The sequence below is a fragment of the Zosterops lateralis genome (genome assembly GCF_965231275.1).
Source record: "Zosterops lateralis genome assembly, chromosome: 1".
NCBI lineage: Eukaryota > Metazoa > Chordata > Aves > Passeriformes > Zosteropidae > Zosterops > Zosterops lateralis.
The window spans coordinates 76,646,668-76,935,025 of record NC_139762.1 but is presented as its reverse complement, the minus strand read 5'-3'; the positions used below and the strand labels follow the sequence as shown (position 1 = coordinate 76,935,025).

The 288,358-nt window shown below is 35.4% G+C and overlaps 1 protein-coding gene across 1 annotated transcript; it reads right to left on the bottom strand.

Annotated features, from left to right (window-relative positions):
- Positions 1-93,761: 93,761 nt before the first annotated feature.
- CDH18 (cadherin 18) lies at positions 93,762-257,152 on the bottom strand (the record flags this gene model as incomplete). Its single annotated transcript, XM_083874826.1, has 11 exons — positions 93,762-94,252; positions 95,782-96,033; positions 106,478-106,595; positions 112,980-113,101; positions 125,949-126,085; positions 139,047-139,300; positions 141,917-142,104; positions 154,083-154,250; positions 217,555-217,674; positions 224,112-224,406; positions 256,925-257,152. 11 exons carry the CDS (start codon positions 257,150-257,152, stop codon positions 93,762-93,764), a joined length of 2,373 nt encoding a protein of 790 aa, XP_083730952.1.
- Positions 257,153-288,358: the final 31,206 nt, after the last annotated feature.

Below are 288,358 nucleotides of genomic sequence, written 5' to 3'. Positions count from 1 at the left end.
ATAACCAAAATGTGGCTGAAGGGCAGCTCTGAAGTTGTTCTAAGATGATGCCAGGACAAGGGACCATCCCTGGGCAGCACTTGGGAGCTCTCTCAGGGGAAACAATTACATTTTCAGCTGCCTGACCCACCTTTCCTCTACTGCTTGTGAAATATGTCATCATTTATGTTTGAGTATGATCATTAACAAAAGACTTCTTTCTGGAGTCTTGAGTTTCTTCTCAGCACCTTTTTCACTGCTTTGCCAGCACAGCTTCTTTCCACTCTTGCACGCTTTTCCCTTTCCTCTTTGAGATGTGCAATCAAAGCAGCGACTCTGTATTTTCTTCTGCAGGCAGCTGTAGGGATAAAGAGAGCCCCAGTCTCCAACTGTGAGCCTTCCCTTAAGATTTGTGACCCAGAGGTTCACGGTAGGGATGTAAATCTTCATCTTCCTATAACCCTGAAAATAAGACAGACAATTCTATAGCTATGTTGGCTTTTTTTTTGTTTATTTGTACTTTTCTTCTTGTGGTTCTTCTCAATGTCAAGAGAAATTGACTGCTTACAGATCATAGTCTCTTAGGTTTATGAACTCGCACCGTGTTGTGCCAAGATAAATTTATTTGATTTAACTACAGTTTTTCTTCTCTTTTTCTAAGAGTATTCCTGTCAGACATAGATCTGGATGCTGCATTTGAAGGCCACTGAGGAGCATAATTTATCTTTATTTTTTTGAAAGCATATACATACTGAATAAATAATACAGAACTGCTTAAAGTTGAATTAATACAGTCATATGCAGAAATCCAACACATATGCAAAATGAGATTTAGAGGTTTATTCCAAATATAGTTGATAAAATTTCATTATCATTGCTTGAGAAAGAAAAGAGAACACTGTCACATATAAAATGTATGCCAGAAAGCATGCGTTTTATTTTTAAATATAAATCACCTAGTAAGAATTTTAGTAGGTGTAGTTCAGCTAATAATTTATCAGATTTTTTTTGGATTTTTTTTCCTGAAGGAACTAGAAATATATTCCTTATAAATTATTTTCTGTGCTACTCAAATAATAAATTTAAGATATCCTGACAACATCTCAAACCTACGAATATTGCAAACACTCTGATATCTGATAAAAATACATTTTTAAGGATAAAGCAAAACTTTCTCTACAGTTTATCTAATTGTTTCTTCAATCTTTATCTACTCCATGAGAAAGCTGAGAATATTCAGAAGAGCTAAGGTTTACTTAAAAAAAAACACATTAAAAATCAGGCATATGATTTCTCCTCTCTTTCATTCCTAAGCTTCAATGTAAAGAGATTATGTACATAAATTAGCCTTCCCCACATATCTGTAAGAGTCAAACGCTTGAAAGTCTTGCAGTATTTGTTTTTGGAGATATTCTCCTGTGAACTAAAGCTTAAAAAAAAGGTGTGTTACCATTTTCTTTCTATCCTTACTTCTTTCTGAAGGTGACAACATTTCAGTCTCATGATAAAGTATTGCCATAGCAATTCACCACATTTTATATCCTTTTTGATCAGCAAGAGAGGATGCAGAGGGCAGTATTGTCTGGTTCCTTCTGGATCATGTCAGCAGAGTCAAGAGTTCACAAAGAGCACCTAGCAACCTTCACAAAATCAAGCATCTTATCAACAAGTAATAACATATATAGGTACACATGCATATTTTTGGTAATGAAAAGCAGAATATTTACCTTGAAGACTACTGGATGAATATACCAGACTTTGGGTAAGAACAAAAAGGTCTTTATATATATATACATTTGTATGAAATACATACATTTGAATGTAAACATATATTATTGTCTCTTTTTGGACTTGTACTAACACCTGGATTAAAATCAAAAAACCTTCAATTATTGCAGTCTTGTATTCATATATAAACTTTCTGTGGCATTTTCTTGAACTGCATATGCAGGATTTTATTTTTGCAAAAAAAGCGTCTGTGAAATTGCACTTGCCCTTGCTACTAATGTATCAAGTATCTTCAAATGTTTCTCACTGGTACTACTGATCTTGAATAAAATAAGCATTAAAAACCAACAATGTTGCCTTGTTTCAGTTCTGCCTTGAAACTCATCACGTCACACCTGCGAAATATGGTAGTAACTGCTCCACTGATTTAAAAAGAATTTTTCTAACAACACACCCACTCATCTGATGTATTTACTGCGTTAAGCTCTCTATGTTATTCTGTGGTATTCATTTAACAATGAGTATTGCTCTAAAGTAATTTATTGTCCATCTCAGAATTTTTTTAATGCACATTTCCTGTAAGATTATTTTTGAAGATGTCATTGTAAATCCATCCTCCAGCTATATTATAAATGTTCCCTTCCAATAGTTTAGATTAAGCATATAATATCTGCCTACAAAAATTACGGACTACCAGTAAGAAACCCCCCGCTGTTCACTTCATATGCATATATATAGATATACATATATATATAAGTATGTATATATATGTATGTGTTTGTGCATGCAGGCCCACCCCCAAAACAACCCAATAGTATAATAAATACAAAAACGTAATTCAAATAACTGGGATATTATTTTCTTCAGTTAGGTCATGATATTTCTGAGCATTCAAACACCTGATAGAATTATGCACTCTTACTGGAAATAAAGATACCACCATGCTACACAAGGAATTGGTATATTATGCTTTGCTCTTTTCTTTAACAGTAGCTGTTATTTGGATTTTGAGATCAAAATTGACTATAAAATAAATGTTGCCTGTGGCAGTGGGAGACAAGGATAGCTTCTACAACCTCACTGATAATCACTGGTGATCTATTGCACAAGGAAAGAGAAAAAGAAAGGAGATGTTAGAACTCCTCCTATTATAAATTCCAACACAGCATCAATACCTCCATATATGACAGTCCAGATGATCTGTTTTAAACAGATGCTGAATTCAGTTTGGCCTTAGATAGAGACAATAACTTGTATTTCCCTGGGTCAAACTTGGACTGTTCAGAACAGTGAACCAGGACTTTTACAAAAGAAACCTAGAATATGATAATAATGCCATAAGCCCCCTAGAAGTAAAAGATGAAAGAACAAAAAAAAGCACCACTTTTCATAAGTCTTTTCAATGTTGGAGATCTGACAAGTAACATGTCCAGAATTCTCAATGCTCTGTTACTTCAATTCCATTTTTTTAAAGACACTTTTCATTACACAGAAATCATGACACATTTTTGTCTTTTATCTCTTTAGCAGAAGAAAAAATATCAGGTCTAACTGCTGTGAAGAAATAGATAGAAGCTCCTTTACTGGAGGCCAAGACACTCAGATCAAGATCTATTTCTAAAACCTGAGTCACTTGTTTGTCAGATCAGTAATAGAATTCTTTGAGACTTTTTTTTTCCTTTCTTTTTCTCATATAATTTTCACAGTATGAGTTAAAAGAGTTTAATAAATCTAAGGTACAAAAAGGCTTATAATGAACCTGTCAAGGGGCTTGCTTGTAATTTGCCTGAAAGTATATTATTTCCTGAGAATGTAATTCTGTCTTCATATAATTCTTCCTGAAATGCCCAATGCAAAACCCTGAAAATGGATGTTGACAATTTTGAATACTATCCACCAGTAGTTGTTATCAGAATATGCTGCCTGAAATGCCTTAGAGTAAAGATCAAGTGTAAATCAACTTTATCTTTCAAAGAAAAGTAATTTGATTATTTTTTCTAAAAAAAGTTCCTTACTTCTAAAATGATTGAACTTAGCAATGTCTAAATGTATCTTTCTAATTGTTAGCAAGCTTTTAACACCATTTAAGTACTACTGTTTAAGTTAATGCCATCAGTGTTAATTTTTTGTTGTTGTTGTTGGAATATTCCTCATGATAGTAGCAGTGGTATAAGAGTGGAATTGAACAAAACCTGTATTCTACAATTCATTTTACATAGACAATATCCAGCTGGTGTATGGATCTGTGATTATTCTTCACTATCTCTTTCAGTGCAGCACTTTGTTCAGCACACTTTGTTCTGAGAGTTTCTGGGGCAGAGTAAAGCTGGTGCTTCTCTCCCTAATATACTCTGTAGGGAGTAGAATAATGGGGAGATGATCTGGTTTAGTGCAGTAGTCCTTACATTTTCTAAATCCTAAATTATACTCAGCAAGGAAGGGAGCATGGATGTTTGCCCTTGAAAGCAGTAGAAGAGTGATCAGTCTGGTTTCCTCTTGTTTCAAAAAGAGTAAAATAAGACAATGCTTATTGTGTAGAAGTTCCCTCTTTGCAGGATGCAGTGGAGTTTAAGTTATATTTAACCCAAATGATAGAGTCACCAGATCTAGTCCACACTTAAATGTCTTCAATTTAACATGGTTTCAAATATGTTCTCAGCAATATGAATATATTTTGTTCCTGTAATATGTTGCCTTCTATTCCAAGTTTTTCTTGATTTCATGAAGGGACAACTTTTTGAAATATTTTTGATGGCTAAATACATTTTTTGAAATCACTACTTTAGAAAAAATATTGCCTCATTTTCTGTAAGGAGTTCAACACAATCCAGTGACTACAGTGTAGCTATCTCCTTTTATTACTAACACAACTGAGATTTCCATATGAGATTTAGTATCTCATATGGAATAGCAGAATTTAGGATTATGACTAATAATTCACTAATAAAAAAAAGCTTACACTACAAATCAAAATTAGATGGTTTATCTGAACTGATCTGATCTAGAGCAAGATATTTCAATATTTGAGGAACATTTTTAGCTCCTGTCCTTATTCCTAAACATGTACGAAGAATCATAGAAACACAAAATGCATTGATTTTTGCAATTACATTTACTCTGGTATTCATATCCTAGTATATTAATTTTCCATGTTGCTTGCTGGGCTCCTGGAAAGTGACCCAGCATTAATTATAAACTATCTGTACTGACAGATGAAATATTTCGAAAGGATATACTTTCTGCCTACTTTTTTAACTGTAATATCAAAAGTTTGCCAACCGGTAATACAAACTACCCAAAATCTGTCTGGACATTAATGACTGAGCCACTGGTAAGGTTATATTCTTTCATTATAAGAGGCTGGCTGGATCTCTCAATTCAGACAAAATATCAAACACTATTCCTGAATGTTGAACCAACTCTGCTGGGGTCAGAACATGCCTGAGAATATTTGGAAAAAAAGATTTTGAATTCTTACTATTTTAAGAAAAGAAATTATTGTAAGGGACCCCAATAGGTCTTTTAAAAAATAGTTTAGAATTTTTTTTAATTTATTTACTAGAAGATAAGTAATCATGAAAGTTTATTTCTCAGGCATCTTCTTGCAAATTAAAAAAAGTCACATGACTACAAATATGACAGCTCTAAAGGACACTTGTGAGGACCCAATTCAGTTTTGTTGTGCCTCAACCATGGTTGTCAGAGGCACCTGGGGGAGGGGTTGCACATGTGCCACGTCCAGGAGGCAGCCAGGAGATGGAGGAAAGCCTTGTCCCTGGGGAGACTTTGCCTGGCCACCAGTCTGTGTCTGACATGGGGCAGGCAGGCAACAGGGAAACACTGAAGTACCCCAGAGACACTCTCCAGTCAGATGCCAAAAGGTTTCCAGCAATGGACTGCAGTGGGACACTGGACTGGGGCAAAGGTCTCCTGTCAGCAGGCAGACTTGGGGAGGAGCTGGGGGCATAAAAAGTAACTGCACCCCAAGCTCCAGGGACTGTTCTGTCCCTTGCCTTTTGACTCTTTGGGGGCTTTTTGAACTTGCTGTTGGAGTCCTGCCTTTTGGCTCTCCTGCCCTCGCTGGCTCTTGCTCGCCATCATGTCTGTGCTGCCTCCCTGTGTCCCTGACCAATGTCCTGCCTGCTTCATCTCTCTGACCCTGCCTGAGGCACCTGCATCCAACCCAGCCTGCCTCCAAGCCTGCCCACCACTAACGCAACCCTGTCCAGGCTTCTGGACCTCCTACCCGAGCACCTCTCACCTCATGTCACTTTGTGTCCAGCCACCTGCCACCGCAGATGCTGTCCCCAGGCAGGCAGCATGCACAGCTCCCACCTTGAGGACATCAATGGCACTCTCTTACCTCCGCTAGTAATGCTCTTTTTTCCCTCTGTCTCCTCTCTCCCACTATTTTTTTTCCTCTTGATCTGTCTTCTCTAGCCTTCGTTAGGAGAGTCACTCCTTTTGTTTTGTCTTTTCATTACCAATAAATGGTTCTCAGATACGTTTGCCTCATTTGGCTCAATTTCATTCCCAACCATCCATTATTAAAAGTACTTCTCGCATTCCCAACACTGGAACGTGACAACATACTGTGCATTTATGCAATTTTTGACCTGGAATTTTTGTCGCTTGCATTGAAGGATGTTTTAAAAAAATGCAATGAAACAACAGGGAAAAAAAGGCCTTAAACCTTCTTATTCAGCCAACGGAAGGCAGCCATACTTGTTTTCTCAGCTATCCCTCTGCTAATCACAAGAAGGGCCTGTCAGCCACTTCTGCACACAGATCTTTTTGTTAGTTATGGTCTCTGCTGAGATAATATCAGTTTCCTTTTCTTGATCCAAATAAAAATGACTGGCAAGTCTTTCTCACCTATAATTTCGACTTTAAAAGGACAGTTAGACAACTACTGGCCTGTGTACTTCCTTCCACCAATTGAGCTAAAGATTTAGATCCATTTCTAGAAAGTGGTAGTACCCTAGCTGTTTGACTGTTTTTTTTTTCTTTTTTATTTTTTTTTTTAGTGAGCCTCACTAAAAGCTACTATCACCATCTCTTCAATGTTTTATAAAGTATACTTTAATAATTTGTAGCTAAGCAGTTTACCAAACTACTAATTATAGGAGATCGAAATGATAACACAAAAAAGCTTATAGTTGTGGAGTATTTTAAGACAGTTGTACCAAGATAATTTGTTTCCTGTTTTCTGACATCGTACTGGAAATAACAAACTGCATTATTTACAAGTGTTTCCAGTTATCAAAGGCAAGGAAATTTTTTTTAGAATCCAACATGTAGCTTAATTTGAGAGATCAATGAACTCTCCTGTATCCCATCCATCTGCAGAACATTAAAATTTTCTGAAAGTCCATAGTTCTTTTTAACCATTCAGAATAGACATAATCATCTTCTAGTTTATTTTGTTAGTCTTTTCAGTATATTTCCCTCTTTCCATGACAGCTGTTTCAAATTTTTTATTGTCCCAAAAGAAACAAAATTGCCTGGATTTTCAGTCCTAAACATTTCGCTTTGGGGCATCTGTTTCTTATTTTTCAGCACTAGCTAGTGTGATTTAGAAAGGATTGGAAAGATTGTAAAGATGTTCACACAACCAAACTGATGGATTACTTATGAAAATATTGCAATACTACAGTTCTTTATTCACGGGCAGATTAAACAAACACCAAGTAGATCAATATCACTTGGTGTCCAGCTCTGGGCTTCACAGTTGGGAAAGATATTGAAATGCTCAAACACATCCAGAGAAGGACAACAAGGGTGATGAAGGGCCTAGAACACAGGCCCTGTGAAAAACAGCTGAGGGAGCTGGGGTTGTTTAGCCTGGAGAAGAAGAGGCTCAGGGGATGCCTTATCACTCTCTAAAACTACCTGAAAGGAGGTTGTAGCCTGGATGGTGATTGATCTCTTCCCCCAGTGTAGTAGCATCCGTGGATGGCAGGGACAAGGAACTCTGCAGACCTGAGATGTTCTAGAAACACGTGGCTTTATTACAAAGGTCATGGGTAAAGAGGGCTTTGCCTTCAGCCACCAGCCTGGCTGAAGCAAAGCCCCAAAAGAGAAAAGGAGGGAGAGAGATAGGGTAGATCTAAGGGGTAAGAGTAGGGGGAAGAGAGCAAGCAAGGGAGTAGGGGAAAAAGAGCAAGAGAGCAAAGGTAAGAGGGCGAGGACCTTGTTACAATACATTATATCTCTTTTTGTGTTGAATATTCTAATTTACAGTGACCAACTGGTGCAAGATACAAAACCTACAAACTTTGCATGCAGCCTATAAGAACTACTATATTACCATGTCATTCTATATTCTAAACTCTAAAGATTACTTTCTTATGCACTTGTTCCCTGATGCCTTGGAAGAGTGGAAAGACTACATTCCCGAGTCCTTTTGTTCTCCTGTCCTTCAATCCATCTTCAACTAATCACCATTTTCCTGCCTCCCATGCCTACATCTCAAACCTGGCTTTCATTTCTATTTCACTCACAGGTTTTACATATGCAGTATTTCTTACTAGACAATCATATCCATAAGTCCTTCCTGTCCCATCTTTCCAACACCCCAGGTAACCAGTGACAGAACAAGAGATCACACACTTAAGCTGCACCAGGAGATGTTTAGGCTGGAGATTAGGAAAAAAATTCTTCACAGTAAGAGTGATTGGACCCTGGAATGGGCTGCCCAGGGAGGTGGTGGATTCTTCACCCAAGGAGGTGGTTAAAAAGGCTGGATGTGGAACTCAGTGCCATGGTTTAGTTGATAAGGTGGTGTTAGGTTATAGGTTGGACTTGATGATCTCAAAGGTCTTTTCCAACCTAGAAAATTCTGTGATTCTGCGATCACAACTTAGCCCAATCAAAAATATGGACTTTACCTCACTGAATGTTGCATTTCAATTAATACTTATTCTCCATTTCTCTTCTTTCTCTTTGTAATGTGAGAAGCATCAACAACAGTAGCAGCAGAACCCTACTGACAAGGGCCACTGCACAAGTCACATCCTCAGGTGTGTCAATATGAGAACTAAAATTCTCACAGAGGCTTCTTACCTTTTAACGCACGCATTATTTGAAAACCTGAATACAGAAGTGTGTCATCATCATATGGAAGCCGTGGATAGTGAAGTGATTAATGACAGCATTGGTTCTGAAGCAATGGTTACTTTTCAAATTGAACTTTTTATGAACAGAATTGTTTCACTCAAAAGGAGGAGTGGTGGCAATATTGTTACTGATCAGGCATTCTGCAAGCTGTAGAAGAGTAGAGAAGAAGTCTCTAGCTAGAACTCCTGTAAAAAGGTCACCACTTTCTGTGAAGAACACTGTACCAGAGAAGAGTCACAATTTAATTTGAGACAAAGAGCTAACTGTACCTTGGGCAGATAAGATAACAAACACTTTCATCACTTTTTCTGTGGGGAGCCCACAGGATCAAAAAATGTAAGTTAAGACACAGCTAAGCACTTTATTTAAACAAACACAGATGAGACCACTGCCTCAACCAGGAATCTAGAAAAAAATGCATTCGCACAGAAGAGAATTATGTAAATAAAGACAAAACTGCTATGCATTTTTAACATCTAGTTTCTATATTTTCTTTGTATTTTTGAAACAATATGACTGTGGGTAGAGAATGAAAAATGGGAGACATCCGATAATGTAAATATCACACATCATCACAAGTGGTTTGCTTTTAAACTGTATTTCACCAAAGAGAGAGAGAGAGAAGAAGAATCATCATCTTCAAGGAAGATAGATCATGTGTCAGTCCAAGGCATGAGAGAAGTGAGGCTGCTGCCACTCCTTGCCCTCAGGTTCAACTAGTAGCAAGGCTTGCATGAATACCATAAACAATCATTTCACTCTTCTCTCCTCTGTGTCTAAATATAAAAAAATATATTTTTCACTGGTGAAAATGTATTTATATGCATATGTTCAACGAGTATCTCTCCAGCAGCTGGGGTTTCTGAGTCTGTCCATGTCCTGGGTCCTGAACCCACTCTGCTTGCTGGTATGGATTCTTGTACACACCCAAGCACACATTAACCCTCACCTTGACCTGCCAGGGACTCCCCTGGTACCACACCTGAGCCTTTCTGCTCTCAGCCTTAGAGACACACAGGTGCTCTTACACACACACACACACACACACAGACACACACAGATGAGCTCTTATGTAACCTAAACCATTGTATCATGCCAATATTTTTTTAAGCAGCCAGGAATATGAAAATAAAACTTTTGGTTGGTTGGCTTGTAGGTTTTCTTTTAATTTGGAGTAAAGCACCAAAGAAGAATCCTGGGAAATCAGATAAAGCATAACATTAAAAAGTGGGAGACAGAAGTAAAGTGCTTTCGGTAAAAATAAAGAAATTTTCAGAACCAGAAAAGTGTTGAGACTTCCATTTAAAATAATATATGCACAATATATTTGCATATTAAAATAGTTTATGCAAATCTGTGCTAGCTATCATGTTCCTGACAGGTTTTTAATGTGAGATTAGCTCAACAGCAATTCTTTGTACTGTTACATTATTTTTGCTATTTTTTCAGTTCTTTTATAAAAACTTGTCAGTTCCATTTCTTTAATATTTATGATTTTTAATTAGGTCATAGAAATCATTGGTTCCTTTCAATAATGCATTTTCCCTAGAGTTTTTAATAAGAAGATAAAAACTTTACTTTCAAGGTTCCAACAATACCCAATTATACAATTCAAACTCTAAACTATAAATTCTTTTCAAAGTCAGGACAACTTTGATTTAGTCATTTCTACTCTATATCACTCTTGATTGTTTAGGCTACTAAATAGCTACAGTCTCCAGAGAAGACATTATGCAAGTCATATCTTTTTCTTTCACTTTTGTAGGATGGCCTTTCACTGATCATACATCTGCTAATTGTGGCATTCCTAAAAGGCAAAAGAGTGACATCTGATCTGTGTTGGGTAGTTAACAGAAGTAAATCTTGCATGAACACTATCTTCTTGTTGCTTTTTTAGCAATTCAAGTATCTTCCACAGAAAAATATGTATTCACTATAATACAGGGTAAATTCTCATCAGTTGTCTATCATTAATTAAAGGTTTATTACACCTCACTTTTTTTTTTTTTTTTTTTGGTTTGAGTGATCATCCCAGAATACCCTATCTTACACTTAATTTACCTTGCTTTGTAAATAGACTTGGAAATTTAGAAAAACATCATGCATTTGACTCACACTTTAGGCCATTTAGTCTGGATTTGCCATACAAAAGACATGCATAAACACTAGGGTTCGTGTGATGAAAATGTCCAAAGCACGCTGCAACCTTCATAAGGGACTTCTCCCAGGGACTCTTCTTCCTTGGAGTGCATCTTTGACCATTGGGCTTGCGTTAGGGTTTTCAAAGAAAACTAGAGCAGCTGGGTTGTTGTAAAAGTTATTTATTGCACAGCTAGAAAATTAGCCTCAAAGGCAAAGAGTTCAAAGGATAACAGTCCATGCTATTGTGCAAAGCTGTTTGGCATAAATTTCCCATGTCCCAAGCTCTAACAGCTGCCCCATCCGCTGCAGCCTCGATGCAGTGCATTTTATTCATAAATCATCCAATCAGCTACAAACACGATGCTATTACTGTCTATCCTGGTCTAACACAGCTGTGTTACAATGGTCGCCATTTCCTACACAAGGCCTACGCAAACAGCCCATCTATTCTATCTAGCAATCTTAGCAATGCTATGTTATGTCTATGTGATGTTGTGGAGGCCTGTGGGCCTGCTAGGGGACTACCTGGGGCTATGCCTGGGAAGAATGTCCCTTAGACCGCAACCTCTCCTAGGAACCCGCCGTTTAACTGACTGTCCAAGTCAACCCCAGTGCCACACCCCTCTGCCAGCCTGCTGGCTGTTACTCCCCCAGCTGACCTAATACGGTCAGGTGTCTGGCAGTTTGTGTATTTTGTAGCCCCATTGGTTTGCACTCCTGTCCATTTACCCTTGTGTTTTTCTATTGGTCACTGTACTTCCTTCTCCCACCCACACCTCTCGGTGACTGGTTGTTACCATTGGCTCCACCCCCTTCTAGCCATATATAAGCATGGGCCCTCCAACTGTTGGGGGTCTTTCTCCCTCTGCTCTTTGTAGGGGTTTTTCTCCGTGGATGGCAGGGACAAGGAACTCTGCACACCTGAGATGTTTTAGAAACACGTGGCTTTATTATTACAAGGGTCGTGGGTAAAGCGGGCTCTGCTTCCAGCCACCAGCCTTGGCTGGAGCAAGCCCTAAAGAGAGAATGAGGGAGAGAGAGAGATACAAGAGAGCTAAGGGGTAAAAACGGGGCAGGAGCAGGGGAAAAACGTGGGGACAAAGCAGGAGCAAGGGAGGTGAGAGAGAGGAGAGGAGATGAGTGGACAAGAGCGGTGAGGAGAGGACAAGGCAAGAGAGCGATCCTCTTGTGACAATACAATATATCCTTTTTTCTGTTGAATATTCTAATTCACATTGACCAACCGGCGTGAGATACAAAACCTACAAACTTTGCATGCAGCCTATAAGAACGACTGCATTACCATGTCATTTTACTCTCTATAGACTTCTTTCCTATGCATTTGTTCCAGGATGTCTTTTGCCAAAGTGGAAAGGCAACATTCTTGTCCTTTTGTCAGCTTAATCACCGTCTTCCTGCCTGCCATGCTCACATCTCGAAACTGGCTTTCATTCCTATTTCACTTACAGGTTTTGTATCTGCAGTATTTTTTATCATGCAGTCATATTCATAAGTCCTTCCTGTCCAGTCTTTCCCAACAGCTCTTCTTGTGTGTAGGTGAAATAAACTATCACTGGGAATCCACACAAAGACCCTTCTTGCCTCTGCTGTTATAGTTCATCAGCTGCTGCCTGTGAGGGTAGTGTTTGTTGTGTGCCTGGTGGAGCACTCTCATCGTGGGTACTCTTCAGGAAGGTTGCAGCAATCCACCAACCATCCATGCTGCAACATCATATCTAGGATTTGGTTAAGTTTGTAAAAGGTAATGCTACTGAACTTTAAACTGGACTTTCCTGTTAACTAATGCAGTATCTTATTTGCTTAAGGCATATTTTTATTTACTAACAACTAAAACTTACATTCCCACTTCATGTCTGTGTGACTTTATGTACTCAGTTTCTCTGAGGGTTTCAAACCAACCCCTACATTCCTTTATGCCTTAAGCTTGTGTATGGGGTCCTTGGAGACTTCTACCTGGTGTTCAACATTTCCCCCTCCTCTTTGAACGGAGTAGATTCTCTTGATAGCTTTATTAATCATCTGTTGTATGCATTGGAGCAAACAAGGAACTGTTATTAACACAACTACTATGATGACCAATATGCGTAGACCCATTTTTAAAAGCTTTTTCACCCAGGATGTTAAATTCCATCTATCAAACAGGCTATTGAACCAAATTCCAACATCAATCCTAATTTCTGACACACCTTCCTTAAGCTGTATGCTCTTTTGGGTGGATTCTCAAGATTTGTTGCGCCTCATCACCATGTCACAAAGGCTGAAATACATTTTGTAAAAAGTCTAGCAAATCTTGATTGGGAGTACATCTGATGAAGCTGATTTTTTTTTTTTTTTCTTAGTGTTAGTTGTTATATTATTTCAGAGAACAACACTAAAGGAAATCAGAATTTTTATTTTTTTTCCTAAGTAAGTTTTTTGAATTTTTTGACAGGGAAAACTTGACATACGTTTGCATAAAAAAATCATAACCTCAGTAAACATAAAAAAGGATTTTTGAAATTATGAACCTAAATTTTCTTCTCAGTCTTGGACCTCCTTAAACTCAGAGACTTGGCTTATTTATTTTTAATGTCATTTTGAGCTGGTGCTATAGTTTATGATGCTTCCAGGATGCTTATCTGAGGGCAGGCATCCATCTCTCCTGTGTTGCTGAGGATAACTTTGGAGTCTAAAGCAGAACAAATGCAGTATTAGAGAGGAGAGAAGCAGAGAAATACGAATTAGGCTTAGATATGGGTATGGGTTTGAAGGGCAAGGAAGGACAGGAGTGTTTCATGGGGGTGTTATCTCTCTGTAAAACATGCTTTCTCTAACTCAGGGAATTCCAGAGGAGATGACTGACAGAAACAGAGAAAATAAGAAGGATGACCTTAATAAGCTCATTTGCTGTACTCTTTCTAAATATCGAGCACTGGCTGTTCTTCAGCAACTACAGGAGTGAGTTAAGGATTTGTTGGTAGGGCTTTATTAAGGTCTTACTGATCTGGCCTGTGGTCATCCGTGTGGCTCATACTGGGCCCTGGGTTTAGCCTCAGCCCTGCTTGGTTGGTTGGAGAAGCCAAGGAAAGGACATGTACCTCTAACATATGGGTTTCTAGCAGCCTTTCCCAGCCCTCAGGACAATATGGGATCATACTTGAAGAGATAGGGAAGAAGCATTTGTGTCTAGCAGAGTATGATTCTGTCCAGAAAGCGCCCTACTCCAAACCCTGCTCTTCTCTGATCAAATTCTATGAAACCTTCCAGCAAAGTGTTGCTTTTCATACTGCTCTTGTTCTGGTCTCCATAAAAGCTAAGCACTTGTTATCATGTTCCTTATTAGGCCAAGTAGTAACATTCTGCATGGAGACAAAGACTATAGCATTGCTGTTATCCTGTTAAGTATCAATCTAGTGTTATGAAAAGAAAACTAAGAAAACTGTTTTCTCAGTGAGGTTTTTAGAAAAAAGGTTAGGAAGTGGCACACAAATTCTTTTTGCTGGAGCATTCACCACCCAGGGGGAAAGAAATGCAAGTTTTAAGCTCCTATATATTCTTAAGTCAGAGGCTTATTAGATTTGCATCTTGATTCAGTCTTAATTATATGATTGCAATGGTCTTTTCCCCTGTGTTTAGTTCTGTGCACTGGCAGGATAATCGTTAGTTAGCAAACAGCTGTTCAATATTTTGTTTTGGTCTTGTGCATTTTGTTGATCTATACTGTATTTATTGCACAGTTTTCAACCTCTTTATAAACTCAGAAATATTTATTTACCTCTGGGGTTTTGTATAAAACTAATCATTGCACTATATTTAAGTATTTCACAGGTATGAAACATTTTCACAATACCCCTGTGAGATGAAGGGCTGGTATTTATTCTGCCATTGTTACTGTTGGAGACAATTTAAAATAAAAATCTCTGCTTGTTCCTGGAGATCTGTCTGAGACACTTTGCATGGTCTTCCAAAGTACACTTCCTTTTAACTGCACTTTACACATCCAAAGCATAATCCTATTGACCTGTCCATATGTCAAGCAGCCTGCTGATCCCTTCAGTGAATGACTTCTGCAGGAGCTATACCCCTAGCTGCTTGCCATCTCTAGCTCTCAGGCTTTTGTTTGTTGTAGTTTTTTTTTATATATTTTATTAATATATGCAAATCTCATGTAGTCATATATTATTCCCTCCCACCTTTGTGTCATTTTTGTTGCTCTTTTCCTTAATTTCTGTATTACTTGTCTTGAGTTAGGGAACTCTAAAATCATCTCGTATTTCTCATGTTTACATCTGTGAGGAAGTGCAATTGATTTCATCCATTAAAACCTCTCATTATGTATATTAGATGATTTTGTTTCTCTAGCCAATGTATCAACAGAATAAATGTATATCAACTCTGCTGTCTTTTGCTAAATTGTTTTTTCTAGATCAACCTTTCTAGATCACTTCCTTCTCAATTTCTACTTATGCCATATATTTCCATACCCACCAAAATACAGTGTAAATTGAATGATGTCTGTTGCACTGTGCTGCATACTCATTGCCTTTTTCATCTTACTGTAAAAATACCTAATTGATTGATTAGGCAAACAGCCCTAAACAATTCACAAATTTGCATATACATTTGTCATTTGTGTGCAAAAAAACCAATAGCAACAAGGTTTTGAGGTTATGCAAACTATTTAAAAATATGTATTTTACTTTGTTACACAAGATTTGCCAAACTTCAGATGGATAAACATCTATAGCTAGATATTTACTGGTTTTAAATGCCGACAATATGGCCAGCACCTGAGTTAAACCCTTGAAGTCACTAAATGTTAGACTAACATTCTAATTGTAATAATGACATTAGTAGAATATTACTGGTAATTCAAGTTGAACACGTGAAAAAGTGTGTTTAGATCTGGTCTGTTTCTTGAAGAATCATTGTCATAAATAAGCCTGCTGTCTCAAGTCAAAATCTAAACAACTCTTCCTGTCTTAAATATTGTGCAAGATGAATTTTTAAGTATAGTGTAAGATGCCAGAGCGTTTCATGAGGCTTATGGGATTTATAAAACTGGTTCTGTCGCATTCCAGGCAGGGATTTTTTTTCTAGTAGTTCTTTACAGACCAGAAAAGGTTTTAAATTTTGATGTTCTCCATAGGTTTACAACTGTGTGTGACACTTATTCGTGTGCTCACTGTCAAAAGACAATGATGGAGTTCTATTCACCCTTTTCACAAGTGTATATGACTACAGAATGTTATCCCATGATGAAACAGTCCCAGTGTGTTTGATGTGACAGAGTGATCCCATATGCTTTCTCTCAGTATGCCCTGTAGTCATACAGCTCTGTGTTTTCCACATATCAACAGCAGACACTTCAGTGGAACTGTGTGCATACCAAATACACTTGGCAATAAAGGAGTCTCAGCACAATCCTGCACTGGCAAATGAAAGAAGAGTAACATTTGATTCATGGCAGGCACTGATTTTTAGACAATATTCATCATCAAATTTTGGAAAATACATTAACTTTCAAAATTTTCGTAACATTTTCTGAATATTTTATTAGCCCAAGTTAACATAAAGATAATTGCTTTGAACCCAGTCGCCTTAAAGATGTTAAAAATTTCAGAGAAGACAATAATGCTTGCAACTAGGAGAACATAAAACACCTCCATCATATAGAAATAGACTGGTTTAAAAAGAAAATAAAAATAATAAAATCATAAAAAAAATCATTTTATTCAACATTCTTGAAATATTTTTCCTTGTGAGAACAGAATTTTTTGATAAAAAATAACTGTCTTGCATCCCTTTATGAGAATTACTTGTACTCAAATGCTTAGTGATCTTCTTTTTAGTAGGTCTGTACACATATTACTAAAGAGTTGAACATATTTTTCCACAGATTACAGATGAATAGTGAGACAGAAAAACTTCCCTTCTTTAAGAACCATATCCCAGCCTTTAAATATACTTGCGAAAGAAATTGTTTAACTAGTAATATTTGTATAAGACATATTCCCCTTGCAAATTACCTCAAAAGCAGATTTATGGCTTCCAGTGTATTTTATTGTAAGAGCACCTATATTCACGGCAGCATCAAATAATCATTATTGTAAGTACTAAAGGCAAATATATACTTCTAACCTTTAAAAAATACTTTGGATTTCACATCACAAATACTGTAGCTGGCATGTTAATTACCTATTTCTATGAAAACTGGATTATCTTTCAGTTTCTGGCATATGTCAAGTTCTTTAATTTTTCTTACTTCATCTTCTTCTTATGTCTTCTTCTTATTGAAAAACTAAATAAAGTGGGATCAAAAAAAATCAGCCCAACAAAGAGGGAAAGAGTAACATTTCCTGAAATGGGATGGAATATTTTATATTGCACACATATATTCATTGTTCAGCTATTCAATTATTTTCTTTTTTGCAGCCACCTGTAGCCTGTTTGGGAATGGCAGACACTACTGTGATTTGATACTTCTCAACTGACAAAAGGTAGAGATTATACCAATAAAATATTAAATATACATGTAATATTCATGAAAGAAAAATAAAAATACTTTGAAATATAAAGGTATCTTATTTAAATAATCTAACATCCAAAAACTCAGTCAGCCAACAAAGTTATACAACAAAAGCCTCATTCATGCCCTTTTTCATAGCCTTTGCTGGTGGTCAAGTTTAAAGTGAATCAGAATTAGTCAATTTTAATGAATACCTTAGAAGCATTCCATATTGATATTAATTATTGCATCCATTTTTAAACATTTTCATTCCCTGAAAATTTCTGAATTGGAGAGGTTTGTAATCCCCTTTTACATTCTTCAACTGCAATTCCCTTTTACCAGTAGTAAGAAAGTTGTACTATGACTTGCTGAGAAGCCGGGATGACTCCAGTGGTGAGGAGTTTATACACATTGATAGAACGGGTTCTGGAGTCTCCTGCCTGATAACTGTGATCCACCTGCAGAGCTACACCTGAACAGTAGTGTACTGGTGGTCACGGTACAGGAGGGCACTTTCTTTGAGTTAGCAAACCCATTGGATGTGTTTCTGCACACAGTGCCCTGCATGACCTGGGAGGTATTTACAGGCTCTACCTGGAGCTGTGCTCAGTCTCTAGGCTTAGAGAGATGATCAACTGCACAGTCTCAGAATATAAACATCCTAGCAGAGTAGGCAAGGGTATGCTTTTGGACAGAGGCATAACTTGCTCCTTGCCTCTGGAGACTAAAGAAGGCAGCTGTAAAATAAAAGCATGATGAAATATGTTCAGCAGCTGGCACGGACTAAAGCCTGATCAGTGCCAAGAATATTTCTGTTATTCATAGTGCATGTCAATGATGTGTGCATTTACTAATGCCCTGACAAATTCTACTACCAGTGTTGAAAAATGGAAAGCATACTTAATATTTTCAGGGGAAAAAAAAAAAGATATTTTAAAGTTTGGAAATGTGTAGGAAATACCAAATAAGTGTTGCTCTTACATATTGTTTGATTTGTCTTTTTTAACACTTTTATACAACTGACTTTGGCCTGACTACATATGCTGAAAGCAGCTGGTTTTCTGGTTGCAAGCTCAGCAGCTGGAATATAAACCCTACCCATAGTTTGTGCTTTCATAGGAAGGCTTCAGAGCTAATAAATTGGCAGGAAGGTGAGAACAAACATGAGACTGCCAAAAGGTGTAATGTTCACTATCATACCTTTAGACTATCTATCAAGCAGTAACATGTCTGACATTAAATCACCATTAATGTCAGTATTACTAGGTTTAAAGCTGTTCCTCTGAAAGATCTCTCAGTTAAATGGCTTTCATACTAATATGCATCCTGATTAAGTGGAGTCTCTCCCTCCAGAGACTGGATTTCTGTCTTTTTGATGATAGGATCTGATGATCCTATCCTTGTAACAGTTTAGCTGCATCTCAGTATTAAGGTAGGACAGCACATCTTACACTTATTTCTCTCTCTGTTGGGAATAAAACTGACTTGTTTCACCCAAAGGTTTAACTACTTTTGTACATTTGTTTGTATGCATAATTTGGTGCTTCACAGACAACTTAAAATTTAAATCAATAGTAGATAGATCCCAAGAAAACACTTCCCACTGTCCAATATATATTGTTCATATGTTCTATATATTATACACAAATATTTGCAATAAAATACTTGATATTTACCCATTAAAAAAAAATAAAAAATGGTAAGTGTACCTACCAGAGAGACAGAAAGGATAAAAGAACCTGTCATAATGTTCCATAATGTTTCCATGTATTTTCTTGCTACCATGACATTTAAGAGAAATGGTATCAAATAATATTTGCAGTGGAGCACATGCAGCAGAAGGAAGAATCCTTAAAAAATTTAATTCTACATTACTTGGAAGAACTATTACCAGTTAGACTTCACAATTGCTAGAGAGATTAGGAACCTCTAATGCAGATGCAAAACACAATCTTACTGACTTAAGTGGGTCTGCATCAATATATTAAATAAAATAATTTAACACCATTAAAAAGAAATTATGTAGTGATTAAAACATGACAGGTTGCAAGACTTTTCTGCCCGCTTCCTGGATTGCATTGAGCAAGTCATCTGGCCTACCTTTGAAAAGAAAAGTGCTGCAAACTTTTAGAAGTTATAACATCTCCAAAAGTTAGGAAGATTTGTATATAGACAATTGTTTACTTAAAAAAAAAATCCTACTGCTGAATCAATGAGCCATTAGGATGTGCCATTTTAGTCCAGAAAAATATTCCTTCTCAATCTATTTGCCCAATAAACTTACAAATTAAAGAAAATGAAAAATGCTAAACCTTCGACAAGACATAAAATTTAGTTTCTCTTTATTTCCTAGTGTTATAGTCAGTCACATTACTGGTGAAGAAGTTAAGTTAGTGTTCTGTTTAAGTGGACTCTGAGTGCTTAATTTCTTAGTAAATGTACTTTTTAATTAATTACTAATTTACACAGATGCTTTGGATTTGGTTAATTACAATAATAATATTAATGATTATTATTCACATGAAAGTGATGTGATTTTGATGTTACTTGAAGTTCTCTTTTGTTTTTGTTAAAATTAATTGATTTTGGAGAGAACCTGACATAGTTTCTATGATTTCCCCATTTTTAGCATTCAAAGGATGATGATTCGTTCACACTTCTTAGAGATACATGGCATAGTTTAATAGTATCAGCATTCATGATGTTTTCAGTGTGTGAATGCTACACTGATGTTTATGAAAAAACCTACATGATATTTGCTTGACAGCATGGGTCTACCTTCTGTGACACTTTTGACAAAATAGCCTTTCTAAGGCTTTTATTTTGGAAATACCACCAGAATGTATCCAATGTAATTCAATATAACTGAAATAGCACACACATTGCTCCATGCATTCTCTAAGCCAATGAGAAATCTGCTGACAAAGTAAGATTGGCATTAACAAAGTTAGTCAATTCACTACATTGTCCTCAGGGAGTAGTATTGATCCAAGCATAGGCAAGTGGATTGAGAGAGAAAGTATTTACAGCAGTAGGCAGAGACTTCCTGAGGTCTCAAGACAATGAATATTCTTGCAGTAATGTTTGCCTGACATAAAGATCTTCACTTCTGCTCACATTTCAATCATTATTCTTCTGACTGTTTTTTTGTTTGTTTGTTTGGTTTTTTTTTTTTTGTTTTTTTTTTTTCTTTTTCTATGTATTCTACTGGCACAAATATTGTGTAGATATTACATTAGTGCGAATCTGAGCAAATGTCACACTTCACACAGGACTGTCCTTCTAGACCCATTACAGTGAGGAACAGAAGCACAATTTGTATAGGAATAGAGTTGGTATAGGACCAATTCCTCACTGAGTGATCTGCAGCAGTCCCACAGTACATGAGCAGAGTGGGCAGAACCAGTCTGCTCATAGTAGTCAGGTTTATCCAACAGTCTATGTCACCAGGCATGTCCATCCCAATGGGGCAGCTTTGAGGTCAAGCCAGGAACCTGAGTCAGCAAGTCAGGGTCAGGATGTGCAGATCTAGAGAAAGAAAACTTATTTTGTGGGTAGTGGTGAAGCATTACTCTGCAACTTTGTTTTTCTTTGCCTCTTTTGAACCTCAAGACCATAACTCTGGACTGAAAGTAGAAGGAAGAGCCATGGGAAATAAAATTGAATAATCTTGCATCTATATTACCTTTTGACAGCCTTCTCTAAGGGTGCACTTGCACTGTCTTCTGCCCAGGTACAAACCCTATTTTCAAGACCCCAAGCAGCAATCCAAAAACCCTGCCGCTGAAAAGTAGAAAAAAAACTTTTGGATACTCATCTGGTAAGAGAGTCTCTAGTCTGACATCTTCACAGGACCTGTTTATGCTACAGTCTTGTATTATCCTGCTCTTAAGCCCACAGGGTGTCAGAAACACATTTTGGCCATGCAGTGACTGCATAAAAAAACCACTGCATCTCCTGTTGTCAGCTTACACTTGACAGAACTGAGGTCTTTCCTTGTTAGTGGGAAACCTGTCTTCAGCTTCTATTATTAGGGAAACCTGAAACCTGAGCAACCTGAACCATTACTTCCTTGCCACCATGAACACATGAATGAGCAGCATACATGACATCTAGATGGCCAGTTTGTACACATGCATATGCCTGACGTAATTTTATGCTTCAGCACTCACTGTTCACAGTTGTTGGCTCTGCATGAATTCCTCCTCCGTGCCTTCATGATCCCCATGACCCCTTCAATCAGAGAGACCGTCTCAACTGGCTGTGCTGGTTTTGGACAGGAAAATGTACAACTAACATATATACAGACAAGCAGAAAACACAGGCAGAACTTGTATTCTCTGCTTAAAAAGCATTTCCCAGACTGTATGAGCTTATTTTTGTTACCAGTATCCAAACAAACTCCATCAAATTCCAAAGAGACAATGGATGGAGCCTATGACGTGTATGTACTTGAACTTTCACAGTGTAAGGGAGAAGTAGCTTGTTCTGCTTTCCATTTACTTGGGTCAAGTCTTTGTATCCCAGTGAAACCAGCGCCAACATATGGGGACTGATAATCCCTCCAGCAAAGAGGTCTCACAGCTCAGTATTGAGACTTTTTTTAAAGTTACTTCCCTGTCAAAATTGCCACTTTTTGCCTGCCTTTTGCTGCAGCATTCTGGGAGATAACAGTATGAATCACACAGTGTCCTGTGTGTTTTACCGAGTGTGGCATCAACAGGGTTGAGCTCAGTGATGGGCAGGTGTTACTGCAAGCAGGAAAATATAGTAAAGGGCTATTTTGGAAAAGGTGTCATGATCTTCCAGGGCACCTCAACCTGAAAGACTCTGGAGAATACCAAAGACTCAAAAGCATTCAGTGGGAAGGTCAAGTTCAGACTTGACTTTTAAAGCACTTTTCTCGGGCCAGAACCACTTCATTACATGCAGATTCTGTTACCAGATACACAAATTTGCAATCTGAAAGAAATATATTCTAAGAGTGATTAGATAAAACATGCACTGCTCTTGGATGTTGCACCTTTAGCAACTCATTGTGAACTGCTCAGTCTAGTTTTCAGACCTGTGAGATTGGAATAGTGGAATAATGCAATAGCTGTTTATATGTGGAATACAAAATACTTAAAATTCACCAACGTCTGATGTGTGATTTTAGCCCTGATTGCAAATACATTCTAGTCTCAAAAATAGAAGACTGAGAGAGGCTTTTAACAACATTTAGATGTATCTTAAGGCAGGTAAGAGGATGGGTTGAAACTCATTTTTGGGGTGCCCAGTGATAGGACAAAGGGCAATGGGCACAAAGTGAAACACAGGAAGTTCCATCTGAATGTGATGAAAAACTTCTTTACTGTGAGGTGACAGAGCATTGGAACAAGCTTCTCAAAAAGTTGTGTATTCTGGTGTTCGGTGCAGTTTTACTGGCTAGCTCTCTCACCAGTCACAATATGAAGGGTACAGCCTTGTACCTTTGATGTTGGTGGGTCTGAACCTCAGGCTGAAACATGGTTACAGCATGGAAGAAGGAGTGTCAAAATTTTTCTGTGGATGGCAGGGACAAGGAACTTTGCAGACCTGAGATGTTCTAGAAACACGTGGCTTTATTATTACAAGGGTCGTGGGTAAAGCGGGCCTGCTTCCAGCCACCAGCCTTGGCTGAAGCAAAGCCCTAAAGAGAGAATGGGGAGAGAGTGATAGAAGAGAGCTAAGGGGTAAAAATGGGGTAGGAGCAGGAAAAACATGGGGAGAAAACAGGAGCAAGTGCGGTGAGAGAGGAGAAGAGATGGGCCAAGAGAGGTAAGGGAAGAAGGGTGAGAGGGCCAGAGAAGAGGGTAGGAGACCCAGGAGAAGAGAGAGGTAAGGGAAAAAGGTAGGGGAGCCAGGAGAAGAGAGGAGAAGAGAGCGATCCTCTTGTTACAATACATTACGTCTCTTTTGTGTTGAATATTCTAATCTACAGTGACCAACCGGCGTGTGATACAAAACCTACGAACTTTGCATGCAGCCTATAAGAACTACTACATTACCATGTCATTTTATATTCTAAACTCTATAGACTTTTTTCTTATGCACTTGTTCCCTGATGCCTCTGCCAAGGTGGAAAGGCAACATTCTTGTCTTTTGTTTTCCTGTCTTCAGCTAATCACTGTCTTCCTGCCTGCCATGCACACATCTCGAAACTGGCTTTCATTCCTATTTCACTCAGGTTTTACATCTACAGTATTTCTTACCATGCAGTCATATTCATAAGTCTTTCCTGTCCCATCTTTCCTAACAAAGGAGGACTCTGGCGTGGGAAGCAGATTGGTTTATTCAACCTAGCAGCCCATGTGAAGAGTGAGCTCATGGGCTCAGGTTGCCCATTAAGTACCAGGGGCTCTCCTGGGCAAAGAGATACCCAGAACCAATCCCAGGGAAGGGGGGAGTGACCAAGAACAGGGGACAATTGGCAGGGCCATCTGTGGACAGAAAGGGGAATGGGGAACTTGATAGTTGGCTGAGTCACCCTGAAGCTCCACCAGAACTCTCAGGCTTTGGGGCGTGGTGGCAGTGATTGACAAGATCCATCACCAGAGAAAGACCACAGGGAATTGGAGATGGGGGATGTAGGGATAAACCATTACAAAACTAATAACAAAACATACAGAATTTTAGAAAACCCCAAAATGCACACCACAACAGTTGTGGAGACTTCTCTGGAGATACTCAAAACCTGTCAGGATGTGATCCTGTGCAACCTGTTCTGAGTGAACCTCCTTTAGCAGGGACTTTACACTAGATGATGTCCAGACATCCTTTTCAATCCCAACCATTCTATCATTATGTGGAATCAGAGGATATTATTGCAATCTATTTTAGAGGAACTAGGACCCAGTAATTTATAGGCTGTGATTAGTATACAAGATTCATTACTGCTGCTGAGAAGGAAAAACTGGTTTAAAATCCAACAGTTAAAAAAACAGAGCAAATAAAAGCTTTTTCTTGAAGGTATATGATTACAAGATAAATGTACCTTGAGATTGAAATCATGCAGAGTTTTCTAAAACTTAATTAAGTGAAAGTCCAAGTGGTAGAAGAAAACCCGAGTGAATAAATGATCTTTATTTTGGACCCTGCAGTGTTAGCATACAGTTTCTTAAATATTAGCATTCAGTGTGGTTTGTGTGCTGAAGAGGTGAAAGTAGAGACAAACTTCAACAAATCTGCCTTCACTTCTGCAAGTTAACTATATAAAACTTCAATAAAATCTGCTGATTTTTCTGTGTGACCAGTACTTTTCTGTCATGATTTATTTCTTTAATAAAACATAGGTACTATTCTATCTTCCCTATATGGTTTATTTAAATAATGAGAACTGTACAAAAGAGGTGGGGAAAAAATAAAAAGAAGGAAATTGCTATTGCCTTTAAGTTCTAGGAGTGCCTAGGGTTTGCATTTCAATCTCCAACAGGAAGAATTGACTTCCTATTCCTAAGGGAAACAAGAAAATCCATTATCTTTGCTAGGAAAATGGAATAGTTTAATCTTTTTCAATTTTAGCCAAGTGGTTCATTCTGGTTGTTAACCAGGACATTGTATAGCCCATTATTCTTCCTTAAAACTTTCTATTGAGCCTCCAGTTTGATATTTTATATTCTGTCAGATTATTACTAGTGACAGACTGTGTATTTTCTCATTTTCATCTCAAAATGTGCAAATAATAGATTACAGAGTAGTAGTCACAACTCTGATGGTGTGTCTGGCTGACTATTGGTTTGGACACTGCCAATTTTGAAATCCTTGCAATTATGGAGGCATCTCCATGTACATTATGGTGCTATGACTGTTTCTCTCTGTAGCTTTTTCTTCTGTTCCCCTTTTTCATTTATTATCAGCCACTATATAATCCTGTGTTTTTATTACGCATTGAATAAAATCTAATTTTAAAAGCCTTTTAAAAATACATACACCTGTAAGTAACCTGTGGTTGCCTTTATTCCTTCTGTACAAATTGTGGCATTGAATGAATCATCCATGAGGCTCCTTCTAAGAAGCAGATGTTCTCTTCCATGCACATACCTACAGTACCCATACAGATATCTTTCAGATCTGCTAGCTTCAAAATGAAAGAAATTGAAGAAATTATTGAGGTGAAGAAAGAACTCCAAGAAAGTCCTGGTCAGCTACAACAGGTCAGGAACAACAATAGCAGTAACAGGCCCCATTATAAAAGGTTTCTATCCAGTGAAATTAGAAATATAGAAGAACACAAAATATAGGATTCTCATATTCTTATTTCTGATAATTCTTTTATATTGATTTTAGGCATAAGAGGTAAATAATTCGCTGTATCCCTAGTATGTCCCTGACGTGGGCGTGAAAATCCACACTGCTTTTCTAATTTTGTCCAGTACTTTCCTTATATCATATTAGCTAGATTCATGAGGACTAGAGGAAGAGCATATAATTATTTATGCAGCACAGATGAAATAAACATTTGCCTTAGAACTCGCTGAGAACATTCTTAATTTTCTTTTCTTAAAAGTTAAAAAACCTGCTTATTTTTTCCTTCCCTTCAGTGGCCTAACTTCCTAACAAATCTTGCCCTTTTGTATAGTTTATCTTTTCTTCTTCATCTTTTTGTTCTCTGTTTTATATCTAACATCTAATGCTGACCTTCATTTGAAGTCTGTACTGTGTTCAGTCTTGCCCTCACAAAAAGTGCTGAGAAGTGGATTTTAACAAGGTAAAGGATTTCTTTTTCAGTAATCCATTAACTTTACAAAGGACACAAAAAGCTGCTTACGCTAATGAATGTCGCTAAAGAGATAAAAGAAAAAGCACTTTTTTCTTCCAATTGAGAACATATGTGTAGCTTTGTCATCTTCAGGCCACTAATCAAGTTTCTGCCTGAGATACAAAAAAAAGGAAATTGTTTCAAAATGAAAGTTGACAGGAAAAACAGTCTTTTTAGAAAGGTAATCTCTCTAAAGATTGGTATAAGAATTACCTGCATGACAATTATTTTGCTAATGAGTTGGTATCTTTTAGTATCAAAATAATCTTTCACGTGTTAAACCTCTCAGTTACAGACTCATAGAATCATTTAGGTTGGTAAAAACTTCTACAAGCACCAAGTCCAACGTTAATTCAGCACTGCCAAGTCCACCACTAAGCCATATCCCTAACCTACAGTCTTGTCTTTTAAATGCTTTCACTGTTGGTGACTCAACCACTTCCCTGGACTGTCCATTCTGAAGATTAACATTTTTGTTTAATTTTTTCCTAGAATCAAACCTAAACTTCCACTGGCACAATTAACGTCTCTTTCCTCTTGTCCTATTGCTTGTTTTTTTGGTAGAAACTGGCACTCATCTCACTGCAATCTCGTTTCAGGTAGTTATAGAGAGTGATAAGATCTCTTCCAAATATGAAAAATATATATTAAATTGTGCTCTTTTTTCTGTCCAACTTGATCTGAGGAAGATTACTAGAAGTTGCACAGTCAAAATATATATAGTTTTGATTCATAGTTTCAATTCACTACAAATAATAGACAGCTTACAATATAAACATTAATACAGTAAATTGTATGTGGTATATATTACCAAAAGTACTACAGAGAATATTTATTATTTTATTTCTACAAATGCAAGCAAAAAATATTTTTGAGGGAAAAAATAACAAAATTACAAATGTAGTTACTTTGAAAAACAAACCCTTATTCCTACTAGAGCTGAAATTTAGTCCTTAAAAAAATATTAAGACAGAAATAAAAAACTCATTAAAGCACTTAAAGCAAACTTTTCAAGTAAATCTTTTGTCCTCAGTCACTGAGAGCATTTTGTTTTAAGGTCTACATCTGTACCAGGCAGTTCCTAAATTTCTTACCATCATGTAAAAATTGAGTAGATTATACTGTGTGCTGGAATTCTTTTTGATGCACTGAACTCCTAAAACCGCCTTAGAAAAGCCAGTGTTGAGTCAAACTCCAGAATTCTGAGCTTAATATAAGTGTTTAAATGTTCAAAACTACTGTCAGAATGAGGACTCCATACAGATAATGTAATGCTTTGTAGAGGGGAACAGGCTCACCAGAGAAGTGGCCAAAGCAGTAAGGAAGTGTTTGGACAATTCTTTCAGGCTCATGGTGTGATTTTTGGGGTATCCTGGACAAGGTCAGGAGCTGGACTCAGTGATCTTGATGTGTCTCTTCCATCTCAGCATATTTTATGATTCTGTGATTCCTTGAAATATTTTTCCAATGTTGACTGGTTAAAGAAAATGAGAAATTATTTGTGCTTAAAATATCCACTCAATAGATAAATTAGCCTATAGTTTTTGATTAGTGTTTAGCACAGAAAGGAGGATGGAAGCTGAATCTACAATTTAAATCCTTGCTGGCAGAAGCATAGGACAGTGCTTCCTGACACTCAGCTTTACAAGAAAACCACATCCAACACTTTTCAGACATGCTTTTGTTCTGACTTTTTTTCTGGTATCTTTTTGAATAGTGAACCAGACAGTGAGATGTAACTTGATCCTCATGGAAGAGAAGCATCAGAGTGAATAGTAAAAACTGTGAATCTAGATAAAGCACCTCATTATCTGAGGATATAATTTTAACATGGTTTGGAAAAGCAGCAAGATCTTTTCGTTGGCAGGAAGGGAGACTTTGGTTCATGCTGATGTTGGACTGGATTGGTTGTATGGCAGTTTCATCTCCTCTTCTACACGCTTTGTTCTGTCAGGCTGTGTCTCAGTCTTTCAGTGTCCAAAACTGTCAGAAGAAGAAGAAGAAGAAGCAGATGTTCTTTCAACTTTGACTGTTACTCAAGTGGTCCCCAGTGATCATCTTAACTGGATGTGAGATGAAGATTTCGAAACCTGATGGACATTCCCTTCCTTCTCTACAAAATCCTTAATTTGGTTGGTAAGTACCCATAATAAACTGTGTGATGCCATAAACCAGGGGTCCTTCATTCGAGTACTGAGCGACTAATCAAGTTACTTTTCTGAAGGTGGTCAGAAAGAAGTGGAAAACATTTCCTAATAATTTCCTAAATACAGGCAAAATTGCCTCTGTTTCCCTAGGACATTAAAAATGCTCCAGTACGTAATTTAGGTCATCCAGAAAAGGTTGTATTTTGGTTAGGATTGAAACAAAATGTATTTGATCTCTTGAAGCTATAAATAGACCTGAAATGTGGAATTCAGATGTAGTTCAGATGGAATAGCTGGAACTGACAGTAGGGACGGTATTTCCCTACTCTTCTCCTCTATCCCTTTGTCTTAAAGCTCATAGCAGGTTTCCATAAGTCTCTACAATCTATAAACTATTTGCAGTCAGTGTCTGAAAAGAATGAATAGCACCTGGAAATAGAGTGAGAGAGAATAAGCAACATCTTTGTACTCCTCCTTTACAGAGAAGTAAGACTGAAGTTGTTCCTGAGGTCCTGACTTCAAGAATTAACAATAAAATATTACACTCTAAAGGTCCAGGTACTTATCTGGAAAGATTGAAAAAAAGAGTGTTTCATCCAGAGAGCCTTAACTGAGTGGTAAAGAGAGAATGGCTTTTCACCTTCTCTTGAAGTATCAAATGGAAGTCTAGAGGTAAAGGCAGGACACTGAGAAGGACAGAACCACTGTTCTGGTGAAGTTCATTAAGTGCCGTTTCTTCATGACCCAAAATTTTGGAAAATGGATACAAAGAATACTAAAGAATTGAGAACAAAACATACGTTGTTTTCTCTTGGAAATTGATTTTTTTTTTTTTTGAAGGTACAAATAAAGAAAGCAATTTGCTGAAAAGCAGCTTTATATGGGGTCATGCTGTCAGAATCCCTATACAGTAAATGCCATTTTCAAAGAAGCATGAAGAAAGGTGTCAAAGACACCGGGTACATGTCCCTATTCTGAAACCTCCTTAGGGATGTGGATAAATGAGAGGGTTTGTGTGTGGAAACCAGCTGATCTGTCCCGAAAACTGAGCCATAGTCCTGACTAAATTTTTGTGATCAGGCATGATGTATTCAAGATTGTAAGAAGCAATTCTATCACCAGATGTTTGCTGAGTTCCAATAAAACCTTAAATGTCAACAGATTCTGAAAGATTATAAAGAAGTAATTTGCATCATGCTAGGCATCTCAGTCAAAATACTGAATAAGCCATCATCTGACATCAGAGACATCAGTGTTCATGTTCATATATGTCATCTGCAAATGCAGTTCTTACACAGGGCTTCTGTATTTCAAAATCCTGGGCAGTCCAACAGAAACTATTTTTTTTTTCTGATATTTTTTGTTCCTCCTGTGGTAAGAAATTTTGCAACATACTCAAACAGGCATCTATACAGATTACTTATTTTCATGGAGAAAGAAAGAGAAAACCTTATATTATATTATTATATATAATATAAACCTTATATTATATTATATTATATAAAACCTTATATTATAACCTTATATTTTGAGAAAACCTCAAAATATTTTTATTCAATTGGTTTTTTGGCTTGCTGTCTGTTTTGCTTGTTTACACAACAAAAGAGCATGACTGCTTCTCTTAGCTACTGGTAACTTCATTCTTTGATTAAAATATGGATTTTTTTCAAAAAATATTCATTAGAATTTATTTTTTCAAAGACAGAATATGAGTCTGTTTTATTTGTCTCATAATCACCTCTAGAGCTAATAAGCTAAATTTGTAAGAGGAGCCCAAACTATTTGCACATAAAGGAAATTGAATTTCATGCCCATTTACAAAAAATATATTTTTGTACACACTGTACACACTTCTGGCATTTATTGAAGGTATAAACTGAGTTTCCCTTGCTGAATGTCCACTTGTCTCCTACATTTTCTTCACATTTTCCTTTCTAAATTATTATGTACTGTCTCAACTAAGAATACCAGAAAAATATAATAATTATCCTATTTTTATTAAATGACAGATGTTCCAAATGCTCAGTCCTCTCCTGCAGGGGTTGGATCCAGGAAAATGCATCAGTTGCAATGCAACTGCAGTTAGGCAGAAAAGATGTTGTATAGAAAAAAAATAGAAAGCAGAAATCTTGCTTCAATTTTTATATTTTCATTTTAATACAACTGGCTTTTGCAGGACATTTTTATCACCATAAACAGGTATTTCAGTTGGAACTGTTAGGTGTTACTTATACTTGTTCTAAGATAGGATACTAAAAAAATAGTTTTGTCCATCTTTCCAGGAAAATATTTTGGCATTGTTAAAAGTAAACAGTAGTTCCCATAATTCATGAGAGATGAGGTATTTGCTTATATTCTGTGGCTCCCCACTAGCAGTGTCATGTCATTATTCCAACTCTAGTCACAAAAAGCACAGAGGAAATCATTCTACTTCAAAAAAAGATTCTGCCAGCTTTGTCACAGAGAATTTTGCTTACTGCTTCATACCCTCAGGGAGAGACAGATTCCTTTAAAGGTCTGATGAATCCCACGTGGTCTTTCCCAGCAGGACAAAACTCATTTATGCTTATTGCCTGCTAATTTTGTAAAGCACAGGCCAATCACCATGGGTCTCATAGACCTGAAACAATTCATCACCATGATCCATGAGCCTAAAAGAAAATTCCCACACTTGGGTTGGAAAAGATACCATATAAAGTGGCTCAGCTCACTGCAGGGAAAAGTACTCAGATATAGCCACACAGTTGCAGCTACAGCTTTGTCTCACAGCTCAACATAACCATAGATTTCAGTGTCATTACTTGTATCCAGGCTAAATAAACTTAGTTACCAGAACTGTACATCAATCACCGCGTCTAGATTTGTAAAATATTAAGTGGATACTGGAGGTGTGAGGAAAATTGTCTCAACTAGCTCAACTAGTACTGGCTCAAAATGTTTTAAGATCATTATGGCTGGTATTCATCAGGTGTTGATACTGGGACTGTTACTGTTTACCATCTGTATTAATGGTCTGATGGAAAAGAAAGCAACCTCAGGAAATACAAAGGTAAAACAAAATTGAGGATAGTGAATGATATGCTAAAAAATAGGGCTGTTGTATTGTACTGAATGCCCTTAGAAGCTGAGGGTTGAATGTACATCACACAAACAAACAAACCTTCCAGAGCACAAGAAAATATGTCACTCACAAAGATATTTTTAGTTCCATTAATTATCAATTTGATTTTTCTCAGTAAAATAAAATTCTTAAAACTATTGGTTTTTTGTGTCCTAATCAAAATTATCCTCATAAAGAACCCATTTTACTTGTGGGATATAGATTGTGTGATCTGCCAATACATTCCCTAATAATTTTGAAGCATTTGTCCAATTTCTACCACATTTAGCACAGAAGTAGAGAGTTCACAGCTATTAAGTTCCAACAAGTCTCATGAAAACAGGCACAGGATTATAAAGATAAAGTTCAGTTTCAGCTCAGCAGTGTTGCCAGGAACAAAGAACATAAAAGCTTTCATGGAGGAGAAAAAGAGGGAAGGACAAAAGTTAAGGTGCCAGAAGGCAAGACTGGAGACAAAGTAGTAACAATTTAAGAAACAGCTAAAAAGCCTGTGGAATACATTCAGATGAAATTGGACTTAATCAGTTCTGATCCTCATGAAATATCTTGGAGTTGGAAGTTTAAAAACTTGTAGCACATCAGGAGGATCAGAACAGACACAGACTAAGCTTACGGAAAATATAAGTAATTGACAAAGCAGAAACAAAGCATTCTCACCCGTCCACAAAGAGAAAAGTACAAAGCCGTTGTCATAAATTGGGGTATGCATCCTGATATTTCACTGGATCACACAATATGATGAGTTGGAAGGGACTCTCAAGGATCATCAATCCAGCTCTTGGCTCTGCAGAGAACCCCCCAAGAGTCACACCGTGTGCCTGAGAGAGCTGTCCAAACACCACTTGAACTCTGTCAAGCTTGATGCTGCGACCACTTCCCTGGGGATCCTCTTCTAGTGCCCAACCACCCTCTGGGCAAACTTGCAATGTATGATGACTGAAGAATCCCAACACTGGGAAGCTTATTGGAAGAAGAAATAATTGATGGTACTATAGGGGCTCAGTATGATAAAATTGTGTGAAATGAAAGTGGCAACACTTACACAGTTAAAATGTCAGTAGCTTTGAGAAGTTATTACTGACCTTTGAATCAGCCAATATCACCTCTGCCAACCCCTTATAATGGAAATCTTCAGAACTGAAGAGCTTTTGATTTAAATATAGTATTTTCCTCTTAAAAGAGTGAAATGATAATCTGTGAAAGGCGTAGAATGCATAACTGATGCTTGGGATTCTACCTTTTATGAGACACTACCCTCAAAAAAAAAAAAAAAAAAAAAAAAAAAAAAAAAAAAAAAATCAAACATACCAAAGAAAAACAAAATGGTGTTCAGAAATCTGAAATCCCTTGTTATTTTTCCAGCACACAGCAGGATAGACTTTTAGCCCTTTACACGCATTGTTTTCCCTTACATGTTTCAGTTCTTTACTTTAATATGAGCAAATTTTCCTCTTTGTGGTCTACTGGATATGACAGAGCAGCTATGAAAATGTACTGCATGTATCAGACACCTTTTCTGATTAAATTAAAGTACAGCTTGATTCAAGAAAATCACTGAAGTTTTTTAGCTCTGCCAATCCTTGTCCTTAGTCCCTGGTAATTTAATTATTTTTCATGAGAAGGTTCATCTATTTTTTTTTTTTTTTTTAAATGGCATTCCTGGTTCAGTGGGCAATTGGAGGGTTAAAGCTGCATCTGCATCTTCATTCTGGCAAATGCCTATCCTTTTTGTGTACCCGTAGTGAAGCATGCTTATTATTCCATGTTAGAAACACTGCAGCTATCAAGATGGGAGAAGCAGATGTTTTCAGAAAGGCCTGGGGACCAGTAAAATGAGCAAGATGGAATTAGAGACTTTGAAGGAGGAACCCTGAATGAAGATTCTCAATTCCTTAAGGCTTTGTTTCAAAAAAAAAAAAAAAAAAATCAAGGCTGCTTCTTAATTTAATACTACAGGTTTTGAGCTGCTACCCTTCTCCCAAGATATTTAGTACCATCTTAGCTAATGAGGTCACCACAGCCTGTGATAAAAAAATGTTTACAATGAAGTAACAGATGAGTATATGATCGGACATAACAGGATGCTTGATTGCCTCTCATTAAAACATTTTCAACTTTCTCCAGTCTCAAAATTTAACTTTTACTGCTTTGAATTAGTTCTCAAAACTAATGTTTGAGGCAGTCTATATGAAAAGGCAGGAGATGTATTCAGATGACATAATGGACCACAAGGTTTAATTTTAAGCTCCTCTTCACTGGACTGGTTTGGATTATAAATGTGTAAAATTTCAGGGGAGGTTCCCTAGTAGGAGTCAACCTTAGACACATACTTTTCACATTCTCAAGCATTCCTTAGCAAGCCTATCAGGAATGTTCCTGTGCTGAATTCAAACATCATCTGCATTTGTAAGTTCATGCTGGTGCAATTTACTTGTTGTTGTTCCCCAGTGAACCTACACTGATTCATTTTAAGCATGCTTACCTAAGGCTTTCAGTATTGTTTAACTATTTCAGAAAAATATCAAAGCAGGTTTCTTTAAAGATAGTAAAAAATAAATACTCTGCCAGCCTAAGCAGAATAAAATAACAGCTAGGAAAAAAATCCTTGACAAAACCACAAACTAAAATAGATGTTCACTGACTGAGATAGTAAAGCATGTTCATAATTCTGTCTTTGTTTCCAACACACTATGGCAATCCCAGTATCCTTTAGAGGAATGTGTTTCCATTGCTCAGCAAATGCTCTAATTTTGGATGTCCTCAGGGCTCTCTTTGCAGAACGCATATAGTCATGTGGCATAGAAGAGTCAAGGATGAACGTGGACAGCTCCCATGGTCTGTTCTGTAGGCATTCTAGTCATTAACATGCAACAGGTACTATATGAGGTACAACTCTAGAAGAGGGAGAAGAATGAACTGCCTGGACATAAACTTCTACAAATCATTCAGTGTGTAGACTACTCATGGACTCAGATGAGTGTCTTTCGTAATACACACAAAATGTATTCTTTCATGTATTTGTGGATTTCTTTGGGGGATGACATAGCTAACTCAATATTGTTTTTCATGAAATATTCTTGAAGACGCAGAAAAGGGATTTTTTTTCCCAGATTTGTCTAGATGAAGAAAATATCAGATGACATGAAAACATTGAAGAAGACACTGACTCTAGGGAGATAAAGTCAAATATGTTTCTAATAGTGTTGCACATCAAAGTAATTATTGCAACATAAATAAATCAATCATTTTTCCAATTGATATCACATACTGGGGGTTTTTATTAAAGTTGTGATTCTGAAGGACAAAATAATAGAACAGAAACTCCCAAAAAGGAATCTGAAAGGGAAGCTGTGGTGAGGAAGTACAATCCAATACTTGTTTGAAATCTTATGGATGAGGCCCATAAGGGCGTCTCAGGCAAGTAAGCTCTCACCTAGGCATATATGACCTCTGAGCAATTTTAGTATCAATCTTAAGTTCTAAATAGTAACTTCCAAGTTTGTTGTAAAGACAACTGAATTAGTAGAACAAAACTGTAATATTTTCACCATGTATGCCAATAGGGAATGACAAAAAGGTTAATTAGTATTCACATCAATACTGAAAAATGAGAAATAAGTGTTTCTAAATTATGTGCCTGACTTTCTGCCCTTCCATTAAGTGGCAAATTATAATTTTGTTAAAATATGTTATGATGCATTAACATCATATGTTTGTATGATTTTTCAAGGTTTCTAAGTAGAATATGAGAGACTGGGTCCCAAGTAACAGTATTTTTTCTGTTCAGTCTTGCAGTGACAGAAATAGAAGGGAAGTGCAGTCAGCACTGAAGGCATCATAGGGCTTTCAAAGACCTAGAGCAAACAGATTAAGGAAACAATCCTCTACCTGTTAATAGGAGTTTTTTTTTTTTTTTTTTTTTTTTTTTGTTTTTGTTTTTGTTTTTGTTTTTTTTGTTTTTTGTTTTTTGTTTTTTAATTTAGTAATAAGCAATTATTTACTAGGAAATCCCCTGCAGGCTGAAAATTTGGAAGCAGAGTTGCTGCTGTGAGGTTGACTTTTCCTACTCAAGAAAGAGTAGCGTTTCCTAGGCCATTAAAAACATTAAAAAAAAAAAAAAAAAAAAAAAAAAAAACAAACAAAAAAAAAACAACAAACCAAACACCTTTTAATTTTCACATGATTCTTTCCTTTGCTCTGGATGGTCTTGTGCTTGACTTGCAGGAGCCAGTTTTCCCAAAGCCTAGTTTCTACACATAGGAATGACTTGCACCAATAGTCCCTGACAAGACAGTGCAGATTCTGCTCTGCAGATTCTGCAGATTCCCTCTTCAGTGAGTGGTAACCTAGTGTAGCTTTGGCAACAGATGGAAGAATGTTTCTTGGATGGCTGCCCTACCTGCCATCTCATGCTTCTTTGCACATTTGACAGATGTAGAGAATCATTTTATCAGGACTTTTGTTTAAGTCCTCTTTCATGGTGTGAAATCGCATTCACTTGATCTGGTCTCACTCAGATTTGCTTGGCTGATTGTTGTACTCATCCAAAGTCCATACCTGTGTGACACTGTGATGCAATTCCAGACCAGATACATTCTGTTGAAGGCATTGAAGGATTGTGAGTGTCCTTGTCAAGTCTAGGAGATCACTATGAGAAAAGAAAAAAATTAAAAACAAACAAACCAAAAAGTACCATTTTTTTACAACACAGATGTTTGAAGCACTTGCTAAGCAGAGCAAAATATTAAAAAATGAGACAGTAAAACTCACTGATACAAACTATAATGAGGACTCAATTAAGGCTCAGTAGTTGTGAATAAATGAAAACATCTAGGAGTTTAATTTTGGCAGGTATATTAAAGCAAATATAAATGGATTTTAAGGTACTTAATGTGATCATCCTTTTTCTGAAATTACAGGCGGAAGATTGTCTTACATGTCATTCCATATCAGGTAGTTTTGCTTTTTTTTTCTAAGAAAATATGTCATCCCTCCTAAAAAGTGTAGTTTGGGTCTATTTTTGCTTTCTGCTATGTGGGTGGTACTAACCACCAGAATATGATCTGAAATTGTATGTTTCAGTTGTTTCATATTTGTTTGCTCTAGGTTTGAATTTTAGTTAAATATTTGAGGGAAATATAAAAAGCAGAAAGTTTTCATAGCAGTGCAGATCTAGGCCTAAAGTTAAAAGGATACAAGAATGAGGACACAGATCAATAAGACTGTGTTTTTGTACTGTATAGAGTTAGGCCTTAGTAAGTAAAAATATATGTTAAGAAAGATAATAGAAAAGTTTAATAATGAGTCTCCGTGTTTTGTTTATAGAAGAGTACAAAAAGTTCCTGAATAGCAAAAAAATTAAAACAAGCATCTATTGTTGGATATAAGGTATAGGTGTGGTTTCAATGATTGGTTTCTGCAGATGTCTGTAAGCTCTTAACAATTTGCTATTGGTTAGAAAACTTTTAAAAGGCCTTGTAACACAGAGAATCCTGGCTGTTGGCAACACATGAGTTGTTACCATCTTTCAATTGTCTCACCCTGTACTGAGGCTGATGTCATAATACAGCTTGAGGAAAGTCTCCCGGCAGTCCCATCCTGTTATTTAGAAATAAAATTCCAACAAATATTTGTATATTTTCCATTAAAAATATTTATATCCACTTGCACTTGGATTTGGGGGGGAAGTTAATAAATAGGCTTTTTCAGCTATAGCAAAGACTGTATAAAATATAAAATCAAATATATAAAAAAAATCCAAAAAAGTACAAGCAAAGCGAATTGTAGACTTTTAAAGTGGGTAAGCTTGGAATTAAATTGTATATATTTAAACATACCAACAGAAGGAATCTAGGACATACTTACCTATTTTTAAATTGTACATAAATAGTCCTGATGTACTCCTTGAAGTTCTGACAAAATGACATGAAATATGACTATATATATTCTATATTGCGTGAATTAAGAAAAGTTGCAAGGGCTGTTATTTTTGCTGCAGAAGGACATGGCATTCAACGTTCATCACTATGGGTATTGTAATTTTAAGGAGAATGTCTTTGTCCTGCACATAAAATTCTGAAAACATCTGAAAGATTGTCCCATAAGCACTGATTAGTTACTTCCCTTGTCAGCAGTTACTGTAAAAAAAACACCTCCAAACAAACAAACAAAAACAAACTAACAGAGAAAACAGAAGAAAAGTAAAAAATACCCTCAGATATTAGTGTATAGATATCACATTTTAGGTACCAGCGCATGTAGACATGTTGCTCCATATCAGAGGAATTCTTTCCAAAGCAGCTGATATGTATTATCTTGTCATGAGAGCTATTGGCAACTATTGGCATCTGCCAATATGGATAAAAAAAGCTGCTGCAAATGACGCTTAGGAGTGTGGAGATCCAGCAGGCAAAGGACAGCAAACCTGGCACTGAGTTGGTTTGTCTCATGTCCCTTTGCAAAGCACTGCATGTATGAAGTTACCTACTCCACAGCAAAGAACAATGTTTTCTCCATTCTGGCTGGTAATAGTTATAAATGGAGTCTCTTGACCAAAACAAGAGAAACAATGGGATATTTGGAAAAGAGAACCTTGGTGTTTGACCCTTGGTGCCAGAATTGCTCTTGCTTCCAGCTGGCTCTCATTTTTATCACAAAATGTGCGGCAAAAAAAATCCCACAGTGAATAGAACTGGAGTTAGGGCAAGGAAGATAACTGCCCATGAGGCTCATCAAGAGAAAATCTTGCTGTGATTTTGAGAGCAGTGTGAGCTGGATGTACGAGTGAGTACATTTATGGCTCATTTATCAAGTAATGAACCATCATACAATGTGATGAAGCTCCTTCTTCCCATCAACTCTACACAAATTGAAGAAGCTCTATAACAGGTCTTGTTTTCTGATGCTTTTTCTTCTTGTCTAAACTTTCTTTACTTTGAAACATTGCCTACTAAGCAGCACAAGCATCTCCAATGTTAAACATGATTACACTATTCATAAAATGAACCTTTCACAGACGCTGCCATAGAAATCATATATTTAGATTTGAAATTGCTGCAATCAGACTGTACTGCAGTTTTAAATCCAACGTAAGATAGATGCATTTTCCTCCTACTCCTGAATAACAGAATTCAGCACAGAAAGAGCTATCTCAGTGAATGGCCACAATTCTAAGCTCACAGAACAAGTAAGGTTTTGTATATAACACACCTAATTTCCCTTCAAAAAACAATTGCTAATGTTGCTCTCTGTGATGAGTGGTATCTGATCTGTTCACAGTTAATCTTTTCTATTAAAGAGCATGGCTGAGCCGAAGAACTTTTGTTTTCCATGTTCTGCCTGCTAACCTCTGCATCCAGCAAAACCCTCTAGAGAGAAAGGGTAATATCTCTGCAGAGGATGTCCTACACTGCTCAAGTAGGTGACTTTCCTATACATACAGGGCACAAGCAGCAATAGAAAATGAGCAGAAGAAACTGTAAGACCAAAAGAAAGACTTTGGAGAACAATTGGAACAAATAAATAGGCAAATGTCAGAAGTGACAGGATAAAAAAAATGTTAGAGACCTAAACAAAGGGTATGATTTTTGTTGAAACTCAGAAAAAATGATTAACTGAATTTAGGACTAGTTAAAAGACCTTCCTATAAAGAATGCAGTAAGGAGATTGAATAGCTATTCTCAACTCATTTTACTGTTTCCCCACTAATTAGACTTGGTCTAAGGCTCTGTGTTTAGAAAAGTGAAACCCTTTGTTGCAATAAATTTTTATCTCTGGTGATGCAGAGCTGCAGTACATTCAATTTCTGGAAATGTGTATGAAAATTTTCTTCAGAATTCTGACATAGTTCTAAAGCCACGAACTTCAAAAGGGACCTATCCCTGATATGTTTAGAAGATTAAATGACAAGACTATAAAAATCACTCTTCAAAGAACAGAGTTAGTTAAATGCTAATCTTCTTTCTCTCTCATAAATGCATAGGAATAATTAATTATGTCATGCTGCAGCAGTCTCCCTCTCTGTCAGAGAAAACAAATATCCAAGTCATTGCTCAAAATTCATTATAAAAACAAACAAGGTGTCTGACAGAAATTTATAACATGTGACTCTATTTCTGTAGTGGTGTAGTGGTTTGGCAGCACATTCACCTTAAGTTTCCCTTGCTTTCTCAGCTTGCATGTGCTTACCTTTAAAGTGCCCCTCATTTTGTTAAAATAACTGCAATCCAGATACTTTGATTGATCTTGGTTAAAAAAACATACTCTGAAGAACCAAGGATTGAAGAGGGTTAGTGTTCCTGTGGTATTCTCTAAAATATTAACATTCCCTAGGTATCCATTTGGCTTCTGCCAAGCAAGAGTAAAGGGATGGAAACTACAGGGCAGAGTCAGCACTGAGAAGTGGTAAGAATTTCTTTATTTGGTGCTACTGTTGAGTTCCTTGGCTCATGGAACTGCACATTGAGGTGAGAGTCATGAGATACTCATTTTGCACTTTGTGAAGTCTTGATCCAGGGCAACAAGCTGGAATTCAGTTCACAGTATGGTTGTGTAGCACACCTGTTCATCCCCATTCTGCAGTGACTGATGGCACAAACTGGAGATGGAGGGGGGATTATACACCAAAACATTTTGACAAATTTGAATTTTATGAGAAAAAAGAATGCTTCATTTCCTTCATTCCGTCTTAAACAACCCTCAGCTAAATAGCTTAATAGTTTTAAGAAGAGCTACTTCAATCTGATCCGTGATTTCTTTTCAGACAAACATCTGCACTAATAAACCCCCATATGTATTCAGTAAGGCTGTGCAATCATAATGAACAGTGATTTTTTTTTTTTTTTTTTTTTTTTTTTTTTTTTTTTTTTGTGCAGAATAAAAATACCAGTACAAAGGAGTTTTTTTTATATCACCATATTCCTTCAGGGAAAGGAAGACTATATCACTTGTAACACAATTCTGTTCAGCTTTCCAACAACAAATCCAACAGTCCTTTCATCTTCCTCTCAGCTAATTTTTATACCCTCATGGTTAGCAAAGATGTGCTTCAGAGTGGCTTTTTTTGACCCTCTGTTCTTTTCAATTTAAAACAAGGTTTGGTGCAACTGGTCTTGGCTATTTGCCTTCTGTCCTTTGTCCTTTTACAGGCAAATCAGTCTCCAAGTGCTCTGCCAGCTGTTCCACAAGGGAAGGTGAAAATACTGGCATTTTACCTGCCTTGGAAGAGGTTATGAGCAGTTAATTGTTCAAGATCCCATGCACGAAAGGCACAGTACAGATATAAATTATTAGTCTAGTTGCAGCAACAGAATGATAAAAGGCAATGGCAGGGAGGGAGCTGCTGCACAGATGTCTAATTGCTTGTATGCAACAGCTGTTGTAATTGAATTTGTGACAAGACCCTGGCATTAATGCAATGATTCTAATAACTGGACACAGCAATGAAACATAAATGAGGAGTTCCCTTTGGCAGGACAAACTGAAACAAAAACTGCAATTAAATAACACACCAAACAAAAGAAAAATACCACATGCACAGCACTAAAAAAAACCAAGTTTGTGCTAGCGGCATCAAAAAATATTTGAATTTTCCTCAGTTTCTTGAGATTTAGAGCACCTCCCCATCTTTTTGAATGTGTTATATTACTTTCAAGATCTGAAAATCGTAAGTAGAATTCTTGCATGTTCTGGAACTGGTTTCAGAAGAAGACAAGTCAAGTGCTAGTTATGTGAGTTCACCTAATCTCACCTATCTTAATGGAGAAGTAATCAATAGCTCCTTGCTAAAAATGTACTTTGTAGATAACTCAGAACATTCTTCATTATTGATTTTCTTGACAGCTTTGTTCTAATGATGATGCCTTGGAAGGCTGACCTGAAACAGACACTGGACAAAGCTAGAGAATAAAGTAGGTAGGACAAGAGCCTTGCCAGGGCTCCACCCAGGGTGGACCAAAAATGGTCACAAAATGGCTGACTGGTTACAAGATTTTACATTTTTATAAGTTTTGGTCCATTTGCATATTGGAGTTTAACTGTCCAACTACAGCTTCAGGCTGTGAGGTCCCATCCTTCTTGTTTTCTCTCTTCAGTCCACCATTGCTTTTGGGCCTGAAAGTTGTCCTTGGTCCTCAGCAAGAAAAGAATTTGTTTTGTCTACCTACTCTGTGAAGAGAGCTTACTGGCACTTAATATGAGACTCAGAACTACATCCTTAGGCAGCAAATAATGTGCAAATATGAAAGCTAAAGCTTAAGGCATCAATGAGAGTTTAGGTTTATTTCGAATAAAGATTCTGGAAGTAGTAACTGAAATATAAGAAAAATTAGCTAAACATACTGTTTATAAAGATATATTGTCTGATTTTCAGATTGTGTTTCTAAATGAACACTCTTTTTGACTTGATCATAATTGGAAATGTATTTTTTTTAATATAAAAGAGGTATTCAATAAAATGTAAATAAAGAGGGATTCAATGAAATGCCAACAAAATGTATCAGTGAAAATGAATGATGATGATGTGCTGCAATCAGTCTACCAGCTGACAGTACTGCTACTGCACCTAGAGAGAGAGGAGCCAGTTGGCCCAGATTCCTTCTCCAAAATGCTGTGTCTGGCACCTATTTCCTCATGACAATACAAATCTCACTGCAGAAAATACATTTTTGATTACCTAGGCTGTTTGCCTGCCAATGAGTAATTAATGCTGTTATCACCTAATCAGCTGTTGTTTAAATGCAGAATGCAAACTATGCCCTTGGCTTTGTTCTTTTCACTCTGAACACTGGTAAAAACAATAGGGTTTTCCATAAAATTTCCCATGGCTCAGACTCTTGAAGAGTCAGTACACAGAGATTAGAAAGAAGGTGTATTGTGAGAATTTACTTACTGTACCTAAAGAATTAAACATTTAAGTATTTTGGTATACGAATTTACAAGGCTGTGTTTTCAAGAACATTTTTATTTGCAAGAATATTTTACTTACTGGTAAAGACTCCTTATAAAACAAAATTATTTCAGTAGACAATTCAAGGAACATTCAGCTCATGCCAGGAGACTGAATTTCTTCTGACATCACACAGTTAAATTTTAGTTTATGTTGCAGTCTTCTCACTTATTTCACAGCACTTCAAAGAGGTGCTGATGGATTAGCCATTCCTGTGCCTTTTCTAAAGTAAAACCCAGTGCTAACAAAGCTGCAGTCATGAGGTCAGTGTTAACTGACAGCAGAAGCAGCACTGGGGCAGCACATCCCAGGCTGGGCTCTCACAACATCCTCAAAGTATCTCCTTTGCAGCCTAAAACACAACCTATTAGCTGTCTGCTCAGTTTGTGGCAACACTGGCCTGTTTTTTCACTGTGGATCATCCTCTTGTGCTCTAAGAAGCTTTTTCCACAGATCTGATGAAATAATTGATAGACAACACTAAGCCGTTCTTTTTCCTTTTATTTTTTTTTTTCTCTTAGCAGTAGAAAGACAATATCTATACAACAAGGAATCCTAGTTGGCGATGTGGAAGACCCTGAGGGAAGATCATATTTTGAAGTTGTCTCACATTTTGTCTTTTATCTATTGATCAGTCAGAATTAGGTCATTCTGAATCTCTCATGATAGAAAAAAAAAAGCAAAAAAACCTCACCAAAATAATGAAAGTAACCTCTGCCATCTGAGAAGATCTGAGGCATAACTTAGGTCTTCAATAACCACTATTACTAACAAATCTATATGCCCTAATGATAGTCTGTGCCTCTCATCAATTCATTCGGCACATTTGAATAAATATATTCTTACATAGTTTGGATTATTTATTTATTTATTTATTTATTTATTTATTTATTTGGGTTTTGCTGTAGGTTGGTGGCTGTTTGTTTGTTTGTTTGTTTGTTTGTTATTTTTTGGGGTTCTGGTTTGGTTTGGTTTGGGTTTTTTTACAGAATTCTTGATTATTTCCATCCAAGTCGTTTCCAGAGGGATACAAGCCAGGAGCCTCTTCATCATCAAGCATACAGACAGTTACTGCTGAGAGCCTCAGATCAGATCTGTCTGGATTCCTGTGCTACAGAAGTCTTTGACAGCTCTTCACAGTAAGATGCACTTCACCTCCTGTTCAAAACTCTACTATGTGCTTCAGTGCAGGTGACTCAGAAGGTCAGCCACCAGCAACAGGGTGAATTTTCATTATGCCTGGCCATAGGAGGTGAGAGGACAGTGAGAGCTGGAAGATAACAGTACCAAAGTTGAGATTTAACTGCTTAATTTTATGAAAATCAGATACTTAAACTAGATTTTTAAACACTGCAGACTTCCTCAGAAAAGAGACAGGAGTACATTTCTGTTTAAATGCATTATTTATATTAAGAGTTTACAACAAAAAAAGAGTTTTAATTTAGATATACATGTTAAATACCTAAAATCAGAAATATAATCCCCATATCTCATTGCTCTTCTGCACAATGCTTTTACTTTACCCTCTTTATTTAAGTAATGAGCAGATTTCAAAATATCAGTAAAACCAGAACAATTCAACCACCGCAGACTCCCAGAGCTTAAACAAAGCTCTTAGAATGGCATTGACCAAAAGGCCAGCCTGTGAATCCTTTTGGGACCCAAGCTGATATAATTTTCATTTTTATCATCATATTCACAATTAGAGGAGCTCTTGGTGGTTTATTATTTTGGGTTACAAAAGAAACCAAAATTAAAAAAATACTAATATCCCTATGCATGTAAAAATGTATCAAGTTTCAGTTAAAACAGTGGTGATGTTTCTGACATTTTGCTTTTCTTGAAGGTTTGGCAAATGTTTAGACTTATGTTTCGACCTCTACAGTATTGGAAATTGAAAGTAATGCTTGATAGTTTGAGTTATATTTGGAGGATTTTATAAGAACCATAAGTTTTTCAGTCTTGAAACTAGTGAATCTAAATTCTCACTGATTGTGGTTGTTTCACATCAGATCTAGTTTTACATAATTTACATTCTTTCTATATACATGTTTGAAGCCAGGTATGTAACACTGGGAGTTCCTGATTTCCAAAACTGGCAAAAAAATGAAAGCATAAAGATAGGAGTGTAAAAGCAAGATCCCGCTTGTCTACACACACAAGATCAGCTGTAAGAAGAGCTTCCCTTCTTCTTTCAAAACTCTTCAGGAAATTCCAGCAGTGCTATGCAGAACTAGAACTGTTTGCAGCATGAAACTACCTTTTTTTTCAGTCAAAAGACCAAGAGAAACAGAATTGTTTCAACAGTTCAAGACACAATCATTTAAAATAATATGTGCGGCAAAAGACATCACACATTGTAATGTGGAGGCCAGACTAGGCACTACTGCCTTTTCTTTCATTGTGTATTTCCTCAGTGTAAATCAGGAAATTTGCTTTTATTACCATAAGATGGGTGCAAGAAATACAGATACGATGTTTTTAGCAGGAAGGGTTACATTTTTATTTGGGGTTTGGATTCTATTCTGCAAGCATACATAACTAGTGGTTTGGTAATGATAATATTTGTACAAATTACTCTTAAATAGGATCTGGCCTAATGTATATGGGTAGTTACTGGAAGAGAAAATGTTAAGGAGCTTTATAAACCACAAATGTGTGGACAAAGAAATAACCTCATAGCACCTCTGTCCTTTTATTTTTTTTAATTAGGCTTAGGAATTCATTCAGAGTTCAGTGCCTGATGTCCATTAATGAGATAGACTCTATTAACCTTCTCCTCATCATTAATACATTTGTTTCAGACAGAGTTGCATAATTTGAAGAAAGTGTCATGTCAAAGTTCAACTTCCTGACTTTTTAATTTTTCTCCAGGGAAGAAATGATATGTGCCAGACTCTTATCAGGCTTGATAAGAATCCCTTGGTCAGTGTGCTGGGATATTTTTGCTGGCACATTTGCCAGTGGTTATAGAAACATGCATTTCTATGAAAAGCAGGACAAAGGGACAAATGAAGTCTGACTCGATTTACATATATGGTCCACAGGATTTTGTTACACTTGCAACAACTCTCTTCTATAAAATCTCTGCTGTGTGTCACAAAATGTCCTTATACACCAGCATTACTCCTTGGTGAGTTGGGATGGATTATTTCCAGGATAGGGAGAGCTTAGCTCTATTTAGGGTAACGTCTTGTATCCAAGCATACAGTTTGATAAAGGAATTTCTAACTCCACTTGTTCATTTGTCAAATTTGGGTAAAAATCATCATCTCAGATCTCTGATACCTGGCGTGAAAGTTGTTGTGAGACAGAAATATGCACAAACATATATTTCAGCAAGGGATACAACCTTGCTAGACTTGCTTTCTTAGACCACCTAGCAGTGACAAAGCACCTAATGGGATGCAGAAAAATTAACATCCTGGAATAGCCTTCAAACATTTCCCTACCATTAAATTATTTTTTTTTTATATATATAATGCTTTATTTTAAAAAATTCTTTTTGGGGTCTTATTCAAAGCTTTCCTGAAGCTGAACAAAGGAATAATAAATCCTCCAAATCCTGGAGTCAAAGTTTTTTTCAATGTTAAATGGATCAAGCGAGTAACTCATTAAGCTAAAATTAATACTAAACCTCATATCTAACAATCTAAGATCTAATTTCCTTATTGTAACACTCAGAGAAAAAAGCAAACATATTGAGTCTCCTGTGCCTCATTTCTATTATGCTGCAAAATACTGATTTTCAGTTCAATAAAAATATAGAACACATAGACACTGTTGTCAGGTTTCTCTAACTAAATAACAAATTTTACAGTGTATATACCCTCAGTGACAAGAAAATTGAGGAAATTGAGGAAATTAAAGAAATGCCAATTTTTAAACCAAATGTTCAGAGCTAGCTGTTGTTAGGTGTTGAGGCTGTTCTTCATTGTCAGTGTGTCAGATCTCAGCTGTCAGTTTTTGTCCAAACCATCCAGATATCTTACTATGCAAAACACAGGATCTGGTACCTTTATGGAGAATATTGCTTTAAGCCATAATTTCCATTCATTTCACCATAAATCTTTATAATCCAGCTACTGTTTGATGTAAATGATTCCACTCCAATCCTTTATCCCCAGCTTCTCATCTTGTCTAAGAAATAAAAGTTGCAAGTAAAAAAAGTTGTATCAACCATTTTAAGAAACATGTCTAACTAGACAGTATTAATTGCTCTGACAGTTTCTGTCCCTAAATTACAAGCAGACAAAACCAAAAGAAACAAAAATATCCCACAATCCCAATGGATTTTGAAACAAAAGATAAAAACTTAGAACTAGAAATTCTCATTCCAGTACATGAGTGTTCCAATATATTCCAATATTTCCAACATTCCTTTAACTAACTTGCTTGGAATGTTGTTATTATTCAAGAGTTCTCTGCAGAAGAAGCAATCCATTTAAACCTCATTTCTTTACTTTTTTTCCTTATGTTATGTTCTTGGGTTCTGCATTTTTTTTTCCTTAAAAGCAGTTGTCTGCATGAATGTCAGAAATTATCCTTATTTGTTTAAATAATACATTTTATAACAGTAGACACAATTTCACATTCTCAGCTTACATTTTTTTCAAAATCTTCTCAGGCTTTCATTAGAGGGGAGTGTGCAGACAGATTTTTTGAAGTAATTGAATTTAGCATGTTATAAAAAATACTACATCCCAAAAGAAATGTTGCAAAACACAGTCTTAAGTTTTATTGTGACAAATCATAATAAAACCATTAGGTTGGGGAATAAGAGGTTCACACCACCATATCTGGTCTACAGACACAGTATAAGAAAACTGATTTTTGAAATGCTAAGCTATTTGGCCAACTAATATTTTTGGCAATACTCTTTTGCATGTTCATAAAAGCTCTGCTTCTCATTTCATCCAATAAGTAGTCAAGAGCAGGAATATATGGCTCATTTAAATTTAAAATGCAGTCACTATATCTCCATGTCCCTTAACCACTTTTGCCTCATAACAAAGGCTGTAAGTTCAGGAATATAAATGCATCCTGAAACGGATTAACCACACTCATGAGGAAAAACCAGTAAATTACCATGCCTTTAAGATGGAGGGTGTAGATTTTTTATGTGGGAAGAAGGTTATACAGGAAAAACGAGTGAGAGGAAAAACAAAAGTTGGGTGGATTTTCCTACAACTTTTATTTCCTTTTCCACATGATGTCCTAATAAAGTGGGTTAAGTGCATCAGACTTATTTGTCTAATTGGAAATATTATTACTACAAGTACAAATGCAGAATTTTTAGAATTTGTTTTAAGCATTTTTTAAGCATTTGGTTATAATGTATTATGAAAATTGCACTTCATTTCCCAAAAACATCTGATATAAAGCTTAAGAATTATTTCATTTTTAATGTATTTTGTCTGTTCTAATCTGTATTTCCTCAAGAGAGCTTAGAAAGACAAATTCAACAAGACTTTGTTATTTTATTTCAAATAATAATTGTAAACTGTTGAGTAAATATTACTCTTTGCTATCCAGTAACTCAACTAAGTAAGTAACTAAGGATGTACTCTTACAAAAACTCCAGTTTATTTTCAACATAAAATTTTGGATTATTTTAGTAAAAATTTCTGATTAGTGGAAATAGTTTGTTAGCTGTACCTGAAATAACTTCTCTGCTTGTTTAACTGCAATCTTTTCTGTCAGTGACACTGTAAATATAGAATGGAAGTGCTAAAATATAAAAGAAGAAAACAAGTATGTTTTCCCAATTTTTTTTTACCTTTATGCTTTCTGAGTATGTTTTATGTAAGTTATTTGGTCTCGCTTTAGTAAACAGTATGTGACAGATGAAAAGTCCGCATGATCAGACTAAATGTTGCATCTTACCCAATTTTATACATATGAGAGTGGAAAACTACAGATAGTTAAGGAAAGACCCTTCTCCTGCTTTATCTTTCTAACTTTTAGTTTGGGATCTCCTAAAGCTTTGAATTTCAGAATTTCACCTACAGTTTTATTTGCAAAAGTCCTTGTTTGGGCTGTCTTCCATGTATGTGTTTAGTACTCTTTCAAATAAGTTTAGACTAAGCTGCTTAGTGTGGAAACAAACCTTACAGTTTTTCAGGGTTTTTTTTTTTGTGGTTTTTTTTTTTTTTTTTTTTTTAATATGCTCATAAAGTATTCTTTACTGATCTTTTCTATAATGTTGCCTTTTTTAAAATTTAACCAATACTCCGCATCTACCTTTCATGCTGAAGACACTTAGCCATTGCCAGCTTTCCTCGAGGAAATGTTCATAAAAAATTTATAAGTTTTGTTGCTGCTTCCTTTTTTCATGCAGAACTGCAATGAATACATATGAGCAGGGATTTGACATGCACATCATCAGTAAGATAGAATCACAGAATCATTAGGGTTGGAAGGAACCTCTGCAGATCATCTGATCCAATTCCCCTGCCAAGGTAAAATCATTTAGGGCAGGTTACAGCAGAATGCTGTTCAGGCTGGTTTTGCATGTCTGTAGAGAGGGAGACTCCACAATCTCCCTGGGCAGCCTGTTCCAGTGCTCCACCATCCTCAAAGTAAAGAAGTTCTTCCTCATGCTGAGGTGAAACTTGTGTTTTAGTTTATGGCCATCACCTCTTTTTTTGTTACTGGGCATCACAGAAAAGGATCTGGCACCATTCTCTTGGCACGTGCCTTTGACAATATTTACATGCTCTCAGTCTCTCCAGACTAACAGTCCCAGCTCCCTCAGTCTCTCCTTGTCAGAGAAAGTTTCAGATCCCTCATCATCTTTGTGGCCCTTCACCTTCTCCAGCAGCTCCTTGTCTTTCTAATATTGATGAGCCCAGAACTGCACACAGCGCTCCAGATGTGGCCTCAACAAGGCTGAGAGGGTCAGGATCACCCCCCTGGTCACGCTCTTCCCAATGCACCCCAGAATGTCATTGGTTCTCCTGGCCACAAGGACCTCTAACTGGATTTTACTCTGCTGATCATGACCTTTTGAGCTCTGTATTCTATTAGTTCTTGATCCACCTCACTGTTCATTCTTGCAACTCACATTTCCTGGCCTTACCTATGAGGATGTTATGGGAGACAGTGCCAAAAGCCTTGCTGAGGTCAAGGCAGACAACATCCACTGCTCTCCTCTCATGGACCCACCTCGCCATGACAGCCAGTCCAGCAGGCTGGACCTGGTTCCCATGGCAGGGCTCAGTGATTTAAAACCTTGTCAAAACCCACAGTTGTTTGAACAAAGAGAAATTAAATGAATTACTGGCACCACGTAGGTGCTGGACCTGAAACAAATCAGAGTAGAAACATGGGAGCTGTGAATGAACCGGAGGCAAAATCAAACTGAAGCTGAAATGAATTGGAGCCATCTACAAACAGGAGCTGTCCGTGACCTGGACACAAAACAAACAGAGGCTGAAAAAACTGACCTAAAGTTACCACCCTGATGCTCTAGTTGAATCCACTCTGAAGTCAGTTGTGATCAGCATAAAGGAATGCTAGAAGTCAATTGCTCGTTAAATGCTTTTTTCTGTTCAGTGAACATCATGTCAATAGGAAGGTATACTAGTGGGCAAATGGGTGAAGACAAGAAACACAGACACTTGTATCTCACAGTCTGGGTTTCTTCTTGTGTAGTGGATGATGTGAAGGCAAGTTCAATAGTGCTTATAGAAATAAATATTAAAACATATAATGAATTGTCTTAAAGAGGCTGTTAAGCCAGTGTAGCTGATGATTCTTGTGTTTGTTCTTTAGGGTCAGAATAAGCCACAGTCTTATACCGTTTAGCCCTTTGTATAACATCTATTTGTGACCTTATTGATATTGATTCAATAAATAGAAATACTTCATGGGACCATGCATTAGGGATGTCTCATTTTCTCACTAGGAAGTTTCTAAGTGGCTGTTAAATGGTTGCTCAGCTTTAAAGCTGACCTTGCTTTGAATGAGATTTGGAACACAGATCAAGGTAAATTGTTTTGCAACACCACGGGAGAAAATAACTGTTCTGCCAAATCTCCATTTACAAAATTGGTATTCTAGCAATTCCCAAATAAGACAGGAAGCTGTTAGTTTAGTTAAATGTTTCCCACAGCTCATCATCTGAATTAGAGTGCATACATATAGGAAACTCCATCTGCATAGCTGTATGTGAGATAGAGAGGACTATCATATGTTCTCTGTCCACTAAAAGTTTTTTCTTGAAACTAGGTTGTTTTCATGGAGAAATAACCCAGAAGATATAGGGTACAGAGTCCCTGCACCAGTGGATTGGGACAAATATCAATCTACACAAATCAAATAAATTTGGGAAAGATCTTTTGGATCGTCTTGGTATAAAGAGTTCAAAGCGTGATTTTCTTTCATTTCAGTTTGCAACTGTGTTTTTGGAGTAAAACATTTATACTCAGCTGTCAAATAAAGGCTAAAATGCCAGACACTTGAAGTTGTTCAGCACATTCTAGATGCTGCTTCAGCCTGTGACAAAACCTTTAAGGGGCATACAGGGTATCATCAGACCAACATTATGTGTAAAAAACAGAAAAAAACTGAGACTGTCAAATACTGTATACAGACAGATAATATGACATAGTGAGAATAGCAACTATCTCAGGACAAAAGCTGCTAGAGGCTTTTTATTAGACAAAAATAATAAGAAAAAAAGTTTTAAAAGTCAAGAAAAACTGCCAGTGCAGATTGAGAATGGAATTGTTGATAAATGTAATGTTATCAACAATGACTACATCTTTCAGGGGCTACAGTAAAAATATATCAGTTCAATATACTGCAGGCAACTTGAACTCTTTTTGCTCACATTGAAAATGATGGGACACAAAACATTCAGTGTTTGAATACGATAGGACAGTCATGCTAACATACCTTGCCTCTCAGAGAGATTGCCTTAGATTTAATGTCACTCTATATGGCTTTTGTAACTCATACAAAATTTGTTCAGGCATTTTTGTAATACAACATTTGGACATGTCCTTAATGGTTTTCTCGTGAATAGTCTTCAAAGCAAAAAGACCAGTCCAAGCAAGGAGATGGCTATGGTAAAACAATCAAAGGGAAGAAATGAGTAAGGAAGGTAACAGTCTTGGTAAGTGGCAACAAAATATTAGACATAACACAAAATGACTCTATTACTGAGATTCAGTTTCCAGCAGGGGAGAGAAACAATGGCACAGAAGAAAGTAGACACTATAGGTAGCAAGAGGAGGAATACTTGCCCATTTGCTGATGGTAAAGCGTCAGTTTACAAGGTCCGTGTGAATATTTTCTGTAACATTTGGAAATTTCTTAAAAATATATATATTTCTTAAAATATATATATGGTGAAATCATACATTCCTGAAAGCAATTTCTGGAATTGGGAGAGCAGGCTGGGAGAAACAGAGAGGATCTTCCCTTGGGATGTAAAACCTTGCTCTTATCCCTGGGTCCTGGCACAGTTCTGTATCAAGAGATGAACAGTGCACATCTTGTGTGTGTTCTTGCTCCTGCATAAGCCTTTTCCACTTCCCCTCAATGTGCCAGTTGTTCAGTGTTTCTGCTGTGCACACAGTAGGCCAGACATGATGTGGGAACAAGCCTGCTAGTGGTACTTTGGGACACCGTATTTCTTGAAGTGAAGGAATGAGTGCTGCAGCCAGATGAAAAAACCAAACCCAAAAAGATTGGCAAAAAAAAAAAAAAATTAGGGAATGTGATATAACTGGAATTATAGTATTAGTAGGAAAAGCCATTAAAGTCTGCTTGTCCTGATGGAGATTAATGGGTACCAAAAGCACGTCAGAACATAGCAGTTTGCTTGCTTTAGGAAATCTGTAGAAGATCCTATCTGCCAGAGAACACCAAAACAGAGATTTTTAGAAGTTTCCAGTAAAACAACTCAACTAGTCATTCAGGATGCAATGTGATGAGTGGAACTTGATCTGAATTTGGTGCTTTGCTACTATGCTGCAATATAAAGTGTCTAAGATTTAAAAGAGCTTATCTCTTTTTTTGTAGGTTATTCTTTCCAAAGGATACAAAATAGTTTAGTAAATATGAAACTTTTGAATTTTCCCTGCTTTTCTCAGTTTAATAAATTTGAGAGTGTTCTCTTACTCTTGTCTTCTTACTTATTCTATGCTGTACAATATATAACATGAAGTCCTATTCCATTGTATTATTTTTATATCACTGCACCTAAATCCCTTCTAAAAATTCAGATTATAAGATTTATAGATTATTTATATATTTTTGTAGGAAAATAACAGAAGGAGCCTAATTGCATCTTAACTCTTTCTACAAAGTTAGAAATTGTCGCCGACCGCTCAGGTCCCTCATGGGGGTCTTCTGGGTGCCGCAACCTTCCCGAGTGAGTCGCCCTGTGGGGGGATGGCCTCAATATCGGTGGCACAGGTACTCTGGCCAGTGATCAGCTCAGTTGTGAATGGTTGCTAAGCAACCAAGCCTCTCAGCTCTTTCAGGCTCAGCTCTTTCAGGCTATAGCTGCCCCAGCAGTTTCTCCAAAGCAGGGCTCTTCCCAGGCGGCGCGGGAGAAACTACAGGAGTTGGGGATCATCTTCAGGAGCCTTCTTTACTATCCAGAACCACCAACTCTCCGACGACAACCTTGAAGGTTCCAGGAGCTGGATTTTTATGCTCACCTCAGGGGGTGGGGTTTAGTAAAACAACCAATGGGAAAGCGGCTTGAAAACTTAACCAATCAGGGAAAGGATCCAAAAAGAACCAATCAGAGTAGAGAATTGAGGGAGAACATGACAACCAATCAGGGGTAGGATCATTAACATATTGGAAGTAACTTTAACTGCTAACATTGAACACTGGGGGATTGGCTAACTGTGTTAAGGAAATTCAAGGGCTGGACGCTCTCCACGGAAGTGCTGGGAGCGCCGATCTTCCTTCATCGCCCTCAGGGGCCTCCACAAGAAATAGCTTCATTACACCAGCCAAAATATAATATCATACTGTTGGAAATTGAACTTTGTGGAGTTTTATAAAATTTATGAGGAAAAATATTGATAAAACAGGAGAGAAAGAAGATCATTCAGAACATCTCTGAACTCTTGGTTCCCCAGATGGAGTGAGGAAAATCAGTTTAAATTTGCAACTTATTAGGGAACACAGGGGTAATTGGAGCTTGCATTTGTAGTGCCAATACTGTGTTGCCTACCACACGTTGATTTAAGAATCTATGATTTAAGAATAGCTAATCCATGCTTTAGAGATTTTACTCTGTACCCAATAAATAGAAAGGATCAATGAAGCCATATTTACTCTGTTGTTGCCAAATCTTTTGAACAAAACTAGGTTTTAAATGAGACTTCCTTTTTTCTTTTTCAGTTTAAATTGCATCACAACAATAAGCCTCCATCTACTGGTTCATCTATTATATAGATGTAAGTGTACCATAAAAATTTAGCAAAGCCTTTAAAAAATGGTGCTTCAACAGGACATAACTACTTAGTTTGAACTGCTTGATGTAAAATTTTTCATTCTTTCATGTATCTATCTTTTCTGCATCTAGTAGTGTTATCCCTCTGCCTCTAAGTACTGCAAGATGAGAAAATTAATGATATTAATTAATTAATGATAGTAATGATAACAACCTTTTTTCTTATTTTTCCCCAATCTTAACATTATACATCAAATGCAATCAAATTATGCCAAATATTCCAATTTTGTCTGTTTCTAGCTGATTTTTCCTCACTTATATTCACCTTTAAAAAGCATAGTCATCAAAGGAGAGAAACATCCTTTCTGCTTTCATTAAGTACATCTGAGAGCACCTCTCTTTGAAATCCTAGGAGGAAAATCATCAGTGTTGCAAGGCAAAAAAAGCTTCCTACCTTCCAGAGAAGGCTTTCTTTCACCAGCTGTTCTTGTTCCAGAACAAGATGAAGAGTAAATGAATGAGCATGCAATTTTTAAATTCTGTAAAACATAGGCTTGCATATACTTATATATATAATGAAACCCTACATATTTTTGTTGATACATTTCATATACTGCTTAATATTTTCCCAATAAAAATTACCCAAAGCCACATTTTTTCTATGAACCAAAATATTTTTCATTCTTAAGATCCAATATTAAGATTTTCTGTCGGTTTTGAGGATTTAATTGAGTGATGCACAACAGTATTTTGGTATTATGTGCTAACATCATTGTACATTAAAATAACCATTAGCTTTTCTAGTAAATTAACTGAGAAGTATGATTATATACCTGTGTTATCTCTTTCATTTAAAAATTCTCAGTCTTCCTACTTTCCCCTGCAATTTCTTTCTCATGATATCCTCAGATTTCCAGCCTTAGCAGTGGAAGTATACAAATAATCTTTTTTGACAAAAATTCATCCTCTTTTGATCTTGCAATGATCACATGATTTACAAGGTTAAAAAAAGAGAACAACCAAAACCAAAAAGGCAAACCCAAGACAATAGCACCACTTTTTATGTACAGTACTATTAGTATAAGCATATTCATTAATAAAGGGTTCCTTTTTTACTAATATAACAATATCAAAGAACAACCAGAAATTCTGCATAGTTGGTTTAAAAAACCAGAAGCACAGAATTTCTGCGTGTAATTTCAGATTACATTTTAAAACAGCAACAGGTTTTACATAGATACATTATTTCTTTCAGCTCCAGACATGTCATCCTCAGCTATTGAGTTCACTTTTGAAGACGATAAATAGAAGAGGAAAATTATTATTTTCGGTGGTTGTTTTGTCACTGATTTCAGGTCTCGACAATTATCTCTTAAGCAATGACTAGTTGAGACAGAAGGCAGCTTTAATGTGTTCCCACTAGAGCATCAAGTTCTGACTACTCTGTGATCCACCTCAGTTAAAGCAGACATCCTTACTCTCTTTTTTCTCACTCACAAATCAGCAGCCAAGACTTCATGACACGTGTATGTGAAGACATCTCTTTGCAGAACTTATATAAGTATTACAAATGGATTGTTTGCCTTCTTGTATCTCATTTTAAAAAATTGCCTTTAGTCTATCTCTCTTGAACTCAGAAGACTAATGATGAGATAAAAGCACAAAATTGGGAGTTCTGACTAATTGTTTGTCAGAATTATTTGTAGCAGAAGGACAGCTCTTGATTGTATAGTTTCATTTTAAAAGACGAATTATCTGACATTTCCCATAGTGGTTTTTTGGAGGAAATGTTTTACAAGCAAGATCATGTAGCACAACAAAGTTAAAACAGGAATTGCAGATGAAGAATAGATTTGTCATGGTCCCAGGAGGCTAATTTAGTTCTGTATTAGAACAAGAAACTAGCGTAAGAAAGTACTTTCATTTTATGAAGCCTTTTTTTTAATATAATTTTAGTTTCCCGAACTATGCCCTTATTTATCCAATGAGATATGGCAGATTCAAATTGCATCACCTACTCATATCTGCTTTTTTGCAGTAGAGCCATTGGCTTCCAAATTCCAATGGGAATTGCAAAATAGTAAGCTGTCTTTTCTAGACAAGTTGGAAAATTAAGATTTAGACTCATCAGAGAAATCTCAGTGACTGATGTATATAGTCATTGACTGCCAAACAAATTCCATTTTCTCTCCTGGTTGACAGTATTTGCTGCAGCTGACAAGAATGAGATGCAATCACCCATGAAAACATGCTGTATATTTTATCAGTTAGAAAAATAATATTAAAAACAATGTAAAAAAAATATAAATATATATATTAAAAATAGCTTCTTAATATTTTTACTTTCTATTAACTAACTCAGTCATGGTCGCTGTTTTCTATTCCACACTCCCAGGTAGTAGACCCCTAATCACGTTAGAGACTTCAATTTGGAGTCTGTGTTACCAAACAGAATCAGGGAGCCACTCAGGAAGGACCTGCTATACATCTACTGATAGGCTACCTCTGCTCCTTACAGACTGTGCAAAATGCCATTTGACAGGAACATCCTAAAAGATCAATAAAGTGAAATCCAAGCAGAGCAAAGAGCTACATTTGCATTAAACTGAAAATTTTTCTTTGCAGCCTTTAAATATCTTTGCCATCTTTAAATATCTTCTGAATATATAATAATTCAACTTTCTTAGAAACAGGAAGCTCCTTTTGCAACAGGACTATATAACATTTTTAAGCAGACTAAGAAATTTGCTGCATGAAGGGTAGAATTTCAGGATCTAGGGGCTGAACAAAACAATGTACCATGATGAAAAAAAAAGTAAAGAATAATATTTCCCCCACACAAAAAAGATAAAATTTCACCAAGCTGATTTTTTTGTTTGATTACTTTTAAAATACTTTTTTCTCCCTTATGCCCTTGCCAGACATTCCTTCTGGCTATATAAGTCAGCATAGAATGATTGAGAAAAAGAGAACAAATGTTAATTGTAAGAAAAGGTAAAATGGTAGTAATCAAGTTTCTTAAATTAATTTAATTTGCTTTAACCTATCATCCCAACCACAATGCAGGTGCATCTGGAGGTTTCACATTGAGCAAACTATACCACATAAAATAATTCTAAATCTTTTTAGATCAAAGAGGAAAGATTTCTTCATTTATGTGACTCCAAGCGGTGTGGCAGGGCCCTGAATCTTCCTCTCCAGCCAGTTGTATTAAAAAGTAAATTTTTGCTGCTTTATTGTTTGAGATATTGTATATCCCAAGGCAGTCATATACATAGTCCTAAAAATCTAGAGTCCTCAGTTCTATTTGCCTTGTTCTGTATGCCTGATTATGATTCCTGCATAGTGGCAAGTGGAACCTGAACTGCAATTACTCAGCCACCTGTAGGTGTGTAGGTGGAAACAAAAAAAAACGTGCACTACTATCCAGCACAGAGAACAGTTGTCTTTGAGTAAAGAAGAACTCAATATGTGGAACTGAATTATAAAATGGTCAGGTTCTTGAATCAAAAATTATTTTAAAAACCCCAAAAACTCCACCATGAAAATCCATTTATTTCAATTAAAAATACTAGCAATATTAAGAATATCTGCTGAGGTTTGGTTAGAGTTTTTTCTCTGTTTTTTCACTGGTGCACTGAACCTGCTCCCTTTATCTCTGTATTCATGTATTTTCTGCTTTCTTTGTAACAGTAGCTCATCCTACCTCATAAATAAAGGCATCAGGGAAGCATAACAACCCAACCAATTAATATGCCTAGTGGCTAGTCTGTCTAGGACCTATGTATAAATAAGAGAAAGAGCATCATCTAGTGAATGATTTGGGACACATAACTTCATCTCCTATCTAAAATTACTCCATAGGGGAGTCTCTCTGCCTTTCAGCAGTGTCTGTGCACATCAGGCTCCAATCTCACAATGATTAAAGCAAGCTGGTACAAAACTCCCCCATGTTTTAAAGCAATACATGAAGCAAAAATCTTCTGCATTCTTAACTCTGCATTTCATTTTCAAAATTGTGTTTTCTGATTTTTGATTAGTGGCTTCCTAGGTTTTAATATGAGACAGGGGAGTTATTTTTGGGGAATTTTGTCCAACAGCTGCTGAAATATGACATGGTGGTTGCCTAATACTGCTAGGCCAAGAGCAACCAAATGGTATCAGTATATTACCTCCACATGTTGTGTTGCAAAAACCCTCTAGAAGCATACCCTGCATTTCTGCTGTCAATATCTAAATAACCAATTTTGAAGGAGAATTGTACTTTGACCTGTTTTTGTGAAGTCCTCGCTCATGCGAGGACTAACCTATGATCTAACCTATCACACTCTTGTAGTTACTTCTAAGACTCCAAATGCCTGATGAGCTTCAGATCATGGATATTTAATTATTGAAGAAATGTTTTGTTCATTGGCAGAGAAATGCTGCCGTTTTCCTTGATGTACTAGAGTCATACCGTGGCCTCATACAGAAAATGTGAAGGTGCATAGAATTTTTTATATAAGCCATGAAAAAATCGCTATGCAGACACAGTACTGATCTTTTATTCCTTTACCCATCTCCTTTTCTTGCTGTTGCTGTCACTGTTTTCTATCTCTGCTTTTGGCTCAACTTCTTGTTTCTTCTGAATAATTGATTTTGTGGTATCAAATAATTCCAACATATCCTCATTTCCTGCTTTTCAGTTTAGATGCTCTTATTTTTATTGTTTTCTTTCAAAATACTAAAAAGTCTTTTGCTCTTTTTTTTTTTCTTTTCCCTACTGCCTTTCCTACTGTTAGTACTAACCAAATAGTGCCAACAAGTACTGCTCAGAGATGTTGGGAAGAACAGGAAGAACAGGAAAAGAAAGCTGGGAAGAAAGGAGATAAATGTATTTTAATTTCCTGTGTCCTGTAAAGTTTCACTTCTGCTCACATTTAATGTCCCACAGGCAATTGTGTTTTATTCCCAGAATCTCTACAGGCCCTTCCACACACAGTGAAGCTTCTGTCGAACATTCTCTAATGTCTGGCCTTCCAAACCAGCATGTAAATAACACTTTTAAAAATTAAGGTCCTTGTCAGCCTAGTTGTTTCTTAAGCATATTTTGTTTGACTGCAAGAAAGTATTATTCCATCTCTGCCACTGATTGTGGATATGGTTTATTTTAGATGCAAGTGTTTTGCTATTATCATGACTAGGTAAAGAAAACCAAGACAATGCAGTGTATTTGTGGGTCAGATAAATTGTTTTTACATGTAGTCTTATAACATGAGATCATTTTCATGCCTGAGTGCCGCCAGTAGTGCATCAGCAATACATAAATGTTTGTCATGTTCACCCTTTCAGCTTCAACAGTCTGTACACAGAAACGTTGCATAATGGGGAAAAGAATAAGTTTGATTTTTTTAATGTGAGTGATAGATATTGGGGATTTCTTTGTTTTCTAATTTGCATTTTTAAGAAAAATTAAAGGACCTTAACATTTAAGACTTAAAATCTTTTAGACTGAATGGATCTGTCAGCCTAAATTTTTTTTGCTATATGTTGTCTTTCTCCTTGCAAAAGTCCACATTTAGTCAAGCAAAACTGTTGGGCATATGTGTCATCTAGTTTTTCTAGATAATATCAGGTCAGGCTAAAAACAATATAGGTATAACTTGCATATAAAAGAAGTTTTCAAGAAATACACTCTGAGATTTTTAATATTGTATGGCTAATCTTTAAAGAAAGGGAATGGAACTTTTTGTGTCTTTTCACTGCTCTAAAGAAGAAAGTTCATAGAAAATGTATGATATATTTACTTCTCCTGTTTTTAGAGTGGGATGATATCTCTCCAGGAACATGACATGCAGCTCAAATGAATACCTTATGCTCTGCGTATCTAATAATGAATAGTCCAAGAGATTAATTAGTAAACATGTCACAGGCCAATATTTGCAGTTCCAGATAGGCTAAATCTGAATATTTAGGTGCTCTCAGCTACTTAGGAATTTAAAAAAGAGACTCAGACTCCTGTGTCAATTACATGTTGCTGTTTAATATGCCCTAAATATTTTTAAATCCTTTGCCTAGAAATAGTGAGCAGCTCTTAAAAAGTATATATATTTTTTACCTTCTTCATTAGTATTTCAATATATTTACAAAGACATGCTGAAAGAATACTGAATTTCTTTAAAATATAAATAGTTTATTAGAATTCTATGTATTCATGACTTTACATAGAATATGTGGTTTAATCAATAATTGCTGATATTTTCCATATTTCATATCTGTCACTGTGCTAACATAATTTCTTATATCATTACTTTTTGTTTTGTCTGCTGGCTATATGCTGACAAGCATGAATGTTATTTACTCATTGACATTAAAGAAAAAGCAATATAGTAATGTGTTGTCCCCTATCATTATTTTAATCTTCACACTGAGTTTTTAGGGACTCTCCTAAATGGAAGAGTTTTTATGGTGTTATAAAAGGCACACAGTTGTTTTGTTGTTTGTTTTTTTTTTTTTTTTTTCTGTTCAAAATACCAAATTTTCCTTCTTTGGGAAATGCAATGGGATACACAGATATGACACATGTAGTCTTTTATATTTAATGCAGGATCCCACAATGTTACTATGAAACATGTAGACAAAAATCAGATGAAAACAACAAATGGAACTACCAGAAAGTAAAGAAGTAAACTGTAGTAGAGTTTTTTTCTATTTGGAAACATTTTCAAAAAGTCTATATAATGCATCAAAATTCTGAGATGGAACTGAGTTGCATAATAAAAATACAATTGAATTCTGGGACACAGAAATGCAAATGTTTTTAGCTACAGCTCTAGAGAGATTTTTTTTGAAGGTTTATGTAGTAGTTGATCTTTCAGAAACTTCTTACCATATCATAGTATTGGAACACTCTGTATGAATTTAGATATAGTATGACACCTTAAAAATTTAGTTTCCCAAATCTAGTACTTTCATAAGAAGCTATATGTCTTTAAAAAGAAATGTTCGATTTCTGGACTTGGTAATCATGACAAAATTGAAACATGGAAGTATTTTAGGGTCAGAATATCTCATAAGCGTATCTTTTTCTTTTATCCTGTTTGATCTACTCCTATTAGTGCATTAATTTGCAGGTGGTTATATGATGCAGATGTAGCAGTTAAGAATTTTGTGTTAGTTTCTATCTTTGAAACAGTGAACCTATGACTGAAATCAAGGGAAGGAGTTTTCTTTGATCCTTCTATCTTATAACTTAGGGTTTTTGAGTTTATTAGAAGTACACAGTAGGTGCACATGGATAGTGATGGGAATTTCGCTGCTTTCACTTCCAATATGCCCACAAACCAAAGGCTGTGGTCTGGTGGAAAGTCAGTAGAGAAGAAAAGCAATATAAAACCCCTACTGCCAGCCAGCAAAAAGGTGAGTCAAACCTATTAAATTATAGTGCAGAAACATTAGGCTAGAACAATATTACTTATCTTAGATGATGCAGTCACCTCTGAAGTTCCTCTGTTCAAATAACAGCTCAAGTGACAACTGAGTGAAACTAAATTCTGAGCTGCATTGGTGTTCATCATTAGCAAACCTGCCCATTCATTTTTCAATTGCCAGACACAGCTTAAGACTACGTATCATTTTGGGTGGGCTTTGTTTAGAAACATTTGTGATTTTCTGCATATATATATATATATGTATGTGTGTGTGTGTATGCATGTATAATATATATCTTGTGTGTATGCAAGTGTGTAGTAGAATAATCTAAAAAAGAGAAAGTCTGTAAAAGCTGGGAAGAATTATGTAAGAAGCAACACATGGAAGGATTTTTAATAATTAGCGAAAGCAAAGGAGACTAGGGCCTGTTCAGATGAGTCCTACTACAGAATTGATAAAAGAGAATAAAAAATAAAACAGAGAAAGGAGAAAGAAGTGAATGAGCAATCATCCTCCAGCTCTCTTTACACAGACTTAGAACCAGTGCATAAACCTTGGATGAAATGATTTTTAGGACAAAAGCTAAACAGTGAAACCTCGGCCTCAAGGAAGGTATAATCCTAATAACATTTTTGTATTTAAAAATCTTGAAGAGAACCTTCCCAGATGTTGTATGTATCTTTATGTGGCAAAGAATCACTTTTGCGAATATATTGGGTTGTGGGGAGTGTCGAACTTTGGATCTTTCCCTCAGCAAGATAAGAACAATAAGATCAGAATGAGATTGTTGCACATTAGGATGCATAGGTAAAATTATGTAATGACATATTCATGTCTGACTTCTGAAAGTTCAGACAGTTAAGGGAGTTAAGGTCAATTCTGCCAAGTAGCTTAGAGAAAACATCTCAACTCCTCTTCCTCATCCTAGTCCTCTGAGGTGTTCCAGACCTTCCAAACACTAAGCGCTTCCTCCAAGCTCCCTGGATTTATGCTCAAAAGTGTGTTATGAGCAGAAACAAAGCATATCTTCTATACAGAAATAAGGATTCACCGGTGATACTGGTGGTGTTATTATGGCTCATATTGACATATGCCAGAAGTCATTACTCTCCTAGGCAAAGTTATGTCCGCACAGCACAGCAGTAAGCAAAAGTGCTCAACCAAAATAAGAGGGGAAATTAATCACACAGTTAAATTATTGTGAGTGTACTTTACAGATGTCACTATTACCTGAACTTCTTTCTCACTGTTTGTTTGCAAATGGCTTCATGATCCCTTAGGCAAGTGCAGGTGAATGGAATCCATAATGGTCTGTTAACTCAATGTTTATGGCGGAAACTTCTTCAGGTCATCTTCAAAATTTTTGATTTTTTTCTTCTTTTTTTATGTTGGCTTTTGTCAATATGAGTCTTTTCCATTAAGTCTGCAATTCTATACTGTAAAAATACTTTTCTTATCATTGCTTGCTGGGCCTTTGATCAAAATGGTACAGGAAAGTACTGTAATATATACTATTGGTAAGCATTAGCTCAAACAACTAAGCATTAGATAAAGCCATTTAATTAAACAAGCTTGAATAAGGGCAGAAATTAATATTGGTGAGCAAGGTCTGCAGTTTAACAACAACCACCATTTTATTTTCCTAGTTGACTTTAGCCAACCAATGTTTCATAGTTAGTGCAATAAATTATTAAAACAAATCAAGACAATTCCAGACTTCAATTTTACTTGAATATGTTTGGCGCCTTCCCATGAGAGTACGGAGTTTCAGGGAACAGATTTCATTTAAATTCACTCAGACTTGTGTTCTGCTAGTAATACATGATATTCTGTCCTAAAAATTTTAAAAAAGTGGATGAAACTGTCTAAAGAAATCAAGATCTACCCATAGTCTTTATGGTAGGAATTACCATAATGAGGGAAGCATTAATGTTCTGGAAAGTTTCTGCAAATATTTAATTTGAGTGTGATGTATTGTATCATAATCTTGACTTTAGTAATAATATAATCAAATAAACATTTTTTTTTCTAAAAGGCCACTGCCATCTGGTGATTAATGCCTGTTAAAAGCACAGTGATATTTCTTGTCAAGTGAGCCTTTTCTAAATCAATATCACTTAAGAAAGCCCATCTATTATAAATAACAACCTTTTACTTATTCAGTGTTTTCATTCCATTGAGTTTGTTGCAACTTTACTTACCATTTTAGCAAAGCTGGTCTGACATTCCTAACATCCTTACTAGTGCATGCATAATTAATAGTAAGCAAACAAGTTCAGGAAAATTAATAGTGACAACCAAAGTGCCAAGACCATTTGTTCATCTCTTTTGCCTGTATACATCCAGAAATCTTTCTTGGAGACTAATATAGACATGGTATCTGAGAATCTCATAAAAAACAGATCTCTCTCCAAGAGAAGAGAAGTTTGGAAGGACTAAATGGAAGGTTTGCCTATACATTGGGTTTATCTATGCATATTGCAGCTCTGGAATAATTTAAGTACAAACTCTCTAAATGTTCTTTCTTTGTCTTTCTGGCTCCTAGAAAGCATCCACTGTTGAGACAAACATTACTATACATTTCTTAATTTGTTAAATTTCTTAAATTTGAAAAAATATGGAATTTTCACAGGTTTGTTTTGTTTTGTTTGTCTGTTTCTGATTTGTTTGTTTATATGTTTTATTTTGGTTTTTTGTTTGTTTGTTTGTTTTGAAATATTGACAGTTGTATCTTTGATTCAAAAAGCGGTGAACAGATGGAAGATAAAATAAGAACATGAAACATTTCAAAAAATCTTAAGATATTGCTTAACTGCTTTGTGGTTTTAATAGAGGTCTCAACCCAAACAAGTTTGGTAAAAACAGTTAATGTGACAAAATCTACCTGGTTTTTTTGAGAAACAGTTTTGTGAAATTCAAGACAACAGACAACTAATAAGACATGAAGCATCAGGCATCCAAGACAGATCAGTGAGCAAGTACACTGGAGGCAGAGAATTTGTAAAGGTGTGAGTAATGAAGAATCAGTAGAGTGAGAACTACAGAAGGGTAAAGTCCCTTTTCTGTGACCAGACCCTTCTCATATATTTTTACATTGAAATGAGTTATTAAGGAAGGAATTGTGCCAGCAATGTCTGAAGTTCTGTATGTAGATTCTCTTTGCCCACAGGTTCAGGTCATTACTCCAGTTAATAAAACCAACACTTGCATGGTCTCATAGATTAGAACACTAATCTCTAGTGAATATGTGTGAATTGGTGGATTTATTTGTATTTTATTATGATTTCTGGGCTATGGCAAAGTATTTAAGCTAATATATTTCACCCAGAAGTATATTCCTAGAAAAGAACAGATGACTGGCAAATTAAGAACTTTAATCCTTCAGAAGTGTGCTTCTGTGTATAAAATTACAAGTGTGTAAAGTTGCGTTTTTATTCACTTTCAGTTCTTTAAATGAAAAGAATGACATGCCAGTATAGCCTGTATGAATATATATATATATATATATGTGTATGTGTGCACATATTTCACACATGATATTTGTAGCTTTAGATAACAGTATGAAAAGCACTTCACTATCATGAAGAAGAACAAACAGCAAAACATTCACAAATACCAACTTTGAAGAGACTTTCTTGGCTTACATATTTACATTGAAATATCTATTCAGCTGGCTTGTTTGTTCCTCACTTATAAAAAAAGCAACCAATTTCAGACTTGATTTGGATAGCCAAGTGAACATTTTATGAATTTCCAGGAAAACACTGCTTTCTATAGGGCTTCACACACTTTTAAAAGTACCATGCATTTATTTTCTGATAATCCTTTACATAATTTATAGCATAGATGCAATGACTACATCATTTGTAAACCAACCTTATGAGGCATTTTTTACACTTCCATCATTAATTTGACCTTATTCCAGGGAAGTATCTCTGATCAATGCAGTATATCCATCACACATATAGTTTCACTTGAGCTGATGATAGTTAAATAAATTCTCTTAGCATAATATAGAAAACATGACATAGTGTTCATGTTGCAGAATAGCATTCATCAGAAATCAGTGCAAACTTCTAGAGATTAGAAAAAAGGCAAGTGTAATAATAAATTTTATCTGAGTAAAACTGCTCAGCTCTCATCCCTGACACAGACGCTAGGTTTAATCAGATGCATGTCCTGCAGAGGTAAGTCAATGCTCCTATGTGGCTCCTTAGGAAAAGATTCAGTTTGCTATGTTAAATAAGAAACAGAAAATATGACAGCTCTGGCAGGTACAGTTGGTCTTACTATTTAACATTAATTTTGAGGTAATAGACAACAGCAGACCAATCCATGGCCAGCGACAACTGAAGCAACAGATATGTCCAGAAGACATGTCAAATTGCTTGTGGTAGTCCAAAAAATAAAAAAGGGAAACCAGATGGTTTCAATGTAGGGTGAGAAGCAAGAGGGGTGAATGCTTTGTCTAAGGGAGAAGAGATTTTCTTTATCTTTCCTGTTCAGCTCATCAGCTCCCCTTTCTTCCTACTAAAAGAAGTCTTCAACATCTTTGGGTGACAGAGGTACTGTTGCAGATTTTATATCTTCATGTTGTTTTATCCTCTCCATTACTATCACATACTTTCCCTTTAAATTAATTTAAATTAATGTTTCCATTGAATGTGTTGGAGATTTAATAACTGTTCACATTACAAAAGATGCTTATAAAATTTATTTTTACTCCTTTTTCTTTACCTAGCTGTGCTGGAAGCTGAACAAAAGCATGGTTCAATTGATCAATTTTTAAAAATTATCTTGTCATCTGGTTTTGAATTGCAAATCACTGCAGCAGAAATAGCACATATAGTAATGGTAGACAGTGCTAAAGCAAGTATTTTAGATAACCCAGGCAAAAGTTAATCAGTGACAGTTTAGAAGCTGAAGTTTACCAAAATGTGGGCATGTCAGAAGGACAAGAGTACATAAATCTTATTTATCCATATAATATATTGAGCTCTTTATGATTTGATTAGGTATAAGATATGGCAAGCTTCTTTAAAGGAATATGCTACTGATTTCATTGTACTATCTAATAAGTTAAAGCCTAATGATCATCATCGGCTGACTCTCTGTACCACTTTGTTTAAGGTAATCTCTGAACCCAAGCAAAAAATTCCATATATATTTGTTCCTGAGGGGACAGAAAAGTGAAATGTAGGAGAGTTAGATGGGGTGTTTTGGTTTTGTATTGTCTTTCCAACTGGTTCAGTCATAATTATGGATAAAATTTTATTCAATGCTTTATTAATTCCTTTACAGATAAGGCCAAAGGCATAATTAATGTGCTACTTAATGTCTCTGTCTCTTTTTTCTAATCCTACTCTTTTAAACATAAATATAAATTAAATACAGAAACAGTGATTTGCATCTTATATATTTAGTTATGGGATCACAGATTTTGACTTGATGTTTATCTGCAAAATATGGGGGTTTTTATGAATTAGTTACAGTGATCTTCTGAAAAGAGATTATTGTCATCAATATTTCTACAGACTTTTAACATAACCCAATGCCAAACTTATATCCTTTCTATTCAACTTGTTTTACAGAAAACATTTCTGCTTCATTTGGCTTTATCTTCTCTTGGAGTAAGGGTCCAGAGATTCGGCAGAAACTATACCTACTTGCCTTACAGAAGGGTTGGGTGTGGCTGGGCTTAATTTCTGATTAAAGCCAATTCAGCACTACCAGCCTGGTTGAGTTTAATAAAACTTGTACAATCACTGATTTATGAATCATGCAGTTTACCAATCCAATGCATAAGGTCTGGCCAAGTTCCATGAAAGCTTACACAATCCAGATATATGAATAGTGCAGTTTATTGAAGCAACTGAGCAGCAAATGTTTCTAATTATTATGCAACAGTGAAATTGATTGCTATAGAAAATTCTATATATTAGGTGTTATCCTTCCTTTTGTTGAAATGGTATTTCCCACCAAGTTTCTAAACAATTATTTTGTACCTCCATGCTCAAGGCTATTTAGTGTTCTTTAAATGTCACTGTATTATCCCAGCTCTCACCACTGAAGAAGAATTTGCATCAGGTAGATATCAAATACTTCAACCAATCTTATAAATTTAATAAAATTATTAAAACCTCATTTTTAATAACATTCTTAAATTACTCTAGAAGGATTTTCCCCACAATGTAGGCAGTTTCTTTCTTGTGACCTGGAGCTCCAATTTCTCATCACAAATCTAGGGGCTGTGGTGGAGGAATACCAAAGCTGCAAGCTGTTGATGGAAAATACATAAAGGATGAGAGTTGTTTTCTACGAATCAACTAATTTTTTTTATTCAACAAACTTTTCAAGATCAGCTGGCCACTCAGGAGGTTAAGTGAATTAATTGTCTAGCTGTGAGGGAAATGAGAGTTATCTATGTCTTTCCCCCACAACCTCCCACTCCACTGAAGGGTCTGCTTTAAAGAACAGCAAGCAGGGGTTTGGTTTGGTGTTTGCTTATCCACTGAGGCTTCTGTCTGATTTGTTTATGACTGTTTTGCATAATATTGTGCACAACATCACTTGCACATCTCTTTTTTTTCTGCTTAGTTGATAGTTAAAAACGAAATTAATATGATAAATAGGATTTATAAAGCACTGATATAGACTCCTGCTGTTTTAGCTGGGTTTGGTTTAATGTGAATTCCAAATATAAAGAGACATGAAACCACAGAAGTTGAAGAGAAGAACTCCATGAGTTCTGATTTTTCTTTTGTTTTTGTTTTTTGCTTTTTTTTTTTTTTTTTTTTTTTTTTTTTGTTTTGTTTTGTTTTGTTTTGTTTTGTTTTGTTTTTTTGGTTACACAAAATGAACAGATGACTATCATTACCAGCAGGAAAAAAAGAGAAAAAGAAAAAAAAAGACTTTTGCAATTAATTTCATAAAACCAAACAAAAAAAATTATAAGAATAAGGAGTTATTTTAATACTGTCAATCACAAGCATTTTTGGTTGCACTACCTTAATGTAAGTTTCAAATTATTCAGCCTGTGCAACATAAACTATTTCAAGAAGTACACTCAAAACATGTTAGTCCAGTCCTATAAATAGTTTGGTTAGCCATGCATTATAGCTTATTAAATGTAAGACTTAAGTTTCTGTAAAACATATAAATCACTTAAATATATATATATATTATTTATTCATCCATGCTTGACTGGAAAAGACCACTGTTTTTGCATTTATCAAAAACGTGGCCTATTAGTTTTTCAGCATTAAAGGTGAAATGAGAATTCTCTGCCTGAAAAGTTCTGCATGAAAAGTTCTGTCTTCAGATAAAAATCTACTCTGCAGAAGTCTGACTGCTTTTATGGAAGAGATCTGTTAGACACAGTTTGGTACTGTGATGCTACACAGTTTGTTCTTTTGGATGCAAACAAAAGTGCCAACTCTGCAGTGGTGGTGAGACTGGATCAATCAGAAATTTGCCTGTGTTCAATGAAGTCCATATTTTTCTGAAGCTACACGACTTTCCTCATCCTGAGAAATAAAGAAGCACTAATATTTTTGGTGGATATATGACTGCATAATGCTTTTACACAGATGGTTAATCTGATATGAGAAGGCACCCTTTAATAGAATAGACACATTAATGTTTTTTTTAAACAGCAAATTATAGAAATAGCTAAAAAAAACCAGTCATGTATCAGAGATATACCTGGCAATCAGCAAGGGCTTTGAATATTATTCTTGACTTTATAACTCAGAGAGTTACAGAATTAATAATTCAGGATTTAAACATTTGATTTACAATATGAAAACTAATTTGTTAACTGCCTTGAGTTTATCAAGTGAATATCAGCTTTTAATTTTAATCAATTCTTGAATTCTAAAGAAGCTTTATAATTTGTCTTGAAATCAACCACGGTTAAGGTTTTCAGTACTGATACTTTTTTAGATTTTGTGTCTCATATTAAGTCTCTGAGGAAGCATGGACTTTTACATCATTCTGAATGTCCTCTCTATGGAATAATATTACAGTCTTGGCAATCCCCCCTCCTGCTGATCTGAGCCAAAACCAGGACAGGATACAAGTTTTATGTTCTGAAAGCAAGGTTGGAAGCAGGCTATGAGCTTCGAAAAATGCAGGGGAAAAAAAGACACCATTTAAATTATAAAAAGAGTGAGCAATGCTGGAACTGATCTCTCATCCCCTTCCAATCGTGTTTCTTTCCAAGATACCTTATATTTTAATCTGAATCCTAATCAATTTAAAGAATATATCCCCATTTCACTAAGTTAATGACAAAAGTTCATCTTTTTTGTAGTGAAATTAGTGATCATAATCTGTTGTTAGTGTGATCTAAGTGAATTATCATATTGTATTTTGAATTCAGGGGTAATAAAAATAATAAATTACCTAGTAATTTAATTGGTGTTTTCTTTAAAAAGTATGCCAAATTTAACAAAAAAAATAATTAAAAGTAATACTCTGACTTTCTTTTCAATGGTTTATAACAATAAAGCGTAGGTCTTCAGCTGCAGAATGGGATCCAATGCCATGCCCAAGATACTAGCATACAACAAGTATAACATAACAGAAAATGATACATCACAGGTCATTGCTGGCTTGCTGACTCAAAAAAAGAAAGAAAGAAAGAAAGAGGGGATATTAATTAAAACCAGTGATGGTTTAGACAGGAGAGCTGCAGGGGAGGGGTAAAGTATACAGATAGATAATGTCCAGATCAGATCTAACGCTGAAATGATTCCCTTCTGCCCCTAACAAGAAAATTTGGTCTGTGACAAGAACAGTCCATTAACTGATGTGACCTGACTGGACTTCTTAAAGCTTCTAGCTGTATTACTGAGACAAATGAGAGGCAGAGAAGGTATGACAGCATAGGCAATCAGACCACACCTGTGTGCATGTGCCAGATTAATATTTTTCACACTGCATGACTAAAACAAAGGTCAAAGTTCAAGAAAGTCTGTCAAGCAAATGATGGGATTATAGCTCAGGATGAAAAGATGAGGGAGAACAGGGAGGTATGATAAATGCTCTTTTAGCAGAGGAATTATTAACAAATGTAGTATTTTTTGATAAAGTACTTAATTTTCCTTCTTGTCTCAGGTCATTTAACAAATGGGAAAAAAAAGAAGCATGTTTCAAAATTACACTTCTTACCTAATAATTTAAGGTATGTGTCAAAATGTTTTCCCTCAATAGATGAAAAAGAATTTATGTTTTGAAATGAGTTAGAGAAATGAGTGGAGGAAGATAAAATCTATATTTCTCTATGATAGGAAAGAAAAACAGAATTACAATATAGAAAAACTGTAACTGTGAAAACTTTCATTATTGATTCCAAATTAAAGTCACATTCATAACATAATGCAAATATTACTTGAATTCTTGTAAAAATCAAATGAGATGATTGCTTTCTCCCATTTAGAGATGGAAACTTTAAACCAGAAAAACAAAACCACAGAAAACATTGTTGTCACCTTATTCATCAAAAGCAACAGACAGGAATCAGTATTTATCTTGTGTTACAGGATTTTTGTAGCTGAAGATAGGCTGCAGGGGTGGTAGTTAGAGCTGCTCAGGAATACACCCTTTTGCGTGAAAGTCCAAAATAAAAAAAGAGATTTTTGAAAGTTTCCTCAGAATAAATAAAACTACTCTAGAGGGGAAAATTATCAGAAACAACCAATAATTTCCTAAAGAAACTATATTAAAAGCACAGCTTCAAAGTGCCCCCTTTGAAAGAAGTGTGAGTCCTAATGAGAGATGTTTTTTTCATGAACTTCAGAGGACTATAGACAACATACAAAGTGGATAATCACACCTACTAGGAAAAAAATTCTGCAGGATAGTATGCATATTAGGACCAAAAATCAAAGTAACCTTGTTGTCTTCATTTGCCAGAAAATTCACTAGGAAATTCACTGACTACTTTTATGAGACAAAGCTCCTTCACAACTAATGGTTCTAAACATTATTTTCTATTTTGAAGTGAATGGAAGATAAGTAATATCCCACTAAACTAGAAACAGTTCAGCTGGAGAATGAATAAATTCACAGCAGTCCTGTTGAGAGGGACTTGGGGATGCTGGTGGATGAAAAGATGAACATGAATCAATAATTTCTTTTTGCAACTGTCTTGGGTTTTGTCACAAAAAAACAAAAAAAAAAAACAAAAACAAAAACAAAAACAAAAACAAAAACAAAAACAACAACAAAAAAAAAGGTTTATTCTATTCCATCTGTTGAAACCCAGCTGGGGAGGTGTTTTTTCTTTATCTTTTGTAACTCCAAGAGGGAGGGAATGACTGCCTTTCTGATAACAAGCCAGTTGTTAAAACCAGGTGGGGCATTGTTTCTTATCTCTTTCCACCCTCCCGGGTGTAATATCTTCTGTAATGGGCTATTAAAGCTTATCACCCTAGTGCCTCCCATTCCCTCCATGGGGATATCTTCTGTTAATGGGCCATTAAAGCTCACCAATGACATGACACCACATCATCTCATTGTGAGATGCTCTACGCAGGGAGGAGGAGCCAAACTATTTCCACCTAGATAAAAAGGAGCCACAACTGTTAACAGATATTCAGTGTTCCCATGGAACTCCTGAAAGAAAACTGGACCCATCTCGGGACCCTTTTCTCTACAGGACCATTCTCTACAGGACCACATCTGCCACTCCAGGAGGGCTTGCTTTTGGACTGTTTCCAACACCCTGACACTGTTTCCAACAGGGTGTCAGGTTGTATTCTGACTCTGTCGGTGGTCTTTTGTATTATTGCATTTATTTTATTTTACTTCTTTTTCCCTTCCTATTAAATTGTATTTCTGACTTGGAGTGTCTCACTGGTTTTGCTTTCAAACCACTACAGCAGCCCAGAAAGCCATTGGTGTCCTGGGCTGCACCAAAGCAACATGGCCAGCACAGCAAGGGAGGGAATTCTGCCCCTCTGCTCCTTTCTTGTATGACCTCACCTGGAGCACTGCATCCAGCTCTGGGGTCCTCAGCACAAGGGAAGATGAGGACTTGTTGAGGCAGATCTAGAGGAAAGTGACAAAAATGTTCAAGGGAACGGAAAACTTTTTCTATGAGGACATGCTGGGATGGTTGGGATTTCTCATCCTGGAGAAGGGAAGGCACCTAGGAGAGCTTATTGTGCCCTTTCAGATATGAGAGTGGGCTTTTAAAAAGCACAGAAACAGAATTTCAGCAGGGCTTGTTGTGATAGCATAAGAGGTAGTGGTTTTAAACTGAAATATGATCAATTTAAGTTAGATATGGAGGGTGGTGATACACTAGTATATGTTGTCCATAAATGTGGTACGTGCTCTATCCCTGGAAATGTTCTTGGGCAGGCTAGACAGGGCTTTGAGCAACCTCATCTAGTGGAAGGTGTCTCTGCCCACTGGAAGAATACTGGAACTAGATAACTTCTAAAGGTCCCTCCAAACCCAAAGCATTCTATGATTCTATGATTTTGCCTGTCTTAAACAATCAAAGAAAAATACTGTGTATCAATCAGGTGAGTTCCAATTCACAGCAGAACTTTGTAGAAAATAGTCCTACTATAAGTCCTAACTTATTTATATTAGCCAAAACTCAGTGAAGATATTTCTTTGTCTATCCAATATTACACCTTCTACAATGCATTGACTCTTATGAATAAAGAAAATGTACCACATAGTAGACACAAGTAAAGACTGGGATGCTTTTTCATGTGATATTCATAGGCAGATTAGGGGAGCATAACCTGATTGCAGCCTCAATCAAATGCATGCAGAACCTGTCAGGAAACTGTTCAGAGTATAGCCAGATGAACATCATAGTCAAAAGTACAAATAATGGGTTGAGTGCTTTTATATGGAAATTAGACCATAATCCTTTACTATCCACTGTTTTCAAGATCCATAATGATGGATTAGCAGGTGCACTTACCAAGTATGCAAACTGCACCAAATCAGGAGGTATTGAAAGCTGTGCTGGACAGTATCCATTTTATTCTGTCATCTACACTGTTAAATGCTCTGCTCTCAATGCCTTCAATCAATGCTTTATGCACAGCCATGCTACAGCCGCCAACTTGCAGACTGTAACTCTTCTTTTTCCTCTGCACTTTATTTACTGAATGTTCTTTCCATAGAAGTACTGTACAGAATATCTATCATTCTGCTTCTGTTTTCAGAAGGGAGTGATATCACATGCTGCAAATCATTTTTATGAGCTTTTACTTTAGTAATATCTTGTTTGGCTTTTTCCATCTGGTTTGTAATTAGTTTGTTTTGAGTTTTTGTTTGTTTGTTTTGTTTTTTCATTAAAAGCCTCTAATATGGATTAACCTTTAACTGAAATCCATACTGACTCACCATTTATTTTTCACTTGCATTCCTATATTTAAAAAGTCAATAAAAATTCTAGAATTACCACATAATCATATAAAATATATTAAAGTACTAATATATATGTGAAAATTCTGAGACTATACAAAGGAAAAAGAAACACTGAAACCTTTTAAAAGAGAAGGACTTTGGTTCTGATTAGGTTTTGTATTTAAGTGATCAAATTGGGTAATGGGCAATGATACAGAGGGAAAAAAAGTACCCTGGTGACCTGCTAATAAACTCTAGATCCTGAAATCAATGACCAGCAAAGGGTCACTGTCTAATCAAGCCAACTAAAGGATTTTAAAGCTTTCACCTACTTTACATGAGAGGCCACCAACTGCACAGAAACAGAGTTCCAACTCTATTGACATAATGAGCAAAACCACTGTGTCTCTCTTTGGTAAACACATTAGTAAAATAGCAAGGAAATCAACTGTTGTTTCACCACAGAAAAATACTTAAGGACCTGTAACTTTTCATGAGTGTTCTGTATGTCTACCTGAAAGGTCATCAGTTCACAGTACCAAAGATGGCTACAGCAGGAAAGAGCGTTTTTTTCAATTTGATCCGTGCAAATCCGTACAATTAATTATTTCAAAAGCTACATTTGACATATTTGTAGACTTTAAATCAGTTAACTTCTGAAAGTGTCTATATTTTCCAGAATATGAAGTATGACTTTTCTTATTGTCTAAGAAATATAAAGCAAGTTTTGAACTTTTAGAGTGTTGTGGTTTTGAAAGCACAATGAATGAGAGGCTCCAAGTCAGAGATATAATTTAATAAGAAGAAAGGTAAAAAGGTAAAAGTAAAATAAAATAAATACAATAACACAAAGGATCACTGACAGAGTCAGAATACAACCTGAGCAGGATGGTGGAAGCAGTCCAGGTGAGGTGCTCTTCCTGAAGCAGTGATCCTGTAGAGAGGTCTGGGAGCTCTGGTCCTCTGGGAATCCAGTGGATAAATGCCCACTGCACTGTCCCAGCTTATATCCAGGTGAGAATGATTGGCTCCTCCCCCTGGGCAGAGCATCTCACAATAGCATGAGATGTGTGAAATGTGTCCTTGATGGCCCATTAACAGAGATGACCCCTGGAGGGAGTTACCTGTGACTCATGGGCCATTAGCAGGAGACACCCCAGAAGTCATTAGCAGAAAACACCCCAAAGGCGTTAATGGGCCATTAGCAGAAAAGGCAGGGGGCTTGGGAAAACACTAGCCCACCTGGTTTCAACAGTTCATGAAGATGGTGATAGAATAAATACTTTGTGTACATCCTACACTGTAACCCAGGACATAGAGCAAGTTATATTATTTTTTTTAACAAGCCTATAAGTATAACCAAGACAATTCTTTCTAATCTACTTTTGCCTTCAAGTCTACTTTTGTATTCAGGTTTAATTTTATTATAGTAGCCTTTCAACAATCATGGACAAAGTAGAAAAAAACCCAGCTTAATTAACACAAAACTAATTACACTGTAAAAGCACCACTTAAAAGTAAAATTGCTCTCATTCAAATCATAGGTGCATATTTAACACATATAAATACTGAGTATTACATCAGTATGGCACTTGAACACTTGACCAGTAAAGAATTTCAGTTGTCCCAGCTGGATACACATAGTCATCCTAAAAATGCCCATGAACAGCCTTAGATACCTATTACCCAGAGACACTGTTCATGCACCAAGAATGAGCACTGAGTATGGATGCCTTCCTTAAAATGCCTAACTGATGAGAACTGAATATGAACAATAGTCAGTGTTTTTTTACAAGAGAACTAACAGAACTACAAGTTCTTGGAAAGATCATAATCTGAACAACTGCATTCCTTTGACAGCTGCAGGAATAAATGTGATTTGACAGCATTCAACTGATCATTTTAATAAGAGCCCAAAGATTGGCAACAGTCTTCACTTCTTTATCGCTGACAGTCAGCTAAATGCACGGGATGAAGTAGGATGCAACCTGCTGAATGAACTTTAGAGTTAGGGGAGGAAAAGTGTGTGAGTGATAAACGGATACATCTAGATGTCACCTAACACTTTCTCAGATAAAATGTTCGGAAAGTTATTTCCTCTGGGGCAGTGGGTCAACCCTATGAATGATGATTTAAGGTACAAAAAGACAGCGTATCGATCTGAGGCTTTTTATTTAGCATATGTGCATATTAAAATTGAACTGATCCTGACAGAAATCCTAAAAAATTGAGTGAACAGGAATGGTTTTTTAAATGAAAGTTAGAGAATTTAGCTTGAAATCTGAATTTCATCACTGGTGGAGCCATTTTACTATGCATCGTTGGCTCTTGACAGTGTTAACATATAAAGCCTTTTCCCTTCAGTGCAATACCTGAATTTTATTCAGAGAAGATATTTTTTATTTATGAATCTTGTTCAGGGGGAAAAAATGGACTTTTAATTCAAGCTTCAAATGCATTGCATGACTACTTTGCTAACACAACACATGGGAATAGTAATCTCCATCAAGTGAAGCAAAAATGACTGAAACTATTTGAAAAGTGTTGCAAGAGCTTCTTTGAGCCTCGATCACTGCTGTGGAAAATAAGAGGTAAAGGAAACAATGTTTAAAATAGACCAAAGAAAGAATTCTTTGTTTTCTTGTTCTCTGCACAAAACTACATGGAATTTTATACAATATTCTAAGCAATTAGATTTAAAGGCACAAGCAATTAGTACCTCTTTCTATGCCTGAAGTAAAATTTATATTTTCTTATGGCAAACATCATTACAAATGGTGATGTACAGTAACAACTTACTCAGGAATTACACCATGTATTATGTTCCAAATACATATTATGCAATAGTAATGATTTTTTTCCTGCACATACTGTGGCAGTACTATGCAAAGGTTGGGGAGAATTTTTTCAATATGGAGAAGTTTTTCTTGTGGGTCATAGTTTTTATCATGTTAAGTTATGTTTTAGAGGCTCCTCTATCTTCATTCACACCAAGAAATTGATCACACTTCTGTTTGTGCTACTTCAAATTCAGTTTGAAGTTTATAGGACTGGCAAAATCTAATGGCAAGAAGAGAATGACTTTTCTTCTCTGCAGTTCTTTTTGGTAACTAGGCTTTGCTGCCAAGCAGAAAACCATCAAATATATTCTCTGAGCTAGATGTATTAAATCACATCAGCTGCCCTCAAGCTATGAAAAGGAACAAAATAAGACTAGCTAGGTGCTGGCTTCCAGACACCCACCAAAGCATCTCCATCACTCCCCTCTGCATCAGGACAGGGGAGAGAAAAAATAATGAATGATTCATAAGTTGAAATAAAGACAGAGAAAGATCACTCATCATACTCTCTTGGAGAAAAAAAAAAACCAGACTTGAATTAGAGATATTAATTGAATTTATTGCTAACAATAATCAGGATAATTAGAAGCAAAATAAGACCTTAAAACACTTCCCCCCCCCGCCCCCAATCCCTTTCTCAGTGACACAGGGAGACATGGAATAGGGATTACAGTAGTTCATTGCATGTTGTTTCTTTCTCCTGCTGATGGAAAGGGACCCTGCCCTGGAAGTTCTCCACAAATTTTCCAATTAAACCATACCATGGGCAACAGCTCTCCAAAAACTGCTGCAGCACGGTTGGCACTTCCATGGGATGCAGTCCTTAAGGCACAGTCCTTCAGGTCCACCAGGGCATATGTTCTATCTGCAAATCTGCTCCAGCATGGGCTCCACTCTCCACAAGTCAGCAAGTCCCTGCCAGGAGTCTGCTCCAGCACGGGTCTCACACACGTTCATAGACTCCCCTCAGGCCTTCCCCTGCTCTGGCCTGGGTTTCCTGTATGGACTGCAGGTGGATCTCTGCATCCACAAGCTCCTCCATGGGCTGCAGAGTGACAGTGTCTTTATCATAGTCTGCACCACAGACTGTACAGGGGAATCTCAGCCCTGGCACCTGCAGCACCTCCTCTCTCTCCTTCTCCATTGGTTTTGGTGGCTGCAGAGTTGTTCATCTTACATGTTTTCATCCTGCTCTGCTCCTCCTGCAATTAAACTGCACAATAATTATTTTTCTTTGTCTTTAGAAGACCACAGAGAGTTTACCACCATTTCTAATTAGCCCAGCCTTGGTTGGAAGTGAGTCTGTCCTGGAGCCATCTGGCATTGGCTCTGTTGGACATGGGGGAAGCTTCTAGAAGCTTCTCACTGAAGCCACCACTGTTGCCCCCCTGCTACCAAAACCTGCCCATGCAAACCCAGTATACTGGGCAAAGGTTGCATCATCTGAGGCTATTTCTTGTCTGACCAGTAAACAGGAGGGGGTACTCTTAAACTTATGGAATGCAGGTTGTAGGCACAGTTAATTCAAAGGGCAGTCAAAAGGGCAGCCCAAAGGGCAGAAACATTCTTATTGGCTTTTATAGGAGTTAGTCTGGACAACTTAGGGATGATATGAGACAGTCTTTTGGAAATCATTTAAGAGTCTCTGAAAAAGGAATGCTAGGGTATTAAAATCATGGATAAATCATGGCTATGTTCTGTCCAGATGTCCAGACTTTGACAGTAAGGATGCAGGGGGGTCCCCTGGGTGGAGTGGCCAGGATTTGGGCCTGAGAGTGGGTGCTTAGTGGTGCCTATGGCCAGGAAGTGCAGGGCTCTGGGGAGAGGGAAACCAGCCTTGCTGCAACATCACTGGGACAGGGTGACCCCAGCTTATGGTTGTCAAGTTAAATGCACAAGAACACATTAACATAAATCATTATAGAATTGTCTGCCCAAACTTGATAGCAAAAATTAATCATTAAATTTTTGAAAGCTTTTGAGTTGCTAATGATTTATTTTCCATTAATTGAAGAATGTAAGAAAAACAGAGAAGTTTAACAAGAGTTTTTCTGCTTTATATTTCCTATTTGCTTGTATTTCTGCCATGCCTGAGAGTCAAATCATACAATAAGTTAAAATCAAATTTACTCACAAATAAAAAGAAAAACTAGCCAGTGGAATTGTATTAGGGGAGTCTGGACCTTGTCCACCCAGTCTTGAGGCTAAAAAGTGAAATCAAGACTTCTATTAGACAGAGGTCTAAGTGCCAAGCAACATAAACAAATACTTCAGCCCCCAGGAGCATAGGAAAGCAGAGCTTCTTATTCCCTCATGCTTATATTCCATGATAAGACATCAACAGCTATGACTCCCAAACCCTGAACTGTGTGACTTCCTCATACAGAAATCTCTTTCTCAGTGTTGTGTCTCTGACAACAGTGTGGATATAGTGCAGCTGGTGTGACTTACAGCAAAAAATCATTCAGAAAGTCTGCCCTGATGGGAAGCAGTTTCACTCCATCTAACAATATACAAAAGATAACACATCTGCCCAGCTGCACAAAATTTAGACTTCAGGAGAACTATTCTGACGTCAGTCAGCCTACCACTGTGCTTCTGCAGGACAGAAGGACAAAACCCATCATTATCTCTTTTAACACAAAAGCCTAGATGTTATCTACATTTTGTCTTATATAGAGTGATTAAAATAGAAAAAATTTGAATGAAAAATGTTTGAATCTCGCACATCAGTCATATTTTCCCCATACATAATATTTTGTATGTTTTATAAGGCTCTTAGGTAATATAGAGGCATTGGTCATGACTAGAATATAGATCAGAACTGTGGCCACCTCAGTTACTTTGAAACAGAACAATAAATGCCTCTAAGCACACACCACCTACTGCCATTTCTACCCTAATATGACCCCAACATCTTGTAATGCGAAACCATTTTCCTCCAGGAAGGCTATCAAGACAGCATCTTTGAACAACAAAAAAAATTGAGTCCATATCAAATGGGAGCAGAAGAGCAAGAGAGCCATCCCAGAACTAAGTGGTCCCTTCAGTCATGAGTTTCATCCTAAAAAACAGACACATAAATACATCATACAGAAATACTTTAGCTCCAATGTTATCTCAAATGGATAAGAAAGAATATCTTGGTCAGTTAGTATATATTATCAATCAGAAGACTTTTTTTCCAGAAAAAAAATCTTGCTTCTATGAAATAAACACAAAAGATGATGTATTGAAACTTTTAGTACAATAATAAAATCTGTCTAGTTTGACACGAATGCACAAAATTTGTTGCTCTACTGACTCTGCTTCTCTCTTTAGGCCACTGTTTCTTTATTCAAATCAAGATTGTAATTTTACCATACATTTAACATGTTTAAAATGAAATAGTATATCAGGGAAATGTGTGTGTGGTGTGACTCTGTGGAAGGGGGTATCTGATTTACTGAGTAAAACTGGATCTGTAAGCAGAACTTTGTAATATAAGGCTGCTACCTTAGAATAGTCAAACTATTCTAAATTAAATAGGCAGAGTTATTTATTTATATTTTCAATATAAATATTTTCTCTTGCATTTTGTGCAAAGCACATAAAATGCATTATGCCTAACTGAGTTTTATGGCTATTTTGGCCATATATTGGTGTGATTTTTGTATAAATAAATAATCTATTAACCATGGGTGATAGCTGTCACATTTGCAAATGACATTGACAGGGCTAATAAAATGCTGTAAACTGGATACAAGCCTGGGTAGAATAATGAACTTTAGAGACAAGGAACAAATAAATGTTCAACTAATCAAGAAGGAAGGAAGGAAGAGCTGGCTGCAAAACCATTTTGTGCAACCTCACAGAATTTTTGTGTATTAGCAGTAAACTCTTAGTAAGCAAAAAATTTGCTCTTCATTCTGCAAGAGGAAGTCAGAATTATAAATTTTAATGTATTTACTTGATGTGTTTACACACAGAAAGGCCTCCATGGACCCATTTATTGTCCCAGTCCCATACATCTATTTTACCGTAATCAATATGATTATGCTGCATTTTGTTAAATTAAATGCATTTTTTTTCTCAGTAAGTAACTGATTTTTTTTTTCTGCAAAAGAGTCTATTTTTACATAGAAAATATAAAATTTTATGAGTGAATATAACTAGGAGTGATTTCTTTTAAAAGTTTAGGCACTGGAAAGAAGACAAGTAACTGTAATAAATTCACTCACTAATTTGCAGGTAAGAAGTAAATGTGTTTTGGCCACACGTTTCTTTTCCTTCTGCATAATATGAATAATTTATTTGCTCATTACATGGACAATGTAAAATTTATAACTTTGTATGCTTCAAATATTAATTTCCTTTCTTTCAATTTGTCATATTTGAAGCAAAAAATGTGATAGTTCAAAGTGTTCTTCTAAATTACCACTTTCAGCAATGGATGAATTTAGACAGTGAGTTGGGTTTACACTGAATTTCCCAAGTTTTAACATATATAATTGAAATCATTAATTTCAAAGTTGGCATTGAGGTGTCCTAATACTGAATAAAACACATAGCTGAGTTATTTTCTCAACAGATAATTTTGTCAGCTACAGTGTCATGCATAAAAAAAAAAGCATCCCACGTGTCACAGGTGATGTGATTAATAGTTGAGAAACATAGTGGTTCATATTTCTATTTCTCTTTAAACCTGATTCTCTGAATATTTCATGTGGTTTCTCTGTAATCTCAGTGCTCAGTAATTTAATTAAGTAATGATTCACTCCAGAGCATTTTGAATGGTCTAATAGAAGCCTGTGGACAGTACAGGATGAGTAGACACGAGCAGTTCATTGGCTTCATTTCATAATTCATTGGACTTTAAATGAACTTGTGGGTTAATTTTCCTGACTGGTATTATCTCTGGATGAGCCAAGTCAGCTGAAGAAGGTTCATGAACTACTTCTGTAAGTGGGTGACTGGCAGGTTTAAAAGATGCAGAAGAGCATGGAAGTATTACAGGGCTGGAAATTAGTTGATGGCTTCTTTGTGTTCCAAACTGCTAGGCATGAAACACTGGAACCAGTTTTAATAATGCTGTTGATATTTGGTTTCATTTTCAGTAGCTCTTCTCTTTGGCAGAAGCCAGAACTTTTTTTTTCATTGTCACCAGGTAAAAAACCAGGACAATAGTGCAGGTCAACAACACCACAGCTAAAGAAAAAATTACAGCTGTGTGACTTTCAAAGCCACATTTGTCATAGAAAAAAGACTATATCATCTCTTGACTTTTGCCACTTAGTAGCATGTCATGTGAAAAACTATCTCATTTTGTTTATTTCAAATCTGTTAACTAAAAGCTTGTAGTTCCTAGTTTTTTCTTTTAACTTTTCTCTTATGAAAAATAATAATGGTAGTTTTCTATTTATTTCCCACGTCAATTGTAATTCTGAAATTTTTGACTTATTAGATATTCTTCTCATCACTCATTTCTTTTCCATATTGAAAAGTCCTAACTTTTTAAGACTCCTGATATGCATACTGTTTCACAACTATTGACCATTTTCTTGATTTCTGTGTGCTTTCTCTCATTTTTTGAATGGGACCTGACTGTTTTACTGAGGAGCTGAAATGTGGAATCACTCTGAGGCATAATGACACTTTAAATTGTTTTTTCTCTTGTGGCTTAATACATTTTAAATACTAGATTTGTTTGTGTTGTTTTTGGCCACTACCTAGCAGATATTTAGTTAGAAAGTAACAATTTATTTAGCAACTCACAATCTTTTCCCTGAGTAATAAATTTATTCTGAGTTCATGGAGCAGGTGTCTTTGGTTAGATTTTGCTTTTGCACATTTCCTTTTAGTTTTTTCAGTTTCAACTGCAGCTTCAGTTCATACAGTAATGATCCATCAATCGCTTTGCAAGTAGTCACAGTTTGATTTTCTACATTATCTTTGGCTGTATCAAGCAATTCCAAACCTGAAAAAATGCCTTACTGTACTCTTTACTCTGAGAAGCCTTACAAAGTAGCCCTATACTTTTTTTTCCTGTTCTTACATCTGTCTTTAAGATCATGTGATTCCATTATAAGTTCGATGAAAGACTTTATCAAAATCTGATTGGAAATCCAAGTGACTAAATCACATTACTTTTATTCAAAGGCATATTGAGTACTTCAAGAAAACCTAGAAGATTAGGTTTCCTATATAAACTAGGTTTACTCTTAACTTATATATCCTAGGAATTGCTGTGTCCACTTGATTTTGCTGTTTGTGGCTGTTTCTAGATAATTTCTAAGAATAGTTTCAGAATAGAATGGGTAGGTTTTGGACTTTTCCAACACTTTCATCCCAGGGTCTTAAAGTACCTAACAAAAAGAGATTTTTCAAAGCTGAACATCAAAGTTGAGATTCTGAATCACTTAGATTTAAGGTTCCAGGTTATTAGTAGAAATTACGACTTGGAAACTTCTGCACGTTTTATTTTCGCATCTTCTGTTCAGAGTAGATTTATTCATGGAGAGGATTGATTTCAAGAAAGCATATATGAACTGTGAGGTCTAATTCATTCCAGACTGGAAAAAACATCAGTGCCTTGTTAATAGGCATATATTAAGGTATTTTCTTAAGGACAGATAGAGAATCAATGACAGAGATAGGAAAAGTATATTTGTTTATGGATGCAACATAATTTCTTTTTCATGGAACAGAATTTTGCTTTTAGTTATACTAAACTCAGGAAACAAGTTTTCTTCTACTGTACTGGTTTTTATACAAAATATTTGGCCTTGATTCTATATCATTGCATATAGAAAGAGCTTTCTTATCACTAAATGAACTGCAGTTTCATATCCATTATTACTGGATCCCAAATGGCTATTAATCTTTCCTGTGTGCATTCTGTAGTTATCCTTTATCAATTTCAAAAAGGTGGAAGAAGGACTTTTGTTCATCCATAAATTTTCCATTGTAAATAACCAGATATATCAAGTCATCCAGAAGCATCAAGTTATTCATTCCACTTCACTCAGAAATGTTTCAGTCTTGTCCTTTCCTTAGTTAATCTTTCTCTTGGACTTCAATTATAAAACATCATCTATTTTATTGTTATTTATGTTGTTTCTGTTGAACATTTTGATGAGAACGTTTATCAGCCTCTTGTACATGTTAAGGTTCCTGAGGTAGCAAATCTCAGCTGGTGTTTATTCAGCAGCAAGAAGTTCAGATCCTTATCATCCATAAATTCTTTAGTTCCACTGCAATCTGGGAGCAACAGCAGTGATGTAACAAGGGTGGAAGCTGCAGATGAAATGTTGAGCTGAATACTGATGTAATACTTTTACCTAAAATTTGGATATGTCTGTTACAGGATTATTTGTCAAATCCCCATAGTCAAACAAGAGATTAAGAATACAATTAGGAGCAGATGGGCATATGGTGATCGTACTGAGTTACTATTTCTTTGGCACTGCCATCATGGGGGTTTTCTGTACCAGCACTGAAGTGAGTTTAGAAACAAATTTCCTGTAAAGAAGTAGTCATTTACTGCTATTCGTGTTTGCATTTCACATTTCCACATCAAACTTGTGACCTTAAACTGAAATGTTCAGAGTTTCATGTTAATTTTTTGAACCAAGTACATTTACCACCATACACTTATTAAAAATTCTGTCAAGAATGAGATGCTCCTGAGCAGTAGCAGGGACCATGCAGACTGCACTGTCAATGGGAACTGCCCAAGGTGCAAAAAGACAGATTGACCATTACAACCTCTCACATTCAGGATAAATCCTTTCAAGCTGTGATATTGTCTGTCATAAAATGCCTTGAAAACAAGGAGAGTCTTTTCACTTTCAGAGGCCAAAAGTTTTCTTTTGCACAGTAACACATCATAGCAGCATCTTCCTGGCTGTCAGAATTAGGTGGAACTCTACCAGACACCAAGTACTCTTTCCACTCACTTGAATTACGATGTTTCTATCATCTGACCCATTTTATCAAAAGATGTTCTTCCTTTCTAAAATATAACTTGGGAAGAGACAGTCTGAATTCATGTGTAAACTGCTGTCCAAAGTCACTTACTTTTCAATTGACACACTGCATCTTTGCATGCACACATTGAAACTATTATTTCATTGACCTGACAGGTGAGATTCCAGTGTGGATGTTGAATGTCCAAGATAGCCTAAGATTTTGCCCCTTTTCACTTTGTCCTTTTAGGGATAAAGCTTGGCTAGTAAGCTAAATATAACATAAGGTCATGTATGGTGCTTTTATGCTCTGTGTTTCATGTAATGTCTATATATATATATATATATATATATATATATATATATATATATTTTTTTTTTTTTTTTTCACATGAGCTAAACAAAGTGTGAGCAATGAAGTAATTTTAGACTCACCTAACCTGGTTAGATGTGAAAGAAATAGAATAGAGTCAGCAAAGGTTTTCTTATGCGGTACATCATGACTGCAGCTTTCTCCAGTGCCTTCTGAGCTCTGACAATATTTTTTCTAGATACAAATCTTTTGCAAAAAGTAATAGATTCCTGTAAGTAAGTACATAACTATTTTCATGTGCAGCAATTTAGATAGCTTTTGTCACTGTTCCTGCAATCTATAATTTGAAAAAAAAAATCTTAATTCTGCTCCACAAGTGAGGAAGTCGTAGCAGTTTTTCATTAGAAAAGTACAGTCCAAAACTTCCCGCAAAACAAACAAAATACTTTCAAAATCTATGTCAAATTAGCATGACAAAAACCTAGGCATACTGGTGGGAATCTGTGTGTATGACTGATCCAGAAGGGCTATTCACAACATCAGCAAAAGAAATTAGCATAACTTAAATAACATAAAGAAACACAATAAGAAACAGATAAATATGTCCATTTTCCACTGGATTTTTTTCTGCGTTTCATAACTTATCCCCATTATATATCACATATAACTTATGTTTTATTAACTTGAAGGAGACTAGTCATAAAATTATGCAATTTTATTTCATAAAATTTAGAATAACTAATGTAATGCCTCACTGAAAAATCTGTACTTTATTACTATTTACTTTGTGATGCATTTCTGATGATTTCTGTGTAATCACATCTGTCCTGTGATGTTTGTTGTCTACTCTACTACCTTTCCATTGCTCTTCATGTTTCTTATAATTCTCTTTCCTCCCTTAAAAGTCTTTACTTTGTAGTACTGAAATCAGAAATCTTGCTTTTAAAGTAAACAATTACTTAGGCAAATAATATAATTTTCTCTGTGTCCTCAGACACTACGGTCTTGGACAATATAGATGCTAAAAACCAGAAAGATTTTAAGTTATATTAAAAAATGATTTGAATTTTGGAACATCATGCAGGAAAAAAAAGGAAGGACTTCAGCTGTGATAAAGTCCAATTTAAATATTTGCCCCAAGGTACAAAAATAAATGAAGATTAGTACATGTGGCATCAGATACCACTGAAAAGTATTTCCATTTTTTCAGAGAGATGCAGCTGTATTCCTAGATTCCCCTGCTATTCTTAACCTGAGTTATTATACTGCAGTGCTTCAAGCACCCAGTGCAAAAAAACGGCCTGTGAGGGTATAGGAAAAAAAAAAAAAAGCAGGATAAAAAGTAAAAAAATGTAAAAGTCATGTTTTCAGGATCACTCATCCTCACAGATCTTGACATAAAACAAGAATGTTGTTTTACTCAAAAATAATCACTAAACAATCAGTAAAAAAAATCACTTAAACTTCTAATGCGGGATTATGATAAAGGAATAGTTGAAGAGGGAGATCCCCATGTAGCATCCTGCTCTGAGGTCTATCTTTCACATATATGACAAAGTGCTTTGACCACTTAGTTATCGATTAATCCTTGCAGATTTTGGTGAGAAGTTCTATCCTGGACTTGTCAAATAACTGTCCTTCTGATAATGTTTACATCAAATTCCACAGAAATGATTTTATAATGTTCTGAGGAAATCAAAAGAAGAAATTTTGTCCAAAAAATGCAGTGAGACTTACCAAAAAAGTAGAAAAAACCCAACAACCTATTGATAAATATGCATTAAAAGGTTATTTGGACAGGACATAACATCAAGTGAGCACTGGAGGACTTTTTTTTAATAGCACTACATGGGTTAGAATATGTTTATGAGGTGGTGGTTTCTGATACACTTAAAGAGTCTCAACTTCTGTTTCACTTACAAGGTTTGAGAGCTTTAATTTGCATTTAATTTCCTTCTCTCAGAAAATCGCATGCCATACTCTCAGTTATATAACTCATTTAGTCAACACTAAAGGCATACTTTGGCATCCTACATTAAAAAAAGATGCTTAAAACAATTAAGAAAGAACAGTAACATAATTATTTTTATTGCTACCAACATCATATGCAAGAGACTTGTTTTTCAGAGCTGATGATTCAATTTTTATCATAAAGAAACATATTTTCAAGTTTTCTCTTTTTTAATAGTTGGATCAGCTAGAGATTAAAAAGATGTTGATCTCTCAATTACTCTTTTCCATGTTACCATTTCTCAGATGAAAATTTCTGCAGCACAAAGCATTGAAATTATATGGAAAATGCAAGTTTGATTTTAAAAAAGTTAACACAGTTTGTAAATAGTACAGATTATGAGTCATGTTTATGTCTGAGAAATCCAAATGTGGTTTATATGACATAATCAGGATGTGTGTACTTTCATACACTTCTTCCCTTCAAGCATAGTTTTTAATCAATAGACCTACACTAGCAGAGAAAAAATAGTTTTCTTAGTAAGAATGAGCTTTAGTTTTCATACACAAGCAGTGTTTGATTTTTGCCCTGCCCAAATCCAATAATGAAACTGACTTGTTAGATGTGTGTGCTCAAGGCTTTGAAACAGGGCTGAATTTTAATTGTAGGTGCTTTGTACCTAGATCAGTCCTAGAAGATAAAGAGAAGAGTTACTCTTAAACCTAGAATTTTAATTCAGATTTAAAGAAACAATGCATAATCTTAAGAATAAGGTTGAGAGCAATCCAGTTTGTTTCAAAACAGTTAATGTGGCAGGTAATTTTTTGTGTAACCATTGCAGAATGTCTCAGAATTGTGTTGACACTGTTAGCCTGACAAAGGTATTAAGACAAACCCATTCCTGCCTAGAACTCTAGCGGAAGATTTGGCAGTTCTGAAATTTGAGCAGTTCACTTATTTACATGCACCTTTCCATTGAGCTCACCAGGTTTGGGCATTAAACGTGCATGATGACAGCATCCACTATGGTGGAAGTTCCTGTGGACCTTGATTTTATTCAGCTTTGGCTAGGAATCTATCATCTTCCAAGGTTTTTGTCTTCTATGATCCTCTAGAGTGCTAATCCCAATGTCCACTTTTTGCTTTGAAGGTATCTCTGCTGGATGAGAATGTTTCTGCAGATACTGACTTCCCTATCAGCTCTGTTGCATGTACTTCCAGAACAAACCAGATAAGGAGACACCTAGTGTGGAAATTCTGTTGGATCTATGGGACTTCCTTGATGAACTTGTGAGGAGTTGCAAAAACACAAAAATGCTACGTGGAATCATAAAGCCCACAGAGAAAGTCTGCTAAACTCACAAGAAAAACGTTCCACCTTTTGAAGACTCTGTACCTAAGTATAAATAATATAAGATAATGGTACATTTTGCTAACAGAGAAAAAAAAAAAAAAAAAAAAAAAAAAAAAAAAAAAGAGAGACGCAATCTTAAATATAAAAGATTATTTAAAATATTTCTAAAAATTCTTCTGAAAGTTTTAACACTTCAGCTGAGGACTAAAACAAATACCAGAAAACCTCCCTGAACTTGTATTCAGACTCAGGCTGACAATATTTATTTTGCAAATATTATCTTACCTTTTTTTGTTTTGTTTTGTTTTGTTTTGTTTTGTTTTTTGGGTCTGTGGTGAGGCACATGTGAAAATTGCATAGCACAGTGGTACACAATCTAAACTGGCCCATGGACAATAGAGTAGAGTAAGTAGGGTTCAGCAAAAAATTTCCACTTTTGTTTCCTGTCCACCCTAGCTTTATGTTTGAATTTTATGGCAGTCTGGGAAAGACATCCTTGCATGCAACAAGTTTGTTGTGAGCTATGGTATCATTATTTACTAAGATGTCGCTCGTTGAGAAAGCCTGTTAATTCCTTTGAGTAAGAATGAATAATTCCTGTGCACTTTCACTACAGGTACCTGAGCTTGATCATTGTAAACATCCTTGTCTGCTTTTGTCTTCTGCGTCAACTTAGGATAATAACCATGGCTTTTACCACCAATCTGGATTCATGGATGTGCAATTCCCCAATTCACTCATCTGGATAATGTATTCATCCTATAACACTGTATATCAGTTTCAGGACAGTGATGGTTGGAGAGGAACAGTTGCCCCAAGTAAAAGTAATGAACCATTTAGCAGCTATACTGCAGTCTGTTGTAAAGTATTTAATGGTGTCTCTCACTCCAACCTTATCCATCTGTAGCAGTAATCATGTGAGACAGTCTTTGAAATCGTTGCACAACCCAGGGATTATAGCAGGCTTTCTGAGAAATCCAAATTTACAGATTTGGATTACAGATCCAGTTCAAGTTTCCATGCTGTTTCTAACACTGGCCTCATTAATACAACTGCGTCACACCTGAGTCATAAAGACGCAGAGCACCTTTAGATGTTCTGGTTCTTTGGTGAGTGTAGAATATGAGAGTGAAGACAAACTAACATGTTTTGGTTGTGGTGAGGAATACAATAACCCATCACCATAGCAAAGAGCACATTTTATTTGAAAAATACGAATAAAAGATTTTGTCCCTTTTGTTTATTAAAAGAAAATGTAACAATTTCTATCAGTAACACTTGCATAAGGAGGTATACTTTACATTACTCTTTTGTTAAAAAAAATATATATATTTTTGGAGACTTTGGAAAAATAAGAATGGCCCAAAACTTGCAACACACTTCTAATGTTCCTTAGAATGCACTGTGCCATTTATATGTACTGCAAGTACAAGGTCTAAGCACTTTATAATCCACAAAGTAATGCTAGGCAGCATAATTTCATATCCTTCTTTGCATTCAGAGTATTCCCTTTGTTACTCTTGTGTGAGCTTATGAGTTTGGTTAATTCCAGACTGGTCCAATACTTATATTTTCTAAAGGATGATTTAAAAAAATCTTAGACCACAAAAATTTTGTAATTCCTTTTAAATACCAGAAATAATACTTTCCCATAGACATTTTCTTTCAGTATTCACAATTTAAGCAACTGCATAAATCAGAATTAAAACTCAAAAATGTTTGCAGTTATTTTAGTTTTCTATGAAGAATGCAGAAAAATAAAGTGCATAACAGAGTGAAGTTACTTTCAACTTTTACAGTATTCTATGTGCATGTAATGAAAGGTAACACTGATAAACAAATTAATTTGTTTTCAATGTATGAATCTTAAACTAATACCAGCTGAATTGAAGCTCTTCCTTGTCTTTAAAGTGCATTAAACTACATTTTTGACAGATTTTAGTTTGACAATATAGTTTCATATTTTTCAATTCTTATACTAACCATTTTTTCAGATTGTTTTCACTTGTGAAGATTACAGCATACTGAGTGCCCTCACCATTACAAGAAAGAGGGTTTATTTGAAGGAATGCAACTAATTATTTTGGTGGAAATGTACTATTAGTTGAATGGTTGTTGTAGAAATCAAACTGTAAATAGAAAAGCCCTTAAGTATCACTTTGCATGTGCCATTTAACTCAGAATTTCCAGTTTAAGTCAAATTGGCAGTTTTCAGCATTTAGTTGTTAAGCAGCAACAGGATTACTATTTAGGCTAATAGGAAAATATTTGAGAATATGAGTACACAAAAGATCCATGAAAGCTTTACGCATAGTCTATATAATCAGACTTAACCATAAACTGAGAAGTTTCCCACAATAATTTCACTGAATATATACTTTGTTTAAATCAGCAATGCTACAAAATGATTGTGCCATCCAGTGTTAATTTTCTTTCATTTCAATCTATTTTAACATAGAATTTCTCAAATATAGTTTGAATTTGTTTTTAGGACACAAAGGACCAAAGGGAAAAAAAAGTGAGATTGGGATAATAAAACTGTAAACCTGTTATTTCTGCACTGTGAGGCCTTCTTCTGTGGCCCTGAAGATTTAATATTCTGTTATTTGTCATGCAAACAACACGACACTGTGATGTGTATTTGAATAAAACACAGTAAGCATAGCAAGCATGCAGACATATCATGGTAGAAAAGCACATTTGGCGATCACTGTGGGAAGGACATACCAAACAGGACACACTGCAGCATCACAGAAGCAGCATCTCAGTAACCCTGCAGAGTTTTAAGGGATTCAGGTTTCCTGGGGTACATGTGTTTCCTGGGATGCATGTGCTGTATAGCAGTGAAGAGAGCACCAGGAATGGTGAAAAGGGGATTATTATTTCTCTGAGATATTGTTAACTTAAAATGACTATTAGCATAAGGAGTGACTAGTTGCTTGTGTCACTGCACTTCTGTTGCCTTTAAGCCTGAACGTTCTGTGATGTAAAAAAAAAAAAAAAACAACAAACAAAAAACAAAAAACAAAAACAAAAAAACCCCAATGGCACGAACACTGCTTAAAACACAAAATACAATTGATTTTCCCTGGTGTTGGGCCAGAGGGAACAGACATAAAGATAACTAATACCTAGTTCTCAAAACTATAATACAACAATGAATGCAATTTTCATGCAGCTGTGATACAAAGTATTATGGTAGTAGTAACGCTGAAACATTTTGTTTTTAACACCCTACTCATACAGTATAAAAATTTAGATGTTGGCATAAAGCAAGTGTGACATAAATAAAAGAAAATTTCTCCTAATAAAATCGCACACTACCATTTGCTTTATTTGGGACAAAACTGAAACATATCCTTGTTCTACCCCCCAAAAAGACAATAAAAAGACAACCATTCTCAGCTTGTGTGTAACTCTTACTGCATCTAACTTTGCACTACAGTAAGAATGCCTTCTTAAATGCTTTTCTAAAAGACTCTGTATTTCATAAAAAGTATTAAAAAAATTAACACAAATTATTAAACTACTTTCAAGTCATCAGCAGAGTATCTTAGTGTTCAGGTGTTTTTCCCTATTAAATTTTCCTGTGGGTTCAGATTCTGAAAGACAGAAGAAGCATTACAAATTTTAAACAAAATAGCGTACTAAACACAATTCTGGAACTACAGTGCAACTAATACATTTTAGAGTGTAAAAGTTGCTTACAAAACTACTTGCTATTTTTTTCCAGAAGGCTGTTTAAATCAAAAGCAGTCAACTACATCTCAGGAAAAAAAAAAATCTCCTCAAACTAAACTGATCAGAAATTTCAGTCATGTCTAGGACCTATCCAACCATAGAGTAAAGAAAAGAAGGCTTAATGATCTAGTTCACCTATGTGGCTCACATAGGTGAGCAATAAATATAGACCCTTCTTTACTAAGCTGAATGTAAGTGGCACCTAAAACGCAGAGGGAGGAAGCTAGTGCATCATACGAATCTTTATCACTCTGCACACCAGACTGGAGAGTAAGAAAAAGTACACAGCTTCCACTCTGGACAGTTTTCCAATCAAATGTGTACTGGAGGAAGTCCATTTCCCTAAAGTGGAGCTACAATTAGAAGCAGAGGACTGTTAACAGTGATTGTGAGTATTATAGGTCATAATCTCTCATGGGATATTATGAGTTTCTGGTCCTCTCACAGTATTATTACCAGAAAGACAAAGAAGAGGTTAAAATTTCAAACAAAGGAAAGGAAAAATCAGAATCTGCTAGATGAGGTGCTAAGTAGGCTGCTATGTTAAGCAGAACTGTTTAGCAATTCTGCTGCAAAGTTAAAAGAAGAAAAAAAAAAATGCTGGATTAGGTGTTAAGCAGCCTGCTATGTTAAGGAGAACTATAATTTCTGCAATGCTACAAAGTTACCAATGTAAGAAATCAATTTACTTAATCCATAGGAACCACAGTAATGGTATATTTCCTTCACTGGCTTAAAATGCTCCTATTTCCATGATGCTTGAAATAGGGAAAGGGAAAAAACCATCTTGTTCTGCTGAGGTGATAATTATTCTAAGAGAAATAAATATCAGTAGATTGAATTTAAAAGAAAAAACATCATCATCTTATTCTCCTTGGTTGAATTTTCGCTATCCCAGTGTCTTAACAGCAGCTCTATTTTGCCTTTAGTCACACACAGAAATAGAAAAACATTATGAACTCTGTTTTAAACAGATTGTTGTAGCTTCTGGATTCAGACTAGCAAAAGACTTAAAAAGCTTCAGCTCTTGACATAAGTGAAGCACAGTGAGCCAAACAACTGCAATAGTTTACTGGTGCTGCCGTTGTTTTTTATTGAAAAAGCCTATGCTTCTTCTGCTTCTCTGCATAAAGAGTACTTTGGGCCTATTCCATTTAGATGAATGATGTTCCCATGAAAAGACAAAAAGAAAAAGCACAACACTGGAAACAACAGTTCCTCTGGCACACAGTAACAGAGCAGGTCTGGGGTTGTGGGCTAGAACTGTGTTTGAGCTACAGATAATGATGCCCTCCATCTGTTAGCTGGATATGGATGACAAGATTATGAAGGACATAATGACGTGACAGCTTCTCAATGCAACCTGCTAAGTCAATAAGATTAAATCATCAAAGGACTATTTATTTTAGAGGACAGGTGTGGCTTATCACCTCTGTAAAGGAAACAGACTGGTAGCACTTCTCACACTGATAGTAAACCTCATTGTCTGCCTCACATTGGGATCACAAGGCCTAGAGCACAGCTAGAAATGCAACATCACAACCACCTGCAAGAGATTTGATCCTCTGTTAGCTCTCTTCTTAAACAGACATGAACATAAACTTACTGCAGCTTGCAGCTGTTACAAATATTGCAATAAAAATGTCATTTCTTGGCTTTATTTTAGGTATTGTTGCAGATAAGGTACCAGAAACTTTAATGAGCAATTAAAAAAAATACACAAGGGACAATAGATTCTTTTTTCTGTATTTTCCAAAATTTGACTTTCTTCCAATTGGAGAACCCAGTTTCAAATATGAAAAGGGCACTTGTTCTACAGTAACTGCATACAACTTACTCAGTTCCAAGTACTGTATTCACTTTTTTTGTTACCACTGTTGTCATTATCTGTCCAGTCGTTAAGGAATTTCTCTGTTCTGGGAATTACAACTAAGTTGTTCTTTCTGGTTCTATTTCCCCATAGAGTTCAGCTAGCTTCTTGAACTCAGGTCCCCAGTCTCCAAGGTAATTATAATCCTGGTCAGAGTGTGTCGTTGCTGAATCCAGGGAGCTGATAGACCCGGCCTCTGATCTATGACCCTCATAGGCATATGTCTGCAGGGAGTCATACGGGGGCACGCTGGGGTCCAGATCAGCCTCTGCCAGTCTCTGTTTAATGAACTCCTGAACATCTATACTGTCAAGGCTTGAGGAGGGATGATGCCTGGACAGGGGCTTCACTTCAGGACGAACATCCCTCCTGTATTTCAGCTCTTCAGCAGCAGATGGATTCCGCAGTGCTGTGATGTCAAACGCTTCTGTATCTTCCTCTCCTCCGCCCTCATCATCGTATGTCACAACATTTTCCCGGACATCTTCTTCTGAAATGATCAAAGGCTCCTTCTTGCTACGTCTTAGGGTGATGAAAAGGACCACAATTGCTAAAGAGAAAACTGCAGATATTAGAGTAGGTTTAAAGTTGACATCTGAATATGTTACAGAAATAGCAGACATTAAGTCAAAAATACAGAGGTGTAATATTTTTCAGGCTGGTATTTTCAGTACTGGTATTTGGGATCATCTGCTACTTAGTTTTTTAGGGATCTCATAAAGGAGATAAATTGAGATAACATTCTTTCAGGTAAATGAAAAACAAGTAACTAAAGTTGGCATTTTTCAGAAGCTCAATCCGGGGCTTTCAGTGCTCCATTAAAACCAATGTTTAGCATATAAATTGAATTACTATGTAAAAGGTTTATATTTTTTCCTTATGAATATTCAATTTTGTGTAATCAAATACAAAATTACAAGATTAATCTATAACTACATATTTTAAAGCAGCCTTATGACATGAAAATACTGAAGTAAGCTCTAAGGAAAGTAGGTCTTAGAAAATGTAGTCTTTGGGAAAAAAATCCTCAAAATATCCTCTCGATTACACTGCAATTAATATTTATTTCTTGCCGTCTCTATAAGAATGCAGAAAATCACATGAGTAGCACAGAGTCATGCATGCAGCAAGTTGTGTCTTTGACAGGAAATAAACCCAAACCAAAACCAACCACAATATTAACTAATGCATAACATTGGAATTGGCCTGGGAAAATAAAGAAACCTAAAAAGAGTCAAGAGGAAATGCACTTGCAATAACATTAATCTTATGAGTCTGCTTATAATCTTCTATGTCCCTTCGTCCCTGTGGATTATGTTGTCTATTGCTATCAGTTTATTACACAAAGGTAATTAAGAAATGGCTTTTGTAGAGTGCTAACGATGGTTCTTACAGCATAATGCATTTCAAAAGCATTGCCCATTTATTTTCTATAGTTTTTCACACTGTTCAAGACATGGAATTAGAGTCAGTCTCTTTTTGAAATATTTCCAAATTACAGAAATAAAGATCTGCAGTGCTAATTACTTGATAAACTCTGGAAAAAAAAATCTACTGGATTCCAGATATCCACAAATGTACTTTTAAAAGCATTTTTTCCTATTAACTTTAGCTAAACCTTTCCCCTCTAATCACAGCTCTGTGTTTCTAATTGCCTCCTAGTAGCAGGCAACCAGTGGTTCAAAAGCATACGATATTAAAACATAGTGCCCTGCCAGATTCCAAGAGGCATTGGAATGATAGCACTACTCAGTGTGGACCTGGTATTTTCCGAGCCTGAGAACTGCTGGCTCTTCCTAAGGGAAACTTTTCAACAGTTTTTTTTTTTTTTTTCCCAAAACAACCTTGTGTAAACAATATTCCTTTCCCATAACAACAGATGTTTGCTATTTCTGTTACTTAGCCAATGGGAGAGGTGTCAGTCCTATGGATCAATAACGTGCCTTCTTACTGGAGCATGTTATAAAAGGGCTGAACAAATTGTAAACAAAGCCTTCTGATTTCTACTGCCCTCTGACTGGAGTCAAGCATCTTCATTTCGTGTCCTATTGCTATAACTCAGTATTGCAAGTGGCTTACCAAGGAGAATGACAATGCAGAGCAGGATGGCGATTAAAGCTCCTGTGCTCAAGCCAGCCGAGGAGAGGAAAGCCTCAGCGTGGCAGGTTCGCACCCGCCCGTCCCTCTCACAGGCGCAGACGCGGATGGTGAGGGTGCTGCTGCTGCTGAGAGGGGGCACACCACCGTCAGAAATCAGGACTGGGAGGTAATAGATATCTTGGGTGGTTCGGCTGTATCTCCTGCGTCTTGTCAGGATGCTGGCTGTATTATCTACAACATCAAAACCAGAGTAACATTTCAGTGAATTAAAAAATTAAAGGAAAAGAAAATATTTATGGCTTGTTTCCCATCAAATGCAGGCATCAGGCATCTCAAAACTAGCCAGGCCTAATCTGTGAAAATGAACAATCTAGAATTAAAATTTGTCAGGAAGACTTTCCGGTCAATAGAGGAAAAAGGAGAGGAGGTGGAAAGTAACTAAAATTACATAAATAAGAGTATTTCAAACTCTTGTATTTTTTTTGGAATGTGAACTCTGAGAAACATTTTGGGCTCAATTTGCAAGTGTTTTCATCCCATGTGATATAGTTGGTAGCATATGGACCCTTGTTTTGAATTTGAATACCTGGAATACTGGATACTGGATATTTGAATACCTGGAATTATGAGGATACCTATTGTGCAATTTTTGCACAACACAAAATCCTCTTAATTCTCAAAAGAATATTAAAATTTCTTTAGTAAAAGCTAAAATAAGACTTTTGTGTTTTAGTGTTTGCAAAAAGTTTTAAAGTTTAAGTGAGATTTCAGAAAAGATCTGAGAGGACAGTGACCAAAGACATGCTTTGGGGAGCTCTGGAGAAAGAGGGAAGGCAAGGGAAGGCAAAGGAAGGAAAAAAGAGTGGATATTGCATGTTCTAAGCTATTAGAGCTCAAAGATAAATAAGAAAGGGGGAGATAGTGACATAAGATTTTGTCACCCTTCCGTTACCTACGGGTCCATCTGGCATAGACAGACAAGGAAAATCTACTGCATATTACACATGCATTGCAAGGGCCTTTGTAGGAAGTTGCCACACATATCCCTTTAAGTCCAAGAAATTAACAGGCTTACACAGAATGCAGGGGAAGAAATGCTACAACATTATATAGATATAGCTAATATTCGTATGTTTAAAATTTATTTTCATTTTGCCACCACTATGAAATTACTAGCCTCTGAATAAAGTCCATGATAAATAAAAAAAAAAAAAATGGAGACAGAATTTGCAGTTATGGAAAAAGAGATGGGGATTGATAAATGGAAAGAGACATTAAAAGAAAAGAGCTTTCTTCTTGTATTGCTTGTCACATGGTTTCCAAATTGTGGGGTTATGAGATTGGAATTTTTTTAGCAAACAGAAGGGTGATAAACACTAAATACATCTGCCAGGTTTGCCTTCCTATTACAAACAAACAAACAAGAAATGTTCTTATTTTTCCTTACCACTGTAGCTGCAGTATTAAATGGCTTTCTCAATCTAAGTAAAAATGAAATCCATATCACTCTGAAAATCTAGTGCAACAATATAGCCAGTGTGGCATATATATATTTGTCCATTGAAGAGATGCACACACATTTGAATGAAAGAGTTAAGTTTTTGTTTAAACTGGATAGAAGGTCTGTTTCGGGTGACTGCTCTTCATGCTACACTTTCTATCAAACTCTGTGCAAAATTTTAAAACATTCATTTTAACCCACTTTTGTCAACATTTTAGTCTCTGCATACCATCTGAGAGTGATATTTAGAAAAAACTGATAATATCATCCCACATCAGCATAATATCACAAGATAATATATTTGGTAACAGGTTTCACAGCAGAAATACATATATGAGCTGGGAAGTGATGCTGTTGCTGCTAAGCCAAGAACTAAGCACTGAGGTCCTTTAGCTTTACTTCCTCACATAAGTGACACCCCCAACACCCCTCTGCAGCCCTCCACACTCCTCCCATTTTGGAAATATCAAATACCCAGCCTGGTGAGTTTGCTATAAATCCAGGAAGTGCTGTTCTTTTCACTTGGAGTGGGTACAATATAAGGTATTTATTTTTTTGTTTGTTTGTTTGCTATAGGCCTTGGAGTCCTGCTTCTACTTGTTGACATCAAGTTTACTTCTACAAGGTTATGTTTTGATGACTGATGACACAAGTCACGTAATGACACCAGTCAGCATAATGTTGTTTATAGTCATTCAAGTTACAGAACTTTAATGAAACCAGAATGAGGTGAACAGATAAATCTTTAATCTCAAAAATTGTGACAGAACATAAGAACATCACATTGTGGAAATTATATTTCCATAAAGATTATAAAATGCCCATGATATAACATACTTTGCAATGTTATTTGTTACACATACATCCTGCCCCCAAAATATTTTGTATTTCGTTGTTCTGGGCCAACTAGGACTCTCACATAACACCCAAGCACGGTCACTGTTATTAACATACACTGGAGACCCTTCTCATGCAGTATGGACAAGAGTGAGGTTTGTTTCCAGGTTTGTTTCCTGCCTCAGTATTATTCCAACAGTCTGCAGATCCTTAGGCATCCCTAAATAGCCTCATGGGTGCACCATGACACACTATGGCATGTAAATTCCTTTTGCAATACGGTAACAGGATGCTGTTGAGCTGCAATACAGCTTTCACATTATTTTGTAAGTTCAAAAGAGAAAAACCCCTTGATTATGGGTTTTAATCTGGGTTCCATTGGGTTGTACACAGAGTCAAGAGGAAGTACAAGGCCGAGGGCAGTGCTTGTTGCCTGTAACATAGATTTTAAAAAGAGTGGATGATCCAGATCACAGCTCCAGTAGCAGTAATGAAAATGCTGGCTGACAACAAAAGCATCAGAACCTTAATATAATTAAGAAAAACTGAGGACTCCTGATCAGGGGTCTTGCAGTAATGATAGAATTTTAGCACAGAGACTATTGGCAAAGATGTAAAGGAAAGAACATTGAGATGTGAGAATGTATGCTTTGAGGGTAAATGTGGACAGATGGGAAGAAAATTGTGAGGAAAAAATATTAAAGCTAAGAGAAAAAAGAAAAGAAAAATGGAAAAAATTATACAATTCAATGTTGAAGTAAAAAAAAATGTGGAAAAGCTATAAATAAACCATGCTTCTCTGGGAGGAAGGCCTTGCCAATCAAAGAACTGATATTTTTATACTGTACAGAATAAATACAGATTTTAAAAATAGGCATTTTTTTCTTTCAATGTTGTATTTGCTCATTCAATATTTAATTGTTTTTCTTGTACGGTTAACATTATACAACTAAATATAAGATACAATGAAATATTGGTATAAAACACAAAGGAAAAAAGGGAACCAGTACAACATTTTTAATTTCAAAGAATTACCATAGTAATTTTTTTTGTTATTTGTATTCTTTTGAGTAGTAAGTAGATTTCTGTTGAAATGGATGTTACATTACATACCCAGAAGTTTCTGTAATAACATACCCAGTGACAAGAATTCTCGAAGAAACAGTGTAAAGCTTTTCCTCCAATGAAATTTCACAAATTTTAACACAAATTAAAAGTATGATTTTTCAGGCACTGGCTTGGAAATTTTCCGTTCTCAATATCATCAGAGGTGTTTATTCTCATTATAACTCTATAACAGATTTAGATATGATAGATTAATGTATTGTGTTTACATATAAGTAAAATACTGTAAAGTATTTGAACTTTCACATACTATTTTTTTTCGTTAAATTTTTAAAAACATTTACAAATAAGATATCTGACATTTTTTCAGAAAAGGAAACTGCATCTGCTTTTCCAAAGGTTACTGAGAACCAAGCATAGCAGAAAATTATCAAAGCCAATCTTATTGCCACAACAGAGAAATTACGTCTCTGATGCTCTAGTCAGATCTCTGTTCCTGAGGACAATTATATCCAAAGGTATGCCAACAAAATTAATGGATAGAAAAAAGTTTAGTCAAACTGCAATATTGAATGCATCCTGACAACTATTCTGTGTTGTCTGAGCTTTCAAGCTTTAATTGCTTTTGTTCCTTATCAAAAACCATTATAGGAACATGTTGAGAGAAGAGCTTGAAAGACAAAAACTTTTTAGAGCTTTGCACAGAACAAAAAAAAATCTCACAATCTGTAAAAGCTATAGGAAGCCAAGTCTGAGACTGATGATCTAGAAAAGAGTTTATTGAAAAGGGGAAAAAAGTTATATCAACAGCAGTAGTTTGAAAGGGAGCCAGGGGTTTATGTACTGAGAAATTTCTTTGGTATCTGAAAAAAAAAGATACAGCAAATAGTCAGGGAAGGCAAGCATATAGGATAGCAGCAATAGCAATAGGATGATGAGAACTACAGATCTCATTTTTCTAGGTCTGGAAGGAAAGACTTTTTATCTCAATAGATTTAAATGGTGAAATTCACCCCTGAGGAGTAGGAAAAAATCCAGGACTCACTGGAGATTACAGGACTGACTGCTAAGGAAAATTAACAACTCCCACATAGGGAAAGAATGATACCTTGTGTTGTACATTGCTCCATTTAATGATCTAAACTTTCTAATGATCTAAACTCACTCCTGCTTGGGCTGTTCTCTGCAAATATGTCAGCTAGAAGTTAAGATTCATCTTAAGTGGGTTTGAGGTTACCCATGGGAAATGCTGCATGGCTGTAACACAGCGACTCTTCACACTCTGAAGATGTCGTAGTTTACTACGTCAGGCTGTACACTGTATACAAGGCCATTATCACAGTAATTTTTCCATCATCTCTGTCTTTTTACATTGAGCTTCTGAGCTAAATAAAGAAAGGAGGGCATAAGAAAATCAAGGAAGCAGAGATACAATGATAACACCATGGAAGGTGACTGCAGGAGCACATTGGAGGATGCTCATTTATTATTCACAATTTGAGAATTCCTTTGACACATTATGCATTGAAAGCAGAGACAAGAGAAATGGAAGTTAAAAAGAAAAGTAAAATCCTGTTTATATCTTCAGGCATGTTTCAATTTTCAGTTCTGCTTGTATCAGCAGTTCAAGTACTATAAATTTTCTGAGAAGTTATAAACTAATTAAAACCAAAGAAGATATATTGGAATGATTTGCATTTCTTACATTTCTAAAGTTGGAGCTGTTAATTTGTTTATGTGGACTACATGATAGGCATTTCTGTTTAATTTCTTTATTGATAATTCTTGTAAATATTTTTCCTTTTTTGCTGGCTTCAAAGTTATTGCCAATGGGCAAAAAGCTATTATAAGTTTTTAGTTCAGTGGGTAGCAAAAACTAAAAGTAACATAGAACACATTTTTGGCCTGAAATATAGTTATTTGCTTATGGCTGGTTTGTGTATCATCAACACATTGCAGTCCAGAAAAGAAATGAAAGAACGTCTTCTACACCATGCACTAAACTAACTTTACAATCAATCTTAGAGCCAACTTTTCTAAATCAAAAAATTTTCAAAGGCGTTCAGAGGCGTTCAGAAGGCTGAAGAGGGAAAATGTCTTCCCTCTAGGGTAGCTGGTCCTGGTTTTCTGTTTTACTCATGGTAGAATTCCTTTTGAACTTCCATATGTTGATTCTGTGATAATACCTACTCAGACATTCAACCCATTTACAGTAACAGTACTTCTGTGGACTGTACTTAAAGTCATCATGGGTGATGTTAACTTTGCACTTTCTCAGATATCACTTCTCTCCAGTTTTAACTTGTCTTGTTTGCAGGATGATATTTTACAGAAGGTCAGCGGTAACTCAGAGTAGCACATAACCAGAACAGCACGACTCTGTGATGTAAATGAAAGTGGGAGCTATGTGGGTGTTTTCCCCTTGTGATGGGTTGCAAAGTGGGGGCTTCAATTCAACCATTTTAAATGCCACTTTAGATGTTCTAGAACAACTGAGACATGGTCTTTTACCTGGCATACTCATTTTCAGTATGAAAGCTCTGAAGGTAATTCATAGACACATTGTCCAATATGGTTGGAAATAAGAAGGGCAGAGTGATTAACAGAAGGTTCCGTAAGAAATTCACACTGGGATGGGATCAATTACTCTCTGGAGGCTGCTCTCTTTCTAAATAACAGCAACGATGAGTAAAATTGGTCTTTTTTACTATTTTTTGATCTGTGACACAGGGAAAAAGGTTAATATATATCACAGGCATGGGTGGATGAATACATTTAAAATTTTATGCAGATGCCATTGAACTCATTGTGCTCTAGATTTTACAGAAAAACACGTCTCCACTTCTGTGGGTGTTAATAGATCTTCTGACACAAAATTAAGAAAAAAGAACCTCCAGAATTATAGTATCAGAAAAATGGCATACCTTTATTCCAATTCCAGAATATTCTCCATCACTGGGCAATAATCAAAGGGCCAGATCTTTGAGATAAGTGGGTAGAGGGGAAAAATAAATTGCAAATTTTTTTTGATATGAAACCTTTGTCCTGAAGAAATAAAAGAAGAGGAGAACAAATGCTAAGCATTCTCCAGGGAGTTGTTCTTCATTGAAAGTAAGCTAAACTTAGTCTGCTATCAGAAGTAATCTCAGTTCATTGAAATAAGAGAATGCACAGATCTTACTGGCAGTGTTGGGTAAATGTGTCCATTATCTTCATAAACCCTTCTTGTCCAGGAAATTTACAATACCGCTAAGCATCTATGGTAAACTGTATATCTTGTGATAAAAAATAGCACCAGCAAAACAGTGCTTTACAGTGCAGAAATTTCTTAAATGTTCTAAGTAAACAGTTTTCTGAGGGTTCAATTTTTTTTCATCACTTGAAAAGTATTATGTAAGTTCTGAACGAGAAGTGTGTCTATATATTAAGGCTTGGAAATATGATAACAATGACATGTTCAGATGCATTTTCCATCAAAGTAAAACATTTTGACAAATATATCCACAATTCTTTAAGCATTTGGAAAAATATTATTATTTTTAGGGTAAGAATAAAAAAGTACAAGTCTAGAATTCAATACATAGAAACAGATCTTTTGGGAAGAACTTCTGTCGTCTTTATTCTGATTTCCAAACAGAAGATGGTTTTAACCCCATCTTGTTCTGGGAAGTTTTTAATGGGATATGCAAAAGTAGATATTTCTGATTAGGCAAAAAGTTGAAGTTTATGATAGTAGAAAAAAGATTACAAAATTATCTATGAAAATATCCTAAAAAAGAAAGCGAGGAGAACACAGAATAGAAAAAAGAAAGTGAAGAGAACACAGACTAGAATGAAATGAGTTATGTAGAATCTGATCTATACAAAAGCACAGCAGAAAAAATACTTGGCTTCTCAGGTTTTAATAGAAATTTTAACAATTTCCTAGGCAGAATAAATTGTAAACAACCCTGTTTTCATTGAAAGACCTTCACAAGTACAATTCTCAAGCAAAAAAGAAATGTTTCTTCACTGGGTTTGCTCTCTAAAGCTGCAGAAAATTATTACAACCTAATGCATTTTCTTTGTATAACAAAGAAATTATTTTCCAGCTCTTGTTCTGCCTAGCTCACATGAGCACAGATGCTGCATCATTTTGTTGTCTGTCCTCTTGTTCATATTTATAAGCCTTTACTTTCCCTGAACAATACTTTTAAAATATGTAATAAAACTTAAATAGCAACAAAGAATCTCTTGTACCTTAAGAATACAGTAGAGAAAAACTATCGTATTCTGTATTTTCCTTTTTTTTTCCTTTCAAATGAAAATTGTAGCACAAACAGACTACAGAGGGGGATACAAGGAACTCATAATTTTGCTGGATGTTATATTTGTGACAGCTCTGTGACTCTATCCTGACCTACATTTCCCTGAGAGTTTTAAGCTCTGCATTATGAGGGTGAATATTCCACAAATAGAGATTTAATATTGTATTTTAGAAAATACACAAGTTCAGCCCCAAGAGATAAAAGTTTAACTGGCTAAATAATCAATTATATGGAATGAGGCTTTAATACCTATTTAGTATTAAACAGGTATTAAAGTATATCTATTTGCTGAAGCCATAGAATATTATTGAGCTGAATCATACACATACTGGGTTGTATATTGCTGCAGTCTATACAGGTAGATAGGAATAAACTACAGAATCTTATGCTTGTACAAGACTTAGATTTCAGTGCGCAGATACAAAAATAAATATTTTAAGATCCAGTGCACTGCTGTGAGTATACTGATAATAAAGGAATAGGGGTACATTCATGCAAAAGTATATTTGGGGTCCAAGAACAAAACTCAGTTGTTTTGGGTTATGAAAACAAGGGGGAAAAATGTCTACTGATATTTTAATGAAATGGAACATTTCTCCTGAAGAAATAAAAAGGAGAGGATGACTGAATTAGAAGGTGACTGCAAGAGAAATACCGTTTTGTAGAGACAGATAATGCTACTACTAACTACCATTTTCTATGTGAAATCAAGAATCTGGGTTTTATATCATTCTACAAAACATTATAAAAAATTCTCTTAAGGCAATTTTTATAGGTTTTTACTTCAAAAACATAACAAACAAACAAATAAAACCCTCCCAGAATGCCAGCCTTTACAGAAATTGGAAATCCAGAGTTAAAAATAGCATCTGTCTTCTGTTCAGAGCATTCTGATTGTTTTTAATGCTTGATGCTCAAAAACACGGCTTTTCAGAAATAAAAACTTGTCACAGACAAAAGAAAAACCTTTTCTTCCCACCTTCTTTCTGCAATTTCCTAGAATAGAAAGCAACAAAAAATCTGTTTCTGAATAAAAACAGATGAGAAATATGAAAGTTGTAAATGCTTGATAGCTGCATATTGTGCATGTACTTCATAAGTGTTTCACTAATATTTTATGTATAGACTGTGTCACAAAGAAAAGGTCCCAATAAAAGACAATGTTTAAACAACAGATTCAAAGTGTCTTGTACCAAGTAAAATCATAATGTTGCATTTTATTCTAAGATAAATTTCTTGTTATGATTTGAGTTAAGCAGTCATTTTTTAGTTATATGGCCAGTTTGGAACTTGCGTTTTTGGAGCCTCTTAAAATCCAATCTAGGGTAGTCCAAACATTGCTTTCAGCTGTTGATTGCTAAGTCATTTCTCTCTGATCTTGGGAAAGTGAAAAAAAAGAGCAGCAAATGCTTTCATCCAAAGTTGAATACTTCTATCCAAAACATGATATTGCTGCATCAAATGTTTGTTACAAGTTCATGCCCTCTTATATATCTATGTAGTTAAATAACTTATGTAGCAATGAACACAGCTTTAAATACGTTCAAAACCATAAAAAACTTTATCACAAACCAGAATTTTAGTAGAACTATTCAAAAAAACTTCTTGATATAAACATCTTGTATTGAAATGAACATGCACATGGTCTTTTGCATGAGATCACAGTCAATGAGTTTATTGGAAAGATAGACTAAAATACAGAAATATGTAACAGTACCCCTCCTTCATTTCAGGAACAACAGTCTGGCTTTTTCTATAATATTCCATCACAATCTGAGTGGGATTGATACATTAATCTTGTAAAATACTGGAGTTTCACTTAGGGAATATTTTTAATATATGAATTAGCTCTTCAATATTTATGATTATTTATTAATATTGGTATATATATATATATATATATTGACATCTTCTGGAAACTGAATGTGAAATGCAAAATCCATTTATGTATTCTAAATAAATAGCATGATTTTTTTTTTTTCCTACTGTAAGTATAGCTAAGCACTGGAACAGACTCTTTAGGAAAATTATACAATCTCCTTCCCAGTTTGATTTTACAAATAGATAAAAAAAGTCTGTAAAGAATAGTTCAATATCACTGTATTTACCAAATATACCAATGATCGAGTTATGGCATTGCACAGGACTAGTGATCTGTAAGATCTCAAAATGCATTCCACAACAGAACTACAAATATATAACTGTAAAATAAAACAAACCCCACACACTTCCACATGGACAGACGAAGAAAGCCCCACAATATACACATACACAAAATCTCAAGAGGAAAATTTAGACAAACATTTAAAGTTTACTCTTATTTTCATCAGGTTGCAAGGTAATAATTGATCTAGAGCAAGGCTGATTTAAGTTTGGGTTTTAGAAAGGTTAGACCGTTTTTTTCATTCAAGAAATGTTCAGAAACACTTATTTGAGGGACTCTGAAGGCTGTTTTCCTTCTGGGCCTATCTGTTATAAATTTCTGATTGTAATGTTTAGGCACACTTTCTTAGGATTGTCAGAAAGTAATAGACTATCATCTAGGAACCAGAGAAGTACCTGCTCCTGATGTCTTATGTAAAAGTAAGCATGAATTACAATTTTTATGCCCCTTAGTTTTTTTTTTTTTTCTTCTTTAAGCAATAATTGGCAATAACTTTGATAGTACCCAATCAGTGCTATTCACCTAAAAATAGGCCAAATTTACATATTTTTCATTAATCCACTTTTAAAAACTATTCCTGAAAGTATGATGTATAAATGCTAAAATAAAGTGGAATATAAATCCAAAATGGAATATAGTTTGCAATATATTGTGTACCCATGTCCTTGATATCCAACAGCTCAGTGATGGTATATTACTTTTCCATTTCTGTCTGGAAATGCATGGAAATTGTTCTGTTCAATTGAGACATCCCAGGCAAAACAGAAACACATTTCTTTGAGATTTAGGTATTTGATTTACCTTCATTGTTCCTTAGAGTAAAGTTGGGATTCAAAGAAAGCCCTTCATCAAGAGAAAAATGGAATCTTGCACCATTTGCAGAGTTATCTTTGTCAGTAGCAGTGATAGTCTGAATTACCTGAAATAAAAATTAACAGTGAATGTGTTGAAATTTGAACTTGACCCATATAGTCCCTGACCTCAGCAGGATGCTCAAGTTTACCTTATTTTAATTTTCTACTTGACTGCTGCTGAATTCAACAGATAAAATGACTTGGTCATTAACTCTATGTCTCTAGCAGGAAATATTTTAGGAACCAGACTTCAGAGCCAGGTAAAAGCATCTAAAGGATCTATATTTTCTGATGTTTTGCATGGTCAAGACCTGGTGTAGAGATTGTCACCATCTGCATTGTACCCTGCTGAAATCCTGAATTACAGTTTTAGCTAAATATCTGTTTTTATGGAGCAAAAAGACAGGCTGAACCAGGATGGTCTATGTGAAGAGTCATCTGCCTGCTGTCCTAATAATTAAATGTATTTCAATATTGGAAATGTACTTCAATAAGGAAAAACAATTAACTAAAATATTTCTGTTAACCATATTTCTGCTAAAAAATTCCTGTTAAGAATCAGCTTTAAATTGCCAGAGAACAGAACAGGAAGAACAGCAGCCACTCCTGGCTTCAGTTTAGTTTGCCCAAAAAGCAACAGAACTGGATGTAGCCAGAACCATGTCTGAGAGAGGTATTTTTGAAAGGTAGGACCTTTGCCTTCTAAAACCCTGGTGGTTTTTAAATTTACTTTCAACTAAAATTGATCTAAGCTCTTGGAATGTGGAACCAAACAGTATTTCTACCTCTGCTTTCATTTTCGTGCTGGGTCTTGAAACTCAAGTGCTAAAGTGGAATCCAATAAAAGTTGTTCCTGTGATATAGGCAGCGAAGCCCACACAGACTGCTGCAAAGAGCTGATAGATATCCTGAGGGAAACATAAAAGGGGGAGGGAAAGTGCTCTTTTCATAAGAATTTTTCTGTTCAGCGTTCAGCTATAGTCTGTCTGGACTGAATCTGAAACATAACTGTACAGACTCCAGTGACTTGGTCTGTTTTAAAACTGGAAGACACCACAGAGTTCTCTACCGCCATTATATAAGAGAAGCAAAACAAATACATTTTTTGAACAGGTTCTGGTTTGGGCTGGGGTAGAGCCAATTTTCTTCGCAGTAGCTGGTATGAGGCTGTGATTTTGATTTGTGATGGAAAAAATTGTTGGTAACACAGAGATGTTCCTGACATTGCTGAGCAGGGCTTACACAGTGTCAAGGTCTTTTCTGTGTCTTGTACTGCCCCATCTGCCAGGGGCTAGGGGTGTAGGAAAAGTTGTGAGGGGACACAACCAGGGCAGTTGACCCCAAGTGACCAAAAGAGTTTTCCATACCATATGATGTCATGCTTCCCTTAGAAAGCTGGGGGAAGAAGAAGGAAGGAAGGGATGTTTGGAATGATGGTGTTTGTCTTCCAAAGTCAGCGTTGCTACATGTGATGTTGCTCTGCTCTCCTAGAGATGGCTGAACACCAGCTTAGCTGTGGGAAGTGGTGATTTCCTTGCTTTTCTTTGCTTGCATGTGCAGCTTTGGCCATACCTATTACACTGTCTTTATCTCAACCCACAAGCTCTCTCACTTTTACTTTCCTGATTCTCTTCCCCATCCCACTGGTGGGGGAGTGAGCAAGTGGCTGTGTGGGGATGAGTTTCCAGCTGGGGTTAAACCATGACAACTGAATAGGGTATAATGCTTATTCCATTTACTATATACAGTAAGGGACATTGCATGGACTATATACATCTGAGAAAACTATCTGCTTATCATGATTGCCAATAATATTTTACTAGTTTGCCATAACACTTTTTGCTGAAGTGAAGCAGAGTAAGATCAGTCTGAAATATCTGTATTTCAGATTGCAGAGTCATGGCAATACTGGTTGAAAATTTTGGCAAAAAAGCTAATTTTTCACTACTGAATTTTGCAAGATGGCACAACTGTTAGTGAAACTACCATGTCAAACCAGAAATACAGGATTTTCTTAACTATATATATTTAGTTCATAATTTTGGAATGGTATTTGGCACAGCAGGACAAAAAAAAAGGGTGATAGAAGAATATGTTCAAAAGAATACATTTCTGTTATTGTTCAAATACTAAAAATGCCATTAAGTACCATACCCATCTGTAAAAACTTCAGCTAAGACCATGACAAAAAAAGATATTATTTTATGAAATATTTTTTGTAAATTCTCAGTGTTGTTTTTCAGTGAGATATAAGTCGATTTGCCATGCAGCTTCAGCTTTTATTTGACAGCATGGTGGATAAATTTTCATCCTGTTGCCCTGTGTTACATAAAACATTCAGTGACATTTTACAGAATGCTGCTTTAAGAGCATGCCATTCTGTAACAAAAATACCTTTGATCAAGGCCTCAGTGACACATGACTAGTGTAAAAAAGTATTTGGTTTTTAAGACTAAATTTTAACTCAAAATATACTGTCTATATTCCCTGATTTCACACATGTAAATTCAAGTATTCCCTGAATTCATGAATGTATGTAAAAAGTATAGCACCACATAGTATAAAAGTTATGCTTTTTCAGGTAGAAAATAAATGTTGTATGCTTACTAGGATAGGTCAAAACATTAGAGACCTGATTTTAAACAGAAAGTTTACACATTTTCGGAAAAGATTGTTAAGGCATTGATTCAGCAGTGAGAAACAAAATTATGTGTCATCTTGACACCCAAATGTACTATTAACTCTTTTCTAATTAATTGGCCAAGTACTTAATAGCCTATTAGCAGACATTAACATGTACCTTGCCAAGCATGATTAAAATAAAAATGTAGCCACATAATCTCAGCTTCAGTAAAGCCCAGCTGACAACACTGGTAGGAGGAAACTGAAGAGTCATATTTTTTTTAAAGGCAAGACATGATGAGAAGAGAGAATTTCAAGAGCTGAGGAAAACTAATTGAAGAGGACAGAGAGCAGGTGCTAAATTCTACTCAGAATCATTTTAGAATTGAATCAATAAACAAGCAAATATACACATGAAAAACACATAACAGAGGCATTCCTTGCCAGCTAACATTGATTTCCTTTTTGGAAGATGGCAAAATGTCATTTTCCTACATTGGCTAAATTTCACAGTCATTCACAAAATCAGTGTATGTCGAGAAGTCAGTATTCTCCAAGTCTGAATGCCATCTAAGATCAAATCATGGCTACTTCATCTACTTTAATGTATAATATCAGTCAGGCTTTACTTGGAATCTATTGCAGATACCTAGTCTATATACTTAGTCTATCTTCTCAACCTCATAAGCATTTTCTTTTTGACATGCCTTAGGTTTGGTCATTTAAACTTAAGGTTTAAGTATTAAACACCTGAAGTTTTTTTGTTTGTTTGTTGGGCTTTTTTTTTTTTTTTTCCCCCAAAAAATAGAGCAGTGGAGGAAAAAAAGCAGGCGACAGGTTCTGCAATTAAATGATTTCACTCCATAGAAGGGTCTCCTGACAATTAACAAGCAGACACAAAACGTCTTTCAATTACTATCTACTAGTTAGTTTATCTCACACATAAAAATTTCAAAATAGATGTGCTGAAGAAAGAAATAATCTTACAGGACAGTGCAACATGGAAATCCAAGTCAGGAAGATGTCCCCAGCAGTACAGAATTTGTAATTTAGGTGTAATCTTATGAAACATTCTCACAGGATGTTGGATAACTCAAGGTTATACTGTCTTTTCAATGAACCATTCAGCTGGGAACCCTTTTTATCACACAGAACACTTGTCTTTTTCTGCAATCAGTTTATTTGCTCCTCCCTAATATTTGTTGAACACCACTAACTTCTTTCTTTCCTTAAACTAGACAGTAATATATGAGCAAAAGACATGTACTTTTGTATTTTGTTTTGGCTTTTGCTTAAAATTGTATTACAATTTTTCTGAAATCTTGTTGTGAAATGCAAGTAAAAAATGGTTCATAGCACATATGTAAAGGAGCCCTGTTAGTTGAAAAATAAAACATCAAGCTGGTCCAGCCTTTGCTATTAAACTACAGCTTGTAGAGTCCCTCATGATAGCACTAATCTGGGGTGTTAAACTGCAGTGTTGCTGAGGTCAGGAGTCATTCACACGTGCAACAGCAGCTCAGGGAAAAGTACAAGGCTGATCCAAGCAGTGAGCAAATGGTATCCCTTAAAGATCTTGCCCATAAATTATAATTTGTAAAACTACTATTAGAGAATTAAAAATTTGCTGCAAAAATATTAGCTACTTACCAGCAACAATAGCCCCAGCAAAGTACATTTCCAAGAAAGCTTCACTGTGTACTTTACCTTATTATTGGTTATAAGAATTTAACATTTATTGTTAAATTATATAATTTTAAAAATATCAGAAGTTGAAATCAGTTGCAACTAATGCTTAAAAGAGGGGTATTTTCCTCACATTAGTTTTTTACAAGTTCTAATTCTTCTATATTTGCCTTTATTTGAGGTTTTCAGAGCATTATTTTTACTTTAATAAGAATTTAATAAGAGATATTCAGCTCACAGAGAGACGTACTTGGAGTTTCTAGTGTCTCAATAAGAGCACTGAAGAACACTATACAGTCATTAGATAAGAGGAGACATCCTTGCACACTGCTCTAAAGACAGGAAATAGGATCTCTTCTGTAAATTGTATATTACACAAGGAGAGAAAGCCACAGTGATTTCCTGATTATGCTGGACCACTTGTTGATCAGTGTAATAATAAATGGCTTATAAAGAGTATGATTATCAGCTCACCAAATATATTTATGATATTGAATTGTTCAAAGAAGAAAAGAGGAACAGCTGATGTTAAAGACCTTTCAATATTCAGTAGCCAGGCAATATAAAGATAAATGAAATTAATTATACATAGACATAAAGTCTTAACTTCACACACCTGATGATGATCTCTGATCTGGCTATTACCTTTAATGATATTGGTGTTATGGCAGGCATAGTTTTTGGCATTCTGTGCTTACTAGTAGTTAAAAAGCAAAGTCATTCCTAGAAATTGCTAAGAAAGTACTAAAGATCAAAGCAGAGATTATCATATACTATGAAGTATGAACTATTTTAAGAATTATAAACCACTGCATACCTGCACCTTGAATCTTAATTCTATCTCAAGGTGAGTAGAGAGGAATTGGAGAAAGTTTAAAGGAAGAAAAGATGAATGATCAAAAGTCTGGAAGGGCTTTATCATCGATTGCTCCCGTTAAATAGGACTGACTCAATCTGGACAAAAGACAGCTAAGGGACAATGTGCTACCGATTTATGCATGTCACAGTGATAGTAAATAGAGATCAACTGCACTCCCTCTTTCTCTCCCAAAAGAACTGGTAAATATTGATTGAAGACAGTATGGAAAGATTAAAAAAAAATTAGATCTTATTGAAGCATGCAACTAAACTACAAAATTTCTTGGTGCATGAGGTAGCAGATACAAAAAATGTATGTTTTTTGTAGGAAAATTTAGGTTCATATGAGATGTTTGAGCAAATTATCTGATACCAGGGAAGTTTTTGTGGTAAGTATCATACACACTTGCCATGTTCTTATACTGTGCTTTAGGTGCCAGTTTTTGGCTACTGGGGAAGATAACTTTGATCAGGCTACAGTCAGATGACATATGGCATTTTTATAGTCTCAGGTTTGAAAACAAAAATATGTTACTGTGCATTTGTGTACACTCTTTTTAAGGATTTGATGAAAATAATGTTATTGCTAGTAATGTTTTCCTCAGGAAAGATATGAGCTCATAATTGAACATACAACCTGCAAAATAATGTAAAACAAAAACAGTGTTGTGGGTAAAACTCAACTTATGCAGAAAAGCAAAAGAACTTGGCAAAATTGTCAAACCCTGGGCTGCAATGACATGCATTATTCAGAGGAGCAGTGGCTGGAATATGATTCAGCTATTCAATCACAGTTCTGGCCCTCCCCATGCTCATTGTTGTGAAAAACCCATTCAAGATCTTTTGTGTAATGACACTTTATAGACAAGGGCAACCAACAAGCAAAGAGTGAGGATGCGAGCCACGCTCACCAGCCATTTCAGTGAGCAGCATTTGAAACATTGCTACTATGTGGAACTCGGATGAGAGATGTTAAATCTGCTTCATTCACTTTGTTCAGGATTGTGGCTTGTCAAATTCTTTCCCTTATCTGACAGGATTAAACTTTTACCTGTCTTTACAGAAGATAGCTTGAGTATATTTTTGCAGCAACAAGAAAGAGATATTAAAAAAAAAGCCAAAATTTTCTCCCTTTTGCCTAATACAATTAAAATTTCAATCAAATGCAAAATGCTAAAATGAAATCAGAAAGAGTTATGATATTTTCAAAACTTCTGATTTATGTGACATTAAGAAAGTAATTGTTATGTATCCCTGGAAAAAAATATAGCTACCAGAGTTACCTGACCAGGCTTTGTATTTTCACAGACGACTACATCATAATCTCTGGCAAGCTCAGGAGGATTGTCATTGACATCAAGGATTCTAACACCAACAGGAACGTGGCTCACTAGGCCAGGATTGTCTGAAAAACACATAGGATGGTATTAAGCCTTTTGAAATACTCAATATTGCATGTCAACCTCAATTTAAAAGTGGTTTATTAACACAATAACTAGATGAAAACTGGATGCAGCTGCAGAAATTTAGGTAACAACATACTAAAAGAGGTTTGTTGTGCTTCATAAACTGTTTTGAAGAAAATAGCAATTAACAAGAGTGAGAAGTATGGGATGAGTCTTAAATACAAGCTACTCTGGAAATGAAGTGGGAGGAAGCTGCTGGACTTATATTGTCACACTGTATGATAAGAAATGATCAATTTATTGGTAATGAATGTTAAACTGTCATCACAGTATTGAATTAAATCTAATTAAAAAATATTAAAGCATTTTTCTTTTTCACAGTTCCTTAAGGAGTTTAGAAAATAAAATGCAAATATAATAATAAAATGCATAGGTTTATATAAACTTTTCCCAAGCTTGAGTTCTGGTTTCTCACAAGTTACTACAGCATTTCACACAATAGTTACTGAGTGTGGCTTTAGCAGAAGAAAAGAATGTTTAGCAGAAATGAGTCTGTTTTTTGCACAAAGAAAACAATGTTTAAGTACCAATGTCTTAAGCTGTGATCTGTACTTTCATGAGAGCTCACCCTCAGAAAGATTACATCCTCAAAATGAACAATAAATAAAATCTTTTCAATAAGAATACAGTTTCCATGACAAAATAGAAAAACAGAAAAAAACTCAACACAGTTCCTTTCAGTCTTTAACACCCTTGTTCTTACTTCTAAGTACTAATTTCATTTCTCGAAAATGAAATTACTCATTCTAAGTAATTTCATTTTCTCGAAAGAATTATGTATTTAAACTTTTTATAATTATCTGATACATTCTTGCTGGAGTCTGTACAAGTATCAATCAGTTAGACGAAACTTCATTTTACATTCATCAACAAAATGAGATTATCAGTAGAAGACAGTAAAGACAATCTTTCAAATGGAATAAAATGGAAGAATGGGATATTATAGATTGACATTTCAAAAGGTCATGTCTCTGTGTGTGTTTATGAGGAAAAAAAAAAAAAGAAAAAAAAGAGATAAACAGATAAACATTAGTAGTCCATGCTTCATTCATGGTGAAACTTCATTTACCATGGTTATTTTGATAATAATTAATCCCTACCATGTTTCTGCTAAAAAGTGTAATTTGTAAAATGCCTTATATTTGTCCCACCTTTAGTGATCTCTGTTCAGAATTCTGGGAAGCACTGACTAGGCACATGCTTAGCTTTAAAACCACCACTGATGTAGGCTCACAACGAAAGAATATTCGAGAATGTTGAAGTTTATTTGACAAATGGAAAGATCTCTCCTTTTCTGTTTTCATGTGGGATACTAGCAAAAGCATCTAGGTCTTAGAAGTTCCTTCAGATTTTTCACATTCTAACTAACATATGTATGTTCACATGATGATTTTAATTCACTTTTGAAACTTAGTCAAGCATCCCCATAAAATGTAACAGAAGACTTAAGTAACAGAGAAATGCTATTCCCAATTACTATTAGAGGCTAGAAGAACATGCTCAGAAGACATTTATAGTCTTGAAAATTCCATTATCTTGCCAAAAACTTTCCTTGACTGTTTTTTTCATCTTTATCCTGAATCTATGAATATCTTTGTAAGAGGTGAATTAAGAGATTAAACTGGAATATCTCAACTGTGTTTATGCAAGAATGAGGCTTTCTATTGCCATCTAAAAACACCTTTAGTACAAAACTTTGAGGAAAGTTAAAATGCTAGGGATATATAAGTGAGGGAAAAATAACACTTCGTTGTCCAGTAAGTATTTGGGAGAAGGGAGCCATTTATTTATCTTTGCTGGTTTTTTTTCTGAAGGAAGCAATCTTCTCTCCAGGAGAACATTTGCAGTATGAGTATTAGTAGAAAAAGATGTTTGTTCCTTTCCTGGAAGTAGATCAAAAGATTGTGCAGAACAGCACCACCAGTATAGATTTAACTTTTCTTACTGCTCACTTAATTGTAACTTACAACTCATTTAGGTAACATCCTCTCTCAGTGTAATGAGACAATGAAATTTTTTTAAAAAACCTTGTAATTATAATTACAGAATATGATATCCATGGCTCAAAGAAACTTTGGTTTTGAGGCTTTGTTGGGGAGGTTCTTGAACATAGCTTGTGAGGTATGTGAACCAGAAAGTGGTATAAATGAAAGGAAGGACAATGCACATAAAGAGGGAGTACATAAGGCATAATAAGGAGTTAGAAAGCAGGGATTACTGTAAGGGGTTAGAGATTAATAAATTAGTTTTTGAGGAGATTCATAAACTATAAGAAAGAATTTGAACATCTTAATACCACAGAAAATGTGGAAGAGTTTTAGCAAGAAGGCAACAGAAGTTGTGATTATCAGATAATCATAGGATCACTGAAAAATCTTATTTGAAAGGGACTTCTGGAGGTCACTGGTGCAGTTTCCAGTTCAAAGCAGGGCCATCTTCAAAAGTATAAGGGGTCATTATGCATCTAATAGGAAGGGAGCAAAAAACCAGAGAAAGCACAGAGCAGTGGGTACCACAGATAAAGTACTGCTCTGTAGGCGTAGCATGACCAAATGAGTTAAATACTTTTGTTTCAGTACAGTGCTGCAGACCTCTTTGCCCCACCTTGAATGTGTCCTCTTGTATGCCTGTCACGACTGCCCGGAGTAATCTCACCCAGTCTGTTAGATTTGCAGTAGTTTTACAGAGAAATTTTATGGAGATTCAGAAAGTTTACTTTTATTTCTTTTGCAGGTGTTGTGCAGTACAAAGAATGCATAAATACCTCATCAGTTTGGAAGAGCTCTTTATGCACGAGGTAATATTAGTAATTCTCTGGAAGCCGGTACCTCATGGGATCACTGACATTTGCAGGAAAATTTCCATACTGGCAGGCACTCACTACAAAATGCTAATGGTACAGTATTAACACCGCTTACCAAAACAGTCTTGAGCAGTGTGCATACAACATAAATTTGCATGCAAGGCAACAGAACAGTTTATAATGGGGGAAGAGAATGAGAAGGAATTGAAGGAAATACAAATTTTTTTTCTTTTTTTTCAGTTTTGATTTTGATAATCAACATACACTCCAATCTTTTTCAAGAATAAAATTCACCTGCAATCTCTAAACCAATCTAATAACTGGCACATTTGATAGCACATTTTTCTTAATTAGACAAATTTCTTGCAGCAGTTTGGCAGATTTCCAGTTTTAAGATAATTGATGCTGACATACATTTCAGGCCTGTGCATTACAGAATATTCTGTGTCCTATTAGCATTATGCCTCAAGAATGTATTTTTCGAAGTGAATGCTCCCTGTTTTAAGAGGTAACTGAAGCAGAAATATTGCTCTGATTCACCTATGCTAGGGACTTACTTTCTTATGCTTCAGACTTTTCTCAGAATAAATAGCTTTTCTTCCAGATTATTGCACATCTATAAAGTAAATCAATTTCATTATCAGATCTTCCATTGGCAAGTCCACTCTGAATATACAGAAGTCCCAATTTACAGCCAATGTGAAGCCTTGAATCTTCTGTTACTTTCTGTGGGCAAAATTTAAAACTTCTATTTAAGACGAAAGAATTTTAATACTGTTATTGCTGCCTGAATGTCTGAGACTTTCTTTTCACACTAACAAAATTGCCATAGAGTTAATGAAAAAAATCTACCTGAATGACTTTCAGAATAGAAGTGCTGACATCAACAATCTTTTGTGGGTTTGTTTATTTCCTTTTTCCTTGGTGGTGTAGTGTTTTTTTTTTTTTTTTTTTTTTTTTTTTTTTTTTTAAGTTAGCTAACTTAACTTTACTATATAAGCCCATTTTGGCATCTTTGCAAGACCTTACAATGCAAACCAATACTTAGGAAATTCAGCTAGCTCTCTATACCATTACTTTTTAAAGAAAAGTAAAAAGGACTCATCACGTTTCTCAAATAAAGATTTGTTTTAACACATTAGAAGAATAAACATAGATCCAGGAAGGATAAAATACACTACCAAAACAAAGCTAAAGTGATGAAAGAATGTCCAACATGCAACTGAGTGACACTATTAATAAAATACTGGGTTTAATTCAGGGTGGTAAAAACGTGATAAACTATATTTTCTGGCAAGGAGAAGATTATGCAGACTCTACGAATAAGTGTAATGTTCCAGTCTTCTTTTATTAAGGAAGTGAGTACTTCTAAATAATTTTACCTGAAGATGGACAGCAAATGTTTTTATTTTTTTCTTGTAGCAAAATTTAACTTTTTACTGATGAACACAAAGCTGAAGGCATTGCTCGCTTTTTTTGTATCACAGTAATAGTGATAGCAGCAACAACTACAGAAGCAATAGTTATAACCATAGCACTGCAGCAGACTGAAAACATTTAGGGATTTCAAGCTGGAAACCCTCTCTTGCCTTAAAGCAAACCAAATTCCCACAGATGATGTTGGTGTTGACTGCATAATCAGAACAGGGCACCACAAAACATACTAGTTTCTGTGTCTGGAAATGCCCATTTTGAGATTTCTGTCACAAAGCTTCAAATGAGGAAATAAATGCCATATGATTCCAAATTTTATCCCTTCTCTGGGGCCCCACCTTGATAGCTAAGAAGAGCTATATCCTACCCCATTTTCAGATGATAATGTAGGAATATCTTCATCATAGCTTTTCCCAAAGAAACAAGAGAAGAAAATCCAGCATGCCTAGAAGCCAATGACTAAACCAGTATAAAGAGAGATAAGCATTGAAATTGGAATTAGAAGCATCATTTCTTGAACAGGGTGGAAAGCTAACTGCCTCTCAACAACTGCTGGATTTTTAAAATAGTTTTTTTGTAGGTTTTCTGTATTACATTGATAAGCACATTTAAAATAACAGCAGATGCTACTACATCCATGTGAATTTTGAACACTCCCAGGAATTGTTATTCCACCACTTCTCTGGGCAGCTTGTTCCAATGCCTGACCACTCTGCCAATAAAGAAATTTTTCCTAATATCAACTTGAAATCTCCCCTGGTACAACTTTAAACCATTTCCTCTCGTCCTTTCACTTATTACTTGGTAGAAGAGGCCAACCCCCACCTTGCTGCAACCTCCTCTCAGGCGGTGGTAGAGAGCAATAACATCTTCCCTGAGCCTCCTTTTCTCCTGGCTAAATGGTTGGATTCAATGATCCTAAAAGTCTTTCCCAACCTTAATGATTATATGATGCTATAAATTCATATTTCTGTGATGCATTAGTAGGCAGCTTGCCAAGCCTGAAAGTAAACTGTGTGTCCTTGGTAAGTTTGGACAGGGTACAAGTACTGTGTCCTGCTCTTACCAGTGAAAAGACAGCAGATATTCAGGTCCTTGTCACTACACCATGACCAATACAGTCTCAAAACTCAGACCTTGTAGTTTTGTTTTTACAATCTTCTTTAATCTCTGTCAGATTTAGGGAAAGACTTTTGTGGCAGAGTGTGTTTCTTGGAAAAAATAAGTAAACAGTTTTTTTTGAAACTAAGCTAGCAGGCAGATTGCAAGTGAGGCCAAAGATAAAGAATTATTATGATTTTTTTTTTCCTTGGTGAAGGCAGGGCTTATGGTATCAACTTTATTTCTGCTTCTGTAATGTATCTATAGAGATAATCGTAAATATAGAAAACAATACAAAAGACAGTATTTCCCTCTAAGGATATTAAAATTTAAAAAGTAGTGAATTTCATTGTTTAAATCTATTCTCTATTTCTACAAAATTATTAGTTTTGGGAAAAAAAAACAAAAAAAAAAAACAAAACAAAACAAAACAAAACAAAACAAAAAAAACAAAAAAAAACAAAAAAAAAAAACAAAACAAAAAAAAAAACAACAAAACTCAGAGACCAAAAATCACTATGAGGACATTTTATAGTTATTGTAAGATAAAGAATAATTTCAAAGAAAAACTGAGGCACAAATTTAGCAGCAAACTCACTGGTATTAAAAAAATCATCCTGCTGTCCACCAGATGGAAATGGTTAGGAGTTTATAAAACTGCAACAGCATTTTGCACTAATTTAGATTCTTAAAGATATTGCAAAAGAAACATTTTCTAAAAACTAATTATTTGACACAAGCTATTAGAGCTATTCTTGGTTGCGTGGAAAAATTAAAAATGAGAAAATAAATTGACACAAATTCATGTTCTTTTCTTTTAGTGTCATATGCCAGGAAGTTACTCCTCCAAAGACTTATTTTCTTCAGGCAATGCATATGTTTTCTTCATGTGTTTCAAAATAAGCGGAAATTAATTGTGTATTTTTGTCTTTTGATTTCATTTTTTGTAAAATAAATCTGCTTGCCTCTCAATAGCATTAACAGAAATACTATGTATACTTTATATCCCCCTCTAGCTTCAGTTATCCTTCTCCATATGACAGCCCCATGTAGTGCTATCAGAAGTAATATATTTTAATACCCTACCCAAATCTTAGTAATTTCTTTTCTGCAAACATAAAACGTGAAAACGAACTGTCAAATTCTTCTCATAACTTTCTGTTTAATGATGGTAATATGGGAGCAATATCCCTGTGATTCTAAAGAACAGATATAACCACACCTCACTATAACAGTACACTTTATCTGTTTATTTGATGTAATTATTGGACTTTCATTATTCAGCATCTCATGAGGTTTTATATTTCACTGCTACATATTATTAGTTGTCTGTGTGAATCCTGTTTTCCTCTTAATTATGTAACTGTATCTTTCTGTTATATTTTTACCAAGACTTATTAAAAAATACTTATGCTGTAACTAGAAAAGGCAATTTAATGTTTTTTACTCTAAGTCTCATAAAATAACTGTTCCAAACTTTTATTCTTGTGAGTTATTCTGAGTCTTCACATACTTAAATTTTGAGCAGGGTTTGTTGGCATTCTATTAATATATGTCTAAAAGTTATTTCTTTGAGTAACTTTTTGCAATGGCTTTTTCCTGGTATCCTTTCCTTAGCACATAGTACCCTGTGCTCAGGGTACTATACTTGCATAGTTTGTCAGTGAAGTACTGCTCTAACTCAAAACTTTGGTATTTCTTCCCCTGAAGTTCATATAAGGAATATGCATGGCAAAGTAAATACAGAATATGTACAAACAAATATATTTGTTTTGTTGGGGTTTTTTCCCAATATCTCATTTTTTTAATGCCTTGAAAATTTCTGTTTGTTTGGGGGTTTTTGTTTGTGGTTTTTTTCCTTTTTTTTTCTTCTATAAAATCAACTGCATACTGATGTCTCTTCAATATTTTGATTTCTAATCCATTATGATTTTGAAGTTCTGTATATACAGTACCCTTTCACATGGTCATTTTTTGCTGTCTCTTGATGGGATTTATTTCCTCAGCTGACAGAAGCTGGCATGAGACACCATTATTTCAGTTCTCCTGTTCTATACAGTCTTTCCACATCTTAACAAATTAGGAACTCTTTATTGGTCCTTCAAGCACAAGTTTTTTCACCTATTGTATTCAAGTTGGTCCTTTAAGCAAATAGTGGAAAATGACCTGATTTTCCATTTGCAGCCACTGCAGAGCATTTTGGAGACACTCAGGAGAGCCACAACTCGATTCCCAAACTGTTGACGATCTAATAAATCCAGAAATCCATTCTACACACTGATATGATAACCAGCTGCATAAAAGAAATATATGAAAACTTCCCAGTAGATGGTACCTTTAAAATCTTTAAAATATAAGCACTTATCTTGCTTTTAAAAATCACATTTCTAATTAGAAGCACAGTTATTATCCATCTAAATGTTCAGTATGATTTGAGCTCCAATAATATTTTAACTTTAACATCACCTGAAAAATGTATCAAGATGCTGGTCTGCTCTGTTTTCTTCTTTTATTTTCTTCTCCACAATAAAAACACAGTTCCCAGTGTCAAGAAATCACAGAATCATTGATTTTGAAGGTGCCTCCATAGATCTGCAAGTCCAAGTCCTCTGCTCAAAGCTGGATCTACAGTGTACATTGCTCTGGGCCACGTCCAGTTGAGTTCCAAATGTCTCCAAGACAGAGAATCCACAACTTCTCAATGTGATCTGTTCCAATTTTTGATCAATCTCACAGTAAAACCATTTTTATTATTTGGCTTAAATGGAATTTTCTGTACTTTGATTTGTGCACATTGCCTCCTGCCATTTCACTGGATACTACGCAGATAAGTCTTTCCTCATGCTGATCATCTTTAGTCATCTCTTAGGCTCCCCCTAAAACAGTTACTGAAACACACTGATAAGCTCCTTCTGAGCCTTCACATCTCCAGGCTGACCAATCCCAGCTTTTTCAGCCTCTTCTCATATGAGAGATACTCCAGTCTCAATGATTTCATGCCCCTTCATTGGACTTAGTCCAGTATGTCCATGTCTCTCCTGTACTCAGGAGCCCAGATCTGGGAGCATTATTTGTGTGGCCTCACCAGGGCTGTAAAGAGGGGAAGGATCACCTCCCTCAGCCTGCTGATAACGGGTTTTCTCACTCAGTGCAGAATGGCATTGACCTCCTTTGCCACAATGGCACATCACTGGCTCATGTCCAGCTTTCATCCTCCAGGATCTCTACCACACTGTTCTTTCAAAAGTTGCTCACCTGCCTGTTGCCCCTGCATGTGAACTGGTGCAGAGGATTATTCCTCTCCAAGTGCTGGGCTTTGCATTTCCTGTTATTAAATCTTTATTCACCATTTAATTTTCCTGTTATTAAATATCTCTTCATTTCTTGTTCACCCATTTCTCTAGCCTGTTTAGATCCTTTTGGTTGTCAACATGACAGTCTGATGTATCAGCCATTACTCCAAATTCGTGTCATTTGCAAAGAGAGTGAGAGTGCCTGAGACAGCACTCTGTTCCACATACCACATCATTAATGAAGGGATGAGAGTATTGTATCCTGCATAAGCCAGCAGGAATATTTCCTAGTGACTGGACTCCAGCTGCAATTTGGGCTCCTGGTTACAGCCCTTTGCACCTGCCATTCTGACAATTTTCAATCCACTTCACCCTTAATTTATCTAGCCCATTCTTCTATGTGTCTTGTTTTCACATGAATCTCTCTCAATCTTCCTTAATTCTTACCCGCTAGGGAGGTAATTTTGGAATTTGAATCACTTCCTATCATTGAGTGTTATCATTATAATGAATTCTAATTGACAGATTCTATGCTAGTCCTTAAAATAGTTCAGCCTTAAGTTTTTCCACTTCCAAAGGGACAGACTGTATTCTCAGTATTATTATGACTGCATTCCTTTCCTCTAAATGAGTCTTTCATCTGTTATAAAACATTGTGCATTTGCTCTGTAGTTTCCTATTCTCATTACTCCTGTCAAAGACTTGTTTGAGAAACCTTTGCTAGAGCTAAGCAAATTGAATGTTCTCCCTCTTTCAAACAGACATTTTAATTTTTTTTCAAAGAATTCTACGAAGTCAATTAAATGGTGATAATTCTATGTGAATCTGTATTTTAAAGTATTACTACTACTAAAGTACTACTACTTCTTCCCCTTGCCCCAGATTTAGCCTCTAGGTCCTTCAATACAAACTATAGTACTCCTTTATCATCTTATTCCCTAATACCCCAAAGATATTTCAGGAAGAAACAGTACTGAAACAATCAAAGTAGATGCTTCTGGACATAAAAATTCCACTCTTCCTTCCTGTATGCTGCTGTTTAAGAACAATGCATGTTAAAGAAAGATTTCCCATCCACTCTTATAATAATGATGTGCTTTAAGAAGTAACAGCACAAACAGAAAAAAAACCTGCTGATTATTACATCAGCATTACTCCCACAGAGCAAAGTGGTAGGACTTCCTCAGATTTCAGATAGGACATTTGACCAATGCAGACAGTATATATCACATAGAGAGATGAAAAGTGCGGCTAAATGTCTTATGAAAGGTTCAGAAAGAGTAAGGCTGAAGCATGAAGATATCATTTGGGGGTAGAAATACAATGTCAATTCTAAATTTCATTTATGTAAAATATGTCCCATTACAAATAGTGACCAAAGGGATGATGGGTAGAAACTGAATTCTATCAGTGAAATGTAGCATAAAGTCAAGAGAGGAAACCACTTCAAGGAACTAACTACAATCAACACTTTATACTTGCAGAGCATCTCTTGTTGTTGAAGGAATTCAATCTTTATGGGCCTTGCAGGTTCTGCTGTGTTCTTGGCCAAGCAAATGCTGTCAGAAACTGCAAATGCCTTCTACAATGTCAGGTAAATTTGAGGAATACCATCCCCAAAGGTAAATAACACTTTGGTCATAGCCTTTTGACTATGATGTTTCAGCTTCAGTCTTAGTTCTGCAATACCTTGTGATTGAACTTGAAAGCAAAAGCCAGAAGACTAATATGGGACAGACAGCACTTGAAGGAAGAGTTTTGGCCATACACAACATATGCTCCTTGCTCCACCATAAATTCAATTATTAAGTTCACAATGGATTTGGAAGAGAACAACAGTGTTGTAATTTCCAAATTACTGTAGATAAGAAAATGGTTGAGGAAGTAGACACAAGGAAAGACTGTCTGTCATTTAGGCTTGTCAGTCTGCCTACCATCCGTCTCTTCTTCACTACTGTCTCTTCCTTTCTTCATAAATGAAATTTATGAAAGTTTTTCCAGCTGACACTACATAGTGTTCCATATAACCTACACTATAGATTTACTTATTTTTCCAACCCCAGCTTTAACAGTAACAAAGGCAATGCAAGGGACAAAAAAATCAGATCTCTCTTTTCCTGTAACAAATTGCACCTGAAACAGAGAATTCTAAGCAGAGTATCTAAAAAATTTCAAAAACCTAATAAAAAAAGGAATAATTCTTATAACTGTCATGTTATGTATATTATTGTATTATATTATATTTATTGTATCTATTTTATAAGTAAAAAAATCCATTTTGTTTTAGTTATAAACATCATCCTGCTCCTTCACGTTATTCCAGCATGATAAATGTACCAGTACTCTTTTGATTATGTGAAACAAAAATTGTGGAGAAAGCTATGTTTAAGTTTTATGCTATTGAGATTTCTTTCTGTAAAATAATTACATTTCAATGGTTTCCAAAAAAGAACTCATGACTGCTCCTTTTTTCAGTGTCTCAATGTAGCTTTTAATTTTTTTTTTTTAATTAACAATATTCACCTGTTTATGATTAGGATTTAATTATATTTTATTTCATGCTGAATTGAAATTGCACATTTTATATATGACAACACTGTCAAGCACACAGGATTGTTAGTGTTTACTTTTCTAAAGAGCTAATAATAAAATTCTAGATCCTGTTATTTACTATAGAAAAGTACTTAGCCCAAAATGTCAATTGAGTTGTGAAGGTAGGTACAATACTAAGAAACAATTTGTTGTCTTTATGAAATACATTCATGTTGCAGTGCACCCCCACACCCAAGTAGGTGTTTCCATATTAGGAAAAGAGTTTAAGTTACAGCCTTGGAACTTTTAAGGAAGAACCACCAGAAATTTCCAAGCTCTTCTCATTGTAATTGGCTCAGTGCCAGGACAGAGGCATTAGTTGGATACTTGAATTGTTCCTCGAGGAATGTAGCTGTTTTCTATTGGGCAGCAGGCCAAAAAACCCTCCTAAATTGATGAGTGTTTAAGAGAGAACGCAGAGATTCTCGGGGCTTTTTTGGTGTGTCTTAGCAGGTGCAAGGGACCTCTCTCCACCTTGTACTGCTTTTACTCTTTTGTTCTGTATGGTTTGTTATTTTCTTCTTTAATTAAAACCTTTTTGCTTTTTCAAAACACCTCTGATCAAGCCATATCACTAATTCTTGTTAAGCCATTTCTGGGAGGTTGCTGGTCCACCCTCAGAGCTTGATACACCTTTGTGGGGCTAAAACCATACTGGTGTCATGCAGCCTGTATCACATTCATACTGTTTATTTTGTAGCATGTGCTAGTGCTGTAGTGGCAGAACAGATTAAGTTTTAACCTAGAGATGAAACAAATGAAAGCAGACCAGGTTCAACAATGTCAGGTGGGACTTTTTCTTTCTTCATTTGCCTTGTTTTTTAAATTAAAACTTTTACTGTGGAAAAAATAGAGACCCTGCAATAGAAAGGTTAACTGAAAAGTTCTTTAAACTCTCCTTCCTCAAGTAGAAATACTTGTCTCAGACTACTCAGCCAGAGGGTTTTTGATCATTGCAGGGCTAATCTGAGGCAACAGAACTTTGTCAAAGATAGAGGACTTTCAAATGCACAGGTAAGTATTTATTGTATCTTTACTTGGCAATTTGCCCATTAAAAGGCCAGAGACATAATCAGAAACTATTAGGCATCTATGAACTAAAAATTAACATGGGCATAAAGTCAGCATCCAATTTTCTAAAATAGTTGATGGTAGATACAAGAAGGAAAGATTAATTTCCCAGACAGTATTAAATAGTCTTAACTTCTAAGACATATGAATTGTGAAACATAAATGGGACAAGATGTTGATTTTAGGACATTGAATGCTTAGAAATGTTTCTGGGTAAGTTGGCAGCCTTCTGTCCCATGCAGAGAAATGTGGCAAATTTACACAGGTGGAATCACATAGGCATGTGGCATTGTTAATTGTTAATTAACAATTAATTGTTCTGTGGAGTTATTCATGCACACAGAGAAAACTCTCCTTTATCCAGACTAGCTAAAAACCCACTGGTATTGAAAGGAACATAACATATTAAGGTTGTCTTTCTTAAAATCTGAGAGTGATTATTTTCCTTTCTAATTTTTATTTTTCATACTATATGCCAAATAAATTATTTACCTATCTCAGAAGCAGCCACTGTGATGTTGTACCAAGGTGTCTCCTCTCTGTCAAAGATCTTGGCAGTCTTAATGGTCCCAGTACTAGCATCAATGGTGAAATACCTATCTTCTTCTGTGTTATGATCAATGAAATATCTATGAAGAAATATAACAATAAATATATATTCATTGTAGTATATGTAATCCAAAGTAACAGAAAGCTATACAAGAATATTATTTTCAAGCTTTTAAAATCACAGACATTTTAAAAAACAAGCTAAAAAAATCTATAATTTGGAGAAACCCAAAGTAACACCATATTTCATTTCTTTCATAATGTTTTATTTCTTTTGATACATAACAATATTTCCACTGTGAGTCACAAAAATATAATTTGCTAACAGGTGGTATTTTGCACAGCAGTATACAACCCTGTCAAAGGTAAGATACACATGTATTTTGACTAAAAATCATGAAATGGAAAAGCAGAAAAGAAAGCAGATACTAAGATATTATTCGGCTTATTTGCCTGTCACTGCAAACCAATGTGATCAGCCTTGGTTCCTGCTCTGAAGCATGCCTCTCTGACATGAGGTTGATAAAAAGATGACACATAAGCCATTTGGAACATAACCATTACGGAATATCAGAAACATCTGGTTCCCAGAACAGTCATTGACACTACCCTAGAAGCAAAACTAAACTTCCCTGCTTTACTCCCTTGGATTCTGGGCACTTTGCCTAGCAGGGAAAGTAAAAGCCTTGAGGTGGGTAATGGAAGCTGAGGAAAAGAACACAAAAGAAGAGATTGACAAGACATTTTTTCAGAAAGCTGTAATCATTTACAATGGCTTTTAACAAATGAAGCAATTACAGAACCTTTCCAAACCTTCTTAACTATCTCAAAAAAATAGAAGAAAAAATAAAGGAAAATTATCATTTTATATACCATAACTACTTTCCCTGATAATTTGTCATCCCTTCTTTCATTCGGTGAAATTCCATATATATTTAATATATGGAAGGCATATAAAAGTCAAAAATTATTTATTTGTCCCATCCAATTGCTCTTTTTTTACATCACCAGAAGTGTAATTCCTAGCTAATGAAAAGAGCGGCACACATAAAAGTTGCCAAGTGCAAAATAATTAAAAATAAGTTTTATTTATCTCACAATGTACTTATTTATACCAGCTGTGTAAGCAAAAAGCAAGCAAACAAACAAACATTTAATTGAATGATATATTAAAGGCAGAGATGATGTAAAAAAGTAGAAGAAAGAAAGCACTTAGAAGGGAAAGCATAAATCTGAGTGAGTCACCTTAACTGGTCAAAGGATTGGACACTCAGTGGAAAAGCCAGATAGGATTTGGTGACTTAGGGTAGATCTTCCTTACTGAACCCACCTCTCTCACCTGCAAGAAGTATTTACATCTTCCTTATAGTATGCTATCTTGCCTTGTGGAACTCCAGATTTTTCTACCATGCCTCAAGTTTTCAGCAGCTAAAGAATCATAGTTCAGTCACTGGAAATCAAAGCAGCCAAAGCTAAGATAGGGTATCTTTCTTTTTGCCTGTTGTCCATCTTTCCTTTCAATATCATGAAGAGTGAAAGCCCTGCTGTATGACTGTGGTAGTAGTTGGAGAGACAGCAGACCTCAGTTCCTACTGATTTTATATTTCTCTGGAGCAAGGACTGTCCTTGCTGTTCCCCATAAGGTAATTCAGAACCTATTGTGCAGTTCATTATTACCAACATTTGAGAATACCTCATTCCAAAATACACCAGAAGTACCCAATTATGGCAGTTTGGATGTGCAAGATGGCAGCTCAAGTTGCTTCAAACAAATGAACTAACGAGATCTTGATTATGTAGGTGATGGAACAATTTTTAAGAGTTTAAGTCAGGAAAATTTATTTCAGAGGACATTATTCAGTGTATTCCTAACTGAATGGAAAACAAACCAAACCAAAACAAACCAAACCAAAACAGTGATGTTGCCAGAAAATGAACAAAAAAAGTTAGTAGATTTAGTGGATTTATGCACAGCAGTCATTGCAGACACACTTCTGAAAATTGGCGTGGTTCTCCATGGTTGGTAAACTCAGGAGAGGAATTAAAAGAAAACTCTTGAAGAACATTCATCAGTCACTGATCATGAAATGCTGGATGGTGCAGACATACAAAGAAATTTAATTTGTTTTGAGGAATATTGGAATCCTCTAAGGACACACCACAAAAAAAGAACAAAAATGGACCACACAATTATCTTCTTGGCATTATTTTATGTGGCCCTATTTGTACAGGCTATAATCATCTCTTTAAGACTGCGCCAGTCTCAGTGGAAAAGTTGTATCTCCCATGTTCATGACCTTTAACTGTTTACAAAAACTTTGAGACAGAGTGGTAACAACCTCTAAAAATCCATAAAGCTGCCATATTTGCTACAGAGTCATGCTGACATCTGAACTTTGTCCAGAAGATAAATGCTTCAGGTGGAGAAAAGCCCGCATGCTTTATAATTTATGCTTGGCAGTGTAGGAAAATTGAGCTAGGAAAAATAGTTGGAATGTTTTGATCATACTATTCTTAACACAGAAATGCTGAACATTTGGTTGTGTTGGGCAAGATACATATACAGATACCCAAACATCTTTTACATGATGAACGAGAAAGTTAAGAGAGAAATTATAGTTGTCCTTCAGTTTTTTTTGAGAACTCTTACTGGTAGAGTAAAAGTTAATGACTTCTCTCCTAGTATAGCTTTGTTTTCCTTGACTCTAGGAGTCTCTTGATAACAAGAATTATTTTCTGAAAAAAAGAAATCAAATATTCTTTCCTGACCTGTTCTTATGGTATATGTACTGCAAATCCAAATCAGTTTATACTACAAGTCTCGTCCCTGCAAACATTAATTACTCTGGACACTGTTTGCTTATTATCAACATCAGGCACAGTGACTATTCTGTTAGTCACTACTGTGCTGACCACAGAGCCATAAAAATAGGGCTATGTATTATTTGTAGACAGTAGCTTAAAAATAAACAGAATTTGATGTTGAGTTTCAATGAGGAAAAAACCTTAAAGCAATATGAATACCCAGCGGCTTTTGTGTGTATAAGATTTACATCAAAACATTACCGTTTCCTCTGAGCCAAGTACAGAACAAAAATGAAAAATATCTGTCCCAAAAATGAAGCTTGTGTAGGAAAATTGATGTTTGATTTTCTGATGAATTGTGATCATTTAATGATTCATTTTCATAAACATATTGTAAAAGATGGCCTTTTTTCTTTTTTAATATGAACAGCTTTTTCTTTGTCAGTTTTTTTAAGTGTGTTCCACAGAAGCTCAAATCTCTGTTTAAAGAACTTTGGATTGGATGTATAACTTCCATTGTATTTTCTGTGTTGTTAATGAAAACCAAAATAATTCTGTAGTAACTTATTGTACTAACACTTTTGCTTCCAATGATGCTAGATAATGATTTTTTTTTCTAATTTATCCACATAGCACTTCCCTTTCATATGCTAACTTTTGCATACAGTTTGAAATATTCACTGATGACAATTCTTTTCTTCATCAATTAATAATATAATACAGTGGTGCTTTCTTAGGTTTTCCCATTATTAAAATGTTCAGTTCTCCTCTATTACTCCAGATTCTTCCTTAAAATTGCCCTGTGCATCATATCTAAAGCAGCCATTTGCACTTATCTGTTCCCCAACCTTCATGAATGTGTCAGTAAAACAAGTTACAGAAGATATTCCCACATGGTAGAAAACCTAGGAATGGTAGTTCTGCTTCCAACTGCTTTAAAAATATTTTGTAAAAGAACTCTCTTGGTAGAGCAGCTCATTTTTGTCATGTAAGAGGACATTTAGAACTAGTTCCATTGTTTTTACAAAATGCTGAAAAATTTAGACTTTCATAAATACTAGTCTCTCATTTATCAACATGCTGATAATAGAGACCAGATATATTAATAAATAGAGCACATTCTAGAGCCAATGATGCTTTACTTAAGTTTCTGAATTTATTTAATCTGATTTAAAAAATTACTTTCATCTGGATAATAGTGGCAACAGACATAGTCGCTCCCTTCTGCTCCTACCCTTCCCTCCACAACTACTGATCTGCTTTTTGATGCTTTTTCTAGACCACAAAAAAGATACAGTGCAAATTTTGAATTTCAAAGAGTAATTTCAAAAGAGATTTTTCACCTCAACTCATTTGATGGTTTCTGCTCACTTAGAATGCATTAATTCAAAAATTAATTTAAAATATCCATTTGAGATATTTCTTTATAGATATTTACTCATGACAACACCATGTGATTTAGCATGCTTATAACCACTGCACATTAAATCAGTACATAAGAGCTGCATGGCACATGTTAATAAAGAGACTTAATAACAAGACACGCCTAGATAAACAGCTCTCCAAAACTGTTTACATGCAAACCAGCAACAGAAACCAATCTGAAAGAAACTTCATTAAAAAGGATCATGAATATAGAAAACTTAATAGTCATACTATCTGAAGATAATCTGAAGGAAATTAAACACCAAAACTGAATTCTGCTAACACTGGGAAATGCAACTTGTGCCACCTTTTTATTTGGCAGTGTCAGTGAATGGAAGTGCATTCCCAGCTTCATCCATACCCTTTTTCTGATCAAAGCAAGGCACTGGCTCCTCTGGCTTCACTCCTCACTTTCTGCCTTTTAGTGAAGGAGTGGGTCAGTGATTACAGATATTCCCTCCATTTTTGCTAAAAACTAAAAGCATTTGAGTCAATTAGGAAATAAAGAGAAATATGAATGAAGGCCCTTGGGCAGAAGGTCACTATGGAACATATAAATATGCTTTTAGTATTAAACCTGACAGACTCTAACAATGCAAAGACTGCTTAAAATGGAGAAAAAATTCAAGTATGCTAAAGTAGTTTAGAAATATTAATTATCTCCAAACCTTTTAAGAGGGCTTCTGAAGCTAAAAGGCATAAGCATTTTCAGAATCTCTCTACTTACATTATTGTTTTAATATTAACACCAGTTTATCACTGGATAGACAACTGGCATAGTCTGTTACTGTCCTGGTATGACTCTCTTTAGTTACTGTGTTTCAAGGACAAACCTTGAATTTGAACTTTTAAAATATTTTTGAGATTTTAAGTTCTCTGCTTTTAATCAACTCTTTTATTATATTTTCATTATGATATTTTTCATCTATTACCCTATTTATGAACTGCAAAAATGAACTCTATTACATATTTCTAACATGGCCACAAATCTCATATTGATAATAAACTTCCAAAGACAAATTTCAGCCAGATGTGAATTCAAAGATCACAGTGCTTCCTTGGACTTTTGTTTTGACACATCAGCAAATAGTCAGTTCTCAAGTAATAAGTGAATCAGGTTACAAAGAATTACTAAAAAAAAGTCCATAGGAAGGGACTAGAACCTTGTCCAACTAATTATATCTTTAAAGACTTATCAGTTAAAAGTCAAATGCCATTGTAAGAAGACCTATCCAGCTAAAAATTTAAGCAAAAACTTTCTCAGAAAGAGACATATTTAAAGTAGAGATTTTTTTATTTCATTTTATAAAATACCTTAGAAAAGGAAGAATAAGCAGCTGCATAGAGTGAGAGAAGGAGGTATACCATGACAAAGAGTAAAAGAACCAACCAGCTGCAACTCTCTGCATTTGACCGGGTGGAGAACAACAAGAAATGGCCCATGCTGGGACATAAGTTGAATGTGTGCCTTTTATCTTCTCTCTGCCTCCTGACAGCAGCACTCATGAGCCTGGGAAGCAGCAGCAAACCCTTGAAGCCAAATGAGGTGGTGGGGAGATGTTCTGTTGCCATGACTGTCTTGGGCTACACTACCTCCATTCCAGGGACAATTTATTTCTCCATACTTCAAACAGATTCAGCCAGGAGAGAAAAGGAATTGTGAAGTATGAGTCAGAAGTCATGCCAATCAGCAGGTAACCAATTTTCTCCCTGTACTCATGTCTGGTACATTAAGGAGATATTTGATGTTCCAAAGCTCCTTGGCAGAAGACTGCTACTGAGAACTACAGCCTTCAACTGTGCTTTCCAGGTGTGAAAATTAAATACATTTGAAGATAGCTTGGAGAAGTTAATACCTCTGCTTACTGTTCCTTTGCTTTCTTTTCAAACAGACATAACATAACTTTGAGAAAGATACAGTTCCTCTCACAGCATTTAAAGGAAGTTGATTCAATATGATGCTCTGGCTGTTATCTCTGGTGCTTGCTGCCAGCTGACATCCATCAGCTGATCAGTAGTACCTTGTTTCCATACAGGATTCCCGGTTCATCTCTCATACTGAAATCTCAGCTCAGTCAGAGTGGCAGTGTTCCAAGTCCTATTCCTAGAGATGTGAGTTGCTGGATCCCAGGGGACACAGGGGAGCTGACAGCAGTGAACCACTGTCTCCCAGAAAAGCCCCTGAGAGGCAGCCACTACTGGTTTGAATTTTATGCAGAAGTCAGCTTCCTGCTCCAGTTCTCATTCCCATCCTCTAGCATACTGCTCACCTTGGACATAGGAAATTTGGAACATTGTTCATTTGAAGAAATAAGCCCTTTCTGGACACTCATAATTTCTAACTGGCAGTTTCTGTCTGCATGTGTTAATCAGTGATCATTTTTCCAGCTAATTCACCAGTCAGTGTAGGCTAAGAACAGGTCACACCCTTCAAGGCATAATTCAGAATTCAAAGCAAGATAAAGGTTTCATGACTTTATGAATTTCTTCAGGGGGTTATGACTGTTCAAAAGCATTTTAGGGAGATGTGCTGATGGCAGAACTGTATCTTGTTATATCCAAGTTGCTTGTTTTTCAAAGAGATTAACATTCAGATGTTGATAAGAAATAAGGTGCAGTCAGTGTAACATGAGAAACATTTTTATTTTCCCCTACAAGCTAGTTACTTCTCTACAGCTATACCTACTTTTCTGCCTACCAGCTAAAGAATGGTATTCTATTTGCATACTATTTTTTTTCTCTTCATATTATACACTAAACCAAAATGAATAGATTTATGCCTATTTATTGGAGTTGCCTGAGCCTATAAAATGACTGCATTCTAGAGATGTTCAGATATGTAGGCTGACTCTAAAATCATAAAAGAATGTTAATACTCGAGGCATTCTGAAGTCAGTAGAAATCATAGAAACATAAAGATGATGTTCTGGCACGCAAAATCAGTCTTTCATGGTCAAAATGTTATCTGTCAATGTTTTCTCTCCCAGCTCTCAGGGAGGGATAGAGGTGGCTCTGAGTTGACGTGGGATTCTCACCACTATCCTGAGCTGGATTCTTCCTATTCAAAAGAGCTGTCAGAACATCTTACCAGTTCCTGATTGAGGACATTGACATATTTGTTACTTGGAGACCTAGGACACCTAATTTGACAAGAATCAAAACTAATTTGAGGCTTCAGGGAACAAAACAGCAACAGACCTCTCACCTCAACACTATAAAAAAAGGTTTTAAAATGTTTTCTCACTGTGAAGTCAGATGGAGAATTAGTGAAGAAATTGAAGAAAAAATCCCATCTCTCTCCAGCCATTTAAAATAGGATGTTCTTTTTTTGTCTCAGTTTACTGGCAATCTTAGAGAGAATACTGGAGGTTTATGATAGTGTTGTGCTTTGAGATCCCCTTTAAGGAGAGCAGATTTCTGCCTTTGTCTCCACCAGCACAGGCCTGGCAGGATCTCACATGTTCTCCTACATAGGCATATGAGGGAGGGATAGTCACTCTACATGAGGGTAGCAAGCTGCCCTAAATACAGCAAAAAAAAAAAAAAATTTATTTTTCAGCCTCTTCCTTTAATCCTTTCATGCACCTCTCTTCAGTTTGAATCACAAATTGAGGTTTTATTCTATCTCTAGCAAATTTAAACTTTACATTAGAAAAGAAGTCTAAAACTTGAATTTTTCAAAATACTTTATGTCTTTAAGACTTTGAGGAATAAAAGTAAGAATGCATAAAACTTATAGGGTATGTTCTTTCATCTACATATGAGCATGCTTCTTAAAATATCATTTACTGAAAATTCAGATTACTTTCTAAAGGCTGATGACAGAAAGTATTCACCTTCTAGATGAGTCTAAAAGATGACCATTCTAGAGTTGAATCCATGCAGCAAAAGTTAAAATAAGTTTATCTACCTAATGCAGGAATTGAAAAAAAAATCCCTACACCACATTAATTGTTATAATCTTATGCACCTGTAATTAATTAATTTTTTATTATTCTTTCTGAAAGAAGGAAAGAGAATTTTGTCAATTTAAATCAACGCAGGACAAGAGAACATGAATTTATTAGAGCCTCTACATACCAGGTGTGGTGTTGGAAAGCAAGTTTTTGTACTCAAAAGTATATACATGTATTATAACCATTATGATATATCAGCCATTTTAAGGCAACAACATAAGACCATTAGAAAAGTGGGAAGCCAGGATCATGATTGAGATTGTACTTTTATTCTTAACCAACTTAGCACAAAATTAAAAGTCAATTTTTAGGACAAAATAAATTTAAAAATTCTAAAATAATTTTTAACACAAAATTTAAAAAAGAAAAAAAACCCAAACAAAACCCAAAACAACAGGTTTTTTTCTGATTTCTGTTTCCTATAGTTGATCAATCCTTGTAAATAAAATGCATTATAATAAGATATATTACAGCTTGACTAAGGTCCAACAGAAACTTTACTTAAATTTCAAAATATTAACAGAACAAATCAATCTTCCAAGCACAAAAAAAAAAAAAATATACAGATTTCTTTTAAACCAGGCAACTAGACCTTCTGAAAAAGGAAGGTGCTTATCTTTCTTATTTGTTTGACACTATTGTCACAGGCGGAGTCCTGATCAAGACCTGTACCACATTCTCCAGAAGTTTTCTTTTCAATACCAGGCAAAGAAAAATTCTTCCCAGAAATGTAAACAACCTAAATTAAACATAATAAGTGGGTGTTAAAAAATGACTAGAGGGGGCAGAGTCCTATCATTAATGCTCAAAACAGTGATTTATCTCCTGTATCACTGCATGACAAAGTAGCACTCAAAGGAATGATCTGATGTTACAGTATTTCTATAATGGGATGTCTCATATCTCAAACTGTATTCCTAAGTGTTTAAGGTTAATAAAGGCTTTCAATTCTTCATAGTACATTATCAAACCAGGAAGTTATTCTGGGGAAACTGGTCTATGTCGTGGAACTATTTTCACTATTGTATCAGAGCTGCAGAAAGTGCCATGATCTTAAAACTTCTTTTCTGAATCACTGCCTTGAAGGTGGCTTGGGGAACAGCTTCAGCATTCTGTTTCTGAGACCATTCCACTGGCAACAGACCAGAGGCAGTTGGAAAGCTCCAAGGGTCATCTGAAGTACGTGCTGTCTCTGGGTAGACTCATCTCCCAAGGATCACCGCCACCTACAGGAAAATGGCCGGGTTTCAAGAGGTGCTGCCCTGCCCTGAGGCAGCACGGACAGCTCAGGGCTGCTCTCAAGGCACGTAAGTGCTTTGCCAATTAAAACCTGTTTTCACCTCTAACTCCATGCAAGTCTTCTGTGTATGATTTCAGGAAGAAAAAAAAGATAATTTCTAAGTAGATATAAATTTAAAATGAATAATGGCTAACAAAAAAATTGTAATTAGAGCATTTAATAGTCATGCTCTCTTGCATATTGTGTGGGAAGAGATCTTTCAAGACCCACTTGTACATCAGATATTATTATAAGATGTGACTTAACCCTGACCTTTTCAAGCAACAAAAGATATGAGTATGAAAGCAGAATCCTTGACAAAAAGCAATGAAAGGGGATTAGTTTCTCATAAATGTTCCAACAAGGCAGCAATACCTGTGAATGAATTACAAATTAGTATGTTTTCTGTTGATTTAGAAAATTATTTTTTAGTAAATTTTTAAACTACTCAAAACCCCTTTATATTTAAAATTAATACATGATGAAGTTTTAATATTTTTTCTTATGCTTTCTATTGTATTTTGCTTTTCATATTTCAGTAGAATAATAATCTTATTCTAAAACAGAACATTTAAAAAAGCTTTCCTGAAAAAGCACTTCTATCTTCTCAGAGAAAAAAAACATCAATCAACTTAAAAAGAAAAATCCTTTAGAACAGTCCAAATTGCAGATCAGATAAGTACTGAATAAAAAGATCCCATCACTATTAGCTACATTTATTATTACAGAGGATGTTCTGCCAGGGTTTAAAGACTAAAACACTAGTACAAGCACTGGCAAAAAGTCAGTGCCCGCTGAAGACTGCTCAGCTCAGGAACAAGATAAAATCATTGTGATGAAATCACAGTGAGGAAATAAGGACAAAACCCACTTTGTCTCCCTCTACTGATAGCAATAGATGGTGCTATTTATTTTGGTGTTCAGTTAAAAAGATTTGAGCACTGTTAATTATCTTAACTACACTTCTAGCCATTATTCTGTATACAAGAATTGTTCCTGCCATCAAAATAAACTGTTACTTAATTGGGCAGTGAACAAATCACAGCACTGTATCTCTTTTAGCCGTTGAACAGCAAAGTGATATCGTTTCAACTGTGTGCCTAAATGCTTCATCAATCTCATACACAGCAGCGAGTGTCCTCATAAAGTGGAAAGGATGCACAAGTGGATTAGGAAAGACTGATAAGCAAATCGCTGCTCTGTATCTCGTCCTGTAGCTTCACAGTGTTTGGAGATGTGTCTGAGCCATTTGGATAAGAAGCACTATTCTGTTACTCCCCTGCTGCACAGAGATCAGCAGGGCAAGTCCTATCTGCACCTATCTTCCCTGGAGATTGTGATCTCTGCTTTCTAAGAAAGTTACACTGAATCTTCCTGGTTACGTTTTTATAATCATTATTTTCATTTCCAATTAACTAGGAATTGTGGGGAAACAAAGAAGTGACCTGACCTCATTACTTCTGACTATCTTTCAGACTCACCAGGGTTTCAGACAAACTGTGGAAACATTTCCTCCAAAGCAGCACAAAAGGCCATAAGTGCACTGCATGGACCCTTCTGGAAATCCAGCCACCACTGAGCAGCTCCTTTGCTCATTGCTCTGAGTGGAGCATGGGGCAGGACCCTGACTCCAAGGGGAGCAGCATCTAAGCCCATGCAGTCTCATGGGCTCCGCTTCTCAGGTCACACCTCTTCCAACCCACAGTTTCCCAAGATGCAGCCAGATCTTGAAACAAACAATACAAAGCCCTTCTGTGCTACATCAGTGTTTCTGTGTGAAGTTGAAGTAAGGGAAGGGGGTTTGGAACTGTCCATTCTCAGACCAGCATTTCTGCTCCAGCAGCAGGAAGCTCAAGGAAAACTTGAGGATACACAAACCCAGCCTGGTGTCTGTTTAGAGTCCCACACAGCAACATGTAGGACCTTAGAAAATCAGCATCTCCATAAAAATGACAAATGACATTCACTCTCACAAATGACATCCACTGTCAGTTCCACCTGGATGGATAAAGCCTGGCTAGAGGGTGGACCTGGTCACAATATAATGTCAAGGATATTTGAGCTGCCACTGCCCTTGCCAAACCCCACCAACACATAACTGAGTGAGAACTGGCTCCCTTCAGATCTTCATGCTTTGGTATGTTATGTTAGCACTGTATATTTTTCTCCATTGAGACATAGAAATATGGAAGGGACAACTCAAAAATAAATGACAATTGAGGGAAAAAACATGATAGCCAAAAATAAGAACATTTTTTTCTCTTAATTATTTGAATAATATAGATAGTTTATATGCTACCTTCAATCACTGGTTACAATTTCAGGTTTGTAAAAAAAGAAAAATAGATAAATACAAATAGCTCAATATTTGGGAATATTTTTCCTTCTGATCCCTCTATCTCCAAATCACTGGCTGCTTCACCCAGAAAATCTACTTCTGGCCTTCCCAGCCTTTGTGCAAACTGCTGCTGCTTCCCTTTCGCCAAAGTTATCTCTTTCTAGACAAAACTGTTATGGGCAACAGAGAGTTGAATTATGGACCAACTAGTCAAATCTGCATTTGCCCTTCCTATTCCAAACTTCCATGACAGTAGTTGGTCTGAATAGCTTCAGAATCACAGTATTAGAGCTACAGGCATTTGGCAGCTATTTTTAGCAAAATTTTATTATGTGTGTTATGATTTAGGCAAAAATACCATAGTGGAAATTTTTTAAAGGCAATAACTTGCCACTAAGAAATTGCATATATTGATTCTCTGACACAAAACATTTTGAATCCTAGACTATTATCACAAAAGAACATAAAAAACTGATGCTTTCATTGTTCTGAAAATATTGTTTCATCTTACAAAGATTATTACACATACCCAGCAGATTTCAACTCACTCAGGAGACTAAATATGCCTAATTATCTTGAGAAAAACTGCTTTCCAAGGATATAATAATATGATCCCTATGAAGGCTATACCATTATGTCACGGAAAGGAAAAGCATCAAAAATATTTTTGTTGATATGTTTTGGAAACTTTTTAAAAATCTTCTACCACTTTTGACACATAAAGTTCATGTATTGTTCCACAAAATTAATTATTACACGTATTTAATTCTTTTGATACTCCACTGAAGCTGAAGCATATTACAAAATATGGGTTCATCCTCAACCAAAGTTTTGCAAAAATGATCCTGCTTATCTCTAAAAGGAAGATGTTATCTAAAGCTGTTGCTGTCTTGCACAAGCACCTAGGACAACTACAGTGTAGTTAGAGTGCAGAGGGCCAGCACAATTCTGACAGACAATGCTATGATATTTAACAGATTTACAGTAGGATACCACTGGCAAATCAGACCTTTGCTCAGACCAGTGATGGGAATTATAGTGCAAACCAAATAAAGGCTGAAGGTTATGTTACTAAATCTGATCCTTACAAACTGATCATGACACTGTTCCAATCTATGTTTCCCTTTATGTACCAAAATAAACAGTCCTCATACATTACAGATCTCATTAACACTTAAGGTTGTGAAATCCAATGTCATGATTGAGTAATTAACCCGTATAATTTGGATTTACTATACCTCACTAAACTGTTTGCAGCATCAGGATCATGGGCTGTTACTGTGCCAACAGGTGTCCCAATCTTTGCATTTTCATAAACTTCCATGACATAGGAAGGCATAGTGAAGAGCGGGGGTTCATCCACATCGCCAACAATGATCTTCAGCATCGTTACATCTTTGAATGGTCCCAAGTGCGAAAAGCGAAAATCAAGGTGAGTATTTGCTCCTTCTATATTAAGTGTATATGATTTCTTTTTTTCATAGTTGAGTGGCTGTTGGAAGAAAAAATAAGTTCTCAGAGCCATTCTGTTCTTTAGTTTAGCCTGTTAGCAACTTAACAACATCTTTTCTGTTTAACTTAAACATTTTTTCATGAAACTGGAAAGGGATGATATTAGTTGATATTCTGGCAGCTGCCATACCTTGCATGTAGTAGGATATAAATGAAGCAGGATAGTTTCAATTTTTCTCCAGAATAGAATATTGGAAAAGATATTAGTTTTGGAAATAACCCAGGGTTTAGAATGAGCCACAGATTCTACTTTCATGATAATGTAGTGTCTGGATATTGTCACCTTTTGATTTTAATCAGTAAATCCTGAATCCTGAAACCTGAAAAGGTTGAGAGTGATGCATCCTGAATTAAAATAAGTTAACATCTTTAATAAAAAACTTTCATAGACAGCAATAGGGGCATTAAAATTCCTTTGGACATCTCTTTTATCCTCAACTGAATCAAAGCTACCTCTTACAGGAAAACACTTACTACAAGAGACAGGAACTTTTATGACCAGGTGATCCTTCTAGCAAATAAGGGAAAGGCTGTAGATGTAGTCTGTCTATTTCCAACAGTCTCAAAACACAATCATTAAAAGAAGTTGCATATGCACAGGATTTTTTTTTTTTTTTTTTTTTTTTTTTTTTTTTTTTTTAGGACCAGAAATTTTATTTATTATGTCATGGCAGAATTCCACTGACACCAGTATCATTCTGTGTGGACATGAGAGTCTGTCTAACAAAAACTCTTCCTCCAAGTTTAAAGTGGTATTCCCTGTCACTCCAAGGAGTGGCAAAGTAGTACATTAGGCAAGACATATAAAGAAGTCAATATATGGCTTGTCACAGTCAGTACACATTTTGTAGATGAAATCTGCAATAAATCTGACTGATGATGTGTAAGAAAAACTGGTCAAGATTTATATACACTTTATATATTTCTTTGATTTCTCCTCTATATACTTAAGGACAATAAATTCATTCATTGAACTGTAAAAGTATAAGGCTTTTGTGACCCTCACATTTTCTGTTTCCCTTTCCTGAATGTAAAAATAAAAAGTTTTAAAAGCATAGCAATTTACCATATCCTGGTAAATCTATTACTATGCAAGAAAGAGCAGCTAAGTATTCTACACAAGTCAATTCATAAAGAAATATAGGTCTAATAAATTCTAACTCAGATGTTCATTAATTTTTGGTTTTTTGTTATGATAAGAGAAATTTTGAATTGTGATTTTCATTTCTCTGCAGCATGTCTATTCTAGAAGTAAACAGGTTTAAAATAGCACTGCAACTTGTATCTCGGATGTCTTTTTGAAAAACTCGGTTTATACTGACAATGACTGAACTAACTTGTACAGGAGGATTAATTTCTCTCAAGAAACACATGAGGAATGACACCAAGTCTTTTAGTAACAAAAACTCTTTCTTTTATCTAGTTCTTCGATCAGACAATAATTTTATTTTTTTTAAAGAGAATAATCTGTTCAGATAATCAGAAAAAGCTGACATTTCAAATATAGCCAGAGTTGGTTTTTGTTTCATTTGCTTTTTTCTTTCCCTATAACCTCTCAATCATAACCTGCAGCTATAAGGTGAGAGACAGCTTTGTCTTGTGTCTCTAGACATGCAAATCATATTTGTATTTACTTAAAATTATCAGAACACTGAAGGTAATTTAGTGTTCCCCAGAAAGAAAGCAAAACATTTACATTTTAGATGAATTAAGCAGAATTTTTGTTCATGTTTCTTATTTTACCAATGAATAATGTCTTTCCATGACAATAATCCGCATAACTTCAGTATGTATTCACTGGCTATTATGATGTTCATGCCAAACTGAAAATGCCAAATGTAGCTCAAGTGTAGTTACAAGGTTAACTGAAAATGCTGCTGTGCATTATACTGTGCTTTGAGTTTCTAATATGAGACTCCCAAAAGGAATGTCATATTAGGGTAACTGTAGCTCCCAAGAGGAGTTACAGAATTTTATGAGAAGTAACTATCTGTTTCTTGAACATTTCCAATCTCATAGTGCAAAATGGAAGAGACATGGGCTGTTAGACACTTTTTCTGGGAAGCCTGAATGATATTTGCTGACTTAAGGTCAGGAAAATTCTAGTATATTTTTCTGAAAATCATGACAAAGGGGGAGCCATTGAATGGTCATCATTAGCCAACCCTAATGATGACCATTCTTCTTTTGAAGGCTACAGAGAATAATGGCTTTTATTGGGCTTTTGGGTTTCCTCCAGTTTCTTATTCAAACAAGGAAATGCATGAGGTAAAGTGGAAATACTTTGTGAGTTTGTAATCAACCTTTTGTGGAAGGATCTCTGAGACTGAAGATATATATATATATACATATATATATATATATGTATATATATACATAAATGATAACCCTGTCATAGCTTTACCAGTAACATTTTAAGTCTTTAGCACAATACTGGACCATTGAGATACCAGCTGGAAAGCAAATCAAAGAATAGCATTCTATGAAAACTGAATTGCACATTCATTGCCGCAGATAAACTTTCTATGCCAAGATTCAGTTAGGTTGGATACAAAGGTAGAATTTTCACCCAAATTTTATATCTTCTATGGCTTACCTTCTTCAGAGAAAGAATTCCTTCCCTTGTTTCTTTGTCCGTAGATATGGAAAATACCCCAGAGCCATCTCCATTTATAATTGTGTACTTCATGTCTGCATTTGAACCAGTGTCTGCATCATTTGCTTTGATTTTGCCAACTGCTGATCCAACTTGAGCCGACTCAGGAACATACAGTTGATAATGTTCTGAGGGGAAAAAAACCCAACATAATAGCTTGGACGTTTTCCAGGCAAACTAAATTTGAGAACCATTATCTGCTTGATAGATGTCTGAGTCAATGGAAGAGTATTTAGGCATTTTTTAAAGTGACAAATAAACCTATGAATTTATTTAGATCTCCGAAAGAGTTCAAAATCTAATTGTATTTTACTTGGGATGCCTTCATTCCCTATTCAAAATCTAAATTACCTAATGTAGGATTTTTGTTTTCACAGTTTTGCTGTACATATCATAATACAGAAATTCCTTCATACTTGTATTTTTAAAGTTTATTTTCTCCACAACCAAAATATATATATTTCACCAACTTAAAATTAAATGCATGGTCAAATGAGTACTTTTTAATTGAAAAATCTGTTGCATTTTTTCCCAAAATCTAATCATTTTTGCAACATTGCATCAATATTTTCAACATGTAATTTTTACAAAACAAAAATTTAATAACTCTTAATATTTTATCATTTGCACAAAAATTTTAACTGCTATCCACAGTAAATTAAAATTAACATAATGGGTACAAAGAAGTATTACACATTCATGCCCAGAAAAATCTTCCTTTGTAACCACGACCTCCTTTCAGTGTTTTTTGCAACCTGTTAGGTTAATAATAAGTAAGTTAAATATTTTTTGAAATATAATTTTATCCACTGTCTTTAAGCTTTTGTATGAAATTTTCTAAAAGGTACAAAGTTTTCTGGTGGACAAGAAGCTGCCACAAGGAAATAAAAATGGCAAAGAGACATAATGTCATTATGTAAACCTCCATCTGCAACTAGGCCAAAAAAACAGTTTAAAGAAAATATCTCCAATAATGTTACCCTTATAATACAACAGGAATGATGATATCTACCAGAACTGAAAAGAATATTTCACATACCAACAACATCCTCACTTCCCATTTAAAAAACTCCAATCCAAATGCCTCCCTAACAGTCTGCGGAGTTTACATTACAGTCCAACCACCAACACAGTAAAAAAAGCAAAATAACTTCTATCATTACATATCTTCTGAAACTCTACCAGGCTCCTTTTATGTTCCTTGAAGGCATTCTGTGCCATTCTGTGAGTGCAAGGGTGCAACACTGAGTGTCAGGACAGCGGATCAGCAGATTTGTAAGTGGACATATAAAAGTTAATATGTTGTTATGGTTTGCTGGGTTTAAGCCAGATAGCATGACTGCAGAGGTGCCCTTGATAAGCATGTAGAAAAAGAAAGATAAAATTTAAATTGAATTCAGAGATTAAACCTGAGGTGTGGCAGAAACCCAGTACTGGTTGGATGGATTGAAAAAATTATCAACTGACAGAAGCTGCAATTGAAAAGGGAACAGATATCATCACTAAAATATAGCTCCCTTTATAGACACTAGGAAACAAAAAAATTAATTATAAATTTATCCAACTCCTTGGACAACAGTTCCTAAACCTATTTGCTGTAATGAATTATATTTTTTCACACTAGCTCATAGTACTGGTAAACAACTAGTGGTGTGATAAGGATGGACAAGTACACTAATCTTTGTCAGTCTAAAGGAAAAGAGAGGTTTCGTAGGAAAACAAGAAATAAGTTATTATTCATTTTGGAAATCTTAAGGAAAATAAGAAATTTCCAGCAGAGCAAGAGAAAAATTACAACATTACAACTTAAAGCGTGAAAAAAAAAAAAAAAAAATACTAACCCTGATGTAGCTGGACAATTACTAAATTCAATTAAAACTCATAGTTAATACTTTGGCGCAATTATTGACATGCATTTAAAAGCCACCTACACAAATTTCCAAATAAATGCCTTGCAATGTTTTATGTTTACATATGATGTGAACTAACACTTTTTTATGGCTGGTTTCTTTATTTCATACATAAAATTGCGGTAATGGGATGAAATTAATTTCAAAATTTACTTGGTGCTAAAATAAATGCAAAATATGGTTTTTTGACACTTTTGCTCTTCCAAAAAGGAAAAGGTTAAGGCCATTAAGAATATGTTATATAATCAAGCCACTTCAGCAACTGGATGTGCTATAACTCATATGATAGGGTGATCTAATTGGAGACTTTCAAACAGTTGAGCTTGTTCAAATATATCTATCTACATGACACTACACTCCGGTTTATAATCACACCCCAAGTGTTACCCATCTGTTTCAGAAAATTGTTTTACTGATACCTGCTTCAAAGATTCTGAAATACTAAAACTTCAAGCAAAACAAATATTTGAAATGACTCATGAATTATGTCCATTTCTGTAGAACTGAAATGTTAAAAAAATGTAGATAGAATTAAAAGAAAGCTGTTGAAAAAAAAAAAAAAACAACTCTTAGATTATAAGGTCAGTAATGTCTCCCAACAAGTATTTAACCACTGTTTCACAGAGACAGCCTGACAATATCTCATACAGACATGAGCCAAATAGAAAAATACAAAAAATACTATCTAAAAAAAACCAAACACCCAAGAAGATAAGAAGATAAAGAAGATAAAGTTCAGCAACATAAAGGTTAAACTATATTAAAGACATTTTTTTTAGACTAGTGGTGAAACTGGAAATGTTAAACACTAAATCATTGTAAACTTAATTGCTAGTAAGAGGAGCTGATGAAAGGCTCAATTGAGCACTGCAACAGACCTCCCAGAGAAGAGATCACAGCACCAAGCTTGTATGAATCCAAGATGGATTTGGACAATGTTCTCAGCTACATGCTCTGACTCCTTGTGTGTTCTCCATTGGGACTTGATGACTGAGAAAGGTCCTTTTAAACTCAGCATAATCTGTGATTCCGATTCTATGAATGTTTCCTTGGGCATTGGATAAAGAAAGTTTGATAGGTCACTGTAAAATATTACAGTGCTAGAGTGCTACAGTATCACTTACAGTTCTGTATTGCAAACTATGAGCCTGTCTCAACCTTCTAAAACAATTGACTGGGAAGATAGGAGTCCTGAGGATCCAGTATAATCAGTCTATAGCAAAACCTTTCCAGCAAATTTGACCATGTTGAACAGATTATTCTTATGCTTCCAGCATTACAGACTTCCAGGAGCTGTTTTGAAGCAGAAATCTTCTGGGGGTGGTCTAATTTTTTCTAGAGAAGCTGGCCTGTTTCTTACAGATCAAGATTCTGAGATGATTCAGTTCTCAGCTTTTATCACATTCACTCATATACATTCCCTTTGTTCATGATATGAGGAAATTAATACTACTTTCCAGGTAATGTACTGTATACAATATCACTTTGCAGGACTTTAATCTATGCTAATTGAAACATTTTCCAAATTCATGTATATGATCTTCATCTTTCAATTAACTTTATGGCTTACCTGTCATTATAGTACAGAAATAATTTATTTATCTTTAGAACAATACATTTCAATTAGCCTACAGGCAGCCTACAATGCTGTCTTACACTCAGAAAAGTAATTTCTCTGTCTGAACCTCTCAAAAAAGAAGTGCAACAGTATTTAATGAAAATTGATAAGCATATTATTGAAATTATTGTATTTATTAATCTATTCTATTTTGGTGATCATTTTGACTTACTTTTATGTAAGTCAAAATTTTATGTTACAATGTCTTCTTGAACAGTAGACATTATCTTATTTAACAATGGGAGGGAGAAGAGACATAATACTGAATACCAACTTGGGGAAGAGTGTTTATTACACTGGAGGGCAGGAGTGCTGCTCAAAGGTACCTGGACATGCTGGACAAATGTGCTGAAACAAACCTCATGACTTTCAGTAATGGCACCAGGGGAGGGATAATGCCATTTATCAGTACATGCTGGGGCCAGCCAGTTGTAAAGAAGTTTTGCAGAAAGGGACCTGAAAACAACATTTCAAGGATTTACTAGACAAGACTCTTAATAACTTGATATAACTGAACCTGCTTTAAGCTGGGCTTTGGGTAAGATTACTTTTTCAAGTCTCATGTGAACTTATGATCCTGTAGTTTACAAAGGTATGTCTCATGTTTTACTGCCTGCCATATTTGATAAAACTAAAGTGGAGCTTCAACTGGGGACTGTGCTTAATCTATCTTGGTGGCTTTCTTTGAGAAAGCTATTCTTCATTCACAGAGCTGCTTGTTTTCACTACCTGTAATAGATTATTCTGGATTTCTCTTTTGAGACTGCAGTCTTTTTAGAAGCCTATTTGTCACAGCATGTCTTGGACATTTGTCACATGTTCCTTTCCTATGCTTATTTTTAATATAATAAATCAAATTTTAATCCATCATCATTATGAGTACAGAAAATTTTATGATTGCAGAAGTTCAGTCAATTTTATATCTATTAATTTTGATCTGAGTATTTATTTTTGATGCCAACATCTCTTTCAAAAAAGTAAATTAAGAAATTTTTAATAGGTATGCTTGGCTTACTTTTCTTCCCTGCCAAAAACCCCAATGCTATTACACTTTCTAAATGTATTTGAATTATAAATGAAGTTACTTCTTATTTGCAAATACGACAATCAAAAAAATTCAAAACTCAAACGTTTCCAACTTTTGCTTGCCTTGAAAGTTTGAAGAACATAGAAACTTTGGGTCAATTTCGGAAAAAAACCCAAAACAACCAACATTCTTCTTTGATGCAAGAGATTCCTTTGGCTGAAATAAGATTTGTACATTCCAATGCCCCTGCTTTTTACATCTCAGTGTATAACAGGAGTTATTATTGTGATTAAGATTTTAATCAGTGATGAGTTTATGTTCCATGACACTTTGCCTTTAGAGACAATAACTAAAAGTTCTTGAAAACTTTCTCACCTCAGAATACTAAACTTTTGATCTTGGAAAATAAAAGTATTGTGGTTTCTTGTAAAAATTGTGATGTTTATACCACTCATAGGTAAAGGCAGTAACATGAAGAAAGCTGGGTTTCTCCTGGATTATCAGATTCACTACTTTCCTGTAGGTATTGAATCCCCAAATACATATTTTCTATGCAAATGGCATGGGAAAAGCAACATATGCACTTGATAATAATCACTAATGAGGAACTTAATTGTTGGGAAAGATCTGTAGCAGTCTCTAGAGGCTGGGCTCTGTTCAGCATATTTTATGTCATTTAAAGAGGGACCATGGCTGCATCAGGCACCTTGGGTAAAGCAGAGATAATAGCAACACCTGTAAAAAACTCAATTTGGACTGTGTTTGTTTTGTTGTTTGTATGCTTGCTTTTTCCTGGCACTAGTACAACTAGAATTGTGATCACACTGGGGTTTAAATTCATAAACAACATGAAAATTTAGGCTTTCCAAAGACCACTTCTCAAAATGGAGTGGCCCAGCTCCCAGTTCTCGACTCTGAGGGAAAAACAAACAACATTCCCTCATTCCCAAAACCATTACAGTCTTATTCAGAAACCCACAGAAAAACAAACAAACCAACAAAAACGCGCACATTTCTTTTCTGTCTAGCGTGTTTTGAAGTTATTTTGATATGTATGATGTATGTAATTCATAATGGATCTGGTACACAAAAATCCTTATGGACAGTATTCAATAAAATGAAATAAGACTCAATGGTACTGTTATGAGTAAATTTGATGCACCTAAGTGGTGCTAAAACTCAGTATATAGACCATATATTGATTAGAAGTATTTATTCTGACTTGGACATAAATATATTTTTCCCCCATCAAACTTCCTGTAATATTTGAATTCCATAAACAATTCTGTCAGCAAATTTTATTGCCATGAATTTTCATTAAAGGAGAGTTTTACAATAAGATATTTAATACTCTTGAAAAGTGTTATAATTATTTAAATTAATTTTACAGTAAAAACTGATTATGGAAAGCACACTTATTCTGCTCAGGAAACAGAACATCATGAGATTTCCTATGTGATCAAATACCATTAAATAACTCATGTCAGATTTCAATGATATATGAAACAATTTGGTAGCTTTAAATATTGTGCAAATGTCATATTGTTCTTCTCACACAAAAAAAAGCCCAAAAAACAAACAAACAAAAAAACCCCCAAAACAAACAAACAAAAGCCCCCCAAAAAGCCAAAAAACCTCAAAAAACCCCAAAATCAAAACCAAACCAAACCAAAAAAACCCCAAAACCAAAAAAACCCCAAAACAAAACAAAACAAAACAAAACTCAAAAAATACCAAAACCAAAACAACCAAACAAACAACAACAAAATTTAAAAAAAAAAAAAACAAAAACCAAAACAACAACAACAAAAAAACCCATAAAAAAACCCACAAAAAACAAAACAAGAGAAGAAAGAAGACAAAAATCACTTTAGATAATATTTTCCAGACTATGGAAGCATACATTCAAAGGTACATATACTTTTCTTTCATATGTCTTAACTCCCTTTTGAACCTAATGAACACATCTCCAGTAATGTCTTTCTCATATGTCCAAGGCATCGCATAGATGAATGATAGATTCTAGCATATTACAAAGACACAGTATGAGAGAAATTTCAGACATTCACCCTAGTCAGCAAGGCTTGTCTCTTTTACGACTCCCTAAAATAGCTTGTTTTTGTGCAGCAGCCTTGCTAAGAAGGTGATTCTAAATACTTCTAGCGAATCAGGCCCCAATACACTTCTCTGTCTAAAACTAACATCTTCAGCAGGTAATAGGGGCACACAATAGCAGCTTTCCCTTGTTAGCTTTGCTTCTGGCTGTCACAGGTAGGAGGAAGTTTTGGAAAACTGACAGAAATAGTTTTGCCCCTCATTCTGTTTCTGAAGTAACACTTAAGCCATTTTCAAAAGAAAAAAAAAAAAAAAAGGACAGGGGTCTTGTGATAATTCTCTGTAAACACAGAAAATCAGTACACGGAACACCAACTTTACTCACAAAGGAAGTGTCACTCACTAGGCATCCACTTTGAAACGTGAGCACTGACTTTGAAACCCGAGCATACACTTTAAGACCTCAATCAATTCAACACACATCTAGCTTTAAGGATATGTGACAAGAAAAATACTTTTCAGCACCAAAATTATGTTGTGCAACTATTACATCAAAATGTAATAGTCACACAGATGGGAAGTGATGAGCATGAAATAAGGAATAGACATTATTCTATTTGTAATGAAAAAAAAATCCTAATAAATAAGCAACCTTTAAAATTAAAATAATTTCTGGATTGAAATTCTTCCTAATACTCCCTGGATACTGGATCATTGCTGGACTCATCATAGACTTAATTGAATGGCTTGGTTTGAAAGGAACATTGAAGACAATCTGGTTTTAACTCTTCTACCATGGACAGGGACACTTTTCACTACACCAGGGTGCTCAGAGCCCTGTCCAGCCTGGCCTTGAACACTTCCAGAGATGGGACATCCAAAGCTTCAATGGACATCCTGTGCCAGTTCCTCCTGATACCTTGTCTAAGTTTATTCTCCTTCTGTCTAAAAATGTCTCCCCTTCCGATATCGTTATCTGCCCTTGTAAAAAGCTGTTCTCCATCTTTTTTATAAGTCCTTTTTATGTACTGAAAGGCTGCAAATGAGGTCTCTCTACAGCCTTCTCTTTTCCAGGTTGACAACCTGAGCTCTTTCAGATTGTCTTCATCAGTGAGGTGTTCCAGATCTCTGATACCTTCATGGCCCTCCTCTGGACCCACTCTACCACGTCCACATTGTTCTTGTACTGAGGACTCCAGACCTGGACACAGCACTCCAAGTGGAGCTTCCCAAGGGTGGAGTAGGTGAGCATAATCACCTCCCTTGACCTGTGGGGTGCAACTCTTCTCATGTAGCCCAGGATGCAGTTGTCTTTCTGGGCTGTGAGTGCACACTGACTGTTCATGTCCAACTTTTCACCCACCAGAACCTCCATGTCCTTCTCCTCAGGGGTGCTCTCACTGAGCTCTTCTTCTAGTCAGTTTTTATGCCTGAGATTGCCCTGACCCAGTTGCAGACCTTGCACTTGGACTTCTTGAGCTACATTAGGTTCATATGGTCCCACTTCTCAAGCCCATAAATGCCACAGTGAACAGGATCTAGATTATACTAGATCAGTTGGTCAGATGTCAGCCATCTTAAGAGAAATTATCATGTCCTTATCTTGTTTCATTTAAAATCTGAGTTTCCCGAGGACACAAAACTTTTTCAATCCTTTTAATTTAATAGTCTCCAGTAATTTTTATCCCTTATCCAATATCAGGCAAATCTAGCAGAAGGACAGAGACCTAAAACACATTATGATTCTACAGGTCTCTTAGCAATTACTGGGTGAATAAAGGTGAAAGACCTGCTAAAAAACAATCAGATAAAATTTTGCTTTCCTCATCAAATTTGGCAGGAGCCAAGTTGTAAAGAGAAGACAGATAGCCCTGGACTAGACACCAGATAGGTCAGGAGGGGCTACAGCACATGGCAGTGGGGAGTGCAAGGGTGCTGACAGTTCATTACAGGAAATCATGACAGTCCTCATGACAGGAAATCATGAGAGCTGGTTGTACTACATGGAACTGGATATTCAGAAGAGACCACACTGGAGTATGAATCCTAAAAGAAAATAAGTAGCAGATACTTTTCCACTTACCTAGCTAATGAGTTACATTAACAAGGCCAGATAGTGGATACCTCACTACCACTGATGAGGGTTAATGTCTGCTTATGGGATGTGAGTTTACTTTTTCAGAACTAACAGGAGCATCTTCATACTGCATTCCTATTTAAACATGGCTGTGCACTTTTCATAAAATGATATTGTAAAAAGAGAGGTCAAACTAATTATGCATATACATAATTTCACATTATGTTTACTATTGCCCTGAAACTATCAAGCCTCAAAAAACAAGCTTTATAAGAAGTGTTTTAAGTTATGAGTTGTATTTAAATTCTGCTTTATCCTAAGAAACTGAGCTAGATGTATCAAAACCCAAAGCTACAAATTAGAATCTAAACACAGCAACTACACTCTTCCTCTACACACTGGCCACAATGTAATCATTACAACTTGATGTACAAAGAATACCAATAGAATCCGCTGCCTAGTGTGATGATCTTGATGCTATCAGAATCTCTTCATACTAAACAAAGCAAAACACAGAGAATTTATTCATCTTAAGCAACACCAGAAAGAATTATTGAAAGAAAAGTACACAGAATATTCTGATACAGCTCAAGGCTGATAACAATGCCATTAGAAGATAGCATATCTTCTATCAAATTTTGAAATAAATTTATGACTATGAAATTAGGGCCCTCAGTCATTAACTACATGGATCTATCAGTGGTAAAACTAACAAGAACTGAGAGATGCAAAAATCTTTCCATGCAGAGTGCTGTCAGCTTACATTAAATAGACACTTCATTTATTACTTGTCTCTTGGAAGAAAAGAAATTTATGATGATGAGAAAAAAGAAATCAGTATTATACAAGACACACAGGAAGTAATTGATAAGCAAAAAATACGTGAGGTTTCAGGCTATTCTCCTGCTGAATTCACAACCTTTTTCCTACTTTTGAGACATATTACTGTTTTGCAAGCAGAATTTTTCAGCTATGTTTCCTATACCAGAAATTAGACTGATAAAATTATGCAGTCCCATTTCATATTATTCCTCCTAGATTTTTTTATGTTTTGGAAAACTGTTGCTTTTCTGTTAGGAGTTCCTTTGAAAGAAAGTCAGCTCTATTTAGAACAAATACAGAGAAAACCACAATAAACCCTTTCAAGCAGATATATTTACAGCCTTTATTTCTAAGTTTTAAGTAGGGGTTTAAAGTGTTTATTTAAGGGGAAAAATCCTGCATATCTTTCTGCACTTTGCATGTCTAATGCACACTGATCTACTAAAGCCAGAAAGGTACCATCTTTTAAATATATTCAACAAAGTATATTTTTTAAAAAAACAAATAATAACAGCATCAATCAGATGTACTTCCCAGCACGTACTCAAGTAAGGTACTCATACAGTTAGATTCAAAACTCACAAGTATGGTAACGGAGAAAAAGAAACTAACCAAAAGAAAGTCTGTGGTTTAGCTGAGGCTCAGCCTGTCCCAAGGGTTATACACTCGATATAGGCAGTTTTGGTTAGCACTTCCCTTGAATTCAATTCTGAATGTGACAAGCCCCAGTAAGTCTCATTTAGCATTCCGTCTAATAAGGAAATTGAAGAGAAATTTGGCTGAAAATCATGGCACACAAAGGAAAGAGAGGAAAAATGAACAAAAGTTATTTCTTTTAGTGTAAGACTTGTGTATATAGTTCTCATGATGGTAAAAAAAACCTTTTTTAGACCAACTGCATTTTCATTCTGTATTACTAATACATAGCTACTGTTCTTTTGCAAGGGGTTTAAAATATATTTCTTGAAAAGGAGTAAAGAAATAATGTCACTCAACTGTGTATAGGAATCTTCTGTAAGGAAAGAAAGCAAATTTTTGTATTCTAGAAGACTTGTTCTAGAAATAATATTTTATGTTAAAAAGAATAAATAGTAAAATACAATTTTATTCTGCCTTAATAATTTTTCATTAAATGTGAAATGTTTTGTGATTTTCAATGATATTAGAATCCCTTAAAATGTATAAATTATACCACAAACACTTCATATTTTTTGATTTCTGAAAAAATATTAATACAGATAAATGCATATGTCAATGTGCATTTCTGCCTGCCAATCATTTTGCTAACTAAACCCTGCCATTCAAAATAAAAGAGGCCAGTTCTTGAAACCTGATAGGTAGGGATCCATTCCTGAATCCATTGAATTTGCAGGAAACTTAGGACGTTCTTTCTTTTTAATTTAGCTCTTATTCAAAGAGAAACCTTACCTATTTCTTTTCCAATATTTATGAAATATTAAATAGAATGATGGATGCAATGAAAAAATTGTGGAACATAAACCCAAAAATACTCAATTAGGGTGTGTTTCAAAAGCTTTATGTTTTCAAGTCTTTGTGAGGCACAGAGAAGATACTCATTTCTACAACACACTTAATAAGCCCATTTACTGTTTGGCCAGATTTTATATAATGTGTATTGCCAGGGAGCTTTGTTTCCCTTGGAGCCTTGTGATCTATACTATTGTTTATAAATCTTTTAATCCAAACAGCTTAAGGCATTTCCTGGTGGATGTACCTATGAGTACCAGTCCATTATGTTCTACAACAGCTCACACAATATTTGAGACCAGATTACAATATTCTTGTTGGACTTGAGCCAATATGTAGAGAAAATGCATTCATCTTCCAGAATATTTTAAATAAATTGTTGATTGAATTCAGAATTCCTGCAAGATCCCAGCTATTGTGTCAGATCAAGCTGTACCCAATGAGCTGGATAGAAATTAACTTCCTATTAGTTGTCACATTAAGATATTCTATTCTATTATTTACTCTTGATATATTCATGTGATAATATTGTTTGAAATCAATATCAACAATTCATTTAACTATGATAAAGTCAGACTCCACTATTGCTCAACAATATCTTAGATTTTCACCACCTGAAATTTAATAATTTATTTTAAAAGTTTAGTTGGTATAGAGAAAGCAGAAGAAAAAGAAATTGATGGATGCTTATGGAAACTGGTAAAGGCATGTTGGATGAAATATTTTAATGAATAGCCTTTTGTTGTTATCTACCATAGGAACATCAGAATTCCCTTGTGGAATCAAAATCACATGGTTATTGAAATATGCATTTAGCAAGGGCTGGAGAATAACCTACATATGAGAACAGTGTACTTTTGTCGCCCATCTCAATATTATTCAATGGTTAGACTGAAAGAAATTTTTACTGGTTTCAGTATTTTAGTTACGCCATCTCTGTGCTTTATCTGGAAATACTGGAAAATTAAAACATATTGGTAAATCCAAATGCTTTCCAAGCTGCTTTTCCCCCGTGAATCTGACTATTAAATGCATTTCACTAACAGCTTCTTACTTCCCTGAAAATCAACGTGATTTTCAAATCAGTTATACGTTGAAATTGTACATACTCTGAGGAAACCTGGGTGGATTGTCGTTGACATCTGTGAGTGTGATATTTACAGTTGTTGACCCTGACAGCCCTCCGACCTGCCCAGCCATATCTTTGGCTTGAATGACAACGGAATAATGCTCTCTGGCTTCCCTGTCCATGTTGTGCAAGGCAGTCCTGATGACTCCTGTGAGGGAAAGAAAACAAACAGAAGATCAGAATTAGCTTGTTCAAGCAAGAGCAAAGGCTGGGCATAACCTTTCTTTAAAGGACAAGTGGAGCTAAGTTGTTTTCAGTGGTTTCTGCCATATATATACATATATAAAATACAATTCCAGATGCCGCTAGACAACAAACCTGCTGCATAACATGAATAAATAAAGCAATATTCATTAAATCAATTATTATATTATCAAATAATTAACCCAACTTATAACACTCCTGACCCAAAGTTACATTGCCAAAATAACAGTGTTTTCTCATGCAACTCGTTAAATAGCTACTTAATCTAAAAACTAATGAATTGGAACTCTTACCACAAGGAATAAGACACAAGGTGTTTTCTAACAGAAAGGTAATTTCTTAATTAATGTATCACGTATCTCTTAAAATTACTCAAAGGCTAGATCTTCCTATTTGACAAATCTCAAAAAAAGTATTTTTGGTTTTGATACATGTGAATCATATAGATTTTTGTTTATGCTTGACTTAATTAATAATTGTAAAGTAAAAGGTAAGATTTTTATTGTTATTAATGTCTTAGAGAGAGAAAACCAAAACTGAATTATCCTAAAGTTCTATTATTTTTATCTATCATCATCAGATGTTTTTTTGCATTTAGTTACCTATACATGTAGAAGCAAAGATTAAAATAAAAGTAGAGACAGACAACTCTGTGGGCACAACTTCAATTAGGAGACATTTCTCACCAATAATGATACCCATAAATTAAACCCTGATAATTTTTTTGATCACAGAGTGACAGAAAAATCATGGAATTCAGTAAAGAGAAATGTCAAGCACAGTGGTAGGGAACCAGCACATGCTGTGGACCAACTAGCTGGGAAGGAGCTTTTCAGAAAAGAATCTGGTGTGGTCCTCGAGTTGAACATGAGCTAGCACTGTATCTTTGCAGCAAACAAGGACAAGATCTTCCCAGGCTGCATCATGAAATGCATTGCCAGAAGGTTGAGGGAGGGGATCCTTCTCCTCTGTTCATCTAATGAGGAGTTCTGGGTCCAGTTCTAAGCACACCAGTACATAAAATATATTAATAAACTGGAGTGAGATTCATATAAATAAATAATGATATATGTAAAATGCCCAATTTATTAACATTACATTTTTAAAGAACTAAAATTTTAGCTTAACTTCTATTGGAATCTGAAGTGAGCTCTTGCTGTAACCACTAAGTAAATATACCATAGCATCATCACATGTTGCTTCTGGGTAAATTTTAATCATAAGATAATTACTAATGCAAAGAATCTTAAGAAGTAGAGCCTTACTCTTCAAGAATTTTTTACATAAGGCACAATTCTCAAGCTATTTTGATTCCCACAGTTTCAGATGATGTAAAATGTATCTTCCAGAGCATTATTTTTCTTGCATTTTAAAATTACTTTCTTTTCTTTTCTTCAATAAAACCATTTAGCCATTACTACATACAAAATGGAATACGAAGCTTATACTATTGTTTCCATTTAGTTCTGAAAGCAAATCAAACAAAAATAAGGAGATCTATCCAGAAAGATTTTTTTTTTAAGTATCCATGAAATTTTAGAATTATTTTAATACAGTTTTGCACTGTAAGTTACTTTCCATCACAAGTGTAGATTTGGACAAACTGGCTAAAAATAGTGTACCAGTCTGGTTTAGTTTATCAGTGTTTTTTTCCTTAAAATGATATAGTTTGAAACAGATCCTTTTTTTGGAAATTGAAACACGATATATTGAAAATAACCACAACTTGTGCACACTATCAATTTAGAAAAGAAAATTTACAGTCATTTAGATAAAAAGAACTCCTATAATTTAAATACGCATTTTCATCAAAATAAATATGGTTCACAAAATCTGGTACTACTGTTCTTCAAATTCATTTTACTGATAAATAGGAATATGGAAATGTAATAGAACTGAGAATGTCCTGCTTTGACTTTTCAAATTAATTGTTTTAGGTTTTTTAACATTGAAACTAAATGTATCAAGCTTATGCATATGCATGTAAGAAGTATGGGATTTTTTAAAAGAACCTTCCATTTCAACTTGCAACAGACCAAATGTAACATAGTAGAACTGTCTTCTACACTATCTTCTCTAGCATTAGCCACTTGCATTTTTAAATTAATTTAAACAGACAGAAATTCTCCTGATTTATGCTTACTTTCCACTTTGTTTGCTTCAAGGGGTATGATACTGAATCAAGGCTCGCAGATAGTTAATAAGGATTTGTGGATGACTAATCATGACTAATCATTTAATCTCTCTCACTTGCAGCAGATTCCTCTTCTCTGAAAACTGAGACAATGAAATTGGGCAGGTTCCTAATTTCAAAACATTATAGGCAAAGTTTAGAATAGAAAACTAGTTTTAAATTTTTGATGGGCTAAAATCAGAAGGTGAGAAAAGATTTAGTTCCCTTTTTTTTCCCCCTGGGTTTCATATACATTTATAGATCCTGAAATTCTATCATCAGTATGAGGTACGTAATTACTGTGAGGATTCTGATGCAGGATCACTAGCAGCTCCACCAACAGTCCTGGCAGTGGAGCACTAAAATCTGTCAGTTTTAATCTCAAGTTTCACTATTGAACCTAAATGTGTAAGGAGAACTTAGTTGCCTTTTTCACTAAGGTAATATTAAATGCTCCAGCAGTTTCTTTTGAAGTAGGAATTGCCCCCCAAGTATTTTCTGTATGCTTGGGAAGGGTTCCTGTACTTCCCACAAGAAGACAGGAAGTTAATCTTAAGAAAGATATTTCCCTGACTAAAACAGTTACCAAAAAAAAACTTAAAAAGAAAGCTGTCACAGGTTTTTTAAATTTAAATACAGCCCTAATTTTGTCTCATATTTTTTAGGCAAGACTGTGACCCTGTTAAACAAGTACTTTCAGCTATGCCTTCAGTATTTATCCATCTTTAGTAGGAAAGGAAAAGAAGAAAATTAAAATCTCTAGATGTAGATGTCATAACAGGTACACCCCATACTGCTTCTGGTATTAAGTAAAGAATTTTTACAGAAGTTTGACTGCTATGTCAAAAATAAAATACAACATATGGAAGGGTAAATCTATTGGAATGGAGCTGAGAAGAACACACAGCTTTGGACCTCTGCCCTCAGAAATAGTCATACCTATTTCCATCTTAAAATTATGAGAGGTGTTTTTCTTCCCACATGGAAGGCTTTCTCAAAACATACATTTTCTTCTAACTTCTTTTCTAAGTTTATTCACCTCTAAAGCACACCAGTTTTGATAGGTTTTTTTTTTTAATTTTAATTTTAATTTTATGTGTGTCTTTATGATGATTTTGACAAATTTGAAAAGTACATTTTCCAATTCGAATTTATATTTCTTGACCATGTATGGTGAGAAACCTAATAACCTTACAATTAAGATTTTTATACCACCTTTTTAATTGCAACCTTTTTATTTTTTAAATGGAATACATGACATTCATGACTGATCTGGAATTGACTAATAAACTCACAGCATTTTTCTCTAATGACATTTCCAAATTAATGAGACCAGAATTACTGTAGAACCATAGAATCTCTTACTGTGAATAGGGCCAATAAGGATCAAGTCCTACCCCCTGCTACCCACAGGACTAACTAAAACTATACAATATGTCTTAAAAGTAATTTTACTATATAATGCTATTAAATTTGACCATGCTTTTCATGATCTTGCCCATAACCACATAAGTTTCTTTCTCTGCACTGACAGCTCTTCACAACTTTTTGCAATTAAGAAATTTCTTCATGATTGTCCTGCATTTATCCTTAAAATATCAGATAAAACTGAGAAAAAAGAACACTGAGATGAAAGATTGATATACCTACTATTATGGATAACTCCTTTTCTTTCCTTTTCCCCAATACCTCTGGATTTGAGAAAGCCCTGAAAATAACTTTACTTTTGAGAAGTTTTACTTCCCTCTCAAGCTCTCTGAATTCATTCCTGTTACTGAATTGCAGTCAATACCTTTTTTTTAACCAAATTTTCTTAAAGATGCTTCTATGCTCTGAAGCATCTGACAGTGTGTTATGTTGTCTTTTTTAGCATTCTGTGAAGAACCATTTAACTTACATAAAAAAAAGCTACAACAGAAGGATCGACTGTAACTGAGACTGTAAAAATCAAAACTTTTTAGTTCAAATGCAGACAAATAATAAGGAAATATCTGCCACAGTCAGGTGCATAGCTATGCATTTACTGAAGTATTTTACTACATATTTACCTATTAGTCTGGTAAACTTGAAAGAATTTATCTTATTATTTCCACAAAATAAGAACTCATTTAGATTCAGAAACTACTGCAGAATTTTAGTCATCTTTATTTTACAGCCTACTCCTGAATGATGTCTGAACTGCCCTGGATAAAAAGGCTCTATTTTAATATTTTGAGCTCAGATATTTTCTATCTAGTAGAGAAAACAAAAAGAAAACAATGACATAACTCCACTTTAATGGCAAATTATTTTGTCATGGGGAAGTAAATATTTTTTTTTGATTGGAAAATTTCCATTCAGTTGTTGGAACATGAGCCCGGTCACTAGAAATTTAATAAAGGGTCAGTAGGTCACATTTTATCCCTCATATTCTAGTTTCTTATATATATATCTTGCCATGATCATAGACAATTATGACTCAAATGTAATTTTAAATATCTCTTTAATAGCTAACTAAATGTGGGAGTTTACAATTTACTGAGGGATCTGAAGTGTTGCAGATGGTAATTTCATTAATATTATTCTTTCTTTTGGAATAAAAGCACTATTTTTATCACTGCTTTTTCTAGGGTATGAATTTAGCCTTTTTTATTGTAATTTGATATTCTGAACATATTGTATATATTAAAACACAGTTCAAATTTTAATATTATTCTACCTTGAAAGAGAAACACATTTTTTCTATTTAAGGACAGATACTGAAAAAGTCAGCAAACTTTTTTTTTTCCACAAAATTTCAAAATAAAGTTAAAATTTAGAACTCTCAATAGATGTTGACTTGAATTTGTGATTTATATAAATGTATATAAAAATATAAATGTAATGGTCTTACTCAATATTCTGAATTCTTATATAACAAACATGGGTTTTAATCTAGCCCTTTGACTCATATCTGCTTTATATAGCTAACACTTTGTTCCTTTACAGGGACATACCTACACACTTCAGGGAAGAAAGTCGTAGCACTATAGAAATGACAATTAGTGGTCAATTTTCTTCTCTAGTCACGACTACAGTAATGAAAGACAGTATATCCTTTCTTAAAGAAAATTAGGATTGAAATGAAATACACGCATTCAACTTTTAAGGACAACAGATAAAAAAATAAAAAGTACTGAAAAATAAGAATGCTTTAAAAGGCAAATAGTAAACATTTTAAAGAAATAAGCTATAATAGCACTCATTTGGTATTAAAAGAAGGGGTGGATTGACCAGACTGATTGTACTACACTGAATACCCCAGGAGAAAAAAATCTTTTTAAAAATAACTATTGGTAAAAGTAGCCTTTTCTAAAATCTTTATGAGTGACAGACAGAAATTACAAAATGAAAAAAACACATTTTGCTGATACCTCCTCAATTAAGGATTCTGAAGGAATTTTCACCTACTGAATGGAAAATACACCAATATATGTGGCAATTCCATGGATACCAAATATAATCACAGCACCTCCCAGTTTTCATAATGGGACAATCAAATTAATTAAATTAAAAATTTTCTGCCACGACACCTCCAGAAAGAAGACAATAAACTAATGCAAGTGCTGTAATCCAAGGGATATCTATTATAGAAGTATTCATTCAAGAATTTTGCCAATTGTTGTCTTTTGTTTACTTTTAATCCACACAGAAAAAAGTTGAATAGAATTGGTCTTACACTGATACCTGTAGAGCCCTGGAGGAATCTCTTCCTTTCATGACAATTCTGCCTTGATGATAACTTTTTTCCTATTTCGCAGGTAAACAGTTCATAACCATTTAATATGTGCTTTGTTGCTACTACTAATTGCTATTTATTTAACTAGAATTGCATGTGTTATGACAATTATCTTTTTCAATATAACCTACCATTTCATAAATCAAAGAAATCAGATTTGTTTAGCATGGCCTATTTTCCAGAAAAAACACATGGAAAGGAATTATTGCTATTCCTATTTCTTAATTGGCTAAATTCTTTCTACCTTCTCCATTTTTCTTTTTTTTACTCTTTGCCGAAATTTGCCAGTCTCATTGCAAATTGCTTTTGCTTGGCATTTCAGAAAACTGGCACACATTTAACTGCTGCAAACTTGATTATCTATTTTACTCAGGGAGAATCTACTACCCTTTCTAGATTTGTGACTGGACAACAATTACAGTTCCCCCATTAACCTAATTCTGTTCCTAAAAGAGTCAACAATTCAGGGTTAAGAAAAGTGGAAATTCTGCCTTTTTATTTCCATGTCCAGATTATGAAGACCTCAAAAAAGCATTAATTCCTCAGAAACTATTTATCAATATGTTAAGTCCTGAAAATGTTCAAGTAGTTTCTTTTGAAGTACAAATTGCACATAAGTTCCTATGATTTTTCAGACATAAAAATATAGTTAAGCATTCTTTCAAGCAAATCTCCTACCTGAGTGGTTTTGACCTCATCTAAAATTGTTTTTCTATTTTTGAGCACACATTATTTCTGTACAAAATTGTTGGAGATGTCGTATAGAGAAGTAGAAGAAAGCCTTAAAGACAGACGTAGAATAAAAACATTCCTGTGTCTTGGCAACCTGCCAAAATATATTAATTTTCTTCATAATTGTGCAGGATTAAATGATTCAATTTTGATAGAAGACATCATGGTACTTTTGCACATAATTAGGAGTTCATCGGAATTGGAACCTGAATTATTGACATTTCTATAGTTCCGAAGACACATGTGACTAGGAGCCAAAAGAGATATATGGTCAGATCCTCCACTTTGACCAATATAGTGCTAAAAACTCTGATGCATTCCTGTTAATGTAGTAGGCATGTGTCTCAGATAAAGCCCACAGAAGTATGATGCTAATGCTCTGTTGAAAATGTATTTTTTAAGAATTCAATTAAAAATGTATTTAAAAAGCAAAGAAGAATCTGTACCCCAAGGGAGGAGGAAGAGAATAATTGTTTTCTCAAAGATGGTAACAAGTGATGGCTGGTTGTATAATGGAATGAAATGTTAGGCCAAAATAGATGTGGAACCTACCTAGATACAGATATATGTAATTAACATATATATTAATGCCATTTAGATGTTGAGGCACAAGTGTACTTGTCAGATATGCAAGCACAGGAACCAAACAACTGATACAATTGTGGAGGCAAGGGCAAAGAAGGCTGGAAGAGATTAAATTACTCATTAAGCGCGATTTCTTCAGATATAAACTTCTTATAGGTGTATTTAATCCTTTGCAAGGCAGAACAACCTAATGACACGTGACGAACAAAACAATTAAGTAAAAAGGGGATGGATTCAGTAACCTCTGAACATAGCAGATGGGAATTAAGTACGAGTCCTCTCAAAGGAAATCACATTTGACAAGAAGGAGTGTAAAACAACATGAAAACTAAATACTTATATTCACAAGCTTGGTAATCCTGCTCTCTTAAAATAGAATAGACTGCTAGTATTGAACATTTCTTCTTGTAATGTCACATACCTTCTGGCCTACACAAACATATATTTAATTTATAACTTGAATGAAAATGACAAAGGAAGACACATATGAAGGTTAAAGCTGATAATATTCCAGTAATAATCCAAAGCTCCTTATTACTTCCCTCACAATGAAAGAAAATAAAGATGGAGCCACAGACTTTACTTCATAATTCCTATCTACTATTAGTAAATTAATTTGTTTTATGCAAATAATTTTTTTGTCTTTATAAGTACATAATAATATATCTAAATAATTGAGATAATTAATATAGTTGCCCATTATTTTGAATAATAGTTTGGCTTCTTTTCAAAGCAGATCACCTTGATAAGAGGCCAAGAAGAGAGACAATGTCTATAGGCATAAATCTTCCTTTTTCATATAGGCTGAAAGTGGTGTCCAGATAATAAAAAAACCCCTGAATTTAACATACAGTCTTGAAAACATTCCACATCTGGACAAAATTTCATCTATTAAATAATTTAATTACAACTGACTGACAAGGTCAAGACATATAATTCAGATTATCTGTTAGTAAGAAAACCAGCTTAGCCAACACATCAAGGGTTTGCACATTGGTTTTGCTCTTTTCTCTCTGTGATACTCACTCCTTACTCCTACAGGCATTCTACAAAATGGCAGCGCTTCATTGACCCTTACCTTACATGTTAAGAATGTTAGAGAAATATGGTATAGCATATAATTTTTATAAGTCACTTAGGGTACAACCTTACTGAACACTTCAATACGCTTATCTGCAAAATGTGAATGAAATACATTGAGACTGGTGTCAATATGCAAATGTGAATAATTTTTTCCATCTATCTCAGGTACCTGGATTACAAGGAAAACAATTCTGTTAATGTCGTATGACAGTGGCCATGAAAGCTAATACTTTTTTAAAGAAAAACTATTAAATTCAATAACCAGCAGAATACCATCAATGAAAAAACAATTCTTAGTTGTGGAAAGTGCTTTAGTGCTAGATTTAGTGTATCAGAGTGTAAATATGTATATGTGTGTATATGATACAACAACTACCTTAAAATATGAGTAATTAGTTTTCTTAGAGGTCCTTGAAAGAAAAATTCTAGAAAAAATATTATCATAATGTTCTCTTCAAAAGCAAAATTAATGATCAAAAACTTATAAATTCTTTGAAACTTCTGCACTTGTATAAAAATCCAAATCTATTTATACAAATTAAAATATTAATTCAAACTCTGCATAAGAGAAAAATATCTAAAAGCTTCACTCTGGAAAAACAGAAGGCTGATTAAAAAACCATGGCAGATAACAAACTGATATTTTTGAACACTGCAAATGTGTCCGCGTTAGCCTTAGGTAAACCACAATTTTCAGAATTTTCTTATGGATGCAAAAATGATGGTGATATATAAATAAAATCTAAAGGAATCTTATCATAAAGAATCTGAAAAATGCTCACAAGTGTTATTTTCTTTCTTAGACCAAACATCCACAAAATCTTTGGTATTAGGTGACCTAATAGGTAGCTATTGACTTCTGTTGAAATCCAATCAGGAATTATTGACCTGAAAGTCAGATAGATCTGGTCAGAGAAAAGATAAATCTCAACCTGGAAGTATAATAAATCTTAAAGTTGCCTGAAAACAGCAGTCTTTGTTGTTCATTTGTTACAGTACACTGCTATCAAGAAAATTATTACTGTATTACTGAATTACTGCTGTAACTTGTTGCAAAGAGGCACTCTCACACTACAATAAAATAAAAAGAACTGCACAATAAGGTCACAAAACAAAAAACGATACAACAATTTTATACAGCTGTTTCTAATTTGAGTGAATACATTATTCAACAGAGTTCTCAATGTCTCCTGTACATATTAACATTGAACACATCTTGACTTGAAACAACCATTGTCTGCATTTGAAATTATTCTGAATTTAGAGAAATTAAAAAATTGAAAATTCTAGCTCTGACTCTAAAAAACTCTAACTGGAGCAGGACTTACTTAGGAATAACTGCATACATTTTGTTATTTGTCCTGGAAAAGTAATGACTTTGTCACCCAGAGTGAGAGAAGTTATACAATTTCATAAATCAAATCACGAGTACAATAATTTCAAGCACCATATATTACAAACTTCCATGCTGGGTTCTGTTAAAAAAAAAAAAATAAATAAAAAAAGGAAGGGAAAAATTTTCTTCTTTCCTTTTCTTCTTCCTACTTACCATTCTCATTTAACATTACTGAAAACTGCAACAGTCATTGTTTTGTACCTTCAGGTTTTTAATTTTCCCTACGAGAAAAGAACAAAACCTACCAACTTAAGACTCAACTTACTTGCTCAGTCATCAATAAGCCTAATAAATAAAGTGCAAGAAAACAGATCAATAGCAATGTCAGAGAGATTTTTTCCCTTTGTTGGGGTTCTATCTTGTGCAAATTCTTGCCTTCTGAGGACCTGGAATGACTTAAAAGAGCGGGCCTCAATATCCTCAGTGTGTTCTTTCTAAAGCACATAAAATTTTCCAAAATTATTTTCGATTTCTTTACTTAATTAAAAAAATTCACAATAGAACAATGCAGATAATAGGCCTACCTTGATTTACAGTTTGGTACAAAAGGTCAGTGATTCCTCTAAGTGCATGTTCTAAATAATGACATGAAGATTCATTGAAACTTATTCAAATGTACTTGTAAACTGATCATTAGGAAATAAACTTTCAATAACAAACAGCAAAGCCGTCTTCCTTAACATGGCTGACCTTAAATTATACTATTACTGCAATTTTTAAATATAAATGAAAATAAGAAAAAAAAAAAGATTCCTTACTCTACTAACATATAGGAGGAATAAGATTATTTTTTAAAGTTCATAAGGAAGAAGGCTGATTACTTCAGATCCAACCACTCACTTTGTCTAACTACCTATTGTCAGGCTAAATTATTATTCGTGGCCTAATTGTTCTTGAATACCACACCACAGGCTGTATAAAAATACCCTATTTCTAATCATAATGACAAAATAATGACAAGGCATTCAGAGCAGTATACAAGATTTCATTCAGAATTCTTTTCAACATTCTTCTTTAATTGAATGAAGCACAGAAACATTTTTACCCGGCGTTGTCTTTATATAAGTCTGTATAAGAAGTCCATCCTCTAAATTTAATCTACTATAACAAGCATTTCCCTGAATGTATTGCTTCATTTTCTGAATCTCTAAAATGACCTGAAATAATATGAAACAGCATACCTAAAGAAATTTACATGTATCTACATATTTGATATGTAATTAGAAGAAATTATCTCATGAACTAGGAAAAAACATAAAAATCCATGGTAGCAGGATGAATAGGGAGTCTCAAAACTAAGGTGGACAGGAGTTTTTCTAGTGCAGATATTCCAACTATTATCACCTGCCATGTTTGGAACTGTCAAATACTTTTCTTGTCCATCCTCCTTAAGACCTTCTCAAAGAACATACCCAATGAGGGTGAGCAGGACCTCATATTGTCAATCTTGATGCAGTATAAATCCAGATACTTCATATCAAGGTAATGAAGTTATGCTGATTGACACCAGTAAAGAATCTTATCTATTATTTTTAGGCAAAAAGCTTCTTAGTACGATTAAGACTAAGTTGTCAATCCAGTAATCTAGTTGATGAGTTTTTCACTCTACAGGTGTTAATGGTGATGGAAGCTTATAAGAGCAAGGTTGCTGTTACAGCTCCTGAGAATCTGGATAGTAATTATGTTTTGTTTATACCAACATGTTCATAAAATCAAAGGTGAAGAACAATATATATATATTTGAATCAATGTTTTGAGGACAAGAACAGGATACAGAGACAGCATACCTATTTGGGCCATTTGCTTACTCATAGGAACAGGCAATTAAATTAAAATCTCTCTACCTCTACTTCCCATCTTACATTTTAGACTCTCCAGAGTCTTTTACCATTTTGTCTTACTGGAGAAAGTTCAGCATGCAAGTGAAGCCCATTATCTGGTAGAGAGTCACAGTGATGCTCCAATACACAGCATGCAATAATTACAGAAAGAAACTTTGTGAGTTGTATACTTCTACCAATGAAAATCTCAGGGAGAAATTTAGAACTGCATCTTATGAGATAAGATTTAAGTAAACAGACAGAGTAAGTGTGAAATAAAATTCTGAATTTCTAAAACTCATCTTTTGTAAATTCAATCAAATATTGAAAATTAAATAGATCTAACTCAAGAGACAGCTACAAAGAACTATGTATTTCCTGGATCTAGGACAGTTATTTGGAAAGAAATAGTTGTGGTAACTCTCAGGAAACTGAAAATTAAAAAGAAGCAGGAGTATTTTAAGGAATTTCACATTTGCACAAATGCTATGGATATTTTTCTACTGTTTTTAAGCAGCTTTGCCTTTTCTGTAAGAAAACTTCTAATATGTAATTGTCCATGAAGTGAAAACGGTGCACTGTAGCCACTTTAGCATGAGTAGATGATGCCCATTTGTGTCAACAATAGTTTCTTAATTTTGATTAGAAAATCTTATACTTGTAAAATTCTTTTTTAGTGACAAACATTTTCCTGTGCATGGGAAAATCTACAGCTTGACCTCAGACAGTATACTGTCCTAATAAATTACTTTAAATACTTCCAAAGATATAACAAAAAAGTTGCATTCTGATTTGCAAGAGATAAAAAAGTAAACCTTAAAATTTTATTTTAACATGCACCAAACTTTCACATGGTGATCCATAACAGTAATACAGTATCACTCAGGGATTTTGTGAAATGTGTTGCAGAAGTCATTTACAGAAAGAATGAAGAACAGACATTTAGTACCCTGTTTTAAAGATTTCATTTGTCAAAGGAAAATGACACACTTATCCTCAGGATCTTAAGATAATTTAATGCCCTATACATGCATAGTTTAGAAAAGACATGGCTATATCGCTCTGCTTGTAACAAAATCTCTTTTTTTAAGAACAAGATATCTGAGGCTTCTAAAAGTTGTCTCAGAACATTAAATCTGCTATTTCTGTTCTAATTCTGAAAAAAATTAAAGCCCTAGCAAGACAATTTTCCTTACACAATAGCAAGATAATATAGATAATAGGTGCAACTTTCAACTCTAAATGCCTTAAAATGGTCATTTAAAAACACGGCCTGCAATTAAGTGTGCCCACTTGTCTCTGAGAAATCAGTCCTAATCCTGGACAATGAAATCTCAATTCACTTTTTTCACTCTTAGTTTCTTGTATCAATAAAACTGATTTGCAGAAGAATAAAAGGACTCAGTTTTTCTGCGTAAAGCAGGGGGCAGCGATGAGATTAGGGGGAAAGAGGGGTTTGAGCATTTATTATCTCCTAGATAATTCTACTGCTTATTGACTTGAAAATTTATGACTGCCTAAGTGATATTGACAAAATGGCAAAAAATGTCTTTTAAACAGTCCAATGTTGGTCTATTTTTAGCAGTCAGTTCATCTTCCCTATCAGTGCCAGGTGAGAAACAAAACCAGGAACTCCCATTTCTCAGGAAATGAGTGCATGTCCACAACAAACCCAGTGCTTCACAGATCAGTAAATGAACTCACTACTTGGACACACACTTCTTACCCAGAGCTCCTTCCAATTTTTATGTGCAATATATATCATGATGCATAGCAAATATTTAGAGATGATTAGAATGCAGCATAGGCCAGCTGGCTCCACAGCAGCCCCTTTGACCCATAGCAATAGTCCCTTCGTATTTTCAAGTTTTAGCATGGTGCTGCTCAGAGTATGACTGCTGCATAATGTGTGAATATAATTCAAACATAGATTACCATTCCGTTTTGATTTCAGGAAAAATGCTGTACTTTAGTGTCCAGAGACACACAATGTTTTTTGTTGCACTGTCTATGATTGCAGCTCTGTACATTTTACAAGTTCTCCCTATTTATGTGAACTTTAAAAATCCAGCACATAGGGAACCTTTTTTGAAGTCATCCCAATTCCACATAAGTGTTTTTAGATACATTTTTGAAAGCTATTTCTAGCAAAGGACTGAAGACATATCTGTGTATGACAGTCCTGCATAAACACCATAAATTCTCATAAGTCTGTCAAAATGGATTTTTTTTGTTTTCTTTTTTAAGACTATTGTTATTACAAAGACATAATGACTGACTTGTCACACCAGGGATTTATCAATTAAATTCATGTTCCATAATGGCAAAAAGGACATCCTGATAATTATATATCTGTTTACTGAATTTAGTGAACACCATATTCAAAGGGACATATTGAGCCAACAGTGAGAAAATATGTCAAGAACTTAACCTTTTCTTATACTTCAAAAAGTGTTTGGTTTTTATTTTAACTGCCAGCCCTGCAATTACAAAGCCTGAAAGCTACAAAATGCTGTTTTGTATTTGTGCCTCATTATTAAGGCTACACTTTCTCTGGAGCGGTCTCTTTTTAGTGCTGCAAAATGGAAAACAAACAAATAAATCAATATAATATAGAGATATTTTTGTAAGCAATACAAACCAAATGATAATGTCTGATGTTCTACAAGTGCTTATAAAAATGCCTATGAATTTCCACCAACTTACAGTGTCCTTCAGCTTTACATTGAACAATTCTTGAGTGTCACTTGAAATGAGCTTGTTCAGGAACACACCACATTTCAAGAAATCCTCTGAAATATTCTGAACACTTTAGTATAGATTTTTTTTCACATAAGAACTCTTATTAAGGTTATTTAAACACTGCACTACATCATCAACTGTGAGTATTGTTAAAAGGACCACTTTTTCTTCTTGTTTGGTTTTTTTTCTGTGGCTACCTATCTTAGTTTGCAGCATCGTGATATTCCCACTTCTCTGTTTATGGACAATAAAAGGAGTTTAATACAATAAGCTTTTATGATCCAAAATAATATTGGCTATAGCATAGAAATGCAAGAGTTGTTAATAACTTATCCAACAAGGACTCAAATAAAAGAAGGAATAGGGAAAGAAAATAAAAGAAGGTTATTTCATGCTCCTTTCATGCTGTATATGCACGTGTGTGTACCTGTGTAATGTTCAATTATTTCCTCCATCCTTTCAAACTGGGAAAATAAATGTTATGAAAAGGATACATTTATCATGTGAAATTTTAGCCTCTAATGTTCAAATTTACATAAATTAGAATCTTACACTATAAACAATGGTGTTAAACTATACAAAATCTTAAGCAAAAAAAAGAGAACCAATTTCTAAACAGTGTTTCTATTCATCCTGGGTTTTTTTCAAGGTACGTTCCATATAACCTGTCCAAAACTTTCTTCTGACAGGCTTTAAGAATTCTGTGCATTTTCCCCATACACAGCAAATATAGCTAGCTGATGCTCCCAGTGAAATATATCCAAGTTTAGATTTCCTATGGAGTTACTAAACCGATGATAAGTAGCTACACAGCCAGTGTCATGCATACAGGGAGTAAAGAGATCTTCCACTATAAATTGAATCTTTAGATGCTCCATGATTTGGTTAATCCTAAAAGCAAGGAACTTACTGACAATGCACAGAGCAACTGCAGTTTGTACATGTAGGTGTCTATAACAGATGAATATATACTTCTGAAATTTCCAGACAGGAAAGGGAGACTCCTTCCTCCGCTGAGTGAGATCTGTGTTTAATGTCTCCTAGTATACCTGTGTTTTTGTTCTTTACCTACTTTTTCCCAGAAAGCCATTCAGCCCATTCATTCAGTGATATCTCAGGAGCAAGTATTTTCTTTCCAGGCTAGGCCAATTCTTGAATTTTGAGAGAATACTCATTAGTCTCCTCAATAGTTCTTGGTTGATTTTTGTCTGATTTAGTATAGACTTAAAAAAAAAAATAGAAAAGTTTGAATTTCACATTTTTAATGAAACAGTTACATTTTCCCAGAAAAGAAATCCCAAACAAAATTAATTTCTCTTTTCCTCTGGGATGAGAAATAAGCATTTCACTGTGAAAATCACTCTGGAAGCAATGGAATTATTATAGTCTCTAACATCCCCTCTCCAACATATTTACCAGCCTGAATTATTTTTTAATTTCTACATGAATACAATCTACAAGGATATCAGTTTAAAGCACTAAATCTTACTTCTGTAAATGCATCTGCCCGAGTATAAAATAAAAGAATCACAGAGAGATGGGACTTCCACTCCTAAGGATGAATCAACTGTGTTTGAACCATTATTGACACTTGTTGATCTAATATGTTTTAAAGACATCTTTTAAAAAAATTGGCATTTCTTAACAGGCAATGCATTCTAGTGCTTTAAAAATCTCATTATAATTTTTCCTAATGACTAGCCTTAACCCGTCTAATTACAATACAAGTTCATTGTTTATTGTTTAATTTTCTTTGAAAATGAAATTCAGTGAGATACAGATGGTTTCAAATGCACATCAATGACTATAAATATATTTTGTGGGGTTGTTTGTTTACTTATTTTCATTTATTTAAATGAAAATAAATATTTCATTATTTAAAAAAAAGATTCAGAAAGACCAGCATAAGCAGAGCCCAAGTTTAAGATAAATACCTTGCTAAAAAAAAAATCTATATATAAGCATACTATCATTGGATAGTATTACCCTCTTTTTTAAAAAGTTATTTAATGACAGGAAAAGCTACTTTTATATCTTATTTTACAGTGCACTACCTATAACTATATTTCACCCCATTCATGGCTGTGTTAACTGACAAGAGTTTACTGCACCATACACTACAGTGTCACATACAGCTTTTGAGCAACACTGAAATAATTTTCCAGACCATTAGGTGCATTCCCCACTTAAAAGACTGAGATGCTTATAGTAATGCAGAAATAATTCAAACAAGTACACACAGCTGCAAACCCGTCAAATGGCAAAACACTGGAAGGAAAATGGCTTTTCAGTCACCACTTATAATCTTCTAATTCAATGCAAAGTTTGTGTTTAGTTTATGTATTTCCTGATCAGCTGGCATAGTATTGCCTGACAACAATAGAGTATTTGCAAAACCTAAAGAATGGAATCAAATTCTGCTTAAATAAACTGACTTCAGAAGAAATTTTGAAGGGAAGTGAAGGAGGAGTTGTCAGAGTCTGTCCGAGGATGTGTTATGCCTCACAACTGTCTCCGATGGTTGAAGACCAAGACCCCCGGAGAGACTGGGGAGAGCCCCTGGCCTGGCTGAGGTGGGGCATGTGCCGAGGACTGATACGCATGTCCACAAGAATGGAATGCAAGAACAATAGCAGCTCGTTACAGTGGACTGAGCTGGTTATACTGACCGTGCTAGAAGGGTACAGCTTGCTGCTTGTTCCTAAGCACCCAACTTTGACGCAGGTGCCTGCACTGGCCCAGTGCCCTCTTTGGCTCCATTCCACTCGCCTTGGTCCTTTTCCTGACCACCCTATAAAGACTCTGCGGATCCCGTGCACCCTTTGTGATCACCCCACTGGAGAAGATCGCGTCTATGGGCATCTCTACGTCTTGAGGACCTCCGACTCTCCACGTGGTAGCTATAATCCCCCTTCCCCTCTTTCTCTATCTTTCTCACTATTCTCTATTTTCTCTCCCTACTATCGCATTGTGGGCACTAAATAAAAGTGCATTTTTTTTGTTTAAGCAAACTGGTTTGTCCCCTGTTGTGTCTTTTGCGCTTTGAGATCTCCAAAACGAACCATCAGGTTCCCCGCATATGTTTGCGGACCCTGACATTTAAATTGGCGTCACGGACAGGATCTTGATAGACTGTGGAGTTGCGGGTTTTATATAGTTTGTAGAAGGGGAAGGACCCTCGTCTCAGCCGCACCTAGCACGCCACTTCGGTGAGCGCTGTTAGAAAGCAAGGGGGGCGAGGGAAAATTCCCGCAAACTGTATACACCCAGGCGAATAGCACTCCCTGTCATCAGGATATTTCAGAAACGATCTCACTGTGCAAAAGATGGGACTCTGTGTTTTAAGCTGCTTGGTGTAGTTGAGGAGACAACAGGCGTTTTTTGTGAAGAAGTGCCTCCCAAGCAGCTGGGTCTCCTCTCCCATTCCAGGGAAGCGAAGGGAAACACAGTATTAGCTGTGCCATTGTTTGTAACTTTAAGAATACCTCCCTGAGAGTGGTTTTTGTCCCTTCACAAAAAATGAGTGAAAATTCTAGTACAAAAGATAAGGATATTCTTTTTGCTTTGTTAACAAAGCATGGTGCTAGACCTTCTCCAGCCGGAGAAGAGTGGGCACAAGATAATTGGTTTAAGTGTGAAAACATTGTAGATAGAATATATTCTTTGCAACATGATGCTAGGTATAAACTGGGCAGAAATAAAACCATTCTTTGCTCAGTTTTGGGGGCCTGCCTTTCGGCAGCCATAGAAACCCATTTTAAACGGGTAAGTGAAGAGAGAGCAGAAATAGAATCCCTGCAAAAACAATTGGAACAGAAAAGAAATCAAGAGGGAGAAGTAATAGAATCCCTGCAAGATTTGGTAGAAGCTTTGCAAAAACAATTAGAACAGGAAAGAAATCAGAAATATTTGCTTGAGATTTCCCTTGCAGAAGAGCGGAGCAAAAATTCAAAACTTGTAGATTCACCAAAGGAAACAGGAGGAAAGGAGACATACAGCATTAAACAAATATACCCTCAGAAAGAATTAGCACACATGCAAAATTGTGGGGAACTCTGTTGCTCCAACTTGAGACCTCTTGTCAAAACAGAATTTAATTATATAAATGAAGAGGTTCATAACCTCCACATAACCACCAAAGGAACACCAAACACAGCCACTGAATTAGCTAAATTAAAGAAAGAATACTCCCGACTTTCTAGTGAATCTCAGACAGAGTATGTCTTTAGAGTTTCACTTACTGGTGGTGACCAAATTAAATTAAGTGAACAAGAAGCAAGTGGCTACTGGGGACATGGAGTTTTCTTAACAACAGGGAATACACGTGCTCCATGGTCCCTGACACAGCGTGCAGCTTACTGGGCAGGGGGACTAAGCCCCCTTGAAAGGGGCGACCCTCTGGCAATAGTCGGCACCCTGGACCAACTCCTAGAAAACATACACAAAGCTGCATGCTTGCAAATGATACATGAAAGAAAATTGATTTCTGACTATGAGTCAACCATGCAACAGCCTGTCAAACCTGAGATTGTGACCCCCCTAATTCGAGGTTTGCTGGAGTCTCTTAAACCAACAGTAATTCTTTTTCAAAAAACAATAGCATCTATCACTCCGGTAGATAGGCTTGAAAGATTTCTTGGACACACAAGTGACCAAACCGGTTCCACTGACTCCACTGACTTCTCGCCTTTTGCTACTCCTAGCACACAATCTAACAGCAGTCATAACAGTGGAAAATACGGATCAGTGAAGCACTCAGAGGACAAACCCGAAAAACCCAGAAAAGTCAGGCACATTGCTTCTCCTAATGAAAAACCAGAAAAGGGAGAACAAATCTCTAACCAGCAGCAGTTGTGGTTGCTAGGGCTGAAAAGGGGACTACCTCGAGAAGTAATGGATAAATTGCCTTATGATAAATTGGTTAAAATAAAATTACTGCTTTTTGAAGCAACTGTCCACCAAGCCCTTGGCCCTATTCATCCTACAGATCCTTTTCAGGTAGAATGGAGATTTGCCACCTCAGGATTGTCATTATATATATGGCAAAGGGGTCCTGAAGGCCCGATCAGATCTGTTAGCTCTTACTCCTGTGGCTTTAAAGATGCTGAAAAGAGGTACACTACCTGGGAAAAAGGCTTGTTTGTGGTTAGCTTAGCTCTCATAGAAGTGGAGAAAATTGCACAACAACAACCAATTGTTTTGAGAGGCCCCTTCAAGGTTAAGTCAGTCACTACTGGGACCCCCCCACCTGCCGGGGTGGCTGAGAGGACCTCAGTAAGACAGTGGTCTGCTCAGATTGAACATTATTGTAACATCTTCTCAATAACTGAAGGAGCTGTGAAAAATCTAGCACTACAAGAAGCAGAAAACTTGGATAGCATCCAAGACAAACCTGCCTCAGTCATTACCCCTCCCTTTTCCCCCGAACAGCCAGCAAATCCTTGGTTTACTGATCCTTCTGCCTTTTGCCTGACAGCTTCAAGCATAATTCCCTCACTATGGGGACCAAGTGATTCCAACAATCCAGCACGTCACCCTGGACAGTCTGTTTTGGTGGACCTCCCTACTGTAGGGGAAGTACCACTAGTGCAGAAAACCCCTCTGAATAAATATACATGGGCAGCCTTCGATGCTCTAGGGAAAGAGCATCGAATAAATACAGGATGGGCAATTTTCATCATTCTAACCTTCTGCCTCCTTGTGGCAGATTCTGTTGTGCTTACTTTCCACAGGAGAACTCCGAGGGACATGAAGGCCATATAAACCATGATAAATATTTTAAACAGAAATTTTAAATAGCATTGATTCAGAAATATTAATGAATAAATTGGTTGCCACAATTAAAGATTTGACCAAATTATAACAATCATTATAATTGTCCTTATTGGCTTTGGGGACACTTCAGTGATTGCTATTAAACATATTACCAAATTGGGAAAAGATAAATGTGAATGATAGCAAATTGGTAATTGATACACCTGGTGCTACACAAAACAATGTTTCTTTGGCCCTTAAGCTGCATCCAGGCACAGCTTTGGATGCAGATGGTTGTTGCCTCAATTATAAGGCAAGAAGAAGAAGGAATTCTTCCTACTGAAATTTGGAAAATAATTTGGGACAATGCAAATTATTTTCAAAGAGAATTCCAATCCTGGTGGAAATTAGTGAACTTTACCTACAACCCCAATACTAACACAGTTACAGCCTTTGTGTTAACAATAGGTAATGCTTCAGTACATTTGATATTCCCTATCATTGCATTAGGTATAAATAATGATGGAGCTATTCTCTATCCTTCCGAGCATAGAGAATGGGCCCGTCAAACTGGTGAGAAATGGCAAACTGTCAATTTAGAATCTTGTGTTGTTAGGGAGCAGCAAGGTTTCATTTGTGAAAGTAATGCAATCATAGCTCAGGATATTTGTTTAGACACAGAGCAAAATATTTGTCATTTTGAAGTACATCCTAACGAAGCTCCTGGAACAGTGCTCGTGTATATAGGCAATGGGTGTGCATGCTTTAGGACTGTCTGTGATGTTGTAGTTGTAGAAAATGTAATGGTAGATACTAAAAATCACTCTAATTTTTGTGTCTGTAATTTTACTACAATTACAAGATGTGACTTTTCTTATAAAGTCCCAGCTCCGTCCTCCTTTTGATTTTGGTTTTGATTGGCCTTGTTTTAGTTAGCATCCCTTTTGGAAAGGACACTCCTAAAGTTATTGATGTAAAATGCACTACCCAGACAGCAAAAGTTAAGCCTGTAACGACAATTTGATTTAAAATGGTTTGCTGATTTGATTAATGTTGCTTTGTCTTAGTCATGTTAATTAAAATTAAGGTTTGTTTTGTTTTGTTTTCTTTTTTGTTTTTGTTTGTTTAGAAATTATTATCATTTTAAAAATTTAAAGAATTTTGTGAAAGAAAATTGTTTTAAATTAAGTATTTGATTGAAAATTGTAATTGTTGATTTTTAATTGATGGTATTATATTAATTATTTAGTAATTTGAGTTAATATTTTGAAAAATTGTTATATTAATTATTTGGTGATTTATGTTGATTACTTTGAAAAAATTGTTATATTAATTATTTGGTGATTTATGTCGATTACTTTGAAAAAAATTGTTAAAAATTGTTAAATCAATTTCTTTAATTTTTGTTTCATTTTTTGCTTCTATTCCCCTTCCGTATTTTTCCTTCTTTCTCTCTGTCTCTCTCTCTCTACCTCTCCTACACCCTCTCTATTATCTCTGTTTTTCTGGGATATGCTGCCAATGTGGATGAGTCCCGAAGACTTCACGAGACTACGGAACCTGCTGATGGAAGAACACCTTCGTCGTCAGTCGTGAGTCACGGGGTGGTGTCAGAGTCTGTCCGAGGATGTGTTATGCCTCACAACTGTCTCCGATGGTTGAAGACCAAGACCCCCGGAGAGACTGGGGAGAGCCCCTGGCCTGGCTGAGGTGGGGCATGTGCCGAGGACTGATACGCATGTCCACAAGAATGGAATGCAAGAACAATAGCAGCTCGTTACAGTGGACTGAGCTGGTTATACTGACCGTGCTAGAAGGGTACAGCTTGCTGCTTGTTCCTAAGCACCCAACTTTGACGCAGGTGCCTGCACTGGCCCAGTGCCCTCTTTGGCTCCATTCCACTCGCCTTGGTCCTTTTCCTGACCACCCTATAAAGACTCTGCGGATCCCGTGCACCCTTTGTGATCACCCCACTGGAGAAGATCGCGTCTATGGGCATCTCTACGTCTTGAGGACCTCCGACTCTCCACGTGGTAGCTATAATCCCCCTTCCCCTCTTTCTCTATCTTTCTCACTATTCTCTATTTTCTCTCCCTACTATCGCATTGTGGGCACTAAATAAAAGTGCATTTTTTTTGTTTAAGCAAACTGGTTTGTCCCCTGTTGTGTCTTTTGCGCTTTGAGATCTCCAAAACGAACCATCAGGTTCCCCGCATATGTTTGCGGACCCTGACAGGAGTCATCACATTTTTCAAGTCTAAATGATATGTTTTTTCTGGTTTTGTGGTAAATTGACAGAATTGATATGGAATTGCTTTAAGTCAGTGAAGAACTGATGGGTCTTCTTGAAAAAAACATGAGCTGGGCCCCTCAGTGATCTCACACTAGGCTCAGACAATGCCTAATTTTGGAAGGATATCCAGGGTGAACAGGAGGCCTCAAAGGCTCTCAGTGAGGCACAGAAGAGCACCCACATGTCTGTACCAGCTCTCAGCCCTACTCCGCCTCACTGGGTACAATACTGGTACATCTGGTCTTTCAAGAAGATAAGAATGTTCACAAAGACTTTGGAGAAGGTCAGACAGCATTTACTGCTGCCTCAGCAGGTAGAGGAGGACCAGTGTGTTTGTTTTACCTTTTTATAAAGTATAATTTGGACTGAGAGTAAAGAAGCAAGTAATGAAAGGTCTCATTAAGCCCTATTTATGTATTAGCTTTCACATGCCTAAAAATGCAAATAAAGAGAAAAGAGAACATGCCTTACATGTATGTGACAGTCACCAAAACCCCACCTATAGCATGTAATTGTTCCATCCCTTTGGGAAGTGACAAAAATTATAATATAAAAGAAGGAGTTTTGGGTAAAAAGACAGAGAAGGGGAAAACTAATATCTCTGCTGGTTCAGTATGAATTTATGGACTGCATTTCTCTCCCTCTCCTAAAGCAATAACTTTGGGTGAGCTTTGTCCCTCTAACTCCATTGGAATAGACACAGGAATACTTGTTACATATATGTGTGTGTGTGTGTATAGTGCTAATATATATATGTGTGTGTATATGTGATTGTGTATAGTGTTAATAGATCTATCACCGTATTTTTCTGAAAAAAATAACACTCTGTAGTTAGTGCATTTATAATTTAGCAATCCTCAATTTGCTATTCTGTTGCTTCAAAAAACTGCAGCATTTGTGAACCTGGATTCTGTAAATTCCGTATTCTGTAAGTTCTCATCTCAGAACTTGGACAGACCTATGGCATCAGATTGGCAAACTGCACTATTCGTGAACCAGTGATTACACAAGTTCTAATTGTATACAATCACACCTATAGTGACAAAACTTCGGTATTTGTGAATCTGCGGTTGTGAAAGCTCTGACTGAACTCCAGGAGACTTACAGTGCTAGATCGGCTATAATCAGAAAGTAAACCCAGCTTCATACAGCACTTCTGATCCCTGAGAACCAGCTGAAATGCAAGGGGTTTTATTTTCTGATACATTTCTATACCCTTAATGCAAGAGGTATAAGCCATATTGCTCTTTTACATGGATAAATGAATAAGAAAGTCACTAGAACTGACAATCATTTGTTTCATGCACAATTATGGCTTTGTGCCATTATCTCAAATAATCTCTGCTGTGATTTAAAACATGAAAAGGAAGTGAAATATCTTGACATATACACTTATGAAGAAACAACGCAGCAGCACTAAACTTTGTGTATGTCCAAAATTATGAGTAGTAAGAAATCCCCAAAGGCATAACTCCTCTGAAACTTTCTCAGAAAGAACACCAGCTTAAGCTGCTTTAACATTAGAGGATTTACAGCTTTCTCTAAATTTTATGAAGACCTAATAATTCATGTGCAAGACATCCTAATCATTATTTTGCAAGAGATAGCACAGCAGATGAAACACTGAAAATGTTAGGCAGAAACCTTAACTTATGACTTCCAAAACAATTCCTTAAAAGTTGAAAAAAAAACCAAAAACAACCCAAAACAACAACAGGTTTCATGTCTATAGCCTTTACTCCCTTGTTTTGTACTATGATTTCTGCTGCCTGGAGGAAGAGGCCCTGGGGGTGCTGGTTGGGAGCAGCTGAACATGATCCAGTGTGTGCCCAGGTAGCCAAGAAGGCCAAAGGCATCCTGACCTGTATCAGCAATTGCGTGGCCAGCAGGACCAGGGCAGGGATTGTGCCCCTGTACTTGGCACTGGCGACTCCACACATCAAATCCTGTGTTCATTTCTGGGCCCCTCACAGCAAGAAGGATGCTCAAGTGTTGGAGTGTGTCCAGAGAAGGGCAACAGACCTGGTGAAGGATCTGCAGAGTGAGTCAAGTGAAGAGCAGCTGAGGCATCTGGGGTTGCTCAGTCTGGAGAAAATGAATCCCAGGGGAGACCTTATCTCTTATCTACAACAACCTGAAAGCAGGTTCTTCCTTAAACCATAATTGCAAAATACAAATGGAGCTGCCTTCTATTCAATTTAATTATTTTCTGCTTGATGGAAAAAAAAAAAATTGTTCCTGGATTTGGAGGACTTTCAATCTTCCTTTCTCATAAAACCTTTATATTAGTTCTCAGCTATGCAAGTAGGTTTGCATTAAGTCATTAGCTAGATACATCAGAATTTGAGAAAACATCAGTTATCCATACTTCAGTTACTGACAACTAATCCCTTGTGGACATTGAAGAAACATAGGAAAAAAGGGTCTGGCTAAGACTCTTGATGACCTGTCTGACATATATTAGGTATGTTTTAAAAGTGTTTTTCAATGTCTATCAAAGTTTGAAACAGAAAAATATTTCCCCATTCACAGTCAGGATGAAAATAAAACAGCTTCATGATTCTTTATGAGAAGAAATAAAAGACTGAAAAATTACTAATATTGAAGGTGTTCATTTAAGTCCTTTCTTATTTTTTTTAACCGGATTCCCACTTATGAATATAAAAATAAAATATTACAAAGACCTCAAAAAACAACCCAAATAAAAACAGCTTCTTCACAGAAATAGCGATTGTACATTGGAGCGGGTGTCCCAGGTAGGTGGTGGAGTCACTGTCCCTGGAGGTATTTAAGTAAAGACTAGACATGGGACTTTGTGCCATGGTCTAGTGGACAAGGTAGTGTCAGGTCATTGGTTGGACTCATTAACCTCAAAGGTTTTTTCAAACCTTGTTGGTTCTATGCTTCTGTGATTCTGTTACTGTATGAAATGTTTTGATTTCAGTTATCCAGGCTTTTCAAAAACAATGCATATCTTCTAACATAATATTTGTCAATAGTGATGGAAAATTTTATATATCCAAATGCTTGAAAGGGATTTTTTTCTTTCACAAAATCTTTATTTATATGTCTTGATGAATTTGTGGGAAAAAAAAACATGCATGTGTGTAACTAAAAAGCTTAACTATTGCAATATCCTGCCAGAGGTGACTGTTGGAATCTGTACAGTGTTTTTATATCTAGTACAGAACATAGCATGCTGCCTTGAAAAGCTATTCAATCATCATGCCTGCCTTTCAGGCTGACTGCCTAGAATGTGGTAGAATAGCTTTATATTGTTCAAGTTATTTTTTGTTAAAAGCCTTTGATAGCATAGCCCCTAGCAATCTGTCATACTTGCTTCTTGAGTCATGTCCTGAGAAGGAACTATGCTTATGTAAACTTGCTCTGTACAGATCGCAGCTAAATCTCCTACTGTGTGACAACAGGTGATTTTATCTTTGCTGGCACATTTGCTTAGATTTGTCACTCCTATCACTTCCACTCACCCTTCCCCACCTTATAATAATTTTTGTTACCAATCATAGTATTTTTTAATAAGTTGTCTCTGACACTGAAGTGTCCTGATTGCCAGTTTTGCTTAGCTTTTAAATGGTTTGTTAAAACAGTAGAATCATCAAAACATTTAGATTGGAAGGGACATTTAAATATCATATAGTCCAACCTCTCTGCAGTGAGCAGGAGATTTTAACATCGATCAGTCTGTTCAGAGACCTGTTCAAACTGAGCACGAATGTTACCAGAGGTAGAATATTCACCACGTCTCTGGGCAACATTTTCCAGTGTTTCCCCACTCTCATTTTGCGAAATTTCTTCCTTATATTCAGCTCCTATCTACGCTCTTTCAGTTTAAAATCATTGCCACTTGTTATACTTCGAAAGTCTCTGTTAAGAAGTTTCTCTCCCTCTTCCTTGTTTATGTACTGAAAAGCTGTTTTAAGGTTGCCTTAGAATGTTCTCTTTCCCAGGCTAAACAGCCCTATCTCAGCCTTTCCTCTTAGGAATGTTGCTCCAGCCCTCCGATCATCTCGATGGTCCTCCTTTGGACTCATCCTAACAGGCCCATATCTTTCCTGTGCTGGGGATGCCAGAACTGGATGCATTACAGAAGCTGGAGTCTCCCCAGAGCAGAGCAGAGCAGAGCAGAGCAGAGCAGAGCAGAGCAGAGCAGAGGAGAGGAGCACTGTCAACTCCTTTCCCCTGCTGGACAGGGATGGTTGGCTTTTTGGGCTGCAAGGGCATGCTGCCAGCTCATGTCCAAATTTTCATCCACCAGCAGCCTCCGTTAGGGATAGGCTGTCAGTGCAAATTTTTTTTTTCTCACAAGAGGTAAGACATAATAGAAGTTGCACTGGAAGATGCAATATTGGAGAAATATAAATTTATAACCAGAACTTAGCTTTGCTGCTAGATCCATTTACTGTCTCTGATAACAAATACACTTCAAAGCCAGAGGTCCAAGACACATTTAAAACCAAGCTGGCACAATATCCTTCAAAGTGACTTTATCAGGAATGAATTCAGCATAAGTGCACAGATGTACAGCTATGTAAGTCTGGAGAAAATGAAACAAAATGGAAATTCAAGGTCTGCATAAGCTTACTGATTACTGCAGAACTGGACATGAAGTGTTTTACAAATGCAAAAGAAAAGACTCTCTGATCAACTTAAATACAATCTGTGGAAATTAAATCATGTACAGGTTTCAAGTGGGAGGGAAAAGACTTGCAAAGCCATTTTATCTCGTTTATTCCATTATATAAGTCTAATTTCAGCAACATTTGGCTTTATTTTAACTTTCTTTGGTGATATATGTGTACTTAGTCAAAACCATCAAGATTTTTTTTTCTTTTTCTGTTATTAGCAATGCTGCCATGTCCTTTATTAGAATCTGGAGGAACGCTAGCAAGGAAATTAATGTGTTGTTCTCCACCTCGTCTCCTTCCCCCCCTTTCCCTCCCATCTGTGAGAACTGCATCTACAGAATGTGTTTTCTTTTTCATTCATTCTAAGGGCAGGGATGAAGAAACTACAGGTATTGGATAACTGTCAAAGCAAGAGAAGATGATCTTTTAAACCAGGAAGATCATGTCACAGAACTCTGCTCTGTACAGTGTAGCTATTGTATGCTTGTCAGAGAAAAGGAGAAGTGAAAAGGTATTGATGAGGGACGGATGAATTTACTCATTCTCCACTAGACCACTGGAACTGAGGTTCCTCCACTAGAGGTGCTGGAACTGAGTTTTTGAAGGAGAAAAATTTGGTGTTTGTTTACAGAATACTTAGCATCTTAAACAGGTATTGGATCTTGTATGAGCATCATTTGGACAATATCAGCTACTGGTCGCTAAACAATGCTGACAGTAACTTTGCTTAGAAAAAAAATGGCTTTCATTTTCTAACACCTTAGTGATAGTTTCCAACTAACCCTTAGCACTGAAGAACATTTTTGTTTATCCTTTTCCTTCTCATCTATCCTCTGCTTTTCCTCCTAAGCCACTAATGCCTTTACTCTAAATTCCAGTAAGTTAACCAAAGGCAGACGCTGGCAAATACATTCATCATACTAATTATGTGTTGCATGCTATATTTCTCACATCAAATGCTTCCCACATTTTTGACAAAAACCTTTCAAATCAAGAAGAAGAAAAATGAAAACAAGTCTCAAAGCCAAACTGTGTGATTGAGAAAATCACTTAACCTAGTGTCACTGAACTACAAAATCAATTAATGTCTTCTATCATCTTCAGAAAGTGCTATCTAACAGGCAGTCTGAAACAAATTATACTATATTTCAATGGAAGTAATTTCTTCCATTTAGGATTAGAATGTAGGTAAATTGACCCTTTTTCTACATGTTCACAGCATAAGGAAACAGGTCAGTTTTCTTCTGCATGCTTTTCAAAAAGGTTTTGAATGGCATGCTAGGACAAACCAAGGTGTAATTGAAATTCTGGTTCAGGAACCCACAAAGGAATATTTAACCAAGGTGTAATTTCTATGTAAAGTAACTTTCCCTGGATGCATTCTTGCTACATATAATTTAAACAGTAAAATTGTCCTTACATCTAAATGGATTTAAAGAAAAATCAACCCACACAGTGTCTTTTCAAGTAAACAGCTATTTCCTTACCATATTCAGAATCTCTGGGTTTTTTTCTGCTTTGGTTTTGCATTGGTGAGCAATCACATATTCAGTATCTCTGGGTTTTTTTCTGTTTTGGCTTTGCAGAGGTGAGCAATCATATTTGTATCAAGTAGATGTCTGATTCTTTTTTCACACCATTTTTGCCAAAATTCACCTGACAGGGTATTTATGCTTCAGTGGAAACTCCATTTTATGGATTATCCTTTGTCCCTTTCCTCTATTTGTTTGGAAATAAAGTTATTTTTAAAGTAAGCAGAAGCAGATTGTTATTATGTCTTTAAAGGAAACTGTCTAAAAGCAGGTAAAAGAACTTTACTGGACTGTCATTGGAGGTTTGTGTTAGATGCTTAGCTCCAAATTTTTAACATGATTGTACTTCTATTTAACTTTCAATGTTGTTGGCAGGTTTTTTGCTTCTCGCTTGTTTCTGAATGAAACTGAAGTTGATAATTTTTAGCTGTAAATCCTCACAACAAAGGTACAGACCATCTTAAAAATACCTGCTTTTATTTACCATTTTAGTTTGCTGAGTTATCTAAGATAGCATTTGTTAACTTGAATGAATATAATTTTCAGTAAGAGATCTTGACTGAAAGCTACACGAACCAAATGTGGTTTTGCTGATGCTTATAAAATCCTGCAAAGCCATTTGACATCTACTTTCCTTGGGTATTAACTTATCTAAGACACTGATTGCTAATTTACACTGTGATGACCAATATTCTGTTGTGCAAAAGAGAGAACACTTGAACACCGACTTCTTTGCATTCCTTTCTTCCAAACAGGGCCTGCCTACACCTTTACTTCTTGCCAGAAACCGTTTTCTTGCAGTCACTTCTACATAATAACACTTATGAGATTGCTATTGACAGGTTTCATGAATTATATTCTTCAGTCTTCACTCTCTCTTAAAAAAAGAGAAAAAAATATGCTACTACTCCATAACTTATCTTCGTAGGTAGGGCAAGGAATAGAATATGGATTCATTTTTTCTCCTGGGTCCTTAAGTGCCACACTTGGGGATAGCTTTAATATATGATCCAGTCACACTGTATATGTTTAATTTTGTTGTTAAATAAGGCAGTAAACAAGTCCACCTCTAATAAGCTTTAAAGGGACAGCTACCTCACTTGGATTATCTAAAATATTAACAGCAAAATTATTTCTAATATAACAAATATGCTAAATATCCTGATACAGCTCAAAGATAAATCCAAATAGGTGTAAGTTTAGCAGACAGAAAACCACAGAAAAGACAGATTTCAGAAACCTTTGTATAATAATTTTGAATATGTTATTTCTGCATTTGGTGTAGTTTCCCCTTGTGAAGACAGTACATTACTATTCCAGGAATGGAATATCAGCAGAGCCAAAACAACTTAAAAATTCTGACAACATTAGATAGTCTTGAAAATGTCACAGGGGAGAAAAAAAGAAGACCGTATCCAAAGGAAATGTAAAAGTGCAATTTTTGGCTTACTTCAAAAATAAGCAATGGTTTATGGAGCTCTGTAATTCCTCCTTCATTCTTCTTTTTTCTGTCCCAGAGGCCCTATATTACTGTGACCACCGTCCTAGATAAAAGAGCTTTGACACAACTTCAGGTGTCTGCCAAAAAAGGATGCTTCTGAATGACACAGAGTATTCCCAAGCTCCAAGGATAGATTTTATTTTTCTGCAGTAGTGAATATTTATACGTTCAAAGGGGATTTGTTGCAGTGGAACAAGGAGAGAACCACTGCTATGCATCTTTCGGGGTAAGATTTTTTTATATTCTGTCAAAAATAATGTTCACTAATCTGAATGAATCGGCAAAACAAGTAATGCATTTCAATTTATACACAAGCTCTGTTCATTCACTTTAATCTCAAGTCACTCCTGCATGAAAATCCTGTAATTACATTACATCCTATTTCGAGCCATCGTATCCATTCTTTACATACATATATACTTAGACACAAGTCTCAATATACTTCTTTTCCTTCCTCTTCATACTTTTAAATACCCTCTATAAACCTTTACATAAGTATGGAAGTGTGAAATGGTAACTGTGAAAAACTATATTAGGATTAAAACTCTTAATCTTTGTATTTTCTATGGGAGCATCTGCAGGTATGCAAAAACAAGGGGTTTGAAAAGTCTGTGATTGATTGCTTAACTGTGAAGTGGATGCCACCCACATCAACAGTTGGCAGTAAATTTATTCTTAGTACGAATAGCTTGCAAGTCACATTTATGTTGGGCTGTTTCCTGTGTAGACAAACACTGTGCTGCACTGATCATGTTTACCAAGACCTAATGCCCCAAAATTTGTTTGTTGTTCGTTGCTTGATTTTTGTTGTTGTTGTTTCCATTTATTTATTTATTTCCCTTTAATTTTCTAAGCTATGATAAGATATAAAGTGACACAGTGGTAATCTTTACCTCAAGAAAACACTTTTCCTAGTCAGATGAGGCTCCATCTTTCTGAGAACTGGCTACTTGACACATTCATGGCCAGGAATGAATTCTTTACACACAGGGATGTAAATTAGAAAAATCAGACAATAAATCTAAATGCTCTGTCTGGATGTAAAGGAGGAATAACCCAGTATTAAAACACTGGGGGTTTTACTTTTATGTTGTTATTACTGGTAGATACATACATCTTGGATGCATTAGCTAAAGAGAACAGTACAGCTTACTGGTCCTATTCTTTTTGCCAGTGATGGTCTGGCCTCTAGTAAATAATCAACAAATTGACAATCTCATGGAGTAAAACTACTTGATGGATCTTTCATTTTTCCACCATGCTGATGGAAAAATTATTATATTACTGTGAACACAAAGCATCACTGAGAAAACAGAAACAAACATAGATTTATAAACTATTTTAAAAATGCTTATTGACGGAATACACTCGTTTTTCTTAGAAGCTATCTATTCATATATAGCTATCTGTTCATATGGTGACCATACCATAGAATTTAAATAAAAATATGCTCAATAGAAGCATAAAATATCTTAATTTTCCCTTCTTATCCTGTGCAAGGCAAGGTGTGTAACACTGTAGGTAGGTGGGCTTCAAGTCTGTTCAGTAACAGAACTGAGCTTCTGCAAGAAAACTCTCAGTATAAAGACATCACCCATACTGTGAGCAGTTTCAATACTTATTCTAAGTAAATTTTTCCTGTATTCCTTATAACAGCTCAGATAAGCCTGGAGGAACTATGGCATTACACATATGAGTAGCCTGTTTCTCATTTCTAATGCTGCCATTTCATGTGTTTCCTCATCATTGCAGAAAGTACCCCTACCATCAAGCTATGTAAACTGCATACAGCAAATAATGTACTTGTTGAATTAATTTACTTATCTACTTTCCATTCTATTTTCTGTAACTTTTTCTAGACTATTATTATGCTAATCTCTAATTTGTTAATAAATGTTGTTCTCAGTCTGTTTTTCTTATCAATACTCACATTACTGACATATTTATTGATAATTTTTTAAAAAGTTTATCCAAATGTCAGTTGAAAATGCTTCTGTAAAGAGCATGCCAGTTTCAGCACATGATACACATATATGAAATTCTTCACAGTTTCCCCATTGCAACTATGTGGTTTTTAGCATTTGTAGCAGAATGCCTCTTTATTCTACAAGTACTAAAATCAGAATCATTTTGGTTGGAAAAGACCTCTAAGAACATCATGTTCAACTATGAAGCCACCACTGCCAAATCCACCACTAAACCATGTCCCTAAGTACCATGTCCACATATATTTAAAATATATCCAGAGACAGTGAAATACTGCTTTGTGTCCCTTTCAGTGAGGAGATTTTCCTTAATATCCAGTTCAAACCTCGCCTCATGCAACTTGAGGCCATTTCCTTTTGTTTGATTTCTTTTTTGTTACTTGGAAGAAGAGACTGACTCACACCTTCTACAACCTTCTTTCAGGTAGTTGTAGAAAGTCAAAAGGTCTCCCACCATCTTCCTTTTCTCCAGGATAAACAACTCCATCTAGGTAGCTTTATCTGCAGTTCCCCCACTAGCATCACTTTGAACTTGTGTGCTGGTTTTACCTGGGTTCCAAACCCTTTTGAATACTGTGGATAACTTGGATAATTTTGAACACCATGGATAACTTGTTTGGCTGAGAGAATTTTCTCCTCCCTGCAAAACCGTTATTTAAGTTGTTGAAGAGGTTGGTTTTGGATTTTTGGTAATTTGGTTTTTGTTTTGTTTCTCTTGAATGTGTGGTTTTTTTGTTTGTTCATTCATGGATTTTGCCTCTTTTAAACTCATAGAGCCATAGAACAGCCTGGGTGGAAGGGACCTTTTAAAGGCCATCTAGTCCAAACCCCATACAATGAGCAGTGGCACCTTCATCCAGATACTGTCCAACCTGACCTTGAATGTTTCCAGCAATGGGGCATCCAGCACCTGTCTGTGCAACCTGTGTCAGTGTTCTACCAACCTCATTAAACAAACAAACAAACAAACAAGCAAACGAAAAAACCAACCAACCAACCAACAAACAAACAAAAAAACAAACAACGACAACAAAACCACAAGCCCTTCCTTATAGCTAATCTAAACAAAGGATGAAATTTTATGAAATCTGGTAATCCACATTAATTAACACTTTCATATGCAACAGACACAGAAAGCAATTTTCCTTCTAACTACAGTACTTTTTTTGGATATTTGAGGACTACTTTGATTTATTTCCCCAGTCACTTCCTTCTGAGCAAACAACAAAGCTCTCAATATGTCTTTTCAGGAAATGTTCCCTGAAATCTTTATCATACTTATTAGCTTTCCTGGACCCTTATAGCCTCCATCATTTTTTGAGTACCAAGAACCTGGTATAAGACTCAAGCTGAGGATACACCAAGGTCAAACAAAGTAGAAAGATTATTATAATGTGTCTTCTAGTAATTTAATGAATGATTTTGGTGAAGGGACTATTACTATGTAAGACTTGCAACAGTGCCCTATTTCAATCACCACTGCATTGTAAGTTCCTACTAAGTGAATATTTTGTAACCTCTGTATTATACACAGTATTGATTACATTTGTTTGTTTCAAACTGCAAATTCCAACTTAGAAGTTTATTACTAAAATGTAGCATCTTGGAAAATATTTATACAGGTATGATAAGAGGTAACTTCTATATTCTCATTCAGATATGCAATCATGCTATCTTCTAACCAATGAAATATTTTTTCAACTGATGAAGAGAACTACAGGCCTCTGGGATGCTGTAGACTTTCCAATGGGACAAAAAGTGACTGAAGTACCCATTTCCCTCAACAAAATATAAAGGTAGTCAATACCTTGTAGTAAAGTAAAGTAGTCAAGACCTTGTAGCAAAGTTGTAAGGACACAAAAGGATATATTAAACTTGATGAACATAGAAAAATAACAATTTCAGAAGGAAAAAAAGTATAGAGGAGGAAAAAGGGATTCAGAGTTAAAATTTTAAGCTATGCTGAAAGACGTGTTTATGAGGATTTTAATGTTCCACAGATTCACCAACTTGGACGTGAAAGAGAACAATTTTAAGCTTTTAAACTTTTTTTTCTTTGGCATCTCTAATGGGAACTTTCTAAGGCTTTTCAAAAGTGTACATTCTTCTAAGTATAACAAGTAAATATGGAAAAGGCATGTAGCTCTTCCAGTTAAATTATTAAACTATTTAATTTGGTTTTCATTTAGGTCATATTAAAGTTTCTAAACGTGTTGAAAGCTGAGCCTTAGAGTTCTAGAAAAGCTACAGAAAAAAGTGAAACTATGAACTTAACTTGTTAAAAAAGAGCAGGCTGGAGATCAATGTTACTCATTCATTCCTTGAGATCCAGTAAAATGTAATCTAGAAGGAAATAATTTTATTTATTTATTTTAATAACTCATTAAATATGTTAAAGGATAAAGACTCTGGGCTGCTGGATATCTCCAAGGTATGTTTTTATAAATATGTTTGAATTGCTTCAGGAAATTGTGAAGTGAAAAATATTATACTTCAGTCAATAATCAAGTGAAAATACTCCTGTTACCCAAACTAGGTATGGAGCAGTGCATGCTAAATGCTATTGTAATTCTCCTCTCCATGTTAACTGGGCATTTGTGCACTTATCTGATTTAACTTTAAATACCTTCAATAACTAAGCTGGAGGTGATTTGTCTAGATTTTCTATCAAACTAAGAGAACTAGATACTTCTAGGATTCTTTAGATGTTTCAATGAAATGAGAACTCACAGAAATTCTCATTTCCCCAAAACATAAAAGGATTTGAGGCTGACTAGCTCAGACAAAAAGAGGTGTACCTGAACATTATTTACATTCAGTGATATTTTAGCCTACGGCAATTCATCAAGTACTCCAAATCACTCTGCCAGGGTCCATTCTCTCTGTCATTTCCCACTCTGTTAGTATTAATAATATTCAGTGGTGATTACACAATTTCTTCAATCTACTGATAAGATTTTGCTAATATACTGCAAAAGGATCATATAAAGACCCAACACCCCAACTGTGGTAACTCAACGACATCTGTTGCTTTTGTACCTCCCTGGAACAGTGAAGAAAATCTGAAAGATTAATAGCTGAGGTTTGAAGGAATATGATAGAACAATTTCTCTTATACAGCAGCAGTGGACCAAAGTTCCTAACACAGAGTATAGGAGTCTCAGCAACTGAGGGTACCCAGCTGAGAAAAAGAGATCAACACAGTGGTCAAGACCTTCCCTGACACTGAAATTTATTTTCTTTTCTTTCCTGCAATATGTTTTCTCCATAGACACCCACTTCAGAGAAATAAAAACAGGCCCATAGTGGCAGTGGAAAGATTTAACTATTATAAACATAGGTAATTATTTTTGTGACATGTGAGAGGTCACAAGTTAACTTCTCTGCTAGGTGTAAATGTTACACCAGTCTCCTAATATGTCAAGAGGACTGGGAGGTGAAAGGGAGGACCTTGTAGGTGTACTTCATGTTGCTATCAGGGATGTAGAAAAGTGCAAGAGGCATGCTCTGGTGCTCGTGGCTTTACAGCAAGAAAACTCAAGTCCATGGTCTCCATGGAAAACTGCCAGGTTGATATATAAAATCCGAGATGCAGGTAGAGATTTATGGTCTCACTATGTGGATGATAGTGTAGTGTAGAGGGGAAGAATTTTGCAAACTGGAACTAGGGAACCTTTCGAGACAAGAGAAACCTAAACTAAACCGTCAGTCTATATTTTAATAGTAATGAAGCCAAGCTGCTGGCACTGGAAAATAAAAAGGTCACAGAACACCAACACCTGCAAGAAGTTTTATAAAAATCTGGGCAGAAAGGTAAAAGAGGAGCTTTAGTGTAGAGAAAGGTACACTACAGAAAATTGCACTACCAAAATACATTACACTGTAATGGATAATGTAATACACTACAGAAAACCTACCTAACATCTGCCTATGCATACTTGTGGTTAAAACTAAGGAAAACAAAGGTTTTAGTTAGTGTTGTTGGTTTTAGATGACAGGAATAATGGCAGCTGAAAAAGAGAATGAAATTTTCAACACATTTAGATATGTATTATGAATAGAAGAGAGGATGACATTGTGCCACTCATTAAGTCTTAATGTGCCCATGTTTTGAGTACTGAAGAAGTTCTGGCCTTCAAGTATAAAAACACACATCTTACAGTCCAAGCAGTTAAGTCAGGAACAGAAATGAATCAGTAGATTGATTGTTCAGTGTAAGTACTTTACAAGGAGGAACTAGAGCGGCTCACATTCCTTGATCTATTGACTGAGAACTGCAGGAAGATACACTCAAGGTTTATGAATGAGGAAGCTAAAGCATTTTGCTGCAAAAATCTAGTATTGTTACATAATTTTGTTTGCTTTTTTAAATTGTACTATTATTCAGTATTTCTACCAAGACAAAGGAGTGTTAAGTGAAATCGCAAAGTCAGAAGCCAATACTAAGTTCTACTGGGTAATAAAACGTAAGATAAAATAAACATTAAACTGTTGTTCATAAAATTCAACAACATTACAATTGAAGACAACAAATGAAACTCCTACGAGAGGGTGGTTTGAAAGAAGTAGAAATTCTTTAAAATGCAGGTAGTGAACTTTTGGAACTTGTTACCCCAGAAGAGTAGTAGCAAGTTCTGAAATGGCCAAAGTTACAGACAATAGATTCATAAAAAGATATTGTAAAGACTAGGGCAACAAGACAAACTCTTACAACCCTAATGCAACAGTTGTGGATTCTGGGAATATATTATGGGAGCAAAAGGTGCTCAAGTTACCCTACTGACACTGTCATCCCTACTGTCACAGGCAGGATACTGTGCTAGATGGACCACTAACTCAGAAAGCTTTTCTAATATCTTGATTACTTAAGATTGCTTTGTTTAATAGGCTTTCCCATTTTACATCTTCTCAGTCAAGACTGAATTAATCATGCATTCATGGTTCAAGTAAAATAAAATCAAATATATCTAATAAAATATAGGCTTAGGTCTGAGAGGTAAGTTCAGCTCTAAGAGATTACGGCAACTTTTGCCAAAGGCGAGTCTTAGATAGATTTTCAATTCCACTCACTCGGGAATCAAAAACTCTGTGTGATGTTTTATAGTAATGTAAAAAATACTAACAAGCTATAAGATAAAGGAATGCACACATACACACAAGCCAATAACTGAAGGTTAAAATGTCACAAGTGGGCAAATGAAGAACACTAGAAGACTAGAAGACTAGAAACAGAGGATAATCTGTAGAAAGATTTGATTTCACTGTTTCCCTTGGGCAGCTACTACTTGTGAAATGATAGCCCAGGAACTTTGTTTTCCAGAAGCAGCAGAAGCAAGTACAGAAGAAGTTGAGGATAAAAATGCAGCGCAAAATTACAATAAACATAGCAGAGTCATTACATAGGATTTAAACACAGCAAACAGTTATTAATTTTGTTCAATGCATTTGCTTATTTAGTTCACATATATTTAAGTCTTCACCCTGTCAATAATCAGTGCAAAAGACAACACCAGTTTAATCAGAAAGAAATTAATTTGTCTGGAGGTGAAAATCAGAGTATGAAAGGATATTGAATTCAAAATATAAATAAGTTGTATTCTCTCCTTCTATCCGCATTTTTCTAGTTACATGAATTAGTACAGTACAACACTATTATGGGAACTTGAATTTCAAAACCGTATTTTCTTAAAAATGTTTTGATTCTAGGGACCACGACATTCATAACTTGAAGCAGCACATGTTTCATGAAGCAAAATCTTAGGATTTTGCACATTCTGCAGTTCTGAAAATGGGTTAACGAGAGAAGCTAAGAAATACTGCAAATTTAATATATCAGTTTTTGACTGTATTACAAAGAATAAAGACTAGTTCATTATGATTTATTTACCAGTAAATTATGAATTTATGATAGTTATGATTTTTTTATGGAGTACTGCATCTAGCTGTGGAGGTCTCAGTACAAGACATGGAACTTTTGGAGTGGGTCTCCATCAGAGGGCTGAACAACCTCTCCTGTGCAGGCAGGCTCAGAGTGTTGAGATTGTTCAGCCTGGAGTAGGCTCCAGGGAGACTTTACTGTGGCCTTTCTTGATGGAGGCCTAGAAGAGTGGGGACTGACATTTTAGCAAGGCCTGTAGCAGTAGGACTTACACAGACATGGGAGTTTAACATTTTCACAAATTCAGAAGTAATAGAGAATAGAATAGAATAGAATAGAATAGAATAGAATAGAATAGAATAGAATAGAATAGAATAGAATAGAATAGAATAGAATAGAATAGAATATTTCAGTTGGAAGGGACTTGTAATGATCATCCAGTTTAACTATCTGACCAGTTCAGGGTCAACTAAGGTAAAACATGTTATTAAGGTCATCATCTAAATGTGTCTTCAACACTGACAAGTTTGGGGCATCAAGCCCCTCTCCCAGTCTTTCCTTGGCCAGTTCTGAACCATTCCCACACACCCTGTCACTGATTACCAAGGAGAAGAGCTCACCACCCACCTCTCTCCTTCACCTCCTCAGGAAGCTGTAGAGAGCAATGAGGTCACTCCTCACCCTTCTTCTCTGCAAACTAGACAAAATCAAACTCCTCAGCTGCTCATCACACGATATTCCTTCCAGCTCTATCACTAGCTTTGTTGCCTACCTCTGGGCACATTGAAAGATCTTCACATCCTTTTCAAATGGTGGAGCCCAGAAGTTCATACAGTACTCAAGGTGAAGCCACACTGATACTGAATGAAGTGGGATAATCACCACTTTGACTGCCCTTTCTGATACACCCCAGGACGCAGGATCAGTCACCTCAGGACTGCCAGGACACACACTGCTGACTCATATTGAGCTGCTGCTGACCAGCACTCACAGGTCTCTTTCTACAGGACTGTTTTCCAGAAAATCCTCTCCTAGTTTATACCTGTGTCCAACATTACTCCATCCTCGATGTAGGAACTGACATTTGGACTTGTCAATTTTCATTCCATTAACCACAGCCAAAGGCAACAATTTATCTAGATGACACTGTAATGCCTCCTGTCCCTCCAGAGAGTCAACAGCACCTCTCACTTTGGCATCATCAGCTAACTTGCTAACTTGCATTCATCACAGATCATTGATAAACAAATCAAATAGGACTGGTCCTAGAATTGCACCTGAGGAACACCATTGGTGACCATCCATGAATCACCAGCCAGATGTAACCCCATTTACCACACCCCTTTGAGCTCTCCCCTTCAGCCTCTCAGTGCACTGCAAACTCACTCATCCCACATTTGGGAAATTTCTCCAGAAGGATGCTGTGAAGGACAGTACAAAAAGGCTTACTATGGATACATGGACTTCTCAATATCCATTTGATGCAGCTGATCCCTTAGAATTTGTGTCCACAAATGAACAGCCACTGTTCCCACACTTGTCTGCACCCCTTTCTTCCTCATTTGACTGCCCAGTCTATTTCTTTCATTAGCTTTCATGACCCCACTTCCACAAATACCTGAAAAGTGATACCTTTCAGAAGAAATGTTTTCTTTAGAGATAAATTTTTAAGGAACCGCACTTTGAAATGTTAAATGTGTTACTCATTGGAAAACAATTCTGTTAAGGACAAAAGCAAATGTAGTTACCAAATAAAGATCTTTTTCTGAGGGAAGTTTTAAAATGATAAATAAATTTGAAGTTCTGTGTCACAATACTATTTTTTTAAATTGCATTAAAAAAATGTTTACCAATTTGTTGTCTGATTATGGTTGTATCAAATAAATTATTAATAACTCTAATAACTGGCCACTCAGCTCAATGTTGTTTTAGTAATTTAAAACGTTTTCATTAAACAGGTAATTTTAAATGTAAAAATTATAAATTTAAATAATACTAGATGTTTGGTTACTCTTTCTGAATATAGAAAATATGGCCCATAAGCATTGTAATAATAACAAAATTTTCTAGAATCAGGACAGTTGCTTATAAATGCCTTACAAATGTCCTTTTCAGAGAAGAGCTTGTTAATGGAGAAAAAACAACCCCACCTTTACCCTTCACTATAAAATATTTCATGAATAGAAAGTGGAAAGAGCATCTGAGTTGGGACTTCCATCTCATACATATATTTCAGTCACCAATTACAGAGCATTGTTTACTGTTAAAACTGTTCTAGTCTGTATGGGAAATTGGTAAATCAATTCAAATAGCAAATAAATTTTAGTAAACAAACTTTTAGATAAACTAATTTTAAAATGGAGTTTAAAATTTTCTGTCTAAAGGTATCAAAAAAAAAAATACTATTGCACTGTAGAATATTTTCCTTAATTTCTGGCAAAAACAATCATTGCCACTTTATTTTTTTACCCTGAAAATGCAGCTAAACAATGACAGTCTGGTCATTTTAATGATTTTCTTCATGTGCAAAATATAGGTTCAAACACCATAAGCAAAGGAAAATATGAAACTCCATCTCCTACCTAATTGCCTATTAGATAAAATAGAAAATTAAATCATCATCTTTTATTGGCAGTTTTGTAATTCCAGTCCTCAATTTCTCAACTTTATCATGACTGCACAAAACTAGTTGTATATTTGGTGTCACAGGCTCTGAACAAATGACTGAACAAAAATATTTGATGATTTATTTCCACTGAAGGAAATAATTTTTCTACTGTTGGAAAAATAGCAGTTCGACATAAATTTCTTCCATCCTTTTCCCAACTAATCCTGCAATCAAATAAAATAAACAAATAATTCTTTTAATGCTAAGTTATCAACATTGGAAGTACCAATCTTTTTTCAGGCTCAACTGCCATGTCCTGCAATTTCACTGGTGGTTGTGCTCACGGCTGATATAATTGAGAGGAGCTAAACAGAGACACATGATCTATGCAAGTGTACAAAGTATTTGATATGTTTTTTTTAAATTAATTGCACAAGGTATTTTTCAAAATTAAGCAAAAGTGTAGCTAAATGAAAGACAGAAGAAATAATACTTTATTGCTATTGAGAAAGCAGTCAAACCAACAACTACCACAGCATAAAATCATGACTTCACAGCTGAGAAAAAAGGTTTGATTCAGCTCCAGCTTGTGCTGCTGTAATCCTTACTGTGTAACACATAAGCTAGAGTTTTGTCAGTACGACATCCCACTCCTATGACCTGGGATGCACATCCCAAAATAAAGAGATTTCTTCATCAGCATGCAGTGATAGCAGCCAAAATCACTGCTCCATAACAGAGCAGAAGATTTTCATTATGTTAGAGGTATCAATTCCAAATGTGTTCACTACTAGAAAATTTGGCAAAAGTGGAAACACAAAAATATTTATTATCTCTACATCAGTGAAATAAGAATCAACAAAATGGCAAGCTAAAGATATATGTATCTTCATATTGAACTACAAACACCTCGAAATTATAGAATCATAGAATGTTAAGGCATTGGAAAGGACCTTAAAGACCATCTAGTCTCAACCCTCTGGCCTGGGCAGGGACACCTCCCACTAGGCCAGGTTGCTCACGGTCTTATCCAACCTGGCTTTTAACATTGCCAGGGAAAGGGCAGCCATAACCTTCCTGGCCAGCCTGTTCAAGTGCCTCACCATCCTTACAGTAACAAATTTTCTTCCTAATATCTAAGCTAAATTTCACCTCTTTCAGTTTGTACCCATTACCCTTTGTCCTATCACTACAGCTCCTGACAAAGAAATCTAAGCAATTGTTTTTCAATGGTCTCATTAGACTTTAAAACTACCAGTCATTCACCTGTCTGATTAAGAAGAGTCACAAGATGAAATCACCTACTATTAACATAAAATATAAATGATAAAGATAATGGCTGGAATGAAGTTTTACTGGAGCATATGTATTATGAATAATTAAGAGCAAATATAATAAAATCAGAATAATTAGATCATGCTTGGGATATATTAACATGACTCTATTGGCTTTATTAGTATTGTTAGCTTTTTTCTTATTTGTCCATGTGAAAATGGAAATAAGTAATCTCTTTTTAATGCAAAAATAATTAGACCATTTTGTACTTGACACAAAAAAAGACCCACAGTAAGTGGGTGAGAATTATGATGTTCTAACATATTTTCCAAGAAATCAATAATCAGTGTCTTCTTAAAATGTCAGACCAAATCACTACCTGGGTATAATTGATGTAATCTACTGTGTGTTCCAACCATACTGAATTTTTTCCTGACCTTCTAAGATGTAAAAAAGTATGCAATTTATCATTGCCATAGAGAAGAATGTTATGTCCTACTAAGACCATTTCTGAAGATATAACATTTGAATTATTAATAACAAAAAATGGGAGCATTTATATAACTTGTTTAACAAAAAATATACTGGTATTGTCAACAGTAACCCATAAGGTAAGTGTCTGCAATAAAATAATGGATGCTTATGTGTGCCTACCCATGTTACACAACCAACATAAGAGTGTCGTCTCACACAGGAAGAATGAAAATGGGGTATCTGGATTTTGGCTAGGTATTAAATATACTTCATGTCATCAGAGAATAAAAATACATCAGGAAAGAAGATACCAGAATATTTAGTATGATTCACAGTCCACTTTACGTCCCTGAGTGAGGAAACCCAAAACAAGAACAAGAACATTTGGTACCAGTGAGATATTTCTTTTGTAACAGTTCTGATAGGAAAGAATTTTGTGAGGGCACATGGTTTCAAAAACAGAGAATATTAATTTCAAAGAAAGGTGTTACTTATATAAATACAGTCCTAAGGTCCTCACAGATGTAAAAACCATAGACATTATAATTAAATACTTCAATTCTACTTCAGCTAAGACCTTCACTCATTATTTCATTTTGTCTTGACTATATAAATACAATAATTTCTTTCATGGTTTCTACAAACTCCCATTTTTAAATACAGACTCCTGAAAGGCACACAAGACACTCATATCTATCCCGAAGATGATTCCCATTTTTCTTCAATATCTTATTAAAGATAGTTGTAGCTCTTGCAATTCTGAAAATAATAGCTTTCTAACTTTCTCAAAAAGTATTAGGTGATTTTTCCTATCTTTTATTTGCCAAATATAATTTTATTCTTAAATGTGGTCATCTTGTTACTGCCAGTATCTGATACTCTACCCTTTTGAAAGAGCTTTTGCATGCTTTTGTACATCATGGTTTCTTTATTTTATAAAATCCATGCATAGGGTTTTATCTCCTCTTAGTAGCTAAGAAGGAAGAGTTTTCTTCGTCTAATTAGAAAAAAAATCACCTTTCTCTAGAAAGATATCAAGGCTACATGAAGTGTAGGAGTTCACATGTGTAAGACTACAGATTGAAACAGTCAAAAAATACAGTTACATTATCTTCATCAATTGCATAGACATTGGGGCACTAGTCAATGTAAACACAGGCTAGTATTAAAGCTAAGCATGCATACAACTGTTTACAAGATCAGAGCTTTATCTTGGAGTTGCAGAAATTAATACACACAAGGAATAACAGAAAAAAAAAATCTACATTTACCAGTTCAAATAGGTCTGGATTATGAAAGTCATGAACTATGATTGTGCACCACTGATAATCAGAGATACTGTTTAATATATTTGTTGATTTATTCTATCATGCTGAGTATAAATGTAAACACACAATCTCATTTGAAAGAGTAGTTCTAGATAGAAAATTCATAGTAGGTCTTATAATCACATTATATTGTACTGCACAGTCTCTAGTAAAGCCCTCTGATTACTATCTGCTATTGACTGTTCAAGCTGGTAGTATTGAAATAACAGAGTAGTGTGAGGGAAACCAAAAGAGAATTCAGGGCTCTGAATCAGGAGCACAGATATCCTTTAACAAGGAATAATATTGATAGGAATAGGCAAATCCATCAGGTCAATGTATGGATCCGAGGCTGGTGTAGGCAGAAAAATTTGGGGGTTTTTGACCATGGGATGATCTACTCAATACTGGTCCACTGATAGCATGTGACTTTTTCAGAGGAGGAAAAGAGTTCTAGCACAGGAGTAGCAGAGCTCACTGACAGAGCTTGGAGGGGGAAGAGTAAAATACCAGGCTTGCCAGTGATGACCAACAGGATGATGTACCAGATCTTGAGTGAATGAGCACTAATGGGATATCTCAATCTGCTGCCTGAGGTGTTGTCTACAAAATACCATACCTGAAATGTTTCTACACTAATGCACACAGCATGAAGAACAAACACGATTATCTCAAAGCTTTGGCCCAGTCCCAGAGATTTGATATCACTGACATAAGGGAAACCTGTGGGGGTGAGTCCAGTGACTGGAGTGCCCTGTTGAATGGTTACAGGCTCTTTAGGAGAGATGGACAGGGCAGAGGAGATGGAGGGGTGGCATTGTGTATAATAGAAGGGTTAGAGTATAGGGAGCTCACAGTTGGCACTGGCACAGTTGAAAGCCTCCAGGTAAGAATCAAGGGACAAACAACCAATTCTTTGGATGTCTTTGTGGGATTCTGCTGTAGAATTCCTAGCCAGAACAATGACACTGACAAATTAATCTTTGAAAAATTAAGGGGCACTTCCAAGTCAACCAACCTTGTCCTTATACTGGACTTGAAATCAACTGGGATCATCACATGGCTGGTGCAACCCAGACCAGAAGATTCTTAGGAAAAATAGATGACAACTTTTATGGAACAGGTCCTAAGGGAGCCAATTTGGAAAGATGCTCTTCTCGACTTACAGATTGTCAACAGAGAGGCTCTCATGAGTTTTTCAGCCATCTTGGCTACAATGACCACAAAGTGAATGATTTTAAAATATTCATTGACAGAGGAAAAGTGCCAGCAAAAGTTCGACTCTGGACATGAGGAGAACTGACTTCAGGCTGATCAGGGAACTAGTGAGTAAAGCCCCTGGAAAAATGTTTTTGGAAGTGCTGGGGTTCATCAACACTGGTTGCATTTTAAACATCACCTCCTAAGGGCACAGGATCAGGCTATTCCCAAAATGTCAGAAGTCAAGTAGGCGAGACAGATGGCTGGCTTGGCTGAACAGGAATCTTCTCTTGGAAATTAGATGGAAAAGGAAGCTGTATGTCCAGAGAAAGCAAGGTCAAGTGTGGGAAGAATACTGAGACAACTGCTTGCCACTCTAGGGAGAAAATTTACACAGCCAAAACTCAAATGGGACAGACATTAAGGTGGCCACAAAAGTGGGGGATAATAAGAAGAACTTTTCAAATATATTAATGGTGAAAGGTAGTGTAGAAACAACAGGATGAGAATGGGCACCTCACAAATAGGGACATAGACAAGGCAGAGGGTGTCTAATGCAATCTTTGCCTCTGTCTTCAACACAGATGACAACAAGAGCATCTCAGTGCCTTGAGCTGGAGGACCATGGTTGTGAGAATGATCAGCCAGCTGAACATGATCCACGTGTGCCCAGGTGGCCAAGAAGGCCAACGGCATCCTGGCTTGTACCAGCAATGGTGTGGCCAGCAGGACCAGGGCAGTGATTGTCCCTCTGTACTTGGCACTTTGAATCTTGTGTTCAGTTCTGGCCCCCTCACTACAATAAAGACACTGAGGTGCTGGAGTGTGTCCAGAGGACAATAAAGCTGGTGAAGAGACTGGACATATTATGAGGAGCAGTTGAGGGAACTGGGGTCATTTAGCTTGGGAAAAGTTGGCTGAGGGGGGACCTTATTGCCCTATACAACTACCTGAAAAAAGGTTGCAGCCAGGTGGGTTTTGGTCTATTCTCACAAGCAACCAGTGACAAACAAGAAAAAATGGCCTCAAGTTGCATCATGGGGGGTTTAGGTTGGATATTAGGAAATTTCTTTATGGAAAGAGTTTTCAATCTTGAGAACAGGCTGCTAAGGGAAGTGGTTGAGTCACCAGAATAAGTGTAGATCTTAGGGACGTGGTTTAGTGGTGGACTTTTCAATGTTATGTTAATGGCTGGGCTAGACATTCTTATAGATCTTTTTCAACCTAAAGACACGTATGATTCTAAATGATTCTAAATAATTCCATAATCATATACTAGTGTTTTTCCCATTTGGATTTTGGTGTTGTTATTTCTTTTTCTTTAACAGTAACAGAAGAGCATCTTACAAACTTGAGCAAGTTTGTACTGGATAGAATGTGTCAATTTTTCAGATTAATCTCTGATTTCCAGAACTGATCTACAGCAGTTTCTCCCTCATGTTATCCATAAAGGCCTCCAAGAACAGTCTTTTGTAGATCTTCTCAATAGTAAGCCTATAGAGCTTTTGCTGAAATAACACAATCACTAGACATTACGGTTATATAATAGACATTTCAGCTCCAATACTAAAATGTATCAAAGACTATATGCCTCATAGTGGAACTGTTACATAACCTCAGGTATCGCTATCAGCTCTTTTCAGAATACGGTACAAAACCTCCAAACATCTGAAAGTTGATCCTTTTTTCCAGTTAGCAGAATTTGTGCCTTACATAATTAATTCAGAGTTAACAGCAGTCTAACCTACCACCTGCCACTAGCAATTTCTAACTTTAAACATGTTGCTTCTTATGCTATGTTCTCAGTATTACACCCACATTTCCAACAAGCAGAACAGCAAAATTAGATCATTACGTATTACTTCATCAACAGTTACTGAATCATGGAATACAAACTAAAAATATATAGGAGCATGGATTGTCTAAACTGACTAGTAACACAAAAAATATATTCAAAAGCAAACAATGAGTTTGTCTGAAGGTTTCCGGTAGAAACTATTTTTCAAATATAAATGCACTTTCTAATACACAAGGGTGGTTTTGTGCTTTTGTTGGGCAAGAGAGCAGGTGGTTGAGTGGAAAAATTCTTCCTTCTCTCTTTTCTGCTAGACAGGATTCCCTTCCACTTAACGTCTTACACTAAACTATCTAAAATACATTGTGACTGCCAATCTCAGAAATTCATGCAAATCAGAGCTTTGATGCTGGATCAGAAAAACTTAATTTAATTATTTCATAAGTGAAAATTTATACCTACTAAACACACCACTAACGATTCCATTTTGATTCAGAAAAAAAAAATACCATTTCCTGAAAGATAATTATTCAGATTATCCTCAGCAAAAACCAGTTATTTTCAGCTAAAATTATAAGGAAAAACATTGTAAATATCTCTTAAAATATGTTATCATGTGATATTTACAGAGATTGAAAAAAAATGAAGGCTTTTAAAAATATCTTTAGCCTTTAAATAGACTTAACTTATTTTCTATCTGTTGGTACTTCTAATGGCAGAAAGGAGACACTGTAACAAAACCAAATGACACACAAAGACAATAAAGTACAGTTAGATCCTGCATTTTTGTCTTAATAATTTCTGATTCAGTACTGAAAGGTTAGACTTCAGAGGCTTAATACAAATTTCACTGAAAAACAAAAGAAAATCTCTTTGAAATGAACAGAGTTTAATCAAATTTTCTACCATTGACTTCTGTAACAGCTAAGTCACTGAAGTAGGCCATCAACAGGCAATGAAAAAGGAGCAGTGCCATCATATTATATTTTGGATTACACTATGGTTAACTAAGCCATTCTCTCAGAACAGTATCATTGTCTATCTATCTATCTATCTTGCTGTGAAATTAAATCTATATGAAACTGGTTTAGACTGGAAATTAGAAGCACTTCCTATGGAACCAGATGACATTACAGTGTTGCACAGGCACTGTGTTGATTATCACCAGAGAGGACACCCTTTTAACCATGGATATGAGGACCAGTGATCCTCAGACAAACTCCCGTGCCAAGTCATGTACGGATGTTTCAGTGTCCATGTTATAAGAAACTGGCCAGCACAAACAAGTGCTAAGATGGAATGCTAGAATCATGTAGGCTGGGAGACCTTTAAGATTGATGACCTGAATATGACCCATCTCCTTCCACTTTGACTAGTCAAAAAGAAAAATTGCCATCAAAGCCTTTTCTGCTTTTCTGTTCACTATGTACCAGGCAAGGTCTGTGAGCAGAGAATGTCCACAAAAGCACGACCACAGCTGTAGGGAACACAATTTCAAAGGCTGGCTGGTCCCTTCACAAGTCTCTGCCCTCAGATCCTGCTTGCTCCTGAGGACAGGAGGTATGGATGTGATCAGGGAACAGCGACATGTTCGAATATGCTGGATTGTCCTTATGCATATGTAATTTGAATGAGCCCTGGAGAAAACCCTAGATATAAAGTGAATTGAGATAACTATGGGAGTTAGCTATCTTGGAGACAGGTAGTCTAATATTCTTTTGAGCCAATGGCAGCTTGCAGCATGGCCAACATTGTTGGCTGGGTCTTAAAAGTGCCACAAAAGTTGCAAGTACTGAAAAAGGCATGTGTTTGGATATACTTCTAAGTCCTACATCCTGTAATAAAAAAAATATTTTCCTCTCTGTATTTCCACCAATGAGTATTTCAAGTCATGCTCTACAAGGAGACGTTATTTGTCATAAAATGAATGGTGCAAAATCCCTAGCAATCGATAAAAAGATAGATAGTAATGCAGAGAAAACGTAAGATAGATTAAAAAAATCCTAAACCTGACATGAATTTAAAACCACTGCTATTTTTTTACCTATTGCTTTTTATGTTCTTACCACATAGTACAGCCCTATTAAAAATGAAATTTTCACTAATAATTTAGGATCTTTTAAGTAAAATGGCTGACTTAGGAGAAAACGTAAAGGACATTTGGTTTTGATTTGTTATTCTGCTTCTGCCTAGGAATACGTGTCAGCAGATACATGAATCATTTTTAATATTGAGGCCTTGAAATTCACCCTGAGGATTCCCAACAGAAAGAAATGATCTTCAGAATGGAAAGAAGAAAATTTAAAAATACCACAATGTTGTCGCTATCATTTGGCAACAGCTGTTAGATGTATTATTAATTGAAAATGAATCAAGAAGAAAAAAAACTTATTAGATTTTGACAGGCAACCTAATGCAGTACTTGGTGAATACAGTAGATAACCCCCAATGAAGGTTTGTGGAGGTTAGGGTGTTCCTAAAGTCTTGCCAGGTAGACAAAATTTATGTGAAGCCAGATTAATCCACTTTCAAATGAAATGCATTTTTGGGTCTTTCACCTCTTGTACGGTTAGCTGGTCAGGCAAAATAGTTAGTTCCATGTTTCTCAGTGTTTGCTTTGGTGGTAATGTGTATCTGACATATTAAAAACCAGAATAAAGTCCTACATCTGGAGGCCATTCCTATGAGAAGCAAGACATTTATAACCCTTCATACCCTTAAAGAACAATACAGGCTAAGAGAAACACATGGCTGGTAAATATGTATCACCCTCTCTTCACTCCATACCTAAAAGTCACAGACTAAGCAACTATATTTAAATTTTCTTCTTTTCTTAATGTCATTTTACATCTGCTCTTCTCTGAAAAAAAGCAACTCCAGAAATGGATGTTTCAAAATTTATTAAAATTAATAGATATTGATTCTAGGTATATTTGCTTAATTTTTTTCAGCAGTCCAGATTAAAAAATCCACTTGCAAAATCTTTATCATGAAAAAGCACAACAAAAAGAAGACTCTACCCTAGGAAAGCAGAAATAAAAAATTTACAAGAATGATGAATATTCAAAACCTATGTAAAGAATCAATATTTTAAAACTGTTACACAACTCAAATTAAATTCTACAAGTGTGGCATATTACATTGTACTCTCTCTTAGTTTCCTGGATTAATGGGATATTAGCTGAACAAGAAGATGGTGTCTCAAAATAAATAAATCAGCAGGTTGAATTCAAAATGGAGGAGTTTTGTACTTTAATGTATATTTAAATTTTTAACAATAGCATTGTGTAACAGTAATTTATCACAATTAGAAAAAAATGTTTTTCCAATAATTATTTTACCCTCTCTCACTATAGTTCACAAATGAGGTTTTTACATCAGCAATTTAGAGCTTTATAATTAATAATTTGCCATGGCAGCAATTACAAAAAATAATTTGAAGATATGTGTTACTGCATCTTTTTAATGTATTGTATTATTTCCAATAGCTCAGCACACGTAGCAACTGCTGTTTTACCAGAATGCTTTGAAACTCTTGGAGAATGTACTCACTACACAAATCTGAGGTTAAAAAAAAAAATAAATTGAGTATTTTAAAAAAATATGGTATTTTACAACAATTTCATTCAGAATCAAAAAATGCACTACTTAATATATATTATCAAGGTTATTGAGAATCTCTTGGTGATAGTATCACACCTGAAACAAATCTAATCTACTTACTAAAACAGAGGATTATAAGGAAAAACCTACAACCACGATTACATAGGAGTATAAAGTTCTGTTAAACAACAGGATAAGCTTTGTTTGATTTTCCTAATTTAAATTAAAGCAGTAAATTTTCCTTATTTAAATTTAAAACAGTATTCTTTTTTTTATTCTTTTCAAAAGGGCAAAGTAAACCAGATATTTTCCATAAAGATGCCTGCTTTGAAAATGAAGAATTCCTTTTTAAAGCACAGAAGAATAAGCAAATGCAAAGGGTCGCACAAGTAAACACATCTGTATGTTCCTTCACTGATGCTGTTACATTCACAGATGATGAATCCATTTCACAATGAAAATAACTTTTAATCAGAGCTGATTACAATTGGATTTAAAGCCTAGGCTTGGGAAATCCATTCAAGGGAAAAGATCTACACTGTGTTACCAGCCATTGCCATTTCATGTTGAAGACAAAGAAAATAGAGAAAACCTCAGCATAGGAAAGATTTCTGAGGAACAAGCACCCTTAACTTCTGAAGTCCCTCATTGTATTTTTGTCTTCAATTCAAGTAAAGTGAAGTCTAACTGACATGGTGGTTAGATATATAGGGAATTGTTGCATTTGCTGTTTGAACACTTTTAGATGCCATCTATTGATCTAAATTGTATTTCTTGAAAGAACAGTTTGGGAGAGAATAAAATCTCATTTAATCTACCCGCTTCCCTTAGGATTGCTCCCATGATAGCTGTATCTGCTTCTGGGGCTGCAAGTGCTTTACCAAATTCCAGGCAGGTTTCTACTCTTGCACCTTTCCTAGTGTTACAGATAGAATTGAACCTTTCCCTGCAAACATTATAGGCATGCTATGAAAATGCTATGTAACAGCAATACTGACAACTAGCTAAGGAAACAGGAAGGAAATAAGGGCCAGCTAAGGAAATAGAAAGAAGACCAGAAACTTGAAAATACTTTAATATTGAATCATTGTCATAAATACAATAAAAAATTTCAAGCTTTAGTCCGGAAGAGTGTACCAAGAGAAAAACAAGGCAAAATTATGTGAAAAGAAAAAAAATAACAAACCTTCCTTAGGGATCTAAATTATAGACTGCAGACAGAGCTTCACTCCTCTGCAATGGGTAGTGAACACAGATCTGCTTCTGCCTTTTCTAACATGAGAATTTTCAGGGGCTTTATCAAATGCTTAAAATATTGCATAAAGAATGTACTGACTGCAAATTTGACAAGCTCTGAGTTTTTTTGACTGAGGAATGGGTTTTGCAAATGGTTTTTAAAATGTGAAGAAAAACATCCACCTTACAGAACATTGTTGACAAAAGCACCTGTGACACTGTCAGGGCACCAGAGTGTCTGGCAGCTTCTAGGGATTAGGTGACAGAGCATCCTAGGATGGCAGGGCCTGGCAGTGACAGTCTGGCAGTGATAGCCACATCCAGAAAGGGGCATGAGAGCTGCCCCAGTCCCAGGCCTTTGCAGCTCCCTGGAGACAGACCACCTCAGCCAGGCTGACACATGATGAGTAATCTAACTCCTGGAAAAAAACAAGCCAAACAACTAACTCTTACTATCATTCACAAATCAAGTAATGGAATTGTAGGTGTAAGCAAAGATAAGTAAAAAAACAAAACAAAAAAACCCCAACCTAACCCAAACCTAAGAACAACAACAACAAAAAATCAATAAACCACAACAAACAAACAAACAAACAAACAAACAAACAAACCCAACCAAAAAATAATTAAACAGAATTGTCTACTGGAAATACAGCTACAGAGTCTCAGGAAGTCTGGTTATAGTCTCTCCTGAATTTTAAATTTAGAAATATGATGGCAACTCATAAAGGCAGCTACAAAGACATGAAGTACATTTGCTGGTTACTGTGTTTGATCAGAGCTTATCTTCAGTCTTAGAGACCAGGGAAAGTTGATTTGTACTGCTTCTGCTGCTGCTCCTGGGCTTGACATAGTTGGCAAGGGAATGAAAACACACCCTGGAGCACATTCAGGAAAGATGGACACCACCTAAGGGAAATGGACTAACTTTATTGCAAGGCTTTGCATTCCCCACCTGCACAGGCACTGATGGTGTGAGGGTGGCAAAGTTGAATATTCAAGAGAAGACAAATGCTGTCACACAGCTGGCAAATGTTGAATTTCCTGGATAGATCACAAGTTTCTTGGTGTTTTCTGAAAGTAATTTATTTTTTTTCCCTTTCTCATCAGATATGAATTGAATTACAACAGTCCCCAAATGTCATCTTGGTTATTATCACTGTAAAACTGGTATCAAATTGGTTTATACATATGTTGTGCTTCTTTGTTGATGTAGATGGCCAGATATGGAAGTTGTGTTAATTTTATAAAGTTTTTGTTGGGAGGTATCTTAACTGCAGATGGATTATTTTTCGCTGGTTAAGATTTCTTGAGGAGCATTTTCTTTATACATAATCTTTGGCAAATAGTTGTCATCGTACTAGCTTTTTGTTCTGTATGGTTTATTACAAGGCAAGATGTTATCAGGCATTTATTCAAATTGTAACTGAGAATGCATGCATTGTTTTAAGAGATGAGACTGATAGGAAACCAGATGCATGCATATTTTTTGATCTAATGTAGATTATTCATGAATTCTGAGAGTAGCTAAGTTTTTAAATCACAGGATTTGTGAGCATTAAAAAAATTTAAATGCATGTATTAATAAAAATTATGTAAAAGAAAACAGTATCCTCAACCAGTTCTATATTTATAATTTCCATTTCACATGTCTTCCACTACTTGTCTTGTCCACTGCAATGTAAATTAATAAAAAATATCAAAATATGAAAGGCAAAAATGTGACCTTACTGAAGCTTATTACTAAAGCAATAATATTATTAAAACAATATATCTGAAAAAAAAAACCAAAAACAAAACAACAAATAAACCAAAAAAACTAAAACAACATAAACCAGAACTGCAAGATATTAGGCCCTTTAAAAATATATATAACCAATGTATCACCAACCATAAACAGGTATTTTAACATTACCAAACCAGTAGATAACAGCTCCAGGAACAGAACATCAATGCCACTTTGCCTCTTTTACACTGCCACTGCAAAGTTTCATTGTCGCCTCTAACTGCAATTCTGAAATAATTATCCTCAATTATAGCAATATCCATAACAGTTTGTGAAAAGGAAAATTAAGCTGGAAAAGGGAAATGTGGATCAAGAAGGAGAGATAAGTATGAATTAGGACACTCCTGTGAAGTTTAACTAAATGCCTGGTTCTATATCTTCATTTCAGCTCCCTAGCCAAGACTGTAAAGGTGCGTGTGGAGAATTTTTTTTCAATGCCTTGGTGATTCTTTCTTCTAGAACTAGAGATGTAAATAATAACTCCTTGTCTAGAAAAAGGACACTCGTTAGCTGAATTAAAGACAATAAAGTCACCATCTTATTTCTCAACAATAAAGACCGAGTCTAAAAGTATTGTCAACGTGTGGACTGCTCCCTTGGGGCAGAGCCTTTGAACAGTCTAATACATTAATCTTCTGAGTCAGTGTCCTGGTTCTCATCCCAGCTGAGTTAAAAATTACAGTAATGTATTATTTGCTTTAGGGTGAAATCTTATTCATTCCCTTTCCCTAAAGTTAAACACGTTTTATCACACATGTAATTTTCATACTTTGTTTGAATGAATGAGCCTTCCTTGTTTAAATACACAGAAAATAAATTATTGGTTCATGTCTCCCTTGTGCAAAGTTCAAAGACACAGATATAAATACATGTTTATAAAAATAGTTCTACTCTAGGAAAACAGACATTTTATAGGCACTTGCAATGCAATGCTTTCCTCATATTAAAATATTTAACTTTTCTAATAGATCCAGCATTCTATTTCAGACCTTTAAAACAGAGAAAACTCCTTACAGCCTCTGTAAGGTAAAATACCGCTGTAAGGCAAAATACCTCTGGAAATATGCACATGTCTAGAAGTATGAAAAGCCAAGCCAAATAAACATTAAGATTAGGAACCTTTTCCAATGTCTAATAGAAATTAAAAACAAAGACTTAAAATGGTGAACAGAGAGCAATTTTATATCTAAGAGAAAGACCGTAAAGCATGTGGCAACAGAATCTATCCTACATGATCATGCATGTCTCATTGCTCTCAGTTAAGGACTTTCAGTCTGGTAACACAGATAAAAACAGTGCTTCTCCTGTGTGCTGGTCTTGATTAGGATAGACCCCTTTCTCCACAGCAGCTGATATGGCACTGTTTTGGATTTGTGACACAAACAGTGCTGATGGCACAGGGATGTTTTAGCCTTGTCAAGCAATGCTTACAGTAACATGGATTTTTCTGCTTCTCACACCCTCCACTATTGAGAAGGCTGGGGGTCCACAAGAAGCTCGGAAGGGACACAGCTGAAGAGCTAATCCAAAGGACATTCCATATCACATGAAATCACAATCAGCAATGAAAGTGAAGAGAAAAAGGAGAAAGAAAGGCCACTCAGAGTTGTGGTGTTTGTTGTCCCTGGTCACTGTGATGTGTGGTGGAGCTCTGCTTTCCTGAGGAGACCTGAACAACTGCCTGCCCATGGGAAGCGGAGAATTAACTCCTTGCTTTCCTTTGCTTGTGTACATGACTTTTACCTTCCCTACTAAAATGTCTATATCTCACTTGTATCACTCCTGTTGTCTCCCCCAATTGCATTGTGTGGGGAGCGAGTAAGAGGCTGTGTGTGGCTGAGCTGTCTACTTGACTTAGCCCAGATTAAGATATCATTATGTTTTAAGTGGAAAAATACATATTTGTGTATTTATAGATGAAAGGTTAAAAATATACATATACAAAAATAAAAGCACATCTACCAACAAAAGGGACACAGTACAGTAGTTCTGGTTAGGAAGCCAAAATGAAATTATAATCTGGGAATTTGCCAATTGCCAATTGTCAATTAATGGCTCCAGAAACACATGGTTTGGGATTTATTTTGTTTTTTTGTTTTTTTTTCTTTTTCCCTGAGGGGGTTTGTCTTTTTTTTTTTAATTTGAGAACAACTTGTGGCTGAAGAGCAGTGAAGATTTTCAACAATAATTGTTTACACCACCAGATGGGGAAAGAATAACAAATACAGAAACAAATAAGAGAAGAAAAAACAAGGAATAGTTTCTTCTCTTTTTCTGAACTCAATCTCCAACACATATGGTTCATCTCATAGGAGAAGAAAAACAGGGCTAGAACATCAGGCAATCTCTTTTCTCCAGCTTGTCTGTCTCCTATACCTGTCCTTTTTAACTATATGATGGATGCTGGGAGGGAAAGTGTAGGCAGATATCAAGCAAAAAAAATACACTGCCAGAACACTGTTCCTGATAAGTGACCAATCCATTTGTGCCCTGCAAAACCTGCTCCAGCAAGTACACCACAAAGTTTCCTGGAGGTGAATGCCTAAAATTGCATAAGGATACATTAGAAGCATGATGTATCAGCAAATATCAGCCACCCTAAGAGAAACCAAGCTAAGTTGAACAGAACTTTGCTCGTCCTCTTTGTACACTTTTGATTAACAAAGGGCTTTCTGCATTGTTTCCATGATAATGGAAAACAAGGTTTTAGTTATACTAATGCCCTCACAAAGTCTCTAACTGAACTATAATGAAGTCCCTAGAAATTGAAAAGAAACAGTAGATTGTCCTGCCTGTTAGATGGTCTGAGTTATTCTTCAAATGACTCTTGGGAAAACCGTAAGAGTATATCAGTATTTTGAACACAAAAAAACCCCATGAGAATTAAGTCCATTGTTCAGAGAAGTCTTTTTTAAGTGCCAAAACTGTAGAAAATCCAATATTTACTTAAAATTGAAAGCAATAGATACTACAATATTTACTCTTAGCTGAGAGCTGACAGATGACACTCTCAAACAAATGTTCATGAGAATAGTTTTAGATGAAGCACATATTTCTGCTCCTTCAGGAATGGAGGAGTGCACTGTACAGTACCTGGTGGAATTAGAAAAACATTGTAAGACTCTTTCAAATTTTGATTTTGAATTCCTAGTGATCCTCTGATCAGTGAAGTGTAGACATTGGAAAAGGTCTACACTAGAGATGTAACTTCTGTTATAACATTTAAGAAATCCTTAAGGGAAATCAAACATATGAAAACCTGAATATGAAATGCAGTTCTTAGAACTTCAAGATAAAATTTCAGTACCCATGCACAAAATGAAGTTATTTTAATCCTATACACTTTTAGAAAAACGTATCACTCATTAAAATAATCAAACTTTAAAACTGATTCTTCACTGTGACCTCCCCTTTATAATGGTAGAAACCAATCACATATAATTAATAAGTGTTCTACACATATAAATAAGTTGGAGTTTTCACCAATACCTATAAATAAGTGTTCTACACATGTAAACTTCTGAAGTTTCATCACAGATATTTACTTATATCTCTTGAGCAGAATGTGTCATTAGCAAAATTTTATGCTTGACAACCCTTTTGGTGAAAAAACTTTGCCTAATATCTAACCTAAACCTTGCCTGGTCTCTTTGTGGCCATATTCTCTTGTTGCTTCTGAGAAGAGACAGACCTCCACCTTGCTATATTCTACCTCCTTTCAGGCACTTGTAGAGAGCAATAAGGTTTCTTCTCAGCCTCCTTTTCTCCAGACAGGCCAACATCATCTCCCTCAGCTGCTCCTCATAAGACTTGTGCTCCAGACCCTTCACCCGCTTCATTGTCCACACAGTGGACACACAGAGTGTCCAATTACAGTTTAAAAGCCCATGTGCAAAAACTGTAATAGACTAAGTTCACTTTAAGACCACTACAGGAATCTGGGAACTGGCTGTAGTGTCCTAGTCATGGATTTTGGGGGTTGTCATAGGGTATTCCTTCAGAGCAGAAGCATTTGATTTATGTAACATACTGCTATAGCAGTGTAAAGTCGTTTAAATAATATTGGAGCCTCTGAGCAAAAAGCAGTAAGATAGATAAATATATTTCATTTTCATCTTCAATTAGCAGTCCAATATGAACTAACCTGCATTTCAGCAGAGAATCACTAACCCGAGTAAACTTGCTCATTTTAAACAGATGTCATAAGAAAGATATTTCAACTGAAGAAGTAAGAATTCTTAATGGGAAAAATAAGGATGCTTGTTCAAGAAATTTGCAGAAATTGATTTCTGAAATAGTCTTCTTAACTGATATGATTTTTTAATGTACTCAGGGACATAGGGTCATGGAATATCTTACCATTATTTCAATTAGGACAGTAGATTCTTATCTAGAATAACATGACAGGCTGTTCTACTAAAGCAAAAAAAGAGTGCTCTTCTTTTTGAACTGGAAAGTTTATTTCATTTGTCTTTATATCAATGTAAATTATCTTGTCTGTTATAAGGAGATGCAGTAGGCCTTAATTCATTAAATTAATAATTAATATCTCACCACTAAAAGAATTTTATTTTAATAGATTAATTACTAAATTATATTTTGAAGTATCCATGCTTATTTGGTGGTATTAAACTTGCAAATACCTTCATAAACAATATATTTTTCTCATTTTGCAGAGGAGTACACGAGCAATGTTAAAATTACACTCTTTATATATATATATATATATAAAATTATATTATATAATTATTATAATACCACAAAATCTGCCATTCCCATATGAACTATGGCCAAGAAGTTTTAAAAGTGCATAAGAATAGTTACAGATGTGGACAAAAGTCTGGAACTTCCAGGGTGGGTAATTGGTGTTTATAAGGCTCATCTCTATGTTTGGAAGCATCTATTCAGCCATTGAGTATGTTTATTTTTCATTTGTATTATGTTCTCAGTCAGGAACTAAACTAGATAATCAGTGTATTTCTTGTAGGGATCCTTGAAGCTATTGTTCATATCTTGTGAAGACAGAAAGCAGAAGGAGATTGACACTCATCTCACACTTCATGATTAGCCTGGACTAATTTGCAGTGACATTATTTGATAAATAGAAATATATGTTTCTTTACAATTTAATATCTTAAAGTAAAACAACAAACAAACAAACAATCTTTTACATTATTAAGATCTTTGAATTATTGTTACTGCAACAGCAGAACATTATAAATACAAATATCTGAGCTTTTTCCACATTCAATTCAATGACAAATGAGTTTCCTGTCCTGCCAATGTCTACACTTAAATTCAAAACTGCAATGAATTAAGGTTTTATCTCTTATTTTATAACAGTTGCAGCAATACTGCTGATTTAAAAATGCAGTACATGTGCCCTACAGATTACTTCACTCTGTATATTTGGTTCAGACAGACAGATGTACCTGGGAATAGCTGTGTGGAACTAACATGCTTCAGATAAAGTTTACCATGTAAGCAGTGGAATTGGACTACAGGTTTCATTTTTATCCCCAAAGCATGTAGTAATAAAATGTGGACTGCTATAGCTGCAAAAAAAAAAAAAAAAAACATATAGTCTAATTTGAAGTTTCCTCAGAAAAGAAAAGACCTCCTGAGGTTGGGTTACCAGTCAAATGTTGGCAGTTACTGTTTGATGAGCCATGCTCAGCATAAGAGAAGAACAAGCAAGGATCAATCCTAGATCAAGTTTATGGATCAAAAGACCTCATGGTTTGGGAAAGGTGGAATATTGAATTTCCATTTCAAACTCCCAGGAAAAGACTTCATGTGTATTTGGGCTTTTCAAAAGATGCTCAAAGTTAGAAGACAGGTAGTTGGAGGGATATATATGTGAAAATGTGGGAGTAGGAGAAGGCAGGACCATATTAAAGCAGTAAGTATCTGAATAAAACATTTGCTCTACTGTTCACTAATAATTTTGCTTTTTATTTTCTCTTAGAAAAGTAAATTAATGATACTCAAAAATATAAGCATTTCACATTTTTTGGGGTTCTCTGAATATTTTGATTTTAGAAAACTTACAATCTTATATGCATAATCCTTGCAAATATACATAAGATCTAGACATTGACTCCTTCCCTCTCTTTTGCTAGCCTTATTGGATTATTTTATTCTTATTCTTATTTTATTCCTATTTATAAAATTTCAGCAGAGTGTTGTGCTGCAGTTGGGGAGGAAAAGAAGTAATCAGTAGAGGTTATTGCAGGTAATTATTAAATTACATAACCAGTTATTATTATACTCTGCAGCTAATCACCAAAAGAAATTAATAAACAAAAATGTAGAGCAATTCATAGAAAGCCATTCAATAGCCAAGGATTCTGAAAGTCTTAAAACTTTAGGTTATGACATTCACAGCCAAAATTACATAGTTGCAGCAAATTTCTATGCAGAGAATTCACAATTTTTCCTGAGGGGAAAACAAAACACAGGTCCTAGAGCCAATCAACTGATAAACTAGATTGTTGGTAGCCTGCTGGAGATGAGGTTGCTGCACCTCCCTATTTTTAATCCATGATTTAGAAGCAATGTGAGGTCAAGCGGTGTTTCCACAAGGCACATACACAGATGCAACACGCAACGGGTGACACACAAATAGGACAGCTCAGCACTCAAACACAAACAGCACAAACAACCTCATTCTTCTCCAGCTGACCAGAAGGAAGGATGATTTACAATTGGAAATATACTCACAAACTCAGCATGGCTAGCTCCCGTAACTTGCCATACTTAGTCTATCCTGTGGCCAACACCTGGACTTTGCACTTGGTGCCATCTGGGCATTCAACTCTAGGGCCTGCAGCTGCCATCTAGCTCCAAGTACAGACCCCATTTTTATCCTGGACATATCTCCACACAAGCCAGCACACTTACTGACCCCCCACAGCCTTACACACTGAGTACATCCAGTAACAGTATCTAAACCTCTAGGTCCCTCAGTTGCCAATGCCATCCAGCTGGCTTCTGGCTCCCTGGCTCCCTGGTCTCCTCTTGCCTCATGCACAGAGATACACAGCTACAAACAGGGCTCTCAAACCACATACCATACAGCATACAGTAGCTCTGGACTGGTCTCAGCTCCTCCAACAGCAGACTCCTGAGTCCTGGTCTGGACTTTTGGCCAAATGGATATCCATCACCCAAACCACTCATCCAGTTTCTGGCTCTCCTAGCCTGAGACTGCGTAGTAATACCGTACTGGCATAGACATCCATGTTATACACGCAGAGTCTGCATTTCCCAGTTTGCTGGCACCAGACACACAGACCCCTTTGACTCATTGTCCTGCTCCAGCTGCTAGCACTTAAATCTCCACACACACATGCATATGAGAGAGAGACCTTTTACTCAGGAAATGGAGTTACAAATGGAGCATAATAAAACACAGAATAGACTGCTTATCCAGGACAAGGCATGGCCAGATAATAGTGGCCAAGCAAAGCCTGTTTGCATATGCCTGGCTCCTTTTATCCTCTTACCTCTCCATTTTCTTTTGCTTTTCTCTCCCCGCTCCATCTCAATTGTCCCTTTCCCTGCCGATGGTCCTCTCTTTAGATATCCAAGAATAAGTCTACACGATCCCGTTCTTATCTGCTTCTCATAATACATCCCATTGCCCTGTAGGCAGTAGCTTTCTTAGTCTGAAGGGTGATCAGGGCAGTGTTTCCTTTTGATTCCTCATGATAGGTTTCCCCCTGGACCATAGGGCTGAGGTTGCCATGGGTCAGCCCTAGGAGGAGCTTGGGCTCCAGTCTATGGAGGACAGGAGGTTTTACTCTCCCTGCACATCACCTCTGCCCCACTTTGAGTGTGTGGAGAAGAGCCACAGATAAGCTGACAAAGCTGTTCTTCTGCCAAGAACACACTTTTTTTCCTACTTCAGAGTTTGTAATTTGGTGCCGTTCCCTTATTATACTTAAAATGTATGAATTCTATAGCCTTATCCTATAATCTTATTTAAATTATTCCAACCTAAGTGTCTAAAAATCCAAAACTTTAAAGTCCTCAGATATTAGGTTGTTTAAAACCAAGTATAGGAAGTACTAAACTAGAAGTAGCAGACTTTGAGTATTTGCACTAAAGCTTGATATCTGTTTCTGATAGCTTCAAGAAAATGTACTGATCATGATATGATATCCTTAGGCTTCATAAACAGCATCCATGAATGTTGGGACCTTTCTCTCTCCCTTTTCCCCTCTTCTGGACCTCTTTTGTTGTAAAGGAAGCTTTTGCATGTAAGTGTAAATTCAGAAGACTTCCAGATAAAGTACAGTTGAGCTGGAATTGAACAATTGAGGTATTAGGAAAAGTAGGTCACAGAAATGCTTGCAAATTCAGAAGAGTGATGTTTTAAAAAATGAATCTTAAACCTCAGAAATTCAAAATGAAATTTCATAGTGGAAAACTATATTCTTCCCATCTTTTCCAATATTCTTCTTCTTCTTCCCATTTTATCATGCCAAATTAAATTAACTTTTATTCTACAGTTATAAAAAGATAACTTATAAAAGCAAAAATCTTTCTCCTGTTTTTTCACTGTTGCACTATTTACCTCATTTTCACATTTTCATAGACTATGGCATCAGAATAATTTTCATATTCTAGACAAATATCAAAAAGAGTTTAAGTTCATAAAGTGTTATTAAACCCCTGTCAAAGCCTAAGGCTAGAGGAGTGAAAATACACTACCATCTGTTGTTTCATTATAACAATACTATTTCCTGTGTGACACAGACTTGATGCAGAGAATACCCATTATGATTCTTCACTAACTGAATAGCAGCTCCAGACTACAAGTTCTACACCATTAAGAAAATAAAAATGCAGGCCATTGCCTCAGAGTGCCAAAACAATTTTAGAGATATGAATTAGGGTTATATTTCTAAGTATCATAAGGACAAGGGGAGCATGAGGACTGTGCCTCTGATTTTCCATTCTAGGCTTTTCTAATGTGAGCTCAAAAATTCATAGAACATTTTAGGTTGAGATAGACCTTTCCTCTGAGGGTCACGGAGTTTGGCCTCCTAATCAAAGCAGCACTAACCTCAAAGCTCTCTGAGATGGCACAGATACACTTCTCTTGTAATGAAACCAGGGTACACCTCCAAGTACCACAGAGATCAATACACACAAGCCAAGACACTTAAATGCAAAAACAATAAAATGAAAACTATTTACACTGTACTTATTTCACTTCAGCACATTTAAAAAGTCATTGCTATTCCTACAGTTAACTAGGGAAAAATACCCTGTTCAGTCTCTTTCCTTTTTCCCCCAAAGTACTAAAGCTTTGATATAGAGAGGGAAAAATAGTTAAAAAAAATATAAAAATGAATTTTCTTAAATTATATTTGCCAATTATTGAGGACTTCAAATACACACTAAAAATATATAATCATGTTAATATCATTGTCATAATAATGCTCTTCAAAATATCACAAACTAATAACAACTCCCATCCCCAAAAGAGATTTCTCCTCTCTTTAAATACAACAGTTTGGATACTTTATACATAACCTATACTTTGTGGAAAAGAATAATAAAAAAAAAGGTGATGCATAGAGTTTAAGCATAAATATTTCAGTTCATTCTACTTCTCAAATCATAGGATGAATTTTCAGTTAAATGGCAATCCTTCAGTTTTATAAAAACACAAATACTAACAATTTATTTTGGTATATGTGTTGGAGCATACATCCAATAATTCTCCCAAGGCTATCCTTCAGACAAAAAAAAGCATTGAAAATCATAATGTGTTAGGCATACTTGAGTCACTTCCTAAACAGAGGCTTAGAAAGATGAAAGAGTGCTATTCCAGTCTGGCTGAATGGTTCACATCATGACATGATGCAGAATTAATTCTGTACACAGCAGGCTCATTTTAGTACTCAGCAAAACATAGCAACTTATAAATTTCATAGTGCTAAAGCAAGAAGCAGCCTACAAAAACAAATTTAAAAAGTCATATCTGTATTGGGTACACTGCATTTTACCTACCAGACTTAAATAACTGCAATATATTAGCTAAATATTATCAACAGACACATAAAACACTCACCTGTTTTGGGGTCAACAGAAAAATATGGCTGTCCCTGAAGAATACTGTACACTACTCTGGCACTGTTTCCATATGTGGGATCATCTGCATCTGTGGCTGTTACCTGTAGAACAGATGTACCTGTGTACACAGGAAAATAAACATTAACTTGCAATAAATAATATTTTCTGACAAATATTTCCAAATACATTTAAAAAAACCTCTAAAGTCCTCACATTCTTAAATTGAGAGAATATTAACATTTTCTCTATCTATTATCATTATATCATTTATCAAGAAAAAATAGTTACATGAATTTGAAAAAAAAATCTTTATATATGTACGTGTATATTGATTACATACATACAAACTTAAAGAGAAACTACAGAGATGGAAACATAAATAATAACTACATGGCTTGCATATTTACATGTGTTCACACACACAGATCCCAAACTTGGATATTGACTTCTAAATAACACAGATCTATGGACTTCAGGATTATCTTCATCCACAATACAAATTAATGTTGAAGTATAAGTATTTAAAATCACTTATATAAATTCCCCCAAAAGAATTAAACTGCTAAATTAATTTTTTAAAAAAATCTAGCTATTGGAAGGCACCAAAGATCTGAAAATGAAATAACTACTAGAATCTTTTTCGGGATGCAAATTAGAAAGATCAGTTCAAAAGACAATTATTTTTATGCTAGTAATAAAAGCCACTAGAAGAATAAAATCACTAGGTGGGATAAGTTATGAACAGCCCTTTTGAGAAAATAAAATGCATAAGTACTGCACAGATAGAATGGAGAGAAGTGATTTTTTCATTTTAGTGTATTTTTCAAGATATGTAATGACGAATCTTTGCTATCACTGCCAAACACTTCCCATAAGAAATCAGTAAGTGTAAGATTGCAAGTTAATAAAGGCTCAGACTTCATTCCATTTGTTTATCTTTTTGCAGACACAGCTTTCTACAGGCTCCTTGGTCCAGCATTAAAATACCATAATAATAACAGAACAGGCTGCTCTCACATAACTCTGCATCTGAAAGCAGATTCTCATCTAAATTAACCACTGAGGTATCATGTCCACTCTGGGGTATTCAATTTCACATTTAGTGGAGAGAAGTATGTTTTTGAATTGAAACCCTTGATGTTCTTCATTTGTTGCACTTTGGTTTGCCTTATAGAGCCATTTCAGAGCATACTAACTAGATTTCCTCAGATGCAACTAAACCAGCAGATGTGCTTTAGCAGCACATCTGATTTATTCTGACTGCTAATAGGCATGCAGTCTCAAAGACCAGCCAAGAGCTAATCTAAAACAAGATTTCACAAATATGTATGGCATGGACATCAGTTTCTCAGTTCCAGTTGTTCAGCCTCTTAGATCAATTTCTATTTCACAGAAACATTTGTTAATGTGCACACTCTCCATGTACACTTGAATTAAAAGTACGTAAAGTCATGTAGTCTCCCTTCAGATCCAGCAAATTGAGCATGCAAACCTTCACTGATTTGGTTTCTAACCTCTTTGTGAAACTCTTCATTCATTTGTACCACACTGACTTGAACACCAAGAGCTGATGCTTGTATCAGTGGAGACTTAGCAAAACTGTATGCAAATGTGTCTGCATGCTTAAACCAGTGTTTTCTGGTTTCTGCAATGCTCAAATATATACAGTCTCATAGATAAACATACTAACAAACCAAGTTTAAGGATACCTGAATGATTTTGAAGTTGAATATTGTAATAAAATCAAGCTGGAGTTAGTTGTATGTTCATAATTATTCAGATGTTAATGTGTAAAGTAAATAAACTACTGAATTTGTGTTCATGTGGAAAGGAAAACAAATGCGAATTAAAGTTTGTGTATTTTTTCTTAAAATGTTCTAAGAATCAGTTCAGCCCTATATATTTGCTATCTAAACATAGAAGAAGAGGTCACTTTCAGGAACAGACATTTCCCCCTGCTACTCTATGACATTGAAATGCTGTAAAGATATATTTCCATAGGCCAGTTTGCAAATAATTTCTGGCTTGAGAGGAACTTGTATAGTTCAACCTTGTGGAATCACTGAAGATTAATAGGTTATAGATGCACAACGATTTTATTTTATTTTGTAGTTACATGGAACAAAAACATATTCATTCAACTGGTATAATCAGTCACCTACCAGAGTTTACAATCCAGAATGCTGAGCAACCTCTGTACCTTTACGTCTATAGTTTTTCCTTTTTCCAGGAAAATAGTTACCAACAGTGTGAGTTTCCATTAACACTTTTCCCTAGAATTCTAGGAAATCAAGATATGTCTTGAACTCAATAAACATATTTTGGCTATTTCAGATGAAAAAAGGAGGAATATTGTGATTTCATAATTCTCTCCTTCATTGAAAACTTTCTTCTCTCACCTTATTTTAAAGGAATCTTAGTGCCTGTATAACTCATTGATGTGAGTGAAAAAAAACCAGAACCAGTGAAAGGCAGCATCTCACATAAGCAGCTGACAGGTCATCTTAGCATAAATGGAATGCCATTGTAACCAAAAAAATTGCCACAGTGATTTTCTAATACAACTGTATCTCTCTCCCAAGAAACACTTGATAATATGAAGTTAGTACTGAATAGTGGCAAAGTGTTCTCTTCCTACCTAAAAGAATGCCTAGAATCACAAATTTTACCTCAACCTCCCACCCTACCTCTCCAATTCTCATTCAGGGGAATGAGAGTTTGCTTCATGTGGAGTTATGCTTCAGAAGCTTAACTTCTTTGCTATCTCACACAAGCACGGTCAACATTTTACAAGATATCCTCACACCAGCCTTTTGCCCGACTCTTGCCTGATTTGCTGAGCACCAGGGAGAGGCAGCTTGTGAAAGCTGCAGGTTAGAATGCCTTGCAAAAAAAAAAAAAAAAAAAGGCAAAGAGGGTACTTTTTACTTTCCAACAACTCCTTTCAAAGTTAGCATTATTCAGGCTCATCTGCACAACAGGCAAATTGTAATTCTAGACACATTTCTATAATTTAGATGGAGAATATTTTTTTTGTTATTGTGCTAGGTGTAATGAAGGATTTAGATGGAGAATTACACAGTACTGCTCTTTTGCGATTTTAAATGTTAAGAAGTAAAAAAAAAAAAAAGTAATCAGATACAAAAGATAAGGGTCTAATTTCTCTGAACACCACAGGAGAGATATACACATCAGACCCATACCTTCTGTTCTTTCTTTACTAGCTTACTGTGAAAGTTCCTGTCAAGAAAAACTCAGTTTTGGTATGGAAGAATTTTGTCACTCCAGTTAGGCAATAAAACCAACGTTTTTTCCCCAATTGGAGTCTCTGCATATCCAGAGAACAACTACCATTTCATATGCTTTCCCACTACATTTGAGATTACAATTTGGGAATTCTGTTTTCTTAGTTAATGCTTTATAAAGAGCTATAAAACATGTCTGTATGCTCTGAACACCACTTTGTAAGCTTTGTCTTTTTTTCTTTTCTGGTATAAAAAAAGAATTATTCAATTGGGGAACTAATTATATTCTTATTTCAAAATACCTCTATTTGTTTATTTTTTAATAGTTTACAAGAAAATTTTTGTGAAGCTATATCTCAAAGAAAAGCTGAAAGGAAATATTGCAATCTGTCTCTCTGAAGACAAATTTTTAATGTTTAATGAGGCAGTTCCATAAAATATGTCTATTGAGGATGCAAATTTTTATGCTTGACTTTGCATAGTTCTTTGTACTATTAAATCTCAAATGGATCAATATTGAACAAAAAACTTAAAAGAAATTATAAAAATGTGAAGTTTAATAAACATGGGAATTCTCTCCCTAGTTAAAATAATTCTTAGTAGTGTCTGAAACACTAACAAGTCAACAAAATGTGATTTAGTTTCACAATATAGGAAATTAAATAGCCACTTGTAATAAAAATCATATTTATGAACAACGTTGTCTTCCAGATTATCTGAGGTTATCACTACCTCACACTGGAATACTCTCAAAAGTAGTTCAGAAAAGTCCACTGTACCTATTAACTTCTTAAGTAGTATTTATGGGGAATACTCTTCTTATCAGAGAATCACAGAGTGGTTAGGGTTGGAAGGCACATCAAGAGGTCATCAAGTCTCACCTCTAAATGACCTCAGCACTAAAAATCTAACATGGAGTGTTTCACTCATTTTGCTGCTACAAGTAACACATATAGAAGTCTTTTACTGGTTGAAAAATATTCTTATTTTCTTTTACATAAAGATGACTTTCCTAAAGCTTAGAACAGACCACAGAGATCTCAATGGAACTGAGTTTTTCATACTACAGAAAAAATAATTTCAGATATAAATCCTGTATCTTGAGCCAAATTTTAGGGAAAAGTTTCATTGAAGGCATTGAATATGTATTTTCTTTCTCCCAGAATAGTACATAATATATATGAATAACATAGTGCAGTTATTTTGTGTCACACAGTAAATACTGTGATATTTGCAACAAAACAAAACAAAAAAACCAAAACAAAAAACAAAACCAAAACAAAAACAACAACAAAAAAACCCAACAAAAACAAAAACAAAAACAAAAGCAACCAAAAAAAACCACACAAAACCCCTTTCCTGTACTTGTCAGTGACTTTAAAAAAGAAAAGCCATGAAAGTCCTACAGCTTTTACAACTATATTAAGTTCAAGTTGAGGGGAAAATACCACCTAGGATCTTGAGGAAACAAACAAGAACCTGCTGCTGAAACTCAGCAAAATAATGGAGATCAAAATTGTTGCCACTTAGCATGAGAACTGTTTCAGAGGGACAGTAATTTTGAAAGATCTTTAAATGATAATGTAAAAATCAGAAGAAATATTAAGAGTGTGGCCTCCTTAGAAATTCACAGAATAACATCAACAAGTTCTATGTATAGACTCCACAGCTAAATGTCAAAAAAACTCTGCTAATTATAGAACTAATAAAAGTGAGAGAGATATCTCCAGTTTGACACAAAGAATATATCCTGTGGAAGTAGTAATAGAATCAGTCTTCCTGAAATTGAAGATAATAAAAATGCTTTTAGAATGCAACAAATACAAACAAATCAATAGGAGAAAAAAGAAAATAGAGATAATAAATTTGCAATGAAAATGTAATATATACCTACAACAGAATGCCTGCATGAGAGTATATGACAATTCAGGTTTATTCACACAACACAAAAGCTTTGTGGAATAGATATTTTAATGATCCGTCTCAAGTAAAACCAGCAAAGTTTGATTTATAAAACATAAACATCAATTCTCTATTTTACTAGTAAAACTTCATTGGTTTACCATAATCCACTCTGTTTTACAACACAAAAGACCATCCCAGATTATTCAAATCATTATTTGGAAAACAGTATGATGTAGTTGAATAGATTCTGATTACTGCAGAATTATGATTAACATTTATGTAAGAATGCTCAATATGGAGAAAATGAAAAGAAGAAAACTTTGATAAATTTATTACAAATAAAATTATTACATTAGCTACTTTTGATTTTGAAGATAATATTGATCATTCTTCCACTATCTTTCCTCATTATACAGAAAGTAAAATGCCTCTAAAGATGAAGGAAGTAATCAATTAAAATGGTTTCCATTAAAGACAAAGAAAACCAAAGAAAGAGAAAGATGGAGTTACGCATTTTTGGAAACAGTTGCTAAAGGAAATGAATTACCCATTAAGATAGCCTGTGGTGTAATGGGACATAACTGAGATAAAAGCTTAGATGATACTGAAATGAACTGCAGTTCTAATAGTAAAGCTTTTTGCCACAGTGAATTATCAAAGAGAGTTGAAGAAGTTTTTTAAATAGCCACAATATTCTTACTGGAAGCTCTATGCACTCACTGTAGTAATTCACACAACCATGTATTGTTTGAATTGTCCTGGATTTATGATATTATTCAGAGAAATACTGCACTTTTGTCCTTGTAAAAAATTCTGTTGGCAATTCTTCTATTAGAGGAAAGTTATAAACTAATTTCAACACCAGAGAAGTATTAAATACAGAAAACTGATTGCATAATGCAGTACCTCAAAGAATATCTCATCTACATAACAGAGAAAACCAAAGATTGGTACCTTTTTGCACTTCAGTTCACTTTATTATAAACTTGATAAATGGACATATGTGTCAAATAATCTGGGAGACTACTGTTCCTTTGTGTTGAATTCTGTGAATTGTATAGACTGCCCATGTAGACATAAGAGAATGTCACAAAGTGTGCAGTTGAATGAGGATATATGAATGCATCTTGTTTCTAGAATGGAAACTACAATTTGCCAAAGAATGTATGTTAAAGCATTCAAGATTAAGAGTGACTCTTACAACCAGCATGTGTGTGTGCATACTGTTGTCTTACTAGGAATGTCACAATTAACATACAGGTTTTATTTCACGTCTTCTTCTCATCTCCTCCTAACTCCAATATATTTAACATAAACTCAATGATGTGATGATAACTTTCACAAACAGTATGTGGCATTTGCACTTGTTAAAAGCTTGTTGAATAACACAGTTTGTTTTCCTTACCCATTTCAGACATCTCTGGCACAGTAACGATGTATGGTCCATCTGTAAATTTTGGTGCATTGTCGTTGATATCCTGCACTTTGATAATGAACTCAGATTCGGGCTCAAGTGGCTTGTTTGTCCGTCTATCGATAGCTTGGGCATGAAGTACATAGTGTGTCTTCTGCTCTCGATCTAGGCTTTTGGTTGAATGGATGTCTCCAGTTGTGTCATCAATAATAAATATAGTCCCCGCCCCTTCTCCAGTAAGAATGTATTTGACTGATCCATCACCTTTGTCGGAATTGGAATGCAGCTGTAGAATAAAAGCACATAATATCATATAAAATTAATTAACAAATTTAATTAAAGGTTATTGCGTATATGATGTAAAAACTATAATATTACTGTAAGCACCCTTCTGTTCTGTTTTCACCCTTCCCACATCTTGTCCTAATTCCTTGTATGCTCTTTCTGGCAACCTAGTCATTTTGTTCAGGGTAATTTTCCATCCAGCATAATTAATTTCTTAAAATGGGACTTCTTGGGTTACGCATCCATTCTAGAAAACTTCCCTAAGTCAAGAATATTCTAGTAACTGTCATGGTTTTAATTTTATTTGGTTTTGGTTTTAGTCTGTCTAGTGGCTATTTTACAGCACTTATTGCTTGAAACCCTTTCCTAACCACTCAGCTGGGTGCATTCCCACTGAGGACTGTCCACTGCTATGATAGTAATTCAGTCCCACCTGTGTTTTCCTCAAGTGTGTGGCCCCAAGGACAGTATCTTGCACTGTGAAAGGAAACTGCACACTGTGCCAGTGGAAGATGTCTGTCCAGGATTACTCTACCCCACAACAAAACATAGGCATTTTCTTTGGATTTTGTTTGTATATTTTTAGCTAGAAAGTTATCTAACTTGCTTGTATTTAAATTATTTATAGTGAAAGGATGAAGTTTGACAGAGACTTTCAGCATTTTCATTGTTCATACCACCTTGTGCTATGAAATATACATTAAATATATTATAATTAAATATACATTAAATATATTATAATCTTCCTTTATTACACTAAAGTTTTAATTTATTGGGGGATTGGGAGGGGGAAGGAAAACCCAGGAAGCAGATTGATGTGTTAAAAGATAACATGAAATGGCTTCCCACTGCCTCACTGTTCCTAACCTGACTTTAAAGAATTGCCTGTTTAGAATAAAAATGATCATGTGCTCTTTTATAAGAAAGGGTGATTTTTATATAAACAGAAAAGTTTTGTGGATTTGCTTTTTTTCCCTTTGAAACAACTTTGAGAACATAATGCATTTATTGAGGAGCACAATAAGAACAAAGTGATAATTCAGAAATGAACAGCCTCAGGTATAGTGCAGTTATCCTGTGATGTGAAATCAGAAGGGAAACTTCTTTAAGACATCCATTTTTATCCTTATCCTACTGCCCTGAATATTTTTCAATATCTCCAGTGTGTCATTACTAAATTTTGATGCAGAATCTGAGCAAAGCAGAAACAGAATGACAGATATTATTTTTAATTCATAGGATGAAAGGTGTTACTTTCCTGTTTTCATTCTCAGTTCAAAAACCATAGGGGGTTGGATAGAGAGAAAATAACATATGTATGGTAGAAAAAAATCTAGTTTTTTTAACTTAAAAACTGAGATATAGAAGTGATGATATTTTCTCACGTATTAGGTGCATCTTGTATTTCTGGGTCTTTGTCTTGCCTTTAAAAGTATCTTCCTTGTTATTTGCAAAAGGAGTAAGCATATGGTGCTTGATGAGATTTTTCATCTTTTCTACTAAATTCATGAAATTATGGTGTTGCACATAATTTATGTCTTGTATGGTAGAGGGCTTGGAAGGGGGAAATGCAATAAATTGAAGTTTTTCAACTCATAAATTTCAGCACAACTTCAGTCAATGCACTTTATACTTACCTGAGTCACATGAAGATCTGACTGAATAACCAAAACAAAACTGGGTAACCACTGTGGAACCCCCCCTTTTTTTTTTTTCCTTAAAGAAAGAAAGAAGTAGCAAAAGGGTCTGTATGTTTGGCATGTTTATATGTATGTTTATAGGGCAGCAGAACAGACTTACAAATTTCATTTACAGTAGTCATTGGCAAAATTAATCACTTCCTATCCTTAGAATAACACTATACTCTATTAACAAAGGAATAATTCACTCTAGGTAAAACATCAAGAATCCAAATTTCCTACAAAGTCAAAATGTTACTTGAAGTGATTTATTCCTAAAAACAAGAGTAGTGGTTATTCTGGTATTCTAGTATAGGATTACTGGTACTTTAATTTTTCAAAACCAGTTAGAATTGTAGGATCCTTTTGGGATAAAATGAGCCCTCAATGTTAGTGTTTGCAAATGCTAACAGCAAAATGACAAATTTGATGTGTTTATGATGCTACAAGGAGCTCAAAACTAAGGAGACTTTCCATTGTACTTCTTGCCTTTTACCTCTACGCATGTGTATATAAAAGCATATTCAGGTATATCAAATACGAGATCCCAGCAAAAAAACACTGCATTGATATCTAGAATTATGAACATATGAATCAATTAAAAAAATTCTAGGTAAGAAATACAAACAATAAGGAACTGCTGTAGAATATAAAAAGTAAGGTTCTCCAAATACCAATATAGACATGCCATTCCAATACCAGACTGCAGAAAGGCACATTCACAAATTCATTGTGATGGCATGAAATGCATGGACCATTTGGAGAATTAGAAATGTTGGCTATTTTTTTATTGTGAAGAAATCACTCTTTGTACTTGTCATCAGTGAAGAAAATACATATGTATTTTGAGTCAATGGGTTTTTACATCTAAAAGTAAAAAAGGTAAGAAACACAAAAGATACTCAGCTGATTTAATGGTCAACAAATAATACGTTATTCCTGTTAAACACCATGTTACCCAATAAGCTTCAACTGAAAAATACAGGCAAGAATATCATCAGAAGTAAACTATACGCATATTAATAATCACTGAAAGCCTTCCATTGCAAACTCGGTCTTTTAAACTGCAGTTGTGAGGCAACAACTGAAAAGAAGTAAAAGCTAAAAGAAGTTCCTGCTTCCTTATTTTCAGATATGTCCTATATTGTTTGAAATATAACACTTTGATTTATGCCTTTTAATTTCTAATGCTGAATTTTAAACACACAGAGGAGGATTTTGCATAACAAAATGGCATTTTCTTTGTTAGTAGTTTATATTTCAGTTTAACTGCAAAATAAAGATTAAAGAACTGTTTGTCTTCTTTAATTCTTCCATCTTATTACAAATTGGTCCAAGTAGAAAAACATCAAGACTTCTCTCAAATGCTTATTTGCAATATGTGTTGTGCTGAGAGAGCCCCTGGGAATCCCTGCTTAAGACAATGTTTACTAGATTAATGAGAGATTTATGTCCCTGGGCATGGTGCACTTCTCCCTTTTCTCTCTGTACTATGAAATCATCTCTACAACAAGAGGTTTACTCCGTAAAAGCACTTCCAACTAGAATAAATGTGATTCACCTCTTAAATATATGTCTTGGGAGAGTGTATTTCTGCAGCGCTGCCTACAATAATTTCTAAAAGACATTGAGGGAGAAAAATCTAGCTGGACAATAGTGGCCTTTCCCTCTGCTTCGGACTGCTCTAGCTATTTCTCTCTCAGATTAATCTGACACAGAGGAGAATGTCACTAAGCAATGCAAATTCAAGCCAACTCATGTTTTGTTCAGACCTAACTCGTGTGACCTGGGGAAGTAATTTCAAACCAGCTCCCTAGAAAGGGTGTGGCCCATTCATGACCCACTTAGGGGAGTTTCCAGTGTCCCAGTGACCTTCCTCACTCTGCTGATCTCTGACAGCAACGTCTCCAATTCTCCAAATGGAGTCAGGGCAGGCTTCTGAATTCCCTGTGGAAATGTGGACTCTATTCTAAGTGTTGGGCTGGCTTCTGCAAACATTACTTCTGGTTTGGTTATGCTTCCAACAAGAATATATCTCTTTAATATCCTGAATCTGTCCACAACCAGAAGCTGCCAGAAAGTATTAATTTTTCATCCCCTCTAGTAATTATTCCTGTCTTTATTTCTCTGATTTTTTTAGGGAAAAAAAAAGCTGAAAATAATAGCAAATGGGCATATCTGGAATATCCCCTTTGTCAACCAAGTGGCCTACACTTCTTGATATATTTAATAACAAGTTGCATCCAGGAAGATTTATGATGTTTCCTCAATCTTTAACTAGCCTATATCAGCAGTGTATGACTTATTTTGCAGAATAGTAACCAAGGTGCCCCTATTTTGCTAAGACTTCAACATTTTTCTTCCATCAGTCCATTTAAAAGCTCATTTTCTTTTAGAATTCCTGCAGAAACTGCAGAAGGGCTACATTAATCAAAGGCATGATTTGCAGATACTTGCAAATATTTCAGTTAATGAGTTTTCTTCATATTCTTATATTAATTTTGATACTATGAATCTTTAAATACTTTTTTGGTGCACTAGCACATTAACTGCTGTAAAATGAATTCATAGATTGAAGGCTAATTGCCCACCTAGTATAGTGTTGTCACTGTTTGTAACTGAAAAATGATCAAGTGGCCAAAGCCTAATCACAAACACAAATATCAGGAGGCTGCTGCTTAGTTACTGGCCTTATTCACTACCAATCTGCTTCATACATCTGCACTCTTTGGGCTGATGTTCAGCCATTTCATACATCCAAACATTTAAACAGACTTACTTGTCAAGCACCTGACCGAAAATAGGTAGAAACTACTGGACAATAGGAAAGAGGCCCAATGCGAAAAACCCCACTCCAATAGGTACTACAAAACCAATCAAAAAACTGTGAAGAAAGCCAACATCCTACTTCTACTGGGAATAAGGAAAGTTAACAACTCACAGTGATCACCACGCTCCCCTGCACTTGCCTCAGGAAAATATGCTGCAAACAGGAAACCATGCATGACCAGAAGAGAAAAAATCCTGGATAAGAGGAGGCAATTGTGAAGTAGAAGAGTTGTTCGTTAGTGATTTAACTGCATGACTGCTCCCTCCTGTTTGCTTTAGTTAAAAAATCTGCATTCTTGGAGTGTTGTGTGGGTGGAATTTTAAGTGGACTCGTTATGATTTTTAAAGTATTTTTAATTCTTGATATATGATCTGGATATATCTTGTTCTGGAAACAAAAGTATTATGAAGAGATTGCCTTCTATGAACTAAATTCAAATCCAAGGCTAATTTTTTAAAAAACAAGAACTGTTGCACTAATGTAATGAATTTAATCAGAGCTGAAGTGGTTATGTACATAAACACTTAAAGTATTTTGAAATGACTGCAGATAATGAAAAATTATTGTTGAAAAGTAATAATAATAATAAAAAATAATTTGCACTGGATTCCAAAAGCAAAACCTGAGTTATGGTAGTGACACTACCATTATGTCTTGAATAAATATTGTGTTCTGTTCAGAGAGCACCACGTTCTTTCAAGGAAAGCAGCAGAATCTCCCCTTCTTAATTCTGTTTTCACTGTCAATCAGTTTAACTTGACAAGAGGGACCCAGCACAACACTACTGCAGTAAAGTCTACCAGTGAGTGCCCAGCCCAGAGGAATGACAAAATTATACCCAAACAACATGAGCTATGACCTTTAGCAAAACATAGAGGGATGTATTAAGTTACTTGCTTTTCTTACACAGACCGGTTTATTGCCTCACTAAAAACATCAAAATGTAGAGATATATAAAGAATTAATGGTAGAGAACTAAAACACTGAGTAAAAATATTTTATTCTTCCCTCTAATAAGAACTGCAATCATACTAACATTTTTTGATGTTTATGTAGACAAAATATTTTAATTTAAAAGAAATGTTACAGTAACTTATTAGCAGTAAAAACTGCATTTAATTTTTTTCTTGATGCAAAAGCAGAGTCTAGCTGATACTACTGAAATGTTCATTGTGTCTATGCAGTAAAAATACTGTCAGATTTGCTGCTGACTTCCTTCCCTTGGTCTGAGCTACAATATATATTTTAATGAAAGACAGTGCTCTGGGCAATGTCACACATTTTGATGGAATTTTCAGAGGGAATCATTAGCCCAGGAGATAACTGTACTATCCATAGCAGCGTCCACAAATTGACAAGAAGTTATTCCACACCCTTGTCAAACAGAGGAAGAAAATAGAAAAACGCAATTTCCCCCATCTGCTGAATGAGTTTTCTGAGATAGAAGAAAAATAATTGGATTGCAATCATCCAGGAAAAACACAACTGAAACAGTATTAACTTCACAATATAACACTATAGCACACAAACATCTGTTCTTGCAAGATGTTTCCGCTTGCAAGTGGCTCCTCTGAAGTCTGCTCCTTTGGTGCAGCCATTAGGAAGACTGTAATGGCAGAAGTATGCAGGTGCATAAGCAATCACATCTGAAACAACATCAGGCATACTAAAGCAACCACGAGTGGTCAACATTAGCTTCTATTTTCTCTCTATACAAAAGGACTCCAGGGAATGAAAAAGAAACAAACAAACAAAAAAGAAAAAAAAAAGAAAAAAAAAGAAAAAAGTAATTCTAAAACGACACAATAACTTTTTATATATAAAACTGTCATTTTGTTTTCAAAGAACACTACATATTTTTAAGAAAAATAGAAACCAAAATTGTTCTTTCAGTGTACTATGTGTCTATATTACGCATCTTCCATATGGAAGAAAAATAATTATGCTCTGTTGAAGTTTTCATCTGAACTCTCTTCACAGCAGTAAGCTTTCATTTTAGACATCTTTTACTTGTGTAAATGCTGTGATGGGCATAGAAACTATATTTTTTCTCCAGTAAGTAGGATTTCCATAGTCTATGTATTTTAGAATGTTTTTTTAAGAGTTTCACAGTCTTGAGCAGAAGCAAATTACTAAGAAATAAGAAAAAAATCATATTTAGTTTTCAGTTTTCACCACCTCTGCACAATTACTGTCACTAAATCTCACTTTACAATCAATAAATCTGTAGTCATGGTGATAACTTAGATTCCATTCAGTAGGACCATAAATTTGACAGTTTGAATCCAAGTGTCTTGATAATACATTGCTACTCAAATAAGCCCTGACCACACATCACCACCATTGTAAGAAGAATGTTTTACTCCTGATTGTGTTACTAAATCATAATAAGGTGGTGATATGCCACCATAAAACACTTCTAAAAATCTCACCATTCCTATAAATGGGCACAAGCAGGAATGGGAAATAAAAGCTTTTCGATTTTTCAGTTCATGGACCTAATCTTGGGCACAGGTCCTTCAAACCTCACACTTACTTAGACCATTGAAGCTCTGCTTTGTCTGTAAATGGAGCAGCATTCAGCTACACAATCATCAATAGATTACACCTCAAAAATGCCAAAGGCAGTCCTAAGTACCAATATCATAACTTGCATTACCTACTCAAGTACGCCTGCTTTCATATGAAAGGATGTTTGCTTAAGACATTGAAAAGGTCCAGCTCAGAAAAAGAGTAAGTGCATATATCCTCCAAAAAGACCCAAGAGATGCAAGAGTTCAGGGCTTGGAAACTCACTGATGCAGTGAAAACTATTCTTCACTGAAAAACATTGCACATTTGTGACAATGATTGAGTAAAAATGTGTTAAAACAGTGTGTTTCCACACACTGTTTCTGCAGACTTTCTACAGGTGCTTTTAACCTTCGTTTCTGATGCTTGTTTGGTCAAGCTACTCTCACTGCACTTTTTTTTTTTTTTTTTTTTTTTTTTTTTTTTTTTTTTTTTTTTTTTTTTTTTTTATGTGCACAAAGAGAAAAATCAAACTCTTCTTTTTCTTTCCATTTCCAGTACAGAGGCAAAAAGGGAAAATATTCCTTGTAATAGGGTCTTCCAAAAAGAAAAGACATATATGTTTTACTGAACAGGAATGCCAACCTAAGGATTATTTATGATTTTTCAATATGTGAAAAAGCTATTAGTTCTCTAAAACACTGATCAATGAATATTGTACTATGTGTGATCTCCATGCATAGAGCTTCTTCTAATATTGAGTGTGATAGAAATAGCTCACTGCAGCACATAGCTGTAAGTGTAATAGTACTCAAACTCTTTTTGAAAGTACCATTTATTTGTTTGCTTGTTTGTTTGACAGTGCTACAGCTAATACTGTTTACTCTATGAAAGATCTGAAGACAGCACATTAATTTTTAAGCTCTGGGAAAACAACTCTGCTGTGTACTCATGTGATATTCTAAATTACTTCTTTTTACTTTGCTCTTCCTCAGAAATACTGTGAAGAGAAAAAATAAATGTGTGACTTTCTGGTGTAGTATTTGTGAGCTGTGTAAAATCAGCTAGAGGAAATTTTTTGCCAGGGACCTGATTACTTACTCTAATACAGAGTTTGATTAGGAAAAAAAATATTATGTGGAAAAGATCAAGGAGAGATAATTAATTTACCAGCTTCCTTTTATCCTATCCTTCCAAAAAACCTTTCACACATTTTTCAGTTTGATGTCTTTGAAGCTAATTTGCTGAGAAATTTTTAAGACTCTGTAAAGAAAACAGGTTAGCTACTGTCCAATGGCTTCTATTTCAGGTGAAAAAGTTGTTTCAATCTGAAGAAACTGAAAAGAATGCACTACCATGTGTCATCAAAGACTGCACACACCATTGTTTGAAAAGGATTTAATTTCCATATTTTTGTGAACTCCCTATCAAAGCATAATAATGCATTTTCCAGGTAAAGTAAATACATATTTTCATTATTGAGATGATTTTTTTGGTCACTTTATTTTTTAAGACTTTTTATATAGTTTTGAAATATTAGGAAGTAGTATCATAATGGTGAATATCAGAATATTAATTTATTGGGGTATTGATTCACTGCTTATGCAGTATTGAACCCTTAAAAATCACATTCTGGTTTTGCATCTGGAAAGCGATTTCATCTTTCATATGGTCTACAGCTTTTCTTCTTCTTGGGTGAAATTCATATTTGTAAAAAAACTGGTTCCGTATAGAGTTTCCATTACAACTCTCACAAGAGATCACTCTTCTTCTGCATCTCTCTTAGAAGAGAATATGACTTTTTTTCCTTCTCCCTCTAATGTAGAACTCTTCTGTTTGTTAGAAACAAAAAGTACTACATGACACAGTAAAAAAAAAAAAATCCACATCATCATGTTGAGAGAATGTTTCCACAAATTTGAAAGATCACCTGTGCCTCAAAATCCATTGATAAGGAAAGATGCTACCTCTGCTACTTTGAACATCGTTGTTGTGTAAGTCAGAAGGTTCATGTTGAGAACAGAAGCTTATCGCCAGTGCTCTCCACAGATATGTTATGTATTGAATGCAATAACAAAGTGACAAAGTGATCCTGACTGTTACAAAGACGACCATACTTTCACAAGTAGGAATAAAAAAATAGAAACATATCAATGCCAGTGAATGGGAATGTAAACAACTTTCCTTAACTTTATCATGCTTTTTATTGTCTGTTACAAAAACTTTCTGGATCCCATATGAGTGTAAACTGGGGAAATGTAAGAATCTTTTCTGTGTATTTCCCAACTTTATTACAAGCATTCCCAAGAATAAATACAATTTCTGAGCTCAAGGTTTTTAAATCAGGTAGTTCTTATCTATTAGCACAGTTTTTTCGAAGTAGTACTGGGCTACTGCTTCTTTTGTCCTTCTAGATTTACCATGACCCACTGCAGTGTATAAAAACCTGAACTACCACTAATGCAAGTTTTTGATTTTAAGACATAAAAACCCCCTCATTTTTCACATTTACTGCAGTGCAACTTCCAGACAAGTAAAACACAAGTTCTGAAAATGTTTATAAAACAGTTTTACATCACAATTAACTACTGACTGGTGCTCATAACAGTTCTTGTACAGAGGGTGGGTGTAATGTGCAAAGTTTCGCTGCATTTTACACCTGACAATATACATGCAAGTGCTGCATGGTATTTTTTCAGCACAGTACAGATGATTTCCATCTTTTCATGAACAACTGTCATTTTTCATTGTGACTGACAACACACAGTCTAACAATGACAATAAGAAAATATGCTAGACTTTTGAAATAGCAACCAAAGAGATCAAGCCATTCAAATTTCCAGAGACTCACAGTTAAATCTGAAATATACTTAATTGTTCTTGTGTTTAATCCAGGAAATATCTGTTTCTAAAAGCAGCTGTAGCATATTTTTCTTTAATTTTCTATTTTTCTGCACAAGTATCTGCAGATGACATGATGATGCAGTATCATGTAACATTTTGTATTCTAGCATTGCTCTAGCAAAAGCAATAAAATTTAGATTAAAATTTTCCCATATGTTAAAAAACATAGAAAATGTGCAAAGAATTTATCTTACATAGCTTTAGATAAATGCATTTTTTATAATTAAATAATATTCAAAGTTCTACTTTTCTCACTGAAAAATATTTATGTTCTTTGCTGTCCATTGTGAAGTCACATATGTTTCATGCTCAAACTTGTTTTCATTTTTCTGTAGGACAGATATATCTGAACCACGAAATTATCTTGAATTTAACACAAGAAAAATCTAGTTGAGAATTACTTTCTTCCAGTTACCCTTTGACAGTGTTTAACAGAAAACATTTCAACAAAGCAAGTAAGAGGCTTATTGATTTACTAAAATAAACAGCAATATAATCTGCATGTTACTTTTAACACAAAATCTATGTTTCTGATTAAGAAAGAGGTATGCTATGTTCACTATCATCTAATTCCAATAGGTAGCATCAATGTTCTCTATTTGTGCATGTAAAGAATCCCAGACATGGTGTTTCCTTCACTGCTATCACTTACCAAAGTAAGGGATGAAATGAAATCTGTTAAAATTTGATCTTTCTCTGGGACCAGTATTCAAACTATATTAAAAGTCAGAAGCGTACTATTCACACTTCAAGGCAATGTATTCCTCTCCTTAGTGTTTCCTATGGGCATGCTGATAGGTCAATATAGATGTAATTTATCATGAACATTTTGATGATTTTTCTTTTCAGACATGCTCTGGCACCTTCTCCCTTCTCAAAAAATGCTCAGGCAGAATAGGATTAAAATCCCTAAAGCTATTGGCAGCCAAGAAACAGCTAGATACAAGTGATTCTTTAAAACAATACATGTAAAATAACAGGGAAAGCAACATAAAAATAGTTCATTCTTAGAGGCCGTTAAAATGAGCTATAATAGATATATATCTACACATTCTTGCTAGCAGTACAAGACAGCATCAATACAGGGCACATTGAGTCTTCTTTGGAAGTTCTCTGCATAGCTTATTCATTAACACATTTTCCATAAAAGACTGTTTTCTTTACATTTAAGTACCCCAGGAGGAAGTGCCCATATGTCCCAGCAGAAGATCCATGGGTATTATTCTCCTCCCAGGGTCATATTTTCCTAACCTAATACTGTGAAGTCCAAAAATATTTATTCTTTTTCAGGAAAAAAATAAAATAATAAAAACATATTGCTTGATATTTCAAACACCCACTGAATACGAGTTTTCACTTAGTCATCCTAAAGTGAGTAAATATTACTCATATTGCTAAAATCCTACTTATTCCATATAAGGAGTAATCTAGCAGATTGCTATGTTCAGTGGTGCTATATAGTCCTAACACAAGAATTCAGGGCAACAAAGATGACTACTGGTTAGGCGGCAGAAATAAAAATCTTATTCTGACAAGAGGCCAACTCTTTTTTTTTTTTTCCTCCCCTTCAAAAGATAATTTTAAGATCATGCAATCAACTGGAAATATATTCCTTCTTACCCAAACCATGTTGTGCACTTAGAACTAAAGAAAACCCAGACAAATGTTGGTGATGTAGTAAATATCACATCCTCTAAAGGCATGTTCAAGAAAACTGTGGGTAAAACCAGGAATTCCTCCTGCTTCCCACCTCTTCTGTTATTATAAATAAAATTTTTGTTCAGACAGAACAGTTCTTGTATGCATCCCAGCCCGTAACATTCATGTCCACACGCACTGCAGTTCCTACAACCCCACCTCCAGTAGCATTCACACTGAATGCGCTGATAAACTGTGATGTCAAGGACGTATGAAAATTTAAAAATAAGATTTTAGCATTTAAATTTTTTGCTGAAGGATATGGAGAATTTGGAAGTATAACTGGGTGCAAAACTCTGCAGTGAATAGGGTTATAGAAATATATGTATATTTTCTAATATAAATAAGTCCAAAACTAAAGCCGTTTGTTTTAAAATTAGGGTAGCCAATGTGGAATTTTCAGTAAAGTAAGTAATTCAAAGTTAAGGAGCTCTCTGTCTCAAGACCATCTGTGTTTCAGCCTTTCCTAAACAAATCCAAAGGCCCCATGGGCAGGCAAAAAATACATTTACAGCTTAAAAACACAACCTGCCCCTACCCACCAAAATATCCACATTTAGTCCTGTGAAGACAGGTGTACATATATTTATATATACAGCACACATACAATCTTAGTGAAGTTGAGAAAGACAGCTTTGAAATACAAATATTTTAGAATAATTCACTCACATTTTGTGTTTTCTTTGGAATGGGGAATTAAGACATTTTCCACCACTCTACATAAATTTCTAATACAAAGAAGAAAGCTTCCAGCAGTTTTCTTAAAGCACATGATATGGCTGTGATTACAGCTTTGCAGAAAGACACCAAGGACATATTCAGTAAAACATGAGTTTGCCTGCCATTTATTTCCTTGCTGGAAGTGGTGCTTTCAGTATCATGCTGTTATTGAAATTAGCATGTGAGGGGAATAGTTGCTTGCAAAATTCTGAAAATGCTCAAGGACAAATGAAGCCTTGTGAAAGCATAATTTGATTAATGATAAAAATCCAGAAAGTGGTTTCATGGCCCACAGTTGGGATTAGTACACCTAGTTACTGATTAATTTCATTTATATCTTACAAAAGTAATGTTGTTGCTTTACCTCTGTCTACGTAGTTTTATGTCTTACACTACATGCACCTCGTGCTTTGTTTTGTGTTTCGTATTTTTTTTCTCCTCATGTAAATAATTATTTTTCAAGTTCCATTTGATCTTAAAACTTGTTCCAGGAAAAACTGAAGGCCTCTGAAATAGAAACAAAATACTACCTGACATTAAATTAGCAAATTTCTTCCTAGTGAATATGAATTTTTCCCACTTACTCCTGACCAGAGGCGAGCACAGTTTACTGTATACAAATGCATCTAACAAAAGATTTTTCAGCTAGCCTTTAATGTCAGTTCCAGTATGTATTTAGTAATCAAAACAAGATTTTTTTTCAGATTTGTCTGGTCATGAAAAATACCAATTCTGGACAATCCCCTCCAATAATATTAACAATATTTACAATTAAAATATTATTCTTTATGCTAGATGAACACATTTTTCCATAGCTCTGCTCCCCTGACTCAGGGAAAAGGAGGAGAAAGGTGATACTTTAAAACATTAGCTGGTGAGGTATCTGGACTAGATTATCAGAAATACTTGTTACTAACCAAGCATTTAAAATAACTTTTTTTTTTCTGACAGTCTTATATAGCAGTTCTCCAAGGAGCCTCTGCATGAAAGAGGTACCTCTCTGTGCAAAAGATGCATTGGCTCAGTGGCTCCAGACAAAAATCAAGTGAGTCAGGATGTCCAGCATAAATGATAGCACACCAGGGAATCTTGGGACATTTTCTGATGTCCTAATAATGACTATATACTTTAAAATCATGCTAAGATAGATAGAAGTTTCTATCTGTTTAGTTTTGGATATGATTTCATTTTAGTTTGTGATGATTCTACTTATTCCCCTCAAACATTCCCAACTTGATAATGTAGTTTCAGTAGTTAATATACAAGTAACTCTGGCTTATGGACAATTGGCTTAGACAAAACAAACAAAAAAACTAAAACAAAAAATAAATCACAAAAAAAAAAAACCCACCCAAAAAGAGCAAAAAAACACCAAACAATAATGAAAATAGAACAACAAGCAGAAAAACCCCAGCAGAACCCAACATTTCAAAAAAAAATAATCCCCACGAACACACACATAAAAATAAAAACATGACAGGAAATGAATGAAAAAGTGAATAAAGAAATGAACAAGATGATGCAAAAGAGTACTGATTAAATGAGATAGAGTAGACAAAACTCTGTAAGAAAGAGTTTAGTCTTAGCTGGTCCCATAGCAGGCTATCATTATGGAATGAATGATCTTTTGATTTTTCTTCTTGACCTAAAATTCCGTGGCTTTCTAATTTTTAGAATGCACTTTAGCAATTTCATGTATAAATCATCTCCTTTCAATCTGCTACACTTCCTTGATTAGGGAAAGGTAAAAGTTCAATTCTATGAATAAATTATACTCTAACTTTTAAAGGTAGCGTTTATAAAGGGTAGAAAAAGGGTCTATTTTTTTTCAGGGAATCATTATTTCATTACACATCAGCAACACTTAATTTATCTTGCAGACAGGCTTGCTGAAGTACTACCACAACAGATTTTCTTGAATCAAAAAAAATCTGCAAAAAAACCCCAAGCATAGAAACAAGGCAGGTTGTTTCTTGTTCAAATTTCTAAGGAGGTGTGAGGCTTGTAAAATAACAGATGCATTCATTTTCTTACACTTCTTAAAATAGCTATTTATATTTATATTTAGGGTTAGTCCCATTTGAATATGTGCTGAAATACAAAAATAATGTGTGATCATACCACTAATATTAATGTTAGAGAATTTATCACATGTTGATTATTTGTCTTTCTTAATCTTAATATATACATATACCCATAACAGGGCAATATGTTGCTGTACTGTACAAACACAAGACAAGGCCATCAGAAGAAATTAATCACTTCTGGAAAAGACAACAGAAGTTTTTTACTGAGGTGACAGTTATGGAGGAACTTTAAAATAAAATAGAATATTTTCAATTCATAGAGTTACATACTTATTTTTTATATGTGTAGTTTTATCTTCTGCCCAAGTGGCGAGTCTTCCCGAAATGCTTGGTGATCCTCCCATTTAGAGGAGTTTCATATTTTCTCATTTTTAAGCAAATCATAACAAAAGCTTCTTTCCCCTTTTCAGCTACGAAGCAGAACAGAAATGAAAAAGATCTAAAGCTCTTGGATATTTGTACACTGCTGGATACTCTAAACCTGGCATTTTATATTTTTTTTAACTTTTTGTAAAAGGGCAATGTTAAAACTGTGAAAGATAATGTCAGTCAGTAGGACGACTCAACTAATAGATACTACTGAAAAGGTAACAGTAGTGACTCTTTAATTAAAAATCCTTTCCATTGTTTTGGCAATCCAAAGATCTCAGAGAGGTGACAGTGTAATTTAAATTAGGATCATTCATTATGGTTCATAATTGCAATGGGTAGCTTAATGGTAAATAAATGGTGAAGCTAAAACAGATTTGAAGCCTTACTCTCCTTTCACAGTCCTCATTCACAGCTTCTGGTTCTGGTTGTTATTTCCCTCTTGTCAAGTTCTTTTGCACATAATTGTTCCTTGTGCTTTCTACCTGTCTTGTGTAATGACTCACTATTGATCAATGTGGTGTTGTTCTGGCTGCCCTGAGCTATGAGAGAATGCACTTCTGCACCACTCCTCTCGGCAGTCAGAGTCCTCAGAGTGTGCTTAGGGACTTAGCAGTACCCTTCAGCAGTGTTCTCTGCTGTTCTACCTCCTGACTCCAGTTGCTGCCTCCTTCTCTGCCACCCTGTACACAAAATACCATATAAATCCTCAAGGCAGAGGAAAAGGAAAAAAATAATAGGTAGATTGACTTATTTAATCATGATGACCATTTGTGGAAATAAAAGAGGAAATAATAACAGTAAGCATCCAAAATTTAAAGACATGAATGCACAAAATTAAGTAGCTTTACAGAAAATGAACATAAAAATGAAATGTCAGAATGTGACCCATAAAAATATTCTTGACGCCTTTGACAGAAGGAGAACCAAAATGGAACAGTGACATCTATACAAAACGTGAAACTGGCCTTCTTGTTGCACATTTCTATCTACGAAAAGCAGGAAAAGAAAAACTCTCCTAAAATACTCATTTAATTTTCCAGTCATATAGTTAAATTCAGAGTTGAACTGGGGCTTATTTCTCCTTCCTGATGTAGAGGTTCATAAATATGTACGAACAAATGTCTTTATTTCTCAATTCCCCACCTTGTCAGGAAACTAAGTTCACTAAAAAAGGCAAGACATTTGCAACTCTCCTAATCAACAAACATGGTGGTTAATTAATTAATCAAGTTCTAGTTGTTGTATGTCTCACATGCACAATTAATCCAGCCACATAGTTTCTCAGTGTGTCTTCTGCTGGGCATCCCACCCCTGCAGAATGGGTGAGAATTGTTTCTTTACACTCTTTGAAACCCCCCGTGTATGAATAACACAGATTCTATTATCCATTACCTCATCCAGATCCTGCTACTGCCACATAACAAAGACCTATCAAACAAAAGTCAATTCCAAATTTAGCTTCTGACTGTCAGCTGAATGTTAACAAAAATCATAAAGCATTGCTTGGGAAATCTACTGGAGTTAGTCAGAGTTCTGTGAAATTCTCAGAAAGAATTATTAGAAAAATACTGATTATGATGAAGCCCAAAACTTTAATATTTTAATTTCATTTTTCAGAACTCCAGTATCTCAGATTTGCAATTCTTTTGTTTTAACTTGAAAAGGAATAAGTGAAAAAATAAATCTTAGTTATCTGCAGATATGGGAACTTCAAATGATAGATAAAAATTGTTCTCCATAGACATTAAATAAAAGCCATCCATTTTATTCTTATGGGTAGGCATTTTAATTTGTTTCAAAACTCAGACATCTCATATAACTAATATAAAGCCTAAACACATCTATGTTTCTGCAAAAGGGACAGAACTTAAAACACTCTCTCAAAGCAGAAGGCTTTCAAAAAAGTGATGGAATATCTTAACCAAACAAATTCACTGTAGTTTCATGCCTGAAATCTGGTTGATCTGAGATTACTCTCTACAGACACTGAATAGTGGTCACTTGGGTGTTTCTACACCTGCAATTTGTCTTGCTCCTATAGGCTCTGTTCTGTATTTCCCATGCACTTCTGCTCCACACTTGATATTATCCAATGACTAACAGAAGAGAAAGCAAATTCCACGACACCTTATAACCACATATGCTTCCTTAAAACCTCTTACTATACAAAGCTAAGTCATTTTTTCCCCTCTGGGAGAGCTTCACACACTAAACTCATAACTGGTTTCTGCCAAAAAGTCTTCAGAGGGTACCTGAAATAAGCACCAACTAGGATCCAGATTTCAAGACACAATTACATTGTATATAATTACCTACAAATGTGTCAAAATCATCAGATACAATTTAGAGAAAAAATCCAAAGATTTTCCATTTACATCAGCTGAGAAGCCAGTCTGTGAAATTTAGATTATGATCACATTAGTGTGGTTTGCTAGAGTTTTCTCAGAAACTCAGTGTAACCACATAAACTTCCATAATATGTTAATGTTATATTAGATGTTATTAATTATCATAGGAGATGCAACACCTACTCTCTAGAAAGCTGCAGATCCCCAACACTTTAGTGCTTATGTTCGCTTAACAAGGCAATAGAGATACAGATTTCTCTCTGCACAAAATCTGCACAAAAAAGAAGAAAACAAGGAAAGGGGAGGTGCAGAGCTCCCTTTTATACTGCATGACTACCTGTTAATTATAGGCTTCAGTGGAGTGATGAACACTTCAGGGTAAAACTGTGCTTGTTAAAGTCCCTTGTTTTGTGTTCTCAGTTTATGCCTTCAGACATATTTGAATAGACACTGGTAGCAAGTCTGCATCTGTCTGATGTAAAATGCATTTGTCTGTTGTGGTGCCAAAATCCAGGAAAACTGACAGCCACTCCATGTGTACACATTTTTTAATTAACATATGATGGAATGGGGAGAAGTGGTTTCTTGATATATGGTGAACTAATCTTAAAATTAAGATTTAGAAAAATGTTGTGAAGGTGAATTAATTGATACCTCCTGAGAACCTTTGGATGCAAGACTGTAGGCAATACAAATCAAAACCAGTCACATCTTTCCTATCTTTTTCCCCAACAGCACTACATATAGCTGTAATATATTAATGTAATATATAGTCTTGAAACATACGTTATCTTCCTAGTTAGTATTTTTCAGAATGAAAAAGATTTGAAGAAAGGTGCATTGAATAGCTTTCATTCAGCTTCTAATGACCACATACATAATGCTCATATATTTATATAATAGTTCATAAAGTGGCAGTGGAGCTGAGGTACTGTGAAGATTGAATCCTCTTAGCCTCCAAAGAATCCACAAGGAGTTAGAGCAAGGTGATCTTTTAGTAACAGGTGAAACAAGACAAAGAAAGATAAGAAGAAGGAAACACAGCCCGAGATCACTGGAAAGTGGAAACTGCAATGTGAGAAATTTCAGTAGGTGAATGAAATCCAGCTGAATAATGAAGACTGAAGAGAAAGCATTTCTGTAGATTATGAACAGATTTTTAAAAGTTTGCCTCCACTTCCTTAATAGTACTGATGATGGGGGAGGTATGCAGGTGTTAGAAAATACAGTAACTGGCAACAATTCAACAGAGGGGAATACCATGAGAAATTAGGAACATTTCAAAAGAGGTTTATTCAAGGTAAATCAGAAGGGTTGACAAACTGGAACATCCTCCCACACAGAGAAGATTCCTTTTCTGCCTTTGGTATTCAAGAGACTGAAACAATACAGATAATTTTTTTGGAATAAGAGTCTTACAGTTTTAAATTCTCAGGTTGTTGTTGGGGGTTTTGTTTGTTTGGTGCTTTTTGTTTGGGTTTTGTTTGTTTCTTTGTTTGTTTGTTTGTTTTTGGGGGAGAGGAGGGGATGGGAAGGATATGGAAGACCCAGAAATGGGTCCTCCAATTTTCAAGAAACTTCTAAGTTATTTTACTACTCAGTATCCACAGGATCAGAAGGGAAACTTCCACATTCTCTCAGGGATGCCTGTGTGGCTTGATACTTGTATCACATTTTTACCTAGGGATTTTTAAATCATGGTTTGTTACAAAGGGCTGACAGATTAAAAAAAAAAAAAAAACAAAAACAAAAACAAAAAAAAAACCCACAAAAACAAAAACAAAAAACAAAAAACAAAAACAAAACAAAAAAAAAAACCAGTTCTACTTAACAGTATATCTTTTTTGTGCAACAATCAGAAACATTACTCTAACCATCTGATTTCCACTCAAGTACATTTGTATATGCTGCCTAATTAGGTCATATGCATTCCTTCTGCACCTGGAATGGGGAAATCCTGGATGTTCAGAAAGACTACGGAATGAGATGCTGAAAAGCAGTGCTGTGGAAAGGGACCTGGGGAACCTGGTCAAGAGAAAGTTGATGATGAGTTAGCAGTGCCCTGGCAGCCAGGAGGGACACCCATGTCCTGGGGTACATCAGGCACAGCATAACAGTCGGGCAAGGGAGGGGATTGTCCTGCTCTGCTCTGAGCTGGGGCAGCCTCACCTTGAGTGCTGAGGGCAGGTTTGGGTGCCAGAATGTTAGAAAAATATTAAACTATTAGTGAGTACCCAAAGAAGGTTACAAAGGTGGTGAAGGGCCTTGAGGGGAAGGCATATGAGGAGCAGCTGAGGTTGCTTGGTCTGTTCAGCCTGGAAGAGAGGAGATCTCATTGCAGTTGCAACTTCCTTGAGGGGAAGAAGAGTGGCAGGCAGTGATTCTCTTTTCTGTGGTGACCAGTGACAGGACCTGAGGGAATGGCCTGAAATTATGTCAGGGAAATTGTAGACTGGATATTAGAAGAGGATTTTTCACCCAAAGAGTGGTTGGGCACTGGAACAGCTCCCCAGAGAAGTGACCACAACACCAAACCTGGCAGAGTTCAAGAAGTGTTTGGACAATGCTCTCAGGCACATGGTGTGACTCTTAGGATAAAGTTCCTGTGCAGGGCCAGGAGTTGGACTTAGATGATCCTGGTGGGCCCTTTCCAATTCAGCATAATCTGTGATTCTGTGATTTTATTAACCACTGTAATAATTATCAATATCCCTCCTGCAGTTAGGGAAGTATAGTTGAGGGATGCAGAGGTGCCACTAATAAAAACTACCATTTTCTGCAGCTGATCCACCAAGAGAAAAGGAACACATAATAGATGAAAGAGTATACTCCAAGGTAAAAGTTAATAGCTCTATAAGTAAAAAGTGGTCACAACAAAGAGCAATTAGAGAATTTTCACCTAAGAGTGTTTTTATTTTGGACAGGCATATAGAAGGAAGTGAACTCTGGGTGTCACGAGTTTAGGGTTCATACACAGAGGCTTCTCAGTGGGATCTGATTTTCTGATAATACCTGCTATCTATACCCTAAAGTGAAATCTGGAAATAAACAAATTGAACAAGGCAACAATATGACTTAATTCCTAAACAGTGCACTGAACTAGAACTACTGAGTACCAACAGCCACTTGTGAGACAGAAGAACTTTTTGGTTTGGGTTAGTTTCTTTTTCCTTACAAACTGTAGTCAATATTTAAAGAAATACTATTGTATACTGCACATATTTCAGCTTTTACCTGGAGCCTACATTCAAATTTTGCATGATCCTTATTAATAATGATTTAAATAAACTTTGAATGAGTCACTGTAAATTGACTGTAAATTGTCAGTTTTCTTGAAGTATGAAAACTATTCTTTGTTCTTAGAAAGAATCATATCACTACTGTTGCAGCAACCCTCTTTTTAGAGGGTAGAAATGAGCTGAGACACAGACTTCTTCTTTATCACAGCATGAAAAGGGTCCTGGTTTATTCCTATTTACAGCTCAGCCATCCTGACTCCAATTATTCACAGACTCGCTGCAGCAAGCCCCTACTGTAGGTTTTCCTTGCAGCCTCTGACTGCTGGTTATTTCCTGCTAAACTATGACTGCAGATATTAGTTTGCAGACTCTGACTGCAAGCTTTTACCTGGCTAGACTATGACTGCAGGTTCTGACAACAGGCTCTAACTGCAGACCCAGACTGACCTAACAGTAGTGATTCTCTCTCTCCAGGAGCCTTCTTCATGAACTTCTTGTTCCCTCTTCCTCAAGGTTCCTTGTCCTTCATGATCCTCCCCTCAGAAGCTAACCCACTCCTTTTTTATCACACTTATCTTTACTGGATATAGCTGTTACTTATCAGGGGTGAGGTCACCTGTATTCTCTTCTACACATTATGTTTTCATGCAATACAGATAGAAAATTGAGGAAACTATTTCTTCCAAATAAAATGTAAAACAAGACTTGCTCGTGCTCTTTTAGACACATAGAAGAAAACTTTTCTAAGAAGGCAGTATGGACTGGAAATTCTGGATTCATCACTGATACTCTCTGACACAGTCAAGCTTGGAATAATGTTTAGTGTCACAACAAACCCTTGTGATATAGGTGTGTGGTGGGCAATAGTGATTTTTGTTAACATTTATCTGAGCTATCTGTATTTGTGGACATACAGCTCTGATTTATTGAATACATGGCCTTTCTGTCAATGTGTCATAGTTTTTACCTCAATAATGAATTACCTCAATTCATTATTGAGAGACTAATTAGGAGCACTGATGTAGCATTAAATAATGATATACTAAGCAGTTTCACCAATTTCCTACGTGAACAACTGAATTATTTTCTTTCTTTTTAGGCTGTCAGCCTTTCTTTTCTTTAGTTGGTAAATTTCTTTTGGGGGTTGGGGTTTTATGGTTTTGGCAGCTTTTATATATGACTCCTACTGCTTGTAGGAAGGAAGGAAGGAAAAGAAAGTGAAAAACCGTTCCTGGCTCGTAGTACTTAAAACTCTCTAGGCCACTACCCAATCCACTTCATTTTTTTTCAGTCAGAAGAGTCCTTCCCTATTCAAGTGTTTGTTATAGTACTTCCAGAGCCATCCTTTCCCATAAAAAATCCTGTACCCAGAAAGACAACAGGTATAAAAGAATATAAAAATTCCAGAAATTAAGTTGTTAATTGAAAACATGGAATTTATCAAATAATGTGGCAAATGATCTAATTAGTCACTCCTCATACAGACTGTTCTATACATTACATCAGCCTGGTAGCTCTTCTCTGAAATATTTATTTTTCTGAGGAATGAGATAAGAAAATGAGAACCATGCTTTGCATTTGAGATACAGATGCACTGTGGTTCTGTAGAGTCACTGGTGGGATTATTTTTTTTTCCCTTCCCAATGATTTCTAATATTCAGTTTGTTCATTGGATTGTTTCCAAGCACTTAGCTGATGGAGTTTTATCTTAGAGATCATAGAACCTCTCAGTCCTTTTAATGAGTGGTAACTGTCAACACAGTTAAAACTACTCAACTCAGTTGCTGCTCATGTGCCTCATTCTATCTTTATCTGTATTGAATTTCAGTCATTCTTGGAAGATCTTTCTGCTGGACTTCATTATGATTGGTCTTTTCCTTTTTCTTCTTAGCTTGATAAAATTAATAAAATTTGTCACCTACCTATTCACTCTGCTTCCCACAAATAGTTTAAAATACCAAGTGGCATTGCTTTCCCCTACATGCAAGTTTTGGGGATTTTTTGGAGATTGTTTCTTTTTTGTTTATGTGTTGTTATAACTGCACACCTTGGTCCTCAGATACCAAAGTAGTTTTATATATCTATATACCAAAGTTATTTTGTTAGGTATTTCTTGCTGAGTTACTGCAGCAGGTATGTGTAATAACTACTGTTCATTTGTTGATTTGCCTCATATCTCTCCCACAGTGCTTCAGTTTGAGACTTCACTTTTGATGCATTCCTCACAAAATAACTGTTCAAGGTCTCACTCAGTAAAGAGATTAAAAAGCATTGTTTTGGCTTTCCAGCAACACTCTTGTTTTATTCTCTTTAGATGCCTTATGTCCCAGAAGTGTCTTTAGTTACAACGGTCTCTCAGAGGCTTCCACATCCTTGTGTTTCTAAAGAAGAATTCTTTATTGCCACTTCTTCCTCAAAATCACTTTAATGGGTTATTTTGCTTTACAATTGACACGTAAGATTTATCAATCCTTTCTATTTCTCTCATTTGAAAATAGATATTTTTTAAAGGCTCTGCCTTTATTTGCCCTCACTACTGTATGATTTGGTCATTCCAACCTCTTTTAGCCCTTCATGTCTTTCTGTCAGGTATTTTGCATTTGCTTCATGTATTACTTAAGTTTAGATTTAGTTCCTCTTTTTTAGATTGATGACTAGATAACTTATGAGGCAGACATTTCTTATGCTGAGAGTCTTTTGGTATCAGGGTTCAAGCTCCCTGTGTTCCAGGGAGTAAGTGAAGTCTCCCATCATTGCTGTAATTTTCCTAATTTTGTCTTAGAATCTATCTGAACACACTCAACTCATCATCAACAACTTTGTTATTTCAGTCATCAGGATAATGATGATATTCTCATAGTTTTAATATTATATCTGAAACACCCATACAGATGTTAAATGGTATTTAATTTGTTATGTTGCTATGATTTCACCCAAGATATTCAGATGGAAAGTATTCATATATCTAGAATGTGGAAACATTGCTTCTGTAATACTTCCAAATCCAAAATTATACTTCTTTAGGCCACTACTGATTTTTATAATTAAGATTTATAATTAAGGAGTAATATATATATAGCAATAAACACTTACTAAAAAGCTTACTAATAAAAAAAAGAAAAAATGGACCATGCATTTCAAAATGGATTATATTTATATTAGTTATAAACTTTTCTATTTGCTTTGCAAATATATACAGAAACACTTTCCTGAACAGGCCTTCTTACTGTAAAGGAGGGGCTTTGTTGGATAGCATCTCTTTTATCAGTATCACCAGAATGTCTCAAGTGGGACAATTTAAATATTATTAAAATATCTCTTCAGTAGAACTGGAATTATCAGTATGTGTTTCATATGAAACTTTTAAAAGCTTTTTTATATTGATAGCTAAAGTATGAATTATTATAATTCACAGGGAGACAATAAAAACCCTACATTTTGGCAACAATTAAAGTTACACATATCTGACAACAAAACAGACAAGGACGTGCAATGATCTCATGCCACACAAATTAATTATACACTAAGCCTGACTTAAATCCAAAGTATCAGTTTATGAATACAAACTATTAACTCTGATGACTGGAATTTTTGTTTGTTTGTAATTTGCTGAAAAACTTTAAAATATTCTAAGAGGAAAAATTAGGACCTGATACAAATGTTCAAGCATAGGACAGCTACACCACTATTCTTCAGTAAAAGACTTAGGACAAGGTCTTCTGGTGATTTTATTCCCCAAGATCTTTAATAGTAACTTTTTGCAGAAAGACATTTATGTATCAGTTCTATCTCCTGTCTTTAATAGCTCCATACAGGCAACTCATCTTTTAGAAAACATCAACAAAATTCTGGAGAGAACAGACTTTTTAGCAAATCCCAAGATCACAGGAATACAAAGATGACTTTAAAATTATTCTGCTCTAATCTCAGATGTAAAGATATATCACTGCTCAGGTTCTTGACTGTATACCATTGTGCATAATCTGGATGCAGATAACACCTCTGCACTTTCTTTGGAAACAAAGATGCTTGTGTTCCTCTTATTGTTATTTAAAATGTGTTTAAATTGTTGATGATAAACTTGGGGGAATAACTATCTAAATAAGAACTAACTGCTTCCCAAGAACCAACCAGAGCTAATCCAGCTCGGCAAAAAAGTTGTGGGTTGTTTGTTTTTTTTTTTTTTTTTTTTTTTTTTTAAATCTGAAATAGTGCTTTCATGTTTTTACAGGCTGGAGTTTTCCACTACAATAGGGAAAAAAACCCTAGTGCATTTTAGAAATTAAGCATTTACATGGCATTTCCTCTCAATATTCATCACTGTGATTTTAGTTTCATAGACTATGTGTTATATGATTAGAAAGGACAGAGAACTTTTAGATTTAAACCTTAGCTCTCCTGCTTTACTTCTTATTGTCTCACACATTTTCACTGCCATTAAAAATGTGCATGTGTTCTAAAACACACACACACAAAAAATAGGCATTAGATATAAATTTTCTATGAGACTTGAAAGATAACATCTAGCCAACGTAACTACTAAGGCAAAGAAGCAATTGCTGAGAAGGCACCATATTCAAAATTCACAAATCTGAGTAATTATCTTTACAGCTGTACAAAATATGGTACACAAATCACTCTTGGCTACCTCCATTGAGTCCCGGAATATTGCAGTCTCATATTCCTTCTTCTAAGACATATTGAGAGTAATTAACAGATTACTAGATCTGAAATCCCTATTCTGTTGTAACATCTTCACCTTAGAAAAGTGGGCCAGAAAACCATGTTCTGGATGGTTTCATTTGTCACATCAGTCTATATGAAAAAAGACCTAATTTTGATTTTCAATTTACTTCACCTTTTTAAACTTTTGTAACTTGTTATATAGTAAATAAAATTATTTAGTCTATAGTTTGAATCATTCAACAGAAGTGTTCCTGCCAGTGTTTAAATAAGCCACACATAGATAACGTTTCATTTTACAAATACATCCTGAATGAGTTGATAAACTGTATTTAATATCAAAATGAAGTACCAGAATCTTTTAAAAGAAAACAAGGCATGTGGGTGTTGAAAGTTACACAGACAATGAACATGAATGAGCACCTCTCTTAAAATAAGGTCAAGAAGATACTTGAGATGTAACTGACGTGCTAATTCACACTTGAGTTTTCAGCGTACCTTCAGCTTCATTACCTATTGATTTACAATTAGATGGTAAATATTCTTAAATATGCAGCCTAAATAATATAAAAATATGTAGAATTATCTTTGTTTCCTCATTGCTACAGTTGGTGGGTGTAATTGGTGTACACCTCTTTTTTTATGCTTTTTTTTTTTAATTTGGATTTTTTTCCGGTTTTGTTTTTTTGCTGTTGCTGTTTTTAAACAAACACCAATTATATGGTCATTTTACATAGTTTTCATACAAAGACTGTCAGAGGCTAAGAGCTTATGAATTCAGAGTATGGCATAAGTTAAAGAAGCAATTACAGAGCAGGCAATTACATCAGCTTCGTGGTGAGTCAGTCTCGGCTGGCTCCTAAACACCAACCCAGCTGCTCTCAGTCTCCTTTCTGGAGATCACAGGGGGAGAAAATGAGCAGCCCCTCTCTGCAGCCCCTCTCCTCACATTTCCCTTCTCCAGCGTGGGCCCTTCCCAGTGCCCGCAGGAAATCCCTGCCGGGCCGGGGTCTGTCCAGGCCCAGGGCCATCCCTGCCGGGTCTCTCCCGCTGTCCCCTCGGGGCTGGCAGGGCTGTTTGTGCCTGGGTTCCCCTGGCTCAGCCCTGCCTGTCCCAGCCTTTCCCCGGGGCTCAGCCGGGCCCTGCGCTGCCCCAGCACTTCCACCATGTTAAACCGATTCATGACCAAAATAAGAAAGAAAATAAAGGAGGGAACGAGGCTAGGCAGGAACAAGGCTGGATTTCCTCTCAAAAAATTACTGCTAAACCATTTAACTGAGAAATGGCAGCTCCACACAAAAGGTCTTGGTTTCATCGATATCATCGTTCGGGGTAAAGATGATGTGAAAGGCACAGAATTTGGATGCTGATCTGGCAAATTCATGAAAGGATAAGAAGTAAAAAATATATTTAAATAAATAACAATCAAGTTTTGTTTAGAGTTCTTCAGTCTATAATAACTTCATGGAAGATTAGATCACCTTGACAAAATTATTTTGAACCATTAATTTAAATAACACTCTCCACACAGAGAGCTGATGTTTTGCAATATAGAACTGACAGACTCTATAAAGCTTCCTTACAAAAACAGTTATTATTTTGACATATTAGATTTAATGTAGCTGTTTTGACATAAAAGAGCCAGTTTCTTTTTGGTGCAATTTCATGTTGACTGAAATGAAGTTAAACAAGGTAAACACTTTATCCCGTGTCTTTGGACTAGGGCTGAACTTCAATATGCTCATGCTTTTCTGTTTCTTTTGTTGGTCTGTCAAGTCAAAATGCCCCTGTCAGTGCTATGCTTCAGGGAACCTCAGACATAGCTGGACACACTGGAAGGAAGTCAGACTGATCAAGCTGATGGAAGCTCTCCCTTCTCTTGAATCTGATTTTCCCCCAAATAACCTCTGAATATTTAGAGATTCCACTTAAAAAAAACCCCGAAAACAAAAAAAAAAATGTAAAGGTCCACAGCATTTTATGACTTGTAGAATTTGAGTCATACGTCCTCAACTTCTTAGTGTGAAACCAAACATTTGTCAAATGAAGGTAGGAGGCAGCAGAGTTGTCTGTGAAAACATAACTCAGGACAAAACAAGTACACATGCATGCATTTTTACCTGGGAAAGCTTTGGGGTTGCAAAGAATATTGAGCTAGCTTTTTGTAAGAATTACAGAAGAAAAGGAGATGGCTAACATCACATATATAATATATAATGTGCTATACTGATGTCAGGTTTATTTATGTTCTTCTTGCTACCACATTTTCCCTACGCATAGAGGAAAATTATTTTATATGAATATGTTATTTGTGAAACTACTAACCTAAAAGGTAGAAAGTGAGATGCACGTTATTTGAGAAGTTGCTTTTGTTGCTGATGCCACTTGTCTACTTTCTTACAGAGGCATGAAAATGGCTAACAATCATGTGCAAAATATTTAGACTATGTAATCTATAGTTTCCTTTTAATTTTATCTACTATAAAATAAGACTCCTTTCTATCAAAATAAATTTTGGAACTATTTGCTTGTGCTAAAAATGCTGAAACATTTGATATACTTTACCTTATGTAAACCTCTAAAACTGAATAAAAGTGTTTTGTTAAACTCTGATTTTGTTTCTTCCTTGGAACTTTTTCTAAAACATATATAATGTCCCCGTACTGTCATTAAATCAGAGATGCCAAATTCTCTTGATATGGTCAGGGAAGATTAGATTCACTGTCTTGTATTAGAACTAACTTATTGCAATGACATGTCACATATTAATTTGAAAAAACTAATTTTGAATGACAAGTCTTTTATACTGTATTTATGTTTTCAAGAATAAAATGATAAATGAAAAGAATTACTATCTTGTAAATCCAATATAATGCCTGAGATTACTTTCCTAATCTAACTTTCAGTACAAAAACTTCAAAACACATTAATTGTTACTTTCTTCTCACCTTTCCTGTACTTATACTCATTTCCAACCATTCCATACTTCCTTATCTCCTACATCAACATAAATCTGAAACTGTTTTTGCATTACAGGAAAAGATATAAGAACTAAGTAAGGTGCCATCCCCCAAATTAAGGAAGAAAAAAGCAGTTAAAAAGCAATGCAGATCTGAATACCTAAACAGTCATTCTTATTTACTCCTTAGAGGAGGTCTGAAGTGGATTAAGAGGTATAGGTTTAGTATTTCAGAGATCCAAAGAGTTCACAGATAAATTGTCAGTCTTGTGTCAGTCATATTCCTCTGCTATTCAGTCTTAATAGCATGACTCACTCAGTCCCAAATCCACAGTCATCTTCATTTTATCACTGCTTATTTACTTCCTCTCCAAAGTAAAAAGCACAGCAAATGTATAGTTATGACTTGCTTCCAATGCAACTGATTTTTAGAAATACCCTTTTAAGAAGGAGCAGACCACCTGGAGACAGAGGTGTGAAGGTTCAAAATGAAGAGTGTTATGGACTGAAACACGTAGTCTGCTTCCCTTCTTTCCTAAAATTGATATTTTTTCCAAATGTTGAGACATGAGTTGTCTAACCTAGAAATATGCAGAAAATGCAAGAGAAACGTAAACAATATCAGCCATGACAACTGAGAAATCTAAAAGCTTGCAGTACTACAAGCCAAGTTTTCTAGTTTTCTGCAGGAAAATCTTCAGTCCTCTGAGCTAAAGCAGTAAGTAACTGATTCTTCATCAGGTCATAGTGCATTCACTAACCCCACCCCTTTCTCTGCTCATGGCTATTATTTCATTTGAATAATTTATACCAGAGACACACAAAAGACAAGAAGTTTCATACAGCTGAAAGTTCAGTCTGTGCATTCAAGTTACTTATCCAAGACAAGGATATTTAATCTTCCTTATTCGAATTTTCACAGCTTCTGCATTGCAAACACACCCACACAGACACATACACACACGTACTTGCACCTGCAGGTGAATAGTCTCTCTGAACTGACATTTCCAGATACTACTGATCATTCAGAAGTTTTCCAGAAACTGTCCACAAATAGTTAATAATTTTGGTAAAAGAGGTAATTGTGGTTTTAAACACTCTAAAGATACCTTTTTAGGTACAAAACTATTTTTTTGGGTTCTTTCATCAGTGAATCATATGCTGAAACATTGAAGACTTACCCCACGTGCAACAGCAGGGAACTAGCTCAATAATCTGAGAACCACAGACAATATCTACAAAAGGATAATTTTTCATTTCTACAGTAAGCTCATTTTTCCAGTGCCTGTGCCTCACCACATTCCTGGAAAAACCTTGTGAGTACGGTTAATACGGATTAATTCTATACAGATTTCAATTCTCCAAATGATATTTTCTTAGAGGAAAGGAATAATGACTGAGGAACGGGGATATGCTTGATATTAAAATATAACGATAATTTGTTGTCCTAACACTGTTTTTATGATGATGGCAGTGAATTAATCCATCCTCTTGACAGTCATTTCACAGTAAGAATGAGAAAACTTACCCGTTTTCATTGCAGGCCTACCCTATTCTTGTCCTCAGTGTACATTTCCATGACAATGACTGTGAGCATTGTAACATCATCGTACATAATGACTCTGCTTTCTGTGATGTTACTCCCAAATTGGGTGTGAAATATACGAAAGGATAGATCTCAAATGGCAAAACTCTCACCAGTGAAGCAGAGTAGTCTACAGAATTAATAATTGACAGAATTGACAGCATGCTGCCACCCAACAGAACCCTGGAATAAAAGGGCACTGACTTCCTTTATAACTGAGGGGATTTGTGTGAAAATTACTTGTCAAATTAAAGGCACACAAAATGAGACCTTGATGAGGTGTACAATTAAATGCAACATTAGTAAAAAATCTATTTTTCTAAAGTGTCTGCTTTTCATGTTAAATGATCACTACTGAAATTTTGCTAATTACTAATATTATGACAGCCTCAGCCAGGCTTTCCTGCCTCTTTTTTTTTTTTTTTTTTTTTTTTTTTTTTTTTTTTTTTCTTTTTTTTTTTTTTTTTTCTTAATTAAAAGTATATGCCTGAGCTAATATAATTGATCTTTTCTGCAAATCAGGTCATCAGAATCATCACACCAAATGGAAAATAGAGTACAGTTACTTTTAAGTTCCACAAAACTTTTTAAAAGATAAGCTTAGTAATGTTGTGAAGTCTTCACAGTAGAAAATTACGAGAACCAGAGGGAATTATTTGAGGGAAATGGGAGAAAAATTGGTAAGTACAGAGGGAGAAATGTCCTCAAACAAGGCATGCAGTCACATTTTGACCACAAAGGACTGAAAGAAATTCTATTCATTGATCTCTGTAAATGTGGCATTAATAGAGTGGTCAGAGGATGAAAGGAAATATATAATAGTATCATAAGAACATAAAATTGAAAGGGACCATGCTTTAGCTCACTGAATCCAGGCTTCTGTTCTGGCATGCAACCATGTCTATAAATGCTTTCATAAAGACAAATATACTGTACTTTGAAACCCCTTCAAATTTAGTTTTCTTTCTTCCTGTTAGGAGCTTCTTTCAGAAGGACTTACTCTTGTTTTCATTCTAAATTAACTAAATGTTAATTCTAAATTAACTCATGGCCACCAAAACCTTATTTTTTCAAATAAAATTGCAATGGAATTAAATATCTTTTACTTTTCATTTTGGTTTCTTCTGAGGTGTATTTATAGAATACTATATGCCCTCCTCTATTATTTGTGGAAGTAATTAAACAAACATATTTTGTTCTCCATTAGTATCCCGGCTATAATGTTCAATTTTTCCTGTACAGCTTCACATATAAATCCATTTTTCTTGGCCAAAAGTAACCAGAGTAGGAAATAGTTTAACATTATTTTCCACAATGGCTTCAGTGCCCTTTATCCCTATTTTTTACGTATCAGCTTTTGCAGCGTAGTATCATATTCACCTTCTTTAAGGCATGACGTTAGAGCTGATAACCAGATGTTTCTCTTCCTCTGTCAATTACAATAGATCATTAGTGTAAAACAAAAATTCATTACATTGTTCTGTATTCCTGAGGTTTACTCTTTATTTCTATGTCCAAATCATATTCATAATATCTAGCTCTTTCTGGACAATGTTTTGATTCTCCTTCATATCTTTGCATCAACAACATTTTTGCAAAAACTTTTCTATTCCAAAATAATTTATGAAAATGGTAATCAGTGTAAAGTGGTCTGAAGGCATATCTCCTTGTCTTATTCATTTTAAAAGCTCCTCTTTCAATACAAACCACTACCTCCATTTAGAAAGGTCTTTTCTCAGTTTAAATTTTCTTCACACATTCCAGTAATTTTTGGCATTCTGAAATACTTTGTATTTTACGAAGTTTGGCATAACAGAATATTTTTTCAGCCTTTGTGTTAACAGTCTCCTAAATACAGTTGTTCCACTTCCTATTTTTAGTTCAGATGATACTGTTCAAATTTGGAAGCCCTCACTACCAGACATCTGTGATTTCAGAAGCTACTGGTTTCCTTGCACATCCTCCTACAATATAATTTTCAGAATTCCCAATTTCAAGGGAAACTAAAATGAAATAATTATTCTTCCATACCTTCTTCCCCATTAACCATCTTCCTTTACCCCTCATATTCTGTGCATTTCTCTGATTTCATTAAGGAAATTGGGACTCATGTAGATTATCTAATAAAAAAATTCTACCATAATGCAGCAAGGCAGTTTTCAGGGAGAGTAAAACTTCCACTGTCATATATCATTGGTTAAAGCTATATAGAGAAGTTTGTGTTATTTAATGCAAAGTTAAAACCTAAGTTCTACAGACAACATTACAGATGATGAATCAGACTTCAGCTGGCCAGGCTTCAGTTCAATTACATTAGTCTGAACTTTATGTCTGAAGCTCACTCTATATATCAGAACATAAATGCAGGGCTTGTTCTCAGAGTCTTCTGAGGAACTCTAACAAGTAACACAACTTGTGTCTTCTCGTATGAAAAAAGCCACAGAGGATTTCCTTTTGGAGGAGACCTTTTTCACCCTACACTCTGAGTGGAATGAATACCCTATGGATCTTAGCGTGCATTTGTAATTTTCCCTGAAGCAGAACTGAATATAATTCTGAAATAGTTTGGAAAAGCAATTTGCAGTTACCCCATGCATTTAGGGCCTTGGAAATTCTTGTAACAGGATCAACTGCACTCACTCTGTGTTTAGCTGAGTTCAGAAGAAAAACTATTCTATCCTATTTTAGAATCTTCATCCTATATACCTTTATTTATCTTTTTAATAATAAACACAGTATACATCAACTGGCAAGTTCACTTTAAATATATGCAGCAATCCAAGAAGTGTCTTCCTTTAAGAGAGGAGGTGCCATCTAAGGAGATAATGATTTGCCTCTTATCAGTGCCACATTTCAGGGGATGGAAAAAAATAAACCAAAGCCAAAAGAAAATGACTACCTTACCTTTCCTACATACTGAGGATCTGGTCCCATGTGTTCTTCTAAAACAAAGAACTGATTCCACACCCATCCACGCTTTGGACGATGATGCACTTCTGTTTCGCCTTCTATGTGTTTGGTTTGATTTCTGGTCACCTTGATGGAGCCATGGTGAGCAGCTCCATAACACCTCTGCACAAAACAGAGACAAACTAGGACTGGGCAGATACAAGATGTACTTGTAATTCTCATTGTAGGATAAGATTCCTGTTCAAGATTTTCTTTCTCTTGTCCTTTTCAGCTGTAATCCTTCAATAAGTTCCCCAGAGAGAAGGTGAAGTCTGCTTCAGAAATACAGTCCAAACTGGGTTTTTCTCCTTGTTCATGGTTTAGCTGCCCATTTGGGAGACCTCAAATTATATTTACATTATGAAAAGCTGACTGGAAAAATTGGTATTTCTTCTGAGGTCTTCACAATAGAGTTCCACAGCCGGCCATTTTCTATCTAATATGAAAAGGAAAGAAAGACACTTACTCATCACTAAAACCAGCAATTTTTAGGTTTCTGACCTTAGATTACACTCAAACTTGTACTAAGCAGTCAGTCAAAGACTGTCATTGGAACTAAAATTTCTTTTCAATCCTTCCTTTAAAAGTATTTCCTGATTGTTTATGTTAAAATACCATAAGACTTAGCACAGCTCCCACAAGCTATGAAAACACTCACATCATTAAAACCTGGATGATTCAGAACAGTTCCTTTGGCTTTTACCCACTAATCATTGACCCAGTCTGGCAGTAGAACAAAATCACTGCTACAGTGTCATTAAACAGTGATCGCTAAATCATGGGGTTTTGATGTTCTATACACCACACAGACATTGAGCTTGATGAAAAATACCTAGTCTATAATGGGTTTTGAAAGAATGCCACCAAAATGGGCTTTGATAATTCTGAAGTAATACTAGAGCGTAGTGACAGGAAGCTTCAGTCAAAATGTGCATTTTTACACCTTGTGCTTTATATAAATTCCAACCAATATAATCTAGGACATCATAAAATTACATCATACTGACAGGAAGTTCATGTTGTTTTGATATCAGTATTTTCAGTATATTGACAATACATTCTCAACCTCAAAAAGGAAAATGTAATCTTTTATACTACAATAGTAAAATGTGAAAGTTGATGTAGCGCCTAAAGCCAAGTATCTTGAAAGTAAAATATTTCTTCAACCTTAGAGAAATAGTCACATTAAGGTAACTGTTCAGTTATCTGATCAAATTTGTTCAGTTATCTGACTGAACTGGTCAAAGATTATCTTCATATCAGTCAGTCCATCAGGAGTCTGAAAATATGCAACTGAGGCTTCAAAAACTGGAATATTCCAATATTGGTTTTCTTTGAGCATCATAAAGCTACATAAACAGAAACATAAGCTACATAAACAGAAACAAAATTAAATAAATTTTGTTTATTGGTTTCATAGGAACCCAACAGAATAAATTCAAAATCCCTTAAAAAGAACCAAACAAGAATTTAGAAATCAGACAGAAAAATACTGCAGTGGAAGAAAATTTATTAGATGTCTTTTGGCTGCAATTTTTTTGAACTTATGTTTCTCTCAAGTCCATAATGGAAGCCCAAACCTCTTAGCTGAGAACAATTCCTCATCAGAACAATGGTAGAATACTTCAAGTACTTCAAGACTACTGCACATTTAAAATAGACAGAAAGGATGTATTCTCCATTGCTAGTACTCAGTTCAGGACAGTGGGTTTTGATGAAGTAAAGAAGAAAATTCAGTCTCTTGTGGTTGTGCAGGAGCTCAAAAAGAAACTCTGCATGGCACATTCAACTGAAGAAATAAATTTTTAGACATTTAGCATTACCCTACTGTAAAGGTGGAAGTGTCTCTCTGCCTCGGCCAGCCCTGACACCTCGACACTAAAGGGCACGGGTTGGTAGCAGGATGAACCTCACTGATCCCTTGGGTTCTTGTTTGCCCAAAGGAGTCAAGAGACGACAGCAGGAAAGAAAGAGGGAGTCTGCTCAGGGTTAAGTACTGGCTTTATTCATCAGGGTATCTGCCCCAGCAGACACCCCTCAGCAGAAGTGACCCCTTGGCAGAAGCAGTGGGAAAAGGAGGGAAACCCCCGAAAGTAACACCTTTTATTGGGGGGAAGAACTCAGGGATGGGTTTAACTGAGGACAAATCAGGGATCATGTGGGTAGGGCTCTGCAGGTAAATGACACATATTACAACAAATTAATAACTCAGGTGGGGAAACAGCCAAAGTCTTGTCCAGTCACTTGAGGCCCTCACTGGAACTTTCTAGACCTTTGGGGGAGATCTCAAAGTGACAGACAAGACCCAGGGGCTGTGTAACTTATGATTAACACATAACTGGGGTTGGGGTAAAACCAAGAAGGGTTGGATATGGGTGACATAGGGTAAACCATTACAACTTACAAAATAATACAATACTTACAATAAAAACCAAGGAACAAATACATACATAAAACTGATAAAACCAAAACCACATCACTACACCCTACTTCTTGTTTCCATAGCACCGTAGTCTCCCCTCAATTCCTGTGAAGTCCAAGACACCATTCCCTTAAAATCCTGGCATTTCATCTTTGAAAAGATCTACACAACATGAAGAATAATTATCTCTTATAAGTTCAAAATATGATTTACTAGGAGTTTTTCTTTACAGTTAAATGTTGTGTGATGTCTAAGTTAGATCAGGGACACAATCCAGACTTTTTGGGTCTCACATTTGTTTCTGAGTATATAATGCTTTTTTCTTAGTTTCCTTGCCTTTCTGCATTCTTTGCTGATTCTTGTTCGAAATAATTTTTTACCTTGAGGCATGCAGTTTCCTTGTATTAGTTTCTATATATATAGATGAGCTATTTAAATAGATTAGTCATCGTTATACTTCAGATGTACATTAAAATTAAGAAGTATCTCACAAAATATTAACATTTTAGTTTTATTCATTCAAGTATTATTTTTCTTCCCTTTGTTTCCATCCTGATAAATGCCTGGGAGCCATTCATAAGACCACAAGCAGCAGGTAATAACTTAAAAATGGTATGTAAAGTGCATTGAGGTTTCTCAGAATAGCACATTTAAAATGTATTTTAGATTATTACTACCAAACTTTCTTCTACAAAAACTGTGGGGATAGTTGTGATGAAAAATTCTTCCCTCATAAAAATGTGCATATGAGTGTAGAAGGTACCAACAAATCAAGATTTATTAAACAGAATTTTGTTTCTCTTTCTTGTTTCTCAGTAGTCATCCATAGGAAAAAAAACCCAAAAAAAAACCCAAAGGAAAACAACCAAGATGGAGCCTGAAAACTGTTATGACACAGTCGCATATGAAACAGAACAAATATTAACATTATATGTATAGATATAGATATGTGTGTATACGTGTATAATATATATTATAACTAATATACATTTATATTATAAAATAAATGAAATACTCAAATATTTTGAAACAAATGAGATAACAAAATGCAGCAAAATAAGAAGGGCATTTTCATCTTAAAAAAGATCTGTTCATCTTAGTATTAACTAGGAGGCAATATATTTTTATTTGGTAAAGCCACTATTTTATTAAATTCAATTAAAAGATTTAATTTTGAACACTTGAACCCAAAATTAAAGTTTTAAAATCCTTTATTCTGGACAAATATACTTAGCAGTAGTAATAATAATAATGATAATTATAATAATAACAACAACAATGGCAGCAGGAAAAAACAAAACAAAACAAAACCATTACAATGATATTTACTTTCTGTTATAATCATACTTAGAAGTACATGCCTTCAACAGTTCCTGAATTGTACATGAAGCCTAAAGAATCATTTCCACTAAGACAAATTCAGCAATTAAAAGAGGACGGATTTAAAGTGAAGATTCTTTGAAGTTTTACACATCTGGTAAGCATCTTTAAAGTCAAAGCCTGATTAATGCTCAGTACAAAGGTCCTTATTCAGCAATCTCCTACTAAAGGTCTCGGATAAACATTTAATAAAAATATGACACCCACCCCAAAAGAAGCCTCAAATCTACCTTGAAGACAGCAGAGTGTGTCTACAGGGGAAAGCTCAGATGGAAACACTTCACATAGTTAACACAGGAGAGACAGTAAAACAAACACTAGACAAGCAAGCTGTGAACAGAGGGGAAAAAAAAGAAATGAACTTTTTCGAAATCCCTTAAATTGAAGCTAACATACCGAGGTGCTGCCTGCTCATTGCTCTTGTCTGCAGCTTCAGAGTAAGTGTCCTGATTTATGGCTTTTGTTATAAAGATGCATGCAACTGCAGAGTAGACTTGTGTTATAGCCATCTCCTGAGAGCCCTCAGGAAAATGACTTGTGTTGCTCAAGAGACTGTCAGAGTAAGTTAAAATTAAAATAAAGAATTAAATACAATGAGGTGGGAAAGTTTCACTAGCATTGCTGGAAATCATTGCAGCACAGTAGCTACTGCTTAGTGTAAGACAGTATAATGAACACCCAGGAATCTTCTAAGTGCATAGTGATGCAAAATGTATATTGTTTCACCACCACGAGGAGGTGCATCCTTTGTAATGGGTACTTGCCCTGAATCTCAGTCCCCAATCTTCCATCAAGTTGACCCACATTTGAATTCTTCTGAATGATTGAGTTTTGCAAATGCACATTCAGCACAGTTCAACTTATCTTTTATACAACCCTTTTCAGTTTCATGGTGACAGTGAAAATTAGCTATGGAGCTTGTCATAAATTACATTGCTCATATGCTTTCTGACTTCTCTCTCTACTCTCTGCCCTGTAAATCTCCTATCAGAAAAAAAAATTATCAAAATCTGAAAAGTTTCAAATCACTGTCAATGTTTATATATAAATAATCACACAGAAGAAAAAAAAAACCTTACTTCCTACATTGCCTGTGCTTACTGTTTATTGCCAATATTATTTTATATCCTTCAGCACTGCAGAAAAAATGGTGTATTTACCTGGAGACCAAAGGCAAAATAATGCACTAGTATCAGAAAGGAAAACTGAATGTGATTATTTTGTTATATGCTTTGAATAAGAGTTTGAGAGATTGCCAAGAGAATATACAGTATTCCTGAAGACCTCAGGTAACTGGCAGGAAAAAAAAGGTGGCATTTCTAGGCAGATGAAGGAAAGTTGCTCATTTATAGTTGATCTCCATCCTCTATTCCCAAGGCTAGTAGAGGTGAGCTATGGGAAGTTACACAATAAACTGAAGCACCATGTTTTTCTCAGCCTAGGTAATAGAGACACAGTATATAACTGTCTGTCTTCTGCACATGCTAGTCAATCTGACAGAAGTAGTGACAAAACTGTTTTGGGATGCATTTAAAACTCTATTACATGTTGTTGCCTTGCCTCTTTGTTGTTTTTAGTTGCAGCTAAGTGTATGAGAGTGAAAACAAAGAAAAATCTAAGAAAATTGCTTGAAATAATTTAATAGCAATTCCAATAAACAAAAATGTGACTGTAGTTCTATATTGACAGACTTTCTAGAAATGGGAAACTGGACTCTTGTTTTACTTCTATAGATAAGGAAATTTCCATTAATTGGTAAGATAATTGCATGAGATATCAAACTCCTACATTATTGCTAAATTTATAGTCTTTATCACTCTGGAACTTGATCGGTTTCCTAAAGAAATAGAGAGAAAAGAGCAACGAATGCCCCTCTCTTCACCTCTTTAAGCCAGCAATTTTAGCTGATGACTGTAAGTTATCAAGGGGTGTTGTTTCTGGTACCACTCTTTCACATTTACACACAGCATCTTGGTAAAGAGCATATCTACTCACAAAATCCCAAAAAGTGCCTGTGATAATCCAGTACCAACTATTACTTTACCTATGAAATTATTCTAGATAAACTGCCCTTTACAAAATAAATAGAAACAAAAACAACTAGAAAAAAAAATAAAATAAAAGCCCCTCCATGAAAAATAAAGATTTTTCTTTCATATATGGCAACAAAAATTCTCTTGTGGAAAGAAAAGGATGGGTAAGGGAAATCGAAAAAACCAACATATAATCAGACATTATTAAAAAATAAATAGCATGAGAAAAAAAATCTACAAAAGAGACACTGAGAAATCACTGGAACAAAAATCAAGACAAAGAAGCAGACTGGAAAGTTCAAGGGGAAACAGCTGAAGCTGTTAGAGATGTAAAGAATCCAGTACTACAATGTCTATGAAATGTAAGAAATACATTTAATACAGTTCAAGAGAAAGACAGCTGAATAAAGAAAATATGAACTGGAACAAAAATCATGAAACAAAATTCCACAAGGAATGTAGATTTCTGGAAACTAGTATGCTGAAATTGGCAAGACAAGTACAAAGCTGGTATATTTTTTCCCTATAATTTTTACATTCCATTACCCAAAAAGCTTTTCTAACTTCCACATTTTCACATATAATTCACAGATGAAGCCAAATGACAGATCAAGCCAACTAACACATTTGATATAAAAAAAAAATTAAAAATATATACTTTATAAAGAAATAAAACAGTATAAGGACAACTACAGAGGCAAAATGATTACAGGTTGCTATGCAGTAGGTGCAAAAAGCTGGGATGTTCTTAGAGTCAATTTACAATCAGAGAAACACATTATACAAAATTAATTACTTAGATGAGTACATCATTCTTGCTGACATTGCCCAAATGAAAATCAAGAAAAAGAAAAGAAATGCCCTTTTTTTTTTTTTTTTTTTTTTTTCTCTCTTCTCCTCCTTCATCTCCTATCTACCCACAAGGAAACGAACTATTATACCAAAAGCTCAGGAAGAAACAAACAAACAAAAAAAGCAACCATCGTATCCCAGAATACTATTAAAGATATGGAAATCACATATTTTTGGAAATTCTAAAACAGCCGAAACAAAACAACAGAGAAATCTTTCACATGGGTAAGCAGGCTAGCTGAAAAGGAGGTTACATACCAGAGAGACAATTTGGCATTATAGATGTGGGTGATACATGCCCCAATGTTGTAATCAAGTACTAAAGATTAATCGCTGCAAAGGTAAAAATAAGTTTCCCTCTCCACTAGATTTTTCAAAGGTAACAGTAGCATTTAGCTGCAGAGTTAGCATTAAGTCATTTTAAATTATTTCAGATAGCAAAATGTGATGGATTTTTCAACGCCATCCTGACTGACATACATACATCAAATAATCCATACTTATGAGACTCCATTCCTCCTACTGGCTTGGAGCTCCACAGAGACAATATCAGAAGCCTCTATTAATTCTACAGGTAGCAGCACCTAGCTTTTCTTCCAAAAGTGTTCACAGTCCAGGCTATTTTTTAAAGTCTAAAACTTTCTCCTTTTCTCCTCAGTTTTTCTTCCATTAGAGGCAGACATTATTTCCAAATATTCCTTTTACTTTCAGTTATATATTTCATAAGTTTGATTGATATATATTTTTCTAAATTAGTATTTCTTGTTTTAGTGACTCAGCTCCATTAGCTTTGAAGTAACAGAAACTGATGTATTACTATTCTGTAAAGAACACAGCAAATAAAGCTTAGGCATCTTTTTGGATTAACAACTGCTGAATAAGTAATTAGCTTTTAATTATTTCAGTAGTTTTTAGAGGCCTAATTGAAAGTTAGTGGGTTTGTTCATATTTGCATTGTATGTTTGTTTTTGGCAGCTTGTACCAAAACTTTTAATCCAGCACAAGTATGTACTCTTCTTTATTTCTAGCACACAAGGTTAGTCAGATCCATTCCTTTGTAAAAATATAATATAATATAATATAATATAATATAATATAATATAATATATAAATAATATCTTGAGACTGAGAAATGAAGAAGATAAGACTAGGGATGACTTCATCAGCATTAACACTGAGTTTTCTAGGGCTTTTTTGTTTGTTTGTTTTTTAAATTTTTTTTTGTCAAGATGAAATAAAAATTTTCAAAACTTTCCTTTAAAATCTTAGCTGCAACCCTAGTAATCAACAAGCATTGGTTTGATTCAGGTCCTCAATGAAAGTTAATTTTGTTTTTTTGGGGTTTTTTTGGTTTTTTTTCACTTTTATCTCCAGTATAAGAAATAATTACACTATTCAGAATCTAGACTGCCTGGTAACTTAGTAAGCATTAAAAACTTACCTGGCTGGCTGGAACAGGTTGAATCAGTTAAAGCTGGGGTTGCAAAAGAAAATGGGCATCATATGAATAAGAGCTTTTGTGACCTCATTGCTGTCTACAACTTCCTCACAAGGGGAAGCAGAGGGGCAGACACTGATCTCTTCTCTCTGCTGACCAGTGACCTGAGAAAATGACATGTACTTGCGTCAAGGGAGGTTTAGGTTGGATGTTAGGAAGAGGATCTTCACCTAAAGGGGGGCTGGGCACTGGAACAGCCTCCTCAGAGAAGTGGTCACATCATGAAGCCTGTCAGAGTTCCAAAAATATTTGGAAAATGCTCTCAGGCACATAGTGTGACATCTGGGGATGTCCTATGCAGGGCCAGGAGTTGATGATCCTTGTGGGTCCCTTCAAACTCAATATACTCTGTGATTCTACAATTAATAGAAGAGGTGTCACATTCCTTACAGAAAGAGGCACGAACTCCAGTTCCAATTTTGTTATGAGGAGAGTTGTAAGGACAGCCTAGCAGCACCTGCAATTAAATGAGCACCGAAATGCTGAACCAGTGCAAGCAGTTCTGGCCAAACACCTTCTCGCCTAGATTAAAGGAGATTAGTCATGTGTTTCATCTAAATGGGCTTCACTGGGAAAAAAAAAATAACCCACTGGAATCCTACCTAATGTACCATGAGGATGAACAAAGTGTGAAAAGCCGAATGAGGCATAGAAGATAAATAGTCACCAAAAAAAAAAAATTAAAAAAAAAAAATAAATAAATAAAAAAAAAAAAATAAAAAAAAAAAATTGAAAGGTTTTAATGTTGCTTATGGCAAAAGAAACTCCTGAATATTTACTGGGCTAGCATCTTATTTATCATTCCTTTTTTGAAGAATAAAATAGACTGTCAAGACTTGTTTACAAGGTCTTAAAATACCAGATTTATTGGGAGTTCAAGGAATTTGTAAAATTCAATGTGAACTCATGATCAGGGTACTGTGCAGCTTATCACTAAACAGAAGATTTAATGGATTTCTTAATCAATAGCATCAACTGAAGGACCACTCACAAAAAATGAAAACCAGTCACATTATACTAGGTGACTAATCCAGCACTTACTACGGCCAAGGAGATTCTAAATGGCCCAAATAAAGGATTCTAGGTACACTAGCTCCCAATATGATACAAAAATTGAAAAATAAAAAGAAAAAAGAAAAAGAAGAAGAAGAAGAAGAAGAAGAAGAAGATGAAAAATAAGACGAAAAAGAAGAAGACGAAGAAGAAAAAGACGAAGAAAAAGACGAAGAAGAAGAAGAAAAAGAAGAAGAAAAAGAAAAAGAAGAAGAAAAAAAAGAAAAAGAAAAAGAAAAAGAAAAAGAAAAAGAAAAAGAAAAAGAAAAAGAAAAAGAAAAAGAAAAAGAAAAAGAAAAAGAAAAAGAAAAAGAAAAAGAAAAAGAAAAAGAAAAAGAAAAAGAAAATGACCCACCACACAAAACCCTCCAACTATTTTAAAAAAATGTTGTTCAAAGAAGAATGGTTTTGTTTTAATTACAGTATCACAGAATCACAGAATGTGTAGGTTGGAAGAGACCTTCAAGATCATCTAGTCCAAACCAGCACTAACATCTCACTTGGTCTCAAGTATGGTATCAAGTGCCACATCCAGTTTCCTTTTAAACACATCCAGAGATGGTGACTCCGCCACCTCTCCAGGCAGACTATTCCAGTATTTAATCACTCTTTCCATAAAAAACTTCTTCCTAATATCCAATCTATATTTCCCTTGATGCAGCTTAAGACTGTGCCCTCTCATTCTGTCCGTTGCTGCCTAAGAAAGAGACCAACCCCCAGCTGTCTACAACCACCCTTCAGGAAATTGTAGAGAGTGATAAGGTCACCCCTGAGTCTTTTTTTCTCCAGGCTAAACAACCCCAGCTCCCTCAGTCATTCCTCACAGGGCTTGTGTTCCCAGCCCCTCACCAGCCTTGTTGCCTCCTCTGGACACGTTCAAGCATCTCAATGTCCTCCCTAAACTGAGGGGCCAGAACTGGACGCAGCACTCAAGATGTGGCCTGACCAGTGCTGAGTACAGGGGAAGAATGACCTCCCTGCTCCTGCTGAACACACCATTCCTGATATAGGCCAGGATGCCATTGGCCCTCTTGGCCACCTGGGCACAGCTGGCTCATGTTCAGCTGCTGTCACCAGAACCCCCAGGTCCCTTTCCTCATGGGGACTGTCCAGCCACACCATCCCCAGCCTATAACGGTGTGGGGGGTTATTGTGGCCAAAGTGCAGGACTCAACACTTGGACTCATTAAATTTCATTTTGTTGGACTCTGCCCATCCATCCAACCATTCCAGGTCTCTCTGCAGAGCCCTCCTATCTTCCAACAGGTCGACACATGCTCCCAGCTTAGTGTCATCTGCAAATTTACTAATGAAAGATTCAATAGCCTCATCCATGTCATCAATGAAAATATTGAACAGACTTGGCCCCACCACAGACCCTGAGAGACACCACTGGCGACTGGCCACCAGCTGGATACAGCACCATTCACCACCACTCTCTGGGCCTGGCCATCCAGCCAGTTCATAACCCAGAAAAGAGTGCTCCTGTCCAAGCTGTGAGCTGCCAGCTTTTCCAGGAGTATGCTGTGGGAGACAGTGTCAAAAGCCTTGCTAAAGTCCAAAAAGACAACATCCACAGCCCTTCCTGCATCCACCAGGCGGGTCACCTGGTCATAAAAGGAGATCAGGTTGGTCAAACATGACTAACAATTGAATGTTGGTCAAACAATGACTAACAACAACAATAAAATTTTAAAAATGTGGGGGGGAGGGTAGTCTTTTTTATATACAAAAATATTCAATTTTTATATACAAATGATAAATGCTCCATAACAAAACCCTACCAACCTTTCAAATTTTCATTAGAAGAGGGATTATCATTGCCAGACTAAAGATGGATGGGTCACATAAGATCCTCACCTCCTGAAAATGTATCAGAATCACCATGCAATCAATGTTTTATTGTCATAGCAGGATTTTTAAAAGTTCATCTAATTGATGCTTTGGTTAGATGATGTGCAAGATGAACTGTGCTCTGCTATGCTGTCTTTTACACTAAATGTGAGTGGTTAACTTTAGAGATGACTTAAGGCTCCTTGATTTTTGAAAAAGCATTGAAGATGGTTATTAGAAGGCATTCTTATATTCATAAATAGGCACAGAAAATTATTAAACACTACAAACCAATGGATTTGATACCCTGTTGACCAAAGACATTTTAAGAAAGAGAGTTGAACGAGTTATAAAATAGATCTTTCTTGAACAAAAGTTCAAGTGATCTGAAAAGTTTACAAACAAGACTGAAAATTTTCTTAACCTGCAAACAGCACTGCAGATACACAGGAAATTAATACTTCAGTGAACAGGTAATCTAAACATGACATTAAAACAAGATTAAGGCATTCAGTGCCATCCTCAGTTAGCATACAAAACTGTTTTGCCTATGATAAGCAGGGATATGTAAACTACAGGATAAAAGAAATGAAATGACATAACCAACAACTGAAGAAATATTTTTTGCAACTATACCCATATGATCTGCACAGAGACTGACTGTCAGAAGCACAACACAGTAACAACACAATTAGTCAGATAAAATCCAACCACTATTTCTGTAAATATAACTGCACAAACAGTTATGCTAGCCATTACCTGCTGTGAAAGGAACAACTGTGAAACACAGAGAGATGATTCATTAATCTGACTCATGTCTCTCTCTTTTCCTTAACCAGAGAGCAATTCATCTACATTTATATCTGAAGTCCATGTGTTTAGTCAAGGGTAATACAGGTATGCAAGGCAGTGCAAAGGTCCTTTTATATTCCCAAAGCAGCAGAGGCTTTTCTGCTGTGACATTTCTCTTCCCAAGGAACTTGCTAGCAGAATAAAGATCTCACTGATTTCTTGAGTCATTCCTCCCATATATTAAGGTCAGGTCACCCAATCAGGGAACAAAGCAAATACATGAGACACTGATGAGCAATTACTTAGTTTAAATAGAAAGAACTTGCAAAAGCCCACTTGTGTATAATCCACATGTACTGTTTGTCCTAACAAATTATTTCTCAAAAATGAATAGCAAGAGCTCCTCTGAGCATTATGGTAGCATCCCACCGACTAGCAAAAAATAAAGAAAAGAAAAGAGACATCTACTGCAGAGGTTTGAGGCTTCAGAAGCAGTTAAAGACATTTACCTCTTGTTCTTTGCTAGCAGTTCAGCACTGCACGTTACATTCCTTAAAATCATGTACATTATTAATGATATAGTTACAGAAATCTTAATAATACATAATATACAGTATTTACATATTTTTTGGGTTTCTAGGCTGCACACAACTGTTTAACTGCAGAGAAATTTGTTGCCTGGGTGAAGCTAAATGAATAGGTGTTCAAAGAACACGAAATATGGAAGAACAGGAAACAGAGAAGTCGGAGACAACCATGAGGAGTGGCTCAATTTCACAGAGACCTGTGAGAGAAGCAGCTAAATTCCACAGATCATTCCAGAAGCATATGGGGGCTTTTTTGGAGAGTCAAGTCTTGCAAAGTCCACACCATTCAGATGACTATCTGAGTGCTACTCTTTAAAGCTGGGACTACCTAGGTAATGTTACCAGAGATACTGAGCTTGGGTGTACTTGTAGAAAAACTAAGACAAATAAGGAAAAGGTAATTGTGGGCAGTGATAATCTCATCACACTTTAACTCAGATGTCCTTAATTCTGTGATTTCTCCTGTGACATTTCTTTGGCCAAACATACTAGAATCACTGTTAACCACACAACCTCACTACTCTCATGTCTCCATGTAGATATGCATATTGTATGTGTGCACTTATGTGAACAAAATTTCCACAAGCTCCCATCTTTCATCAGTTGCACTGGTCTGTTCAAATTTCAAACAAAATCTTCCCCAATTAATTAATTTTTTTCCCAGTTTTCCATTTCTAGTACTCAAAGTTATGGACAGAAAAAAAAAAGAAAAAAACCTCCAAAATCAAAAACCCCAATCATTAAAAACTCTTTGTAGGCACTATTAGTAAATTTCAGTTCATCAGCTGAACTCAGACTTCTTTAATCTTAATAATCTGAATATGAGGAAGAACTTCTTTACTATGAGGGTGACTGGGCACTGTAATGGATTGCTGTGGACTGCACTCTCCCTCCCTGGAGATATTCGAGAACCATCTGGACACAATCCTGTGCAATGAGCTCTTGGATGACCCTGCTTGAGTAGGGAGGTTGGACCAGATGACCCACTGTGGTCCCTTCAACCTGACCCAGTCTTTGGTTCTGTAATCTTGTAGTTTTTCTATCAGAAAATGAAAATTAACTTGTAAGCATGCTGATTTGCATTGTTATGTATATACATATTTTTTCATTCTTTAAGGAGAGGAGAATCCATAAAAAGGATGAGTGGAATGTTTCTTCTATCTTAAGAAACTGTCCATTACACAACATGGTATTTGTAAAACAGTTAAAAATAACTGTAAAAATAACAGTGTACTTGTTAAATAACAATGTTCAGTTATCAGTGGAAGTCAATATTGACATGAGGAAAATGGTGACATTTTCTTGTGCTGGTCTATTTGATAACTTGTTTTTTCTAACATCCATGCATATTATCACCACTTTTATTCTCAGGATGGCAAAAGGACGCCAAAACAACAACAAGAAAAAAGTTCAACTGTTTCAATTTTGATTCATGTAAGAATATCTTTGAACATAGCATTTCATTATATTAATTAATAAATGCTGGTATATTAAAGTAATTTTTTAAAAATTCCTTTTGTGCTAATACTAGAACACACAAAGTCATGTTCATCCTCACTCATCTTTTCAGAGCAGAAAGACTTACTTCCAGGCTTTTATTTCAGATTGTTCTTTACTGTTTTTCTTAGGCTTCTTTTCTGAGGCAGTCTGTTCTTCATTCCAGCCAACAAAGGCTTTTATAACTTTTATGTTACTCCTCCTTTTTTTTTTTTTTCCTTTTTTTCTAGATATAAGTCACCTCAGTACTTCCTTGAAAAGTTCTCTGTTATTCTAGAATAGGTATTTTAAATTTAAACCAAAGTCAGACCTTACTAACAGTCTTTAGATTAATTTGAGTTTCATACAATGGACAATTTTGACAAACAAGTTTAGGATTTAAATAGCAAACTGTGTTAATTATACTAATCCCGCTGATTTGCCACAGATTTTGTATATGAAACTTTATTTCATGCTTGTGAAAATTTTAGCTTTCATTCTTGTCCTGACAACTTCACAGGAACACATAAACAGGTAGAGAAACAGAGGTTTAATGTTCAAGCCATAACATCAGCAAATCCTCAGAAACAGAAGGGAAGGAGAATCTAGGTTAATCAGTAGGATCATGTCTTAGGTTCTGATTGAGCAAACAAAAAAAGACTTACTTATCTTTAGGCCTATTAAAGAAAAGCTCATTCACATTAATTGGCTTGTCTGACTAAAACTTAGCTTAAAACGGAACATTTTAAATATCATGTAATTGGTGTTTTAATGGTGTTAGAAGAACAACTTCTATACACAGGCAATATTATATGTATAAATTCACCAGGAAAACTTAAGAATGCAGAATTCAGGTTTCAAAACATGTTTGTCTTCCATTACCACAAAGATAGTCTAATGACAAGTAAAACCTTGTAAGATCATTTTGAGATTGTCCAAGAATAAAAGGCATGGTATGTTATACAAGACTTTCTACTGCAAGTTAAACATTTTCAAGGTATCATTTACTATGTGCTTATTAGGAAAAAAAAAAAAAAAAAAAAAAAAAAAAAAAAAAAAAAGATTCTTTGCATCCAGAGAGAGCCTTTAACTGTAACTTACATGTTTTCTGGAGTTAGCTTTTTTCCTGCAAGTGAGCAGGATGAGGGTTTAGTGATGTTGAGCATCATTAAAAGAGCACCAGAAAAAGAACTGAAGGACTAGCAAAATTGCACTCTCACTTTGAGATGGAAAGCATTTCACAGCAAGGATCCATATCTGAGCAAGGATTCGTATCTCATTCTCATTTTGAGCCTTATTTGACAGTTTTTAAACTGTATTCAGAGTAATCTATTCAAACCATGCAAATTTTAGACTAAGATATCTAAATAAACATGAAAACTATATTTGAACAAGTTGCAATAAGTTAAATCATACTTATGAAAGTAGTCATTCAACAGAGTTACTAGACAGACAATAATTTAAGGAGTGAGAGAATAATGAAAAAGAAATTTAAAATGCAACAGCTTCCAGGTTTTGATTTTGTTTTTTGATTTTTTTAATAGGGCTTGGAATATATACTATGAAAACAATCAAGACAAAAAATAATTAAAATTGCGTACCTATAATTTCATATGTAACCTACTACTTTTGATTAAAGTAAATAAATATTTCACTGTTAAGAGTATATGAATTTCCACATATTCTAACATAGAGCTACTGTTACTAGATGTGGATTGGCCTGTTTGTGAGACTACTAGCAAAACCTCACCAGCTTTCGAGAATAACAAGTAACAATATTCAGCAGAAAACAGATCATTATAAAAACAAATAAACAAACAAAAACCAAACCAAACAAACAAAAAACCCAACCAAAAACTACCCACAGTGATTAGAAAAGCTTAAAAGGCTAATAAAAGTTCATAATCCTGATTTGTTGCAGATTTAATAGCCTTAAGGAAGCTTTAGATCTCTTTCTTCTTCATACAGAAATTGTTTGCTTAGGAGACTAAGGCAACTTAGCACATAGAAGACTAAGGGGCCTCTCTTTAACCCCAACTGATCTTTAACCCCAGGTGATGGCTGATGGAATAAGAGCTTTATGTTCCATCCCAAAACCCATCCTATATTGGAAAAACAGCAGTGAAATATTTTGTTTGTTTGTTTTCTGAGGTGGCATCACTTTCGAAGGAGCAGAACAAAGCAGCATTTTTTTTCATGGTTATGAAATCACTTCCTACACACCATCCTCACCATCATCATCATCGCGGAGGTTGCTGTAACTTTAAAACTTGGATATAAGTTTTGTTTCTAACACTCTGAACAGTGAGCTGCTGACATTATTGGGTTTATATATATCTTGAGACTGAATAGAGTTGGTAAAAGACACCTGTGTCAGATATGAGCAACACTGACAGGTGTTAAACACTTGTCCCTCCCCTTGCATGAAAATGAAGAGCTCTAATATGATTATTGCAATAATGCAGATTTATGCATGAGAAGGAAAAGAGGCACATGAAAAGATACACACACAGAACAAAATATCCAGTAAAGAATGTCACATTCAGTCCTTAATCCAAAAGTAACGAAAATAAATAATACTGAAGAATTAACACAATTCTGAATTGACACTGATGACTTATTACAGTAATAATATTTTGTAGCATTTCCTCTAAATAAAAGAAAGCAAAAAAGACAGTCATCTGTTTCACTATTCCAAAGAGTTCAATATTATGGTTTTGTAATCTAGAGAAACTATTTGTATAAGGCACGAAATTTATAAAATAGTAAATTCTAAGTTTTATAGATTCCATTAGCATTTGTAACAATCTCCCTAACACTTTCCACCACATTTCATGAAAACAGATATCCTTGATGTCAGTTAATTATATAATTAGAGAGAAAATAGTAAAAAGGAGTTCAACATTATACTGCACTACTACAAATATTACTCTTGGAAAACACTGGGAAAAGGACTGAAATTCATTAAACTGCTGTCTTCTACAAATGTTTTCAAAATCAATTATGTTGATTAGTTTTGACTCCATATTTTAAATTAATAAAAAGTGTGTTGTGTAGTTGTTTATTTTGATATTTCATGATCTGAATTTGTATTTTCTTTAGAGACATAAAAACCCCAGTTTAATTAGATAATGTATAAAAAATAAAAAGGGCAAAAAATGAAAGGAGAAAAATGAAATCAGGAACTCAACTTCTTGGTGCTTACATTTCCACTTATTCTGTCTGTAAATGGGAAATACACATCAGAGCAATTCTTTTTGTGAACAGCATCTCTCCATCTCTGACAGCAAAGGACTGAGCTTGGGCTCCACAACATGACCAGGCATTTGGGTTAAAGGCCAGTGCTGCCTGCACTGTGCTCAGATATCACATGTCCACTCATATACATGTAAGCCAATTTTCTAAGAACTCATCCCAGCGTATTTGCACTATACCAGGGATACTGGCAATCAGGGACATCTCCCTCTGCAAAACAAGGTCATGAACAAACCAACATGTTATCAAGAGGCAGAGTTCAACACTGTTCATTTCAGCCTGTTCATTTCAGCATGTATTCAAGCACGTGTCTGAGAAATATGGCCTGCTATGAAGAAACAAGAGCTTTAATGCATGAACAAGGGCATTTGGTATGTAGTTTTCACATTTAAAAGAGCTTCTTAAAGGATAAGTACATGCTATATATACACTTAACATACCTTGGATATAAAACCATTCAAATATGAATGGTTTGAATGATGCAATTTTCATTGCATCTCCAAAAGCAACAATTAACTTATTTTATCTAATAGATAAAAACAAATGCAAAGCACAGATATGTGTCAACAATATTTGGTCCTAAACACTAGCTAGTTATAATTTCTTCTATAAATATCCTATTAATTTTTACCATACCCTTTAAGCCTTTTGCCTTATACACATGAAAAAAAGTCAATTCTCTACTGTGAGTAACTAAATTTTGCCAAAACCCCATTTATATAGCTAAAATAACAATCTTGTGGATTGTAGTGGGGTTTTTTTCCTCCTTTCATCCTCTGCCCTTCACTCTTTTTATTATGTGGGCTGTAACAAATCAAAATAAACTTTTTGGTGCAATCTGATTATATACATACACTACCCTTTTCTAAACATAAGCATTCTAAATACAGGAAAAAAATCTCTCTATATTTCTAAAATTCACTTTCTGCTGCACATCTACCTTCTCTTGATAGCAAAGAGTGAAAAAAAAAAACCCAAAAAACAATTCTTCATAACCAATATTTTATAATAAAGAAGTTATAGACAGGTGGAGTTCCATCTCATCTACTACAGCTGCTTTCAGCAATAGTGTTATGAAAGTAATGCACTAGAGACCACACTTTTTTCTAATTCATTTTTTACTGCATTTTCACCAGGGAGAAAGGAAATGGGACTCCAGGGAAGCTGACTACACGTGCTAGTGTTAAGATACAGCCTAAAAGATGTGAATCATTTGATATATACAAAAATAAATGACTGAAAGCAAATGATTTATGAGACAGTTGTACTTATATCTATATCAACACTTGACCATAAAATCCAATGCATCAAAAATTTACATGTCAAAACAGCATGAACCACCAGAAGAACATCAAAACACAAAAAATCCAGCTCATTTTAGCTAATCAGTGTTTCTTAAATAAACACAGTAACAGCTATGTACTACTGATGTCAATATACTCCCACACTGCACAATTACAGACCATTAGAACAACTGTTCATCACTGACTGAACACTCTCAGTAATCATGAACCTTCTCATATGCATAGACAAGGCCCCAAACAGCTAATGTCAAAGTAATCAGTCTTTATCCCTGACACAAACTCACTCATACGTGTTGCAGTCGTGTCCTGAAAAATAGTCTTTAGGGAAACACAGGCAAAAATATTCCACAGGCCCATAACACAAGCACTTTTCAATTAAATTCTTTAATAAGAGCATAATTAGTGCCAGGTGCATAGAAAAACCCTTAGGTAGAAACCCCTCTGATCCTGCTAGACCAGGCAAGATTTTTACAAGTAACCTATGATCAGAATCTTGTTTCTGAAAATAAGATCATCAGATATTTACTGCTCACAAAATTCAGGTAAAGGGGTTATGTCTTGCAGTCTTCATCATTCTCTCCAACATCTTACTCAGATCTTTTGGTTTAACTTCTCTGATACCTGCAATTCAATGACTGCTGTCTACCACACAACCTTGACATTGATTACTAATACAGTATTGCAGCTACATCCCCATGGCAACTTGTTTTCAAATAATTTCTCAAGCCATATTTCTATCAGTCACAGATGTCTTAAAATATCACAGTCATTCCTAAAATATGTAATATTTATTAAAATAAAAAGGCAAAACAAACGACCTATTGTTCCATTAAAATCACACAACCCTTCTAGTGTGTATAACTTGTCATTTTTCTCACTTTTTCAGTTCTGCCATTCCTGTCTAGCAAACCAATATTCATTACTCAGGAGCTGAAGTTAGCTTCCATCCAAAACCCAAGGAGACAGCAGAGGAAGGTGTGCAATCCCTTCGAGGCAGAAGTATTGAAACTAAATTTTGTGGATGGAAGAAGTTTGCAGCTAGGCAAGACAGATGATTTCCTTCAACCCTCTGAAGCTATTGAAATTTGTGGTCCACTTCCTCTGGTTTTCCTCTCATTTCCTGCCATCTCACTTCAATCTAGCTCACATAATGGACAAAAAAAACTCTTTATCTTTTTGGATTAATCAGTCTTTCTCTGGCTATTGTGTTGCATCTGACTTCCCAAGGAAATAAATGAGCATCAGACATGGTACAAAAATGAGAGAGAAAATATAGCTGAGAGCCATACATCTACTAGCACTGAACAAGAAGATTGATTTGACTGGGTCTAATCTGCATCTGAGGTACATCCCCACAAAAAAAAAATACTCCATGTTCTTTCCAGCTAGTCCTATTCCACTGAAACATGACATTGTTCTTTTATTTTCCTACAGTGGTGTTTCCTGCTCTAAAAGGATCAATATTCTGTGTATTCATAAAGAAGCAGAGGGTAGCTTGTTCCACTGTCAGGGAGGTCTTATGTCATTCTCCTTCCCTGCACTTGTGTATAAACAAAAGATACTAGAGTATATTAAAGCCATGTTCATATTTCCTAAGCTAACAAAAGCACAAAAGTATTATGAGCTGCTGTAATATTTGCAATTGCAAGAAGTGCAAAACTTTAATTTTAAATTTATTTGATGAAGTAATCAAATTTTTATTTTATTATATATTAGGTGCAGAGTTTAAATATGTTTTCTTGTGTGACTGTCCTCAAACAACAGCTTAAGTGCATAATATACTCAAAAATATGTCTAAACAGCTCTAAGGCCAAGCTTCATACATTAGTGTTCCAGCTCAGCTTCTCACACCGAAATCTATCCTGTAATATTCATTATTATACAGCACTTTTTGCAATGGAGATATTTTTTGCTGTGGAGAAATTGAAAGCAGTTAACACCTGCATTTTGATATTGAAATTTTAATTTGACGTGAATCAAAAAAGCATTAGAATTAACAGACAAGCATGCTGCAAACAAAGCTGACAGTCACTTTTAGTATAAAACAGAGCAGTGTTTTTAATAGCATGCAAATACTGTTGACAGGCATGTCTTTATTCAATTAGTTCCTACTTTCCAAGGGCAGAGTTGTGTACATATATCCAAACTGTGTTTTCTAATTTTAGAGGCTTTGTATATTGAATATTTAAAACTACTTAGTATCCAAATCAATTTAACAGAATGTCACTTGAGGTACTTTTCAGTGTTGGCTTTCAATAATTTATATTATATACCACAACACTGTTCATGACCTGAGCCATAATTACATCCAAGAAGACCTCTTGGCCTTCTTTCTAAAGTATTTCAGAATAGTTATACTTCTACCAATGGACGTTTTGGTATGCCCCTCAGTATTATAAAAGTTTAATGCCAATCCATCTGCATATCCTATTTACTTCTGTGGCTAAAATAGCAGGTAAAACTGGCACTTACTGTTCAGTGGTTATAGGGCACTTCTCCACTCCTCCTTTTCCAAATGACTTGTCAAATCAAACCTACTGCCTCTTTAGCTGCTGGGAAACAAAAACAAAAAAACCCACACACACATCAGAATTCAAGGAACTGAGGGAGAGGGCATTCTACTAAAAAAATCTCTTTCAGGAAAAGTAAAGAGCAGTGTGACTGTGATATTAAAACTTCATCCTTTTGTCATAACAGCTAACAAGAATTTCTGAACAAGAAATCCCTTCTCAGGAGTGCTGTGATGAGACACGGTCAACATCTTTACACAACAAGAACCCAAAAAAATACCAGAAAAAAAATTACAATATAAACATAAAACCAGCTCAGTTATTTGTCTTTTTACCAAACCGTGAACCACCAATAGTTCAACAATGAATTATGTTTTCCAATGTGTTGTCCAGTGGTCAAGTGTATTAAAAGATTATCCAAGGTTTGTCTACCAACATATTAGTATCAATTTTTATTTTATTTGCAAATACAAATATTTAGCCCTTGATACAGAATTAAGCTTCTTTGAAATTACTTTTGCTTTATTTATTTACTTTTTTTTTTTTTTTTTAATATAAAACCTGTAAATTTCCACTGGAGAATGAAATTTAAGAAAAGGCAACTGTAAGAAATATATTTTCTGAAGTACCTGAAAGCTGCTGACTGCTTTGTATTTCCCAAAGGTGTCAGTAAGCAATGCAGTGCTAACATTGGCTATTCAACAAAGTTATTAATAGCTGTGATTCTAGCACAAATAAAATGTGCTGAAATTGTTCCTATAACACTAGCACCTACAATTTACAGTGTGATGAAGCACCTACAATTTACAGTAAGCCTCATTTACAAGACACCAAGGCAACACCTTAAAAAATTCAAGTTTAAATAGTCCTTTCAAACCTAATATATATTAGGCTTGCCACTGTGTTAAGCACAATTCTGTTTCACAAGTTACGGAAAATTCATCATGACTGAAACATGTAATTTGCTTTCTGAAAGTCAGCATCATTCTCACACCTCTTGTCAAAACCAGACACAGCTTTTACATGACCACCACCAGCTACAAAACGTTTTTCTATTCACAGCAGCTGGAGGTGATACTGAGAGACAACACGAAGAACCCTGTTGCACTACACAATCACTCCTTGCACATTGCAAGGAGACAGCCCCTGTACTGCGTAGGTGGAAATGTATTTATAAACATATTTTTGAAGAGAAACCTTTCCTTTAATGAAAATGGCCATTATTTCTGTTACAAACAGAAAAATAAGGAATGTCAAATTTCATGGGGTAAAATCTACTTGCAAGCAGCACTCAGATAAAACAAGATCTAAACATCTGCCCACTCTACTTGAGTAACTTTGAAGAGGACAGAAACACAGATGAGCTGTGTTAACCAACTTCATATCCTTGCAAGGCTACAATTAAGTTCATATCAAGAAATTAAATTTTTATTTATTTTTCATTAGGAGTAATATTTTTTTTTCAACTTTCTGTTATTCACATTTGTATTCTTGCACTGCAGGAAACCTGAATTTAGAGATTAGAGATCCTGTAAAAAAAAAAAAAAAAGTGCCTCTTTTCTGAAGATAGAGTACTTAATCAAATGCCTAATTAATTTGCCTTCCTCACCTATTTCAATTTAATGTCATCATTCTCATTTCCAGAATGACACCTCCAGTACAGCTGTTTTACTTGGCATTTCTGTGTGTGCTCAAGTCCTGCAAAATGAAAACAGAGTTAGAGTCGGGACACAACAGAGGTGCACAAACCAGGATATTATTGGGATTGTACCATGGCATGATTCCCAAGGGCACTCCAGGAAAAAAATAAAATATTATTGCTATAATATTGCAGAAGAGACCTGGGAAAAAATCTCAAGGAATAGAAAAGGCAAAAGACTTTCCTAACTTCTTTTTTTAGAACTCCGAGAGAGAAAAAGGCAAAGGAAATTGCAAATCACCAACAAAAAACAGAAAAGGCAAAGTAGGGCCATGGAGCTACCAACCAGTTTTGCCATTAGACCACAGTGAAAAGCACAAGTGAGATATGCTGCAAGTCTCCTGTCTTCTACTGTACACAACAGTAAGAGGGTGATTATAAGAAAGGTGGTGACAAGTCTTTACTAGGGCCTGTTGATATATAAGAAGAGATCATGATTTTAAACTGAAAGAAGGTAGATTTAGACTGGATGCAAGGAAGAAGCTTTTTACAATGATGTCGTGAAACACTGGCACAGGTTGCTCAGAGGTTGTGGATGCCCTGGAAACATTCAAGATCAGGTTGGATGGCACTCTGAGCAACCTGATTTAGTTGAAGGTGTCCTTGCTCATTGCATAGAAGTTGGACTAGATGGCCTTTCTAACTCAAACCATCCATGATTTTATGATTCGATGATCTCTGTGGAAGCAACTGTTTACCCTTAAGGAAACACTTAGCTAAAGAACTGGTTCAAGAAAAAAAAAACAAACCAAAACAAAAAACACACAAACAAAAAAACCCCCCACAAAACAGTCAACAGAGAGTTATCAAGCAGATCAGTAGCACATGAAACAGTAGTACATTAGAGCAGTTCAACAGATTTAGAAGGTCAAGACAAATTGTTTGAATGACAAACTATAAAAGAACAATCTGAAAAGGCTCTCTCTGGCATTTTGGTATTTTCTTCTTGTTTTATATCACCAAATGATAGAACAGAGTGGGCTAAGCAATCTTCCCCATAGAACAAAGCTCTTAACACTCAATCTCCAGTGGCTGGACCTCAGCCACCTACGTATCTGCCACCTTCTGTATCCAAATAGTGTTGTGTATCTTTTGCAGTAAGATGGCCTTAATGAACATTAAGAAACAATTTTTAAACTGCATAACCTGCTCTTCTGTCAGCTTTTCAGTACAAAATACTGTAAGGTTAATTTGGCAATTTTTTTAATCTAATATTGGAAAATTAATCATAATTTAAAGAAATTATATATTTATGTTCTTGAGCTCTAAAAAAATAAAGAATGCCTCATTCCATCAGTTACTGTAACTATGCTTATTTCAATCAAATAAAGAAACATTCACCTTTTTACAGTGAGAGCAAGAGATATGAATTTATACCTCTGTTTACAAACATTAGGGTAAGTCCTGTAAGTTTTTTGGGTTGAGGTCAGTGATTTTTCTGTTATTTCTAAAATGAGAATGGCCTCCACAATTTCCACTAGACACTATTGTAACATCAAGCCTAGTCTGTCTACTTATTAGTACAGCCCACTAACTTGGTTTATTTCTGTCTGTTCTCCAGCTTGCCTTCCTCATCCTGCATCCTTTCATTGTTGTGTAAGAGCTTACTGATATTATAATCAACACTAGAAACTTGCACTCTAGAAATGGCTTAGCTTTACCAGTTCAAATTTTATTCTTGGGCAGAAATAAAAAATTTATTAAGTGATTTCAGATACCAATTATTTTATTTGGAAATATCCATGTATGGTGCCTCTTAGAAGGTGCTGAATGCTCTGTATTCCTACAGATATCATTCATAATCTTGCAATCAGTGAAATTCTTAATGAAGAATAAAGTTAGTATGAACTATCCATCTGCTTTGTATCATTATTAATATTTTCTCAATTGTTCTGTTGAAAATTATGGTGTAGCATCACAAATCCAGTTACAATATGCTTAATTATAATCTCTGCTAACAGAATGATCCTAAATGATCCTCTGGAAGTCTAAAATATTTATAAAATGTGGGCACAGAAGAAAAGAAAACAGTTTAACTAACAGATGTGTTTTCAGTGCTTGCTAAGGAAAGGCTGCTTATATATTCATTAGTCCTGCCAGTGACTGACAGAGGAAACTTTTAGGAAACAACTTCTGGGAATCAAACTGCGGAAATGCTGTTTCTGAAAGGGTTATTTAAATTATTTCTTAAGTCACCTCTCCCACTATATTACTCGGGAGAAACAAACACTGTATGTGTTTATTCCTTTCACTTATGATTAAAAAGTGTCTGAAACAATTTAGTACATCTTTTGACCAAGTGCTAGACAAAATAGGGTGCAATCAAAGCCTTGACTTGAACTGTGAGAGGCTTCATTCCTTGAGTGGCTCCAGTAATTGCAGTGGGCTTACCAGAGAAACAGGCTAAAGCCCATTGTACAGAGCAGAACACACAGCACTAAATTTTGTGGTCTGCTACACGCAACTGGGCAGAGCAAGGACTTATGTTTTAACTCATATTCCAACTGTGCCAACAAAAAAGCTCTTGGCAGATTAAGAAGTCAAGTTCAACACTACCTTCTGTGTCTTGAAGAAAATACAAGATACGGAAAACAATTTAAAATAATAAGACATATATTATCAATTAAGTTTGAAGTGAGCAAGACCAGGTTTGTTTTTTTTTTTCATTTTTCTCTAATTCTTGCCTGAGATACAGCAGAGTAAAATCACTAAGATCATTTGCCTTCAGCAAAGCTTAAGGTTGGAAGCTTTCAGGTCTCTATTAGGTGCACACATTCCCCAGTGTGATATTCTTGTTTCTATACTTAGCTGGAATCCCACTGAGCAAATGGATTGCATGTGCAAGAGCAGCAAAAAATCAGGCTTTTAGTGTGAGAATTTTTCTCTCTACACTGGCTGGGAGAAGAGAAAGAAGATTTGAAGTATAAAATAATAAATATAAACCATTTCAGGGATAATATTTACCAGGCAAATGCACAGCAGGTTTTAGAAAGCTTTATCTAAGGTTTACACATAATCAACATTAACTAAACACTTACACAACATGAAAGCATTAAATATCAAGAAGTGCGGGAAATAAATAAGTCACTTACAAGCTAAGTAAGTCACTTAACTCTCTTTTCAGGTTAGTAGTGGTCTTAGTAGTATTAGTTTAGTCACCATGAACAAAGAAAATAAGCTACTGTCTGACATCAGTATTTCTAAATTCTCAGAGCAAGGGAAAAAAACAAAGTACATTGATGTAAAGTGCACTGTAACCTCCCAAACCTGCAGGCTGGTTTTGCATTCCATGTACAGAAGCACAGGAATCTTTTAACACAGTGGCACCTTTGGAGCCTTATGCTATGACACTGAGACATGAACACATAGTGTAGGCAGACTTCTAACTCCATGGATATAACACTCACATGGCCTGGAAAATCTGTGATTTACAACACTTTTATAGAAATTCAGGCAATGGTCTATAAAAACTTTCTATGAAATGACTCAAACCAAGCATATTTCTGATTAAGTGTTTTCCCTTGAGGTACTCAATGACTTCTGTGCCTCAGTCTTTTTTGGAAAACTAGTCTTTAGGAATCACAAGCCTCTTTGTCCAGTGGCAAAGTCTGTAGTAAGAAAGACGTTGGTGGAGGACAATCATATTAGAGAAATTCTAAATAATCTGAACATACGCAAGCCCATGAAGCCTGACAGAAAGCACCCACAAGTACTGTGGGAACTGACTGATGTCATGTTGAGGCAATCAGAAGAGATAATTGAAGACTGGAAGAAAGCAAATATCACTCCTATATTCAAGAGAGACAAGAGGAAAGATACAGGAATCTACAGGTTAATCAACCTCACTTCTACCACTGGGATGGTGATGGAGCATCTAATACTGGAAAATATTTCCAGAAACATGAAACACAAGAAAATTATCAGGAGCAGTCAGCATGGATTTATGAAGCAGAAATTGTGGTTAACCAACCTAATTTCCTTCAATAATGAGGAGACCAGCTTGGTAACTGAGGGAGGAGCAGTGGGTGTTGATTACCTCACCCTCATCAGAGAGGCTTTTGACATTCCTGTAACATCTTCACAGCCAAGGTGATGAAGTATGAGTTATGAAAGTGCAGTGAGGTGGACTGAAAACAGGCTGATGGGCCAGGCAGAGAAGGTTGTGGTAAGCAGTACAAAGTCCAGCTGGAAGCCAGTGCTGTACCCCAGGTGCCAGTAGTGGGGCTAGTACTATTTACATCTTCATAAATGACCTGAAAAATGGGACACAGTCCACTCTTCTGGGGATTGCAGATGATATAAAACCGGGGTGGGTGGGGGAATGAGAGATGAACTAGATGGTTGTGCTGCCACTCATTAGGATGTCAACAGGCAGGAGAAATTGGTAGAAAGTAATGTCAGGAATTTCAGCAAGAAAAAACACCAAGTCCTGCAACTGGGGAGGAATATGTTCACATAAATGACAGAGCATGCATTAAAAAAAAAAAAAAAAAAAAATCAATGTCCAATTCCCCAGGGTAGAAGTAGGATGTTTGCTAGAAGTATGCTAGATAGTCTCCTGTACAGTCAACTGCTACCATGCTTGAATTCAAACACAGCCAAGTAATCTTGGTTTCTGCTGTTCTGTGAGATTTTTGTCACATATTGAAAGTTTTCAAGTGACCAAAATCCCTCTGGCAATGAATGCTAATGAATATAATGATTCATATAATGACATGACTTAGCTTTACCCTTCAAGAGCCAATCTACAGACCAGGCATATGCATTCTCTTCATACAGAAATTGTAAACTAAATGCACACCCTAGCAGGGAATTCCAGGGACTTGTCCACAGGTAAATTCTTCTTTATAGCTCTGATGATGTAAACTCTTAGTGAAAAATAGACTATATGTCTGAACTAAATGATTTCTCTATATCAGAGATTTTAGACCTTCAAGAAAATTTTGCACCAAGAAAAGGTTAGGTGAACAGTTTTGATATTAACAGTACAGACAGAGAGTAAGACAATCAAAATCCTTCAATTTCTCTGTGTAAGTTCTTCAGAACTAAACATTCTAACACGGTTCAGGCTGGCGTTCCCAGCAGTAATTCCAATAAATAAGCACAAACTGGTAATTTCTTTATCAATTTTTTTACACATTTTCATATATCATGAACACTTGCAGCTTTTTCCTGTGCTCCTCTTAGTTTACTTTCATATTATGTCTAGGGAGGGGTGATCTCAACATGTAATACATCTGGTCCCAATGAAATGCTATCATTCAGTTATTCTACAGAGATCTTTGTAGCACACAATTTTAAAGTACAGATTGTTATACAGTGTTAACTCATATGCAATGAAATGTAAGAGGCCATCAAGTGTGCTTTGTAAATTACCTTACAAAACCTTTTGAGCAAATGTAATTTGAGGTTTAAGACAAGCAGATACAGTGTAAGCCTGACTGCCATTTTGACAGCATAGATATAATCCAGCTCAAGGAGTGAGCAACAAATATTTTGATGCAAGGCTTGTGCAGCAAGGATAACTCCAATGCCTCTCACTTTAGCCTAAAAATGTTTTAAACTGTGTGGTCTAGATGGTTTTGAATGCTAGACTGTTTTGAATGGACAGATGCTAGGCACTTGAATTTACCTTAACTTTGCTTTAGTTGAGTTTGATTAACAGCAATTGGATAACAAACTAACCCTTACTTAAGCATGTCTAAAATCTACAAACTGGATCCTGGAACAGCTTAACAAGAATCCCCAGACACAGATTTCTTCTTGCTTCTCTGGGGCTGTAGTGAGGATGGATATAGAAAGTTGATACTAGAGGGCCAATGGAGGCAGGAGCATTTCCAGGTGACTGCTGTTGACCTTGAGGAATCTCTGGGATACTGTAAGATTTTCAGGTACACACTTAAGCCTCTAGCTTTATAGAAGTATAACTGCAATGGATTTTGTATTGAGGTTTGATATCTAGATGTTTTAGAGCAAATAATAGAATTATAAATGGTAGTAAAGGTTTAAATCAGCTGCAAATATTAGTATTTTACCCTCATCTTTGCTTTCTTTAAAACAAGATTTACTTCAAAGAAAAAGGTAAGAAAAGACTTATTAATGGACATAGTCAAAGCTGGCTTTCTAAACTTCTTTAAATCTCAAATGCACAATTGTTCTGTTGAGAAAAGCATTTCTACAAAAAACATCAATCTGATACACAAAAATTAAATATGATAATTTTTGTCTGTATAACAGGAAAAAAATCTTTTCATAAAATGTTCTTCAATGGTGTAAAGTTTTCAAAGATCTTTGTGTAAATCCACAAACCGTAGGCTTGCAATTTCAAAGTTCTTACATTCTACTTTCAAAAAGGCTGCAATACTGAAAGAAAGGACTATTCATATCAATTCAGGCTTCAGAAATTAGGGGACAAGCTCAAAAATAATTCAAGATTATTTTAATAAAGATTACTTAGATAATAACTAAATAACATTATATAAGGTAAAGCTAAAAAATCCTTTCCTGTCCCTTCATCTTCATCTTCAAGATCATCTTCAAGAAAAGTTAACTCACAAGGGTAGTTAAGTGGGTAGTTAACTAAACGCAAATAGTCATTAAAACTAATGGCATTAAAACTAACTCTTAGTCCTGATTTCTTTTTTTTCCTTGTTATTTCATACTGTTGCACATTTTTCCATCAAACTGTAATTTTCATTAATTTTCCAGTGTTTACCATGCTGTCCTAAAATCACATGAAAAATAAAGATCTGCAAGGGAGATTCTTCAGTGCCTTGACATGGTGTTCTTCAATGGCTGTCACCATTCTAATCTTGTTGATGTGAAAACGTAAAAGCTCTTGGTTTTTTGGATAGGAAACTGCCATTCCAAATAATGGATGAGATTCCTTATCTATCCACTGTATTGCTTCCCTCTCCTTTGCTAGGGACACAACACATCCTGTTCCTATTTAAACAGTGTGCAAGTCAGATGGAGGAACCTGGTAATGAGTTCTCTTTTTAGCTGAACATAAAGTTATAGTTGGATGCAAATGAGATCTCTGTTTGAATCCACACCTTGGAAGTTAACCTATTCTCCCTCACAGTGTCAGTTCTAACACAGAGACAGCCCTCAGAAAAAGCACATGCTTTTGCTCAAACAGTTTCCCAAAAAAGGATCTTAGGACACTACATCCATAATTTATGATCAAAATGAACAGACAAAATTTGACCAAAGACTTGAATTGCCACTAACAATATGTGTTGGGGAAAAAAAAAAAGCAAAAGAAGAAAATGTTTACTTTTTCCAATACAACTTCTGTGGTGCTTAGAAGAGAGATATCTACATAGGTACACCTAATAATTAAAGTACACATTAAAAAAACCAAAAAAAAAACCCAAAAAAACAAAAAAATCCACAAAAACAAACAAACAAACAAAAACCCACAAAAACAAACAAACAAACGAACAAACAAAAAAACCCAAAAACCAAAGACCAAAAAATGGTTTAAAGAAACCCAAAAAATAACAACAAAAAAACCACAGCCACTATCCTGCAAAATTCATTCATTTACCTCTGTATTATTTATCAATTCACAATTCTTCAGTTGATTTTTAAGCTATCAGGCTGGGACTGTTGTTCCTCTCTTGAGTATTTTAACTCCATCAACAGTTTACCCCCAAGCCTGAAAAAAATAAAACATTCAAAGCTTTCTCCAACTTCTCTTGCAGTCTGGATGGATCTCTCCATAATGTGATTCTCCATCACTGAAAATCATCATATATTCTGTGTCGAGTCCCAGGGTTTAGCTTTATAGCTCAACAGAATAAAAAAAACTTCAATCTTAATTTCCCTCATAGGGCAGATTCTAAAGGCATTCCCTATTTCTACCAGAAATGTAATTCTCTCTGATCCAGAAAACCAATCCTTTCCCTCAGCTTAAATCTCCATCAGAGCCGGACATACCCATCTTTTAGTATAACTCAAAGATAAATGCCCTGGAATTGTACAGCCATGTTTTTGCATCTGTGACTGAAATTGCTCAAGAAAAGGACCTGACATTCTTTTTGCAAAAGCCAGAGGCTGATGGTTCACACAGCAGCTTGGGCTCAATGAGAATATCATCTGCCAATTTCAAAATCTTCCCAACCATTGACTAACTCCTCCTCTCCACCCAACCCTCAGTGATTACTGCAAAGTAGTGGAGTCAATCAATCAAGTTTAGCATTTGTGAAACCACCATTTTGTAAGAAGTTATTAGAGGATTCTCAGGTACAGCACACCCTGACTAACATGTCTGAAAGTCATTAGCCTGCAATGCTTTAACCACAACAATGCAAACTGGAAATTTCAGAATACATAAGAATAAAATAGCAAAAAATAGCATTCTGCTTAATGTTAGACTAGCCCTTCAATATGTATAACTATAAGACTATTTTTGTTTCATCTATGTTTAAATTACATTCATCCCATGGAGGACATGTTCAAAGAAAATTTCCATTCACTCACTGAACTTAGTTTCATTGGCTTCAAAGTATTTATTTCCTCTCAACTATGTCATTACTTTCATGTAACTGTCAACTGAATATGCTCAAATATGTAATTTTAGGCTGTACTATAAAGAAATCTGTGAATAGGACATCTTCCCAGCAGATTTGTTAACTGACAGCTAATGGGAAGTAAAATTATAGCTACAGTCTGATCCTCTGTCCTGTGC